Below are 283,653 nucleotides of genomic sequence, written 5' to 3'. Positions count from 1 at the left end.
GGGTGAGGGCAAGAAAGTTAGCAGATTCCAGAGCTAGAAAGTGAAGTGGGCTCAGGGACAAATGCACCATGCCCTCCCCTCCCTCCGACTCTCCTACCACCCCACAGCCCGCTCCTGACGCGCTGGGGCCGGCACCCCGCCCGCTCCCCCCACCCCGAGCCAGTGGCCAGTGCTGTCCTCTTCCGCAGCGCGGGTGCGAGCCGCGAGCTCGGAGTCCTTCCACACCCACCCCTCTCTGGGGTCTCGGGGAAGTTGATAAGGGGTTAAAGAGCGGGAAGAGGCGCCGCGGTCCGCGCACCGCCGGGCCTGCGGCTGCCCCCGTCGGGAAAAGCCGCCAGCTCACCTCCCGGGTCGCGGCGGCCCGGAGCCTCTGCCCGCCGCGCGTGAGCGTCGGGGGCCGGTCCGCGCCGCCGCGGAGCAGCCGGGTGACCGCCCGGAGGCGTGCAGCAGCCCCAGCCAGCCCTACCTCCCCGCCTCGCGCCTGGGGGCAGCTCGCTTTGCTTCCGAGCTGCCCCCGCCTCACAGCTGGCGCCCCTTCACCGCGCCCCGCCCCGGCGAGGGCCGCCACGCCCCCACACCCACGCCGCGTGCCCACGCTCGCCAAGACCCCCAGCCCCGCCCTCCGGCCATCGCAGCAGCGGCCACGCGCGACGTGTAGTGCTGTGACCGCAGAGATTAAACGACAGCCCCCGTCAGTGCTCGCGGGGAGGTGAAGTCAGACCTCTGCTAGCTGCCCCCCGCAGACAGGTACGTGTCTGGGCCGTCCGTGCAGCCTCCGCGGCCAGTGTGAGAGCAAAGGTCCGTGCTCGCAGCCCTCGTTCGAGGCGTCAGGAGGCGCCTTGTTTTTCCTTTTAAATCCGTGCGCTCGGTGATTTGCGCTCAGGCTGTTCTATTTGTGAAGCAACCCGTTCCCAGCCCCGCTGTCTGTTCCCACCTCAGCCCTGTCCTCCTGTCGGCCACGGCGTGTTTTCCCGGCCATTGCGCCGCGAAGCTTGCCACGCGGACCCTCCCCGTTATCCCAAGCCCACGCCGAGGTCGCAACCACAGACCCCGGCGCGGCTGCATCTGCAGGCGGCAGGCGCGGCCAAGGGCCGGGAGCTGGGTCCCCGCGCGGTCCCCAACGCCGCCTCTCGGCTCCCGTGCTCCCCACTTACCCGGATTCACTCCACATTGTGGGTTGGGGAGCTCCCTCCCTGCGGAACCGCCCCGCCCCACGCCCGCGAACCAGGTGGGCTCCCCGGCTCCTCGCAGACCCTCGGGCCAGCCTCGGCCGCCGCCCCCACCCTCCCCTCGGGCGCGTCCCCAAGGGCCTCGGAGGGAGGTGGGGGAAGGGCGGGGAGAGCCCAGGCGCGCGGAGCAGGGGGAAGGAACGGCTCGGGAGCCGTAGCGCGCCTCTCTTCCCGCGGCCCCGCGCCGGGACGCGGCGACCGCGAGCTGTACCGGTGGCGGGGGGGCCCGCGGCCGGCGGCAGGGCGGCTGGCTCTCCCGCGTCGAGGCTAGGCGCGCTCCCATCCCCGCCGCATGTTCTCCGCGCGGGCTCCAGCGCGCTCACCGCGGCCACCGCCGGCGTCGCGGCTTTATTTACCCAGACGGGCGCGCGCGGCCCGGGAACAGGAGTAGCGAGGCCTTCTCATGTTTCCTGACTGCCCGGCCCAGCCGGCGAACATCCTGCGGTCGCGGTATCCACGTTCCCGGGCCGGCGAGAGGAAGCCTCCGCGGGGACCACTGTTAACCCTCGCGGAGGAGCCGCCGGCGCCGGCGCCACCGGGCAGCCCCCGGCCCGACCCCGGGCAGCCCCTGGCCCGCCGAGTGCTCCGCAGCCGGGCGCGGCTCCCAGAGCCGCGCGCGGCGAAAGGGGCGATGGCCTTCGCACTTCGGGGAGCGACTGGAGGAGCCGCAGCAGCGCCCGGCGCGGGCTCTGGGAGCTGAGCGGCTGCGGTGCAGATCCCGTGTCTTGTCCGCACCGAGCGCCGGAAATTTCACCACGCGTGGCTAGGCTGAAGGGGGCACTGCCACGCGCCCTTTTTCCCCCTCGCGGTTAGCTGGAGGGAGGTTAGTTAGAGCTCGGTTTATGCCCGTAACGCGTGAGAACGGGTTGCAGAAGGTGCTTGCGCCCCATTTCTCGTGTCACTGGGCTTCTGCGGTCCTGGGTGTCTCCAAGCCAGGCACGCAGTCACCTTCCAGAGCCAGCGCTGGAGAGGAGGGAGGCAAGACGGGGTCGAGGTGGGCCCAGGTACTCAACCCACGGCGACCCAGGTGTGGGAGAGACGGCGAGTGCAGGCAGGGCCGGGATCTGCATGGAGCAAAGGGGAGGGAACTTGGAAGAATCCCGAACCTGGACACAGTGCAAGGGGAGAGAATCCTATCAGATTCTCTTAGAGGTGATACTTGCCTTCCCACTATCACCCCAAATATGAGAGTAGCGAAAGCTGTGGTTTAGGTGTCACTGGAAGCTCGGAGCTTCTCGCAGCCTAGGTGATCCTCGCGGCGCCGAGCGCACCAAGCCGCCCGCGTTCTCGCCGCAGGCCTCGCTGCGGCAGCGACACCTTTCATCTCTTTTTAAAGAGCAAAAGTAGATTTCCCCCAAACCTGAAAGTTATGGCATCATTTGTTCTTTTCTCCCCTAAGGGTGGCTGGCCATCCTGGCGCGGTGGCCCACCTAAGCCGCTTCCTTTTATTTGGCCTGGAAGTGGTTAAAATGTACAGTAAATCTGTTATTTCCAACACTAATCGCCCCCGAATTTTCCATTATGTTATACCCCAAAAACGTGACTGCACACCGGGCAGGGGCACAATCTAAAGCAGAAAGCGGCGTAGGTTTAAATTTTTGCGCATCTGGCAGATAAATATTGTCGTTTGATCCTGTTTCCAGATGTCCTTGGTTCTATTCTATCGTACGGTTTGCGGTTGTGGCGCTGCCGCATCTTGCCCTTGGCGCTGCACTTGACTTCTGCAGGGTGGGTTCAGTGCAGACGTGTGTCTGCAGACGTCGCCGTGGGGACTTAAAGTCAGGGATACATCATAAAATTTCAGCCACCGACTTGAAGCGAATAAGTTTCACAACAAAAGCAGATCTAATTTATAATTCAGAGGAGGAGAGAGATTGGTTCTCTTCTAAAGACTGTGACTGGTGGTGGTCACCAGACGTTATAATGAAACCAACTGTAACACGCCCCTCTGACATTTATTTTGCTCAGCTGTGCTGGATAAAGCACTAGGCATGTGTGCCGTTGCTAGCAATTTCACAGCATTCTACTGGCTTACCTAGCTGTTTGCTGTAGTATATAGGCCAGTAGAGGACAAGTGAATTTTGTGGTTTTAGTCTTAACTGTATTTACTCAACTTTAAAATGCATTTTGAGGACTTTGATTTAAGGCACTTTTGCATGTAATATCATTACAAACCTGATATATACAGCAAAAAGTCTTTCTGCAAAATATTTTAAATTTGTTATAGGAATAATATACACCTTAGTCTCAAATTAAGTCACTGAAAAATTAATACATTTTAATTCATTTAGACTATAGTTTAATAATTAGAGTCCATTTAAAAAAATCTAAGAACAATGGAGGGTCCATTTTAAAATGAAATAGTGTGGAGAATCCCTCTCTCATATACAAATGAGCATCTATTGTGTGATAGACCAGAATTTTATTTTTGCAAGTGTCACCCTCTATGCAAGAGAGAAATTCCTTCTTCCTTTTAATGCACAATACAGATCCATTTATCATTATCTTAAATTTCATCTTTTCCTAAAATGAATTTTACTCAGCTTCTTCTGCTATATTCCAATCTCAGTATGTGAAATCCTGTATTATAAGCCTCAGAAGTAAAGCTTTCAGTTTTAGAAAGCACTATCAGAAGATTTAAGGAAGTGTATGTAGTTTGTGGGCATCGGCCATATATGGGGGAAAAAACCCAAAACTTAGGCTACAAGTCACAAGACTTGAGCCCTACTCTTAATTCTGATTAATTTGATGTTGGTTTAGGCTGAATCTACTGAAGTGTAAAATGAAGATATTTAGTTTTCCACAAACTTGCCTTACGCTACTAAGATATTTTTTTTCAATGTGAAAGTAAAAATTGCTATTGCTAAAACTCGAAAAATGTTAAGTAAGAGCATTTGGCAGAAATCTTAATCCAGTCTATTGGACTTTGAGTGTAGTTATAAATGTAAGTAATGTTAACTTTCTAATAAAGAAAAAAATAAGCCTACATTTTAAGCCTTTTGATATTTTACCAAGGAACCTGATATTTCAGAACAAATATTGGTCAAAGTTTTTGAAAATAATGATTGCTTTTAAACTCTCTTTTCCAGTTATTACTTATAAGCAATGAAATGAATTACAAAGCCAGGGAATGAGTGTTGCTTCCCCTCCAAATGGTATAAAGTAGTAAATTTATGAACAAATAGCCGTTCCACCTCACACTCGGCCAGTTTGCCTTGTAAAGCTACACACTGGAGTGTATAAGTGGCCAACAGAACAAGCAGTGAGAGACTCCGCTGCAGAAACATCCTGAGTGAGCTAGGAGGATGGATGGCCCTGAAGTATCTCACTTTTGCTTTGTTTATAATTTAACTTTAATTGCATACATAGTACAGAATAAATTCTCTCAGCGAGGGCCTTCTCCATAAATGTGCCCTCAAACGTCAAAGAACAGAGTACAAGTGAGAGTTCCTGTCCCGCTGGTTGCCACTCCTGAGAGGCAACAACAAGGAGGTGGGCATCCTTTCAACTCTTTTCCACACTGTCACGGACATGAATACAAACAGATCATTATCGTTTTGTTGTGTGAGTTTTTTAAATCAGTGAGACCGTACTTTACATACGTGTACACACACACCCAATATTAAACTGAAACTTGCTTTTTCACTCCCTGATTTCATAGAGCACTTTCATATTGGTCCATATAAATGGAACTCCATCTTTTTAACTGGTACATAATGCTCCATAATCTGTTTATACATCCTCCTATGAACATTTCTGTCTTTTCAGTTTTCACTATTATAAACGTTAAATACTCTTGTATATGATTCTTCCTGTACGTGTGTAAGTATTTCTCAAGGCATAACTACATAGAAGTAGAATTGCTCAACTGAAGGAAACAGGATTTTAAAATTTGGATAGGTCCTTACAAACTTCCCCCCAACCTCCAGCCCCACAAAGTCCCCGTTTCCTCACATGCTGCATAGCATTTCATGTGTTTGGTCTTCATTATGTTTCCCTATATGATAAGTAAAGTAATGTCTCATTGCTTGAGAAACTTTTCATTTATTTATAAGCACTTGCATTTCTTAATTGAAGAAATTTGCTTATATCCTTTGCTTATATCCTTATTAGATGCCTTATTCATTTATAAAAGTTCCTTTAAAAAACACTTTTCCATGAAATATATACTTTATGTATTGACAATATGCATTGAGAAGACTGCCTTTTACCTAGTTTGTCTTTTGCCTTACTGAAGGTTTAAATGTGAATAAAGGTCAATAGATATGTCTTTTTCTGTATGGAGTCTGGGTTTTGTGCCTTCCTCACAAAGACTTTTTCTATATTTTCTTCTAATAGTTTAAAAAATTGTTTTCACTCAGCTCCTTAATCCTTTTGGAATGAATTTGTGTATGTTGTAAGGGAGAAGTCGTATTTGATTTTTTTCTTCTCCAACTGAATGGTCAGTTATTCCTATGGAATTTATTAAAGAGTTTTCCCCCATCAATTTGAAATAACTTTCCTCATATATGTGGTGAATTCCTTTCCATATGTAGGTTGGTCTAACAAGGCTTTGAGAGATGGTGCACCCAATAGACTGTAATAAAGTTAATCTTCACATTTTTAAAACCATCTTGCACTCCAAAGACTTCCAATATTATTCTGTTTCTAATTTCAGAACATGTCAAGTATCGGAATAGTAATGTGCGTGGCCTGGTTATGTTTCCAATTTAGAAGGCTAATTCAATCTGTTCTAGGATGAAGGTGCCGTTTTTTCTGTCGTGGTCCTGCTCAGAAACAGGAGAGTAGTTCCAGGCAGCCATGTTCTCCAGAATAGAGTACACTGATTAGAGCTCTTCAAACACACCATGTAACCAAGTGACAACCAACCACCGGTAACATAGGTTATTTGTAGAAGTGCTGATGCCCTGCCATCCGTGATTTGAAAAGGGAAATTCATCTTTCTTCTTGCTCAATTCCTTATGGAATGTGAATTAATTTTTTTTCACAAAGCAGCCAGTCGAGATGAGAACCTACGATATGATTGTAAATTAGGCAAACTCACTCTGGACAAAAATGCAAAAACTTAATCAGCGAAATTTCTAGAAAACATTAGCTACGTATAAGTGCAGAAAATACAGGTAATAAGCAGTCAGCAGAGCTGAGATCCAGGTGGGTTAATGTCTTTTTCTACTTCATAGAGCTTGAGACAGGGCCTGAAGTAACCCTGCAGCCCTAACTAAGACCCCATCTTTTCTATTGATTCCAAAATATCTTCAGTAACTGCCGGTGAATACTGCGTTTTCACTACATGGGTCTGGAGGGGAACCTGGACAACATTTTGTCCTCAGCATGTGCATTGAAATACAAGAATTTCTTGCAGAAGTTTATTCTAGCTTGAAAATCAATTTGTCTTCATATCAAAAAGTGGCCATTTTAATAAATATAGTGAAGACTTTTCATCATAGGCTAGCATGACTCTGTATTTGGAACCCAGTGGACTTAAGGTACTCAGTAGATTTTTGAGATTTAGTTACTGTATGTACTCCATGCTGTATCAGGCTTTTGGTTGAACCTCACCCCCTCCTCTCTCCATCCTCCCTGCTTTCATTTTCAGCCTCATTGCCTTCATCTCTGTGTAAGATTTTTTTTTTAATTTTTATTGGCGTATAGTTGATTTACAATGCTGTGTCAGTTTCTGCTGTACAGCAAACCGTGTAGGACATTTGAATAAGTTCACCAAAAGAATGCATGTGAACAAAAGTGCTGTGTGCAACTTCTGCTTACCATACTTAAAAAGCAATTGCTTGCCCGCCTTTGTAGCCGCTCCCTGTTACCCTGTTACAGAGGGCTGGAACATGGATATGGGAGTGACCCAAATCTGCCAATCAGACAGCAACCTGCCAATCAGACAGCGAGCTGGACGGAGACCAGCAGAGCCAGCGCAGGATGGAGAGCACCTGGGGCCCTGGATGGACCACTCGAGTGAGATCTCCTTGGCCTGGGCTCAGCAGATCATTTCTGTAAAGCGCCAGGTAGGAAATGCTTTAGGCTTTGCACGTCATAAAGTCTCTGTTCAGCTTTGCCATTTGTAGTGAAAAGTAGCTGTAGATAATACTTGACTATGAGTTGTAGGTAGGTTCCAGTAAAATTTTATTTAAGGGACACTGAAGATTGAATTTTATGAAGTTTTCGTGTGGCACAGAATATGCTACCTTCGATCTTTTCTCAGCCATTTAAAGATGTAGAAACTACTCTTACCTTAGAAACAGGCAGCAAGCTAGATTTGACCCCAGGCTGTGTTGTTTTCTCCTACCCACAGCCCCTGCACCGTCATACTCTAACGGGAGACAAGTAAAGTTCCTTTTCTTTAAGTCACTGTATTTTGGTGTTTCTGGCTAAAAGAACTTAGCTGGTACCCTATGTAATACACACCTGTGCAAAGATGGTCTCAGTCACCATGGGTGGACTTGGATAAGTGCTTTTTACATGGCTCGAGGCTGCCATAAACAAGAACTGGAAGGAGATGGAGTGACAAACTGCCTCCCTCTCTTCTCCTTCCAGCATGCTGCGTGTGTTTAGAGAATCAGTCTGACTATTTTCACAATAGTTTACATCAGGTACTTTTCACATTTTAACCACTTGTTTTTAAGGTATTGATATGCCTTTAGACCCAGTATTGATATTTGGGTTTGGATACCTGCAGTTTTTGTAGTCATAGAAAATAGTGATTACTTGATAAGAATTGCTATTTTCTGACTTAGCCTCCCCCCCAAAAAAAAACCCCACGAAATTTGAACCATTTTTTCATTGTTTTCCTTTTCAGTAGTCAACAGTAAATATTTATGGGACAACTGCATGCAAAATCCTGCCAAGAATTGCATCAAATTTGATTTAAAAGACATGATCCTTGCCTAGTTTACAGACTGGTTAAGAAAACACAGGGAAACGAGTATACCTCATCTAAAAAGTTTTAGGGTGTCTGATGTAAAGATTGCTTGAATCCAGTAACCTGCAAATCATCTGTAGACACGCACGAGGACCTTGAAAGTGATAGAAGGGCTATTTGGTGTGTCTGCTAAAAATTTTGTAACCGTATTACAGACAGTCCTTCCCCGAAACATGCAAAACGAGATCATTATTTCAGAAATTTGAGCCTGCTCGAAAAACAGCATCTTCACCTCTTACATCAGACTTTTTCCAGTTTTATGCCCAAAACCTCTGGGTTTCAAGAGAGATTTTTAGAGCTTCTGTTGGAAAAAAATACAGTAAGAGTAAACAAATATCCTGAGGTTAGTGCACCATCTTTCTTTCTTCCCTTGTCCAGGCCTCCTCGAACCTTTCTCCACCTTTACACTTTTCGGGAAAGTGTTGAAAGGAGAGAGGGCTGGAGGGGAGAAGTTGTGGGTAACCCGTGTATCTGGGCCAGAGAGCCACGGGCAGGCAGCTGCACCTTGGACTACATTGTGATCCTAAGTAATTCACCTCCTCTTTGTTTTGGTACTCACTGAACTTTGTGAAGTGGGCTTCGGTGTTGTAGGCTACCACAAATATTGTTTAGAGGGGAGCTTGGACCATGAGAATGGGAGAAGGAGAAAGGTGCTATGCCACTTAATTGTTCCAGTTAAATGGCCCAGAGTCTAGGGTAAGGGGAGCCATACAATAGCCAAGTAGCACAAATTCTTTTTCCCTGGACCTGCAGTAGTGGTCAGCTCAAAACATACGACCTCATTTTTCAATAACATGGATGGACTTGGAGGGCATTATGCTGAGTGAAGTGAGTCACACAGAGAAAGACCAGCACTGTATGTTTTCATGTATATGTGGACTCTAAAAGATAAAATGAATGAATGAAAGTAACAAAACAGAAATAGATTCAGATATAGAGAACAAACGAGTGGTTACCATGGAGAGAGGGGCAAGACAGGGGTAAGGCCTTAAAAGAGGGACAAACTACCATGTATAAAATAAGACACAAGGATGTAATGTACAGCACAGGGAATACAACTTTATATAATAACTTTAGATGGGGTATAGTCTATAAAAATATCAAATCACTGTGTTGTACACCTGAACCTAATATAATATCGTAAATCAACTATACTTTAATTTAAAAAAAGACATATGTCCTAATAGTACTCTTGCAGACTCTTATAAATGGGGGCATAATTAAGGATACTTTTATTTGCATAATACACATGTAGCAGTTACTACAGGCCCACACACTATTCTAGGAACTTAGCCGATATGATCCTCGCACCCGCCCTTTGGGGTAAGTACCCCTTAAAAACCATTCTGTAGAAGAGGACACCTAGGCATAGAATTGCCCCAAGTCACAGGTTGGTTACTGGAGTCAGGATCTAAATGGAATCAGGGAGATGCCAGAGCTTGTTTGCTCAGTTCCCTGACTAACTGCCTCTTTGCAGGTGCGTAGGAAGGACAGAGAGAGAGAACTTTTTTTTTTTTACATCTTTATTGGAGTATAATTGCTTCACAATGGTGTGTTAGTTTCTGCTTTATAACAAAGTGAATCAGTTATACATATGTTCCCATATCTCTTCCCTCTTGCGTCTCCTTCCCTTCCACCCTCCCTATCCCACCTCTCCAGGCAGTCACAAAGCACCAAGCTGATCTCCCTGTGCTATGCGGCTGCTTCCCACTAGCTATCTATTTTACATTTGGTACTGTATATATATCCATGCCTCTCTCTCGCTTTGTCACAGCTTACCCTCCCTCCTCGCTGTGTCCTCAAGTCCATTCTCTAGTAGGTCTGTGTCATTATTCCTGTCTTACCCCTAGGTTCTTCATGACATTTTTTTCCTTAAATTCCATATATATGTGTTAGCATATGGTATTTGTCTTTCTCTTTCTGACTTCACTCTGTATGACAGACTCTAGGTCTATCCACCTCATTACAAATAGCTCAATTTCGTTTCTTTTTATGGCTGAGTGATATTCCATTGTATACATGTGCCACATCTTCTTTATCCATTCATCTGATGATAGACACTTACGTTGTTTCCATCTCCGGGCTATTGTAAATAGAGGTGCAATGAACATTTTGGTACATGACTCTTTTTGAATTATGGTTTTCTCAGGGTATATGCCCAGTAGTGGGATTGCTGGGTCATATGGCAGTACTATTTGTAGTTTTCTAAGGAACCTCCATACTGTTCTCCACAGTGGCTGTATCAATTTACATTCCCACCAACAGTGCAAGAGGGTTCCCTTTTCTCCACACCCTCTCCAGCATTTATTATTTCTAGATTTTTTTGATGATGTCCATTCTGACCGGTGTGAGATGATATCTCATTGTAGTTTTGATTTGCATTTCTCTAATGATTAATGATGTTGAGCATTCTTTCATGTGTTTGTTGGCAGTCTGTATATCTTCTTTGGAGAAATGTCTATTTAGGTATTCTGCCCATTTTTGGATTGGGTTGTTTTTGTTTTTGTTATTGAGCTGCATGAGCTGCTTATAAATTTTGGAGATTAATCCTTTGTCAGTTGCTTCATTTGCAAATATTTTCTCCCATTCTGAGGGTTGTCTTTTGGTCTTGTTTATGGTCTCCTTTGCTGTGCAAAAGCTTTGCAGTTTCATGAGGTCCCATTTGTTTATTTTTGTTTTTATTTCTATTTCTCTAGGAGGTGGGTCAAAAAGGATCTTGCTGTGATTTATGTCATAGAGCGTTCTGCCTATGTTTTCCTCTAAGAGTTTGATAGTTTCTGGCCTTACATTTAGGTCTTTAATCCATTTTGAGCTTATTTTTGTGTATGGTGTTAGGGAGTGATCTAATCTCATAGTTTTACATGTACCTGTCCAGTTTTCCCAGCACCACTTATTGAAGAGGCTGTCCTTTCTCCACTGTACATTCTTGCCTCCTTTATCAAATACATAAGGCAAATACTAACAGCCATAAAAGGGGAATTGACAGTAACACATTCATAGTAGGGGACTTTAACACCCCACTTTCACCAATGGACAAATCTTCCAAAATGAAAATAAATAAGGAAACACAAGCTTTAAATGATACATTAAACAAGATGGGCTTAATTGATATTTATAGGACATTCCATCCAAAAACAACAGAATACACATTTTTCTCAAGTGCTCATGCAACATTCTCTAGGGTAGATCGTATCTTGGGTCACAAATCAAGCCTTCGTAAATTTAAGAAAATTGAAATTGTATCAAGTATCTTTTCCGACCACAACGCTATGAGACTAGATATCAATTACAGGAAAAGATCTGTAAAACATACAAACACATGGAGGCTAAACAATACACTACTTAATAACGAGGTGATCACTGAAGAAATCAAAGAGGAAATCAAAAAATACCTAGAAACAAATGGCAATGGAGACACGATGACCCAAAACCTATGGGATGCAGCAAAAGCAGTTCTAAGAGGGAAGTTTATAGCAATACAATCCTACCTTAAGAAACAGGAAACATCTCGAATAAACAACCTAACCTTACACCTAAAGCAACTAGAGAAAGAAGAACAAAAGAACCCCAAAGTTAGCAGAAGGAAAGAAATCATAAAGATCAGATCAGAAATAAGTGAAAAAGAAATGAAGGAAACGATAGCAAAGATCAATAAAACTAAAAGCTGGTTCTTTGAGAAGATAAACAAAATTGATAAACCATTAGCCAGACTCATCAAGAAAAAAAGGGAGAAGACTCAAATCAAGAGAGACAGAACTTTAAATGTGTGCCGGCATAATTGTGGGCACAGCTGACTGTGTAGCCGCACCTTTTGGCTTCTCACTTAAGAGCAGGGCATTCTGTGCCAGTGTGTTCATTTCCCTTCCGTATGTGCCCTTCATCCTGGGTGGGGAGAAAGTGGACTCTTAGGGTCACCTGGAAAATGACGTCCCTTGGCTCTGACATCGTGGTGAAAAGGCTATACTTCACGTGGACCTTCCTGTGTGAGCTCACACTCAAAAGCCAGTGACTTCTGAATCTTCTGCGGGTTCTCTAAATCTGGAGAGCATCCTTCCCACTGGGAATGAAGTGGTTCAGCAATGAAAAACAGCAGGCTGTAGAACAGCCAAGGCAGCTGAAATAGTTGCTCTGTTGCAGGAGTGGACACAGCATGGTTTAAGCAGTGTATCTTGAGTGCAGTAAAAAGCAGCAGCTTTGATTAAGATGCCAGTGGTCTCTACAGCTTCCTATTCCTGTCTTGCAGCTTCGTCTCTGTTATGTTTTGTTTCCTCTTGTTTTCCTTTGTCAGGCCGGCCTCTTACATTTGCATAGCCCAAGGCAAGAGTGCAAGTGAATGCCCACCTACCATATGTCTAAATATTTAAAAGTTATAAAATCAGCTAAAACACAGTTAAATAAAATATGTTCCATCCTTCTACCTTGACAAATATACCATCAGAAGGAAGAATGGAAAACTATGTAAAGTTATGGGTTTTGGTGGGAAAATATCAAAGAGAAATCAGTATAATTTTTATTGCATGTCCCAGTGTTTTGTCCTTGGACTGGAAATGTTTAGAAGAGTAATAAAATGAAAGACATAATTCATAATTTACTATATATTCCATTAAATTGACATTTTTGTCTTCATTTCAGCAGAAATCACTAATGTGTCATTATAATCAATATTCCATCATAATTTGTGTTCTGAAGGATTACAAATAAAATGTAATTCTACTAAAAGGGTCCAAAATTTGAATATATTTTATCAATAATGTACATTAATATAAATATAGAACAATTTAACATTAAATTTATTTAATACACATTATTTATAAAATGCTATTTTTATTCTAAAATACTCAAAGTTACACATACAAATAGAAAAGAAAAATTATAAGTAATGAATATAAGGTTTTAAATAAGGCTGAAATTATTTAATTTTTTGGAAAATAAATTTGAAATATTTTATGCAAATAAAAGTATTTGCTAATGCAGCTGGTTTTCAAGGTGAAGTATTAGTGTTAGATTCATAAATTATTTGTGTAGATCTATAGACTTACCAACCTCGGAGTGATATGAATTGTTTAATATTGCAAAATGTCCCTCTGCTGCCAGGTGCAGCTGTTGCAAAGAGTCGCTAAATATTCAATACCTGCAGAGCCAAGCACTGGAGAAGCAAGAAAACAATGCCAGGCCTCCTGGGAAATGATAGTGCATGAGGAAAGGCTGCATTGCATTCGCGTGATCTGCCAGGTTGATTAATGGTCTTTTCTGCCTGCTCTTGGAAGCAGTGTTCTTATCAGCACAGCCCGAGCCTTTATGCCATTTGGGTGTGATCACCTTTGACTTTGAGGACATATAGCAAGTGATGTGTGGAAGCATTTCCGTGGGTCCTCAGTGGTGCTGGTCACAAGAGCAGACGTTTGAGTTTAAAGTTGCGCTGTATGCTGTTGAGCCCTAAATCCCAAATGACAGAGACATCATATGTTCTTGAAGTTCCGTGTGTGTGCGCGCGCACCCGTGTGTGATGTAAGGCCTTTAAAAGAAGGGCTCAGGGCAGTGGCCCTTTGCCTTGGTCTAAGAGTGGTACTGGTTTGGGGAATGCTTTAAAATAAGTATTATTTATTGACATACTTTTTACTTATTTTTATTTAAAGTATTAAACTTGGACCCTGTGATGCAACAAAATGAAATCACTCTTACGGGAGCCTTTCCATGAGTTTTTCCTCTGATGATCCTGCAGTCGTTAATACAAACCACAACTTCTGAAGTTGCAGAAAGCAGAGTTATTTTTAAAGCCCTTTTGGGGGCGACATATATTTTTAACAGGGGCAATTGTTTAAGAATCATCCTTTAGGAAATAATGTCTTCACTGAGGGTCAGAGGTTTATACACTTGGGAGAGGTCAGTTTTGCAAAGTCTTCGCTTCGAGTTTCAACAGGACGAACAAGGAGACAGCTGGTTGTGGGCACTGCCTGTGGCACATGGCTACTACTTAACCACCTTGCTCACAGGCACTGTGGTCCCCATAGAAGGCTTTTTATTTCCTTCAGGGCCATTTTTTTCAGCATGCAGCCTATGAACCACCTTAAGTAGGAGTGCTTGTTAAAAATGCATGTTCCAGATCTCAACTATACATGCTCCAAGTGAGGTGTTCTGAGCTTAGGCCCTATAGCGATACTTACACAGATGCTTCTCAAACCAGGATTTGAGAAAAATTAGTCTAAATCAATGACCCTTAAGCTTTTTTTTATTATACTCTCTTATCATTAAAATGTTTTGGGCAGGCGGATCCAATATATAGTCATTTATGTATAAACAGTATACATGTACTATTATGCTAATATATCATGTAAATAGTAAAACAAAACAAAGTTTTCTAAAAGGCAAAAATATAAACAATATATTTAAATACTTTTGTTTTATCTCTCAATGATACAAAATATTTTTTGCTCCCACCAAACTGTCACTGTTAATGAATAAATAATTAATAATATGGTCAACAGGCTATTCTTAGTGAAAGCAATGTAATTTGAATTGCTTTATACTTTAAAAAATCTTGATTTAATAATGATATAAAGATTGGGATTCAAGTTCAGGTGAATTAGAGACTTGTTTTTAATGTCATCTTTAAAAGAGATGCTTCAGGACAAGCCAGGTTCACACAGCAGAGGTGGATTTCTGACTGTATTTGTACCTGTTTTCAGTCTTATCCACAAAATTATATAAAGGATTTGTCTTTATAAGTCTTACTTGAGATCCATCAGTTCTTATAAATTTTTCACAATTACATTTTTACTTTCAAAAATTGACTTTAATAATTTGCTGAAACTCCTTGAGAGATTTTAAAATAGATTTGAAAATTCTGTTTCCAAGTTTTTAAAATGTGGTGAGTTTCAATAGGCAATACAGTCATTTTCAGGAACAAAATCACATGGTGATGGGTACATTTTTAATCATGTGTGTTTTGGAAAGCAGTAACTTTCTCATTGTTGTTAAATGTCATCTTTACCTGAAGGGGGCAGATAAAGAGTGTTTTATGGTTTTTGTTTTTAAGTAAAGTAGATGCTCATAGAAAGTCACATTTCCAAAAAGATGAACAAATTACTGTGGTTTACGGCTGAAGTTGAGGAGATATTAAGGAAATAGTGAAAATCATGAGACTGCCAAGAAATGGGCAAAGGCTAGATAATGTGAGGCCTGTATTTTATGCCCACGACTTTCATTTCTATCCTAGAAAAATGGAGCAATCATAAATGCCAGTCATGGACACCCCATTTACTGTGGGAGGGGAACAGGGCCTGTGGGATGTTTCTCAGCCCTAAGTGGGTAGATGGCGGAATCCTCGCTGTGAGAGAGAATAGTAACAGTGACCAGAGCTAATCGTAACGGGGCCTTTAGGGGCAGGCACGGTTCTAGGGCTTTCACGTGTTGCAGCACTTCATTCAATACTCACACCAATGTATCAGCCTTTTTATGGGTGAGGACTCTGAGCTCAAGGTCACACAGCTGCTGAGTAATGGATTCAGGAGCCCAGCAGGTCTGGGGATGACAGTCGTGGGTAATGAGGAATTACTGTGCTGTCTGGCCTTGGACCTACTCATCACGATTCAACTCTGTCTTCCCAGTCAGATGGAAGGGGTACTCGAGGGTACCTGGGGGCTGAATGCTACACACTCAGGAAGCAGACCTCCCTCTCGCTGAAGGTGCCCTCTGCGGTCTTCAGTCCGCAAACAGAGCAGAGGCTGGAGTATCTGAAACCATCAGCTGAGCTTGTGGGGCATGGATTTCCTGAGGTCTGGATACTTCTCGGCAAGAATTCTCTGTCTGGTTGTTTTGGATATCATTTGCTTCAGAATGTGTTTCTTTAATTTCTGTGACATATATAGAGATGTAATATTAGTGATGGGGGCATTTTCTTTGATTGTTATAAATATTCGTTTGTGTTTTCTTGGACTGCTTCCTCCAAATGAGTCAATGTATAAGCATCCGTTCTGTTCCAGGCATTGTGTTGAGTCTTGAGATGCAGCGGTTTCAAAGATCTTTCCCTTACTCTCAGGAAAATTGCAATCTAGAGAGAAACAGGTTACGTGGGTATGGAGTTCATATAGCATGTTGAGATTGTTTATAGGGACAAATGGCTGTGCACAGACTTGGGAAGACAGAGAAGGCTTCCAGAAGGAATGGTTTGCGGTCAGCTGGGTGGAGTGGTGGCCTTCTTTCATTTGTTTATCACAGTACCTGAAAATGGATATCAAGTGCTCTCTCTTTCACTTTTCACGTTCTGTCACCATTTCCTCTTCGCAAATTTCCTCCTATCCACAATTCTGTTTATTTTTTTTTCTTCCTTTCAGTAAGACAGAATTCCTTTCTTATCATCAGAAGATGTATTATTAGCAGGAAACAGGATGGGAGGAGCAGATATTCACGACAGTCCTTACCTAGGGTGAAAAGTTCTCTGTTTGAATCCGTCCACATTTACTACAGTAATCAGTGCCAGGTAACAGAAAGGTCTAAAACTTTAAGGTCATTGAATCAAGGCACTCCTACCCTCAGCACACAATGTTTTTGTTCTTTGTTTTTTTAAATAAAGAAATATGTGTTATTGTTACAAAAGCTGTATGTGTGCCTTGAGAAAGCTAGAAAATAAGATAAAAATAAGAAAATCACTGGATTCCTACCACTGGAGATTATCTTTAATATCTTTTTGATTACATTTTCAGGTACCATATATATGTGTGTGTGTATGTATTTATTAAGATGAAATAATACTTTGCAAGTTGTTTTATATCCTGATTTTATAGGTTAATGATCTTTACTTCTATAATTCAAAATTTTTGTTTGTCTAATAGTCTATCCATATTTAAATTTCCTCAATTAACCCCAAAATACCCTTTAGAGCTAGTTTGCCCAAATTTGAGTCTAATTCAGGCCCACATATTGAACCTAGTTGTATGTCCCTCCGTTTTCTTCTAATGTAGAATCATCCCTAATTTCTCTTCCCGCTACACACTTGACTTGGTGGACAGACCAGACCAAAGATCCCAAAGGATGATTCGCCATCTTCATTTGTCTGGGTACCTCTGGTGCTGTCATTGAACTTTCCCTATTCCCTCTGTTTTCTTATGGTGAAAATTAAGTCTAAACGCTTGCTGGACTCATGTTAAACATTTGGACTAGACATGCCACAGCCGATGGTTTGTACTTTATTGTGTAGCACAACGGGAGGCACAGCAGCTGATGGTTCCCCCATTCACGGGGCCGGATTTGACCACTGCGTGAGGATGATGGAAGTCTGACCCCTCCGTGAACTGGCACTTAGGTTCTACTCCTCTGGCTAGAAGGAAATCTTTGTAGGGTTACTTTGGCACCCTGGGAATGTCAGATTCCCCATAAACCATGCACTTAATGCTTTTTTTTTTTTTTTTAAAGAAGATGTTGCGGGTAGGAGTTTGTTAATTATTTATTTTTGCTGTGTTGCGTCTTCATTTCTGTGCAACGGCTTTCTCTAGTTGTGGCAAGCGGGGGCCGCTCTTCATCGCTGTGCGCGGGCCTCTCACTATCGCGGCCTCTCTTGTTGTGGAGCACAGGCTCCAGACGCGCAGGCTCAGTAGTTGTGGCGCATGGGCTTAGCCGCTCCGCGGCGTGTGGGATCCTCCCAGACCAGGGCTCGCACCCGTGTCCCCTGCAGGCAGATTCTCAACCACTGCGCCACCAGGGAAGCCCCACTTAATGCTTTTAACACTAGTTGACTACCCTTGCCTGGGTCAGTAATTTCATTAGGGATTGACAATGATTAAACTCTAATTCAATCCTTCCTTTTCTCTTAATAGGTGGCATACTTCTGTAAAATAAAGCTTTCTCTCATTACGTGAAGTTTTTCTTTTTTTTTTTTTCCAGTTACTATGAAATATAGTCTTATGGGAAACATAGGATAAATGTTTAATTTTTCCCACTAGATACATGTTATCAAAGGAAGGAGGTGACCTAATAACTGCTTCAAATGATGACATATAAGTTGGAGGCTGCTTTCTTTTTTTTTTTTTTTTTTTTTTTTCGGTACGCGGGCCTCTCACTGTTGTGGCCTCTTCGGTTGTGGAGCACAGGCTCCGGACGTGCAGGCTCAGCGGCCATGGCTCACGGGCCTAGCCGCTCTGCGGCATGTGGGATCTTCCCAGACCGGGGCACGAACCCATGTCCCCTGCATTGGCAGGCAGACTCTTAACCACTGCGCCACCAGGGAAGCCCCTGCTTTCTTTTTTTTGAGTATCATTATCTATTCATGGATTTTCAGTGATTCAGTCAATGCCCCTACATCCCTGTAACATTTTCGGTCTAAGAAGTTGTGAGTTGAATAATTCAGTATCAGTTGTTTTACTCTTTAGTGTTATTCAGATACCACCTAATCTACAATTTTATGAACATTTTGAAACAATGAGATTGACCCAAACAGTGAAAATAGCTTTCATTACACATGACGGGTCACGCAGCCCAGAAAATGCCCTCCACCAACCAGGTGTGGTGTCTAATGTTCAATCTGTCAGCCTCAAGTGATTACAATGAATTTACTCTTGGAAAATGGGTTCACTGAGACTTAAAGAGAAACACCATTTCAAGAATTGTTCACCTGTACCACAGTCCAGACAAGAAGTTTCTGTTTGGGGAATTTTTTAAAAATTTAACACTGTGGCTATTGAACTTTATACTTTTTTCCTTCCTTTTTTAAAAAATGAGTTGCTGAATAGCCAACTGCTGGCTTAATCGCACAGTTCATTACAGAGCACATCCGTTGAAAAGAGCTTTATAGTTGGCTATCGTTCTGCTCTCTAAAGTGACGTTAAACCCAGAAGAAAATGACAATGATAAACACGTGTGAGTATGCACACAGACAGACAGGCACACACGCGCATTGAGAGGTGTATTACTGAATTATAGAGCGACCAGTTGTCTCGGTTTTAGCGCTGAAAGTCACATGTCGCCGTAAACCCTCCAGTCCCAGGCAAAATGGGCTGGTTGGTCACCCTAAAGTCAGGATGAGAAACAGCCTGGCATTCAAGCAACGGATCTCTGATGGATCTTCCTGGTCTTAACTCAAATGTTTAATGAAGTCTTCAATTCAAAAACAAATTGATATGTCAAACTGGCAGGGAAATTACCTTTTAAGTACATATGAATTGTTAGAAATATCAGGAATGCACTAAAAGTGTCTAAAACCGCCAGTATAAAAGGGTCCAAGTATCTAACTACTTTAGAAGAGGTAATATAGTTGCCAATATTTTGAATATTTCAGCCAAAGCTTAGAAAATGGAATGGTGTGAGGTAAAATGTGCTTGAGTTGATTTTCACTATGGAATTTTATTTATAGTAAGTACTATTCTATAGAGACTATTCATTGAATGTTAGATTGAAAGGGACCTTGAGAAGTTATAGAGTCTGTTTTCCATATCTGGTCAAGGCCACAATTAGACCATGATGGGATTCTACCCAATATATTTTTAAAATACCCTCAAAGAAGAGAATATTCTATTTTTAATTTTATATCTTGCCTCGAATTCTCATGCTTCACAGGAGACTAATCTTTTTCTCTGGTTGCTGCTAGTAATTGTGAACAGTAGGGCAGCATTCTTTAACAAAAGTTTAGAGATTATTTTTCGATTCTCTTTCAGTATTTCAATTCTAGAAGGTTTTAATTTTTTTTCAAAGTGTATTTTCAAACCCTTATTTACACTTGTGGCTCTCCTCTAAATTCCTGAAGCATAGATATGGGTGTATTAACCAAGCAGGGCTGCAAGCAGAGGTTTTTCTTTGGGAGAAAACAATTTCTACTTTGTAATACAAGTTTTTATATTTGAATTATGGCACTCATGAAACTGACATATTTATAATGAACAAAGTATTATTGTTGAAAACCCTTAATAAATTCATGTCTCAAGGAATAAAACTATTAGTTTAACTTATCAGAGTTTAATAGATTTTGCGGGATCTCCAAATGGTTCTACAGGTAGGACATCTGATTCTTAGGATTTATCACTAAAATCCCATTCTTCATCTCAGGACCAGAGAGGAACCCAATCCTGGATGCTTTCTAGTAAAAAAAAAAAATTTTTTTAAGTGCTTTGAGCCCATAAAAGGGAAAGAATATGATGCTATGAGACATACGTTTTAATTTTAGTCCCTTTTCTGGTTTCCAGATCTTTGACCGGAGTTATTGCATTTCGCGGGTAGTTTAGGGACCAGAAGTATTTTATTTAGGTGGTTAGTATTTTTGAGATTGAAAGTGCTGACTGAAGTTAAAGGGTATTTGCCACTTGATGTTAGTGTAGAAGAATTGAAAAACAGCTTTCCCAAACTTTAACATGCATGCAAACTCACCTGGAGGATCTTATTAAAATCCAATTCTGGTGCAAGGTTGCCCAAGCTCTGTATTCCTACCAAACTCCTAGGTGGTGCTGATGGCCCAAGGACTACACTTTGAATAGCAAGATTGTAAAGAATTTACCTACAGCCTAATTCAGCCTTTCTTTTCTTAACCTAGAAAAACAAATAGCATACAATGAGAAACTATCATTATAGAGAGAGGTGTGGACATGGGTAGGGATGAGAAAAAACACCTTTATAGTACTATTGGTATAGTGGAATATTTGAATTTCTAATTAAAACGAATTAATAAGGCTACTGGTAAACTAATGAACAAAACTTGTAAAACTAATTAAGAAAGCTCTTTCTGTAGCACAGTGACTAGAATGTGGATATAAATCTGAACACTGTCTATAATGGCAGCTTAGCCCATAATTGCTTAGTGTTTTAGTTTGAATTTTTAATCCACACTTTATAAGTAGAGTTAGACTCGTTTTATTCCCCTTTAAGGAAATGTATTTTTCTCTATCATGAAAATACCAAATCACTTTCTACAAAGAAACTTCACATACAGAAATTTGGTATTGCAAATACTGTAAGCCAAATAAAATTATATATTTTATACCCAAAGTTGGCATTTAGATCTTTTGAACCAAGCCCCAATAGCCTTATTTCATGTAGTGCTTACTTCAATTCATGGTCATTTATTAATCCAGCGCAACTTATTTACTGAGCAGCTCTTTATTCATTTATTATACTTTGGGAATTTTTTCCTGATCTGTTAGGATTGTTTGGTTGTGAGTGACAGAAAAAAAACAAATCAAAATAGTTTAAACAAGATAGTAGTTTACGTCTTCCTTATATCCAGGAGTCCACCTGGTATTCCAAGATGTCAAGGGTGTAGTAACCTTCTGCCTTGTTGCTTCCCGATGCATGGCTTTCGGTCTTGAGATTATTATCTGGTCCAGAATGGCTGCTGGGGTCTCACCCGTTACCACCACATCCCAGCCAGAGGGCAGGGAGAACAGGAGATAAAAATGCCTGCTTCCTCCACTCCCACACTACCTTTCTTTGGCTCCCATAGATGGTGTATAATCCCATGGCCATACTGAGCTGAGGAAGGCTGGGAGCTGTAGTCTTTATTCCAGACGGCCACGTGCCCATCTACAAAATGAGGAGGACGAGGGATCCAGGGATCCGCAGGCTGAATCTTGTGAATAACGTTTGATTAGGACATTACCAAGCCCATTCATTTACATAATGTCCACTGTTGAGCTCTCTGTGCAGTGGTGGAGCTGAGTAGTTGAGAGAGACCATATGGGCCACAAAGTCTAAATCTTTTCTGTCTGGCCCTTTACAGGAAATGTTTGCTGATTCCTGCTGTGAGAGAAAAGGAGGGATAACTTGTAGCCCCTGTTACATTTCTTAGGCGATTGCCCTCTCTTCTCTCATCTTTAGCCAAGTTTAGCTCATTTATAAAATCCAGCAGCCTTTACAAAGTGCTAAGAAGTAGGGTCTGAGTTGCACTTGCCATGGTACCGGATGTTAGGAGTAAGGTACCAAGATGTTCCCCCATATTACTGTCTTTTTCTTTATTTTATCAAGGTAAGATTTATAATTGTTCGACATTTGGGTCTTGTATCAGTCTGGCCAAAATTGATGCAAATAGAACCCGCTTTAGCTAGGATAATCAGGAAGGAATTTATTACAGGACACTAAGCAACACACAGAATCACTGAGAGCTTAAGGTGGCGAGGAGGGAGGGGCCAAACAAGTAAACTCTAGGTAGATTTTTCAGAAATGACTCTTAAGTACACCACAGACCAGGACCAACAGAAGGGCTTCTCTCTTGTCCCTGACCCACCACCACTTCTGCGGCACCGTCAGGAAACGTCGCGATTACAAGCCACCACTTCTGGGGGCACCAGAACTAAGACTCACACAAGGAGCATCAGTGGCCTGCTCGGTGCCTCTGACACCCGTGGACCTTGTGTGTGGGCCTTGGAACATCTGCTGACGCTGGCACAAAAAACTTCAGATGTCTCTGGGAGGAGGTCTGCAAGAAGAAACAGCAAAACTGCACAGGCAGGGCCTCTACCTTACTTCCAAATGCCGAATCTCACACAGGATGCATCTAATTTGTCAAATCTAAATTGCATTTAGAGAACTCAAGCTGCAAGGCCTGGGAAATGTAGATCTTAGTTTTCCAGTTTCTGTAGCATGTGAAGGCTGACTAGAGAAAGGGTGGAGTGGATGTTGGGCACCAATACCTCATGCTTGTTCTGGAACTAGAACGGAAACTCAACATTTATATGGGACAGTGTCCTTTTTTCTTGATTCTGACAAGTCAGTATGTTAATCTATCAACAATCTCCCTCAACTTGATCAAACCATGAAAGTTTTATATTTTCAGAAGTATACCAAAATCAGGTGATCTTAGATTTGACATAATCATTTTTATCATTGAATTGGTGCCTTCATACATTTTTTTTTTTTTTTTTTAGCCAGAGAACTTTCTTCATATAAAATACCCCTTGGAAACATTGTATACAAGTAAATAAATAAATAGCTACTCTCATTGAGGCAGCCACAGGGCCTTGTGGCAGAAGTATTTTGTGTTCCTGGTATATTCCAGATGCTTGCTTATGTCTCCCAGATTTCCTTGCAGTTAGATTGGGACCATGTGACTGCACTGGTTGTTTGTGGGATGAGAAGTAAATGTCTGTGGTATGACGCCGCTGAGACCCTGTGTTGTCACAACAGAGCCTGTCTCTCTTGACACAGTGGGCCTGGGGTCCTACAGTCACCGCCTGTCTCTGCTGCTTCTCTCCCTGGTCCTACCCAGCTCCTAAGGCAACTCCACCCAGCTGTTTCTGGGAAGCACAGTTTGTAAACCATAGGCTTTTTTTTTTAAATAAATTTATTTTATTTTTTATTTATTTATTTTTGGCTGCCTTGGGTCTTTGTTGCTGCTTTCTCTAGTTGCAGCGAGCGAGGGCTACTCTTCGTTGCAGTGTGCAGGCTTCTCATTGCGGTGGCTTCTCGTTGCGGAGCACAGGCTGTAGAGCACAGGCTCAGTAGTTGTGGCTTGCGGGCTCTAGAGTGCAGGCTCAGTAGTTGTGGCTCGCGGGCTCTAGAGCACAGGCTCAGTAGTTATGGCACACGGGCTTAGTTGCTCCGTGGCATGTGGGAACTTCCCGGACCAGGGCTCGAACCCGTGTCCCATGCCTTGGCAGGTGGATTCTTTTTTTTTTTTTGTGGTACGCGGGCCTCTCACTGTTGTGGCCTCTCCCGTTGCAGAGCACAGGCCCCGGACGCACAGGCTCAGTGGCCATGGCTCACGGGCCCAGCCGCTCCGTGGTGTGTGGGATCCTCCCGGACCGGAGCATGAACCCGTGTCCCCTGCATCGGCAGGTGGATTCTTAACCACTGCACCACCAGGGAAGTCCCAACCATAGGCTTTTAACGTGCCCTCTCCTCTGGTTTTGGGATGTAAAAAGCTATAAAAAATGAATATTACAAGTAGAGATAAATCCTGGAACAACAGAAGGAGGGTGGGGAGGGCAGGTTCTGATTCCCTATTGCACTTCGTAGAGAATTTATGTTTTACATATGGAACTTCCACTGCTCAGAAAGAGTGTAAAATCCATTGTTTTCAGATTTTTAATGTATTATATATGGAATCCAGTTTCCTTTTCTGGAGAGAACATTGTTTGTCAAAGTGATATAATTTGCTCTCATTTGAGTCTGACTTTTCCATAGAAATAATATTAATACAGAGACTAAGGTTGCTGAGTAAAAGCCCAATTTCTGAAATAAAAATTACTACAGGTACAATGTTTAACCAGATAGAAACAGTATAATTGATTAGCATATCAAAATAAAGTCATATTATTCAAATAAATGGGAAGATGTATTAGGCAAATCACAGCACTTTTTATTTAATAAGGAACATGATTCTGGAACTAACCCATCAGCCCATGAGAAACAATCTCAACAAATAGGTCGCAAAAGTCAGAAGGGCTTCTCTGAAAGACTGACAGACCTTTGGATTGGAAGCTTAGGTCACAGACCCACTACATGACTCATCCGGGGATCTGATGACTTCCTTCTTCTCATCAAACATAACCCTGTAATGACCTTAGGCATCAGAGATCAAGCAGTTGATCTTCCTGATGCATCAGAGGTCGGACTGTGTCTCTGTCCACTTCTTGCAGACTTGTGGTGGTCTCGCACGCCTGGAGGGTCAGGAGCAAAAGTGTGAGTGGACCGAGTGCAGCTGTCTCTGATGTAACGGTGCGAGCGTCTGATGCATTCAAGCCTCAGCTCAGAGAGATCCTCCCTGACCACCTGAGCCAAAACGGTCTGCACTTCTCCCCAGCACTTCCCAGGCCCCGCTGTACCTTATTTTCTTCATATTGCTTTTTACCACTGACTGAAATTAGGTTGTCTTTGTCCTACTTTTCCGGGAGCATGTGAGCTCCAGGACGGAGAGCTTTCCCTTAACATAAGTATGTCTCTGACAGAGACATGGCCTGGTACCTAGTAAGGCACTCAGTATTGTTTAGGTTTCCCTGGAGACTCGTTCTCAAGTATCATCTGAGACACACAGTTCTCTCGGTTGTATTCCTCAGCTGTTTCACAGGGGCCCTACTGATGGGCGGGGAGGTGTGGAGAGAGGGCAGCATCCTTGACCTCCTGGGATCAGGTCTCCGTCTTCAGTAGCCTGTGACCCTGGGCTGTGACCTCCGCATGTGAGGCTGTGACCACGTCTCCCTGCCTTAGGTTGGACAGGATTTCTAGAATAGAAGAGAGTTGGGTGTTTCCCTTCCTCTAGGTCAGTCAGGCTTCTATAACCTCTGTAGATAAGGCTCTTGAAAAGTAGTTTCTCTTGAGGGCAGGACAGGTGCGCTGGGCATATTTAGAATGGCTGTTCTCTTCTCCCCCTGCCAGAAACAGGAGGGGAACTCCCTCTGGTATTTATTGTGAGAACCTGTAGGTAAAACCCAAGGCCCAACCCCCCCAAGGCAGGACCCCGCCCTCTTCGCCCCCTAACCTGCAGAGTTTTTAATTTCCAAACTTGTCCACATGGAGCCTCCAGCAATTTGTCACTTACAGTTTAGGTTTCCTGCCATTGCACTGGTTCCCAAGGACATTTCCCCTGGTGGGATCCCCCCATCTGTCTGCAATTTTGGAGGTTTGCCCCCTGACCTCAGTTCTCTGATAGGTTCTGTTTGTTCAGCTTTTTTCTTTTGAGTCGATGGGAGAGATGACTTCCAAGCTCCTTACATGCTGGGCTGGAAACTGGAAATCCTTCGATACTTCTTTTACAAATGAGTTGAATAAATGTTGTAGGAATGGACAGCTATTGGTTGCTTCACTACACTTTGCTCTAGTTTTGCAAGTCTGAACTGTATTTTAATCAATCACAACATAATTGTACAGGAAGAGATGCACTTTCATACCAGCGAAAGGTGCTTCTTAAATATGATGACGATCCCCTATGATTGACTATTTTACTACACCAGATTGTTTGCATAATACAGAAAGCAGCATGTGTAAGTTATATTACCCATTTCAGTCAATAACTCCCTAAACTAAGAGCGACATATTCTACATGTATTGACCATGGTATGGCTAAGCTACAGTAACAAATACTTCTTACATATTAGAGGTATACTCCGCTGTCACGGGAACAGTTTGGGAGGAGGTACTTGACCAGTACGGATGGCAAAAGAGCCTGCAGAGACCTGGGCTCCTCCTGTGTTTGGCTGCTGCAGTGCTGTTCTGTCCAAGTGCTTGAAATGGGCTCAGCTCCTTCACACTTCAGCCTCAAGAAAGAGAAAATCTAGAGAACAGGCAATCTTCTTGTAAGTGATGCAGAACTTGCACAGTCACCTCTGCTCACCTCCACTGACGCACACTTAGTCCAGTGGCCAACTAACTGTGAGGGAGGCTGGGAAGTGTAGTCTCTAGCTGTGTAGCTAGCTACCAGGAGGATGGACTGAGGATCAATTAGCGATCTTCTCTAGCACTGCGTGACTCTGTGCCTGGGGAGAACATAGCCTTGCTTAGAAGTTTTAAAATACATTTTGAAGTCCAACAAAAGTGCCTGTGTTTATAGGTGATATCAATATTAGTAACTTTCTGTTCTTAAAAGTAGGTTCAAATGAAAATCTTCCACTAAATACACAGAAGACACTCTGGAAAATGCACTTTAGTGATTTTGTGGAGTTTCAAAGACTAATCAGTATATAAGGTGGATGCTTGCTGTTTAGTTAGGAAATACTGCATGTGATCGAAATGTGAAGTGTGTGTGTCTGTGTTGGGGCATGGTTTCAGATGAATCGGGGTGTTGTTGTTTAAAGAAGATGATGGGGGTAGGAGTTTATTAATTAATTAATTTATTTTTGCTGTGTTGGGTCTTCGTTTCTGTGCAAGGGCTTTCTCAAGTTGTGGTGAGCGGGGGCCACTCTTCATCACGGTGCGTGGGCCTCTCACTATCGCGGCCTCTCTTGTTGCGGAGCACAGACTCCAGACGCGCAGGCTTAGTAGTTGTGACTCACGGGCCTAGTTGCTCTGCGGCATGTGGGATCCTCCCAGACCAGGGCTCGAACCCGTGTCCCCTGCATTAGCAGGCAGATTCTCAACCACTGCGCCACCAGGGAAGCCCCAGATGAATCAGTTTTAACATAGTGTTCCATCTGAAGAAATATATACTGCAATGGCCCAAAGTAACTTAAAAGGAATTTTAATATTTTATATGCATTTCTAAAGAAATGTTAAGGAGATCTGTGTTATAACCCACACAATTATTTTTAAGATATTATCTGTCTTCCACACTTCTTTCATTCTCCGCATGTTCCCAACATCCACGTTTTATGGCTTCTGTCTTCTACCTCCTGCCCGCACATCTGGCTCCTTCTTATTTAGATCAGTTTAGAATTGAGCTTCTTTTCATAGTTTCGTTTCTGCTTTGCTCATCACCTGGACTGTCCTCAAGAAAGCACCCAGGGCTGACCCAGGAAGCAGAACGCCCTCCCTGTTCTTCATGCATCTCCCTGTCTCCTAATTTTGCATCACAGAAATACGAAGACCTAGACTGGCACAGAAAGGGTGCCTGCGATGGGGGGTGGGGGGAAGTCTGCACAGACGGAACAAGCAGGCTGTGAACGCTTCTGCATTAAAAGCCTTGTTTCCACCACACGTATGTTATTAAGAGCTCTCGTGAGGATAATGTGGACTGCTCTAACTCCGAAACAGATGGAAAGTCTCTCAGTTTAAAAATAGTCTCAAAGCTGGGTTTATACAGGTGTCCCACCTGAAGGCAGAGCTGAACAAATTAATGCTCACAGTGGACTGCGAAACTCTAATCTGTAAGGTACAAAGGGAAGGGAAGGGAACTAAAAATTATTGAGCACTTGAGCAAGTATTGTGTTAAGCTCTTTAAACAATGTCATGTCATTTACAGCCCCCATTAACCCTTTAAACAATGTCATGTCATTTAAACCCCCCATTAACCCTTCGGATCAATGTTCTTAGCTTGGAGATCTACAGACCATATTCTTGCTAGTCCGTGAGTGGTGAGATTTTAAAATGCTTGTGTGTTCACATCAAAATAATATTAAAATGTTTAACACGATGTAGTGCAAATGCCTGACAATAAGCTCTTTGAACGTAAGTGCCTGACATTAAGCTTTTGATCACAGAAGCGTCCATTTCAAAGACGTCATCTCCTTAAATAGATTGCCAGCTGTGTGCCACGGTTAGTAGCTGAACAGCTAGATAAGGAACTAGGCTGACCCCCTTCCCATGAAGTTCCCCTTTAGAAAGTCCTGGGTAATCTTGATAACTGACTGCTGGAGTGATCCCACTTTTCCCTCCTGCACCCTAATCCCCACCTCATGTTTTAAATTTGCCAATAAAGAGTGAACCCATAAAACCCTAGGCACCCACCCTGAGACCCCAGTAAAGGCAGAGCCCCAGGTGCATGCTGCCTCTCTCTTTCTCTACCCGTGACCTTGCTGTGTGGTTCCATACCCACCAGAACCTGTGAGTAATAAACCTTGTTTTTTCCAGTGCCCTGATGCTTGTTGCTGAGGTACATCTTGCAGTCATAATAAGAATGACAAGGGCTGGTCCAGTCACTACATTGTCGCTCATTGGTAAATGTCTGGGGACCTTGCCATAGGTAATACGGGCCCTGGTGAATGCCCTCTGGCATTCCTGGGGATAGCATCACTGTCAATAGGATGAGACCAACACAAAACCCATGAGCATATTCTGGATCATCAGGAAGATTTATTTTATCATCAAATACTTGTAGCCAAAGAGTCACACAGTATCTCAGTGTGCGACTTTAATTGAGGTAGACTGATGAGAAAGGCATAAAGGCAGACTTAATAAATGACACAAGTATGCCAAGTAGAGGCCAAAAGATCTCATATTGTATGAAACGAATGATGGCTTTGCAGGAGTTTAGATTCAGAATAGGGCTAAGAGATTTGAGTCATCACCTGGCCTGTGGTAGCAGTCATATTCTGAAGGACATGCATCATGGCAGTATCATGTTACTAACTGGGTATAAGCAAGACAATGTCATCACACCGTTAATGCTGTTTCTTTGAGTTTTGTTGTTTTTATGAGTATTGTAACGAATTTACAATTTTGTGTTGATTTATATCTGTGGTAAATTGGATTATTCTTCCCAACTTTTCAGTCCTTCTCTATTATGTTGTTATACAGCCAAGCTTATGTCCTGTGCCTTTGCAGTACCTTCCACCAGAGAAGACAGAATGTTATAGGAGGTTGGGAAAAAAGCAACCTGTATTATGTGGCAGTGAAACATTGGCAAAACTGTCACTTTCTTTTTTTTTTTTTTAGGTATTTTTTTAAAATGAGATCTTTTATTCATCGTTTTTATTTATATAGTTTAATGCTATATAGTAGGGCATAAGAGTTTATAACTGTTATATCTTTTTTTGTGGGGGGGCTGGGTTGGGTCTCTGTTGCTGCATGTGGCTTTCTCTAGTTGCGGTGAGCAGGGGCTACTCTTCCTTGCGGTGTGCGGGCTTCTCGTTGCGGTGGCTTCTCTTGTTGCAGAGCACGGGCTCTAGGTGCACAGGTTCAGTAGTTCTGGCACATGGGCTTCAGTAGTTGTGGCTCACAGGCTCTAGAGCGCAGGTTCAGTAGTTGTGGCGCATGGGCTTAGTTGCTCCGGAGCATATGGGATCTTCCCGGACCAGGGCTTGAACTCGTGTCCCCTGCATTGGCAGGCAGATTCTTAACCACTGTGCCACCAGGGAAGCTCCAAAACTGTCCCTTTCAATAACATAAAGGCCAAAAAAACCATGTACCTAATGAACTTATAGCACTGGACAAGCAGGTTCTGAATCAGAATGTAGACCATCTGGGCGGGCTGCAATTCACCGCATTTGGTAAGGTACAACAAGAAAGTGATGAGCTCAGAAAAGAATTGGCCAGTTTGTAAGCAAAATTGAGAGGGAATGTAGGGAGGCTAGAAGTTCCAGCAGCTGTAGGGTTGATAATAAAATTGTTCCTTGTTTCCAATCAGTAGAAGATAAAATTTTTAAATGCCTTGTATTTGAATGACCTACTAAAATAGCCTCAGGGAAATGACAAGATCCAGGTATAACCCCATTAAGACAAACCTCAGGGCAATGTCCGACAGTAGATACTTTTACCTGCACAGAACAACTTTGAGAAAAGTGGCTAAGTGCTCTTGATCAATATCTGGATTAAGAAGAGCCACATCTGGCCCCAATGTAGAGCACAGATTCTGAACTTGGAGCCTGACGCCGTGATCGGATGAGGCTTATGGCATGTTTTGAGAGGTGGGGAAGAGTGCACTGCAGAAGGGTGCAAAGTGAGTAATTACCGTGAGCGAGACTGTGGGACCATGCAGTGCCTCTGAGAGAGTACACAGTGTATTCCACTGCCCCATGGAAGCTGAACTTGGGTGGAATGTTAATGAACATGACACAAGATGAGGCTTTAAATATGTATGCATGATTTGCTTTGGTCTTTGCAGTCCCATGATACATCATTAAAAGAAACACTCAAAGCCAAACCAACCAAACAAACCCTAAAACCCGTGCCCCGTGTTGCCTGTGGTCTCAGAATGAAGACGTGGGTGTGGGGAGCAGAATCCTTATCCAGTCCAGCTGAGATGAGCCCAACCCTACTGTGAATTGAAAACAAACTCATTCATCAGTTGCTGAGACTTGGGGGTTGTCAGCTCTGCTGCATTGTTATAGTCGACTAACACAAATGGCATAAGAAGCATAAAAAACTTCATACCTAGTTTTATATTTATACATAACTCAGTAGCATTAGGTTAGAAAACATTTTGAATCAACACTAAGGTTCTATTTTCTAAAAGGTCTCCATATATTAATTAAGTCTTAGAAACCTTGCCTTGGAGAGTCCTGTCTAACCCCATTTTATGGATGAGGAAACTGAGGCAACTCAAAGAGGTCACAGGGTCTGAACAGGCCCTGCCTGACTTCATCACGAAGATTTTTCTTTCTTTTTTTTTCTTTCTATAAATTGATTTATTTATTTTTGGCTGCATTGGGTCTTTGTTGCTGTGCGCGGGCTTTCTCTAGTTGTGGCGAGCGGGGGCTACTCTTCGTTGTGGTGCACGGGCTTCTCATTGCGGTGTCTTCTCTTGTTGGGGAGCACGGACTCTAGATGCACGGGCTTCAGTAGTTGTGGCTCACAGGCTTCAGTAGTTGTGGCTCGCAGGCTCAGTAGTTGTGGCTCGCGGGCTCAGTAGTTGTGGCTCACAGGCTCAGTAGTTGTGGCTCGTGGGCTCTAGAGCGCAGGCTCAGTAGCTGTGGTGCACGAACTTAGCTGCTCCGCGGCATGTGGGATCTTCCCAGACCAGGGCTGGAACCCATGTCCCCTGCATTAGCAGGCGGATTTTTAACCACTGCACAACCAGGGAAGTCCCAAAGATTTTTCTACTATACGCCTTACTGCTGCTTTTTATTAGCTTTAAGTAACTTCCCTTTTGTTTAGGTGATTATTAAATTAACATTTGACATAAGAGCATACAGAGATCAAAGGGAAGACAAAAAATGTTTTCCAAAAGGAAAGATAGAAAGGACAAAGATAAACTGCCTGATTCACATGATGAGGCCTGGCAGAAGAGCTGTAAGCAAGACCTAGAGTTACCCAAACCCTGTCAGGTCTGTTCACCGTCAGAGGACTGTGTCTCATGTGGCTCTACTCTTAGCAGCTGAGAACTGCTTTCAAAATACTTCAAAACCTGTGACCGTTCACCAGTTTCGACGCTAACATCACCGTGTGCGGCCTGAGGAGGGCCACGCTGTGGGCAGTGTGGAGTGAGGCCTGGAAACCAAAGGGCAGACTCCAAAGGAAGCAGGTTCTTTTAACATTCAAGAGAGATTTTCTTGTTTAAGTTTTCCTTATAGGAGCATAATTTGAGTAGTTTCAGATGTGAATCGCATCAGGAAGTTGAGGAAACCCCTCTAGAGTATTATTTTTTCACATGGCTTGGTGTTAACAGGCCCTTTTAAACGTGGAAGAAACTCATAAGCTCCTTGGGATAGTTTTTCACACACTGTCTGTTTGGAACCCTGTCATCAGTCAGGCCATGGTGAGAGTGTTTGCTTCTTTAAATCATTGCCTCTTTGGGTGAGGAGAGACCCTAAACGCCACATGTGTCAGCAGCCCCAGGTCTGCCCTGTCCGTCTTGGGGGACCTGTGATGAGTACACGGAGGTGAGTTGATAACAAGAATGTGTTGTTGATGAGCATTGCTTCCTCAAGGAAAGCTGGAGGAGTGCTCAGTGGTGAAAAGAAGAAATGGGAAAACTCATAAGAAAAGGGGGAGGTTAAATCTCTCCTCCAAGCACTGATACCCAATCCCCATCACTTTAGAAAACTCCTTCTTTATTTCTGAAACATCTCAAGAGACACGCCAAGACACACATTAATCAAAATAACAAAAATTAAATACAAAGAAAAAATATTAAAAAGCAGCAAGAGAAAAGCAACAAATAACATACAAGGGAATCCCCATAAGGTTATCAGCTGATTTTTCAGCAGAAACACTGCAGGTCAGAAGGGAGTGACAGGATATATTTAAAGTGACAAAAGGGAAAAACCTACAACCAAGATTACTCTACCCAGCAAGGATATCATTCAGATTTGATAGAGAAATCCAAAGCTTTACAGAGAAGCAAAAGTTAAGAGGATTCAGCACCAACCAAACCAGATTTTTAACAAATGCTAAAGGAACTTTTCTAGGCCAGAAACACAAGAGAAGAAAAAGACCTGCAAAAAACAAACCCAAAACAATAAAGAAAATGGTAATAGGAACATACATATCAATAATTACCTTAAATGTAGATGGATTAAATGCTCCAACCAAGACACAGACTGACTGAATGGATACAAAAACAAGACCCATATATATGCTGTCTACAAGAGACCCACTTAAGACCTAGGGACACATTCAGACTGAAAGTGAGGGGATGGAAAAAGATATTCCATACAAATGGAAGTCAAAAGAAAGCTGGAGTAACAATACTCATATTAGACAAAATAGACTTTAAAATAAAGACTATTACAAGAGACAAGGAAGGACACTACATAATGATCAAGGGATCAATCCATGAAGAAGATAAAACAATTGTAAATATTTATGCACCCAACATGCAAGTACCTCAATACATAAGGCAAATGCTAACAGCTATAAAAGGGGAAATCGACAGTAACACAATATTAGTAGGGGACTTTAACACCCCACTTACACCAATGGACAGATCATCCAGACAGAAAATAAGGAAACAGAAACCGTAGATTACACATTAGACCACATAGATTTAATTGATATTTATAGGACATTCCATCTGAAAGCAGCAAATACACTTTCTTCTCAGGTGTACATGGAACATTCCCCAGGCTACATCCCATCTTGGGTCCCAAATCAAGCCTTGGTAAATTTAAGAAAATTGAAATTGTATCAAGCATCTTTTCCAACCACAATGCTATAAGATTAGAAATCAATTACAGGGGAGAAAACTGTGAAAAACACAAACACATGGAGGCTAAACAAAATGCTACCAAATAACCAATGGATCACTGAAGAAATCAAAGAGGAAATCAAAAAATACCTAGAAACAAATGACAATGAAAACACGAAGACCCAAAGGCTATGGGATTCAGCAAAAGCAGTTCTAAGAGTTTGAATTTATAGCAATTCAAACTCACCTCAAGAAATAAGAAAAATCTTAAATAAACAACCTAATCTTACATCTAAAACAACTAGAGAAAGAAGAACAAGTAAAACCCAAAGTTAGTAGAAGAAAAGAAATCATAAAGATCACAGCAGAAATAAATGAAATAGAAATGAAGAAAACAATAACAAAGATCAATGAAACTAAAAGCTGGTTCTTTGAGAAGATAAACAAAATTGATAAATCTTTAACCACACTATCAAGTAAAAAAGGGAGAGGGCTCACATCAATAAAATTAGAAATGAAAAAGAAGTTACAAATGACACTGCAGAAATAGAAAGGATCATAAGAGACTACTAGAAGCAACTATATGCCAATAAAATCGGCAACCTGGAAGAAATGGGCAAATTCTTAGAAAGGTACAAGCTTCCAAGACTGAACCAGGAAGAAATAGAAACTATGAGAAGACCAATCACAAGTAATGAATTTGAAACTGTGATTAAAAATCTTCCAACAAACAAAAGTCCAGGACCAGATGGCTTCACAGGTGAATTCTATCAAACATTTAGAGAAGAGCTAACACCTATTCTTCTCAAACTCTTCCAAATAAATGTGGAGGGAGGAATACTCCCAAGCTCATTCTACGAGGCCACCATCACCCTGGTACCAAAACGAGACAGAGATATCACAAAAAAGGAAAATTACAGGCCAATATCACTGATGAACACAGACGCAAAAATCCTCAACAAAATACTAGCAAACTGAATCTGACAGCACATTAAAAGGATGATACACCATGAACAAGTAGGCTTTATGCCAGGGATGCAAGGATTCTTCAATATATGCAAATCAATCCATGTGATACACCATATTAACAAATGGAAGAATAAAAACCATATGGTCGTCTCCATAGATGCAGAAAAAGCTTTTGACAAAATTCAACATCCAGTTATGGTAAAAACTCTCCAGAAAGTGGGCATAGAGGGAAGCTACCTCAACATAGTAAAGGCCATATATGACAAACCTACGACAAACATTATTCTCAGTGGTGAAAAACTGAAAAGATTTCCTCTAAGATTAGAAACAAGACAAGGATGTCCACTCTTGCCACTTTCATTCAACATAGTTTTGGAAGTCCTAGCCACCATGGTCAGCGAAGAAAAAGAAATAAAAGGAATCCAAATTGGAAAAGAAATAAAAGTGTCACTGTTTGCAGATGACATGATACTATACACAGAAAATCCTAAAGATGCCACCAGAAAACTACTAGAAGGGATCAGTGAATTCAGCAAAGTTGCAGGATACAAAATGAATACACAGAAATCTTTTGCATTCCTATACACTAAAAACAAAAAATCAGAAAGAGAATTAACTAAACAATCTCATTTACCATTGCAACAAAAAGAATAAAATATCTAGGAATAAACCTACCTAAGGAGGCAAACGACCTGTATTCAGAAAACTATAAGATACTGATGAAGGAAATCAATGACTATACAAACAGATGGAGAGATATACCATGTTCTTGGACTGGAAGAATCAATATTGTGAAAATGACTGCACTACCCAAAGGAATCCCTATCAAATTACCAACGGCATTTTTCACAGAATTAGAACAAAACATTTTACAATTTGTATGGAAACACAAAAGACCCCAAATAGCCAAAGCAATCTTGAGAAAGAAAAACGGAGGTGGAGGCATCAGACTCCCTGACTTCAGACTATACTACAAAACTACAGTAATCAAGACAGTATGGTACTGGCACAATAACAGAAATATAGATCAATGGAGCAGGATAGAAAGCCCAGAGATAAACCCAGACACCTATGGTCACCTAATCTATGACAAAGAAAGCAAGAGTATACAGTGGAGAAAAGACAGTCTCTTCAATAAGTCGTGCTGGGAAAACTGGACAGCTCCATGTAAAAGAATGAAATTAGAACACTCCCTAACACCATACACAAAATTAAACTCAAAATGGATTAAAGGCATAAATGTAAGGCTGGACACTATAAAACTCTTAGAGGAAAACATAGGCAGAACAATTTTTGTCATAAATTGCAGCAAGATCTTTTGTTACCTACCTTCTAAAGTAATGAAAATAAAAACACAAATAAACAAATGGGACCTAATGAAACTTAAAAGCTTTTGCACAGAAAAGGAAACCATAAGCAAGATGAAAAGGCAACCGTCAGAATGGGAGAAAATGTTTGCAAATGAAGCAACTGACAGGGGATTAATCTCCAAAATGTATAAACAGCTCATGCAGCTCAATATCTAAAAAACAAACAATGCAATCAGAAAATAGGCAGAAGACTTAAATAGACATTTATCCAAAGAAGACATACAGGTGGCCAAAAAGCACAAGAAAAGATGCTCAACATCACTAATTACTAGAGAAATGCAAATCAAAACTACAATGAGGTATCACTTCACACTAGTCAGAATGGCCATCATCATAATATCTACAAACAGTAAATGCTGGAAAGGGTGTGGAGAAAAGGAAACCCTCTCACACTGTTGGTGGGAATGTAAATTGGTGCAACCAGTATGGAGAACAGTATGGAACTTGCTTAAAAAACTAAAAATAGAACTACCACATGACCCAGCAATCCCACTCCTGGGCATATAACTGGAGGAAACCATAATTTTAAAAGATACATGCACCCCAGTGTTCTTTGCAGCACTATTTACAATAGCCAGGACATGGAAACCACCTAAATGTCCATCAACAGAGAAATGGATAAAGAAGATATGGTACATATATGCAATGGAATATTACTGAGCCGTTAAAAGGAATGAAATTGTGTCATTTGCAGAGATGTGGATGGACCTAGAAACCATGATACAGAGTGAAGTAAGTCAAAGGAAAAAACAAAATCATATAATATCACTTATATGTGGAATCTAGAAAAATGATACAGATGAACTTATTTGCAAAGCAGAAACAGACACAGACATATGGATAGCAAGGAGGGAAGTGGGGGGATGAACTGGGAGATTGAGATTGACATATATACACTACTATGTATAAAATAGATAACTAATGAGAACCTACTGTATAGCACAGGGAACTCTACTCAATGCTCTGTGGTGACCTAAACAGGAAGGAAATCCAAAAAAGATGGGATATATTTATATGTAGAGCTGCTTCACTTTGCTGTACAGCAGAAACTAATACAACATTGTAAAGCAGCTAGACTCCAACAACAATTAATTTAAAACAAATCTTTCTCATTGAAAAATTTCAAATAACTCAGAGGTGCATACGAAATACTCAGATCTCCCTGGTAACTCTTTAACACTTCGGTGTATAGTTTTACAGGTGCATTTGTACACACATGGATCTTTAACAAGCTTTTCTCCCCTACTTTTCATTGGTACATAAAATTGACTTCATTTTTCCAAACAGTTACATAGTATTGTACCTACTAAAATTTATTAAGCTGTCTTCTATCAGTTGGGTGTTTAGGTTATTTCCAGTTAATTTTCTATTGCAAACAATGTTAAAACAAACAAGTGTGTATGTATACATTTTTACACACCTTGAGAAATTTTTGCAGGAAAGAGTCCTAGAATCAAGTGATATACTAGATTAGATGTTACGCATTTAAAATTTTAGTAGATGTTTTCTAATTATTCTCCAAAACAATGTTACCAGTTTACAATTACATCAAAAATAGATTTAAAAATTTTCGGAAATACCTTCGGACTTCTGTACAATCATAGCCATTTATCATAAAAAGGACACTTTTAACACTTTCTTTCCAAGTCATATACTTTTTTTTCTCTTTCCATTTACTAGGACTTCCAAGTGCATGTTCAATGAAAGTGGTGATATCAAGTATCCTTGTCTCGATCTTATTTTTAGTGAGACTGTTTCTATAGTCTTACCAGCAAATGTAATATTTACTTTGGGTTTTGATAGATATCATTTGTCAGATTAAAAGAGTCATATGGACTCAATTGCTTGTGTCCCCCCGAACTTCATATGTTGAAGCCCTAAGCCCCAGTGAGCTGATATTTGGAGGTGGGGCCTTTGGGAGGTCATTGGGTTTACATGAGCTCACAGGGCGAGGCACCCGTGATGGGATTAGTGTCCTCATAAGAAGAAGGGGTCTTGCCATGTGGGGACACGTGAGACAATGGCCATCTGCAAGCCAGGAGGTGGGTCCTCACCAGAACCAGAGCATGCTGGCACCTTGATCCCAGACTTTTACCCTCAGGAATGCTGAGAAACAGATTTCTGTTGCTTAAGTCACCCAGTCCGTAGTGTTCTGCTACGGCAGCCCGTGCTGACTAATACAAGAGGTTTCTTTGGGCTCAGTCGGGGTGCTGTCAGCTGCAAGTAACCAGAAAGCCTAGTTAAAACGGGCTGAACCTCTAAAGGCATCTGTTCCCTCCCTTAAGAACGTCAGCGTTTCCAGGAATTCAGGGCTGGGTTCCTGTCTCCTTTCGCTCTCCAGCTCTCAGCCTGTTTTGTTCCCATTTAGGTACTCCTGCCTTTCCTCATGGTCTAGACACTGCCGCCACTGTTCCATGTGTCTGACTCAGATAGCAACTTTTGAGGCAGAAGTGGGAGTATTTGTGACTCTTTCAGAGTGAGGAAGCCTTTCCAACCCTCTGAAGCATACTTACACTAATGTGTCACCATCCAAAATTGAGTCATAAACCAAAGGCCACCATGATTAGCTTGCTTCAGTGAAGGCCTGCCCTTGGGTCTGGGGGATTCCAGCCTTCCTGGAAGATTGATTGCATTAGTTACCTATTGCTGCCTAACAAATTACTCGCCGAATTTAGCAGGTTAAAACAGCAACCCTTCATCATTTCACACAGTCTGTGACAGTTGGACTCTGGGGTGCTTAGCTGGTGGTTACGGCTGAGGGGTCTTCAGTGAGGTTACGTAAGGCTGTCAGACGGAGGCTCTCTTCCAGAACAGCTCACCACCGTGGCCTCCGGGGGCCTCCGTTCGTGCCGTGGAGCCTCTCCATAGGGCTGCTCAGACGAGGCAAGCCCCACGGAGACAGCAGGGAAGAAGCTGCACTGTTGTTTATGACATAATCTCTCAAGCCAGTCGCACTTCAGTCACTAGGTAGGCTCCACTTCTGAGAGAGAACAATCAAAGCTCTTGTGGACATATCTGAACACCACCACGACTGCCATGAGGGGATAGTGAGTAAAGGTGGCAGTTCTTTTAGGAGGGAAGAAGTGCAGGTGACTGATGGCATAACTAATTATTTTTTCTACTTTCCAGTCCTAGTTTGCTAGGGTTTTATCTTTTTTAATGATGCAACTCGAATTTTATCAAACATTTTTTCAATTATGGAAATAACTGTCAGTTTTTTCTACTTTAATCTTTTGATTTGTTAGATTATGTTATTTGATTTTATTAAACTAGAAACACCTTGTTGCTAATAGGGTACAATCTTTAATGTCATTCTGTATTATTATTTTTTGTACACTGCTGAGTTGATTTTGCATCTGTATCCAAGGTGAGATCAATTTCTTCTTTATGCCTCTATGGTCCTTATCTAGTTCTGGTGTCAAGGATATACTAGCCTCATAAAATAATTTGGGTTGTTTACTTTTTTTTTGCTTTTTCTGCTCTCTGAGAAACAGGCTACGTCTAGCTGTCTGTTTTGCTCTTTGTTATCTTTGCTCAGCCCATTTTGCCTTGGGGATATCTTTGAATCTGAAAATTTGTCTTTCGTAAGTGTATGGAGCTTCTTTCACTGCTTTTCTTCTTCTTTTTTTTTTTTTGCGGTACGCGGGCCTCTCACTGTTGCAGCTTCTCCCGTTGCGGAGCACAGGCTCCGGACGCACAGGATCAGCGGCCATGGCCCACCCCAGCCGCTCCGCGGCATGAGGGATCTTCCCGGACCGGGGCACGAACCCGTGTCCTCTGCATCGGCAGGCGGACTCTCAACCACTGTGCCACCAGGGAAGCCCTACTTTTCTTCTTTTAATAGCCAAATTTAGCCTCTGGCTCCATAAGGGTCCCACAGTTATAGTTTCCCTGCTTTATTTAGAGAACAGTTTTCCAGGCTCTATTCCGGTGAAAATGCCACACTTTCTGTGGGGTCCTAGCTCAGTACTTCTGCAAAATTTTGAGTACCTTTCTAAAAGTGCATGGCTCACTTTAACCTTTCACCGAGGTTGCTGAGAGTATTCTTTATTTTTTTAACATCTTTACTGGAGTATAATTGTTTTACAATGGTGTGTTAGTTTCTGCTTTATAACAAAATGAATCAGTTATATATATACATATGTTCCCATGTCACTTCCCTCTTGTCTCTCCCTCCCTCCCACCATCCCTATCCCACCCCTCCAGGCGATCACAAAGCACCGAGCTGATCTCCCTGTGCTATGCGGCTGCTTCCCACTAGCTATCTAACTTACGTTTGGTAGTGTATATATGTCCATGCCTCTCTCTCGCTTTGTCACAGCTTACCCTTCCCCCTCCCCATATCCTCAAGTCCATTCTCTAGTAGGTCTCTGTCTTTATTCCTGTCTTACCCCTAGGCTCTTCATGAAATTTTTTTCTTAAATTCCATTTATATGTGTTAGCATACGGTATTTGTTTTTCTCTTTCTGACTCACTTCACTCTGTATGACAGACTCTAGGTCTATCCACCTCATTACAAATAGTTCAATTTTGTTTCCTTTTATGGCTGAGTAATATTCCATTGTATATATGTGCCACATTTTCTTTATCCATTCATCCAATGATGGACACTTAGGTTGTTTCCATCTCTGGGCTATTGTAAATAGAGCTGCAATGAACATTTTGGTACATGACTCTTTTTGAATTATGGTTTTCTCAGGGTATATGCCCAGTAGTGGGATTGCTGGGTCATATGGCAGTACTATTTGTAGTTTTCTAAAGAACCTCCATACTGTTCTCCACAGTGGCTGTATCAATTTACATTCCCACCAACAGTGCAAGAGGGTTCCCTTTTCTCCACACCCTCTCCAGCATTTATTGTTTCTAGATTTTTTTGATGATGGCCATTCTGACTGGTGTGAGATGATATCTCATTGTAGTTTTGATTTGCATTTCTCTAATGATTAGTGATGTTGAGCATTCTTTCATGTGTTTGTTGGCAGTCTGTATATCTTCTTTGCAGAAATGTCTATTTAGGTATTCTGCCCATTTTTGGACTGGGTTTTTTGTTTTCTTGTTATTAAGCTGCATGAGCTGCTTATGAATTTTGGAGATTAATCCTTTGTCAGTTGCTTCATTTGCAAATATTTTCTCCCATTCTGAGGGTTGTCTTTTGGTCTTGTTTATGGTTTCCTTTGCTGTGCAAAAGCTTTTAAGTTTCATTAGCTCCCATTTGTTTATTTTTGTTTTTATTTCCATTTCTCTAGGAGGTGGGTCAAAAAGGATCTTGCTGTGATTTATGACATAGAGTGTTCTGCCTATGTTTTCCTCTAAGAGTTTGATAGTTTCTGGCCTTACATTTAGGTCTTTAATCCATTTTGAGTTTATTTTTGTGTATGGTGTTAGGGAGTGATCTCATTTCATACTTTTACATGTACCTGTCCAGTTTACCCAGCACCACTTAATGAAGAGGCTGTGCTTTCTCCACTGTACATTCCTGCCTCCTTTATCAAAGATAAGGTGACCATATGTGCGTGGGTTTATCTCGGCTTTCTATCCTGTTCCATTCATCTATATTTCTGTTTTTGTGCAAGCACCATACTGTCTTGATTACTGTACCTTTGTAGTATAGTCTGAAGTCAGGGAGCCTGATTCCTCCAGCTCCGTTTTTCGTTCTCAAGATTGCTTTGGCTATTCGGGGTCTTTTGTGTTTCCATACAAATTGTGAAATTCTTTGCTCTAGTTCTGTGAAAAATGCCAGTGGTAGTTTGATAGGGATTGCAATGAATCTGTAGATTCCTTTGGGTAGTAGAGTCATTTTCACAATGTTGATTCTTCCAATCCAAAAACATGGTATATCTCTCCATCTATTTGTATCATCTTTCATTTCTTTCATCAGTGTCTTATAATTTTCTGCATACAGGTCTTTTGTCTCCTTAGGTAGGTTTATTCCTACATATTTTATTCTTTTTGTTGCAATGGTAAATGGGAGTGTTTTCTTGATTTCACTTACAGATTTTTCATCATTAGTGTATAGGAATGCCAGAGATTTCTGTGCATTAATTTTGTATCCTGCTACTTTACCAAATTCATTGATTAGCTCTAGCAGTTTTCTGGTAGCATCTTTAGGATTCTCTATGTATAGTATCATATCATCTGCAAATAGTGACAGCTTTCCTTCTTCTTTTCCGATTTGGATTCTTTTTATTTCCTTTTCTTCTCTGATTGCTGTGGTTAAAACTTCCAAAACTATGTTGAATAAGAGTGGTGAGAGTGGGCAACCTTGTATTCTTCCTGATCTTAGTGGAAATGCTTTCAGTTTTTCACCATTGAGGACGATGTTGGCTGTGGGCTTGTCATATATGGCCTTTATTATGTTGAGGAAAGTTCCCTCTATGCCTACTTTCTGCAGAGTTTTTATCATAAATGGGTGTTGAATTTTGTCGAAAGCTTTTTCTGCACCTATTGAGATGATCATATGGTTTTTCTCCTTCAATTTGTTAATATGGTATATCACACTGATTGATTTGTGTGTGTTGAAGAATCCTTGCATTCTTGGAATAAACCCCACTTGATCATGGTGTATGATCTGTTTAATGTGCTGTTGGATTCTGTTTGCTAGTATTTTGTTGAGGATGTTTGCATGTATGTTCATCAGTGATATTGGCCTGTAGTTTTCTTTCTTTGTGACATCCTTGTCTGGTTTTGGTATCAGGGTGATGGTGGCCTCGTAGAATGAGTTTGGGAGTGTTCCTCTCTCTGCTATATTTTGGAAGAGTTTGAGAAGGATAGGTGTTAGCTCTTCTCTAAATGCTTGATAGAATTCACCTGTAAAGCCATCTGGTCCTGGGCTTTTGTTTGTTGGAAGATTTTTAATCACAGTTTCAATTTCAGTGCTTGTGATTGGTCTGTTCATATTTTCTATTTCTTACTGATTCAGTCTTGGCAGGTTGTGCATTTCTAAGAATTTGTCCATTTTTTCCAGGTTGTCCATTTTATTGGCATAGAGTTGCTTGTAGTAATCGCTCATGATCTTTTGTATTTCTGCAGTGTCAGTTTTTACTTCTCCTTTTTCATTTCTAATTCTATTGATTTGAGTCTTCTCCCTTTTTTTCTTGATGAGTCTGGCTAATGGTTTATCAATTTTGTTTATCTTCTCAAAGAACCAGCTTTTAGTTTTATTGATCTTTGCTATCGTTTCCTTCATTTCTTTTTCACTTATTTCTGATCTGATCTTTATGATTTCTTTCCTTCTGCTAACTTTGGGGTTTTTTTGTTCTTCTTTCTCTAATTGCTTTAGGTGCAAGCTTAGGTTATTTATTCGAGATGTTTCCTGTTTCTTAAGGTAGGATTGTATTGCTATAAACTTCCCTCTTAGAACTGCTTTTGCTGCACCCCATAGATTTTGGGTCGTTGTGTCTCCATTGTCATTTGTTTCTAGGTATTTTTTTTTATTTCCTCTTTGATTTCTTCAGTGATCACTTCATTATTAAGTAGTGTATTGTTTAGCCTCCATGTGTTTGTATTTTTTACAGATCTTTTCCTGTAATTGATATCTAGTCTCATACCGTTATGGTTGGACAAGATACTTGATACAATTTCAATTTTCTTAAATTCACCAAGGCTTGATTTGTGACCCAAGATATGATCTATCCTGGAGAATTTCCATGAGCATTTGAGAAAATTGTGTATTCTGTTGTTTTTGGATGGAATGTCCTATAAATATCAATTTAGTCCATCTTGTTTAATGTATCATTGAAAGCTTGTGTTTCCTCATTTATTTTCATTTTGGATGATCTGTCCATGGGTGAAAGTGGGGTGTTACAGTCCCCTACTATGAATGTGTTACTGTCGATTTCCCCTTTTATGGCTGTTAGTATTTGCCTTATGTATTGAGGTGCTCCTTTGTTGGGTGCATAAATATTTACAATTGTTATATCTTCTTCTTGGATCGATCCCTTGATCATTATGTAGTGTCCTTCTTTGTTTCTTCTAATAGTCTTTATTTTAAAATCTATTTTGTCTGATATGAGAATTGCTACTCCAGCTTTCTTTTGGTTTCCATTTGCATGAAATATCTTTTTCCATCCCCTTATTTTCAGTCTGTATGTGTCTCTAGGTCTGAAGTGGGTCTCTTGTAGACAGCAAATATATGGGTCTTGTTTTTGTATCCCTTTAGCCAATCTGTGTCTTTTGGTGGGAGCATTTATTCCATTTACATTTACAGTAATTATCGATATGTATGTTCCTATTCCCATTTTCTTAATTGTTTGGGTTCGTTATTGTAGGTATTTTCCTTCTCTTGTGTTTCTTGCCTAGAGAAGTTCCTTTAGCAGTTGTTGTAGAGCTGGTTTGGTGGTGCTGAACTCTCTCAGCTTTTGCTTGTCTGTAAAGGTTTTAATTTCTCCATCAAATCTGAAAGAGATCCTTGCTGGGTAGAGTACTCTTGGTTGCAGGTTTTTCTCCTTCATTACTTTCAGTATGTCCTGCCAGTCCCTTCTGGCTTGCAGAGTTTCTGCTGAGAGATCAGCTGTTAACCTTATGGGGATTCCCTTGTGTGTTATTTGTTGTTTTTCCCTTGCTGCTTTTAATATGCTTTCTTTGTATTTAGTTTTTGACAGTTTGATTAATATGTGTCTTGGCGTATTTCTCCTTGGATTTATCCTGTATGGCACATCCTGTATGTGCTTCCTGCACTTCATTAACTATTTCCTTTCCCATATTAGGGAAGTTTTCAACTATAATCTCTTCAAATATTTTCTCAGTCCCTTTCTTTTTCTCTTCTTCTTCTGGAACCCCTATAATTCGAATGTTGGTGTATTTAATGTTGTCCCAGAGGTCTCTGAGACTGTCCTCAGTTCTTTTCATTCTTTTTTCTTTATTCTGCTCTGCAGTAGTTATTTCCACTATTTTATCTTCCAGGTCACTAATCCGTTCTTCTGCCTCAGTTATTCTGTGATTGATCCCTTCTAGAGAATTTTCAATTTCATTTATTGTGTTGTTCATCGTTGGTTGTTTCATCTTTAGTTCTTCTAGGTCCTTGTTAAATGTTTCTTGCATTTTGTCTATTCTATTTCCAAGATTTTGGATCATCTTTACTATCATTATTCTGAATTCTTTTTCATGTAGACTTCCTATTTCCTCTTCATTTGTTAGGTCTGATGGGTTTCTATCTTGCTCCTTCATCTGCTGTGTGTTTTTCTGTCTTCTCATTTTGCTTATCTTACTGTGTGTGGGGTCTCCTTTTCACAGGCTGCAGGTTCGTAGATTCCATTGTTTTTGGTGTCTGTCCCCAGTGCCTAAGGTTGGTTCAGTGGGTTGTGTAGGCTTCCTGGTGGAGGGGACTAGTGCCTGTGTTCTGGTGGCTGAGACTGGATCTTGTCTTTCTGGTGGGTAGGTCCACGTCTGGTGGTGTGTTTTGGGGTGTCTGTGGACTTATTATGATTTTAGGCAGCCTCTCTGCTAATGGGTGGGGTTGTGTTCCTGTCTTGCTACTTGTTTGGCATAGGATGTCCAGCACTGTAGCTTGCTGGTCGTTGAGTGAAGCAGGGTGCTGGTGTTGAGATGGAGTTCTCTGGGAGATTTTCGCCTTTTGATATTATGTGGAGCTGGGAGGTCTCTTGTGGACCAGTGTCCTGAAGTTGGCTCTCCCACCTCAGAGGCACAGAACTGACTCCTGGTTGTAGCACCAAGAGCCTTTCATCCACAAGGCTCCTTAATTTGGGGTGATTCATTGTCTATTCAGGTATTCCACAGATGCAGGGTACAGCACGTTGATTGTGGAGATTTAATCCGCCGCTCCTGGGGCTGCTGGGAGAGATTTCCCTTTCTCTTCCTTGTTCGCACAGCTCCCGGGGCTCAGCTTTGGATTTGGCCCCGCCTGTGCATGTAGGTCGCTGGAGGGCGTCAGTTCTTTGCTCAGACAGGACGGGGTTAAAGGAGCCGCTGATTCGGGGGCTCTGGCTCACTCAGGCCACGGGGCGTGATGGGTACGCAGTGAGGGGCGGGCCTGCGGCGGCAGAGGCCGGCGTGGCGTTGCACCAGCCTGAGGCGCGCGGTGAGTTCTCCCGGGGAAGTTGTCCCTGGATCCCGGGACCCTGGCAGTGGCGGGCTGCACAGGCTCCCCATAAGGGTGTGTGGATGGTGACCTGTGCTCGCACACAGGCTTCTTGGCGGCGGCAGCGGCCTTAGCGTCATGCCCGTCTGTGGGGTCCGCGCTTTTAGCCGCGGCTCGCGCCCGTCTCTGGAGCTCCTTCAAGCAGCGCTCTTAATCCCCTCTCCTCGCGCACCAGGAAACAAAGAGGGAAGAAAAAGCCTCTTGCCTCTTCGGCAGGTCCAGACTTCTCCCCGGACTCCCTCCCGGCCAGCCGTGGTGCAGTAACCCCCTGCAGGCTGTGTTCACACCGCCAACCCCAGTCCTCTCCCTGCGCTCCGACCGAAGCCCGAGCCTCAGCTCCCAGCCCCGCCCACCCCGGCGGGTGAGCAGACGAGCCTCTCGGGCTGGTGAGTGCCCGTCGGCCCCTATCCTCTGTGCAGGAATCTCCCCGCTTTGCCCTCCGCACCCGTTGCTGCGCTGTCCTCCGCAGCTCCGAAGCTTCCCCCCTCTGCCACCCGCAGTCTCCGCCCACGAAGGGGCTCCTAGTGTGTGGAAACATTTCCTCCTTCACGGCTCCCTCCCACTGGTGCAGGTCCCTTCCCTATCGTTTTGTCTCTGTTTATTCTTTTTTTTTTCTTTTGCCCTACCCAGGTATGTGGGGGGTTTCTTGCCTTTTGGGAGGTCTGAGGTCTTCTGCCAGCGTTCAGTAGGTGTTCTGTAGGAGTTGTTCCACGTGTAGATGTATTTCTGGTGTATCTGTGGGCAGGAAGGTGATCTCCGCGTCTTACTCTTCCGCTATCTTCCAGTTTCTGAGAGTGTTCTTGATGGGAAGATGGTAACTTGCTCTCCGACAGTCCTCACCTACACGTGCTTGGGGTTATGGACACTTACCTGTGGTTTCTTCTTAAATCCAACTTCATTTGCTTTTTGTCCTACAGAAATTCTTCAGCATATGTGGTTTGATGATAATACTTGTCCTTGGTTAGCACTGTTATGGACTCATTCCTTTTAGTGTTTATTCCCTTTGAAATTTCCATGAGATATGGGGAAGAAAAGCTACATAACCCTTCACGTAGTTTAGTCAGTCTGCCATTAAATTGTGAGCCTGTTGCTGCCACACAGTGTTCACATAGCACTTGCGTGAACAAGCATGTCCTCCGACGTGCCACTTAGAAACCAGTATCTTTTAAGATATGTGGTATAAAAGTAATATATGCATATTAGAGAAAACTTGGAAAATGCAAAAGCATGAAAGGAAGGAAAAAAGATCCAGTCACCTCAAAACAGTGACTTTTAACAGGATTGGGAATTTTCTTGTAATCCTATTAAATAAATATTTGTAATCATAATTTGTGTATATATATTTGTATCTTTTAAATTTAGCCTTATACCGGAAGTGTCTTTTACTGTAATTGCTTGTTTTGTAATGATTGTATTATTTTTTAAACCACAATTTCCATGGTTCTAAAGTCTTATTTTAAAAATTTATGTCTTTTCATGTTCTTTAGAACATATTGTTTTATTATTTTACATGGAATTTTCTTTTAGTCCTTGAGTGGTGTTTCCTATGACCAAGGATGGCTCACCTTTTATCTTTCTGTGATGCTCTCCATTATTTTCTTTGCTGTTAACATGTTATTTCTTTTCCGTAGGCAGCTCTACCAAGGTGTTCTCTTTCATCTGTTAGTGAGTCATCTCGGTTCCCTTCTGACTTTGCCGAAATCTCAGAATGTCGGAGTGGGGTGTTCTGGCTGCTTTCTGGAAGCCTGAGGATCTGGATAAAGAGGGAAAGTGCTGTGAATACCCAATCAATCATATTTAGTGAATGAGTTTGGGTCTCTCTTCTACAATTTGACATAAAGCCCTGTAATGGATTAATTCCATCCAGGCAGTGGCATTGCCTAGGCTCTTAGACGGGATGCAGCCCTTCAGCTAAGTCACTCCCTTCACTCCCACCAGCTTGCCCCAGGAGCTGTCCGTCCTCTTCTTTGGCTTCTTCTATAAAATAATAGTTTTATTAAAATATAATTCACACGCCATAAAATCCATTCTTTTAAAGTGTACAGCTCAGTGTTTTTGGTATATTCACAGAGTTGTACAACCATCACCACTAATTTTAGAACAGTTTCATTATCTCTAAAAGAAACCCTCCCCCGTTAGCAATCCTTCCCCATTGCCCCTTCTTCCCCCACCTTCACCCTACTTTCCTGGGAACCACTCATCTACTTTCTATGGATGTGCACTTTCAGGACGTTGTATGTAGATGGGCTCATGCAGTATGTGACCTTTTGTGATTGGCTTCTTTCACTCGGCATGATGTCTTCAAGGTTCACCCATGTTTTCTGTTGCTGCTGTTTTTAACTGTGACAGGAACTCTTAATGTGAGAGCTCTCCTCTTAGCAGATTTCTACGTGTGTACTGTGGTACTGTTGTCTGCAGGCGCAGTGTGGTACAGCAGCTCTCTAGAACTTACTCGTCTTGCATAACTGAAATTTATACACGCCGATGAGCGGCTCTGCAGTTCTCCCACCCCAACCCCTGGGGCCCACTGTTCTATTATTTGCTTTTATGGATTTGACTATTTTAGACTCCTCATGTAAGTGGAATCATGTAGTATTTGTCCTTTTGTGACTGGTTTATTTAACTTAGCATGATGTCCTCAAGGTCCATCCGTGTTGTCACATATGGCAGGATTTCCTTCATTTTAAGGCTGAATAATATTCCATTGTATGTATATACCACCTTTTCTTTATCCACATTGTAGCATGTAGCATGTGGATGTACTTCATCTCTTTTTTAAAAAGATTTATTTATTTGTTTGTTTATTTATGGCTGCGTTGGGTCTTCATTGCTACGTGCGGGCTTTCTCTAGTTGTGGCGAGCAACGGCTACTCTTTGTTGTAGTGCACAGGCTTCTTATTGCAGTGGCTTCTCTTGTTGCAGAGCATGGGCTCTAGATGCATGGGCTGCAGCAGTTGTGGCTTGAAGGCTCTAGAGCACAGGCTCAGTAGTTGTGGTGCACGGGCTTAGTTGCTCCGCGGCATGTGGGAACTTCCCGGACCAGGGCTCGAACCCGTGTCCTCTGCACTGGCAGGCAGATTCTTAACTACTGTACCACCAGGGAAGTTCCATCTTTTTAAATTTCCAACTACTATTCTGTTCTATAGCTATAGCACATTTTGTTTATTCAACATCAGTTAATGGGCATTTGGGTTGTTTCCACTTTTTACCTTTTTCTAATAATGCTAGGATGTCTCAGGGGTTTTAAGAGGGGAAAATCCCAAGGATTTGGGTCCAGGAATTCTTAGACGGGGCTGTAGGAGGTTCCCCTGGGTCTCTCCACTCCATCTTCCTACTCCTGCAAGTGGACTTGCCTTGTTCTCCATTCTCCTTTGCTTTCTGTCCTGGTAAATCGTCGTTTACTGCTCTCTGCACCTCATGCTGACCGCTTGCAGTGGCTGCCATGTCTTCTCCTGGTCAAGAAAATCAAGAACAGAGAGCCAAACACTTTCCCCTGTCAGTGGCGAGATGCTGACAAAAGGCTCTTGCTTCTGCACGAGTTTGCTGCTTTTCTTGTCCACACTGCCTCTCCTCTATCCCAAGTGAGCCTCTCCCCAAACTGAGTAGGATTCACAAGAATGTTTAGGATGCCATCAGCTCTCCTTTTTCGCTTCCCCACTGTCTGGAGAGCTCGGAACTCATCCAAATGACATAATGTATTGGTCTCTCTCTTGCCCTGACTACCACTTTTCAAGTATTATTATAAGAAGCTGACCTTCTGAGTGCTGGCTTTCTCCTTCCGTTTTACCTATTTTTGCTCATTTCATTAGTCTTAAGGGGAAGGACATTTTGCAAGTTGGCTTCACTTTTTCTGGGAAAGTCTTCAGGTGATTCTCCCAAAAAATTACAAATTATTTAATTGCTAGGTAATAGTCCAGTGAGTGAATGTAACATGATTTATTAAAGAACTCCCCCTATTTTTGGACCTTAAATTTGTTTCCATTTTTGGCTATTGTAAATAATGCTTGGAGGAGCAGTCTTTGCAAAAATCTTTCTGTTTTGAGATCATTTTCTTTGGCTAAACTGCCAAATGTGTAATTATCTGACCAAAAACTAGGATAGTTTTTAAAATCCTTGGAACATCTATGCCAGATTGTGTCCCAAAAAGATTATTCTAATTTGCACTCCCACCAGCATGGGTTAAGCATGACTCTCTGATCGAATCCTTGCTTTTACTAAAACAAAGCAAATCAACAAAATGCACAGCTAACTTTTGTTAGAATTTGTAATGTTATGGGGGCTTAGAAGGAGCAGAGGTCATTGCAGTTGCCCTAAAAGGCATGGAAGTGTGACAGTGCTATTGTTATTGTTGTTTATATGTGTACTTTTAAGTTATTTATTTCAACCAAAAAAGTAGAAAGTCGTTTGTTGGATCGGTGTGAGCTAGCAAGTTTGAGTAGATTTTTCTATAATTAAGTAGATATTTTAGAATCTTGACTTCATCCGGGCCACTTTTTAACAACTTTATTGAGGTAGACATATATACTGAAACATAGCATATTGCATATTTTAAAGTGTACAATTTGATGAATTTTGACATGTATACACTCGTGAAAGCATCACCACAGACAATAATGAACATTTCCATCACCCTCGTTTTGGTTTATTTTTAATTATTTAATTTATTTATTTTTGGCTGCGTTGGGTCTTTGTTGCTGCACGCAGGCCTCCTCTAGTTGCGAAGAGCGGGGGCTACTCTTCGTTCTTTCACCGCGGTGGCTTCTCTCTCTGAGGAGCGCAGGCTCCAGGCGCATGGGCCTCAACAGCCCGCCTCGGCTCAGCAGCTGTGGCGCGCGGGCTTTGTTGCTCCGCGGCATGTGGGATCCTCCCAGACCAGGACTCGAACCCATGTCCCCTAGCATCGGCAGGCGGACTCTCAACCACTGCGCCACCAGGGAAGCCCCACCCTCGGGTTTTCTTTTGGCCCTTTGTATTCTTTCCAGATCCCTCCTGCCCTCCCATTACCCCACTGGCTTTTTGTCACTAAAGATCAGTTGGAATTTTAGAACGTTTTAAGTACATAGAATCATAGATCATCTACTCTTTTTTGTCTGGCGTTTTTTCAATCAGCATAATTATTCTCAGAGTCATCTATGTCCTGTTTCCAGTAGACCTATTCCAGAAAAGTTGCTGTGAGCGTTTGTGCTATGCAGCTTGTGTAGGACATGTGCTTTCTCTTCTCTTGGGTAAATAGCTAGGGTGGAAAGAGTCGGCCGCAGGTGGGTGTATGCTTAACTTTTAAAGGAGCTGCCAAGCTGCTGTCCAGAACGGCTGCACTGCGTCACATCCCACCAGCAAAGTATGAGTCCCCTGTCCCCTACACCCTTACCAGCACTTGGTGCAGTCAGTCTTTTGAGTCTAGAAATTCTAATTCTAATGGGTGTGTAGTGGATCTCACTGTGGTTTTAGCTTGCCAACTGGGTTACTTTGATGCTGTAATGAAGCAGAGTTATATAAGGGCTGTCCTGTCCCTTTGTAGTTTGTTGACATTGGGTAAATTATTTAATATCTCTGTGCCTTGGTTTAGGTCATCTAAAAAATAAAGATGATGAAAACTGTACTGCATACTTTAGCAGAGTTGTTATTAAAATTAGTGGGCGTAGTGAATATCAAATGCTTTGTAGACTACATAAGTATTAGATACTATGAGGATGGTTAAATGGCTGCATGATTTTCGGCAAATCACTCCAACTTATTTGACAATTACTTTCCAGCCCTATAAATTGAGGGGCTAAATAGGGTGACCTCTAAGTCTCCTTCAAGTACAAAAATGTTCTTGTCTAAAAAGTATACTGATGTTCTAATACCACATGTATGTAACACATTTATGGAAAGTACTCTTTAATGTGGAAAAAATGATAGCTAAACATTAAAAAACCATGTGTACTTTGTAATTTCTTATTATCTTAACTATGCCAGATTTTAAAATTCTACCACAGATTTCCATTCTTCTGTGTCCTATGTGGGGATAGTTAGTAATAAGTTGTTCCTTTATTTCTGTAATTAATCTGATCCAAACAGAAAGCAATTTTAGCGTTTATGCAGAAACTCATCTCTTGTATTCCAAATCTTCAAAATAATGTGATAATTTCACTAAAAATCATGCAGTCAGTTCAAAGTATTTTTGAAAAGTTTAAAAAACTGTATCTGTTTATTCAGATCAAGAGCCAGGCCAAATTTGGGGATGATAAAAGGTCTAAGAACCACATTTATTTGGATTTGTATATAAATGAAATCATTTAAAGAAATACCTAGCTGAAATTGAGAAGACCAAATGAACTGTAGTCTAAGCTATTAGGAAGATGCCAGGCTCCTTATTTTAATAATATCCTCCAAGCATCTGTTTTATTACTTAAAGTCAGGTAAACAAATAATATGAAATTTGATAGAATAGCAACTCAAACTTGACTGTCAAATTATTAAGAGATTTAAGAATATAGTGTCTTGTACCTAATTCATGTATGTCTTAATAGTTGACTCAAATACATGTTTATTCCCTGATAATTTCAGTGTCTTCACTGATGTATTATGATACAGTTTAATTGTGTGCTTGGAAATATACTCAACAGTATCATTTTTTCTTCACATTTCCTTGAATGCATTATAATTTATCCATATTTCATAGGGTTTAACAGTCATATTTAGACAGATGATGGATAATAGAAAGAAGGAGCCGAGTCCTTCCTTCCTATTCTCTGGTATTTAACAAAATTACAACCATTGGTCTCTATTTCTGTTTAAAAATTCTATCTTTCCAACATTTTTTTTCATTTTTATTTGTTTACTTATTTATTTTTGGCCGCATTGGGTCTTTGTTGCTGTGTGCGGGCTTTCTCTACTTGCTGTGAGCGAGGGCTACTCTTCGTTGCGGTGCACGGGCTTCTCATTGCGGTGGCTTCTCTTGTTGCTGAGCACGGGCTCTAGGAATGCAGGCTTCAGTAGTTGTGGCATGTGGGCTTCAGTAGTTGTGGCTCATGAGCTCCAGAACGCAGGCTCAGTAGTTGTGGCACACGGGCTTAGTTGCTCCGTGGCATGTGGGATCTTCCCAGACCAGGGCTCGAACCCGTGTCCCCTGCATTGATTGGCAGGCGGATTCTTAACCGCTGTGCCACCAGGGAAGTCCCCAACATTTTTCAATTGAATATGTTTGACATGTAACATTGTGTACATTTAAGGTGTACAATTTGTTGCTTTGATACATTTGTATAATGTAATATGATTGCCATTGTAGTGGTATTTATCACATTACATAATTATAATACAATATTGTTGTCTATATTTATTATACTGTACGTAGATCTCTGTGGCTTATTTACTGCTCATTGCAGGTTCGTACCCTTAAACAATATCAATCTTATCCCCCCACCCCCATCCCCTGGTAACTGCCATTTTACTCTCTGATTTTTACGAGTTTGACAGTTTTAGATTCTGTGTATAAGATTAATCATCCTACAGTACTTGTCTTTCTCTGTCTGACTTATCTCACTTAGCCTAATGTACTTAAAGTCCACCTGTGTTGTCACTAATGGCAGGGTATCTTCTTTCCTCATGGCTGAATAAAATCCCACTGTTTATATATACCAGATCTTTTTTTAATTTATGGGCAGTTAGGTTATTTCCATATCTTGGGTATTGTTTATAATGCTGTAGTAAACATGGGAGTGCATATATCTCTTTAAAATACTGTTTTCATTTCCTTTGGGTATATACCCAGTAGTGGAATTGCTGGATCATACGGTAGATATATTTTTAATTTTTTGAGGAACCTCCACATTTTTTCTATGGTGATTGGACCAATTTACATTCCCACCAACAGTGTATAATTGTTCCCTTTTCACCATCCTCATCAGCATCTGTTGTCTGTTGTTTTCTTGATTGTGGCCATTATAACAGGTGTGAGGTGATAGCTCATTGGTGGGTTCAACTTGAATTTCCCTGATGATTAGTGACGTTGAGCATCTTTTCATATGCCTGTTGGCCATTTTGATATCCTCTTTGGAAAAATGTCTATTTAGTTCTTCTGCCTATTCTTTAATTGGATTGTTTGGGTTTTTGTTATTAAGTTATATGAGTTCTTTATATATTTTGAATATTAACCCCTTATCTGATATATGGTTTGAAATTTTTTTCTCCTATTCCTTTTATTTTGTTAATTGTTTCTTTTGCTATGTGGGAGCTTTTGAGTTTGATTGTAGTTCAGTTTATTGATTTTTGTTCGTATTGTTTGAGCTTTTGGTGTCATTTCCAAAAAATCATTGTCAAGACCAATACTGAGGACTTTTCCCCTACATTTTCTTCTAGGAGTTTTATGACATCGGGTCTGTGTTTAAGTCTTTGCTCCATTTTGAGTTCATCTTTGTGACTGGTGTTGAGATTGGGGTCAAATTCCATTGTTCTGCATGTGTCTCTCCAGTGTTCCCAGCCTATTTATTGAAGAGACTATCCTTTCCCCATTGGGTGTTCTTTACTCCCTTGTTTAATATTAGTTAATCATGTGTGCTGAGATTTAATTCTGGGCTCTCTATTCTGTTCCATTGGTCTGTGTATCTATTTTTGTGCCAATATCATACTGTTTTTACTACTACAGCTTTGTGGTGTCATTTGAAATCAGGATTGCTTTGGCTATTCAGTTCCATGGAAATTTTAGGATTGTTTCTTCTATTTCTGTAAAGAATGCCTTTGGTATTTTTTTTGGGGGGGGCGGGGGGGCGTGTTGAATTTGTAGATGGCTTTGAGTAGTATGGACGTTTTAACGGTATTATTTCTTCTGATCCATGAGTGTGAGATGTCTTTCCATTTGTTTGTCTTCTTCAGTTTCTTTCAGTAAAGTCTTGTACTTTCCATTGTACAGAGCTTTCACTTCCTACTTTTATTCCTAAGTATTTTATCGTTTTTGATGCTATTGTTAATGGGATAGTTCTCTTTATTTCTTTTTCAGATGTTTCATCATTCATGTAAAGGAATACAACTAAGCAACTCATTTCTGTTTGTTGATTTTATATCCTGCAACTTTACTGAAATTGTTGATTAGTTCCAGCAGTTTTTTGGTTCACTCCTTGGGGCTTTCTATATATAAAATTATATCATCAGCAAATAGCAACAGTTTTACTTCTTCCTTTCTGATCTTGACGTCTTTTATTTCTTTGTCTTGCTAATTGCCCTAGTTAGGACTAACAAACATATTGGATAGGAGTGTTGAGAGAGGGCATCTTTTTCTTGTTCCTTGATCTCAGAGGAAAAGTTTTCAGTTTTCCTCCATTGAGTATAATGTTATCTGTGGGTTTATCATATATAGCCTTTATTGTGTTGAGGTATTTCCCACACTGTATTTCACCATATCATCATCTTTTTCTGGTCCCTGTCCTCCATCGCAGGGCTTGATGTTATTGGATTTGTTTTTTTCCAACAGTTGTAGAATTACAATGATGGCTCCAATTCTTTCTCCCTCCCTGTATTCACACCTTTTGTCCTCTCATTGCGAGTGGGGAGTGGGCGGAGTGACTGCCTGCCCCTTAGGGCAGGTGAATGGGCTCAGGTGAATGAGTTGGCTAATGGGTGTTAGCTGACTTGACACAAGCCAAGTCTTGAAAAGGGATTGCATCTGTGGCTTCTTCTTAGCACCTCTGCCATCACCATGAGAATATCTTTAGGCTAACCTGCTGGAGGATGTGAGAAGTGTGAGCACAGCCAAGTCACCCCGGCCGTGCCCAGTCAGCTGGATCAGCCACTGGCCGGGTGACCCTCAGCTGTGTGCACTAGTCCAGCCAAGATCAGCAGGACCACTGAGCTAATCCTTAAGTCACCCCAGATGCATGAACAGTGAACATTTCATGTTTTCTGCCAGTGAGTGTTTGTGGCTGTTTTTTATTGCAGTAGATAAGAACACATTAACTTAAGTCCCATTTCTAAGCAACTTCCCTTCATGTACATAAAAAAAATTTTTTTAACTAAGCAGAATATGAAAGGGTAGTAATCTAGAACAAAAAATATATAGGTATCTTTTGGTGAAAATTTGCACCTATGTCAGGAATCTCCTGCACCACTGATAGTGAACGAGAAAAAGTTTCAGACTCATGTTGTTTGACAGGATGGATTTACTAATACCATCAGATCTTTTATCAGGTAGTATAAAAGCTAGAGTCAGAGTCTGATGCTTTTCTGACTTAAAAAAAATCAGGTAGGTTTCTTAAAGAAAAACGGAGTTTCATTTTTAGTTCTAGGTGCAGTTAGATTATGTAGTTCTTAGGCAGTGGTTCTCAACCCTGGTTGCATATTATAAGCAATGGGGGGAGCATTCCAAAAATACCCATGCCCAGGCCCAATTCCAGGCCAACTGAGTTACCATTTCTGGGAATGAAGCCCAGGCTTATATATTGTTTAGCAGCTTTCCCAGGTTTTTGTTTTGTTTTGTTTTGTTTTGTTTTGTTTTGTTTTGCGGTACGCGGGCCTCTCACTGCCGTGGCCTCTCCCGCCGCGGAGCAACAGGCTCCGGATGCGCGGGCTCAGCGGCCATGGCCCACGGGCGCAGCCGCTCCGTGGCATGCAGGATCCTCCTGGACCGGGGCACGAACCCGCGTCCCCTGCATCGGCAGGCGGACTCCCAACCACTGCGCCACCAGGGAAGCCCTTTCCCAGGTGTTTTGATGCACAGCCTAGGCTGGCAGATGCAACCCTAACTGGAATGATTGCATTATGTAGGCGATAGTGCTAAACATTTTAGTCTGACCTCCAAAAGTAGACTTGTTAGAAAAAATTTAGCATTGGGTCACTTCTATGCTTATAAGATACAGAACAGAATGTTTTTAAGATAGGAAACATATAAACATCTAACTTGGGGCCTTTTCTCCTGACATAGGTAGGAGTTAAATATCTTGTGAATATTCCCAACATTTGTTTTACTGTAACAGTTTTGACCTGGTTTAAAGAGTACAGTACAATATTCAACAATCTCTTAACTTTCCAGAGCTTTTCACTAACATCTGCTTTTTAAGCATCTGATTCTCTGCTTCTCTCAAGAACATACTAACCAGAGCTGAAACAAAGACAAGTACAGAGCCTCTAGAAATCAAGGCCTGAAGCAAAGATCACAGGTTTGGAAAATGACAGTGATAATTTCTCCTTCCACAGCATGCTGAACTACTATTTGCATACTTTTAGTGTTAGTATTGCTTACTAGGGTAAGAATTCTAGCTCCCAGTTTAGTTAGGCCTGGGTTCAAAATCTGGTTTTATCACCGACTGATTTTGGTTTCATTAGTTTTAAAGTGGAGAGATAGTAATGGTCACTTGCTCATGAGGTTCTTAGTTGAATCAAATAACAACGTGGGAAAGTGTCCCGCCCAGTTCTCGGCACATAGTAGCACTCAGTAAACGTTGCCTATAATAATGATAGTAATTGCTTTAATTTCTGTTATAATACAAGGCAGTTGGTTCTGTTCTATTCTATTGGGCAGCTCTTAATTACATTTAGGTAATTATATATTTTCTTAGAACTTCCAATTACACTAATTTTCTTTTATGGAGTAACATGGAATAAATTTAATATCTCTTCCAACTGAGGAGCCTTCAACTGTTTGGAAGAAATGTACAATGTTTTGTACTTTGCACATTCCCTCCCCCTCTTCTACGTTCCCCCTTCCTTTGGCAGATGGCCTGCTTCAGTACGTGCAGTCTTAAGAAAAAGATAAGCCAGATGAATTTGTTTGCTCAGTCTGCCCTAACGGAGCACCACAGACGGAGTGACTTAAGCAATAGAAATTTATTTTCTAACAGTTCTGGAGGCTACAAGTCCAAGATCAAGGTGTCAGCAGGGCTGGTTTCTTCTGAGGCCTCTCTCCTTGGCTTGTAGACGGCCACCTTCATGCTCACATGGAATTCTCCCTCTATAGGTATCTCTGTCTAAATTTCCTGTTCTTATAAGGACACCAGTCTTATTGGATTAGGGCCACTCTGATGACCTCATTATAACTTAATTACCTCTTTTAAGACCCTCTCTTCATATATAGTCATCACATTCTGAGGTACTAGGAGTTAGGACTTCAACATAGGAATGGGGGAAGGGAGGGCACAATTCAGCCCATAACACCAAGCTCCAGACTCTTCTCCCAGGACTTTGAATCAAGAGCACAGCGACCAGGGAAAAACATGACAAGAGCTGATTCACTAGGGCAGAAGTGTCTTGGAGGGTCTTTGCATTAGATCCCCATGGCTGCCCTGTCTTGATTTCTGTCCTTCATGACAGATCTTTCTCTTCTTTTCTATGAGTAACCCTGATACCATTGTGATAAATTCTTTTCTTTTCCCCTTAAAGCTAGCCAGAGTCCATTGCTATTGTTTGCAATAAAATGACTATAACTGATACCTACCCCTAAGTCCGTTCCCCAAATGTGTTTTCTAGACAACGGGTGCTGGAAACCAGGCTCACCCCTTGGAGGATCCTGTTACCAGAACCAACAGGTTCCCAATTTCAGATGGAACTAAAGAAAACTCCCTAATTGAGTATGTGTGTCTGCAGATATTTCACTTTATAATTGGATTAAATTATGTATATGTTTAATATTAATATGTGCTGTGAAAATATCGGGATAAAGTGCTCAATGATTTTTTTAAAAAATTCTGTTTATCATTGAAAACCCTTATTATAGACAAATAATCTGTTTTTGTTTGTTTAGTTTACAATTGTGATCCATGATGAAGACCAGAAAAACTGAGTTAGAAGCAGTTTTGTTGGAGCACAAGTTCTGTGTGCAAAGACAGGTGTTGCTTGGGAATAAAAGGTTACCATGAAAGGTCAAAGCCATAATGCTTCATTCGCAGGGACTAGTTGGCGGCTCTGGCAGAGACTGCTAAACGTGTTTGATATCCATTTGCTCTCTTTTCTATGGTATTAGACTGTTAGCTGTGCACACGGCACCCAGAGTAAAGGTGGCATTTTCCAGCCTCTCCTGCCATAGGGGTGGCTGTATGGCTGTGCTCACCCGGATAAGAGACATGCACAAATCACATGTACAACCTCTGAGGTTTGTACCTTGCCCTTCTTTTTTCTAATTTTGAATCTGGTGGGCTCCCCTGAGTTATGCCTACAAGGGCAATACTCCAGAAGAACACTAAGCTAAGAGAGAGAAGGAGCATAGACATCTGACGATTGTATGGGACAGAGCTTTGGTACCAGCTTGAAAATTTGTGTGATGCCGAAAAAGAAGCATCTCTCTTCTTCCAGACTCTGTGTTTTCGTTTGACCTGCAACATATTTATGTCCTAAGTGTTATAGTGGCCATTAATATGCTTCCTATTCTCGATTAAGTATTGGGGTAATAAAGACCGTTTCTATGACTTCCAGTGGTTTGCTAAAGGAACATGTGTTGCAGTCTAGTTGTTTTTGTTAATAGCCTGATTCTGTCACTTCAGAGCCAAAATTAACTTAATTTTTAACGTGGGAGATAAGAGAATTTCTTAAGCAAACCAAGCTCTGGTGCAAACAGCTCTGTCACTGTGTATATGACTTTTCAAACACCAAATATTCAATCTTCTTCCATCTTTAGAGGAAAAAAATAATGACATCATATTGGGCACATTATAAAACCACATACATATGCTGTAACAGTGGGAATGCTTTCCAGAGTCAAATGCAACCAAAGAATGGAAACCATTTGCCCCTAACTCCCAAGTGGAAGCATACAACAGTCCAGCTTTTCAGTGTGTTATATTCCTTGATTTAGTCCTTGACAGAATGCTGAAAGTAGAGTCCTCAGTTGGAAATTTCTCTATAATTTCAATCCAGATATCCAGATCCATTTGTCAGAGCCAGAAAACATTTTCTGCCAGTTCTGATGAGTTGTGAGTTAGAATTTTCTTATCTGGTAGAATAAAGACGAAAAAACAAAACCATTTGGACCTGGACCCGGACCTAACACTTTAGCTATTCATTTGTGATATTGATGTGGATTTTTGGTGAAAAGATTGCAAATGTTAAAATCCCTCAACAATTACATACTTTTTTTAAAAAATCCTTATGAATCTTTTTAAAGAAAGTTACCTAAAAATGGATGGCCCCTATATACATCCAATGTTCAATTAGAGGATCTTGTATTCCAAAAGTTAAAGAAAAACTACTCAAAATCCTCTTTTTTTCCCAGAGTTTTCATTCTCAGATTCCTTAGGATACAGATTCTTAACTGGGATCCATGAGTGGATTTCAGAGTCTGTAATGTGGATAGAAATGACAGGCAAAATTTCGAGAATACAGATCCATGGCTTTCCTCAGATGTACACAAGTGTCTGTGACCTCCAAATAGGTTAAGAACCTGTAAGGTATTGAATAATAGGTACTAAATAAGAGTCTAATATAAGCCTGGCTCTATAGCGTTAGAGGATTAAAGCAGCTTAATCCTATTGGAATGACAAAAGCAGAACATCTGTTGCAAGAGTCCATGGTTTTCAAAACCTTGCTATTTTTCCTCAAGTGTACAAAATTCTGCTTGCTGTCTGTGATACTGAAGCCAGAGCCTCACAGAGGCTTAATGGAGACTATAACCCAAGATTGGGGTAAGAGTTTGATGTTTACTGCATCAGCTTCAAAGTCCAGCTGTAAATATACTATAGTTGAGAGATGGAGCAGTATAATCTTTTCAAGCTTGAAAAAACAGTGATGCATAGCCAAATACTTTGAACTGTTTGCTTGTTTAAGAAGAAATCTATTTCAAGATTTGATTACCCTAACTCAGACAACTTTTTCATCACTAAGTCCTTTCAATTCCATATCATGTGTTTCAAATTTAGTCTGCATAACTTATTTTTGTTCTACTTTTCTGTCAAAAACAATGTGGAAATCCCAGGTTATATAATTGAGGTCTTGGAGAGGCAATATACATCTAGCCAACCAAAATAAAATGAAAGCTATTATCATGAAACATGCTTAAGGAAGTCTATCCTTTGTTCGGTTAAGAGTGCCAACATCTGTGATCTTAGGGTGAAGTCAAAGGAAACTAAAATGGGTTTTCCTTAATGCAACCATGTGCAAAATCACTCTTTATCATAGCAGATGATCTGTAAAAATATTTGTGGATTTTTAAATACCCATGAGAAGAAATCAATTTAAAATATAACAAGAATGGATTGTTCTTATGATGTACGTGGAAGCTGAAGTCGTTATATTCATCTTCCTCATTTGAGTTTATTATCAGCCCTATTAGACAAGCCAAGTGAAAGACGCTTCTGCAAACCCTCTCTCTAGGGCAGACACTGAAATGTTCATTTTTTCCTCTTTCCTTGCATCAGGTTGGCCACGCAGTTCATTTGAGTTACTGCTAGAAGGGAAATGCTGCATGGCTTTGGACTAATAGAATAACTAAAATCCATAGATTTGTAAATACACATATGGGGATGTTCCAGGAAGAGGAGGTCACCCCTGTGCAGAGTTGTGAAGCTAATGATAGGAGTCGACTCGGAGATGTTTAGTTTGGCAATACCCGGGGCAATTTCGATTTCCTGGTAGCGTGGTCCAGGAAGGGAGTGAGAGACTCTTCTGATGACCACCTGATAGGATAAAGGAAACGTTCCTCTGCCGGGGCATTGGGGGCAGTACAGAAGGGCTGACCTTTACTGGACTGGCTGGTTCTGTAAAATTGCTACAACAATGTTAAATAAAGTGAACAGCCTACAGACTCTAGCTGAGACTTCATGGAAACACCCAGGGAAAGAAAGAACAGAGGGCAGTCTTCCCAGTGTGCATGGAAGAAGTAAAATGTTTCCCTGAATTCTTCTATCAATGTCAACATTTTGGATGGAAATATGCTATTAAAAAAAGATTAGCTCGGTTTGCTTAGAAAGAATTCTCCCTGCAAATAATCCTGTGTGAGTTTTTAATATGTAGGGTTTACATTGTCAGTCAGTTCTATTTGGCTGTTTTCAATATGATTTCTTTTTGAGCCATGAATTATTTAGAAGTGGGTCTTTAAATTTCTGAATATATTGATTTCTTGGCTATCTTTAGCTGTTGGTTGTACTTCTGATTTTAATGCATTGGGTTTTTTTTGTTGATAGTGCCTTAGAGTCAAGAATATGATCAATTTTTGAAGATGTTCAATATGTACTTGAAAATAATATGTATTTGCTATATTTTTGTGAGACTAGCTACATATACAGTGTACACACATACACATCAGTTACTCCAGGCTCAATTCTGTTGCTCGTATTTCCTCATTTCTCTCTAAATTTTGGTCTGCTCAGTCCACTATGATCTATAATTGGAAATTGTTAATTTCCCCCTCGCGCTTCTGCTTGCTTCTTGCTGCACATATTTTGAGGCTACGTCTTTTATTTTGGAAGATAGGGAATCAGAATAATTCTGTCTTTCTGGTGAATTTATCATTAAGTAAAGCAGCTCTTGGTCTTTAATAATGCTTTCTTGCCCTTAAGTCTGTTGAGTATATATCAGCTTTCCTTTGATCAACGTTTATCTGCTGTTGTGATCATCACTGGTTGCGTAATCAAAATCCATTTATCCCTTTTCCTTCCAATAGAAGCTCGGTTTTGCTCAGGTAGACCACCTGTTTCTCTTTCACACAGCTAAGTGTCTCAGACTGGTTGGTCTACGGGTGAGTGCATTCTGTTTTCCAGTTGGTTGGTTGTTGGGCATGAGATTCAGTGTCGGCCAAAATGAAGTGTGCTGACAGGCGGGGAGCCTCTGGGAAAGCGTCCTTCTTCTGAGTAGAGCCATGGTCTCCCCCGCCACCTGACGATTGGCTGTTCCTCGTGTCACCCCTGGATTTGCTGCAGCCGTCTTGCTACAAGCCTAAAAGCCAACACAGAGCAGAGAGAAGGAAAGAACCCAGGTCCTTCATACAAACGTTTGCATAATTTCTTGTTGAGTATCCTTCTAATTTTTATGTGTAATTTTTCTTTTAGTGCCTTATATAAACTGAACAAACTGAGTTTGCTCTGGACACAAACACAGAGGGCTTTTTTTTTAAACCTCTCATGAGGTACATTCATCCACTTACACTTAGTAGTTTATTTGCTCTTCTGTCATCTTATTTTGTGGTTTTAAACTTGTTTGCAATTCCTTTTGCTTTTTAATCTTCTGTTATATGTACTTGGTCTTATTTGCTTTTTTCCTTATATTTTTTGAAAATTCTATTTTTTTCATTCTGCGAGCAGTTGCCTTTAAAAATAAGGAAAATTCTTGATGTTCCGTGCCAGTTTAGTAAAAGCAAAACTTGATGCAGTCTAAATGTTACTAAGAATTAAATTATCATACATACAAAGAATGGGTTGTTTATAAGCAACTGAAGTGGTAATTCACCTAAAAAAAAATTTAAGATATACTGCTAGATGATAGAAGTTGTTTGGAAACTCTGCACACTTGACCTTCCGTGACTTCCTTTAGTCTGCTCCTATTCCGAATATATTTAGCAGAAATTCTGTTATGTTTCTGACATGTAAATGCCCCCTTTTCCTAGTTTCCACAGCTAGTTCAGGCTGTCTCCCATTTTTGTATTCCTTTAGTCTTATCATTGGCCCAAGTGGTGGTGTAAGAATTAGGGTTTCTGTTTTTCTAGGAAGCCTATTTTTCCCTTTAAAAACCAATGTCATGCTTTATTTATTCATTCCTTCAATCAATATTAATGACCATTTACTAAGTGCCACATATTTAAACGTAATTGGAAGGCTAGATGTTTAAGCTTAACTGTAAGATTATGTAATCTTTAAACTAAAAATCACCAAAGGGAGATACCGGAAGATAGAAGCTGCATAGACAATAAAAGCCCACGAGGGTAGCTTTGGCCAGGGATGAATAACAGAGACAGTCTCTCCTTCGTGCATTTGCTGTGTTTCAGCTGAGTGCTAAGTACCCTGTTTGGTGGGGTACTTAGTACTCAGTTGAAACACAGCAGAAGAATGTTCAAGGAAAGGAAAAGAGACTAGGAAGTCTGAAGTTACGACGCGTGACTTTTACTCAGTAACTTACCAAGGAAAAACTTCTGCCACTTCAAATGCCTTCGAAAACCAATAGCCTTAGTATCTGTGCCTCAGTTTCTTCCTCTGTAAAATGGGATAATAAATATTACCAGTCCCCCTAGGTCTAGTCTGAGGACTGAGTGAACACAGGTAAAGTGGGATAACAATGATACCACTATTCTATAATGATATCATGTATTACTTATATATTAATATACTATGTAATGATTTTTTTTGTTTCTTATGAGCACATCAAGTTTAACTTCTTGAAATTAAGAAATTGATAACAAAGTTATTTTCTACTAATCAATACAAGTTGGTCTACAGACAAATCTCAAGATGGAGCTTGATCTTACTGAAATTAAGGAGGTGACACGCTGAGATTAAATTGAGGGGTTAAATCGGTGCACTGAAACATAATCCGATGACAGAGCCTTGAAATTTGTCAGTATTTTCCTCGTTATGATGCTGGGAAAGAGAGAGCAAAAAGCATGAAACTGAAACCTCAGGGTTGGGTCAGCAGCCTGAATTTGTACACCGCGAACCACAGGGCAGTTATCGATGGGGAGAATCTCATGATCTTCGGCAGGCCTGTCACGGAAAGCGGGTTCCTCTCCCAGAAGGTGTGGGTGGTGTCTACAGCTGCAGCGTCCTCGGATTCAGGTTCCTGGACTCACATGTCTTTCTTTGCCACCTTCCCCAGAGCATTCAACACCTCTCTAGCCGCCCGTTCTCCACTTCACTGTGTGGCAGTCTCCGTGCCTGGAAAGCAGATACTGCCTACGGGCTGGCGAATCGCCCTCCTGTCCTGTCCTGAGCCCTGAGCCCAGGGGGAAGAAGGAGTGTGGCGGCCCCCGGAGCACTGCTCCTCTCTCGTCGTAGTGCACCGGGTGTAAAGCTTCTGGGGATCCATCCTAGCCCTTTGGCGTAGAACTCACAGATTTTCCTTATTTCTTTATGGACCTCGGCGAGGCGGTCAGCTTTTCAGGCAAGGATGACGCCCATGATGGCGGGCAGCGATCCATCTGGCTTGGCGTCATCCAGGGTCATTGAAATCAGAGCGTCCTCACCTTCGATGATCACACAGCCACGGTAATCCTTCTTCTTCCAAAAGGCCTCCTGTGGTGCCAGGCAACAGGCTTGCACGGAAAAATGTGAAATCCAGGGGTGGTTATTCAACCGAATGATAACACGGTCAATAATAACTTGGTTTTTACTAGTGCAGCCGATTAACTACTTTCTGATGTCTTTTATGTCTACCCTACACTGTATTATCTTTCTCACTTTTGATGTGGTCCCTACACATTTGTTCATCCTTGGTGATCTGGCTGGACATCCTTTCTTAATTCCCTAATTTGCCTTTCAGAACTTTGCATAGTTCCGTTTTGCCAATTTGGCAGGCTGTCCCCTGTCCTTCATGTCCCATACAGTTTGTTCACCTGCCAAAATTGTTTGTTTAAAGGCCATCCAGCTCTTTGGACTCCTTTCTTCCCAAGTCTTTTTTTGCCAGTGCCCTAAACTTGCTGAAATTTGCTTTCCCAGAACTGATTATTTTTTCCTCATCAGCTTCTTTCCTTTTCCTTAGGAAAGGAATTTTATGTCTTTTTTTTTTATTATTACTTTCACAGAAGTTTCAGTTCTCTTTTAGTTCTTTATGAACTCTGCCATCATTGAAAATTGAATTAGAAAGGATCTTTGCCTTCTGATGCATTTTGTAGCAATTAATTATCTCCAGTGGACTTTAGATCTATTTCACAGTTTGTGTGTGACCTATTTTCTACAGCAAGCATCAGGATCGTTAGAAACCTGTCTGATCACCACACTGGAGTATTAGGATGCATGTCCTCATGTACTTCTGTGGTGAATAAAACAAAATAAAGCAGCTGTAAATATGTATTTATACTGTTGGCTTATCTTAAAGACACTACAATAACGTCTTGAAAACTAAAAATTAAATTATCATCATAATCCCAGGAGCCAAAATAATGACTTATTCTTAACAACCCCCCACCCATTGACACACACACACACACACACACACACACACAGGCACTATTTCTACGTGTTCTTGGGAAGAAACAACCCAGAAGTTTAAGAGGTGCCCGCAAAATTCCTCTGAAGGGGAAAATGTAATTTCTGTAAAAACAATTTAAGGACTATTGATTGTGGAGAGATAGCCCTGAGGATTTGTCGTGGACGGGTTCAGAGTGAGGCACAGGGAATTAAATCACTCTCTGTCAGAGAAGGAAGAAACTGTAGTAAGTAGCCTGCTAGAGGCACGCCTGCTGTAGTGTGACTTGTAGCTCACGCCCTTGAGTGGAGACCTTTGACTTGTTCTGACCGATAGAATGCAGTGAAGGGTTGGTGGACCAGTTGTTCTTAAGGTTCAAGAAGCCTTGGGTGATTCTGCCTGTTCTCATGGAACCCAGCCCAACCTCCTTGTGAACAAGCCCAGGCTGGCCTACTGGAGGGTGAGAGACTGCATCGGGCAGATTCAAGTCAGCCCATCTGTCCCGCTGAGGCCCTAGACACACGAGAGCCCAGCCTCTAAAAACAAAGCCAGTCTGCCACTGCCAGCAGACGCCTGAGGTGCCCAGCTGAGTCCAGTCCAAATTGCTGCCCAGCAGACTCACGAGCTAAATGCATAGTTGTTTGGAACGACGGGTGTGTGTGTGTGTAAAGCAATAAAAGCTAATTGATACAGAAACATTTAAATCTCTGAAGATAGCATCACCAAGGCCAGGAGTTGGTGCTGGGAATAGGCGAGACTCTGGGAAGAGACATAGGTGGTGAGGGAGAAAGAGCCCAACAAGGCAGGTGATGTCAGTGACAGGTTTAAAATTTTTTTAATTGAAATATAGTTGATTTACAATATTGTGTTCGTTTCAGGTGTACAGCAAAGTAATTCAGTTATTTGTGTATATATATGGGTTTTTTTCAGGTTATTTTCCGTTATAGGTTATTAGAAGAGGTTGAATATAGTTCCTTGGGCTATACAGTAAATCCTTGTTGCTTAGTTATTTTATGTGCAGTAGTTTGTATCTGTTAACCCCATACTCCTTATTCATCCCTCCCCCCTTTCCCTTTGGTTTGTTTTGTCTGTGAGTTTCTGTTTTGTATAGATTCATTTGTATTATTTTTTAATTCAACATGTAAGCAAAATCATATAATACTTGTGTTTCTCTGCTGACTTACTTCACTTAGTATGATAATCTCTAGGTCCATCCATGTTGCCGCAGATGACAAGATTTCATTCTTTTTTATGCTTGAGTAATACTCCATTATATATATAATGGAATAGATACGAGACATTTTATATATATATATATAAATTTTCTTAGATTGTTCATGTGTTGATGTGCACTTGGGTTTGTTTCTGTGTCTTGGCTATTGTAAATAGCGCTGCTATGAACATTGGGGTGCATGTGTTTTTTCAAATGATAGAGTTTTCTCCGGATACATGCCCAGGAGTGGGAGGTTCCTGATGGAGACAATGGCTAGGAGACAGCGCTGAGGCTGCTCTCACAGACTGAGGCTTTCTTTGTGCTGCCCTAACCCCAGAATCTTCCGCAAATGGCTCCCACTCATACTTGTCTTGGATGGGTGGCATTTTCCAGAAATCAGAGAAAAGGAGTTGTGTTACATATCTGCGCTCACAAGGGCAGGAAGGGAGGAAGGGGAGCAGTTGCCAGAGGTGAGGCTGGGAAGAACCGAACACTGACAGGAAGCAAGCAATGACCAGAACCGTGAGGTGACTTGGAAGAACGTGTCCTGCTCAGGAATTCCTGGAAATACTCAGTGTTGAGTTTGTCACTCTCTAGAGGTTCAAGCCAGTCTTGTCTAAATCTTAGTGGGTAAAATCACCCTCACAAACCAGAGGACTTTCAGCCACTAGGAGCTGGTGTCGGGTTATACAGAGTTTCCCCGTCGTACATAATGTTTTGTGTTTCATTCATTTTGAAACTGTGTGGCGTATAAGTTCAGCTCTAGAATCATTAAGAAGTAGTTTTCATCGCATCATTGCTAACTTGCTTTGAATACATCAGGAATCAAAGGAAAAATTTCTCACCAAGTAATGTGAAAAGCCAGACAACAGCAAAGCAAGTGTGAAGTCAAAACTGAATTCTTGTATGTACTTGAAGGGAAGGGAGCGACGCGGGCAAGATGTGGAAGCAGGGCCGTCCGGCATGTGGGGTAAGAGAAACAGTTTAGCTTGGCCGATTATAGTGGGTGAGATTCTGAAATGCCGTACAATGTCTCTTTCCTCCTTAGTAGTTCCAGAGCTGGTTTTTGTGTTGGTTGGTTGGTTTGGTTGGTTAGTTGGTTGTTTTTCAAACCCTGCAGCTTCCTTCCCCTCCATTGAGCCAAGAAGCTGAAGACAGTTTTTTTACAGGGAAGGGGAGACAGAACACCACCCAGAACAAAAGAAACCCTTGCTCAGCGTTGAGTTTCAAACTGGACTTTTAATATAAAGTCGGTAGGTGCATCGTAGTCTCAAGAAATCAGACTTTCAAGCAGGAGTAGGGCGTTTTCTCAGACCTTTCGCAGCGGACTTCCTACATCACAAGCTTGGAGGCTTGGCTTCAGGGAGGACGAAGGCGAACATGTGTCCAGAAGTGCCAGCCACACAGGGGAGAGTAAGCGCCTCTGTTCTGGGAGGACTGAGCGCCGGGCAGAGGCGGGAAAGAGGCGCCCCAAATGCTGGGCCTACTTGGGAGCCTGTGGCACCTAAGAAGCCGGTAGAGGGCCGGGCGGGGTCCGGAGCCCGCCCAGCAAAAGGTGCGGCTCGGCGGCCGGAACCCGGGCGGCCCCCGAGTCCCCCGCCGCGGCCCCGGGGTGCGGGGGAGGCAGCGCTGGGCCGGCCCCGGAGGCTGGCGGGGTGGGACGCACGCGGGGCCGGGCATCGCGCGGGGGCCCCTCCCGGCTGCGCCCCCCGCCGCTCCGCCCGGGGCAGCCGCCTCGCTGGGGGCCCGGACGCCGGGCCGGGCGGGCGTCGCGCCGCCCGCAGGGGCCCTGGCGCCCGGGACCGGGGCGGGGACAGCCTGAAGGATGCGGCGTTCGCGCCGAGGCGCCGTTTTACGCTACTCGGTCCTTTAAAAGTCTTCTTTCCGCTTTACTGACGTGTGATGGGCAACAATCGCATCTCTTTAAGGCGTGCAGCGCGACGGCCTCCTATAAATGTGCGCTGTGAGAAGATGGCCGCCGCCCAGCCAGAAGGGCTGTTTTCACCCGGGAGACCCTCCCCCCCCCTCCCCGAGCTGGCAAAGGTCACGTCCGGCCGCCGTCGGGGGCGGCGGGTAAAACTTGAAGCTACGCACGCTTTTGCACGTCTGAGTCAGCGCCGGCGGCTTTTTTGCGCGAAGTCCCATCAGAGTATACGTGGAGGAGGACTGGGCGGGCCGACACGAGGGCGCGGAGGTCGTCCGTGAGGAGGCCGGGCTGCAGCTGACGGGGCGACAGCGGACGGAGGGCTTTCTCCCGGGGGACGCGATGCTCGGCGAAATGAACCAGTCCCGAAGGCCGAACGCGGCCCGATCCCGCTTCCGTGAGGCTACGAAAGCGGGCGGGGTCGCAGAAGCAGAGCGCACGGCAGGGGCTGTCGGGGACTGGGGTCCGAGTTCCGCTGCAGGACCAAGTGCTGAGATGGGCCGCGCGCGGTCCCAGCGCCGTGCGCTTCAGACGCGCTCAGGGCAAGTGGCCGCCCGCTGCCATCACGCACACGCACGCACACGCACACGCACACGCGACAGGCAGACTCCGCGAGGCGCTTTTGGTTTTATGCCTTAACACCTTTGCTGAAGCCTAGCTGCTGGAGAATGGTGTCTTAGTTTCTGCTCTGCAACAAAGTGAGTCGGCCCTGCGTGTGCATCTACTCTGGGAGGCGTTGGTGCTTCTCCTGCCTGGACTGTGGTGCTCGCGAGACTGCTGTTGGCATGACCAGAATCCTCAAGTCGCGCATGTTAAAAGTGTGGAGTTCTTTGTGTATCAATCAGACCTCAGTAAAGCTGTTTTAAAAAAAGAAAAAAGAATCGAGGGTTGTCTAAAGCTCCTAAGGAATTCTTTTAGCCTTCCTCTGAAACGTCAGTGCTCCGCCCAGAGGGCGTGAGTAAATACCCTTCCTGAGGAAGGCGCTCACATCGTTACCCTCGCGGGTGAAAGGGCCACGCAGCCAGAGTGGGCGCACGGGAGCGCACCGAGCACCCCTGGGCCCCGTGCAGCGTCTGCCCGAGTCCGAGGGGCACACGTGTCCCCAGAGTCACGACGCTCCAGGCGGGAAGGAAGACCCGCCTTCCCTCCACGCCTTCACCTCTGTTGTCGGAGCTCATGGTCAGTTCAGTTTCAGAGAATAATCCAAATAAACTAACCTCGGAGATTACAGTGGGGTCGCTTGTCTTCTGTTTTAAATCAGCGTCAGCAGCTGTCTATTGCTTCAAACGGGACAAAATAATTAAGGTGCTCCCTTAATGTTTTACACCTTGCGAGTGCAGATTAGGAAGGACCATCAGAGCTGAAAAAAACAACACATTCCCTTCAAAGCAAAACCGGGGGCCAACCGTGACATGCCCCCCATGTGTCCTCAAGGTTCAAGCAGGACGCGGGTTGGTTGGGGCCAGCGTTTTTCTGCAGCGGAGGGGACGCATTTGCAAGCTGTCAGGGACCACGCTCGCCATCTTTATGTGCCCAGACGACATACGCAGTGCAAACTGAGCAGATTCTCAGGGCAGCTCCCAGCCTAGAAATATTTCTCACAGCGCCAGCACAAACTTTTCAGAGCCCTTCAGCTTCTTTTTCTCTCTAAAAGTGCTGAATTGTACATGGGAGTTGCAGAAAACTCACATTTGCCTTTTAGCACAACGTAAACACTGCACAGTGGAACTTTTGAGAGTTGGGTTCATTTTTTAGGCCATTTTGGTAGATTTAGTGGCACCGTTAGGAGACCTTACTGTTTTTCCAAAAGTATGACTATATCTTCTTAAATGCCTAATTTGCACCCACTGAATCACACACTGGGAGAACTTGGCTCATTCAGAATTAAAAATATACTGAACTGACTGAGGTAACTTGAGAGGATTCTTTGTCCATGAGTCAGTGACTGTGAAACTGTTGGGATGCTTACAAAATAGAGTCCCTGCTAGAGACGCTGTGGAGTGTATCTCAAGTCCACTGACTCTGCTGGTAAGGATGCCCCGAACCACCTTTTCTTATTATAGGTTTGACTAGTTAGGCTTTAAAAATAATTTTATCCAATCCAGCTGTTCCACTCCTGGGTGTATACCCAAGAGAATTGAAAGCAAGGACTTGAACAGATGTTTGTGCACTCATGCTTATGTCAGCATTATTCACAATAGCCAAGTGATGGAAACAACCCAAGCGACCACCGGTGGATGGATGGATAAACAAAATGTTGTATGTGCACAGAATGAAATATTATTGCCCTGTAAAATGGAAGGAAGTTCTGACATACGCTACAGCATGGATAAACCTTGAAGACAGTGTGCTGAATGAGAAAAACCAGACCCAAAAAGACAAATATTGTCTGCGTCCACTTACCTGAGGTAGCTAGGGAGGTCAGATTTAGAGACACAGAAGGTGGTTTCCAGGGGCTGGAGGAGGGGAGGTTAGGAGCTGGTGTTTAAAGGGCGCAGAGCTTCAGTTTGGGACGATGAAAGCGTTCTGGAGGCGGACGGCGGTGCTGGTTACACAACGGTGCGAATGCGCTTAACGCTGTTGCACTGTACAGTTTAAAAAGCAGTTGGAATGGTAAACGCTATGTTGTGCATATCTTACCGCAATAAAAACAACTGCACAAAATACGGTGTTGACTGTGGTCTTCTAGATGAATGGCCTTTGAAATGCGTGTCAATTTGAATTTAAAAAGGCATCACGCCAACAGAAATAGCATGACTCTGAGAGGTCTGTCAGAAGGAGAAAAAGCACTAAGACACGATGCCTGGTGATCTGGCATAACCCAGAGAAATAGTGAAAACTCACATAAATTGAAACTATTGGTAAAAGAAAGCCCTTAACCTAGCCAAGTGTCTAAGACTAAGACTTACCAACATGGTACCCAGTGGCCACATAAATGTGGCTACTAGCCTGAATTGAACTGTGCTATAACTGTAAAATACACACCAACCTCAAAGATTTAGTGAAAAACAATGTAATATATTTCATTAGTAATTTTTATTCATTAAATGTTTAAATGATAATATTTGGGATACGTTTGGTTAAATTAAGCATATTAAAATTGATTTCACCTGTTTTATTTTTACTTTTTTTTTTTACTACAGCTACTAGAAAATTTTATTTTATATATGTATGCAATGTATGTACTTTATTGAGGTACAATTGACATACAACCTTATATTAGTTTCAGGTATACGACATAATGATTCAATATTTGTATACATTGTGAAATGATCACCACAGCAAGTCTACTTAACATCTGTCACCACACATAGTTACAAAAAATTTTTTTTCTTGTGATGAGAACTTTTAAGATCTACTCTCTTAGTACCTTTCAAATATGCAGTACAGCGTCACCTTGCTGTACACTGCGTCCCGCTGACGTATTTATTTTACAACAACACCCCACAGCCCCACCTCTGGCAACCACTGAACTGTCCTCTGTATCTGTGAGTTCAGTTTTGTGGGGGTTTTGGGTTTGGGGGGTTTTTTAGATCCCACATATATGGATCATGTATTTGTCTTTCTGTCTGATTACACTTAGTGTACTGCTCTCAAGGCCCATCCATATTGTAACAAGTGGCAATACTTCATTCTTTAGTATGGCTGAATAGCATTCCATTGTATGTATTTACGGCACATTTTCTTTTTTTTTCTTTTATTTTTATTTATTTTTTATTGAAGTATAGTTAATTTACAATGTTGTATTAGTTTCAAGTGTACAGCAAAGTGATTCAGTTTCAGATATATTTATATTCTTTTTCAGATTCTTTTTTTTTCTTAACATCTTTATTGGGGTATAATTGCTTTACAATGGTGTGTTAGTTTCTGCTTCACAACAAAGTGAATCAGCCATACATGTACATATGTTCCCACATCTCCTCCCTCTTGCGTCTCCCTCCCTCCCACTCCCCCTATCCCACCCCTCCAGGTGGTCACAAAGCACCGAGCTGATCTCCCTGTGCTATGCGGCTGCTTCCCACTAGCTATCTACCTTACATTTGGTAGTGTATATATGTCTATGCCACTCTCTCGCTTTGTCACAGCTTACCCTTCGCCCTCCCCATATCCTCAAGTCCATTCTCTAGTAGGTCTGTGTCTTTATTTCTGTCTTACCCCTAGGTACTTCATGACATTTTTTTTCTTAAATTCCATATATATGTGTTAGTATATGGTATTTGTCTTTCTCTTTCTGACTTACTTCACTCTGTATGACAGACTCTAGGTCTATCCACCTCATAGCTCAATTTCGTTTCTTTTTATGGCTGAGTAATATTCCATTGTATATATGTGCCACATCTTCTTTATCCATTCATCTGATGATGGGCACTTAGGTTGTTTCCATCTCCGGGCTATTGTAAATAGTGCTGCAATGAACATTTTGGTACATGACTCTTTTTGAATTATGGTTTTCTCAGGATATATATATACCCAGTAGTGGGATTGCTGGGTCATATGGTAGTTCTATTTGTAGTTGTTTAAGGAACCTCCATATCAAGGCTCTTTTTATCTTCATAAGCTGGTTAGTCCAATCTGTCTGAGGGGGAATGGGAAGCAAATACCTGGAGAACCTTTGGAAGAGAATAGGCCTCTGTCCTGAGCAGCTTTGATACTTGCCTGCTAGAGGGCAGGGAGTTGGCCCTAAAGGTGTTTCCAGCTCTGCTATTCTTTGACCCTAAACCTAATCATGATTATCTACATCCTCAGAGTATTTTTCCAAGCTTCAGTCGGCTTGAGGAAGTCAACCTGTCCAGTGCTGCATTTTGTAGTGCTGACATCATAATATGAATCTACGTGAACCAAGGTGGTTTTGACATGTGCTCTTTTTCATAAATTATTTTCCTTGCTTTTCTATTGATTAGCTCCAGGCATCTTTAGGGATGTTAATGTCAGGACTTAAACTCTCATTCTAATAGATGAAGGTGATGACATTGTAGACTGATGAGCTGAAGGCCATATCTGGCTCACAGGGTCTTTTTGATTTTTCTGCATGGTTGCTGTTATGGACTGCATCCCCTACCCCCAAATTCATATGTTGAAGCCCTAACCCTCAATGTGACGATATTTGGAGATAGATAGGCCTATGAAAGAGATAAGTAAAATTAAATGACGTATAAGGGCGGGGCCCTGATTCCATAGGACTAGTGTCCTTGTAGGAGGAAAAGACACCAGAGATAAATCTCTTTGTGAGCACACGGCAAGAAGGTGTCTGTCTGCAAGCCAGGAGAGAGGTCTCATCAGAAACCAACCTGTCAGCCCCTTGGTCTTAGACCTCCAGCCTCTAGCACTGTGTGTTGTTTAAGCCACCCAGTCTGTTGTATTCTGCTATGGCAATGAAATTGCCAGTACTTAAAATTTGGGTGATTGCCTATAAAAATCTGAATTTCTCTTGAAAAATGATAAGATCTGGCTACAGTTAGCTAGAGATGAGTAGTAATTTGTCTGCACTCTCCACTTCTCCACAGTCTCCACCACTCCCTTCTGTCTCCCAGACATGGAGGATAAAGGTCAATTGGCAGTTGTCTCAGTATTATTATTATTATTTTTTTTTTTTTTTTTGCGGTACGCGGGCCTCTCACTGTTGTGGCCTCTCCCGTTGCGGAGCGCAGGCTCCGGACGCGCAGGCTCAGCGGCCATGGCCCACGGGCCCAGCCGCTCCGCGGCACGCGGGATCTTCCCGGACCGGGGCACGAACCCATGTCCCCTCCATCGGCAGGCGGACTCTCAACCACTGCGCCACCAGGGAAGCCCTATTATTATTTTTAATCCGGCTCTTTTCACTTATTTACATTACTTGCCTTACCATTGTGGATTTAGGTTTGTAACTGATAATGTAACTAATCTATTGACAAAGGTCAGTTTTCTTCCAATAATGAAATAGGATTTGCATTTAACTATCCACACTATCTTGTCTGAACTCGCTTTTGATATATAGTCTTTCTTTATGAGCAAGCTAACCAGCTGTAGATTCTGAATGTGTACGAACCATGCTGGTATACACTAATATACCTTTCAATCATGAAAATAAATTAGGACATAAATCTAAACTGAAATGACAAGTCTTAACTCCGAACATCATGGGCCAATTATGTACTCTGCAAAGGATGTCTTTTATCAACTAATGAATCAGGGTGGCGCGAACTGGCAAAAGAAAAGCTCCCTTTTGTCTTGATAGATGCAAATAAAGAATAATTACTTTTACTTGAAATTTTGAAAAAAATGGATTGGGAGTATAAGGATTCCATCTGTTACATGATTTCAAGTCAGCCATGAGAGCTGTGTATCAGAAACATTGGAATATTAACGTAACATCTTGCATTTATGGAAATGAAAGCATAAGGCATTTAAAGAGCCAGAAAATGTAACAACCATTTATCAGAGAAAATGGGAGCAGAAGCTGGAGACACGGAAAGTAAAATGGAGGAAAAAAAGAAGGAAAACAATTGCTGGAATGAGGGGAAATTAACGTAACAGAGCAGAAAAATAAAGAGCACAAAGGAGAAAAACACGGTGCTTTAAAGGAGAACAGAAGTCTATGAAACTGTACTATATTTATTTATTGGTTGGAAGTGTATTTCTATTAGACGAATTCAGGCAAAATATATAACGGAACAGTAAATCCCTATATTGTTTGTCTCAGGCATCTACAACAATAAACAAATGAATGGATCAAAATCATTCTTTTCAGAACAACAGTGTGTAACAAGCAATCTGTCAATGACTCTTGAGTTACTTCATTTTCCTGCTTTTGGTGCTCTTGGAATAGAATGCAGCTGCTTAGACAAAAAGAAATTTTCAGAATTTACTTATGGGCCACTTCAGCATGCTTCAGGTACACTGTGCTACTATTAGTTGTAGTTGAAAGGTATTACAGATGTGCATTTTGTGGGGTAAAGTACATTATAGTGTTTTAGGTGTTGAAGCGACCATTCTTTTGTCAAAAAAAAAATTTATGTATGGGTCGTGTCTCCCATTTGTAAACTGAGGATCTCTCTTTTAAAGTTAGTATGAGGAAGAATGTCTGCCTTAGAAGTTTCCAAAGAATAAAAAAGTAAAATTCACTGGGAGTGTTTTTATTTAAAAAAAGGGAATTCGTGTTTATTGTAAAATAGTTTAGAAAACACAGATGAGCAAAAGAGCCAACAAAAATCATTCTTACTCCACCATTCAGAAATAATCACTTCTTTGACTAATCACAGCGTGGTGTGTGTAAGTCCCATCTGCTTTCATTGTGACTAGCTACATGTATATACTTTTAAAAATGGGATCACACTGTATACATTGTTTCAGAACCTGCTTTCCAATTTAACAGTGTCTTGCAAAAAGCTTTCTCTGTCATTAACTAGTATTCTACAACATGTTTTCATGGTGAGGTTGCACCGTAATTAAATTAACCAATTTTTTCCCTAACATTTTTACCATTATAAATAATGATGTGGTGAACACCCTTGTACATAAACCCTTGGGCATAATCCAAAGGGCACAAAAAATTAAAAAGCTTCTGGTGTGCGTTGCCAAATTGTCCTTGCAGAATAACCGTGCCCACTTAGACAGACCCTAGTATGATACGAGATTAGCTGGTTTTACCAATTCTCCTGTATTTTAAATGAGATCACAAGCAGGAAGTACCTAACACAGCGACAGCATTAGGTAGCGTCATGTAAAATGTTGTTCTCTTTCTACTCCTTTCTCACTGAGGAAGAGAATCCCACTTTTTACACTTAAGTACAGGAGGAACATAGGTGTTTTTTGGGCATTTAATGCATTTGAGGCAGTGAGGTTCTTAAATAAGTGGGTGTCCTTACTGTTTTCACTGAATTATAAGGATGGCCATAGCCTGTTCCATTCTTGTCTTTTATGGAATGTGATTACACACCTTCAATTATTTGGACTGTGAACTTTTCTTTATTATTTTTAACCTAATCGTGTTAGATGGCTGTCTGTTTATCAACAACTGAATTTCTCATTTTCCTAAGTGGAAATAAATTTTCCAAAGAGTTTGAATCATTGACTTTCAAGTCCATGCAAATGCCTTAGAGATACATAGTGGTAATTCCAAAATCTATCAAAGTAATAGGATTTGCAATGTCATTCCCTAAGACGTCTAACCTTCCACTCACTTTCAGAACCTAGAGAAGTTTTAAAAAGAAACTATTTTCACACAAGTCATCCTGAGAGGCAAAATGATAGTGACTACAAACAGCAGGATGATGGTGACCAGGATTTCTAAAAGGAAACTTTCCAAGCTAAAGACAGTAGAAGATCAAAGAGTATCTGTTTAAAATTCCTTCCACCTTAAACTCCTTTCAGACTGAAATAGCCAGCTATTGTGAGGAACATACTGGATTCCCAGATGTCCTGGGGAGGAATAAAACCTAAAAAAGAACTTTGTCGCTGAAAACTTAGAATTAATGTTGTCAGCTTTAAAGCAGAAAACAACTATAAAACAAAGCATCTTATACAAAAACTAAGGCAAAGAAAAAAGTAAGTGCTGTCCCATGGAGAGAGAAAAGTTGGTCTCTTTGCATGGAGTAGCAAAGAAATAGTGTGATCCTCGGCATGTTTGCTCTCTGACATCTCTGGGTGCTTTCACTCACTGCCTTTGACATTTCTCTAGTAAGGTCAGAATTTTCTGTTACGCCATTTCACACACACACACACACACACAGCCAAAAACTGACCTTGAAATTCAGGTTCTCTTTTGTTTACTTTAAAGCTACTGCATTCCTGGTACTCAAGAATTAAAAGAAGGAATTCTTAGAAATACACAAGATGATTTTCATGTTAGCTTACTGTATCTGTTTCCACAAGCTTAGTTTCCTTTAAAATGGTACTTTGCCCTTATTTTATGCATTTAGTGATCATGCAAACAAGAGCCCCAAGCTCGCATGTGGTAAAGGAACATCCTTCTCAACCGTTCCTCCGGTTCTCTGTGCTGCTGCTTCCCTCCACTCTCGGGACCCACTAATTCCAAGAATACTTAAAAATCTTAAAATGACGGTGAAAGCTTCCTTTAATAATAGTGTAACAATAATATACTTATTAATTTTCTATAGCTGTCATAATCCATGATTTCTAGATGTGTTTTTAATGTTAGTAGAAAACAGCCAACCAGTGACTTTAACATGAGAAATAACTACTGTTGAAAGCTAAAGGATTTACACTATTATTTAAATTCTATTCTTTGTTAGCATTGATACCATTTCCTTGTTTCTATTATCCTCTTTTATAACCTCCTTTGAAAAGCAGTGAAGATGAATTGGTGTTTTGCAAAACCTTAAAGTTCTCAGAAATGCCTTACCTTTTTATTGGAGAATCTATCACTGGTATAATTTTCGTCCTGTACAGGCTTTTCATTTCATACAGGTTATTTACATTTAATTCAATTAAGTTTATGATCTTCTCCAAATTATGAAGAACGTACCCAGTACTTAATGTTTTTCAATAAAACCTTGCCTGCTCTCTAAAGCATTAAGTGAGTGGTTGGTCGGTCTCCTGAGTGGACACATACAAAGCTGTTTTCCTAGCTAGTTTTAGACGCTGGGGACGGTTAGTTCCCAAACATTGCAGCACACCAAGGTTACATATGTGATTCTTTTAAGTGGCTTCTAATGTTTCTATAACCTGATAAAGTGCCATTAATCCTTTGTAGCCACTTTTTAAAAAGTATTGTTTGTGCTGAAAACAAGTTCAGAAATTCAAAGCAATTTTCTGTGAAGTAATATTATCCTTAAATCAGCATAAACTAATTCTTTCAGTAAAAGTGTTGGTGAATCCTGTGAGGGAAATAAAACATCTAATTGTTTATACTTTGGAAATCCCAAAGTGAAAATCTCACCCATTGCTTGTTTTTGTGATTTGCATTGTCTGGTACAGTGACAGTTACACGTTGTCTTCTCAGATGTTTGATAGTTTGCGGAGAAACCTGGGATGACCTCGGGATGCTCTCTCTCAGCCCAGCTGCTTAACTCTGAATTCTATTCCGTAACAGTTTGTGAACTCAGCGCATCTCCTCAGAGCTCTCCCGTGGGTTGCAGGCGATCAAACAAACAAAACCATAGTGTCAAGACAGTTAGATTGGTTTAACAGAAAGGGAATTCTAAAGACATTCATGAATGACTCTAAAAAATGCACAACGGGAAGGTCATATCTTTATTAAAATCACCACAAATACAAAAGCATCGCTGATATATCTATATCTCTATATAGATATAGATACGCACACACACATACAAGCTGTATACATATAGTCTCAAATTCCTGGAAAATTATCACAAATATATTGGCTTTTACATGTCATTACATGGCGTATCCCTAAAATAGAACAAAAACACCCATACAATTTTTAGATGAACAGCATCCTTTGCATTTCTAAATTCCTGTGTTTTCAGACATTTGTTTGTAAAGGATTTGCTATGAAATGTTTCCCAGTTGAGGCCTCCTGGCCCTGGGAGTGACATGGCCTGTGTCGTGTAACATTTGGTAGCTGTAATGTCCGTTCAATTGTTTCTCGCCTTTTCTGTAGCAAGAGCCAACCTGCGAATGTTGGATATACAGCCAGCTGCGGCTTCCTGGAGGTCCTGGTCAGGTGACCCCACCATACGCAGTAGGAGCTGCCACACACGGAGGAGCAGGGGGAGAAGGGAAATAAGAACAAAACCATTAATCTAAACAGGTAAAGTTAGACTGTACGAATGATGTTAAATATGAAATGCTTTTTAAGTCACCAAAAAAAAAGGCCGAGAAATTCCACTGTGGCAAATGCAAATATAAATGGTACTTAATCAGATGCAGGAATTTCTCATGAAATTCTACCTTTTTATTTAATGGAGCTGAGCTAGACCTGCTTCTCCCTCCTTTCTTTGGTCATCTTAACTGCTCGAAATTTCTGCTTTGAAATTTCTCTTGCATCCTTTGTGGCTCGGGGCTTAATCTCTCTGCGTTCTAGGCTCCCCTATCGTGTCACAACCTCATTACATCAGTCCCTCAATAGAGACCTTCATTGACTCCCAATGCCAGCTAACTCGAGCCCAGTCTCTTAACCTGTCCTTGAAGGATTTCTGTGCTCTGGCCTCAGTTTACCTTTCTAGCCATTCATCTTTCTCCTGTTCCATCCTGTAGTTCAAGGTCACGCTTCCCCACTTCTTTTGCCTTGATTGGTGCCGTTACTCTACCTAAAATGCCCTCCCATCTCCTTCTCTGACTCTGCTATCCACCTTTCATGACCCAGCTAACTTTTCTACAAAGCCTCCACTGATTTCTGTCAAACAAAATGCCATTCTCCCTCATCAGAACCCTCATAGTTGTTTACTCAAATGTCTGTTGCTAGGGCTTCCCTGGTGGCGCAATGGTTGAGAGTCCGCCTGCCAATGCAGGGGACACGGGTTCGTGCCCCGGTCCGGAAAGATCCCACGTGCCGCGGAGCGGCTGGGCCCGTGAGCCATGGCCGCTGAGCCTGCGCGTCCGGAGCCTGTGCTCCGCAATGGGAGAGGCCGCAACAGTGAGCGGCCCTCGTACCGCAAAAAAAAAAAAAAAAAAACAAATGTCTGTTGCTATACTTGTATTCTTCCCTTTTTCACAGACTTGTATTAATGCTTTTTGTCCTCCTTTAGATTGTAAACTCTGGAAGAATCTTATAAAATCATACAGTGCCTGATACATGGTAGATGCCAAATAAATATCAAATAAATTAGAACTTTTTAAATCTATCAATTATAATTCTAACTAATAGTTCTGATGAAAGATTTATAATGTAATTTGAATTGAACATTTTTCATACAGTAGCCTTTGAGTACAAATGTGGATAATGTCATAGAATGAGGATGTCTTGATAAGGAAAGAAATATTGTAAAGAAGAATATTGTGAAACATCTTAAATATGGCAGGCTTAGGAGTTTGGCTTTTATTCTGCAGGTAAGAAAAGGAAGTTGTTGAAGCACTTTAATCAGGAGAGTGACATGGTCATATTTGTATTTTAGAAAGATAAATTTTATGGCGACTTAATAGAATAAGGACTGTGGAGAGAGGGGACTGGTGGGAACTGCAACACATCAGGCCAGAGGTGATAAGAACTGAGTAAAGCAGAACCGGGAACAGCATGGAAGGAATGAGTTCAAGGGATATTTAGGGACTAAACTATTCAACAGATGGCCCAAGGACAGCTGGTTATCCAAAGAGAAGAAAATGAAAACGGTAATCTCATACATAAACATCCCTTCCAGGTAGACTGATGACTTAAATAAGAACGCAAAACATGAAACGTTTAGGAGGTTGTACAAGAGGAGACCTTGATCACACTGGGGTGTTGAAGGGTGTCTGGCCTCTCCGTTTCTTGACCTCCTCATGTCAATGATTTTCACCACACTTTAGCCCTACTTCCAGGGTCACACCCTGGTTCTTACTTTTCATCACTCTCAACAGTCCAACCTCCAGACTCTCTGATAACAATTACTGCTCTTCTGATTTGGCCATTGAACTTACTTGTTTGTTCTCATCACGACCTCTAGTCCACTGGCCTGTGTACTTTTCCTTAAACCATCTCCTGTCTTCACTTCCTCCATAACCAGTTTAGATTCTACAGTCCATCTTTTCATTCATTCTCTTACCAGTTGTAAGGAACGGCACCAAAAACGGAGGAAAGCTTAAACAAGCTTTATTTGGGAACGCTCCCAGGCGAGGTTCACTGGCCCGAGAGAAAGGGGCCAGAGAAGTCGCGCCCGGGTGCAGGCGCGAACAAAATTTATCGGGGTGGACGCAGGGGAGGCACTTGCTGTGTGAAGCAGCCCCCTTTTTTGGTAATCTTTCGGGTGTTGTGGCTATGTTGGGTGTCAGCTGCATCAGCCTCAGAGCCATTGGTTCCGCCCCTCAGGGAGCGGGAAGACGGGTCGGTTGTATCAGCCTCCTTGGCGGAGGTTCCGTCTGGTTCCCTGGGCCCTTCCCCGGACCTGCTGGCCTTACATCCCGACTTCTTTGGTGTAATGGGGCGACATTTGGTCTCTGGCTACTTCCTGCTGTTACAGGGGCGCCAGAAGGGAGTCGGGCGGCCAGCGGTCCGGAGGTTAGGGGAGGGCGGCAGCGGGGGGTTCTGTGGGTAGTAAGGTATATGGGTGGAGGAGCATCTGATTCACCGCCACCCGAGAGACTTCTTGTATGCGACTGTGGAGGAACCTGTTGAACCACCTGAGAGACGAAGGCGGGTCCGTTGTCCGACTGGATGGAGATCGGCAGGCCAAATCGGGGGATGATATGTTGGAGAAGGATGGTGGCGACCGTGTCTGCCGTTTCTTGGGCCGTTGGGAAGGCCTCGATCCAACCTGAAAAGGTGTCAACGAGAGTGAGCAAATACCGGAAGCGTTTACAGGGGGGCATGTGGGTGAAGTCAGTCTGCCAGTCCTCGCCAGGTTGGTGTCCGCGCATCTGGTGAGCAGGGATTCGGGGCCGTAGGCCTCTTTGTGGAGAGACGGACGCGCAAGTCTGGCAAGCCACGTGAGTTTTTGAGATGGCATCTCTGAGTCCAGGCATGTAAAAGAGGGGATCTAGGAAATGGAACATCGCCTTCGGGCCAATGTGTAGGGACTTGTTGATGTCTGCTAGGAGGCTGGCCACTTGGGTTGAAGGGAGGGCAACTTTGTTGTCCATAAAAATCCATCCTTTTTCGGCCTGGTGGCCCCCTTTGGATAGTAGGGCTGTCTCTTCGTGGGGGTCGTATGCAGGTCGGATTGAGGTGGTGAGGAACAAGATCGGAGCTGGAGGGGCCTCTTTGGCGAGCTCGCGGGCCATGGAGCCGGCCTTTGAGTTACCATGTGCTATTGGGTTAGAGGGAGACTGGTGACCCCTGCAGTGGATGATTGCCACCTCCTCAGGCAGTTGGAGGGCATCCAGGAGTTTTGCGATGAGGGAGGCGTTGACCACCGGGGAGCCCTTGGTGGTCAAAAATCCGCACTCCCTCCAAAGAGCTGAATGGCTGTGTGCAATCAGGAAGGCGTATTTAGAATCTGTATAGATATTGACCCTTTGGCCCTTAGAGAGGTCAAGGGCCCGCATGAGTGTGATCACTTCAGCCCTTCGAGAGGTTGTCCCTTCTGGGAGGCGGTTGGCCTCGATAACGGTTGAGATGGTTACTACCGCATAGGCCGCCCGGCAGCGTCCGTCGGGGCCGAGTGCTGAGCTGCCATCTATAAGAGGGTGCGGTCCGGGTTTAACAGTGAAGTATCAAAGAGTCCCTCCCTCGGCGGGCTGAGGGCCTCTACGACTTGGGGGCAGGAGTGAGAAGGGGAGGTCCCGGTGTCAGAGATAGGCAAGAGAGAGGCCAGGTTTAGGCGGCAGGGAGAGGTCGAGGGAGATAGCAGGGTTTTCAGTGAACAGCAGGTGGAATTCCTGGATGCGGGAGGGGCCCGAGAGAGAGAGACTTATGACCGAGGAGGTCGGCCAGTCGGTGGGAGGAGAATACCGTCAGCGGGCGGGCCAGGGTCACTTTGAGTGTTTGTTTGGTCAGCTCGGCTACTGCTGCCAAAGCTCGGAGGCTTGGTTGCTGTCCCCGAATGGTTGGGTCAGGTTGTTTGGAGAGGTAAGCCACGGGGCGATAGGAAGGCCCTACAGGTTGGGCAAGGAGTCCAGTAGCTATTCCGATCCGTTCATCTACAAAGAGGTGGAAAGGACGGTCTGGGTTAGGCAGAGACAGGGGAGGGGAGGATATCAGGGTGTCTCTGAGGGTGAGAAAGGCCTGTCAAACAGTGGAGGGAGAGGTAAGGGGTCCTTGGGGGGTTTCTTTAGTAGCTAAATATAGGGGCTTAGCAAGAAGAGCAAAGTTAGGGATCCAGTGTCGGAAAAATCCTATTAGGCCCAGAAAGGAGAGAATCTGGTCAGCTGTCTCTGGAGGTTGGAGGTCGCGGATGGCCTGGGTGCAGTCGGCTGTCAGGCTCTTTGTTGTGGGGGTAAGGTGGATTCCCAGGTAGGTTACTGAGGGTATAGACAGTTGGGCCTGGGCTGGAGAGACCCGATAGCCGTGAGAGCCGAGATAATTGAGGAGGTCAGGAGTGTGTTGTTTTGAGAGGCTGAGAGATGGGCTACAGAGGAGGAGGTCATCCACGTATTGGAGGACTATACTCAGGAAGCGAGGTCCCGCGCCAGAGCCTGGACAAAGAGGTGGGGGCTGTCGCGGAAGCCCTGGGGAAGAACCGTCCAGTGAGCTGGCGGGAAGCACAACTGGGTGGAGGGGAATTATCACCTCATTGATCAGTCGAAGGTCCTGGACCAGGCGGTAATCTCCTGAGGCCTTGCGGACAGGCAGGATGGGGGTGTTGCAGGGAGAGTCCATGGGGACAAGGAGCCCCTGGTCTAAGAGTCTGGTGATAATAGGTTGCAAGCCCCTTAGATGAGTCTCAGAGATGGGGAATTGGGGCCTGGATGGAAACTTAGAGGGGTCTTTTAGACGGATTAGGACGTGGGGTGGTGTGTCGCTATTATGGGTTTTGATCTATCCCAGACCTGGGGGTCTATCCTGTTGGGGGAGATGGGAGGAGGAAGAGAGGAGGGAGGGGGCTCCGCTGCCAGACTGAGGAGGGGGAGCAGGAGTCGAGAGGAGGGGGCCTTAGGATCAAGCCTGGCCAGTTGGAGAGAGGCCCCTAATTGGAAGAGAACATCACGACCTAGCAGATGAACCGGGCAGGACGGTATGACTAAGAAAAAATGAGTGAAAGGGAGCCTCTTGATGTAACATGAGAGGGGGCCGGTCTGGAGCGGGAAGGACGGCTTACCATCGATGCCCATAACTGAGATCTGGGAAGGAAAAACTGGCCCGGAATATGTAGGCAAGACCAAATAGGTAGCCCCCGTGTCCACCAGGAATGAGATGGACTTACCCGCTACCTGTAGCGTTACCCTGGGCTCGGCGAGGCTGATGGGGGTCTTCGAGTCCGGGTGTTGTCAGTCGTCAGCCAATCCCAGGAGTTTGAGTGGTGGAGCCGTCGGGTCGGTCCGCCCTCCACGTGGAGGCGCCAAGGGAGGGCCGGCCGTAGGGCAGTCACTCTTCCAATGGCCTGTTAGCCCGCAGCCAGGGCAGGGCTTGGAAGGAGGCCGGGGATTGGGACATTGGCGAGCCCAGTGCCCCTCTTTTCCGCACTTGAAGCAGGCCCCTGGTGGGGCTGCCTTCAGCGGGTCCCGTGGATGTTGTCCATGGGAGATGGCCGGCCGTGGGGCGGTTACGAGGGCTTGGGTTTGGAGGGCCACCTTTTGGTGCATCCGGGCCTGTCGGCTGGACTCTGCCAAATCTTCACGGGCATTGTTGACTTTAAAGGCCTTTTTTTTTTCTTTACCAGGTCTCGGATGGGAGTCTGGGGGCCGTCCTCTGCCCACTTAAGTTTTTTTCTGATATCAGGGGCTGATTGGGTGATAAAGTGGGTGGCCAAGACCGTTGCGCCTGCGGGGGTGTCAGGGTCCAAGAGGGTGTAGAGAGTTAGGGCCTCTGTAAGGCGGGTGAGAAAAACGGCTAGATTTTCATTGGGCTCTTGGGTTATCTCTTTTAGCTTTTCGAAGTTGACAATCTTGTGGGAGGCAGCCTGCATACCAGCCAAGAGGCACTGGATCATTAGATCGCGTTTGCGGCGACCGTCTTGGCCGTCCTGATAACTCCAGCCCAGATCGGTGCCAGGCACGGCAGCGGCTCCGACGGGCATAGGTATCAGTGAGGTGGACCTGATCTGCGTGGTTATGGGCAGCAGTTTGAATTCGTTCCCTCTCGTCGGGGGTCAGAGTGGAAGATAGGATCACAAAGATGTCGTGCCAGGTTAGATCGTAAGCTTGAGAGAGGTAGCGAAATTCTTTGATGTAGCGGGAGGAGTCGGCAGAAAAGGAGCCTAATCGCTTTTCTATTTGAGAGAGATCTTGGAAGGAAAAGGGAACATGAACCCTAACTAATGCTTCCGCTCCGGCCACCTCTCTTTAGGGACAGAGAAGGTCTGGGTCCTGGGAGTCGTGGTGGTGTGAGCGGGTGTGTGAGCTGACTGGTGAGGAGAGGGGCGAAGAGAGAGAGGCAGAGGGGGAGGAAGCGGGGGAAGGGGGCGGGCCAAGGGGGAGGTTGCCGGGGGGAGTGGGGGAGCGGTGGGGGGTGTTGGGGTGGCCTCGGGAGGGAGAGGGGCCGGTCCAGGGTAGGGTGGGGGTTGGAGAGGAGCTCTGGAGGGGGGAGAGGCGAGAGTTTCGGGTGGGTCGGCGAGTGGAGAGGGATCATCGTCAAAGGAAATTAGGGGCTTGGATGTAGGAGATGTCTGTTTGGCAAGAAGGATCTGGGAAGTGGAACAATCGACGCAGAGGGAAGGGCGGGAGCGTAAATACCAGAAGGCCTGGACGTAGGGGACCTCGGACCATTTACCCGTCCTGAGGCAGTAGTTATCTAAATCGCGGAGGATGTTGAAATCGAAAGTCCCTTCAGGAGGCCATTTAGATTGATTGTCTAGAGGGTACCGTGGCCAGGCCTCGGTGGAATAGAATACGAGCTGCCTGCGGCGGAGACCTTGAGAAAAGCTGAGTTTTGTCAAGTGGGCCAGGAGATACCCCAGGGGTGCCTTAGGATCTGGTTTGGATTCTGAAGTCCCCATGGCCTCCGGTCTGTCCCCAGGTGAACAGAGAAAGAGAGAGACGTCTCTGGTCTCAATCTCTGGTCACGGCGGATCGGAGAGCAGTCAGGCGGTTGGGACGTCTCCACAATCGCCCGAGGCTCGGAGGGAGGACGGAGGAGTCCCTGACGCGGCCGCAGTTAAGGACAGGGAGTTCGGTGGGTAGGGCCCCCGGGGGTCAAGGGGAACGAAGGGGGACTTACCCCGCTTCTGCCGGATCGGGTGGGTGAGCAGAGGTCCCCGGTCGTCCCCTGGGGGTGGGGAGGGGTGGCCCCGCGGTAATTTGTGGGGCTGGGTACCCCTCCCGGGTTTCGGCACCAAATGTAAGGAACGGCACCAAAAACGGAGGAGAGCTTAAATGAGCTTTATTTGGGAACGCTCCCCGGGCGAGGTTCACGAGAAAGGGGCCAGAGAAGTCGCACCCGGGTGCGGGCGCGAAGAAAATTTATCGGGGTGAACGCAGGGGAGGCGCTTGCTGTGTGAAGCAGCCCCCTTTTTTGGTAATCTTTCGGGTGTTGTGGCAATGTCAGGTGTCGGTTGCATCAGCCTCAGAGCCGTTGGTTCCGCACCTCGGGGAGCGGGAAGACCCGTCGGTTGCATCAGCCTCCTTGACGGGGGTTCCGTCTGGCTCCCTGGGCCCTTCCCCAGACCTGCTGGCCTTACACCGGTTTCTTAAGCCTCCTTATGACATCCATCCATTAAAACCATAACCTACTCTGTCTTCCCCGTGCCCTCACCTCTAACTGAGCCCTGCTGGAGACAATATGTGTGCAACAAGGCAAATGAACCCATCGTAAATCCAGCCCCAACGGGATCCTCTCACTGCCCAGCAATCTAAATATGTCTCTCTCTAATTAGGTCACTTCCTTGTTCTTTTCAATGCCCATTTAAAATCTCCATTCTTGGACTTCCCTGGTGGTGCAGTGGTTAAGAATCCGCCTGCCAATGCAGGAGACATGGGTTCAAACCCTGGTCCAGGAGCAACTAAGCCCATGGACCACAACTACTGAGCCCGTGTGCAACAACTACTGAAGCCGGCGTGCCTAGAGCCCATGCTCTGCAACGAGAAGCCACCGCGATGAGAAGCCCACGCACCGCAACGAAGAGTAGCCCCCGCTCGCCGCAACTAGAGAAAGCCCGTGCACAGCAGTGAAGACCCAGTGCAGCCAAAGATAAATAAAAAGAATTACTCTCTTCTGAGTCAAGGAAACGGGGCCTTTTAGGGGAGCTCACGCCGTGTGAGTTTTGCATTGTTAACATAATTAAACAAGGAGGCCGTTAGGTGAGGTGGTTCTAATGCCCTGGTAGCCTTCATGAGCAAAGCAAAACCTCAGCTAGAGTCAATGCACTTGAATCTGAGAAAATACAACTTAAAAACAACCAATCACAAATCACCAGCCAGGCTTTCCCAAATAAGGCAACTACTTAAGCTATGGCCAATCAAGTCACTTCCTTGCTTTGCTTCCACCTCTTTGAAACGGAGCAGGACCCTATGGTGCTTGCCCCCCATGTTCTCAGCCTGCCTTTTGTCTGTGGAAACACTTTAGCCAAAGAATAAGTTTAATCAGAGAAGGGAGAAAATGCAGAAACAAAGGAAAACAGTCCAACAAGACTAAATAAAAATAGTTTAGTCATTAAGCAAAGTCAAGGACCTTTAGTTCCTCTTCAAGGGCTATAGATGCTGTTCTGAGCCATGTCCTGTGAGCTGTCCTGTAGGTACTGAAGCCCCACCAGGTGGGAGAAGTTAACCTCATGATGACCTGACTGTAGCCATGACAGAAGCTGCCACGATTCCAAGAGCTGGCCTCCAAGAAATGGGAACAAACCAACCCTGGAACTAAAGACTAAATGTACTTAAACGATCAAGATGACTCTGGTCAGACCACCGCGTGACCAATGTCAAGATGACCGTCAGAGCTGACCGTGCCGTTTCTGCACAGAGCCCCCTCTCTCCGTCTATAAAAGCTCTTGTCCCCTGATTGTCAGGGGGGTGTGGGAGGGAGTAGGCCCTTGGACAGGGGTCCACCCTCCCCCCACCCCCTATCAGGTTACCAGCATCCAAAATAAAGCAGACTTTCCTTTCCACCAACGTTGCCTCTTCATTGGCTTCTGAGTGACAAGCAGCCGGACCCCACTTTTGGTAACATCTTCTCTATAAACCCCCCCGGCTCCTGTTGGTGGAGCCTCCTAACCCCCCCCACCCCGGCTCCTGTTGGTGGAGCCTCCTAACCACCCCCCCGACTCCTGTTGGTGGAGCCTCCTAACCCCACCCCGGCTCCTGTTGGTGGAGCCTCCTAACCCCCCCCCCCCCGGCTCCTGTTGGTGGAGCCTCCTAACCCCCCCCCCCCCCGGCTCCTGTTGGCGGAGCCTCCTAACCATTTTCAATCTGGTGCCGCCTGATTTGAATCAATGTTTGCTCAAACAGACTCTTGTAAATGCCTCCGTTTATCTTTTAAGAGCGTTATTGCGAGTTTTTCTCCAGCATCATTCAATAACCTAGGCGTAGGATGTAGGACAGAGGACATATATTATAGGACTGTAATTCATCTGAACAGCCATGCAGTCTGGGCTGGGCTGGAAGGGAAGTAAAACAGAAGTCTACTGATAATCTGGGAGAAATAGGAAGGGAGACCTCAGTGAGGTAGGAAAACAGTGTTAGTGGGAATGACGCACAGGAAGAAGTGGAAAAATAGGACATTATAGTCTGAGAATGGATTATTTGGAGTTGAAGATTTACAGATAAGGTTGTCTTGAGAATTGACCAAGTCTGGGATGTGGCCATGGGAATATAGGTCAGTATAACATTGTTACACAGTTTTATACACAAACACACACACACGAACACAATTTATATTCTCATTCTCTGTCTCTTTCTCTCTGCAGAAGAGGAAATAGTGGAAAAGTGGAAGGAAGAACAGAGTAGTAGCCAGCTCTCCTTGGCTACTGTAGCACGTAGCTTAAAAGTCTTTTTATAGCAGCTCACACTTGAACCCCTTTCCTAGCTTGTAGCTTTCAACTCTTGATCTACAGTTTGGTATTTTTACCAATCTACTTATTTGTTTATGCCTCACTTTACTATTATATGAAACCTTTTAAAGCAGACATGACGATATGAAATTTAGACTGTCTCTTCTGAATGTGTATTTAGCACAGAAGTTCATCCACCACTTTTTTTTCATGCTCTCACGGATTTTGGTCTCCCACCTCATCACTGTAACCTTCCGTTATCCTCATGTGTGGAGCGCTTGCTGTAAACGTGGGGCGTTTACGCTGCCGTATCATTACTAAATCATTAACTAAGAGCATCCCAGGCTTGACGTCGAGGAAGCCTAAATACTCCTCTATTCTCAGAGGGGCCTGTTTCCCCCTTCATTCTACTTTCCAATCTTCACATTAGTTATTTTATCAAAACCAAACGTTCCAATCAGTTTCTCGGCAAATGATATGATCACTTGAGGGTTTTCTCCCTCCTTTTCCCAAGTACAACAGATGATTAATATGAGTTCGTAAGTTCCCTCGTTGATCCCACTGTCTTATAAAATACAGCATTAACATTCTCCCACCAGTCTAAATCACTTTAACAGACAATATTTATTACTATATTATTTTTTAAAATTATAGTCATGTCATCATAATGAAGAATGTCAGTTACCTGTAGATGTTTCTGGGCCCTGGATTAGGGGGCCTGATGCCACCTTAAAAGCTTGATTTCTACAAGCAAATGGGATGTAGAAATGGTCCAGTGTCCAACTGCCCTGCACATGCTATTCAGAAAGCTGGAGGACAACAGGGGCAGAGACTCGGTGCGGAGAACGCACCTAAGCTCGCCTCGCGGGGACGGCCTGCCTCACTCTGCTCTAGTCTCGGGCCTCTCCTGCAGCAGTTTTTGTTGTTGGTTTTTTAAATCCAGGGAGAAGTGAAGTGAAGCTCTAGCTGTGAACCCCAACTACCTGAGTGAGGAACTAGACGGCTCCTTATACTGTCCAGCTCCTCTGCAGAAAAGGCAGCGTCAAATAGTAGTCAAGGCCGTGGGCTTTGAGGTTGCAGCTGCTTGGATTTGTATCCTGACTTCTCCACTTACTGGGTAAGTTACGGAACCTTTCAGCTCTGCCTTCTCATGTGTTTAATAGGATCACCTACCTCTGAGGGTCATCGTGAAGATGGATGAGACAGTACACACCTTTAAAAGTGCTCGACCACCTGTGTTCACAGGCTCTCGCGGTCTCTCTGTCTTGTGATCTTTGTATCCCCCCCTCCCCTCTTCCAGTTCTGTCTGATTGTTCCCTGAGGCCGTGTGTGAGGGGGAAACTGGAGAAGCACAGGCAGGGAGACTTTACAGCAGAAAGGGCAGAGGATTCCTCGTGGAGAGAAGCAACAACAGATGGGAAGGAAAGGGGAAAGGCAGAGAGGGCAGAGGATCCACCCGGTGTTGAAGAGAGGGTTTGGAGAGGTTGGAGTAGGGGCTCATTCGGGAGCAACTTCAGAGAGAGAGATACTGAGTGGAACAAAGGTAGGAGATTTTAGAGAGCTTAACAGTGCTCTTAACAGAGCGGGACTGTGCTCTCTAGCTTCGAGAGAGAGGGAAACCAGGATAACAATTACTTTCGATTGCTCCTTGGTGGCCAGTTTTGTGTGTCTCGGACTGCATGTCCCAGTCACGAATGGACCGTGAGGGGCTTGGCTTCATCCAGGTTATGCGCTCGAATGCCGTAAACCAAGGGCCCAGGACAAAGCAGGTGCTCCGTAATCGCCATCCATGGTCACGGTGATTTCTTCACCAGTTCCAAAGTCTGTTCTGGCATTTATTCTTCGGAGCCCAGCCCCGGTTCGTTTGAGAACGAGGAAGCAGGCATTTTGGCCCTGTGGTCCCTCTGCCCCTGTCAGCACTTGCTCCAGGCCCTACCTTGTCTCTGGTTGACACCGTGGGTACCAATGGTCCATGCTTCACCTGGCCTCAGCCGCTGCCACCACCGCCTGGCACGGCTCCCTTAGAAAGCAGCCCATTGGCTGATACTGCCAAAAACGGGCCAGTGTTTTTCCCACGCTCACCCTCAGACCTGGGCGTTGTTCTGTGGTTCCCTCTCCAGCTTTCCAGGAGTCAGGTGCATTTATTCCCAAGCCCTTGATGCCAGTTACATAATTTCAAATTACATAAACCAGTGAACAGTGAGTGTGAAATGTCTGGCATGCTGTTGGCACCTGTGTCTGGGACAGAGCCTGTGGCGTGCTGGCGGCCGCGGGAGTCTACTGGACAGGGCTGCTGGGAGGGCATATGCCCTGTGCCGTCACACACGCTATGTTAGAACACAGCGTTCAGTCAATGCCAGTACCTTTTATGACCCAACTGCATAAATGACTTTGTTACCGAACTTCTACTCCTGAGTGCATCAAAAGGACTACCACTCTTTGGGGAATTAATTTTGCCTCAGTTTCTTGCTCTCACCGTGAGGTTTCCTTCCATATCCAGTATGGTGGTGAGTGAATGTTTAGCCTAAAAACTTGATCAGGGGAGCCCAGCAGTCCAGTGTTTTAAATGACTAAAATGTAGACAAGGGTGAAAGGTTTAAAAATAGATGAAAGGAGAAAAGCATGGCTTAGAAAGGTACGTGCGGTAGAGGTGACAGCTGCCCCCTTAAACATAGCTTCAGTGACTCACTGGCCTCAGGCCACAGGCTACCTGATGTTTGTACAGCGTGAAATAGTTTCATTAGCTACCAGGCTTACTACGGGCCAGGCGCTGGGATTTTTTCTTTGTTGGTTAATCTTATCCTGCTCTGGCCATTTTCCCTACCCAGGAACATTCCCAATCAAGGGTGCAGAGTCGGAAGTGTAACATTCCCTGCCTGATAAAGGCGTGAAGGGCTCGATCCTTGAGAGGCATTGCTAGGACCCTCTCTGGGTGATGCTGACCTCTGAATTTATTTTCCCTGAACTTCATTTTGCCGTTAATGAATGCTACTCGTTGTATTGTTAATACATCCAGAGGCTGTGTAGCTAATGCTGCTTTACAAATTGAGTAAGGATGTGCGACTTTCCCAAACCATTATCTGAACAACATGTACTGTGTATGTGTCTTGGTTTTGAATTAGGCTCAGGAATATGTTTTTCTTAAGAGCTTCACAGGCAAACTAGGGCACCCAGGGGAACGCTTTAAAATGACTATAAACAGCCACGTAATGGAAACGGTGCAAAATCCTGCATTTGAGGGGCAGCTAACCGAAAGTAAAGAGCAGCATGTTTTCAACTCACTAACACACATGGCAAGGGGAAGGTGGTATGTGATACTTTGCGATCATCACTTAAAAGGAGTACTTTCCTTAGGAAGGTGAGGTGCAAACTGGGTACAAGTGATTATGGAATTGGTATGCATTTTTTTTCCAGTATGTATTTTTTGATTTGTAGACTTTTTCCAACTATAAAAACATTTTAAAATCTTATAAGGAGGAAAAACACCTCAGATTTACCTTTCTGAAGTGTTCCTTTCAAAAACTTTCCTCTTTTTCATCCTCCCCGTCCCCCAAACGTACCCAGAGGCCTTCAGTGTACTGGGAGTTTCATATATACACTGAAGGAAAACCAGCTCCCTTGCTCTAGAACTTAAGTGCACAGAGCACTTTAAAACATCATCCAAACACATAACTTTTCAGAGCGTTGGTGTGAACGAGGACGCGGGGAGGTGCACCGAGAGTGGTCTGTGGATTGGGCGCACGAGTACTCCTTCCACTGGCAAAGGCTTTGATCACAAGGCACACACCCTCAGAATGCAGCTGTGACCCGAGCTTCACATCCCCTGGAAGGTGAGACCAAGGTAGCAAGGGAATCGGGGTCTGCGTCCAATTTCTACTTTTACAACTAACAGTTCATGACTTTGTGTAATATTTCAGTTGTATGAAAAGTATGTACGAAAAATGCCAATTTGAGTGATAACAGATTTTCTTGTGGTTTGACCTGACGTTGTTCGGGTGAACCCAGGCTGGGAATAGGAGTTCTCCTTAGTGCCGGAGGAGCGCTGAAATACCTGCATGCACGCCGAGCTCAGCGGGTTTTCCAGAAAACTCTGGCGCTCCCAGAGCTGATCTGAACCCTTCTTCTGCTGTCAGTTTCCCAGGCACTGAGGTGAGGTTTGCGCGACCCAGGAACACACGACGCCTCTGGACCCTGTCCTCCGGACCGGTGGCCTCCTGGCTGTCCGGCAGGCTGTGCTCTGCTGCGGAGATGCTCAGTGGGTCCCGACCCCAATTCTGAGCCTTGGGAACTCATTTCACGTGGCCGCTCCCCAGAGCCATGGGCCTCAAAACACATTTTACATTTGCTGGTTGGGGCAAAACTTTTGATTCTGCTTTTCAGTGAAGTGGAGCAAGGAGCTTGCCTTTGCATGGTGTCTGCTTGCCTCTGGGTGACGGGAGCACACGCCCTGTGATCCAAGGGCCATGTCCACAGAGCTTGGGAGGGGTCTGCTGCTTCCATCCACTGCCCTTTCTGTGTAGACGTTCCTTCACACTGGAGTAGGTTTGTCCTCCGGTTTTCCCTCAGGTTGTCTTTACATGAGCCTACCACTAGAGCGCCGTTGTGCCCAGATACACACACACACACAGGAGATTAGAGTGTTGGGTCTGGTGTCCTGGGTGGGAGAAACAGGTCACATAACAAAGAGTGCCCTAACAGCCCTCGGCTACAGAATGCTAGAAATGGAGAATGACTTGGTTTCTGGCTGGATCAGAGTTCATGGGACCCTGTTCTGTACTAGAGGAAAAGGAAGCGACAAGTCTCTGCACGCCCCGGGCAGAAGCTCACGGTGTCACTTCGAACAGCTTCAAGTCACTCTTCCATTTTGCTTCCTATCAAATATAAAGAACATTTGTGTCTACGGAGGTTTCCCAGATAAGAATGCCAAAGAAAAGATAGGGTAAGGATGGATAAAAAGACACACATGGACACAGTTGTTTAGAATTGCATTTTGCTATTGGGTAGATCAAAGTGACAAAGATAATTCTCTCGAGTAAAAAAGAAAAAAGAACGCGCCCATAGATGATGGAATGTAGTGGCTGTGAGTTCACACCTGGGGTTCAGACAGTCTGGTTTTCAGTCTTATATTCTCCTCACTGTGTACGACCTGGGGTAACTTTCCCTGAGCCTCAAGTTTTATCCTTTTCTTTTTTTATGTTTTCATTTGTGTAAGTACATGTTTTTGCTTTATTGTGGCATACTATGCCAAGTAGGATTTCTACATGATACATTTTTTTGAATTTTATTTTATTTATTTTTTTATACAGCAGGTTCTTACTAGTCATCCATTTTATACATATTAGTGTATACACGTCAATCCCAATCTCCCAATTCATCCCACCACCACCCCACCCTGCCACTTTCCCCCCTTGGTGTCCATACGTTTGTTCTCTGCATCTGTGTCTCAATTTCTGCCCTGCAAACTGGTTCATCTGTACCATTTTTCTAGGTTCCATATATAAGCGTTAATATACGATATTTGTTTTTCTCTTTCTGACTTACTTCACTCTGTGTGACAGTCTCTAGGTCCATCCACATCTCTACAAATGACTCGATTTCATTCCTTTTTATGGCTGAGTAATATTCCAATGTATATATGTACCACATCTTCTTTATCCATTCATCTGATGATGGGCATTTAGGATGCTTCCATGTCCTGGCTATTGTAAATAGTGCTGCAATGAATATCAGGGTGCATGTGTCTTTTTGAATTATGGTTTTCTCTGGGTATATGCCCAGTAGTGGGATTGCTGGGTCATATGGTAGTTCTATTTTTGGTTTTTTAAGGAACCTCCATGCTGTTCTCCATAGTGGCTGTATCAGTTTACATTCCCACGAACAGTGCAAGAGGGTTCCCTTTTCTCCACACCCTCTCCAGCATTTGTTGTTTGTAGATTGTCTGAGGAAGCCCATTCTAACTGGTGTGAGGTGGTACCTCATTGTAGTTTTGATTTGCATTTCTCTAATGATTAGTGATGTTGAGCAGCTTTTCATGTGCCTATTGGCCATCTGTATGTCTTCTTTGAAGAAATGTTTATTTAGATCTTCTGCCCATTTTTGGATTGGGTGGTTTGTTTTTTTAATATTGAGCTGCATGAGCTGTTTATATGTTTTGGAGATTAATCCTTTGTCCATTGATTTGTTTGCAAATATTTTCTTCCATTCTGAGGATTGTCTTTTCGTCTTGTTTGTAGTTTTCTTTGCTGTGCAAAAACTTTTAAGTTTCATTACATCCCATTTGTTTATTTTTGTTTTTATTTTCATTACTCTAGGAGGTGGATCAAAAAAGATCTTGCTGTGATTTATGTCAAAGAGTGTTCTGCCTATGTTTTCCTCTAAGAGTTTTATAGTGTCCAGTCTTACATTTAGGTCTCTAATCCATTTTGAGTTTATTTTTCTGTATGGTGTTAGGGAGTGTTCTAATTTCATTCTTTTACATGAAGCTGTCCAGTTCTCCCAGCACCACTTATTGAGGAGACTGTCTTTTCTCCATTGTATATCCTTGCCTCATTTGTCATAGATTAGTTGACCATAGGTGCATGGGTTTACCTCTGGGCTTTCTATCCTGTTCCATTGATCTATATTTCTGTTTTTGTGCCAGTACCCTATTGTCTTGATTGCTGTAGCTTTGTAGTATAGTCTGAAGTCTGAGTACCTAGTATCTCCAGCTCTGTTTTTTTCCCTCAAGATTGCTTTGGCTATTTGGGGTCTTTTGTGTCTCCATAAGAATTTTAAGATTTTTTGTTCTAGTTCTGTAAAAAAAAAATGCCATTGGTAATTTGATAGGGATTGCATTGAATCTGTATATCTCTTTGGGTAGTAGTCATTTTCACAATACTGATTCTTCCAATCCAAGAACATGGCATATCTCTCCATCTGTTTGTATCATCTTTAATTTCTTTATCAGTGTCTTATAGTTTTCTGCATACCGGTCTTTTGTCTCCCTAGGTAGGTTTATTCCTAGGTATTTTATTCTTTTTGTTGCATTGGTAAATGGGAGTGTTTCCTTAATTTCTTTCAGATTTTTCATCATTAGTGTATAGGAATGCAATAGATTTCTGTGCATTAATTTTGTATCCTGCAACTTTACCAAATTCATTGATTAGCTCTAGCAGTTTTCTGGTGGCATCTTTAGGATTCTCTATGTATAGTATCATGTCATCTTCAAACAGTGACAGTTTTACTTTCTCTCTTCCAATTTGGATTCCTTTTTATTTCTTTTCCTTCTCTGACTGCTGTGGCTAGGACTTCCAAAACTATTTTGAATAATAGTGGTGAGAGTGGACATCCTTGTCTTGCTCCTGACCTTAGAGGAAATGCTTTCAGTTTTTCACCATTGAGAATGCTGTGGCCTTTATTATGTTGAGGTAGGTTCCCTCTATGCCAGCTTTCTGGAGAATTTTTTTATCATAAATGGGTGTTGGATTTTGTCAAAAGCTTTTTCTGCATCTATTGAGATGATCTTATGATTTTTCTTCTTCAGTTTGTTAATATGGTGTATCACACTGATTGATTTGCATATATCAAAGAATCCTTGCATCCCTGGGATAAATCCCACTTGATCATGGTGTATGATCCTTTTAATGTGTTGTTGGATTCTGTTTGCGAGTATTTTGTTGAGGGTTTTTGCATGTATATTCATGAGTGATATTGGTCTGTAAATTTCTTTTTTTATACTATCTTTGTCTGGTTTTGGTATCAGGGTGATGGTGGCCTCATAGAATGAGTTTGGTATTGTTCCTTCCTCTGCCATTTTTTGGAAGAGTTTGAGAAGGATGGGTGTTAGCTCTTCTCCAAATGTTTGATAGAATGCACCTGTGAAGCCATGTGGTCCTGTACTTTTGTTTGTTGGAAGATTTTTAATCACAGTTTCAATTTCATTACTTGTGATTGGTCTGTTCATATTTTCTATTTCTTCCTGGTTCAGTCTTGGAAGGTGATACCTTTCTAAGAATTTGTCCATTTCTTCCAGGTTGTCCATTTTACTGATGTAGAGTTGCTTGTAGTAGTCTCTTAGGATGCTTTGTATTTCTGCAGTGTCTGTTGTAACTTCCCCTTTTTCATTTCTAATTTTATTGATTTGAGTCCTCTCCCTCTTTTTCTTGATGAGTCTGGCTAATGGTTTATCAATTTTGTTTATTTTCTCAAAGAAACAACTTTTAGTTTTATTGATCTTTGCTATTGTTTTCTTTGCTACTATTTCATTTATTCCTGCTCTGATCTCATGACTTCTTTCCTTCTACTAACTTTGGGTTTTGTTTGTTCTTCTTTCTCTAGTTCTTTTAGGTGGAAGGTTAGATTGTTTAATTGAGATGTTTGTTGTTTCTTGAGGTAGGATTGTATTGCTATAAACTTCCCTCTTAGAACTGCTTTTGCTGCATCCCATAGGTTTTGGATCGTCGTGTTTTCATTGTCATTTGTCTCTAGGTATTTTTTGATTTCCTCTTTGATTTCTTCATTGATCTCTTGATTATTCAGTAACATATTGTTTAGCCTCCATGTGTTTGTGTTTTTTACGTTTTTTTCTCTGTAATTCATTTCTAATCTCATAGCACTGTGGTCAGAAACAATGCTTGATATGATTTCAATATTCTTAAATTTACTGAGGCTTGATTTGTGACCCAAGATGTGATCTATCCTGGAGAATGTTCTGTGTGCACTTGAGAAGAAAGTGTAATCTGCTGTTTTTGGATGGAATGTCCTATAAATATCAATTAAATCTATCTGGTCTATTGTGTCATTTAAAGCTTGTGTTTCCTTATTAATTTTCTGTTTGGATGATCTGTCCATTGGTGTAAGTGAGGTGTTAAAGTCCCCCACTATTATTGTGTTTGTTAGTGTCGATTTCCTCTTTTATAACTGTTAGCAGTTGCCTTATGTATTGAGGTGATCCTATGTTGGGTGCATATATAATTGTTGTATCTTCTTGGATTGATCCCTTGATCATTATGTAGTGTCCTTCCTTGTCTCTTGTAACATTCTTTATTTTAAAGTCTATTTTATCTGATATGAGTATTGCTACTCCAGCTTTCTTTTGATTTCCATTTGCATGAAATATCTTTTTCATCCCCTCACTTTCAGTTTGTATGTGTCCCTAGGTCTGAAGTGGGTCTCTTGTGGACAGCATATATATGGGTCTTGTTTTTGTATCCATTCAGTGAGCCTTTGTCTTTTGGTTGGAGCATTTAATCCATTCACGTTTAAGGTAATTATCGATGTGTATGTTCCTATTACCATTTTCTTAATTGTTTTGGGTTTGTTACTGTAGGTCCTTTAATTCTCTTGTGTTTACCACTTAGAGAAGTTCCTTTAGCATTTGTTGTAGAGCTGGTTTGGTGGTGCTGAATTCTCTTAGCTTTTGCTTGTCTGTGAAGCTTTTGATTTCTCCATCGAATCTGAATGAGATCCTTGCTGGGTAGAGTAGTCTTGGTTGTAGGTTCTTCCCTTTCATCACTTTAAATATGTCATGTCACTCCCTTCTGGCCTGTAGAGTTTCTGCTAAGAAATCAGCTGTACATCTTATGGGAGTTCTCTTATATGTTATTTGTCATTTTTCCCTTGCTGCTTTCAATAATTTTTCTGTGTCTTTAATTTTTGCCAACTTGATTACTATGTGTCTCAGCATGTTTCTCCTGGGTTTATCCTGTATGGGACTGTCTGTGCTTCCTGCACTTGGGTGGCTATTTCCTTTCCCATGTTAGGGAAGTTTTTGACTATAATCTCTTCAAATATTTTCTCAGGTCCTTTCTCTGTCTCTTCTCCTTCTGGGATCCCTATAATGCAAATGTTGCTGCAATTATTGTTGTCCCAGAGGTCTCTTAGGGTGTCTTCATTTTCATTCTTTTTTCTTTATTCTGTTCTGCAGCAGTGAATTCCTCCATTCTGTCTTCCAGGTCACTTATCCGTTCTTCTGCCTCAGTTATTCTGCTATTGATTCCTTCTAGTGTAGTTTTCATTTCAGTTACTTGGTGTTCATCTCTTTGTTCTTTAATTCTTCTATTCCTTTGTTAAACATTTCCTGCATCTTCTCGATCTTTTCCTCCATTCTTTTTCTGAGGTCCTGGATCACCTCACTATCATTATTCTGAAATCTTTTTCTGGAAGGTTGCCTATCTCCACTTCATTTCGTTGTTTTTCTTGTGCTTTATCTTGTTCCTTCATCTGGTGCATAGCTCTCTGCCTTTTCATGTTGTCTATCTTTCTGTGAATGTGGTTTCTGTTCCACAGGCTGCAGGACTGTAGTTCTTCTCGCTTCTGCTGTCTGCCTTCTGGTGGATGAGGCTATTTAAGAGGCTTGTGCAAGTTTCTTGATGGGAGGGACTGGTGGTGGGTACAGGTGGGTGTTGCTCTGGTGGGCAGAGCTCAGTAAAACTTTAATCCTGTTGTCTGCTGATGGGTGGGGCTGGGTTCCCTCCCTGTTGATTGTTTGGCTTGAGGTGACCCAACACTGGAGCCTACCCGGGCTCTTTGGTGGGGCTAATGGCGGACTCTGGGAGGGCTCACGCCAAGGAGTACTTCCCAGAACTTCTGCTGCCAGTGTCCTTGTCCTCACAGTGAGCCACAGCCACCCCCCGCCTCTGCGGGAGACACTCCGACACTAGCAGGTAGGTCTGGTTCAGTCTCCTGTGGGGTCACTGCTCCTTCCGCTGGGTCCCGATGCACACTCTACTTTGTGTGTGCCCTCCAAGAATGGAGTCTCTGTTTCCCCCAGTCCTGCCGAAGTCCTGCAATTAAATCCCGCTAGCCTTCAAAGTCTGACTCTCTAGGAATTCCTCCTCCCGTTGCCGGACCCCCAGGTTTGGAAGCCTGATGTGTGTTTCAGAACCTTCACTCCAGTGGGTGGACTTCTGTGGTATAAGTGTTCTCCAGTCTGTGAGTCACCCACCCAGCAGTTATGGGATTTGATTTTACTGTGGCTGTGCCCCTCCTACCGTCTCATTGTGGCTTCTCCTTTGTCTTTGGATGTGGGGCATCTTTTTGGTGAGTTCCAGCGTCTTCCTGTTGATGGTTGTTCAGCAGTTAGTTGTGATGCCACAGTGCTCTCACAGAGGGAGTGAGCGCACGTCCTTCTACTCCCCCATCTTTGAGCCTCAGTTTTCTTATCAGTAAAATCAGGATTTGCAATAATGCCATTTTGATGGGATAGACGTGGGGATTCAATGAGATGATGAATGTAAAGTGCTTATACTACATGCTCATAAAGGGGGATCCTTTTTATTACTATTGTTGTTGTCGTGAATTGGAGGTTGTTTGTTGTTGAGTAGAGAGATTCAAATCAAACTTGCTGTCAGCTCACTTTCTCTGCTAGAGTTCCAACTGGACTGATCCAAATATGCAATTTTAATCTAATTATGTTGGAAATTAATGTTAACAAGAGGTTTGTGGTGTCCTGTTAAGTGAACAAAAACATACGGCAAGGAGGTTGCACTAACACGTCTGTGTTCATTCTAAGACATGATGAGTTCTGTTCAGATGAGAGTCCCTCCTGAGTCAGTCTCTAGTCCAGAAGGACATCAGGCCCCCACGGATGAACAAAGGCATATAGTAGATAAGTAAAATGGGATAAATGCCTTGGATCTGGAATATATTTGCAACGGGAAATAGGAGAAGTTGGAAGAATTTTAAATATTCACGGAAATGTAAGGCTAAACTATATAACTTATTAATTTATATTATAAAAAGACAGAGCTCACCCACACCTCTTGTGTTATTAGAATAATAAAACTTCTCTAGCTCCTTCCTGCAAAAGGACTATCCTATAAACTCAGTTGCAAGGCTGGCCAGAACTCAAATGCATTTTCACTCAAGTATTTTTCTTCCTATTGGGTTGGCAAATGTTAAGGGTAACTCAGTCTAAGTGAAGGAAGGTGGAGAAGATGGTAGAGAAGGGAAATAAACTGATAATTTAGTATTTTAAATTATTACTATTAATCTCATCTTTTTCTTATCACATCTTGTAAAGGGGAAAAGTGCCCAGCCTGCGACTGCTCTCAGCGGAAGGCGGGGATGAGCTAGGAGAAGGTGCAATCTAGGATAAGGCCATGCGGCATGGGCATGGGAGGCCACTTGTGATGACCTCGAGTTTACTGTTATCTGTAAGTTGTATTTTTAAGGTTCTTGGACCAAGGCCTGGCTCACAGTAACTGCTCTCCAGTTGTTAGCCCTTAGTACTCTAGTAGAAAACATACTTCAGGAGCTGTACACTCATCCCAACACTAGTGACAGTGATGAAAAGTGTCGACAATTGGCTGGAACAACTGACCCTCTCAAGAAGAGGTCAGGCCGCTCCTGGGCAGTGGAGGCTGGGTCATGTGCTTGAGCACCTCTGTAGAAGAGAGGGCAGGGTTTCTCAGGAATAGGTCGGTGCGATAGAGTCTCTGAGTCCCTGTCAAGTTCTGTTTCTGTGATAGTTTCCAAGAGTCCTTTCTGGAGAAATCAGGGAGACCTGGGAGATAGGGCTCACAGTCCTTGGGGGCTCTGGTGGCCGGGTGCTGCAGAAGAAGGAAGAGACGGCTCTGTATTTTTGCTTTGAGTTTCACTATGGCTTTGCTCTGGTTCTTAGGAGCTCAAAGAACACTTTTGTGGGGTAAAATGACTTTGAAATAGAGCAGTCAGGAACTTCACCAGTATGTGTTCAAACAAGACCAAGTATGAATTAGAATATGAGCTGGGCTTGTCAATATTCTATTTGAAGGTTTAGAAGACATTTGAAAGATATTAAAAGGGTAATCATATCCTCCAGTAGCTTCCTGAAAAATGTGCAAAGGAGGTCAATCTCTTAAGACTTAGATGACTTCTTTCATACACAATTTAACAGTTTGCTTTGGTATAGAATTCTAGGTTGGAAGTAATTTTTGAGGAGTTGGAAGAATTTTGAAGGCAATGCTCCATTTTCTTCTTGCTTCTGGTGTTACTGTTGAGAAGTCCAAAGTGATTCTTGATGTTTGCTTTGTGATCTCTGTCTCTCTCCTTCTTTCTCTTTTGAAGATTACAAAATTGTGTGTGTGTGTACTTAACGTCCTGAAATTTTACAATGCTGCATCTCATCGTAGGCCTGTTTTACCCACTGTATACAGGCACCTGATAGGCCCTTTCAATCTAGTGGTTCATACACTCCAGTTCTGGGAAATTCTCCAATTATTTCATTCCATTTCCTCCTCTCCGTTTTCTCAATTATCTCCTTCTGAAGCCAATCTTCCAAAGTTATGTCTTTTGCATGGTGTTCTCTTTTTCTTAATCTTTCCTATTTTCATTTCTTTATCCTTGTGCTCCACTTTCTGGGAGGTTTCTTTACCTTTATTTTCCAATTATTCTATTGAATTGTGCTTCCTGAATGATGCTTGTTTTTGTTTTTTTTTTTTAGAGAGTCCTATTCTGGTTTCATGGATGTGATACCTTTTATATTACCTGAGGATGATTTTTTCTTCTCTGTGCTACACTTTGTTTCTTCCAAAGATTGATTTGTTTCTGTTTGTTTCAGGTTCTATCTTACAGGTTCAAGACATCCTTTAGATGCAGTAACTCATTGGATGATTGGAGATTTTGAGTATGTAGGTAGGTGGGGCTTGCTGACTTTGTGCTTTACTACAGGGTGATCGGGGTGGTCTCAGGGCAACTTACAGTGGTGCTCTCTATGAAGACACCAGATTGAAGGGGGCTCAAATGCAGCCCTCACTTACTTACCAGTTCATGAACCCTGGTCAGAGGCTATGCGTCTTCCTGAAAGAAGGGATGCCTTTTTCCTCCCACAAAACTGTGATCTGCTTTTCAAGTCTGACATTAGCAAAGCTTCATCTACCCAGAGAAAAGAACGTTTTCCAATCCACACAACAGTTTCCCACAGGCCAGCAGAGGCCCTGGGAAGGCTGGCTGAAGTTCTCCCCAGGTCAGTATCTTGATAGCTTCTGTGTTGAGCTGGTCAACTTTTGCAAGAAAGAGCTTTTCAGACTCTAGCCAGCAGAGTAAAGGATTGGCTTCGAGAGATTTGTGAGTGAGTAGGACAGAGAGCGCCATTCAATGGAGCTTAATCTCCGTCTTGGGTAGAGTAGCCACACCTCACAGTGGCTGCTGTCCTCCAGCCCAGACACTGTTTTACCATCTGTGGACAGATGCTGGGCTGTGGACAGCAGTGACTCTGGGGTGGAGTTGGACAAGGGGCTCTAGCTTTCACCCAGTCTTCCTTATTGGAGCCTGCACCCTCAACCCTACCAAACAGTTCCAGAGGTACTTAGTACTACTAGTTCCTGCTATTTTGAGGGTTCCACATTGCAAATTGGATTTGGTCTCAGTTTTCCCCACTTTTGACTTTGCATTCTGATTCCTCAGATCTGCTGGGCAGTTGCTACTCTCCCATTGAATTTCAGCATATACAAATTTATTACATTCTTCTCTGCATTTCTCCAATTTTCCTTGTCCCTGTTGGTTTGTTGTTTTTTTTTTAAGTTTCTTGAATGTAATGTTTTAGTAGATTTCAGAAGGAAGAAAAATTAAACTCAGGAGTTTAATTTGCTATCTTACTTGGAATAGTCCATAGGTTTCCTCCAGACTCTAAGAAAAATGCCCTCTTGTTATCAGTTCTGGATACAGTGCCTACATTTAACTTGTGTTTTCTCCCTTTGGGAAGAGACTGAAAGTCCATGTGGCTGTCTGTGTCCTATTGTTAAATCACTTTTGTGAGAGAATATTTAGAGGTAAGTTATTTTGGAGACAAGTTATATGTGTATATGTAAATATAAATACATATATGCAGTCATCCTTCAGTATCCATAGGGTATTGGTTCCAGGACCTGCCACGGATACCAAAATCCACAGATGCTCAAGTCCAATAGTTGGTCCCCTGTAACTGTAGTTCCACATCCATGGATTTAACCAACTATTGAAAAAAACCTGCAAAGAAGTGGACGCACACAGTTCAAACCCATGCTGTTCAAAGTCAAGTGTGTGTGTGTGTATACATATATATGATGAATATAAGTTGTACATATGATGTATATTATATCAAGGAGTGGAATGATAAAATTTAAGTCTCCAGCTCTGACCTGAACCCTGACCATTTGACTGCCTAGCTGACATCTCAACTTGGATATAAAAATACACATTAAATTTTACATGGACAAAGCTGAACTCCTGATTCTCCCATCTGAAACCCGTTTTCTCACAGCCTCCCCATCTCGATTCATGTCAACTCATCTCTCCACTTGCTTGGGCCAAAGACATTGCAGTGTCCTCAGCTTCCTCGTTTCTCATGGCCCTCATCCAAGACATGAACAAATCTGTTGGCTCCACCTTCAAAATGCGCCCAGAGTTGGACCTCTTTTGACTCCCTCCACAGCACTGGTCTGAGTCACTATTCTCTCTTGCCTGAACGTAATAATTAGGCCAAGTTTTTGATATGCAAAAAAGATTTGGGGCTGACTTTGAAGGTATAGCCTAGAGAAAACTAAATCACTCAGATTGGTAACTTAGGAGAATCTTTCCTTCTTTTAAGAAGAAAAGGCAGAGAACAGAAAAGACAACTTAAGTGATCTGCTGGGAGAATGAGGACCTAGCTCAGAAATGTTAAAGGGACTTCGTTAAGCTGAAAAGAAATGGTACTAATTAATAACAAGAAAACATACCGGGTCCGGGGGAAGATGGCGGAAGAGTAAGACGCGGAGATCATCTTCCTCCCCACAGATACACCAGAAATACATCTACACGTGGAACAACTCCTACACCAATACCTACTGAACGCTGGCAGAAGACCTCAGACCTCCCAAAAGGCAAGAAACTCCCCACGTACCTGGGTAGGGCAAAAGAAAAAAGAAAAAACAGAGACAAAAGAATAGGGACGGGACCTGCAGCAGTGGGAGGGAGCCATGAAGGAGGATAGGTTTCCACACACTAGGAGCCCCTTCATGGGCGGACACTGCGGGAGGCGGAGGGGGAAGCTTCGGAGCCACGGAGGACAGCGCAGCCACAGGGGTGCGGAGGACAAAGCAGAGAGATTCCCGCACAGAGGATCAGGGCCGACCAGCACTAACCAGCCCGAGAGGCTTGTCTGCTCACCCGCCGGGGCGGGCGGGGCTGGGAGCTGAGGCTCGGGCTTCGGTCGGAGCGCAGGGAGAGGACTGGGGTTGGCGGCGTGAACACAGCCTGCAGGGGGCTAGTGCACCACGGCTGGCCGGGAGGGAGTCCGGGGAGAAGTCTGGACCTGCCGAAGAGGCAAGAGGCTTTTTCTTCCCTCTTTGTTTCCTGGTGCGCGAGGAGAGGGGATTAAGAGCGCTGCTTGAAGGAGCTCCAGAGACGGGCGCGAGCCGCGGGCGGACCCCAGAGACGGGCATGAGACGCTAAGGCTGCTGCTGCTGCCACCAAGAAGCCTGTGTGCGAGCACAGGTCACTATCCACACCCCCTTATGGGGAGCCTGTGCAGCCCGCCACTGCCAGGGTCCCGGGATCCAGGGACGACTTCCCCGGGAGAACTCACCGCGCGCCTCAGGCTGGTGCAACGCCACGCCGGCCTCTGCCGCCGCAGGCCCGCCCCGCACTCCGCGCCTCTCCCTCCCCCCGGCCTGAGTGAGCCAGAGCCCCCGAATCAGCTGTTCATTTAACCCCCGTCCTGTCTGAGCGAAAAACAGACACCCTCTGGCGACCTACACGTAGAGGCGGGGCCAGATCCAAAGCTGAGCCCTGAGAGCTGTGCGAACAAAGAAGAGAAAGGGAAATCTCTCCCAGCAGCCTCAGAAGCAGCGGATTAAATCTCCACAATCAACTTGATGTACCTGCATCTGTGGAATACCTGAATAGACAACCAGTCATCCCAAATTGAGGAGGTGGACTTTGAGAGCAAGATTTATGATTTTTTCCCCTTTTCCTCTTTTTGTGAGTGTGTATGTGTGTATGCTTCTGTGTGAGATTTTGTCTGTAGAGCTTTGCTTCCACCATTTGTCCTAAGGTTCTATCCGTCCGTTTTTTTTAAATAATTAATTTTAATAACTATTTTATTTTACTTTATCTTCTTTCTTTCTTTTTTTCTTCCTTCCCTCCTTTAGACAACAAATCATCCCAAATTGAGGAGGTGGACTTTGAGAGCAAGATTTATAACTTTTTTCCCCTTTTCCTTTTTGTGAGTGTGTATGTGTATGCTTCTCTATGAGATTTTGTCTGTAGAGCTTTGCTTCCACCATTTGTCCTAAGCTTCTGTCTGTCCGTTTTTCAATTTTTTTCTGAATAATTATTTTTTAATTTAATAACTTTATTATCTCTCACTTTATTTTACTTTATCTTTTTTCCTTCCTTTCCTCCTTCCTCCCTCCTTCCTTTCATTCATTCCTTCTTTCTTCCTTCCTTCCTCCCTCCATCCCTTTCTTTCTTTCTTTCTTCCTACTTCTACTAATTCTTTCTCTCTACCTTTTCTCCCTTTTATTCTGAGCTGTGTGGATGAAAGGCTGTTGGTGCTGCAGCCAGGAGTCAGTGCTGTGTCTCTGAGGTGGGAGAGCCAACTTCAGGACTCTGGTCAACAAGAGACCTCCCATCTCCACATAATATCAAATGGCAAAAATCTCCCAGAGATCTCCATCTCAACACCAACACCCAGCTTCACTCAACTACCAGCAAGCTACAGTGCTGGACACCCTACGCCAAAAAACTAGCAAGACAGGAACACAACCCCACCCATTAGCAGAGAGGCTGCCTAAAATCATAATAAGTCCACAGACACCCCAAAACACACCACCAAACGTGGACCTGCCCACCAGAAAGACAAGATCCAGCCTCAACCACCAGAACACAGGCACTAGTCCCCTCCACCAGGAAGCCTACACAACCCACTGAACCAACCTTAGCCACTGGGGACAGACACCAAAAACAACGGGAACTACGAACCTGCAGCGTGCAAATAGGAGACCCCAAACACAGTAAGATAAGCAAAATGAGAAGACAGAAAAACACACAGCAGATGAAGGAGCAAGATAAAAATGCACCAGACCTAACAAATGAAGAGGAAATAGGCAGTCTACCTGAAAAAGAATTCAGAATAATGATAGTAAAGATGATCCAAAATCTTGGAAATAGAATAGACAAAATGCAAGAAACATTTAACAAGGACCTAGAAGAACTAAAGATGAAACAACCAACGATGAACAACACAATAAATTAAATTAAAAATACTCTAGATGGGATCAATAGCAGAATAACTGAGGCAGAAGAACGGGTAAGTTGCCTGGAAGATAAAATAGTGGAAATAACTACTGCAGAGCAGAATAAAGAAAAAAATAATGAAAAGAACTGAGGAGAGTCTCACAGACCTCTGGGACAACATTAAACGCACCAACATTCGAATTATAGGGGTTCCAGAAGAAGAAGAGAAAAAGAAAGGGACTGAGAAAATATTTGAAGAGATTATAGTTGAACACTGCCCTAATATGGGAAAGGAAATAGTTAATGAAGTGCAGGAAGCACATACAGGATGTGCCATACAGGATAAATCCAAGGAGAAATATGCCAAGACACATATTAATCAAACTGTCAAAATTTAAATACAAAGAAAGCATATTTAAAGCAGCAAGGGAAAAACAACAAATAACACATAAGGGAATCCCCATAAGGTTAACAGCTGATCTTTTAGCAGAAACTCTGCAAGCCAGAAGGGACTGGCAGGACATACTGAAAGTGATGAAGCAGAAAAACCTGCAACCAAGATTACTCTACCCAACAAGGATCTCATTCAGACTTGATGGAGAAATTAAAACCTTTACAGACAAGCAAAAGCTGAGAGAGTTCAGCACCACCAAACCAGCTTTACAACAAATGCTAAAGGAACTTCTCTAGGCAAGAAACACAAGAGAAGGAAAACACCTACAAAAACGAACCCAAAACAGTTTAGAAAATGGGAATAGGAACATACGTATCAATAATTACCTTAAATGTAAATAGAATAAATGCTCCCTCGAAAAGACACAGATTGGCTGAATGGATACAAAAACAAGACCCATATATATGCTGTCTACAAGAGACCTACTTCAGACCTAGAGACACATACAGACTGAAAGTAAGGGGATGGAAAAAGATATTCCATGAAAATGGAAACCAAAAGAAAGCTGGAGTAGCAATTCTCATATCAGACACAACAGACTTTAAAACAAAGACTATTAGAAGAGAAAAAGAAGGACACTACATAATGATCAAGGGATTGTCCCAAGAAGATATAACCATTGTAAATATGTATGCACCTAACATAGGAGCACCTCAATACATAAGGCAAATACTAACAGCCATAATAAGGGAAATCGACAGTAACACATTCATAGTAGGGGACTGTAACACCCCACTTTCACCCATGGACAGATCATCCAAAATGAAAATAAATAAGGAAACACAAGCTTTCAATGATACATTAAACAAGATGGACTTAATTGATATTTATAGGACACTCCATCCAAAAACAACAGAATAAACCTTTTCCTCAAGTGCTCATGGAACATTCTCCAGGGTAGATCATATCTTGGGTCACAAATCAAGCCTTGGTAAATTTAGAAAAACTGAAATTCTGTCAAGAATCTTTTCCAACCACTACGCTATGAGACTAGATATCAATTACAGGAAAAGATCTGTAAAAAATACAAACACATAGATGCTAAACAATACACTACTTAATAAGGAAGTGATCACTGAAGAAATCAAAGAGGAAATAAAAAAATACCTAGAAACAAATGACAATGGGGAAACGATGACCCAAAACCTATGGAATGCAGCAAAAGCAGTTCTAAGAGGGAAGATAATAGCAATACAAGCCCACATTAAGAAGCAGGAAACATCTCGACTAAATAACCTAACCTTGCACCTAAAGCAATTAGAGAAAGAAGAACAAAACCCCCCCCAAAGTTAGCAGAAGGAAAGAAATCATAAGAATCAGATCAGAAATAAATGAAAAAGAAACGAAGGAAACAATAGCAAAGATCAATAAAACTAAAAGCTGGTTCTTTGAGAAGATAAACAAAATAGATAAACCATTAGCCAGACTCATAAAGAAAAAAAGGGAAAAGACTCAAATCAATAGAATTAGAAATGAAAAAGGAGAAGTAACAACTGACACTGCAGAAATACAGAAGATCATGAGAGATTACTACAAGCAACTCTATGACAATGAAATGGACAACCTGGAAGAAATGGACAAATTCTTAGAAATGCACAACCTGCCAAGACTGAATCAGGAAGAAATAGAAAATATGAACAGACCCATCACAAGCACTGAAATTGAAACTGTGATTAAAAATCTTCCAACAAACAAAAGCCCAGGACCAGATGGCTTCACAGCCGAATTCTATCAAGCATTTAGAGAAGAGCTAATACCTATCCTTCTCAAACTCTTCCAAAATATAGCAGAGGGAGGAATACTCCCAAATTCCTTCTATGAGGCCATGATCACCTGGATACCAAAACTAGACAAGGATGTCACAAAAAAAGAAAACTACAGGCCAATATCACTGATGAACATAGATGCAAACATCCTCAACAAAATAACTAGCAAACAGAATCCAACAGCACATTAAAAGGATCATACACCATGATCAAGTGGGGTTTATTCCAGGAATGCAAGGATTCTTCAATATACGCAAATCTATCAATGTGATAAACCATATTAACAAATTGAAGGAGAAAAACGATATGATCATCTCAATAGATGCAGAGAAAGCTTTTGACAAAATTTAACACCTATTTATGATAAAAACCCTGCAGAAAGTAGGCATAGAGGGAACTTTCCTCAACATAATAAAGGCCATATATGACAAACCCACAGCCAACATCGTCCTCAATGGTGAAAAACTGAAAGCATTTCCACTAAGATCAGGAACAAGACAAGGCTGCCCACTCTCACCACTCTTATTCAACATAGTTTTGGAAGTTTCAGCCACAGCAATCAGAGAAGAAAAGGAAATAAAAGGAATCCAAATTGCAAAAGAAGAAGTAAAGTTGTCACTATTTGCAGATGACACGATACTATACATAGAAAATCCTAAAGATGCTACCAGAAAACTACTAGAGCTAATCAATGAATTTGGTAAAGTAGCAGGATACAAAATTAATGCACAGAAATCTCTGGCATTCCTATACATTAATGATGAAAAATCTGAAAGTGCAATCAAGAAAACACTCCCATTTACCATTTCAACAAAAAGAATAAAATATGTAGGAATAAACCTACCTAAGGAGACAAAAGACCTGTATGCAGAAAATTATAAGACACTGATGAAAGAAATTAAATATGATACAAACAGATGGAGAGATATAGCATGTTTGTGGATTGGAAGAATCAACATTGTGAAAATGACTCTACTACCCAAAGCAATCTATAGATTCAATGCAATCCCTATCAAACTACCACTGGCATTTTCCACAGAACTAGAACAAAAAATCGCACAATTTGTATGGAAACACAAAAGACCCCGAATAGCCAAAGCAATCTTGAGAACGAAAAACGGAGCTGGAGGAATCAGGCTCCCTGACTTCAGACTATACTACAAAGCTACAGTAATCAAGACAGTATGGTACTGGCACAAAAGCAGAAAGATAGATCAATGGAACAGGATAGAAAGTCCAGAGATAAACCCATGCACATATGGTCACCTTATCTTTGTTAAAGGAGGCAGGAATGTAGAGTGGAGAAAGGACAGCCTCTTCAATAAGTGGTGCTGGGAAAACTAGACAGGTACATGTAAAACTTTGAGATTAGATCACTCTCTAACACCATACACAAAAATAAGCTCAAAATGGATTAAAGACCTAAATGTAAGGCCAGAAACTATCAAACTCTTAGAGGAAAACATAGGCAGAACACTCTATGACATAAATCACAGCAAGATCCTTTTTGACCCACCTCCTAGAGATACGGAAATAAAAACAAAAATAAACAAATGGGACCTAATGAAACTTCAGAGCTTTTGCACAGCAAAGGAAACCATAAACAAGACCAAAAGACAACCCTCAGAATGGGAGAAAATATTTGCAAATGAAGCAACTGACAAAGGATTTATCTCCAAAATTACAAGCAGCTCATGCAGCTCAATAACAAGAAAACAAACAACCCAATCCAAAAATGGGCAGAAGACCTAAATAGACATTTCTCCAAAGAAGATATACAGACTGCCAACAAACACATGAAAGAATGCTCAACATCATTAATCATTAGAGAAATGCAAATCAAAACTACAATGAGATATCTCACACCAGTCAGAACGGCCATCATCAAAAAATCTAGAAATAATAAATGCTGGAGAGGGTGTGGAGAAAAGGGAACACTCTTGCACTGTTGGTGGGAACGTGAATTGGTACAGCCACTGTGGAGAACAGTACGGAGGTTCCTTAAAAAACTACCAATAGAACTACCATATGACTCAGCAATCCCACTACTGGGCATATACCCTGAGAAAACCATAATTCAATAAGAGTCATGTACCAAAATGTTCATTGCAGCTCTATTTACAATAGCCCCGAGATGGAAACAACCTAAGAGCCCATCATCGGATGAATGGATAAAGAAGATGTGGCACATATATACAATGGAATATTACTCAGCCATAAAAAGGAACGAAATTGAGCTATTTGTAATGAGGTGGATAGACCTAGAGTCTGTCATACAGAGTGAAGTAAGTCAGAAAGAGAAAGACAAATACCGTATGCTAACACATATATATGGAATTTAAGGAAAAAAATGTCATGAAGAACCTAGGAGCAAGACAGGAATAAAGACACAGACCTACTGGAGAATGGACTTGAGGATATGGGGAGGGGGAAGGGTGAGCTGTGACAAAGCAAGAAAGAGGCATGGACATATATACACTAACAAACGTAGTGTAGATAGCTAGTGGGAAGCATCTGCATCGCACAAGGATATCAGCTCGGTGCTTTGTGACCGCCTGGAGAGGTGGGATAGGGAGGGAGGGAGATGCAAGAGGGAAGAGATATGGGAACATATGTATATGTATAACTGATTCACTGTGTTATATAGCAAAAACTAACACACCATTGTAAAGCAATTATACCCCAATAAAGATGTTTAAAAAAAAATCCCATTTACAACTGTGTCAAAAAGAGTAAAATACCCAGGGATAACTTCAACCAAGGTGAAAGATCTATATACTGAAAACTATAAGACACTGATGAAAGAAACTGAAGAATAAAATAAATGGAGGGGGCGAAGTCAAGATTGCAGTGTGGGATAACATTGAGTTAGCCTCTCCCCACAACTAGCGTGCCTGCTGGCTGCTGTTGGGGGACCCTGATGCCCAAGGAGACGGGAGGGACCCCCAGGTGAACCGGTAGGAAGTGGGCTACAGAGGGGGGAGGAGAAGTGGAGACCAGACTGCATTGGCACCCCTGAGGCAGGGGAGATCAGGAGAGGCAGGCAGGAGGGACCGTCTGGTCTGGGAGGAGCAGGAGAGGAGGGCACTTGCCCCCCAACTCGAGCCCAGGAAGCCAGCTGGGCTCCCAGGTGAGGTCCCCTGCCCTCTGAGACCAGGGGTGGGTGGCATGCCTGGGCCCCTTCTGTTCCTTGAGCCTAAGCCCTGCCCCCCACAGCCCCCAGGCCTTTTCCAGCCCTGTGGGTCCTGAGCATTGGCCCCACCCACTGCCCAAACCTCACCCTTGCTTAGGCCCTGCCCTCCACAGCCAAGGCCTTTCCCCCCTTTTTTTTCTTTCTTTCTTTCTTTTTTTTTTTTTGGTTTCTCTTTTCCCTCCTCCTCTCTTTTACTATGGTGGTACAGTTGTACCTTCCAGGTGTTGATTCATCTATATTTTAATTTTTATATTCTTTCTAACATATCTGTTGGTTTCCTAGTCTAATATTATTTTTTACTTCATTTTCTCTTTTTTTTTTTTTTTTTGCCACCCCACATGGCTTGCAGGATCTTGGTTCACAGGCGGGGGTCAGGCCAAAGCTCCTGCAGTGGGAGCTCTGAACCACTGGACTAACAGAGAACCTCAGACCCCAGGGAATATTCATCAGAGTGAGGTCTCATGGAGGTCCTCATACCAGCACCAAGACCCAGCTCTACCCAGCAGCCTACAAACTCCAGGGTTGGAAGCCTCAGGCCAAACAACCACTAAGACAGGAAAACAATCCCACTCAAAAAACATGAGATGGCAAATAGTATGTCGCAGATGAAGGAGCAAGGTAAAAACCTACAGGACCAAATAAATGAAGAGGAAATAGGAAATCTACCTGAAAAAGAATTCAGAGTAATGATAGTAAAGATGATCCAGAATCTTAGAAATAGAATGGAGGCACAGATTGAGAAAATACAAGAAATGATTAACAAAGATCTAGAAGAACTAAAGAACATACAGAGATGAACATAATAACTGAAATGAAAAATACACTAGAAGGAAACAATAACAGAATAACAGAGGCAGAAAGACGAATAACTGAGCTGAAAGACAAAATGGTGGAAATAACTGCCGAGGAGCAAAATAAAAAGAATGAAAAAAATTGAAGACAATCTCAGAGACCTCTGGGACAACACTAAATGCACCAGCATTCAAATTATAGGGGTCCCAGAAGAAGAGAAAAAGAAAGGGTCTGAGAAAATATTTGAAGAGATTATAGTCAAAAAATTCCCTAATATGGGAAAGGATTTAGTCACCCAAGTCGAGGAAGCACAGAGAGTCCCACACAGGGTAAACCCTAGGAAAAACACACCAAGACACACATTAATCAAACTAACAAAGATTAAATTCAAAGAAAAAATATTAAAAGCAGCAAGGGACAAACAACAAATAACATAAAAAGGAATCTCCATAAGGTTATCAGCTGATTTTTCAGCAGAAACTCTGCAGGCCAGAAGGGAGTGGTAGGATATACTTAAAGTAATGAAAGAGAAAAACCTACAACCAAGATTACTCTACCCAGCAAGGACCTATTCAGATTCGGCAGAGAAATCGGGAGCTTTTTAGACAAGCAAAAGCTAACAGCACCACCAAACCAGCTTTACAACAAATGCTGAAGAAACTTCTCTAGGTGCGAAACACAAGAGAAGAAAAAGACCCACAAAAGTAAACCCAAAACAAATAAGAAAATGGTAATAGGAATAAACATATGGATAATAACCTTGAATGTAAATGGATTAAATGCTCCAACCAAAAGACACAGACTGGCTGAATGGAAAAATACAAGACCTATATACATGCTGGCTACAAGAGACCTATTTCAGACCTAGGGACACATACAGACTGAAGGTGAAGGGACGGAAAAAGATATTCCATGCAAATGGAAATCAAAAGAAAGCTGAGTAGCAATACTCGTATCTGATAAAATAGACTTTTAAATAAAGACTGTTATAAGAGATAAGGAGGGACACTACATAATGATCAAGGGATCAATCCAAGAAGAAAATATAACGATTATAAATGTTTATGCACCCAACATAGGAGCACCTCAATACATAAGGAAAATGCTAACAACCATGAAAGGAGAAATCCACAGTTACACAATAATAGTAGGGGATTTTAACACACCACTTAACAACAATGGACAGATCACCCAAGCAGAAAATGAATAAGGAAACACAAGCTTTAAATGACACAATAGACCAGATAGATTTAATTGATATTTATAGAGCATTCCACCCAAAAGTGGCAGAATACACTTTCTTCTCAAGTGCACATGGAACATTCTCCAGGATAGATCACATCTTGGGTCACAAATCAAGCCTTGGAAATTTTAAGAAAATTGAAATCGTATCAAGCATCTTTTCTGACCACAATGCTATGAGATTGGAAATCAATTACAGGGAAAAAAAAACCTGTAAAAACTACAAATACAGGGAGGCTAAACAGTGCACTACTAAATAACCAACAGATCACTCAAGAAATCAAAAAGAAAATTAAAAATACATAGAAACAAATGACAACGAAAACAGGATGACCCAAAACCTATGGGATGCAGCAAAAGCAGTTCTATCAGGGAAGTTTATAGCAATTCAATTTCAACTTAAGAAACAAGAAAACTCTCAAATAAACAATCTATCCCTACAATTAAAACAACTAGAGAAAGAAGAACAAAGAAAATCTAAAGTCAGTAGAAGGAAAGAAATCATAAAAATCAGAGCAGAACGGCTTCCCTGGTGGCGCAGTGGTTGAGAGTCTGCCTGCCGATGCAGGGGACGTGGGTTTGTGCCCCGGTCCGGGAAGATCCCACATGCTGCGGAGCGGCTGGGCCCATGAGCCATGGCCGCGGAGCCTGTACGTCCAGAGCCTGTGCTCCGCAATGGGAGAGGCCACAACAGTGAGAGGCCCGTGTACCGAAAAAAAAAAAAAAAAAACAGAGCAGAAATAAATGAAATAGAAATGAAGAAAACAATAGCAAAGATCTATAAAACTAAAAGCTGGTTCTTTGAGAAGATAAACAAAATTGATAAACCCTTAGCCAGACTCATCAAGAAAAAAAAGGAGAGAATGCAAATCAATACATTTAGAAATCAAAAAGGAGAAAACTGACACTACAGAAATACAAAGGATAATAAGAGACTACTACAAACAGCTATATGCCAATAAAATGGACAACCTGGAAGAAACGGACAAATTCGTGGAAAGGTACAATTTTCCAAGACTGAACCAGGAAGAATTAGAAAATATGAACAGACCTATTGCAAGTAATGAAATTGAAACCATAATTAAAACTCTTCCAACAAACAAAAGTCCAGGACCAGATGGCTTCACAGGCGAATTCTATCAAACATTTAGGGAAGAGCTAACACTGATCCTTCTCAGACTCTTCCAAAAAATTGCAGAGGGAGAAACACTCCCAAATTCATTCTATGAAGCCACCATCACCCTGATATCAAAACCAGGAAAAGATATCACAAAAAAAAGAAAACTATAGACCAATATAACTGATGAACATAAATGCAAAAATCTGAACAAAATGCTAGCAAACAGAATCCAACAACACATTGAAAGGATCATAAACCATGATCAAGGGGGATTTATCCCAGCAATGTAAGGATTCTTCAATATACGCAAATCAACCAATGTGATAAACCACATTAACAAGTTAAGCAATAAAAACCATATGATGACCTCAATAGACGCAGAAAAAGCTTTTGACAAAATCCAGCACCCATTTATGATAAAAACTCTCCAGAAAGTGGGCATAGAGGGAACCTATCTCAACATAATAAAGGCCATATATGACAAATCCACAGCAAGCATCATACTCAATGATGAAAAACTGAAAGCATTTCCACTAAGATCAGGAAAAAGACAAGGATGTCCACTCTCACCACTATTATTCTGCATAGTTTTGGAAGTCCTAAACACAGCAATCAGACAAGAAAAAGAAAAAAAAGGAATACAAATTGGAAAAGAAGAAGTAAAACTGTCACTGTCTGTGGATGACATGATACTACACACAGAAAATCCTAAAGATGCCAACAGAAAACTACTAGAACTAATCAATGAATTTGGGAAGGTTGCTGGATATAAAATTAATGCACAGAAATCTCTGGCATTCGTATACACCAACAACGAAAAATCAGAAAGAGAAATTAAGGAACCAATCCCATTTACCATCACAACAGAAATAATAAAATACCTTGGAATAAACCTGCCTAAGGAGGTGAAAGACTTGTACTCAGAAAACTATAAACCACTGATGAAAGAAATCAAAAATGACATAAACAGATGGAGAAACATACCATGTTCATCAATTGGAAGAATCAATACTGTGAATATCACTATACTGTACTACCCAAAGCAACCTACAGATTCAACGCAATCCCTGTCAAACTACAAATGGCATTCTTCACAGAACTGAACAAAAAATTTTACAATTTGAATGGAAACACAAAAGACCCCGAATAGCCAAAGCAATCTTGAGAAAGAAAAACAGAGTTGGAGAAATCAGGCTCCCTGACTTCAGACTATACCACAGAGCTACAGTAATCAAGACAGTATCGTACGGGCACAAAAACAGAAATATAGAACAATGGTACAGGATAAAATGCCAAGAGATAAACCCACGCACATATGGTCACCTAATTTATGACAAAGGAGGCAAGAACATACAATGGAGAAAAGACAGCCCTTTCAATAAGTGGTGCTGGGCCTCAATACATAAGGCAAATACTAACAGCCATAAAAGGGGAAATCGACAGTAACACATTCATAGTAGGGGACTGTAACACCCCACTTTCACCAACGGACAGATCATCCAAAAAGAAAATAAATAAGGAAACACAAGCTTTAAATGATACATTAAACAAGATGGACTTAATTGATATTTATAGGACACTCCATCCAAAAACAACAGAATACACATTTTTCTCAAGTGCTCATGGAACATTCTCCAGGGTAGATCATATCTTGGGTCACAAATCAAGCCTTGGTAAATTTAAGAAAACTGAAATTGTATCAAGTATCTTTTCCGACCACAATGCTATGAGACTAGATATCAATTACAGGAAAAGATATGTAAAAATTACAAACACATGGAGGCTAAACAATACACTACTTAATAACGAAGTGATCACTGAAGAAATCAAAGAGGAAATCAAAAAATACCTAGAAACATGACAATAGAGACACGATGACTCAAAACCTATGGGATGCAGCAAAAGCAGTTCTAAGAGGGAAGTTTATAGCAATACAATCCTACCTTAAGAAACAGGAAACATCTCGAATAAACAACCTAACCTTGCACCTAAAGCAATTAGAGAAAGAAGAACAAAAAAACCCCAAAGTTAGCAGAAGGAAAGAAATCATAAAAATCAGATCAGAAATAAATGAAAAAGAAATGAAGGAAACGATAGCAAAAATCAGTAAAACTAAAAGCTGGTTCTTTGAGAAGATAAGCAAACTTGATAAACCATTAGCCAGACTTATCAAGAGAAAAAGGGAGAAGACTCAAGTCAATAGAATTAGAAATGAAAAAGGAGAAGTAAAAACTGACACTGTAGAAATACAAAAGATCATGAGAGATTACTACAAGCAACTCTATGCCAATAAAATGGACAACCTGGAAGAAATGCACAAATTCTTAGAAATGCACAACCTGCCAAGACTTAATCAGGAAGAAATAGAAAATATGAACAGACCCATCACAAGCACTGAAATTGAAACTGTGATTAAAAATCTTCCAACAAACAAAAGCCCAGGACCAGATGGCTTTACAGGTGAATTCTATCAAGCATTTAGAGAAGAGCTAATACCTATCCTTCTCAAACTCTTCCAAAATATAGCAGAGGGAGGAACACTCCCAAACTCATTCTACGAGGCCACCATCACCCTGATACCAAATCCAGACAAGGATGTCACAAAACAACAAAACTACAGGCCAATATCACTGATGAACATAGATGCAAAAATCCTCAACAAAATACTAGCAAACAGAATCCAATAGCACATTAAACGGATCATACACCATGATGAAGTGGGGTTTATTCCAGGAATGCAAGGATTCTTCAACATATGCAAATCAATCAACGTGATACACCATATTAGCAAATTGAAGGAGAAAAACGATATGATCATCTCAATAGATGCAGAGAAAGCTTTCAACGAAATTCAACACCCATTTATGATAAAAACCCTGCAGAAAGTAGGCATAGAGGGAAGTTTCCTCAACATAATAAAGGCCATATATGACAAACCCACAGCCAACATCGTCCTCAATGGTGAAAAACTGGAAGCATTTCCACTAAGATCAGGAACAAGACAAGGTTGCCCACTCTCACCACTCTTATTCAACATAGTTTTGGAAGTTTTAGCCACAGCAATCAGAGAAGAAAAGGAAAGAAAAGGAATCTAAATCGGAAAAGAAGAAGCAAAGCTGTCACTGTTTGCAGATGACATGATACTATACATAGAGAATCCTAAAGATGCTACCAGAAAACTACTAGAGCTAATCAATGAATTTGGTAAAGTAGCAGGATACAAAATTAATGCACAGAAATCTCTGGCATTCCTATACACTAATGATGAAAAATCTGAAAGTGAAATGAAGAAAACACTTCCATTTACCATTGCAACAGAAAGAGTAAAATATGGACGAATAAACCTACCTAAGGAGACAAAAGACCTGTATGCAGAAAATTGTAAGACACTGATGAAAGAAATTAAATATGATACAAATAGATGGGAGAGATATAGCATGTTCGTGGATTGGAAGAATCAACATTGTGAAAACGACTCTACTACCCAAAGCAATCTACAGATTCAATGCAATCCCTATCAAACTACCACTGGCATTTTTCACAGAACTAGAACAAAAAATTTCACAATTTGTATGGAAACACAAAAGACCCCGAATACCCAAAGCAATCTTGAGAACGAAAAACGGGGCTGGAGGAATCAGGCTCCCTGACTTCAGACTATCCTACAAAGCTACAGTAATCAAGACAGTATGGTACTGGCACAAAAACAGAAAGATAGATAAATGCAACAGGATAGAAATCCCTGAGATAAACCCACGCACGTATGGTCACCTTATCTTTGATAAAGGAGGCAGGAATGTACAGTAGAGAAAGGATAGCCTCTTCAATGAGTGGTGCTGGGAAAACTGGACAGGTACATGTAAAACTATGAGATTAGATCACTCCCTAACACCATACACAAAAATAAGCTCAAAATGGATTAAAGACCTAAATGTAAGGCCAGAAACTATTAAACTCTTAGAGAAAAATATAGGCAGGACACTCTATGACATAAATCACAGCAAGATCCTTTTTGACCCACCTCTTAGAGAATTGGAAATAAAAACAAAAATAAACAAATGGGACCTCATGAAACTTCAAAGCTTTTGCACAGCAAAGGAAACCATAAACAAGGCCAAAAGACAACCCTCAGAATGGGAGAAAATATTTGCAAATGAAGCAACTGACAAAGGATTAATCTCCAAAATTTATAAGCAGCTCATGCAGCTAAGTAACAAAAAAACAAACAACCCAATCCAAAAATGGGCAGAAGACCTAAATAGACATTTCTCCAAAGAAGATATACAGACTGCCAACAAACACATGAAAGAATGCTCAACATCACTAATCATTAGAGAAATACACATCAAAACTACAATGAGATACCATCTCATACCAGTCAGAACGGCCATCATCAAAAAATCTAGAAACAATAAATGGTGGAGAGGGTGTGGAGAAAAGGGAACACTCTTGCACTGTTGGTGGGAATGTAAATTGATACAGCCACTGTGGAGAACAGTATGGAGGTTCCTTTAAAAACTACAAATAGAACTACCATATGACCCAGCAATCCCACTATTGGGCATATACCCTGAGAAAACCATAATTCAAAAAGAGTCATTTACCAAAATGTTCATTGCAGCTCTATTTACAATAGCCCCGAGATGGAAACAACCTAAGTGCCCATCATCGGATGAATGGATAAAGAAGATGTGGGAACTATATACAATGGAATATTACTCAGCCATAAAAAGAAACGAAATTGAGCTATTTGTAATGAGGTGGATAAACCCAGAGTCTTTCATACAGAGTGAAGAAAGTCAGAAAGAGAAAGACAAATACCGTATGCTAACACATATATTTGGAATTCATGAAAAAAAAAATGTCATGAGGAACCTAGGGGTAAGACAGAAATAAAGACACAGACCTAGTAGAGAATGGACTTGAGTATATGGGGAGGGGGAAGTGTGAGCTGTGACAAAGCGAGAGAGAGGCATGTACATATATACACTAACAAACGTAAGGTAGACAGCTAGTGGGAAGCAGCCACATAGCACAGGGAGATCAGCTCGGTGCTTTGTTACCGCCTGGAGGGGTGGGATAGGGAGGGTGGGAGGGAGGGAGACGCAAAGGGAAGAGATATAGGAGCATATGTATAACTGATTCATTTTGTTGTGAAGCAGAAACTAACACACCATTGTAAAGCAAGTATACTCCAATAAAGATGTTTTAAAAAAAGATCAGTCAAGGGGGAGGAAGGAAAAACAAAAAAAAAGTGGTGCTGGGAAAACTGGACAGCTACATGTAGAAGAATGAAATTAGAACACTACCTAATACCATACACAAAAATAAACTTGAAATAGATTAAAGACCTACATGTAAGACCAGACACTATAAAACTCTTAGAGGAAAACATAGGAAAAACACTCTTTTGACCTAAACCACAGGAAGTGTTTTTTTTGACCCACCTCCTAGAGTAACGGAAATAAAAACCAAAAACAGGGCTTCCCTGGTGGCACAGTGGTTGAGAGTCCGCCTCCCGATGCAGGGGACACAGGTTCGTGCCTCAGTCTGGGAAGATCACATATGCCGCGGAGCGGCTGGGCCCATGACCCATGGCCGGTGAGCCTGCACGTCCGGAGCCTGTGCTCGCAACAGGAGAGGCCACAACAGTGATAGGCCCGCATACCACAAAAAAAATAAATAAAAATAAACACCCAAAAATAAACAAATGGGACTTAATTAAACTTAAAACCTTTTGCACAGCAAAGGAAACCATAAACAAGATAAGAAGACAGCCCTCAGAATGGGAGAAAATATTTGCAAATGAAACAACAGACAAAGGATTAATCTCCAAAATATACAAACAGCTAATGGAGCTCAATATCAAAAAAAGAACAATCCAATTTAAAAATGGGCAGAAGACCTAAATAGACATTTCACCAAGGAATAGATACAAATGACCAATAGGCACATGAAAAGCTGATCAACATCACTAATTATTAGAGAAATGCAAATCAAAACTACAATGAGGTATCACCTCACACCAGTCACAATGGCCATCATCAAAAAATCTACAAACAATAAATGCTGGAGATGGTGTGGAGAAATTGCACTGTTGGTGGGAATGTAAATTGATATAACCAGTATGGAAAACAGTAATGAAGTTTCCTTAAGAAACTAAAAATAGAAGTACCATATGACTCAGCAATCCCACTACTGGGCATATACCCTGAGAAAACCATAATTCAAAAAGAGACATGTACCACAATGCTCACTGCAGCACTATTTACAATAGCCAGGACACAGAAGTAACCTAAGTGTCCATCGACAGATGAATGGATAAAGAAGATGTGGCACGTATATACAATGGAATATTACTCAGCCATAAAAAGAAACGAAATTGAGTTATTTGTAGTGAGGTGGATGGACCTAGAGTCTGTCATACAGAGTGAAGTAAGTCAGAAAGACCAAAACAAATACCGTATTCTAACATGGACATATGGAATCTAAAAAAAAAAAAGAAAAAACTGGTACCAATGAACCTAGTTGCAGGGCAGGAATAAAGATGTATATGTAGAGAATGGACTTGAGGACACGGGGTGTGACAGGGAAGCTGGGGCAAAGTGAGAGTAGCATCGACATATATACACTACCAAATGTAAAACAGTTGGCTGGTGGGAAGCAGCAGCATAGCACAGCGAGATCAGCTCAGTGCTTTGCAGTGACCTAGAGGGGTGGGATAGGGAGGATGGGAGGGAGGCTCAAGAAGGAGGGGATATAGGGACATATGTATGCATATGGCTGATTCACTTTGGTGTACAACAGAAACTAACACAGTATTGTGACGCAATTATACTCCAATAAAGATCTATTAAAAAAATAAATGGAAAGATATTCTATGATCATGGATTGGAAGAATTAAGATTGTTAAAATGTCCATACTGTATAAAGCAGTGTACAGATTTAATGCAATCCCCCTCAAAATTCAAAGGGCACTTTTGATGGGAATAGAACATTAATTCTAAAATTTGTATGGAACCACAAAAGACCCCAAATAGCCAGAGCAGTCTTGAGAAAGGAGGACAAAGCTGGAGGGATCACACTCCTTGATTTCAAAGTATGCTATAAAGCTATGGTAATCAAAACAGTATGGTTTTGCATAAAAACAGACACAGAGATCAACGGAACAGAATAGAGAGCCTAGAAACAAAGCTACACATATATGAACAATTAATTTACAACAGAAGAGTCAACAACATATACATGGAGAAAGAATGGTCTCTTCAATAAATGGTGTTGTGAACACTGGACAGCCATAGGCAAAAGAATGAAACTAGACTATCTTATACCATACACAGAAATTAATTCAAAATGGATTAAAGACTTGAATGTAAGAACTGAAGCTATAAAATTGCTAGAACATAGGCAGTGAGGCCTTTGATACTGATCTTAGTGATGCTTTTGTGGATCTGACTCCAAAGGCAAAGGAAACAAAAGCAAAAATAAGCAAATGGAACTGTGTCAAACTAAAAAGCCTCTGCAGAGCAAAGGAAGCCATCATCAAAATGAAAAAGCAATGTACTGAATACAAGCAGATACAAATTATGTATCCAGTAAGGGGCTAACATCCAAAATATACAAATAACCCATACAACTCAACAACATAAAAGCAACCTGATTAAAAAATGGGCAGAGGACCTGAATAGACATTTTCCCAAAGAAGACATACAGATGGCCAACCGGCACATGAAAAGATGTTCAATATCCCTCATTATTAGAGAAATGCAGACCAAAACCACAATGAGATATCACCTCACACCTGTTAGAGTTAGAATGGATATTATCAAAAAGACAACAAATAAGTGTTGGCAAGGATGTGGAGAAAAGGGAACCCTCGTGCACTGTTGGTAGGATGTAAATTCGTGCAGTCACTGTGAAAAACAGTATGGAGACTCCTCAAAAAAATTGACAGAACTACCATATGATCCAGCAATTCCACTTCTGGAATTCATCTAAAGAATGCAAAAACAGTAATTCGAAAAGATATATGCACCCCTATGTTCATTATAGATCATTTACAGTAGCCAAGATATGGAAACAACCTAAGTGTCCATCAATGGATGAATGGATAAATATTTTATGTATACACACACATGCACACACACACACACACACACAAAATGGAATACTACTCAGCCATAATAAAGAATGAAATCTTGCCATTTGTGACAACATAGATGGACCTTGAAGGTATTATGTCCAGTGAAATAAGTCAGAGAAAGACAAAGACCACATGATTTTACTCATGTGAAATCTAAAAAACAAACAAAAACCCCAAAACGAACAAACAAAAACAAAAACTCATAGATACAGAGAAGAGACTGGTGGTTTCCAGAGGGGAAGGGGGTTAGGAGGCAGGCTAAATGGATGAAGTGGGTCAACTGCATGATGATGGATAGCAACTAGACCTTTGGTAGTGATCATTTTTTAGTGTATACAGATGTTGAATTATAATGTACACCTGAAACTTATATAATGTTATATACCAATTTTACTTCAATAAAAATGTATGAAGATTGAATATGCAGAAGTTAGAAGAAATAGCTAATGTCAAAATTTCCAGCTTCTGAAGGAGACAAAATGGGATCATGAGTGCGGTAGGTGGGAACAGCCTGGAGAAGAAATGCTGAGATACCAGAGAGAGTATGTTTCTACTGAATGTCGCTACAGGTAAGTTCGTAGGGACTGCAAGTTGAGGTATTTTCTGCCTATAACCTCCATTTTCTTTTTAATATAGAAGGCAAGTTCATGTGAGAAATATCCCTACTTAACACATAGGCTTATAATGGGTAATTTCACATAGAAGTATTTTAAAACGATAAGAGACATGAACTCTTTATTAGAAAACAATTGCCTTAATTATACAAAGGCATTTTCCATGGAAGGATTTTGTTTTGGTTTACAACTTTGCTCTAGGAAATGCTAAGAATTTATAAAATCTGAGGTAAATCTATAAAATTGAATTCTATCAAGCTAAGCAAGAATTCTAAATTTTTTAAGAATAAGGCCAGGTCAAGAATCATCTAAATATGGATATATTAAAATAGATAAAAATGTCCACAGCATATCTACACTATCAAATGTAAACTAGATAGCTAGTGGGAAGCAGACACATAGCACAGGGAGATCAGCTTGGTGCTTTGTGACCACCTAGAGGGGTGGGATAGGGAGGGTGGGAGGGAAACGCAAGAGAGAGGAGATGTGGGGATATGTGTATACGTATAGCTGATTCACTTTGTTATCCAGCAGCAACTAACACACCATTGTAAAGCAATTATACTCCAAGAAAGATGTTTTTTAAAAAAATGTCCACAGTATTCCTTAATTTTAGTCTAAATTCTTAATTTATCTTGTCTGCATTTATATTTATCTCTAAAAATTGGCACATTATTAGAAGGAATTCAAAACCAAAAACATGTTAATATTTAAAATACCTCATTGGATAGAGAATTCATTCCCCATAGGAGTAAACATGGAAAGATATCCAGAAGAGACAAAGCCAAAGAATTGAAAAGGAAAAAAAAAAACCTTTAGTTAAACCACTTTCCCAACTTTATTTTGATTTCTTTTTAGCTTTCAAAAGCAGATTAATATGGAAAAATAAAGCACAAGGCTGGAGAAAAGAGCCACAATTTTTCTTCTTCAGTGTCAAAGAAATAGCTTTCCCTGCTCCTACTAAATTGGAACTAAGCTCATAAGGTTGAAAATAAATGACTAATTTCTTGGGAAATAATCTTAAGTGAAAGATTCTTTTGGCCCAATGATTGCTTTTCTTAAACTCCAGTTGACTTAACCTCATTCTCAAGGCCTCTTCTGCCCTCCCTTCCATCACACCCTACTGGTATCAAGTGTACCTAAAAGGCAGTCTTAGCACTTGCTACCCATCTCGGGAATGTTTTCCTTCTCTGATACAATTTGTGGGCAGGAATAAGTCAAAAGTGTGCTTCCTTCATTTCTTTTACAGACTTCTCTCTGACGTCTAAGATCTTTAAAAATGGGACCTAAAAAATATTACCACAAAATGTCACAAAGTAATATTTCTACCAACTTTGAAAAAAACTGTGATAACCCTCTAAAAAGTTTTAATACATAACTAACATGTTAATTTTCATCTTCTCGTTTTGCTAAAATTGTATAAAATGATACTTCTTAGTCTCATCTATATAAGAACTTCAAATTTCAGTGAAAGAAATGGAATGAGTTTTATAACAGAATGATCCTTCTTCCCCTTCTGGCAAAGACCGTGTTCATTTCAGAGCCCATCTTGCATTATTTTTACCAAGTTAGCTGTTCAGAACTGCAGGGTTGGCTCTAAGCATGGTATCTAGGCCAGAGATTAAATTTAAAATTTTTTTCAGCAGTGGAACTCTTTTCCTTTCTTTTTTTTTTTAAAGAAAAATTTACCAAGTATTTATCACTATGAATTGACGTAAGAATTAACAATATAAAATCTCATTTCCAGGCATAAGCATATTCAGAAGCAAAATTTACACACATTTATCATAAAATAGTAGCAAGAGAAATATAATTGTATTAATCCTGGAGCTACCTTGCAATATTAATAAGAGTATTAAGGACTGAAAGCTAATAGTACAAATTGGAATGATGAAATATGTCTCTACCAAATGCAGATGCATTTTTTGTATCAGGTATATTTCCTCTAATTTTTATTACCAGTGTCCTGAGTTGGAAGAATGTTCAAGTTAATGTCTAGATGTACTATGTAAAAGTAATACCTATATAATTTTTTGAAAACTGTTTCAATTTAAGTGGAAGCATTCCTTAGCTATGCAGTGATTCTTAGCATCTTTCTTTTAAATGTAGTTCTCAAAAACGGATAAATCCATTAAACTCTGAAAAGTTTTGATATATTTTCTTGCACATCTGAAACTGGTCATCAAACTTTAATAATTTCTTTCTTAATACATAAATTCATATAATCTTTGTAAAGTTCTAGGAAGACTTAGCAATAGGAAGTCCCAGAAACTTTTAAAGAGTGGAAGAGTGGAAGAACTCTTTTCCTTTTTTCCCCCAAACAAAAAACTCAGCTCTTCTATGAAATTCACATAGATTGATACAGGAACATCCTGTGTGAGGCAAAACGGAACGTCGGAAGGGAAAGCAGAGCATGGGTTCCTAGAGCTCTGCCTGTCCTTCTCGTCCTTCTCATCCCCCATACGGACCCTCAGGGTACTGTCTCCAGTTTTGTGATACACAACAAACCACTCATCTTCATAACCTTTGACCTCCTCACCTCTTTTTTTTTTTTTTTTTTTTTTTTTTGCGGTACACGGGCCTCTCACTGTTGTGGCCTCTCCCGTTGCAGAGCAATAGGCTCCGGACGCGCCGGCTCAGCGGCCATGGCTCATGGGCACAGCCGCTCCGCAGCATGTGGGATCTTCCCGGACCGGGGCACGAACCCGTGTCCCCTGCATCGGCAGGCAGACTCTCAACCACTGCGCCACCAGGGAAGCCCTCCTCACCTCTTTATTTCTGTTCTCAGAACAGATCAGCTCCCTTTGCTGCTCCTTCCACACAGGTCTCTGTCCACATTCACTCCTCCAACAATTGCCCCACAATCCTAAAAACTGCCGTTCCCTCAGTTTCGATAGTCTCAGCTAGACGTTCGGAAAGGAACAGTTGAAACACATTCCTGCTCAGTTTTAAATGAGTGATAGCTTTGCTTATGCTTCCTGGATTTCAAAATTTGTGTTTTTGGGCTAAATCTTTAGCTTACAAAATTTCAAATTATATACCAAAGTGACACATCTTAGGCAGCACACCAGGATTTAGGAAGGTCTTCCTCAGGATTTAGGAAGGTCTTTGGGGCCCCCCTGAAATGATACGTGTAGAACGTTGTTTCTGTGTGACCTATTTCAGAATCCCCCTGAGGGAACTGGATGGATCATACTCCTGGGCCTGTTCCAGGACCAACCCAGAGCTCCTGATCAAACATGCTAATAAAGTCATCCTTTCAATCTTACTTTAATTGTCAGTTTGGATCCGAGGTACTAGTTTATTGTGTCAATACTTATTTTGTGTTAATCTAGCTTTCTTCAATGTATATCTTACACTTCGGGCAAGATTTTCCTTTTAAATTAATATCTTCTCTATCACATCTCTTTGGATGTGATGAGCACAGGTGGGCAGGTCTTTGTTTCCTTGTCTACCAGGAAAAGATGTTGCTGGTCACCTGCGATGTGATGTGAAGGGCACTACGAGGAAGTGACGGTCCAGCCCTCGAGGCGGGTCGAGGGTGAGGAGTGAGGCATGCGGCGGGCAGCCCAGGGCACAGCCCTCCCTCCGCCTCGGGCCAGAGGACCCAGCTTTCTGGGTTGTTACAAGCCCCGTGTCCCCAGACTCAAGGAACAGGTGGTGGGGGAGGCCTCTCTCCCTTTTCACAAAGCAAAGCCTAGGCAGGACACAAGCTAAAGCTCAGGCAGGCTTTTCTCAGTTCATCACCACCCAACCTCCACCAGAAATGACGTTCCCCACCCACTCCACCATTATGGATCCAGGGGAGGCAGGGAGGGTGGGGATCCCGCAAGAAGGAAGGGGATGATAAAGACGATGAGCAACGTTTCAAGCAGCGGTTAGTGCCTACCGCGCATGTGACACCATCGAAGTGCCTTGTAAATACTAGTGCACTTAATGCTCCCGACAAACCCAGAGTTGTGGATTATTAATTTCCTAGTGTTACAGATGAGGAAACTGCAGCATAGAGAGACTGAGTCACTCGCCCAAAGTCACAGAGCTTGGGAAAGCCAGGATTTGAACGTAAGCTCTAGGTCCCATGCTCTCACCCATCACGAACACGGCCGCCCTTTTGTCAGAAGTGTGCGTGCAGAAGGAGCCGGTCTGGCCCGGACCCTGGACCCCTGGCGCTGCATCCCCTCAGGCCATCACGCCCACGCCCACTGCCGAAATCTGCGGCCACAGTCAACTGGCTCCACTTGCAATGATTCCACTCAAAGGGGCCTCTTTGTTTCTGCAAATGCTCCCTGTGGGTCCGCTGCAGACCAAGTGCAACCTGTGGGGAGCGGGCCCTGGCCGGGGCTGACCTGTTAGACATTTATCTCCACCAGTGGTGCACCACTGAACCTGCACCATTTTGGACTTGCAGTCCAGCACACTCAGAGCTTCTCCTGAAGGCTGAATCCCTTCCTTTCTCTGTGTATCCTCAGAGGTTACGCCAATCAACACCATTCTGAAGTTAAGATGCTCTGCGTGTTTCAGCTCCAGCAACAGACAAAGCTGAGAAGGTTTTGAAATCACTCGTCTGACCCTTCCACTCACACCCCTTTTTAAATCCCTTTTTAAATGTACTTGAGTTATTTTTCTCTGGTACAAGATAAACCTTATCAGTCCTTCTTTCCACTCTTTTGGGCACAGTGACTGGATCTCTCTGGTTTAATATTCCTAACAGCTTATATTGTGTTCACAGACTGCAGTTCACTGTGTATGCTGTTTTTCAAATTGTTCCCTAAGATTCTTCCTAGTACTGACCCTGGAAGAGTGTTGCCAAGGAACAGCTGCTTCCTGTCTCTACTCTGTCTCTTGTCCCTGTCCCCTTGTCAGGTTCCCTAACCATAACAAAGCTTACCCCTCCCCGCCCCCGTGCTGTTATGCCTCTCTCTCTCTCTCTCTCTCACACACACACACCTTTTGAATTGCTTTGGTGTAGAACTTTGTCACAAATGTCCTAGAAATCCACATAATGACCAGTCTGCTCCTTTTGGGGCAATCAAGGAGCCCATAAGTTTATCTGTGAGCACATTTCATTTGGGATCACCCAAATATAGGGAACCAGCAATGCTAATTTTTCCCCTCCAGCTTCATTGCTTCACACGTAAGGCAAAACGACTTAATGATGCATTTCAAGAGGATGCGTCAAGTGTGAATCTTACTCTTCATGAGCCAGTGGTATGTTAAAGCTCCAGGCAGTAAAACTGAACATCTCTTTTTCAGCCTGTCAGTTTACTCTGACACAGGCAGTTGCTGTGAAAATTATCCTAATGAGCATTAGAGGAATAAATAATAGAAATATTTCTTTAAATTATTTCAATAAAGTTTGAGGGTATAAGAAGAAAGTGTCAGTGCAAAATGGCTTTGCCAACTTGGCAGTGGCAGGTGGAGTCTGTGATGAAATTTTTACCTTAAATGCAACAGACTAGCTTTCTCCATTGCCCAGCCACGCTTTTTGCAGTTTTTTATGTACCACAAAATACATAATAGAGGGCAGTTAAATTCACTCCGAACCCCCAGCTACATGACCATGACATATTTGGAGGTGACTCAGGTTCATTCCCAAACATGGTGCAACGACTTCTAAATTTACAGTCTGATTTCCTGCTGCCAGTTATGACTGCCAAATGCTTCTGACAGTGCGGCCAGTTTGTGGTGTCCCTAAAAATCATCAGCAATTTGAAAACATTAGCACCCAGCAACAGTCATACTTTGCAATGATTGCCTGTATTTATCACCTCACTTTTCCAGGGTACAAACTGAAAAAAAAATCAAAGAGAAAAATTAAACTTCTCTAGCAGCGGGGAAAATACAGAGTTGAAAACCAACTGCATCAGAGGAACTCAGCCCTTTTCTATATTGTTCACAACTTAAAACAGTTTGAGCTCTGTGGCTGTGTAGAAGAAAAATATTGTTTCCCTCTGTCAAATACTTTTTATTTGGTCTTCACATTTGCAGAATATTTTGATATTTGGATATTATGTTATGTGGCAGGACTGAAAATGGGGAGAGGTTCATTGCTTCATTCGACAAATATTTACTATGTTCTGCTTCGTGGCACAAACTGTGCCTGGGAGTGCCGAAGTGGGCGAGACAGGCATGGCTTCTATCATCAGGACGCAGTCTCCTGAAAGCAACAATTCCATCGTGACAAGGGGAGGAAGAGACATACAAGTCTCAGGAGCGCACAGATGGGGGCAGGGCTAGAAGCAGACATTCCCGAGGAAGAAGAGTGCATCTGAAACCTGCAAGACGGACGTGGACAACACAGTGTGTGCGGGGATCTGAGTGGCACCCAGGCAGAGGAGGAGCGGTGGGACACCTGACAGGGACCTGCCGAGCGCAGAGGTGCCCTCAGAGAAGCAGTGGCCGGCCCCTCACCCCTGCCCTGCTCCCCACTCGTACATCCTGGCTGGTGGCTGGCCCCGGGGAGCAGGCTTTACTTCACACAAAAGGAGACAATGCTTGCCACCAGGCCATGTCCCATGAGTATATTCACTGGAGTCCAGGATAACCAGTTTTCACACAAAGACCCTCAAACCCGAACCCTAACCCTTACTCAAATGTAGTGGTTTAAACAACCTAGAAGTCTGTCTTCCCTTGTGTAACGCTGCAGACGGTCCAGGGCTGGTAGCACGGCCCTGCCATCTTCAACGTGTTGGCTAAACTCTGAGTCCAAAGCTGCCCCAGTGGCCTCTACCCCTCAGCCTTCGAGTTAGGAGAGGGACCCAGGGATACGCCTGCATCCTTGACAGGGGGCGAGAAACAAAGCCGCCCACATCACTGCTTCACACGTCCCATCCCGGAGAACGTAGCCCCGTGGGCACAGCGAGAGTCAGGGGAGGCTGAGAACCGTATTCTGTGCTGTGCTGAAACCGTCCTTAGCCGTCCGTGCCACAAGGTAGGCTGGGGGAGGGGCCGGATGGTGGCAGAGAGGCAGGCAGGACTCGGGTTCTGGGATTAAGCAAGGTCTTGCTCAAAGCACAGGAAAGCACGTTACTGTTGTAGAAGGTACAAGGGCAGATTGAGGAGAATTTGCTCGCAGAAAAGGCTGGATCAGGGTGGACACAAGACAAGGCTTCCCAGTGAGTCTCCCATTTAATTATCCAGACAACCCCAATTCTGCATTCAGAGGACACACAGCTGAGTCCCAGGGCCTCTGAAGAAACTGCCTGAGAGCTTATGTTTCAACAGAAAGGTCCTGGCGGCTATAGACAGAAACCCGGAGTATCCTGTATTATTCAGCGTTCCTCCGCAGTGACCCTCGGATGTGCTCTGAGTTTACGATGGTCACAGGTCCCAACAAAGCACACAGCCTGGGGTGCAGAGGTGGCCGCACCAGCACAGTCACAGATGTAGACACGAGTGTGGCCTGCGCCCTGGCCAAGTCGCAGGAGGACCGAGCCACTCTCGAGGACGGCACGGACCTGCCAGCAGCCTCTCTGCGGAGTGTCAGATCCTGCCGAGGATGCAGGGCCCATCCACATGGCACTCAGCCCCTCAGGAGAACTGCTGCTGAAAGCCAGCACCTCAGATTCTTGTCTACACTGAAAACGTGGAGGCCGAGGCCTTGAGCGCTGCTGTCTGAGTCGGTTCAGCGCACAGAAAGGGGACTTGGCTCCAGGGAGGGGCACTTTAGAAAGACGCCTACCCCACACTCACAGCATCCCCCCGGCTTGGCAGGACTCTGCTCCTGATGGAAACAGCTGCTGCATTTGGATACACCCCCATCAGTCAGGCTCTTTATACATGAATCTCTCTCCATACGTTTCATTCATTCTCCTCTCATCCTCTTTGTGTTATCATCCTTATAGAAGTGGTGAAGACACAGCTAGGGAAGCTGGGTGGCTTGAAGCTGTACCCACAGCCAGGACTCAAACCCAGGTCTAGTCTGGCACCAGACACAAGCTCCTTTCTCTGTACCCTGCGTTATTTATTTAATGAGTAGGTTTCTCCCTCAGATTTATCCATTTTCTAAATTGCATTAATGAACTAACTTTGGGATATCTGTCTAAATTATACTTATATGTATTATGTTATGTACCTACGCCACCTAAAATGATTTCAAAACCTACCTAAATTTGCATACACATCACTGGCTCTATCCTATGAAAAGTACAGCAGAAAATTCTGATGTTCTCATTCTTGCAAAATGGCTTGTGGTAGCTTGAGTGCCTACATGCTGTCAGGATCCTTGTTTTCATGGCTCACTACCAAATCATTCTTTTTATGATAGCACGTCACTTCTCTTAGGATTTCAATGAATATGAAAAATATGGGTAAGACATACTAGTGGTTTTGATTTAATTATTAATGATAAGGGTTATCGATTGATAATTAAGTTCTGATTGACCTATTAGTAATTTAATTGAACAGTTAGCAGAGTTAAAACTTGAAATCGTGCCGAAGCATGGAGGACCAATTTCATAAAAGTCACACCTAACGAGGATACGTTAGTGAGTCACGACTCAGCCGGGGGCTTCTTTCACTTAGCCCAGTGTTTCTGAGACTTGTTTGTGCTGTGGCACGTGTCACTGGTTTGTTCCTTCTTGTTGCTGAGTAGTATTGCATGGTACGAAGGCACCTACGGTTGTTGATCCACTCACCTGTCGAGGGACATTTTGACTGTTTCTATGTTTGGGTGACTATGAATAATGCCGCTGAAAGTATTCACAGAGAGATCTTTGTGTGTATACACATTTTCGTGTTTCTCTTGGACAGGCACCTGGGAGTGGAGGTGCAAGGCTGTGTGGCATGCTCAACTTCTGAGAAGCTGGCAAACTGTTTTCCGGGGGCGGGGGGTCTGTATCATTTTGCATTTTTGTCAGCAGCGTGGGAGGGTTCTGGCTCCTCCACATCCTTGTCAGCACTTACTACTGTCAGTCTTTTCAATTTAGCCATTCTGGTAAGTATGTGGTTGTGTCTCATGAAGTTCTGGTTTGCATTTCCCTGATGGCTAGTGGTACTGAGCATCTTTTCATGTACTTGTGTTTGCCATCCATATATCTCTGCTGAAGCGTCCAAATATTTTGTGAATTTTTAATTGAGTTGTTTATCTTCTTATTGAGTTGTAAGAATTCTTTATGTAATCTGAATACTACAAGTCCTTTGTCAGATATGTAAAAAAAATATATATATATACACACACACACACACACACACACACACACATATACGTACATGGGGACTTGCCCTGGTTTTGCAGAAAAAAGTTGGACCCAGTGTGGCTTCAGTCAGGCTCTTGAGTGCCCCCTTACAGGTCCCAAACAGTCCCACTGTGAGGATTTCCAGGGCTTGTACAAGCAGAGCTGAGGGCATATTCTGGCACAAGAAAGGTATATGTCCAGATAGATACAGGATAATTTGTTGTCACACACAATTTCACTTTAAGCAAGCCAGCAACTTTGTTGCCTCTCCCCGTCACAGGGAGGACACCACATTTCCACCTGTGCTGCCCTCTGACCAGCATGGGCGGCTCTCCCAGACCTGTCTCTAGGTGACCAGCAACACATCTCGGATGAGTGTTTCTACCCTTCTTTGGCAAAGATGACAAGATTCAAAGAGGCTTTCATTTTTACTTCTCTGCATGCAAATTGGAATGAAAAATATTGGGTCAACATTCTGACAAGTGTAGTTTCATTGGCAAGTGACCATCTAAGAAAAAATACCTTAGAAATTTAACTTCACAAAAATTTGATCAGATTTCCCCCCAGTCAGAAAATCACGGTCTAGTGAAAAATATCAACATTTCCAGTAGTTTGTGTGCATATTTCAAGTTAGCTCTTATGATAAGCAGAGGTATAAATACTAAGCCGCCCATTGTAAAGAGACCCCCTCAAACTGCACGTCAGTTTTCCTTGCTGTAAATGGAGCATTAGGGGTGCTTTTCTGATTTTTTTCCTCCTCAGGGATTCAAACTTTAAACTTGGGTTATAAAGAATGTTAGCTTAAACTTTAGAAATGTTTTTCTTACTTTTACTCACAGGTAAACAAAGACCTAGAGAATGAAGTGATTGAAAAACTGAAAGCATATTGCAAACCAGGATATTATAAACAAGTCCAGACTTGTTAACTAGAAGCATAAGCCATTATGTCTGATCACTCCTTAACCACAGAAATCGTTGTTCTAATTTAAATATGCATACACTATAACTAAGCTGATTTCAAAAACGTAACTTTCGTTGAGCACCTATACTTTTAAATTTGTGTACAAAGACTTTTCAAAGGGAGACATCTTACACCATGGCAATCAATGGGTTGGAAAATACAGAGATCACACCCTCTATTAACTGAAGAGTTTTGTATTTTTTTAATTTAAAAAAAAAAAAACGATTGATCCTGAAGGAGGTGGAAAAAAAGGAGCCTCAGAAGGGAATGTTAATGCATGCATAGTTTTGGTACCTTAAAGACTTCAACGTGTTAATTCAAGCACTGTTTACTTTTTGTATATAACAGGATTGCTGTTTTCAAGGGTAAAACAGAAGATATTTTCTGAGTGCCAAAAACTACTTATTCATGAAGTCTGAAATACCATTATTATTATTAATTCTTATGTCTAGCATCTGTGAATAGCTTCTTATACAAGAAAACTATTTTGGGTCAGCTGGAGGCCAAAAATAATGAGTTGGCCTCCTGCCTTTGTGTATTGAGTCCAGTAGCTGCCAATTAATAAAATTGATTTTTTTCTTTTTTGCTCCCAAGATAAATTTCAGAAAATGGAAACAAACATTTGTTGGTGCTTTTTATAAATTTCCAATGGAAACAATCTATTTCTCACAAGTTTAAAGACTGACAGCACTGTAAGGAACCAAACAATTACAAGAAGCTGCCCGGTGTATTTCTGTGGTTTCAAAAAAGGGCCAAGTCGGAAGGAAAAAACATTCCCAGCATTTTCTGAAGCTAGATAAATACAGAGAAGAAATACAGATGAAACATGGAACTGCTCTCTAGAACCCCTGCCAGATTCCTCGACTTTTTGGCAGGCTGATTGAATTTGGCAAATGTAACCAGTAGCAATCTTTTCCATTAAAAGGAGCAGCATATACTTTATTTTACCATACTGTTTGTGCATTTTTGACCCTCCCAAACTGGCTCTCTTTTTTTAGAAGGTGATTATTTCTGCAGAGTTGGCTGCAATTTCATTTATTTGAAACAGATCATTTATCACCACAAAAGCTGTGGGGCAGAGCTACTGTTGAAGGACTCCGACGGACCTACAGCTCGGCAGGAAAAGTGTCTTTTTCTGAAACCAAGAGATGCTTTAACGTGTTCCAAGAGCATCTTATGCCAACCTAGCGCCTTGATAGCCAAACCTATTTAAATTTGAGGAGTCCTGGACTGTACAGTTTAGACAAGATAAACTACCCAGCCCTGTCATTTTCTTTTATTTGTGATCAGAAAAACTGTAATGTACCCTGATGTTTCTAATTTTGGTGACATGATTAGGTTAAGAGAAAGACTAATTCTCCAGCCTCGAATCTAAATTCTGTGGACTCCAACACCCCTTAACCCTAAATTTTTTCTTATCTGGCAGTGATTCTATTGTAAAGTTATTAGGATATATGAGTAACAAGCTCTAAAAATGTCAAGGTCATGGTTTGTGGCCTCACCCAACTCAGGAAGGGAGGTTCACGCCTGAGAGGTCTTTCATGCTCTCAGATGGAAATGACTTTTTTTTACCTTTCACTGATTTCCTCTAAACTAAATGAAAATTTAAAAACATTAATGTGTTCACCTTTTGCTGTGAAGTTTTTGAACACAACATGATGGACAGGTGTTTGGTTTTTAAACGGCCAAAAATTCAAGCAGCCTTTCTATAGGTGACAGTGATTTGGATATATTATTGTTCTGATGTTATCTGCCATCTTGTGCATCTTTCTTAATCATAAAGTAGCAGCTAATTTAAAGCAAAGGAAAAGCATTAGCTTGGTGTGAGTGCCAGATAAACCCTGTGGTTTCAATTTACAGTTTGGAGCCATCAGTGACAGATATAAAAATAAGAACCTGTAATTTGCCAAGTTTAAAATCCCAAAACCAACATGTGAATGCTTCACAGGTTTATATGTGCATAAAATGAAGACTGTTTTGCATAGGTTTTTAAATGGTGAAGGAGTGTCTTTTCTTAAACTTAGGTTGACAGTTTAATAGTTTAATCACAAAGTATCTGACAAAAAAAGATCCAAAAGTTACTGTTTAAATTTCAGAATGCTAAATCCATACCAGCAGTTGGCAGTAGCTCGATCTGGAATATTTTCAATAAAAATTACAAATAATTACCGCTCACATTTTATAATTTACATCCATTTAACTCACAGAGCTTGCCCTGTGAAAGAGTTCTTTAATAAAAATAAAATAATAATAATAAATAAAGCTGGCCAAAGCTGTTAGCAGGAATTTATAATTTTAACAAACAAGGCACAACATTTTAGAAGTGTTGGGTAAAATGCCCTCTATACGTCTTTGAAAGCCTTGCCATGATAATGTCATAACAAAAGTATATATAACTCTAAACACCGCCAATAATAACATGATAATACAGTGACTGCCCACTGAGCCAACAACTTCTCATGTTAGTTGGTCCAGAAATCTAAACCATGGCTTGACACATTCGTGTGCACCTTACACCATCTTCCCAGCTCACCAGGAATGCCCTGAACTGTCCCTATCCCTCACCCCCAGGGGCCGCCTTGGGAGCCATTTGTTTAGATACCACACTGTTTTCTTGTCCACAGTTGATTGAACTAAGGGTGGGTACTTTTCCCACACTGAGCCAGTCAGATTCCTTTCCCTGAGATTTTTGAATTGAAAGTGAAAATACTATGTGACCTCCCTGAGTGACTGGAGAGGAAACCTAGCACAAACAGTGGAGACACATGTGGAGAAACACAGCCAGCTCACAGAGAAAGAATAAAATGAAACAGATACAGAAAGGAAGTGAGATGACAGATGAAAGAAAAGATTCTAAAAAGCGTCTTTAGCTGGTCCTTTCTCCAGCGTCTTCCTAGGACGCTGCTGTTTTCCAGCCCATGAGCTCTGTCAAACGCCCGCATATCCCCTTTGGTGCCTTAGCTTATTTGAGTTGTGTTACTTATAATTTACTGAATCCTAATGGATCCTGCATTCGATCTGTGGGACACGGGGCACATCACTGAGACTGCTGAACTAAAGCTTCTCAATCTTTAAAATGCGGGCATTACAGGGTGACTGTGAATACAGTGAGAGCACCTAGCCCAGCAGAAAACACTAAGTAATTGGCTTCTGTTTTAAGAAGAGATTATGCTGTAATATACATTTTATAAAAATATATACAGTTATTCATATTAACTGTTAGTCTAAGAAAAGCACTGCAATCCCATATTATTGTCTAACAGTCTAATATTTGCTAACTTTTCATTTAAGGGGTGACTCCAAATTATTTGGTGAAGTTTAAAATGAAAATGGGAAAAATAAATGCTGGAGAGGGTGTGGAGAAAAGGGAACCCTCTTGCACTGTTAGTGGGAACGTAAATTGATACAGCCACTACGGAGAACAGTATGGAGGTTCCTTAAAAAACTAATAGAACTACCATATGACCCAGCAATCCCACTACTGGGCATATACCTGGAGAAAACCATAGTTCAAAAAGAATCATGTACCACAACGTTCATTGCAGCACTGTTTACAATAACCAGGACATGGAAGCAACCTACGTGTCCATCGACAGATGAATGGATAAAGAAGATGTGGCACGTATATACAATGGAATATTACTCAGCCATAAAAAGAAACGAAATTGAGTTATTTGTAGTGAGGTGGATGGACCTAGAGTCTGTCATACAGAGTGAAGTAAGTCAGAAAGAGAAAAACAAATACCGTATGCTAACACATATATATGGAATCAAAAAAAAATGTTCTGAAGAACATAGGGGCAGAACAAGAATAAAGATGCAGATGTAGAGAATGGACTTGAGGACATGGGGAGGGGGAAGGGTAAGCTGGGACAAAGTGAGAGAGTGGCATGGACATATATACACTACCAAACGTAAAATAGATAGCTAGTGGGAAGCGGCCGCATAGCACAGGGAGATCAGCTCGGTGCTTTGTGACCACCTAGAGGGTGGGATAGGGAGGGTGGGAGGGAGACGCAAGAGGGAGGGGATATGGGGATATATGTATACTTATAGCTGATTCACTTTGTTATACAGCAGCAACTAACACACCATTGTAAAGCAATTATACTCCAATAAAGATGTTTTATAAATAAATAAACAACAAAAAAAGATAAAATGAAGGCCAGGGACCTTGAACTCATAGTTTTAAGAAAGGAAAAAAGCAAGCATTTACCACATGATACAGTTAATTTGTAACTGTGCTCACTGAGGCCCAATTTCTGGAACATATGTATTAGCTATAAGCTATCATAAATCTCTCCTGGAAGTGAATTATTTGACTTGTAAACACCATTTCTCTGAGACCTACTGTAAGATCCAGTCATGAGGTGTTAAAAGCTTTTGAACATTATATTCTGGTTGATTTTTCTCAAAATCAGTCAGTGACTATTGGACTTTCTTTGCCAGCACTAGCTAACACATCTATGCAAAATGCCCTTGTGAATTATTGTAATCAGACTTTCATAAAGGCCAAAACTTCCAAAACATTTTAGATTAAAAACTTACCAGTCAAACTGTACATAAGCAGGTGTACATATTATATATATGCGTGTACTTTCTGTGTATTCAAGTTAAAGCCATTATGAAATGCAGTATGACATACTGGCAAATCCTCAAAGATCAGAATTCAAGTCCTTTAATCACTGCTTTGCCTTAGATAATGGGCTTAATCTTTCTGAGCCTCTCTTTCCTCAGCTGTAAAAATGGCAATAATGGGAATAATGCTGAGTATCTTATAGAATTGCTGTGAAGAATAAATGTGATGTTTGGTTAAAAATTAAAAAATAAAATGAAAATGGGCTGTGAGCAACTGTTATCACTATGATTATTTCCCTCTTTATAGTAGGGAAAAAAAGGTTTGTGAATGGACCCCTAATTCTTCCTGTTCCCTTAATCTCTCATCCAATCTGTAGCCAAGCCCTGTTTTGGCCGCCATGTTCTTGGGCACTGACTGCTTACCAGCCCCTAGAGGGCTTTTTGCTTCCACTCTTTCTGACCCACTTTCTACACCCCTCCAAGACAGATCTTCTAAAAACACAAATGGGATCATGTCAGTGTTCTAATTAAACATTTTCAATGGCTTCTCAATACACTAGAATAAAACCCCAATTCCTTTCTGTGTCCTGGCAGTCCCCACATAGTCCAGCCCCATCCAGCTCTCCAAACACATCTTGTGTCACTCTCCCTTCCCCCACTCAGCCTCAGCCACCCTGCTCTTCTTGCAGGTCCTTGGACACGCTAAGCACATTTCCACCTTATGTCCTCTGCACATACTTGCTGTCTGTAAACTCTTCTGTCTTCATCCTGCATATCTTAGTTTAGATGCACCTGCTCCAGGATGCTTTCTCTGACTTTCTGGTCTAAAGTAGGTTATCCCTCTACTACTCTTCATTTAACCCTATTTGTTTCCTTCAGAGCATCAGCACACTGGTAATTATTTTGTCCATTTACTTGTTGATGACCAGGTCCTTCCTATAGTGCCTAAGAGGGGTATGGAACTCTTGGTGCTACCCTCTCGTCCTGAATTCTGGGAGTGGTGAGTAGAAGGCCAGGTCCTGCCTACGTGCAGTATCTGTATACTCTATCTTTATTCTATTCCTTTGAAAAAAGGGGTACCCCTTCAAAGGTGGAGTCATTTCCTAAATCAGCACTAAACATACGTGGTCATTCTTGACTACACTTTTTAAGAGGTTTGCCTCCAATTAGCAATGCATATTTTCCTCTGATTTCAATAAATTAATAACCAATATATCAGGATGAAGTAGGATGGAATCACCTCTTCTCACAAATAGTTATCAATCTTCTACCATTTGAAGGATTAATTAGTTAAAAGGAGAATTCAAAAGCATATAAAATTATCTTTTAAAAGATTCTATAAAACCATGGACCATTTCCAGACAGATTAACTTCAAGTAGAAATCAATTTCTCACAGTAAAATCTTTAAATAAATGTTAAATGATAAACTGAAAGGGAAAGTCAGATAAATGATTAGAATTCTGAATAAAAATATTTATCTAAGTTTTATATTTGAACTTTCATCTGGCATGATATCAATGGGGTAAAAGTAATCACTTAATAATAATTATAAAACCAATTATACACATACTCTTTGAGCCAGCATTTCTTCTCCTCAGCATACACTCAATCAGTGCTGTGTCCGCCAAAAAATCATGTCAAGGATGCTCATAGAAGCACCATTTGTAATAGAGCCAACTCATTTTCACTCTAATAGGCAGAGGATTCTTTAAAAAATGTTTCATGTTCCAATTATCCATTCACAAGTTTTTCAGAAGTTGGATAAATACTGTATAATTTGTAACTAAATGTCTGAAATTATATATAAAATAATATATATTCCCTAGAATAAATTAGAAACAGGTATCTAAAATAAATTAGAAAACCATTTCTGGAATAAATTAGAAACTAGTGTCGTAGTTAAAAAAAAAATAGGCTGAAGCCACTTGTGGAGTATAAAGTCTTAAAAATAAAATAGAAACAGCCTATCTGCACACAAATCTGTGTGTGAAAATCCTGAGGGTTAGGAAAAGATTCGGCTGAATAAATAATAATAATAATTTGTCTCCTTGGGAACCACTGCAGTGGATGAATACCATTATAGTACTGCATGCTGTGGTGTGCTACCCAGTGTAACTGAGTGGAAAAGTAACTGACTGGGTGATGGGAAGTGGCTCTCCATATATATGGTTACTTGAGAGGTAACTGTAAACCTTAGCATTTAGACTTAATAAATTAATTAAGAATACTAGTAGGCTAAATGTGGACTAGTTCATCAAATTCCAGGATATTAAGGCAAAAGGGTGTCCTTTTCAACTATGGTGTTAGCAACGTTAGGGAAAATAAAAGGCTGCTTCATACTGAGAGTAGAAGATTTAACGATTTTCTTGTTTAAAGGGGGGTTTGGGATAAATAGGCGAAATACCTAAGAAGGGCTTAGAAAAGTTATAGTGACCACACGTTCTGATCCCAAGTCAGGAATTTTAGCAATTTATATAAAAAGTTTTATAATCGCATAAAAATTACACCTAAGTCAAGTTTTAGAAAATGTTTAAACTATATCAAATTTGAATAGCTAGTAAAGGCAGCCAATCTGCAAGATTGCAGGTTCCCTTCTCTTAAGTTTGCTGGAGAGGGTGCGCCTTATCCAGCGCTCCTCAAACTTTACCGTGGATATGAATCATCTGGGAATCTTGTTAAAATGCAGACTCTGATCCCGTAGGTCTGGTATAGGGTCTGAGGTTGTGCATTTCTAACAAGCACCTCTGTGCTGCCTCTGTGTCTGGGACCACACTTTGAATAGCAAGCCCTCAGTCCTCAAGGCGCCGGGAGAGGCCCCAGACCAGTTGCCTCCAGGCCACAAATAGCTTTGTCCATTAACAAACACTGAATGTTTTCCTGATGACAGGAAAAAAGTTTAGGAAGCACTATTCTATAGGACAATCATACAGCATATACTTTGATATCCTTTCAAAGGCAATTAATAAATTAACTGGATTGGCCAAGGGTCTGGCATACTGTGTCAGACCTTATATTCCTAGTTTCAAAGCTTATAGCTTTGAAGATAGTATCTTAAAGTAGGTAACAAGTAAATTCAGGCCTCTCTCAGTTAGAGGAAATTATGTTTTTATAGCATTAGCAGAAAGTCCTCCTTGTCTTGTCTTTGATTAGGAGCAGACCGTCTTCACACTTGCAGAGGTACTGCCAAGCAGAGCTCCACAGCTGCCTGCCCACCCTGATTCCATAGGGACTAGAGCCACACTCTTCTGTTCAGCATGACGTCACACACCGCTGCATTCCAAGTGCACAATCAGTATTTGTTGGGTGGGTTAAGCTTCCATGCGATGGATTCATCACCATCAGGTTTCTCTAACCTTTTTCTTTGAACAGGTTGACTTTTGAGCGTCAGAGGATGACAAATGTCAACGATGGTCTGGCACCCTTGCCACTGAAACTCATGTGGATCAGTGGTCCTCAAACTTCCCTGTGCTTACCCATCACCTTAGGAACTTGGTTAAAACACAGTTTCCTGGTACTGCTCACGGAGACTCCGTGTCAGTCGATTTAGGGTGTGGCCAAGCAATGTACGTGTTTTTAAACAAGCCCCACATTGCTTCGAGACCAGTAGACTGTGGACCATGCTTTGGGAAAGACTGCTGTAATGGACCACAGTGCACTCGCGTGGCCCAGGAGTAACTGGTGGGGTTGCTCCCTGATACTCAGGATATTGGGTGAGGAGATAGGAGAGTTCTGACTCATAAGAAGTCATATGACTTTAAGAATGGACACTCTTATTCATGATATACTAAGAGGCCTGAGACTTTTGTCCCAAATTTCCAGGTTAAGCTTAGATTTTCAATTTAATTTTTTGGTTAGGGATCTCTCCTTTTATAATGTCATAATTAGTGGTATTTATAATAATACCTAGAAGTATGCCCCTTGGTGGCAGGAGATGTTTTTAAAAGTAAAAATAATATAAAGATCTTGGACTTTTGGAATATAGCTCATGTAGACCTAAAAACTTGCTATAGATTAGTGAAAAGGTTTAAATTTAGCCCCAAATGGACTGTATTTTATTTCCAATTTTCTTAATTCTAAAAATGTCAAGTATACACATACACACACAGAGCATAAAATGCCATTCATATTAGCTAAATTAAGCAATATTAACTAATATTACCTTTGGAAAATACAGCTACCCTTGTTAAAATCTATGTAAAGATTAGCAAAGTAATTTTTTAATCACAAAGTCATCTGATTTTAACTTTATATACTATAACTCTTTCTAGTAATAATGTTTAATTGGGATACATTAAGAATATGCAAGAGCTTCCAGGGCAGTACGAGAGGCTGGAAAATCATGAAGACGAAGGAGGAAAGTACAGCTCTGGGGACATAATTCAAGAGAGGGTGTGAGGGCTGTGAACGGAGGGATGGGCGCCAGTCCACCACAAGACAAGCGTGCCCTCTGCCATATCCTGGTCCTGTCTGTGCGTCCCAGACACGGACTCTGCCTCGAAAAGCAGCTCCTCAGCCAGACTCAGCCCTTCCGCACAGGCGCCCACGCCCACGTGTGCCCCAGGGGACTTCAGCTTGACCTTGCAATGGGAGTGAAGAGAACAGACCCTGGAACCAGATTTCTTGGGTCCTTTCCTTATGACCTGGATGATTTGGGGCAAGTTACTTAACCTCTGTGAGACCCCATTTCTTCATCTGTAAAATGGAGAAAATGACAATTCCCATCTCCTTGGATAATGGAGAAGACTGAATGAAAGAATATATGTTAATGTGCTTTTAGAATAGAATCTGCACATAAGAAGCTGAATAAATGAAAATGGTATTACTTTCATTATTATCTAGCGCTTTTGCTTTACATGCAGCTGTCTTTTCATCTTTTCTCACCTTTAGCTTTCAAGAAGGGGGGGGATTCGTTTTGCTCAGGATTGGGTGGGAGTGAGGTAGCAGAAGCAGGGTGGATTCACTCCAGTGAAGCAGAGCTGGCATGGAAGAATGGTGAATATTTTAGAAGACCACTGAATCACCTCAAGGGCAAAGGCATTGCCTAGAGCTCTCCAAGGAAAACTTAGACTAAAAAAAAGTTATTTTTAAGAGTCATTCTCATATCAGATTTTTATATGCACTAAACTTGTCAGAGTACAAAGAATTAACATTAGAATTCTTAATTCCTGCTGGAGAGATTCTTGTTTTGTAAACCTTTCTATCAAAGAAAAGCAAAGTGCTAAATAAATACGACAAGGATGGCTCCTACTGGGCTTCATCAACAACTACTAAAGGGCAGCATGGCCTAGTGCAGTAATTTCCAATTCTTTTTAAAGCAGCCAAAAGCTTCTTGAAGCAATTTCATGCATAATTTTGATACACAAAATGGACAAAATAACCACTGTAACTGAAGTAGGTGACTCCAGTGACTACTCCCTGCCCCCCTTCCCCAGGGCCTTGAGTACTAGGCGCTGATCGCTCCCTGGGGGAAACCCTAAGGGTCCAGGAGACGCGGTTTGGAATTCACTCATCTAGTGGAAACAGCACTAAACTATACGTCACGATCATGAATGATGTTATGCCCTGTAACGACTGTGTGGGTTAGGAACTTCACCTACCTGACCCTTTGTTTCCTCATCTGCAAAACGTGTGTTTAAAATGGATAACTCACCTCTACCAGCTATCACTTTCCATGAATTTATTATATAAGAGAAAATCTAAAAGGGAAATAAGAATTCTGCTTCATGCCAAGATAGGGTAACAGAGACTGAATATACCTTCCTGCCTCAGGTAATTTAAGAATAGAAAAAAGTAAAAAAACAATGGCTTTCAAGTCATCGGACATCAGACAACAAACAAAGCACAGTGATCACTGAGAAAAGGAAAACAAAAACGGTTAGCCTTAAGGGTGTCCCAGCCTGCTGCCTGGATAAAGTCTGCTGCCTGGGGAGAGTTTACAGGTTGCAGTGCAGGAAGAGAGAACCCACGCAAAGCGTGGCCATCTCCCTGAGCTGGGAGCCAGAGCTGGGAGTCTGGGGGACACGATGACTAGAGTCCTCCGGGAACATTACTGGAGAGGAGGGGGCAGACTTCTGGAGACCTGCATCAGTGCCCCTGGATCTCCAGTGCAGTACTGACCATCACCTGTGTGTAAGGAGCCTACTTGAGGACAGGAAAAGGACACCTGAAAGATGGAACAATCCCTGGAGGTCACACACAGGAAGGAATAGTGCCTAAGCCCCCTACTCAGAGTGGAAGACTTCATAATTTACAGGGTGTCAGGCAGAATAAACATAAGGGTCTTGCCTCAGAAGTGGGGAAGAATTAGCCCTACTCTAGTCCTGCCAACAAAGTGTAAAAGCAAGAACTGAAAAGATCAACTTGTTTCACAGTAACATAACTGCATCCCAGAATGAAACTCAAGAATATTTATGGAAACACACACACACACACAAAAAGATATCCAACACTCAACACAGTAAAATTCACTGTCTGATGTCCAATGATCCATGCAGCAATGATATCAGAACTGTAATTAGAACTGGATTTTGTATGTGCAAGAAGCCAGAGGAAAGAATCACCATGTTAAGTAGGGACATGAGAGATGAATAAAAAGACACAAATTGAATTTTGAGAGGTGAAAATTATAGTATCTGAAATGTAAAACACACTGAGTGTGAATAAAGGGAAATAAAACATTGCAAAAAATTACGCTCCTTGAGGACATGGAAATATCCCAAATTAAAACACAGAGAAGAAAAAGGACTAAAAAAAACTAACAGCACCTGAGGCAGCTATGGGAAAACCTGAAGTAGCCCCAATGTCAGTGAAAATGTAGCTTCCAAGGACAGTAGAAAGAGAAGGGGAAAAGGAAAGTATTTGAAGAAATAATGGCTCAAAAATTTCCCAATTTGATGAAAACTATGAGCCCACAGATCCAAGAAGCTCAACAAGCCTCAAGCACAAGACACATGAAGAAAACGGCACCAAGGCACGTCATAATCAAGTTGCACAAAATCAGTGAAAATACTGAAGTTTAAAAACCAGCCAAAGAAAAAAGACACATGACATCCAGGTGAACCAACATAAAGATGATAGCAGATTCTTCTCAGAAACAATGTGAGTGAGAATAAAATGGGGCAACATGTTTAAAGTTCTGAAAGGAAGAAAAAAGTCAATGTAAAATTCTACACCTGGCAAAAATATTTTTCAAAAACAAGGACAAAATAAAGTCTTTTTTAAACATAACAAAAGTTGGAAGAATTGAAGCCAACATTGCCCTAATAGCAAAACAGAGAAAGACATTATAAGAAAAAAAATACTATAAAAATGAATATAGATGCAAAACTCTAAGCAAAAATTCAGCAAATTAAGTTCAACAATATATGAAAAGGATAATACATCATGACAGAGTGGGTTTACCTCAAGAATGCTGGGTTGGTTTAACATCTGAAAATGAATGTAATTCTCCATAATAACAAACTAAAAAAGAAAAATCATAAGATTATATGAATAGATATAGAAAAAGCACTTGACAAAACCAGCATCTATTCCTGATAAAAAATTCTCGTCAAAGTAGTAATAAAAGAGAACTTCCCTAACCTGATAAAGGTTACCCATGAAAGACCTGTTGCTAACATTAAACTTAATGGTGAAAGACTGAATGCATTACCCTAAGATAAAGAATAAAACTAAGACATATGCTCTTACTGCTTCTTTCCAACACTGTACAGAGTTTCTGGCCAGTGCAATCAGGAAAGGAAGATAAATAAACGCATCTAAGTTGGAAAAGAAGAAAGTCTTTATTTACAGATGACATGATTGTTTATGTGAGAGGCTGGCAAACCACAATCTGTCTTTGTATGGCTCACAGAATGAAGAGTGGCTTTTGCATTTTTGTACGGTGGTAAACAACAACAACAATGGCAACAATAAAAGAAAGAAGAATCTGCAACATAGACTATATGCCACCCCTAAAGCCTAAAATATTTAGTATCTGACCTTTGACAGAAAAAGTTTGCCTACCCTGGTCTATATAGAAAATATGACAGAATCTCCAAAAACCTACTAGAGTAAATAAGTGAGTTTAGCAAGGTTGTAGAATACAACATTAGTATACAAAATCAATCACATTTCTTTATAATAGCAATTAACAATCAGAAATTGAAATTTTAAAAGTACTATTTACAGTAGCATCAAAAGATATTGATTACATAGGGAATAATCTGTATTGATTACATAGAGATTATGTGAAAAACCCATATGATGAACACTACAGAATGTAGCTGAGAGATATGAAATAAGATCTAATTCAATGGAAAAACAGAGCTGGAGGAATCAGGCTCCCTGACTTCAGACTATCCTACAAAGCTACAGTAATCAAGACAGTATGGTACTGGCACAAAAACAGAAAGATAGATCAATGGAACAGGATAGAAAGCCCAGAGATAAACCCACGCACATATGGTCATCTTATCTTTGATAAAGGAGGCAGGAATGTACAGTGGAGAAAGGACAGCCTCTTCAATAAGTGGTGCTGGGTAAACTGGACAGGTACATATAAAAGTATGAGATTAGAACAATCTCTAACACCATACACAAAAATAAGCTCAAAATGGATTAAAGACCTAAATGTAAGGCCAGAAACTATCAAACTCTTAGAGGAAAACATAGGCAGAACACTCTATGACATAAATCACAGCAAGATCCTTTTTGACCCACCTCCTAGAGAAATGGAAATAAAAACAAAAATAAACAAATGGGACCTCATGAAACTTCAAAGCTTTTGCACAGCAAAGGAAACCATAAACAAGACCAAAAGACAACCCTCAGAATGGGAGAAAATATTTGCAAATGAAGCAACTGACAAAGGATTAATCTCCAAAATTTATAAGCAGCTCATGCAGCTCAATAACAAAAACACAAACAACCCAATCCAAAAATGGGCAGAAGACCTAAATAGACACTTCTCCAAAGAAGATACAGACTGCCAACAAACACATGAAAGAATGCTCAACTTCATTAATCATTAGAGAAATGCAAATCAAAACTACAATGAGATATCATCTCACACCAGTCAGAACGGCCATCATCAAAAAATCTAGAAACAATAAATGCTGGAGAGGGTGTGGAGAAAAGGGAACACTCTTGCACTGCCGGTGGGAATGTGAATTGGTACAGCCACTATGGAGAACAGTATGGAGGTTCTTTGAAAAACTACAAATAGAACTACCATATGACCCAGTAATCCCACTACCGGGCATATACCCTGAGAAAACAATAATTCAAAAAGAGTCATGTACCAAAATGTTCATTGCAGCACTATTTACAATAGCCCGGAGATGGAAACAACCTAAGTGTCCATCATCGGATGAATGGATAAAGAAGATGTGGCACATATATACAATGGAATATTACTCAGCCATAAAAAGAAACAAAATTGAGCTATTTGTAATGAGGTGGATAGACCTAGAGTCTGTCATACAGAGTGAAGTAAGTCAGAAAGAGGAAGACAAATACCGTATGCTAACACATATATATGGAATTTAAGGGAAAAAATGTCATGAAGAACCTAGGGGTAAGACAGGAATAAAGACACTGACCTACTCGAGAATGGACTTGAGGATATGGGGAGGGGGAAGGGTAAGCTGTGACAAAGCGAGAGAGAGGCATGGACATAAATACACTACCAAACGTAAGGTAGATAGCTAGTGGGAAGCAGCCGCATAGCATAGGGATATCAGCTCGGTGCTTTGTGACCGCCTGGAGGGGTGGGATAGGGAGGGTGGGAGGGAGGGAGACGCAAGAGAGAAGAGATATGGGAACATATGTATATGTATAACTGATTCACTTTGTTATAAAGCAGAAACTAACACACCATTGTAAAGCAATTATACTCCAATAAAAAAAAGATCTAATTCAATGGAAAGATAGTCCTTTTTAATGGGTCAGAAGATTCAATATTGTTAAGATATCAGTTTTCCCCAAAAGATCTATAGATTTAATGTCATTCCAATAAAAAATGTTAGGAAGCATTTAATGTAGAGAATGACAAACTGATTTTAAAGTTCATATGGAAATGTAAAAGAACTAGAATAGCCAAAACAACTTTTAAAAGACAATAAGGTAGGAATATTTATACTATCTAACTTTAAGGCTTATTTATTACAAAGCTACTGTAATTAAGACAGTGTGATATTGGCATAAATATAGACAAACAGAACAAGGGAACAAAACATATGTATTCATTGATTTTCTTTCCAAAACTACAAAAGAAATTCAGTGGAGAAAGGACAATCTTTTCAACAAATGATGCCCTTATGCCCCCCAAAATTAGCTTCAATTCCTACCTAGCATAATAAAGAAAAGTTTACTCAAAATGGGTCATAAACTTAAATATAAGACCAAAAGTTTTAAAACTTCCAGAAGAAAACATAGAAAATCCTTGTGACCATGCGTGAGGCAAGTATTTCTTAGATATAGCACCAAAAGCATGATCCATTTTTTAAAAAGATCAGTTGGATTTCATCAAAGTTAAGAATGTCTGCTCTTTAAGACACTGTTAAGAGAATAAAAAGACTAGCTACAAAGTGGGAGAAAATATTTGCAAATTATACATCTGGTAAAGAACTTACATCCAGACTACACACAGAACTCTCAAAACTCAATAATAAGGAAACAAATAATGAAATTTTAAGATGGTCAAAAAATTTGAACATTTCCCCAAAGGAGTTACAGAGCTAGCATATAAACACATTAAAAGATGTTCTACATTATTAGTCATTAGGAAAATTGAAATTGAAGTCATGAGATACCATTACACACCTATTAAGATGCCTCAAATAAAAAAGACTGAACACACCAAGTGTGATAAGGGCGCCCCCATACACTGCTGGTGGAAATGCAAAATGGTACGGTCGCTTTGGAGAGCAGATTTGGCAATTTCTTCAAACGTTAATCACACACATACCACATGATCCAGCCACTCACTGGTAGGCATTTACCCAAGAGGAGAGAAAGCGCATGTCCACACAAGACTTGTACATGAATATCCACAGCAGCTTTGTTTGTAATAACCCCAAATGGGAAGTAACTCAAAAGTCCATCAACAAGTGAAAGGATAGCCAAATCGTGGTATATCCATACAATGGAATACTACTCAGCAATAAAAAGTGAAGATTGATACACGTGAGAACAGAGATGAATACGAAAGCAATTAAGCTGAGTGAAAGAAGCCAAACAAAGAAACCAAGCACATACTGTATGATCCTATTTATGTTAAACTCTAGAAAATGCTCATCTATAAAAACTAATCTATATTGATAGAAAGCAGATCAGTGGTTGCCCCAAGACAGAGAGGGGCAGGCCAGAAGCTTTACCAAGGGGTAGCAGGAAACTTGGTGGGATCATTACATTGATTTGGTAATGATGTCACGTGAGTATGTGTATGTACAATATATAAATACATATGTCAAAACTTACCAAATTGTACACTTTAATTATGTGCATGCATATGTCAATTACACTTTAATAAAGCTATTATATGTTTAAGTTAAAAAACAAAAACGAAATAAGGAAAATGTTTGGCATATGAATAATATTAAAGTTAAACAGGATAAACTAAAACCTAACTTACTGGAACCCTTAAGTAATCATAAATTTCTTTCTCACTTTAAAGGAAAAGTTCAAATACTGTAACAAGAAAAAAGTCAATCAGAAACAAATCTGTATATGACTCTATGTGTGGTATTGTAATAAATTCAGTGAGGGCTTCCCTGGTGGCTCAGTGGTTGGGAGTCCGCCTGCCGATGCGGGGCACGCGGGTTCATGCCCCGGTCCGGGAAAACCCCACATGCCGCGGAGCGGCTGGGCCCATGAGCCATGGCCGCTGAGCCTGCACATCCGGAGCCTGTGCTCCGCAACGGGAGAGGCCACAACAGTGAGAGGCCCGTGTACCGCAAAAAAAAAAAAAACAATTCAGTGATACCTAATAGTCTTAACTAAGTAATTTAACTGCATATCATCAAGTGAACTATTCCCAGCATTCCAGGGAATACCTGAAATGTGAGGAAAGTACTCAAAACCATAAAGTTACATAAAGCGTCTTAATTAACCAAAAATATTATAGTTCAATCAAACATTATGTGGACTTGCATACGGACAATGAGAGCTCCTGAGTGATCTGAGCACCTAAAGTCCACTTACTTGACTCGAAAGCATTAGTGATATTTTTCTTGCTTCAAAAACCAAGGGGTGTGTTAGCTTCTGGGTCCATCTTCCGGTACTGTGGAGGCCACTATGCACGGTGAGTCGGGGAACAGCCAAGACGACCCTTTCAGCTCTACTCAAATTGAACCCCTCTTCCGTCACTCTGCCACTGCTGGGAGTACTCCAGGTTGCATCTTCTGCAGTCTCTTCAATTTCCTGCCTTCCAGAAAGTTATGGTAGTTTTTACCTGCTTGGTATAGACGTTTGCGAAACAAACCCAGTGTCACGAGGGGAAGGGAGTTTCCTGCTTCTTAAAGGTGCTCATCTTCCTTCTATTTGATCACTTTTTCTGTCTTAGGAAAGGACTTGTCTTGCTCAGTTTTTCTGCAACTTCTTCTATCACTCGTTCTATCACTTTCCTATGTTACAGTTTTGTTATAATTAGCAAATGACTTTGGAATATCTCCTAGATGTCTCATATTTTCGATACAGTTGTGAACAGCTCTGCTTCCATGTTCCCAAGGTTTTGTAATGACACAGACCCTGGGCTGATACTTTGCAGAAGGAAGTCTGTGTGAAACCATAGAGAGGGTAAGGACTGGATTATTCCTACCCATTGTACGCATCAGAGCAGGGGGTTTATTAGTTCCTATAGAAGAGATGCTTGCCGGGAGAGCCTCTACCACAAGGATTATTTTTCATCATAACTGACGGCTTAGCAGTATTCAAACACAAACCCTTTGGAAACCTACTCTTCCTTTGGCTTCTAGGGCTCCTGGTTAACGGGCTGACTTCCTGAGTTTGCTTTGACAGTTCTTCTTCCTGGTTTACATGCTTCGTGAGTAAAAATGTAGACATTTCCCAGGCTTCTCTAAACTCGCAGCCAAAAAAATCTTATCCACCCTCATTCATGGCTTAACACCTCTCCAATGATACTTCTGGAATCTGCCCTCTCTCCTGTCTCTAGACTATGCTGTGGAACAAGAAAACCACTAACCACCTGCTAAGAACTTGAAATGTGGCCAGTCCAAATTGAGATGTATCGTAAGTGTAAAAACACACACCAGATTTTGAAGATTTAGTACCAAAAAAAGATAATGTAAAGTATTAGTATTTTATTATATTGATTCATGTTGAAATAATATCTTGGGTGTACTGGGTTAAATTAAATATATTACTAAAATTAATTTTACCTGTTTCTTTATCTTTTCTTTAATTGGGGCTACTAGAAAATATAATATTACACATGTGGCTCACATTACATTTCTACTGGATAGCCTTGCTCTAGACCTAAAATTCAAACTGACCATTTAAATGGAACACATTATGACCGATGTGAGGGGAAACATCACTGTGGTTTTGATTTGCATTTCTCTAATGATTAGTGATGTTGAGCATCCTTTCATGTGTTTGTTGGTAATCTGTATATCTTCTTTGGAGAAATGTCTATTTAGGTCTTCCACCCATTTTTGTATTGGGTTGTTTGGATTTTTTTTGATATCAAGCTGCATGAGCTGCTTGTAAATTTTGGAGATTAATCTTTTGTCACTTGCTTCATTTGCAAATATTTTCTCCCATTCTGATGGTTGTCTTTTGGTCTTGTTTATGGTTTCCTTTGCTGTGCAAAAGCTTTGAAGTTTCACTAGGTCCCATTTGTTTATTTTTGTTTTTATTTCCATTTCTCTAGGAGGTGGGTCAAAAAGGACCTTGCTGTGATGTATGTCCTAGAGTGTTCTGCCTATGTTTTCCTCTAAGAGTTTTATAGTGTCTGGCCTTACATTTAGGTCTTTAATCCATTTTGAGTTTATTTTTGTGTATGGTGTTAGGAAGTGTTCTAATTTCATTCTTTTACATGTAGCTGTCCAGTTTTCCCAGCACCCCTTATTGAAGAGGTTGTCTTTTCTCCATTGTATATTCTTGCCTCCTTTATCAAAGACAAGGTGACCATATGTGCGTGGGTTTTGATGTAAAACATAAATAAATAAAATTTTAAAAAAATAATAAATAGAACACATTAGAAACTGGACTTAATTTATTCCAGACCCTCAAAACTGCTCCTTCTCTGTTACTACAGAATAAACACCAGTTGGCACTCACAGATACACTGCATAATGTCAGCTGCTACTGTTGAGGAAATTGTACAGGGAAAGAGCTAACTCTAGAATAAATTACTTATGAACAGGGTGACAGGATGACTCTGGTAATTGTCAAAGAACCTGTCCACATTGCTCATGGGCAGCTGCTGCAGGAATGTTTGCAGGACTAGGAAATAACTCTGTACAGCTGTGCCTTGGTGTCCAAGGGGGATTGGTCCCAGGACCCCCAAGGATACCAAAATCCACGGATGTTCAAGTCCCTCATATAAAGTGATGTCGTATTTACATATAACCTACACACATTGTCCTGTGTACTTTAATTTTTTACTGAGGTATAGCTGATTTACAATATTATATTAGCTTCAGATTGTGACACAGTGATTCACAATTTTTAAAGATTATATTCCATTATAGTTATTATAAAATATTGGCTCTATTCCCTGTGCTGTACAGTAGATCCTTGCAGCTTACCTATTTTATACCTAGTAGTTTTGCCACTTTTAAATCCCCACACCTATCTCGCCCCTCCCCCCTTCTTTCTCCCCTCCGCTTACCACTAGTGTATTCTCCGTTACCTGTGAGTCTGTTTCTTTTTTGTCATATTCCCTAGTTTGCTGCATTTTTCAGATTCCATATATGTCATAACATACAGTATTTGTCTTCCTCTGTCTGACTTATTTCACTCAGCATAATGCCCTCCAAGTCCATCCATGTTGTTGCAAATGGCAGCATTTCATCCTTTTTTATGGCTGAGTAATATTCCATGGTGTATATATACATTGTGTGTATATATATATATATCACATCCTCTTATCCATTCATCTGTTGATGGACATTTAGGTTGCATCCATATCTTGGCAATTGCAAATAATGCTGCTATGAACATTGGGGTGCATGTATCTTTTCAAATTAGTGTTTTCATTTTCTTTAGATATATACCCAGGAGTGGAATTGCTGGGTCATACGGTAGTTCTATTTTTAGTTTTTTGAGGAACCCCCATTCTGTTTTCCATAGTGGCTGCACCATTTACATTCCCACCAGCAGGGCCAGAGGGTTCCCTTTTCTCCACATCCTTTCCAGCATTTGATATTTGTGGTCTTTTTGATGATGGCCATTCTGACAGGTGTGAGGTGATATCTCATTATGGGTTTTTTTGGGGGGATACGCGGGCCTCTCACTGCTGCGGCCCCTCCCGCTGCGGAGCACAGGCCCCGGACGCGCAGGCCCAGCGGCCATGGCCCACGGGCCCAGCCACTCCAAGGCATGTGGGACCCTCTCAGACCAGGGCACGAACCCACGTCCCCTGCCTCGGCGGGCGGACCCCCAACCACTGCGCCACCAGGGAAGCCCCTCATTGTGGTTTTGATTTGCATTTCTCTGATGATTAATGATGTTGAGCATCTTTTCATGTGCCTGTTGGCCATTTGTATGTCTTTAAATCATCTCTGGATTATTTATAATACCGAATACAATGTAAATGCTATGTAAATAGCTGTAAATACAATGTAAATGCTATGTAAATAGCTGTAAATACAATGTAAATGCTATGTAAATACAATGTAAATGCTACGTAAATAGCTGTAAATACAATGTAAATGCTATGTAAATTGTTGCCAGCACATGTGGCAAATTCCAGTTTTGCTTTTTGGAACTTGCTGGAATTTTTTTTCTGAATGTTTTCGGTCTGTGGTTGGTTGAATCTGCAGATGTGGAACCCACCGATACGAAGGGCCAACTAAGCATTTGACTAGAGAGGTGCTGTAGCATTTAGGAACAAAAATAGTCAGGGATTTGCCAAAATAGTGGATAAAGTTCATACGCATTTGAAGTCAGAAATGTTAGCAGTTACACAGCATGACAATTCACTGCGGGGATCTTAACCACCCTGACGCGCCACATATTTTCTCGCATTGTCGTAGCTAATGGAAGCTTCCTCTTCACCTAGCCTGAAGACTGGAGGAATTTTTGACTCAACACTTTCCTTTATTCCCCATATCCAAGCAACTACCAAACCCCACTGGATTCTACCAACACCCACTACACTACATCCACATTTTTTACCTCAAAACCAAAGAAGGGACACAGATCCTTATGCTTCCCCAACAGCTGCCTGAGGGAGAGCGCACCATGAGGCCAGCCTCTGTTCGTGACAGAGTAGCCTACAGCAAACTTACAAGAATCGGTTCTTTACACTTATCCTCCAGTAGAAATAGCAGGTAGTCAGGAATGCCGATGGGCAAGACAGAGAGGCCCTCCACATACCCTTAGATGACCCGGCAAAGGGTCTCAAGAGCAACAAACCAAACTTTCTCTGTTTTTCTCTATACTGTCCCCTCACCCTCATCATTTTTATTGCTTTATTCTTTTATTTATATAAGCTGTGTGGGTGGGTGAACACAGTTTCAACATTTTTCATAGCAGAATACAATTCATAAATGATTTTGGATTACCTACTGACTTGTATTAGGAGAAATAATTGAGAGTTGCACATATACCTGGCATATATGTCAAATGAATGGTAACACGTAAACCTATTAAATTTGAAAACTTTCTGAGTAGTCTAGAAATTCTGCTCTTAAACTGACAATTGTCTAAGCATGTTACGTCAGACACTTTATCAGGCTACTTAAATTTATAGCTTCATTTCTTTAAAAGTTTTTAGGTTGTGCATATTAGATTGTCCTTGTTCAATAACAGAACGTATAATTTTAAATTAGAAAATCTTCTTTTTTGAAGTGTGAACGTAATCACATAGAAGTGATGACATTTTTATCATTCTTTAGTAACTCGAAGTAAACATTCCAGTATATTTTTTTATAATTAACTTTGAAAAGTTAGTGCTTAGTTTAAAAGGTGCTTTTTATGCCAGTGTTTTGCTTGAAAAAATTAATATGGCCTAACCTATGTGCTGAAAAAATGGATTTATAATGGAAAAGTTGACACATTTAAACGTAAACTGGGTTTAATTTCAGAAAAATTAACACCGTATTCTTCAGCTATAATAGGTTTAAAGGATAAATTCAAATAATGGCCTCAAAAAATTACCAACTGGCATTCTAAGAGTCATTCCTCCATAGATGTTTCATATTCAGCATATGTAAGTTTGACAAGATATGATTAACTTAAGATTTTATTAGCTTTTGTCTAAAAGATCAAGCTAACTTTGGGTATACATTTCAAAATGTAAATGCAGCTGGCTGTCAGAGGCTCCAAACTGAGGTAACAGACAGTAAAATTACATTGTACAAGGAAACAAGCCATAGAAGAGAGCTAGAATTTGAAATCAATTTTTCCTAATACTTGTAAGCTGTTCATGTACTCTTAAGTATTTTTCTGTCTGTTGTCATCAAAACATTCCACTCAGAATAAGCTCTAGGTGGTTTCCAATGTACAGATATATCAAAGTCTATGTGCAGAAACTTTCCCACCTGGATATTAGTTAAAGGCAAAGAAAATTTGATGCACAGTTTTTTGTTGTTGTTTTTTTTTTAAAAAACATGTCTTTGAATTGGTCCTTTCCTTGTGGTTAAGGCTGGCAAGACTGTCTAGTTGCTGTTTGTCAGCTCCTTTGCTGTGCATTTGGTGTCTGTATTTTATTATTTAAGTGCTAAGTAAATAAAATATTAAACAGAATTATGAATACCACTGATTATTCATGCACTATACATTTTCTTTAATCCAATTCAGATTATGGAACTTGTACTTATTTAACTGAGTTCATTTTATAGTTTTCAATTTAGAAAAATTCTGTCTCCACGCAACTTTTCTGCAGCACAAATCATGATAATGATAACACATGGCTCATTTGCAGCCGTGATGCCAACAGGTGGGCAGTTTTGTGTGTTCAAATACCCCTTTCAGTAAAACCTTAACATTCCTTAAGTTTCTTTCCAACCTACATTGACATAGCTTGAACTAAACCACGAAGTTGGTCAACAGTACCTTCACTGCGCCATTCTCATGCATGGTGATGCAGTTATCGGCATCTTCTGAAAGCTGGTACAAGGCTTGGGCTGTCGCTCTGTGCACGTTGGTGTCATTTGATTTCAGGTACCGCACTAATGGAGCCACTGCCTTGTGCTCGCCAAAGGCCACTCTGTTTCTGCCCCACATACAGCAACGCGAAATGGCTTCTGCTAGATGACGTCTCAGTGTACCATCATTCTGCACAAGGAGAATGGATTATGGTACGCGCTTCATAAGGACCCTGTGATACTTTTGCTCTACGTGTTTATTACCCACTGGCTGCTCAGGTGGTGTCTTGCTGGGAACTAGTATTCTGGTGGGTCACCAATGTATCAAGGTTCAATCCTGCATTTTCCTTTTATGAACGGAGTGGAGTGCATGCAGGTAAAGGCGATCAGGTGTCTGGCATTAGTTATTGGCTCAAGGCTCAATTTCCTTTTGAGCAAGTCTACTCACAACACAGAGCTACAGATCAGCAAGTGGCCAAGTAATAAAAACAACTAAGGAGTACCGGACACTCTTAAGGGAGCCTGCCAGGTAAGTGGGGGAAGTGGATTAATTCTACCTCTTCACCTCAGGAATACTTCCACATCAGGAATACACCTTGGTTCCCAAGAGGGAGAAGACAACGCAGCAGACGAGGACAGGTTTTGAGTCTGCCATTTTCCTTTCTGTATTGTTAACGCAGACCACATACTTCTTTCTGGATGTAATTACCTCATACAGATATAATACAACTGAATAACACCATAATTTTCTGTCTATTAATTGTACTGTTCTCTTGATTCAGGTCACAACTTGGTGCCCTTAACTGAAACTGGCAGATATTCTCAGGAATTTAGTATTAGACTGGCCCAAAAGTCTTGTAGACCAAGCAGGCTTCCAATCATTGAATTTCTGCTCCACGACTTTTCTGCCAAGTTCAAGCTATGCTCAAATACCTCTGGTCGTGGTGAAGTCATTATCTCTCAAGCCTGCTTGTTCTATCTGGCACAACTCTGGGTAAACAATACAGCGACTGCCAAAACCTTCTAGCTCAAGAACGCCATCGACCCAAGCTTGCTAAGCTGGGAGAGGAGCATTTAGCTTCTAAAGTCGGCATGAACGATTATCTTAAGGCTCGTAGTAACGACGATGGTGATGATTTCAGTTTGAAATATACTTTCACATTTACTAGTCTCAGAGAAACTAAAATGAATTCGCTAAAATCTCATACCTCACAAGTGACAGATATTAAACTTGAATCCAGGTCTTTGGATTTTAAGCTCATTGTTTTTGCTACTACACCGTGATATGACAATATACATTTTGAAAGAAAAAGATACATTACTTACTGTATTTGCTAGTTTGGACAATAAAGGGACAACTCCATGATCTGTGATAACAGCTAAATTTTCTTGATCTTTTGCTATATTGGTAATAGCAGCACATACACTCGCCAAAACTTCTTTATTATCTGATTTCAGTAAATTGACAACAAGTTCCAAACCACCAACAAAGGAACGGACCATCTCTCCAGCATCCTAGATAACAATAAAAATAAAGATGATATCAAAAATAAACCTATGTTTAGCATTTTTTTAAAAAGCACAAAGTAATGATAAGGCTGTGAGGTATACCTTCGGCGTGAAAAAAATTCAATTTATATGTCATATATTTACATGTTATGTTATACACACATACATAAATGTAGGTATGTATGTACAACACATACACAGAGACAGGTCCGTTTCCACAAATGTGTATTGAACAACTATCACGTGAGAGTCACTGTGATAACTACTGGGGATACAGAAGTTAACAAAACACATTGAGTCTTATTATTGCAGCAGTTATGTTCTATTAAATCATCACAGAAACAGAATTAGCTAATACTGAACCACTGCTACTAGGGGAGATACAGGGCTAGCTTCCTGCAAGCCTCTGGTCACATTGTCACGAACTGATCAAAATATAACCTTGTTTTATGTGTGCTTCTGTTTAAAGACATCTCATTTCATATGCGTTAATTCATTAACATTGAACCCACAGACAATACACACTGTAGCTCACGCCTGAATGAAGCTTATCTAGCACGTGTATTTTCTCCACAAGGCATATCGCAGCTTTCTTGCACTCAGGAACACTAGACCGCACTTCAGTACTATGCATGGGGGGCATTTTCAACAGGGAAACCAACAAAAAACACAAACGTGGAAAACGTAGCACTAAGCAGACTGCACAACGGAGGCTCATCGAGGGTCCAAGGGCGGAGACAAGCGGGCAGAGCGTCAGCTTGCCCAACCCCCACTGAGAGGGAGTGTGTCGGGCAACTTCAAGTTTCACTTTTCTGTGCATGTCCAAGAATGACTGAGAAAGTGCCCTGAGTGCTGATTTGGGAGTTACAAAAAATGTGAGCAAGTAGGTGACTCCCCAGATAGAATCCGTGAACAACATGGACTGACTGTGAATACTCTAGCCACCACGTTGCTACAATCTAGTGGGGAAGATGGGCATTAGGAAGCTACAAGTAGACCGAGGAGCGTTAATGGGGAAGAGGGAAAGACACTACAAATACGTGTGACAAGGGACTCTTGGCTGGTGTAAAGATTCAAGGAGTGCCCCTCCACCATGATGTTTGCCAGCTGAGACCTCAGGGGTGAGGGGTTATCCAGTGTGAAGGAGATTCTGGGTGAGGAACCGAGAGTGGGAGACAAGGTACTTTTTTCTAGGTCAGGATGGTTAGAGCATAAAATAGGAGAGGGAGAATGGGAGACCATAAGACTCGCTTCGGTGGCATTCAAAAGCCGCTGAAGAGGCTTATTAACTGTGTGTGGGGAAGCAGGAGAGGCGATTTTCTCCATTTTGCCTCATGGAAGGTCCCTCAAGATTGCAGGGTTGGGGCAAAGAATGGTGTTGGGGACTCAGGCTGTTTCACAAGTTCAGGTAACAGGTGGTGGTGGTTTGGAGGAGGTGATGGTCCAGCCTGGAGAGAAGGGTGTGGACTTGTGAGGGTTAACTGGAGAAGATAAGGACGAGTGACTCAATTCCCATGCTTCTGACTTGCCCTAGTGGTGTTGATAATGTTGGAAATTGGGGTTTTGTTTTGTTTTCTTGGTGTGGGAAAGGGTGGTGTTAGGTAACAGAAGAAGTACCCACAAGACATTTAAGTGGAGGGTTCCACTTAAGGAGTCAGTTGGCTTTGCGGCTCTGGGGCTCAGGAGTGAACACCAGGCTAGAGGTAGAGACTTGGAAGTCATCAGCATAAAGACCGTAACTGAGGTAGTGAGAAAAAGCGGGCTTTCTGTCCCGGTATGGCCGTGTGGGCAGAGACAAGGAATTTGTCAGAGGAACCTGGAGATAGATGGCGAAACAGAAACCCCACCTGCCCTGGTGTTGGACAGCGGCTGCGTGACATCCACCAATTACCTGGCTCCGTGGTTTTCTCAAACAACAGAAATTCACATCTTTTGAGCATCAACTATATGTCAGGCACTTTGTGCATAAATTATCTCAGTTAAACCTCCAAATAACCATGCAAAGTAGATACTGTTTTTCCATTTTTGATTTTAAAAACTGAGGTTCAAAGATGTTCAATCTCATAAACTAGATTGTATCACTCATGACGGCAGGGGCCGTGCCTTAGTAAACTCCGTGATCCTTATAAATCATGAATCTGATCTCCTCATCCCCATACCTCCCCAGTCCTTCCATAGCTCCTCCACCCTTAGGATAAAATCCCAACTCCACACATGCTTTACAGCCCTTCCCAGTGCAACCCTGGGTTCCCTGCCTCGCCCTCCCTAACTTGAGCCCCTTTCCCCAGCCCCACACACACCCTAAGCCAGTGGCTCCCCAGAGGAGCTAACAGCCAGAATCTTGAAATGTTCTCTGAGAATACAGTTCAGCAAGTCTGGGCTGGGGCCTATAAAAAAAAAAAATCTGATTCTTTAAAAACTCTCCTGGTGAGTCTGAACTTCAACCAGTATTGGAAGCACTGTTTATGCATTAGTCCTTTGTTTTACGTCCTCAGATGTGCTGCCTGCGTGTCTCCATGCCTTTGCACATGCCCTTTTGTCTGCTTTCCTATTGGCTTGGGGATTCCTACACATCCTCAGCTACTAGCTAATGTGCCATTTTCTTCAGGAAGCCTTTCCTGAACCTCAAGTCTGAGCTAAGCCGCTCCTCCTATAATACCTGGTTCTTCTCTGTTTATTTTTTTATTTTTTAATTTATTTTATTATTTATTTTGGGGTCTTAGTTGCCGTGTGTGGGCTTTCTCTAGTTGCGGCAAGCAGGGGCCACTCTTTGCTGGGGTGCCTGGGCCTCTCACTGTGGTGGCTTCTCCCATAGAGAAGCATGGGCCCTAGGCGCATGGGCTTCAGTAGTTGCAGCACACAGGCTCAGTAGTTGTGGCTTGCGGGCTCTAGAGCGCAGGCTCAGTAGCTGTGGCGCACAGGCCTAGCTGCTCCGCGGCATGCTGGATCTTCCCGGACCAGGGCCCAAACCCGCGTCCCCTGCATTGGCAGGCGGACTCTCAACTACTGTGCCACCAGGGAAGTCCCTCTTCTCTGTTTATAATACTCTATGCAGTATTAGCTTATCTGTTTGCCTTTGTCCTTGAACTGTAAGTTCCAGGAGGGCAGGGACTCTGTGGGTCTAGCTCAGTGTTATATGTCCAGTGCCTAAGCCAGTTTCTAACAGTGAGTACATGCTCAATTAACATTTATTGAATTTGATTACATGCAGACTTGCAGCTATGGAAGGAAAATTTTCACTGAGGGTATAACAAACCAAACTAAGCTTCTAGGAAATGATGAAGGAAGGGCCCAAGTCAGGTTCTTCCCAATTTTAAGGGCAAAGCATCTTTGTCCACAACATGTTGCCTCTCCTGACTGCTAGGTGACATGGTATCAGCAATACTGGTGGGCTTGTTCTCAATGTCAAATTTAAATATAATTTCTGATCGTTAGGACACACTTCCTAATTCTGATGTATCAATAAATAATTTTGAAAATATTTAATTGCCATTTTTTCTAAAATTCTACAATAAAGGCTTTTAAGTAATACAAAAGAAATTATCTTTCTACATTGTCACCTTATTACACTTCTGTGCTTTACGATGCAATCAAATCAGAAGATTATAAATGTGAATTTATTAACCTCTGGTCAAACATCCAACTTAATTTAATTCAAATTACTCTTTGAGGTAGTACTTGGTAGTGGTAGTTGTAGTAGTATTTCCACCTTATAGATGAGAAGAACCTCAGAGAAATGAACTAATATGTGAAAAGAAAACTGATAAGTGGCAGAAGTGGGATTTGAATCCAGATATGCCCAACCTTTTCTAAGTGATGTTATATGCATCAATAATCTAATAAATGTATCAATTATATAATTATCTAACAATTTTTTTCTTGAGAAAAAACTGGAGGAATTCCTGAAAGATGATGGTGGCCACAGTTTTTGAATCTCCCTATGGTAACAGAGCAAGTATTATAGCAAAACAAAAAAGGGACAACACATACAACAATATTCAGCAACTAGATATCTACACCAACCCCCAAATACAAGCTGATCAGGACAAGTTACCAAGCGCTACAAAGCCCACATGCTCTAAGAAACTCTGAAATCTGCAGGGGAAAAGCAAAGGGAAACCAAATTGCCATTAGGTCACATTGGAAAGCTCAGGAACAGCAACAGAAGCTGGGAGCTGACTTTTCAGGCTCTGATGGATGGATAAGACTAAAATGACACACAGGTATGATGGTGCTAGAATGTTCTATAGGTCTGAGTCCCATGAATTCTTAAAACTGAAGCCCTGTCACAGGACAAAGCCAGCACTGAGGAGAAACTACTGGGGTTGCATCCTAATTGAACAAGGCAAGGGTAACAGGAAGAAGAGAAGAGAAAGTCCAGATAAAAGGAGGGCAAGAGAGCACAGGAGTTTGAGTCTACTCTCCATCACTGTGAAAGTAGCAGACATGGCATCCTAAGAACCATGAAATTAAAAATGCTACCCTGGCCCACATCTCTCTCCTAAAAGACCATGAAAACTCATTTCAATTAAAAATGCACTATATATAAAAAGACCACAGTCAATTTCCATTTGGAGTTACTACAAGAAAAAAATGAAAAAAAGAAAATCATAGAAAGTATGATTAGAATTATTAAAGCTCACAAATTAGGTGATTAGTAAAAACCCATTTTTAAAGATCCACAAAAAGTTAGAGATAAAATTAAAATTAATTTTGGAAATAAAGAGTAAACTAGAAGTAACACAAGAATGAATAAACAAAATGGGAAATATCTTTAAATAAATAGAAGATGTGAAAACTCCAAAATGATGGAAAAAGAGCTAACAAAAACTTCAAGAGAACAAACAGGCAGAGAAAATCTAACATATGTACAGTAAGAGCCCCCAAGAAGGAAACAAAGCAATACAAGAGAGCAAAATTTTAAAAACTGTAATTCAAGAAAACTCTCTCCTGAAATAAATAAAACCTGAGAATATATTGAAAGGTCACTCAATATACCAGGGAAAACTGGCCCAGAATTGGCTAACATAAAGACAAATACTAGTACAACTGCTGGACAGTAATAAAACAGAAAAAGATTCTTTGGTCTTCCAGGCAAAAAGACCCAGGCACTTCTAAAGAAAATAATAAGCTATTATCCTCAGACTTTCCAACAACAATGGTTTATGCAAAGGAAAAGAAAGTAACGTGTGAGCTACTCAAGAGAAAATGTGAAGCAAGGTTCTAACTTCCAAAAGTTTGAAGCCCAATGACCTTCAAGGATAAAACTGTTATAAACATGGATGACTTCAGGGAGTGATGCTAACACAGGCCCTTCCTGAGGCACCTACTTGGGAATGAGTGTCAGACCTCCAAAAAGACTAGAAAGACGTTGACAAAGGGACAGAAGATTTCTTAAAATCCTGTACTGGCTTCATTTCCTTCAGGATCAGGTCTAAATGACATTCACGTATTTTCCCAACCTCTTCTTTCCCATACTCTTTTGCATAAGCTATATTCCGGCCTCTAGGATTATTGCTGTTCCCGACGTACCATGTTCTTTTATATCTTTGACCAAGTTATTTTCTTTACCTGGAGTTTAGCCCTACCAAACTACAAACTCCTACTCAGCTCTGAAAACTCTGACTCATCTTTTAATAGCAGCTTAAATAACAGCTCCTCCATGAAAATTTCCCCACTCCCCTTCTCAGTGTTGGTCACCCCCTGCCTTCCATATTCTTTTCGATGGTTTTGTCCAAAAATCCATTTCCTCATCCTCTCGTGTTTACAAAGTCTTTTTTTTGCAATATATTCTTTTTATATGTTATTTAATAAATATATGACTATATTTCACATATAATAGAATTTTAATAAAGATAAAATCAAATAAAACAACTATATTTTAGATAGAATTTGTAATCAGTTTTAGTTTTTATTTTTAATTAATTTTTATTGGAATATAGTTGCTTTACAATGTTGTGTTAGCTTCTGCTGCATAGCAAAATAAATCAGCCAAGTCTTGATTTTGTTTGGTTGTCTAATTCTCACAGACAAGCATCAGGAGAGAGCATCTCTAACCCCAGAGGCCTAAACCTATCCTAGAAGTCGCCTTCCCCTTGCCAATGATTTGCTTAGGGGTGGCCTAGATATGGCCCAGTTGTGGCTAATGACTTCTGAGATGACAACTCAGAAATCTTCTGGAAAAGTTTTCCTATTTATAACAACACTGAGAATGGCAGAACAGAAGAGGACAAGAGCCTGGTCCTCGAAGACACCGTTGAGCGGTTGAATCAGCTCATCCTAAAATCCGATTTGGCTACTGAAAACCAAAGGCATCTGTGGCTCTTTACTTTTCATCATACTGCAATGATTTTCTCATGGGTCCTCCCCCCATTAACGTGTGAGTTCTTCAAGAGCAGAGACACCTGGTCTTGTTCTTTGACTCTCACTTGGGATGTTGTCTGGTGTCTGTCACTCAGAGGACTTTCAATAAATGTTTGCTGAATTATGAAAAAATAAGGGGACTATAACTTTAAGATACTTAACCACAATCACAAACACTAAAAAGAAAAGAGTGTTATTAGCTCTGTAAGATGGAGTGTAAATGGATCAGATCACTTAGCCTCCCATTCTAGTGACTTCCTGGTTCTCTCACTGCTTTATCAGTGGATCCCGTGAGCCACAGCACTGGGGCAGCGGGGGGAAGAATAACGAGAGTGACCGCACCTGCCTCTGATCCAAGAACTTCCTGAGGTGCGTGGTAAGAGACCCAGCGAGCCAGTGTCAGCGAGGTCATGGGTGTGGCTCACCAAGGTCTCCTAACGTTTCTAATCTGTGGGACAGTGAAGTGTTACACTCAAGCCTACAAGCCCCTCCAAAGTTTGTTTATTTGTTTTGAAGGTGAGATTCTTTCTTTCTTTTTTTTTTTCCTTTTCAGCTTTAAAGATTTTAGACACATGACTTCTTGCCTCACATAGTTTCTCTGGAAAGGAAGACAGTATATTTGAGGATGGAAAAAGTAATTCTTCCACCAAGACTGTCTTTCACTAAATGCTAAGCAGGTGGGAAATCCACCACATTTCCCACCTTCTCATGTGTCTTAATAACTAGCCTTTGCCAACTTCACCAGTGGTACAATATGGGTTATAGACAACTCAAATACTTACCTGTACTGGAACAACCTTTAATAATAATAATGATAATAGTAATAATAGTAACAGTAAAAAAAAGAAAGAGAAAGACAAACACCATATGATATGACTTATATGTGGAATCTAAAATATGACACAAATGAACTTATCTATGAAACAAAAACAGAATCACGGACATAGAGAACAGACTGGTGGTTGCCAGGGGGAAGAGGTTGGGGGAAGGATGGAGTGGGAGGATGGGGTTAGTAGATGTGAGCTTTTATATATAGAATGGATAAACAACAAGGTCCTACTGTATAGCACAGGGAACTACATGCAGTATCCTGTGATAAACCATAACGGAAAAGAACATGACAAACAGAATGTATATATGTGTGTGTGTGTGTGTGTAACTGAATCCCCTCACTGTGCAGCAGTGATTAACGTCACACTGTAAATCAACCATACTGAAATAAAAATAATAGTAATACAGTAACAACAGCCTAATTCTTTTGCAGTTTACAAAGGACTCCTGCACACATTACCTCATCTGATGCTCACAACTCTGCCTTAAGAAGACATGGCATCCTCATTTTATAGATAGGAAGGCTAAAGGTTCCTAAAGGTTCACGCACAATGAGTGACAAAACTAAAAAGCAACCTCAGAACTCCTGACTTCTCATTTAGTGTCTTTTCACTGCACACTGTGTTTGGACTTGGAAGTGCCAACAGTTGAAGTTGTCACATTACAGTTAGTTTATAAACAGTCAGAAGAAGCTTCCCAATTTAGAGTTAATAATTCCAAAAGAGATGAAGCTGTTTTGCCAATGACATTTCCCAAGACAAACAAAAACCATAATTGAAAAAGAGAATATGAAACACCTTCACGCTGCTATCAAAGTAAAGCCTGAGTGGTTGAATAAGTAGGAAAAGATGTCAAGTTCAAATTAAACAAAATTAAGTCAAATACACAAATGTGATGAAAATATAAACTAGCAAAATATTTTTGGTTAAAATTCAACTGGTAGGGGGCTTCCGGGAAGATGGCGGAAGAGTAAGACGCGGAGATCACCTTCCTCCCCACAGATACACCAGAATTACATCTACACGGGGAACAACTCCTACAGAACACCTACTGAACGCTGGCAGAAGACCTCAGACCTCCCAAAAGGCAAGAAACCCCCCACGTACCTGGGTAGGGCAAAAGAAAAAAAAAAGAATAAACAGAGACAAAAGAATAGGGATGGGACCTGCACCAGTGGGAGGGAGCCGTGAAGGAGGGAAGGTTTTCACACACTAGGAGCCCCTTCGTGGCCGGAGACTGTGGGTGGCAGAGGGGGGAAGCTTGGGAGCCGCGGAGGACAGCGCAGCAACAGGGGTGCGGAGGGCAAAGCGGGGAGATTCCCGCACAGAGGATCGGTGCCGACAGGCACTCACCAGCCCGAGAGGCTTGTCTGCTCACCCGCCGGGGCGGGCGGGGCTGGGAGCTGAGGCTCAGGCTTCGGTCGGAGCGCAGGGAGAGGACTGGGGTTGGCGGTGTGAACACAGCCTGCAGGGGGTTACTGCACCACGGCTGGCCGGGAGGGAGTCCGGGGAGAAGTCTGGACCTGCCGAAGAGGCAAGAGACTTTTTCTTCCCTCTTTGTTTCCTGGTGTGTGAGGAGAGGGGATTAAGAGCGCTGCTTAAAGGAGCTCCAGAGACGGGCGCGAGCCGCGGCTAAAAGCGCGGACCCCACAGACGGGCATGACGCTAAGGCTGCTGCTGCCGCCGCCAAGAAGCCTGTGTGCGAGCACAGGTCACCATCCACACCCCCTTCCGGGGAGCCTGTGCAGCCCCCCACTGCCAGGGTCCCGGGATCCAGGGACGACTTCCCCGGGAGAACTCACCGCGCGCCGCAGGCTGGTGCAACGTCACGCCGGCCTCTGCCGCCGCAGGCCCGCCCCGCACTCCGCGCCCCTCCCTCCCCGCCGCCTGAGTGAGCCAGAGCCCCCGAATCAGCGGCTCCTTTAACCCCGTCCTGTCTGAGTGAAGAACAGACGCCTTCAGGCAACCTACACACAGAGGCGGGGCCAAATCCAAAGCTGAGCCCCGGGAGCTGTGCGAACAAGGAAGAGAAAGGGAAATCTCTCCCAGCAGCCTCAGAAGCAGCGGATTAAAGCTCCACAATCAACTTGATGGACCTGCATCTGTGGAATACCTGAATACACAACGAATCATCCCAAACTGAGGAGGTGGACTTTGAGAGCAAGATTTATGCTGTATAGCTTTGCTTCCACCATTTGTCCTAGGGTTCTATCCGTCCTTTTTTCTTAATAATTATTTTTTTATTTTAATAACATTATTATACTTTATTTTATTTTACTTTATATTCTCTTTTTTTCCTTCCTTCCCTCCTTCCTTCCTTCCTCCGTCCCTCCCTCTCTCCATCCCTCCTTTCTTTCTACTTTTACTAATTTTTTCTTTCTACTTTTTCTCCCTTTTATTCTGAACCGTGTGGATGAAAGGCTCTTGCTGCTACAGCCAGGAGTCAGAGCTGTGCCTCTGAGGTGGGAGAGCCAACTTCAGGACACTGGTCCACAAGAGACCTCCCAGCTCCACATAATATCAAACAGCGAAAATCTCCCAGAGATCTCCATCTCAACACCAGCACCCAGGTTCACTCAACGACCAGCAAGCTACAGTGCTGGACATCCTATGCCAAACAACTAGCAAGACAGGAACACAACCCCACCCATTAGCAGAGAGGCTGCCTAAAGTCATAGTAAGTCCACAGACACCCCAAAACACACCACCAGACGTGGACCTGCCCACCAGAAAGACAAGATCCAGCCCCATCCACCAGAACACAGGCACTAGTCCCCTCCACCAGGAAGCCTACACAACCCACTGAACCAACCTTAGCCACTGGGGACAGACATCAAAAACAACGGGAACTATGAACCTGCAGCCTGCAAAAAGGAGACCCCACACACAGTAAGATAAGCAAAATGAGAAGACAGAAAAACACACAGCAGATGAAGGAACAAGATAAAAACCCATCAGACCTAACAAATGAAGAGGAAATAGGCAGTCTACCTGAAAAAGAATTCAGAATAATGATAGTAAAGATGATCCAAAATCTTGGAAATAGAATAGACAAAATGCAAGAAACATTTAACAAGGACCTAGAAGAAATAAACATGAAACAACGATGAACAACGCAATAAATGATATTAAAAATACTCTAGATGGGATCAATAGCAGAATAACTGAGGCAGAAGAACAGATAAGTGACCTGGAAGATAAAATAGTGGAAATAACCACTGCAGAACAGAATAAAGAAAACAGAATGAAAAGAACTGAAGACAGTCTCAGAGACCTCAGGAACAACATTAAACACACCAACATTCGAATTATAGGGGTTCCAGAAGAAGAAGAGAAAAAGAAAGGGACTGAGAAAATATCTGAAGTGATTATAGTTGAAAACTTCCCTAATATGGGAAAGGAAATAGTTAATCAGGTCCAGAAAGCACAGAGAGTCCATTACAGGATAAATCCAAGGAGAAATACGCCAAGACACGTATTAATCAAACTGTCAAAAATTAAATACAAATAAAGCATATTAAAAGCAGCAAGGGAAAAACAACAAATAACACACCAGCGAATCCCCATAAGGTTAACAGCTGATCTTTCAGCAGAAACTCTGCAAGCCAGAAGGGACTGGCAGGACATATTTAAAGTGATGAAGGAGAAAAACCTGCAACCAAAATTACTCTACCCATCAAGGATCTCATTCAGACTTGATGGAGAAATTAAAACCTTTACAGACAAGCAAAAGCTGAGAGAGTTCAGCACCACCAAACCAGCTTTACAACAACTGCTAAAGGAACTTCTCTAGGCAAGAAACACAAGAGAAGGAAAATACCTACAATAACGATCCCAAAACAATTAAGAAAATGGGAATAGGTACATACATATCGATAATTACTGTAAATGTTAATGGACTAAATGCTCCCACCAAAAGATACAGATTGGCTGAATGGATACAAAAACCAGACCCATATATTTGCTGTCTACAAGACACCCACTTCAGACCTAGAGACACATACAGACAGAAACGGGATGGAATAAGATATTTCATGCAAATGGAAGCCAAAAGAAAGCTGGAGTAGCAATTCTCATATCAGACAAAATAGACTGTAAAATAAAGACTACTAGAAGAGACAAAGAAGGACACTACATAATGATCAAGGGATCGATCAAAGAAGAAGATATAACAATTGTAAATATTTATGCACCCAACGAAGGAGCACCTCAATACATAAGGCAAATACTAACAGCCATAAAAGGGGAAATCGACAGTAACACATTCATAGTAGGGGACTTTAACACCCCACTTTCACCAATGGACAGATCATCCAAATTGAAAATTAATAAGGAAACACAAGCTTTAAATGATACATTAAACAAGATGGACTTAATTGATATTTATAGGACACTCCATCCAAAAATAACAGAATACACATTTTTCTCAAGTGCTCATGGAACATTCTCCAGGATAGATCATATCTTGGGTCACAAATCAAGCCTCGGTAAATTTATGAAAATTGAAATTGTTTCAAGTATCTTTTCTGACCACAATGCTATGAGACCAGATATCAATTACAGGAAAAGATCTGTAAAAAATACAAACACATGAAAGCTAAACAATACACTACTTAATAACGAAGTGATCACTGAAGAAATCAAAGAGGAAATTAAAAAATACCTAGAAACAAATGACAACGGAGACACGACGATCCAAAATCTATGGGATGCAGCAAAAGCAGTTCTAAGAGGGAAGTTTATAGCAATACACTCCTACCTTAAGAAACAGGAAACATCTCGAATAAGCAACCTAACCTTGCACCTAAAGCAATTAGAGAAAGAAGAACAAAAACCCCCCAAAGTTAGCAGAAGGAAAGAAATCATAAAAATCAGATCAGAAATAAATGAAAAAGAAATGAAGGAAACGATAGCAAAGATCAATAAAACTAAAAGCTGGTTTTTTGAGAAGATAAACAAACTTGATAAACCATTAGCCAGACTCATCAAGAAAAAATGGGAGAAGACTCAAGTCAATAGAATTAGAAATGAAAAAGGAGAAGTAACAACTGACACTGCAGAAATTCAAAAGATCATGAGAGATTACTACATGCAACTATATGCCAATAAAATGGACAACCTGGAAGAAATGGACAAATTCTTAAAAATGCACAACCTGCCAAGACTGAATCAGGAGGAAATAGAAAATATGAACAGACCCATCACAAGCACTGAAATTGAAACTGTGATTAAAAATCTTCCAACAAACAAAAGCCCAGAACCAGATGGCTTCACAGGCGAATTCTATCAAACATTTAGAGAAAAGTTAACACCTATCTTTCTCAAACTCTTCCAAAATATAGCAGAGGGGGGAACACTCCCAAACTCATTCTATGAGGCCACCATCACCCTGATACCAAAACCAGAAAGGATGTCACAAAGAAAGAAAACTACAGGCCAATATCACTGATGAACATAGATGCAAAAATCCTCAACAAAATACTAGCAAACAGAATCCAACAGCACATTAAACGGATCATACACCATGATCAAGTGGGGTTTATTCCAGGAATGCAAGGATTCTTCAGTATACGCAAAACAATCAATGTGATAAACCATATTAACAAATTGAAGGAGAAAAATGATATAATCATCTCAATAGATGCAGAGAAAGCTTTCGACAAAATTCAACACCCATTTATGATAAAAACCCTGCAGAAAGTAGGCATAGAGGGAACTTTCCTCAGCATAATAAAGGCCATATATGACAAACCCACAGCCAACATCGTCCTCAATGGTGAAAAACTGAAAGCATTTCCACTAAGATCAGGAACAAGACAAGGTTGCCCACTGTCACCACTCTTATTCGACATAGTTTTGGAAGTTTTAGCCACAGCAATCAGAGAAGAAGAGGAAATAAAAGGAATCCAAATCAGAAAAGAAGAAGTAAAGCTGTCACTGTTTGCAGATGACATGATACTATACATAAAGAATCCTACAGATGCTACCAGACAACTGCTAGACCTAATCAATGAATTAGGTAAGGTAGCAGGAAACAAAAGTAATGCACAGAAATCTCTAGCATTCCTATACACTAATGATGAAAAATCTGGAAGTGAAATCAAGAAAACACTCCCATTTACCATTGCAACAAAAAGAATAAAATATCTAGGAATAAACCTACCTAAGGAGACAAAAGACCTGTATGCAGAAAATTATAAGACACTGATGAAAGAAATTAAAGATGATACAAATAGATGGAGAGATATACCATGTTTTTGGATTGGAAGAATCAACATTGTGAAAATGACTCTACTACCCAAAGCAATCTACAGATTCAATGCAATCCCTATCAAACCACTGGCATTTTTCACAGAACTAGAACAAAAAATTGCACAATTTGTATGGAAAAACAAAAGACCCCGAATAGCCAAAGCAATCTTGAGAACGAAAAACGGAGCTGGAGGAATCAGGCTCCCTGACTTCAGACTATACTACAAAGGCACAGTAATCAAGACAGTATGGTACTGGCACAAAAACAGAAAGATCAATGGAACAGGATAGAAAGCCCAGAGATAAACCCACACACATATGGTCACCTTATCTTTGATAAAGGAGGCAGGAATGTAGAGTGGAGAAAGGACAGCCTCTCCAATAAGTGGTGCTGGGAAAACTGGACAGGTACATATAGAAGTATGAGATTAGAACAATGTCTAACACCATACACAAAAATAAGCTCAAAATGGATTAAAGACCTAAATGTAAGGCCAGAAACTCTCCAAATCTTAGAGGAAAACATAGGCAGAACAGTCTATGACGTAAATCACAGCAAGATCCTTTCTGACCCACTTCCTAGAGAAATGGAAATAAAAACAAAAATAAACAAATGAGATCTAATGAAACTTCAAAGCTTTTGCACAGCAAAGGAAACCATAAACAAGACCAAAAGACAACCCTCAGAATGGGAGAAAATATTTGCAAACGAAGCAACTGACAAAGGATTAATCTCCAAAATTTATAAGCAGCTCATGCAGCTCAATAACAAAAAAACAAACAACCAATCCAAAAATGGGCAGAAGACCTAAATAGATATTTCTCCAAAGAAGATACACAGACTGCCAACAAACACATGAAAGAATGCTCAACTTCATTAATCATTAGAGAAATGCAAATCAAAACTACAATGAGATATCATCTCACACCAGTCAGAATGGCCATCATCAAAAAATCTAGAAACAATAAATGCTGGAGAGGGTGTGGAGAAAAGGGAACCCTCTTGCACTGCTGGTGGGAATATAAATTGATACAGCCACTGTGGAGAACAGTATGGAGCTTCCTTAAAAAACTACAAATAGAACTACCATATGACCCAGCAATCCCACTAGTGGACATATACCCTGAGAAAACCATAATTCAAAAAGAGTCATGTACCAAAATGTTCATTTACAATGAACATTTTGCAGCTCTAGTTACAATAGCCCAGAGGTGGAAACAACCTAATTGTCCATCATCACATGAATGGATAAAGAAGATGTGGCACATATATACAATGGAATATTACTCAGCCATAAAAAGAAACGAAATTGAGCTCTTTGTAATGAGGTAGATAGACCTAGAGTCTGTCATACAGAGTGAAGTAAGTCAGAAAGAGAAAGACAAATACCGTATGCCAACACATATATATGGAATTTAAGGAAAAAAGTGTCATGAAGAACCTAGGGGTAAGACAGAAATAAAGACACAGACCTACTAGAGAATGGACTTGAGGACACAGCGAGGGGGGAGGGTAAGCTGTGACAAAGCGAGAGAGAGGCATGGACATATATACACCACCAAATGTAAAACAGATAGCTAGTGGGAAGCAGCCGCATAGCACAGGGAGATCAGCTCGGTGCTTTGTGACTGCCTGGAGAGGTGGGATAGGGAGGGTGGAAGGGAAGGAGACGCAAGAGGGAAGAGATATGGGAACATATGCATATGTATAACTGATTCACTGTTATAAAGCAGAAACTAACACACCATTGTAAAGCAATTATACTCCAATAAAGATGTAAAAAAAAATTTAGGATAAAAAAAATAATAATAAAGTCTAAGTGACTGAGACTGAAAAAAATTCAACTAATAGGAAGATATTAGGACAGATTATTTTTTATAGATTAATGAATAAAACAGGAACCCGTATGTTTGGCACAGAGCAGGTGAAATAACAGGCTTGAAACTCCCTCTCTTGCCTCCAGCAAAAAAACCGGCAGCTTTCTGAGGAGGTGAGGTACACAGAATGCAACTTTAAAGCACATGCAAGACAAGCGTAACGTGACTTCAGAAAAAAAATTTTGACTAGAAGGGCTATAAAAACACTGCTCTGTGCCATATAGAGCCCATACAATGCATAATATAATATTTGAAAGAGATTTTCAAAGAGTACATTGCATATAAAAACTTTCAAAAATGCTACGTTCACATTAGAATAGCATGTCAGAGAAACCAAAACTCAACAGGCAGATCTTTTCCTAAAGGTATACTCAATAAATTCCTTTTCAAATTGTAAATATACCTCTATATACTCAAGGAGAGCAGAAAGTTTGTGTGGCTCTTTCACAATAAGACCCCTGTTCTGGTCCTAGTAGTTAACAAGTCCTACAGCTTAAATATATATATATATAATCTAGAATTACTTTACACTTTCAAATGTACTTCTTCAAAAATCAAAAACAGAACATCACTGATCATTCCTTTCCTTCTGAACTGAAGGAACAATAAATTAATTTCCAGTGAAATAAATGACATGGTGGCTCACAGTCTAGATTTATGTAGCAGAAAATGTATTAAACATTGAAGGTGCCTTTATCCAATTAATTCACAAGATAAATTTTTTAAAAATTTAATGGTTCTGTTTTTTTCTACTTCCTTAGCCTAATTTAAGATAATCTTTTAAATTATCACAGTCAACTGTGATTTTTCGATTTTACTATGTCCTGTGTTGATTCTGCTTTAGATGCCACATTCTGTTAATGAGGAGGTCTAATTTGTGAAGCACCATTGTGTATTCAGAGGCTTATGGAGGTAATTAAGTGACCTTCTTAGCCAATGATGTATTTGAAAGAAGTCTGTAAGTACAAGGTGCTAAACAAATATAAGACATATTATCATAAAGTACCTATTGCGTGTAAATCTGTACATATACATATGCATATATATATTTAGAATTTTTCCCACTTATAGTCAATAACCCACAGATTAAGATGGGTAAACCAGTTTCTGGTTAAGATCCAATCAGTGAGTTGTGTAGATCAGGCTAAGAATAATACTTGAAACCATAATCTTGACTGAAAAAAATTAACTGTATGGAATACTACACTTCAAAAAACAAAAACAATAAAACAGGGAGTCTCTAATTTATGAAGAGGTTCTATTCCAAAAGTTTACTTGTTGGGTCTGTTATATCGTATTTTTTATAAATATGTGATTAGCTTCCCAGTTCATCAGATGAATCTCTTTAACTCATAATGAACATTATACTACCTGCAACTAATTTTCATGAATGTTCTTCTAACATTTGAAGCCAGCTACCTGGTCTCCCTCATTTTCTGTGTGTACCTTTAACTAATTTTCATAGTAAATGGTTTTCATTGGTCTTCCCTCTCATTTATCAAAGTTTCTCTGAGAACACACCGAGTTTAACACAGCTCCAGATGTGGTCTGACTAGAACAGAGACTGGCAGACTTCTTACCTCCTGAGATATCCATGTGGAACCTCAGAAATGTAAGGTACTATTTTACGTTGTGGGATTCAAAATAAATAAGATCTAGATCAGTGGTTCTCAGCCTTGGTTTCACATCATAACCACCTGGGGTGACTTTTTAGAAATATGTATGCCAAGGCCTCAATCTCAACAGACAGAATAAGGGTTAAGCCTCTTGCATGAGGATATCGTTTTTAAAGCTCTGAAGATGACGTGTATCTAGACTGGAGAATAACCAATCTGGAGAATTATCAAATTGTGTTCCTATTACTTCCAAAATCGTAGCATCAGTGCAAAAATGATTAACTTAAATGCCCAAGCGCTTGTGGAATGGTAGGGTAAGGATACGATCATCTATAACAACAGTGAGTACACTGGCAAAAAATGGCAAAATCAACATTTTTGGAACTCTCGAATTTAATGAAAGGCTTGTAACAGGGGTGTTTGTTCAAGAAAAACAGCTGAACTTCAGTAAGAACAGTGAGCTTTGTGGCATCTTAACTTTCCCACCTTCCTCTCCCCAGCTCTGCAGTAGCCTTGAAAACCAACGGCCTGGAAACCATGGTATCTGTGAAAAACCTGCAGCCTGGCAGCCACAGGAGGGGGAAGAATGGGTTTGGAGCTCCCCCAAAAGCCTCATTACAAAAGAATGGTCACTATTTGACCTGAATGGCAACTTTTAGGAAAAGCTCCAAAGGCTTGTCTTTACCTCAGGACTCATTTAATGAGGAAAGTCCTATCCTCAGGGTGTGTCTTAAAAAAAAAAATCAGCGGCAATTATTGAACATAAAAGCTGAGATGGCAATATCAGTTGGGACAAACAAGAGGCTGGACAAAAAAAAAAATTAAAAGGAAAATCTTGGAAATGTGAGGTCTATAGAGGGCTTTGAAAAACTCCACCATATTCCTGGGGTTTTAAAATGCCACAAGCAAGTGTAGGGATATGCACGTGCTCAGAAAAGACCTGAGGCAGCTGTGATCGCTTGTCTCTGCCTGACCGTGAGGCCCTACACGAGAAGTGAAGGGTAAGACAGATGTGTGAGCTGCTAGCGTTCTATGTCTGCCATAGCATGTACACAGGGCCCCACACCAAACGGTAAGAAATCTAATGATGCAAAGTGTTTAAGAAAAGCTCTATCAACTCATTAGCTGTCCAGTGAGCTAACTGAGAAGAAACCTCAGTGGTCACACTGAGAAGGAACACAGATCTTACAGAATTAGTCCAAGAAAGTCAATAACAAACAATAGCAAAAACAACAACAAACAGCAAGAACACAACCCCTGAATAGGGGGGAATCTGATTTCCAGTGTTTCTCAATTATATTATTTTAAATATAAGGTTTCCAATAAAAAGTTATAAGATATACCAAAAAAAAAAAAAGGATGCCACAAAGTACACCCCAGGGAAAGAAAGCAGTCAATAAAATCTGACTGTAAGGAAGCCTGTACCATGTTGGACTTATTAGATAAAGACTTTAAATCAGCTATTATAAATATGTACAAGGAACTAAAGGAAACCATGCCTAAACAATTAAAGTTTGAGAACAAGGTCTCAGGAAGTAGAGAACATTAATAAAGAGATTTAACCTATAAAAAAAGTCAATTAGAAATTCTGGAGCTGAAATGTTCAATAACCGAAATGGGAAATTTACTATATGGGCCCAACATCAGATGTGAGCGGGCAGAAAAGAGACTTGGTGAATTTGAAGATAGGTCAGTTCAGATTATCAAGTCTGAGGAGCCAAACAAAAAATGAAGAAAAATGAACACATTCTCAGAGACCTACGGGATACCATCAAGCATACCAACCTATGTATATGAGAGATCTGGAAGAAGAGAAAGGGACAGAAAGAATATTTGAAGAAATAAGGGCAAAAGCTTCACAAATTTGAGAAAAAAATTTTAACCTATATAATCAAGTATCTTAAGGAATTCCAAGTATAATAAACTCAGATACACACCTAGACACATTATAATTAAACTGCTGAAAGACAAAGAGAGAATCTTGAAAGTTGCAGGCTGCACTTGAAAGTTGTACATGGCTATCATGTACAAGGGAACTTCATTAATACCAGTATCTGACTTCTCATCAGAAAGCATGGAGACATTTCCAAGATGGTGGACTTAGAAGCACCAGACACTTGTTCCCCCATGGAAACATTAAATAAACAACTAACAGACTGGCTAAAGTAACTTTATAGGAGCTCTGGAAACCAATTCAGAGATCTATAGTAAATAAACAAACACTGAACCTAGATAAAGTCACATTCAGAACCTCAGGAAATTTCCTGGCATTTTTACTTGCCCATGTCCCATCCGCTTCCTGGCAATGCTACAGGTCAGGAGGAAGCGGGCCAATTCCCAGTCCCCTCCCTTGACCAGAACAAGAGGAACAGAAACGACTTGCAACACTCTGGCCTGTGGATGAAGCTACCTGAGAGACTGGTCCCTGTCTCATGTGACTATGAACTTAGAGATGTGAAATTGTGGCATATGCTGGACCTCAGGTGGCAGCAGCTGTGGAAGACAATGGTACTCATTGTGGGGTGTGAAAACTGCAGGGGGACTGCAGACTCACAGACACCTCAGGGCAAGAAGTTATAAGAAGAGGAATAAAATAGAACATTTAAGTCCCCAAGAAAAAGCTGGGGTGAGACTCTTGGGGAAATTAAGACATTAAAAGCAGCTATGAATATGGGGGACATTTTAAGTAGACAGACACACTGGCCCAGATAAAACACATGCTCAGAAAAGATCTGAGAAGACCTTACACCTTTACCCTAGGTGATTCCAATAGGAATGACAAGAATGACTAGTGAAAGTCTTCCAAGCCAATCTGAAATGACTAGTGGCTGTTTTTTCAAATGCCCGATTTTCAACCAAAAAACCCACAAGATACACCAAGAAAAAGGAAAACATGGCTCACTCAAAGGAACAAAGTAAATCTCCAGAAACCAACCCTGAAGAAACAAATGCATCAGACTTACAGATGTATCAGGCAAAGACTTTAAAACATCTATCTTAAGTATGCTCAAAATGCTCAAGAAATACACAAAGAATTAAAGAAAATAAGGAAAATGATATAGAAATAACATGAGAATATCAGCAAAAAGATAGAATTTTTTTTTAAAACACCAAATACAAACTGTAGCACTGAAAAATATAATAACCAAATTGAAAAATTAACTAGAGGTATAAAATAACAGACTCAAATAGGAAGAAGAAAGAATCAGTGAACCTGAAGACAGGACACTTGAAATTACTAAATGTAAGGAGAAAAAAAAAAAGAGAGAGAGAAAGGGGCAGAGAGATTATTTGAAGAAATAATGGCTGAAAACATTCCAAATTTGAGTATGAATACATGGATATACAAACCCAAGAGGTTCAATATACTTTAGGATAAACTTAAAGAGACCTGATAAAGGTAAATAGAAAAATACAAATAGCAGTGTTATAGTAATTTGGTTTGTAACTCTACTTTTTATTTTCTATAAGATTTAAAAGACAAATTCATAAAAATAGTTATAAATCTATGTTATTGGGTACACAACATATAAAGATGTAATGTGTGGCACTGAGAACATCAAGGGGGAGTGGGAAAGCAGAACTGTAAAGGAGTAAAGTGCCTGCATGCAACTGAAGTTGTATCAATTTAAGGTAAACTGTCATAACTTGAGGATACTATATGTAATCCCCATGGTAACCACCAAGAAAATATCTATACAATATGCACAGAAGGAAAGGAAAAGGGAATAAAAATATGGCACTACAAAAAATCAACTAAACACAAAGGAAAGCATTAATGAACGAAATGAGGGGAAAAAGCCACAAAACATACAGAAAACAAATATTAAAATAGCGAAAGTAAGTGCTTCCCTATCAGTAATTACTCTAAATATAAATGGATTAAACTAAATATAAATGGATTAAACTCCCTATCAGTAATTACTCTAAATATAAATGGATTAAACTCCCCAATCAAAATACACAGATGGGCTGAATGGATTTTTAAAAAAAGATCCAGCATGATGTCTACAAGAGATTCACTGTAGGTCTAAGGACACACATAGATTGAAAGTAAAAATATGGGAAGAGACGCAGTGGTTGAGAGTCCGCCTGCCGATGCAGGGGACACGGGTTCATGCCCCGGTCCAGGAAGACCCCACATGCCATGGAGCGGCTGGGCCCATGAGCCATGGCCACTAAGCCTGTGCGTCCGGAGCCTGTGCTCCGCAACGGGAGAGGCCACAACAGTGAGAGGCCCGCATACTGAAAAAATATATATATATGGGAAGATATTCCATGAAAAGTCAAAAACTATTTGAAAAGAGAAAGAAGGATGTATAATGATAAGAGGGTCAATTCAACTAGATGTAATACAATAATTATAAACATTTGTATAAATCCCAAAATATATAAAGCAAACATTGACAGAACTGAAGGAAGAAACAGACAGGTCCTTAAAAACAAGAGTGGGATACTTCAATACCCCATTTTCAATCATGGATGGGACAATCAGACAGAAGATCAATAAGGAAATAGAGGAATTAAACAACACTATAGACCAACTGGATCTAACAGACATATATAAAGCACTTTACGCAACAGCAGAATATACATTTTTCTCAAGTGTGCATAGAACATTCTCCAGGAAGACTATATTTTAGGCCACAAAATCAGTCTAACTTAAAAAAAAAAAGATTGAAATCATACAAAGTACCTTTCCTGATCACAATGACTGAATGAAAATAGAAATCAACAACAGAAGGAAAACTGGAAAATACACAAATATGTGATAATTAAGCAATACACTTGTAAATAACTATTGGGTTAAAGAGGACATCACTCTATTTCCTAAAGAAAAAAATAGAAGAACAGTAGAGAAAAGTCAATGAAACCAAGAGTTGGCTATTCAAAACAAAACTGACAAATCCTTAGCTAGATTAATGAAGAAAAAAAGAGAAGACTCAAATCCAAAATGAAAGAAGGGACATAACAATTTAGAGAAATAAAAAGGATTGTAAGAATACTATCAACAGTTGTATGCCAACAAATTGGATAACCTAGAAGAAATGGATAAATTTCTAGAAACACATAACCTACCAAGACTGGACCATGAAGAAACAGAAAATATGAACAGATCTATATAAGTTATAAGTAAGGAAATTGAATCAGTAATCAAAAACCTTCCAACAAAGAAAAGCCCAGGACTGGATGGTTTCACTGGTGAATTCTACTGAACATTTAAATAAAAATTAACAACAATCCTCAAACTCTTCCAGAGAATTGAAGAGGAGATAACACTCCCAAATGCAGTGTATGAGGCTAGCATTACTCTGATACCAAAGCCAAATAAGGACAGTATAAAAAATGAAAACTGCAGTCCTCAACAAAACAGTAGCAAACCAGATTCAATAGGATTAGACATTACGACAAAGTGGAATTTATTCCTAGAAAGTATGGGTGGTTCAATACAAGAAAATCCATCAGTATACCACCCTGCATTAACAGAATAAAGGTTAAACCCATAAGAGCACATCAATTGATGCAGAAAAAGTATTTGACAAAATTCAACATCCTCATATGATTAAAAAAACAAGCTCAACAAACTAGGAATAGAAGAAAATGATCTCAACATAATAAAGGCCAAGTAGGAAAAACCCACAGCTGAGATCATACTCCATGGTGAAAGACTGAAAGTTTCTCTCCAAGATCAGGAACAAGACAAGTGTGCCTGCTTTCGGGGAATACAGCCAATATTTTATAGTAACTATAAATAGAATATAACTTTTAAAAATGTGAATCACTGTGCTGTATACCTGAAACTTATATGATACTGTAAACAACTCTACCTCAATTTAGAAAAATTAAAAACAAAACAAAACAAACAAAAAAAGCTCTGTGCCCAGAGAGACAGAGGGACATAACGTTGCATGAGAAACTGGGGTCCAAACCCATGAACTGTGAGCTGACACAGTCTCTGATGGTGATCAAGTGCAGTGTGTGGTCCTGAGAGTTCTTGGCTGAGGTGGAGATAATGCTATGATTAACTCAATGGATGAGATTATTAGTTTAATAAAGTAACTGGAAACTGATAAACTACACTTCCAAATAAAATGGTTACGTGGTTTCATGAGCAGCTTATTGTTGGCACACCTGTTTAGAACAGGCTATACCTTCTAGTCGTTACTTTCCATTTTGTATACTACACCTCTGTCAATCTACCCCTTCCTAAACTAGCAACCTCCATTGTAGCCCCCTTTGGGGCTGAGAAGCACGGAATGGGAAACAGTAGCAGGACAGGAGGGGAATCCAGGTGAACGCAACAAATGTGACCCATAGATACTGAAGACAACTTTGTCACACCCTCACTTTTGTTTGGGCCTTCAAGTTCCCACTTGAAAATCTGGCACACAGAAAAAATACCTGTAATATAGTTCACTTTAGTTTATAGGATTTTAGAAACTGGGGGCCAGATGAGGAGCCTACTTTGAACTATTTGGTGACTTATTAAAAATGATAGCCGACCCCAGATAGGTGGGCTGCCAAACACGGATTACATTTTAAACAGGTTTTCAATGTTTTAAAAACCTATGCAGGCTTTTTGGCACACCGTGGACAGCTATACATTCTTTGGCCCAAACTTGACCAAATCCAAGCTCCTAAGCCATGTCCATGGCAGTCTTCTCAGTATGAAGTTACAGCCCTACACGCTCCTTTTCCAGGTTCTCTCTGGCTTCCAGATTGGGCATGGCTCATTGGGCCGCTGAAAGTAAACAGAGTGTGATGTCAAATTCCTGCCTGGTTTGATCAACTGTGTTCTGTCACACCTGTAGTCAGGAAGCTAAAATTGCCCAAGCTTGTATTTCAGCCTCACAGAAATTAACTTTTTCCTCGTCTCTTTTGGGGGAATCATCCTCATACATCTTCTAATTGGCTTCTCTGTTTGGGGCAGATCCTCAGGTTGCTGGTTTTGAAATTACTAGGTATTTTTTTTTTTCCCTCTGAGATCAAAATTCACAACAAGACATTATTTTCTAAACAAGTAGCAAAATTAGGTTTAAGAAGGTTACAAGGCCAAGCGATCTCATGGATATATTACTGATTTGGAAGACAGATTGAGTTTTCTTCCTAATGCTACAGCTGACTTATTATACAGAGTATTTATTCTAAAATAAAATACCTGTTTCCCATCTAATTCATGAGGAAGTGGTGATTACAAATTAATATGAATTATGTGAATCACTTCTTATAAAAAGGCTAATAAATATATGTAAACTTCTACTTTTTTCTTAATAAAACCTTTTAAAAGTCATTAATGAAAAGAAATAGGATTAAATACTATCTTACAGCATTCATAAAAAGAAAATATAAAAAAACGCAGTGATATTTTAAGAAAGAAACATGATTCTTAAAAATGCTGGCAAAAAGCTTGAAAGTAAGTGATGTAACACAATTATATATTCTTTATGTGAATTCTGTAAGTTTTCAATATCTTATTTTTCATGGAGCACAAATGTGAGTTGATTTTCTGCAGCAGGAAATTTTGGTTCTTAAGAACAAAGAATTTAATACGTGGATCTTCGCCAGATTCAGTTGTTGCATTCTTTACATCACAAGTTCGTAATACTGAACACCTGTTCAACCAATGTTTTCCTCCAAAAATGTGTTTGATCATTCAGCTGGGAAGAAGCAGCTTTTCACTTCCATTTACAAATCTTTCATGCTTTTTACAAAGCAGCTCTTCATCTGCAGCCAGATTTGCAGCTCATGAATTTCACCAAATAACATCACTACAGAGGTCACATCTTAGGATCTCTGTCCTTTTTAGTAATCTTAACAGGAAAACAACAACAACAAACTTTCCTTAAGCCTTAAATAAAACCTTTTAAATAAAGCTACTTAGAAAAATATGCAGTGAATTTTTTGTAATTACTTCAGTTTTATTTCAGCCTCTGTTGTTTAGTTCTTGATAGACTGAAGAATACTGAGTAGTTTTTAAACTGAAGGTGCTTATTTCCTCTCTTAAATATTCTTTCAGGTTTAATATAAGACCATAAAACAGACTTACATTTCACACCCTGATTTTCGAATCATATAAGGAATGGACAGATAATTATCAAGCAGGCAAAACATTTCTTTTTCACTTAGTACATTTTCTGTATCACTGATAAGTGACCAAAAACTATAATATACTGACTTTCTCCAGAATGAAGGAAAATTTTAAGTTTTCTAGTTGAGACACTGGTCTCCTGGTAAAAAAAGTCAATATTTCTCACTACAAAAATTCCACTGTCCATTTGTTCAATACATCTAATTACAATGCAAATACAATGCCAACTTACTTTGTGACTCTTTGTCACAATTATTCCACAGTTCATTACTGAAATACTTTGCTGTCTCACTCATTCACTGATAGGTAGCTTTAAATATTTCCCAGCAAGAAAAGAGGCAATCCATCCAATACATGTAATTTCCACATCTCATTTTCTTAACAGATCTGAAAATGTGTTCTAATGTATATGCTGCTAACAGTATAAAAAATGGGTAACATCTGTCTCGAACAGTTGACACCTCATCACATCCATTCCACATGAACACACACAGAGCGTGCTCAGATTGGCACAGCCCTTAGCTATCACTGACAGTGGCTGGTTTCTGCAGCATTACCGTCAGTGCCATCAATCCAGACAAAGAAGTGGTTTATTTCTAAATGATGCCAACTCCTATGATTCATAAGTTAATAATTCTAAAGTGACTTGCAAAAGCATCTTACATGAAAAATGTGGAAATGCTTTCTTATAAAATAAAAGGAAACTTTCCCTAGAAAGCTGAGTCATTAACTTACCTGAAGCAGAGAGCGGGAGGGAGCGGGGAAGAGGGAAGAATGGGCCAAAATATCTGGCGAGATCTTTTCTGGTTCTGTTATTTTACTGCAAGCTGGATGCCCAGCATATTCAAAAACTGTTTCCTGCCTCTACTCTCCCATAGAACATATACTCTTATTTGAAAACAATTTAAATTTACCAAAAACAGTAGAATATACAAAATATATTCTTGAGGATGCTAACCTGAATAGAACCAAGTGGGTTAAGTTTTGGATAGTGATGTAATATAAGACACGTGAGACCCTAAAGGAGTCCCAAGCATTCGTAACTTCAGCGCATATAGACATTTATAAGTATCTTTACCTACATTACTTTAGCTTATCAAAAAGGCAGCTGATTGTAAAGTGTGCTAGTATTTTACATTTATCACCAAGAGAAGACACTGCCTGTTCACCTGGGACACAGTGTCAATTATAAAACATATCCCTAGGGAACTGTGCTCAAATTTCTACCAATAGGTCATAGGTAACTTTATTTTCTCTCCCTATGTGAAGGAATATTCCAGAAAGGCTCAAATGATGGAAGTTTTGCTTCACTTAACCTCACTCTTTTTTTTTGTAACACTAGAAACTTAATTGCATAAATATTATGCATTTATGTTAAGATGCAAAAAAATGGGCATACAGAATGTAATGAGCACCTGCACAGGGTCTGGCAAACAGTTAGTGCTAAACAAATGTTGTTGAATTAATGACATTATTTGACATGCCTGGAGATTGAGTTAAATCATTATCAACTTTTATCAGTTTTAATTTTATTATATTCATGTACTGTCATGAAGCTCAAGGCAAAATGAAAATTAAGTGTAAATGCTTATGAAGTATAAACCCAGTCTAACTACTAATTATTAAAACTATTATATGTTCTTCACCAGCATCATTTTATATTCTGGAGCTGTCTTTCACAATTACTAAGAGGTAACAGAAGTTGTATCTCCTTGGGTATAATACATGGGTGAAAATGAGATAAAATCTCATTTAACCCCCAGATTACTATGTTTAGGTTAAAATTTGAATGAAAAACAAAACAAAACAAAAAAACCCTATTCTATTCCTGATTTGTGATTAAATTTTGGTATGAGTATTGAAAAAACAAACATTTTATGGATTTTAATTATTAATTTGGGTTAGTATGGAAAGGATTAATTAATAACATGTAAAATCTTTTCCAACCACAATGCTATAAGATTGTAAATCAACTACAAGAAAAAGACTGCAAAAAACACAAACATGTGGAGGCTAAACAATATGCTACTAAAAAACAAATGGACTGAAGAAATCAAAGAGGAAATCAAAAATACCTAGAGACAAATGAAAATGAAAACACGACAATCCAAAATCTATGGGATGAAGCAAAAGCAGTTCTAAGAGGGAAGTTTATAGCAATACAATCCTACCTCAGGAAACAAGAAACATCTCAAATAAACAACCTACCCTTACACCTAAAGCAACTAGAGAAAGAATAACAAGCAAAACCCAAAGTTAGTAGAAGGAAAAATCACAAAGGTCAGAGCAGAAGTAAATGAAATAGAAATGAAGAAAACAATAGAAAAGATCAATGAAACTAAAAGCTGGTTCTCTGAAAAGATAATCAAAATTGATAAATCTTTAGCTAGACTCATCAGGAAAAAAAGGGAGAGGTCTCAAATCAATAAAATTAATAATGAAAAAGGAGAAGTTACAACTGACACCACAGAAATACAAAGGATCATAAGAGACTACTACAAGCACTATATGCCAATAAAATGGACAACCTAGAAGCAATGTACAAACTCTTAGAAATGTACAACCTTCCAAGACTGACCCAGGAAGAAACAGAAAATATGAATCGACCAATCACAAGTACTGAAATTGAAACCGTGATTTTTAAAACTTCCAACAAACAAAAGTTCAGGACCAGATGGCTTTACAGGAGAATTCTATCAAACATTTAGAGAAGAGTTAGCACCTATCCTTCTGAAATTATTCCAAAAAACTGCAGAGGAAGGAACACTCCCAAGCTCATTCTATGAGTCTACCATCATTCTGATATCAAAACCAGACAGAGATACCACAAAAACGAAAATTACAGGCCAGTATCACTGATGAACATAGACCCAAAGATTCTCAACAAAATACTAGCAAACCGAGTCCAACAACACATTAAAAGGATCATACACCATGATCAAGTGGGGTTTAGGGATATAAGGATCCTTGAACGTATGCAAATCAATCAATGTGATACACCATATTAACAAATTAAAGAACAAAAACCATATGATCATCTCAATAGATGCAGAAAAAGCTTTTGACAAAATTCAACACCCATTTATGATAAAAACTCTCCAGAAAGTGGGCATAGAGGGAACTTACCTCAACATAATAAAGGCCATATGTGACAAACCCACAGCCAACATCATTCTCAATGGGGAAAAACTGAAAGCACTTCTTCTATGATCAGGAGCAGGACAAAGATGTCCAGTGTCGCCACTCTTATTCAACATAGTTTTGGAAGTCCTAGCCACAGCAATCAGACAAGAAAAAGAAATAAAAGGAATACAAACTGGAATAGAAGAAGTAAAAGTGTCACTGTTTGCAGATGACATGATACCATACATAGAAAATCCTAAAGACGCTACCAGAAAACTACTAAAGCTCATCAATGAATTCGGTAAATTGCAGGATACAAAATTAATACACAGAAATCTGTTTCATTTCTATACACTAACAACAAATGATCAGAAAGAGAAATTAAGGAAACACACATCAAAAAGAATAAAATACCTAGGAATAAACCTACCTAAGGAGGCAAAAGACCTGTACTAGGAAAACTGTAAGACACTGATGAAAGTAATTGAAGATGACACAAACAGATGGAATGTTCTCGGATTGGAAGAATCAATATTGTCAAAATGACCATACTACACAAGGCAAGCTACAGATTCAATGTAATCCCTATCAAATTACCAATGGCATTTTTCACAGAACTAGAACAAAAAATATTTTACATTTATATGGAAACACAAAAGACACTTCCTTTGTGTTTTTCTTTACTTTTAAAATTGGCATAGTGAATATATAACCATATGCCAACTTACATAATTCTTGAGGTTTAGAACTTTTTGTAGAAGTTGCTTTTCAAAAACAACTCTCCATTATTTGCATATCTTAGACTTGGGATATTCAAAACAAGAGCCACTAGCTACATGTGGCTACTTAAATTAATTAAAACTTAATATAATTAAAAGTTTAGTTCCTCGGTCAGACTAGTCACATTTCAAAACCCACACATGGCTACTGGTTGCAATATCTGAAGAGTAAATTTCCATTATCATAGAAATTTCTTTTAGATAGAGCTCTCTGAAACCACGGTTTGATTGGGATCTATATGAATAATGAGATATTATTTTTTAATATAAATGTGCTTTCTTTCCTCTTGCCTTTCTGAGCACATGACCTCTCTTGCACTTGACCCCTGAGGTATCCTTCTGCCTTGGGAAGATGAGTTTTGTTCTGAAAGTATGCAAGAAAGGAAACCAGTATAATATTCACCTCCTGGTCCTAGAAAATAGGAGTTTTCAAAAGGACAAGAGTCTTGCAAATTAGGGTATTTTCTTGAGGAAAGATGTTTTAAATTTCCTTCTCTCCCATTTCAAGGGCCAGACCTGATATACTAGACCAATAGTCTTCAAAATTTTTGCTCACATATCTCAATACATTTTTGAAAAGGTATGCATCCTCATCTATTTCGAATTGACATCTAAAAATGTTCATCATAAATTTAGTCATAAAAGATGAATTTTGTGATATATTTGACATCAAATTTTGACTCTGCATATTTAGTGAATTCAATTTATGGAAATGTCTTCTATATTATGTAATCAGAAAAGCCAGTCCCCATTGTTGAAATAATCAGCCAAATTATACTTACTGTCAGCTAAGAAATGTGTGACTTCAAGTCTTTAAATTCACAGAAGGGTATTAATTCAGATCCCTTTGATAACTTTGTCACTTCTGAATTGGATGACAGAAAGATAGATAGATAGATAGATAGATAGATAGATAATAGATAGATAGATGATAGATAAATAGATAATAGATAGATAGATGATAAATAGATAGATAGGCCGACAGACAGACATAGATAGACAGGGAGACAGGAGATTGGGCATGTGTTCGTTGCCTCGATGAAGTAAGAAGTTGCCTTTTTCAGTGTTTCTTACCAGAAGTCCTTCCTGTCACAGGGCTCACCCTCAGGAGTTATGTATTCTAGAAGTGTCCTTCTGCTTGGTGCTCCAGAAGTTTTTTACTCTACTTAGAACAATGTGCTTAGAAGGTTTAGGCACAGTGAGAGCTATGCTTTCTTCCTTCCTTCCGTACATCTATTCTTCCTTTCTCCATCTACTACCTACACACACCCTCTCCATCTCTCTCATGCCTTTCCCATATTAGTCATTCCCTCAGCCTAAACTGTCTTCCGGATTTCATATTGGCTCCTTCTACTGATATTAACAGCTCAGCTTCCAGAAAGAACTATTAATCTTCTTTGTATCTATTTCTCCCCTTAATTCATTTCTCACTCCAGTACCACGGACTTAAACTCTCACCTCTCAACTGAAATGTCTATGACCGATGATCTCTTCATTTCCATATTTAATGTGCTCTTTTCAGTTTTCAAAGGCAAATGACCTCTTAGGGGCAAATGATACTGTTGAACACTCCTCCTTTCTTGGCGTTGCTTCCTTTCTTGTCTTTCCTGAAATTGCCCTCTCCTGGTGATCTCATCACATGTCAGTCTTCCTCTGCGACTGTTCTTTGTCGCTGGTCTTCTCTTGTCGCCCACACCCTCTGCCGTTCATCTTTGCACAAGACTTCAACCGCCTCCTACATACTGATGGCTCCCATATATATATATATCTCCAGTCCAGAATCTCTCCTGACACCCAGATTCATATATTCAAATGACTGGACATCTATACCTGGATGAAAGCAAATCCCCCATCTTTTCCCCAAATTGTGTTCTTCCCATGTTTGGTAAAGGTTACTAACAAGGTTAGCAACTAAGGTTACTTAGTTGTCAAAGTTAAAACACCAAAACAAAAACAAAAATTCATACTCTCTCTCACCTCTTTCTCATAGCCAACATCCAATAACTCACCAATTTCTGATACTATTTCCCAATCATTTCTTGTATTTGCTCTTCCTCTTCACCCACACTGTCCCTGTATTAGGTCAAACTCTAATTACTTTCCACTGAATCATGGTAATAGCCTAATCAGTCACCCACTCACACATTTTCTAGTGAGCCAATCTGCTTATGTCTCTTCCTTGTTCAAGACTCTTCAGATGTTCATGTTACCCAAATGAAAATGCATACAGAAGTTCTTGGTAAGAGAAGTGAACAAGCAGAGATCCTCATGGGTCTTTCCTTCCCCCAGGAGTGGTAGGAAGGGAGGTGAGAAGAGTTCAAAGATGCTGAGTTGGTGGGAGTGGAGAGCAGTGGAAGGCAGGAGAGGTTCAGGAGAAATGGAGCTCTTTATGAGGGCTCGGGTGTAGACTGGCCTTGGGGCCAAGGGCTTAAACACAGACAAGATGGGTTGTTCTTAAAGTCTGAGTGTAAAGTCTGGGCTCAGTTTGGGTTGCCAGCAAAGGAGACCAGTTGGATATTTGGGACAGAAATCCGGGGCAAGAATAATGAATGTGGAAATGCTGGAATACCTTTTAAAGCTAATAATAGATAAACAGGCAGATTTGGAGTTGAAGTCCATACGAATACAGGACACAGTTTACATGTAATAACAGCACTGATAGAAATGTTATCTATACAAAATGGTATCTCACCAATGATAATATTAAATGCATCATATTTTCAATGATGATTGAGATTTAACCAGTATCTCTAACACCCTTCTCTAGGAAAAGGAAAGACTTTTGGCATGTTTTTACCTATTACCTTCCACTCCCTAACATGCTTTCCGAATCATCTGGTAGTATAGATTCAGATTGTTACTGTGACAACACCATCTGCTTTCATTTTACTTTATGCCATTACTTTTAAAGAAATTCTTTCTTAATAATCTGACAAAATATGATAGCCATATTACCAACACAAATTCATATTTAGCTATAAATTCTAATGGTTTATTTGTTCATTATTGTTTCTATAACTCATGTTATTCTCTTCCTTAGAATCTTCTGTTTTGCTGGAAAACATTGTAATTTTTTTTCAAAGAAGACCCCTGGGGGATAACTCTCCTAAGTGCTGACATTGCTAAAGGCTCAACGTCTTTATTCTGTCCTTAGTCTACTCTCACTGGAATGCTAGTTTTGCAGGGTATAGAATTCCAGCATAAAAAGTGTTTTCCTCTAAAGACAGTAAAGGCTTTTTTGTTCCTTTTTCGTGTAGAATTTATTGTGAATAATGTCAAGCCTAATGCCGGTGTGATTCTTACTCTTATGTAACTTTTTCCTTTCTTTTAATTTCTGGAAACACCAAACTTGTATTTGTGTCTAGGCGTAGATAAATTCTTTTTCCCTACTTGGCACTAAATGGATCTTTTCAATCTGAAGACTAGAGTCTTTCTTCAGCTCTTCAACTTACAGAAACCAACCCCCTCCTTTAAAAAAAAATGACTGTTTCTTCTTTTCAATTGCTCTCTTTTTGTGTGCTTGCGATTCCTATTTAGTTTTTACTTTTACGTTACATTTTTAGCTATTTACTAGACCTTATCATCCAGATAATTACGTAGTCATATCCCAGCATCACACATAACCTAGAATTTATCTCTTTTATTAAATTTATTACTTTTTCAAATATATTTTTAATTTCCAAAAGTTCATTCTTAATCTATGAATATTTCTTTTTTATTCAGGCTTTTTGGGCCTAGTAGTATCCCTCGGGTCATTCTGAGGATATTAATTTAAAAAATTTAATGTTATCTTCTGTTCTTTACATTATCTCTTTCCTCTGAAGTTAGTTCTGCTTATTAATCTTGGCTTGCCTCTGATACCGTTAACCTTCCTTAAAGATAATTAAGATCCTTAAAGATATTAAAGATTCCTTAAGGAAGATTAAGGTCTTTCTTAAAGAATATCCTTAAAGATATTCTTTAAGGATGTGTAGCAATCTTTCTCCAGTAGGCTTCTTTCTTGCTCCCTAAATAATATCATTTATATTTTGCATTTAAAAAATTTCTTTGGACCTTATATAATAGGATTATATTGTATGTCTGCTTCTGAAACTTGTTTTTATTTTGCTCAATATGTTTATGTGATGTATCAATATTGATGAACACATTGCTGAAATACATTCATTTTTCACTGCTGCATTGTATGACATGTTATGACTGTACTATCATCCTGTTGTCCATTTTCCTGTAGGTTGACATTTGAGGTGATTTTATTTTTATTTTTCCTTTTTTGTTGTTATAAAAAAATGGTTCCATTAACCAGTTTGTAATAAGTCTTTTCTACTATTGCTATATATCACAATTCACTTTTTACAAAAGATTACTTCTAGTCACAAATATTTAGGAAGATAGAGGTATGTTAAATTTATTACGGGAATTAAGTGTTTTAAATAAAAATACTTTAGATAAAAATACTCAACAGAGAGAAATATCTCTAGCAATAAGGATCTTAAAGGGAAATCCCTAAACCTATAGGAAAAGAAATTTAAGTGAAGATAACAGAAATGGGCTGAAAAGAGATCCTCAAAGAAAATAATAAAATTTACAAATGAAGAGCTAAAAGACTTCAGAAACTTCCAGTTCAGTCTTTTTTCATATAAAAATTTTACCCATAGGTTTTATATCCAGTCTTTATTGACAGATAAGAAAAGCGGGATTCATGAAATTATGTGACTTTTTTAAGGTAACAAAGAACTTAGTGATTTTTCATTGTAGTAATTCAGACAATAAATAACATAGAAGTCATCTTGAGCTTCTGAAAGTGGCAGTAATGCAATTTTCTTTTCACCCAAGAGATAAGATAAGTCAACTTTCCTCCCCCTAATTTACCTGGGGTAGTGGTTTTGATTGCACCAGCCATGTAGAACATGGTAATAAGCACTGCCATCTTAGCCCCGTTTCATTTTACATATAAAAACTGACCAGAAGAAGGTATCGCTCAAAAATTAGTTTGGCACAAACGTTCAGCACATTTTTTTCCCCCAGATAAATCTGACCAAAAAGAAGTGAAAAGAAATTAGTGACCTGTGGTGACATTATTCAATATGGTATTAGAGATTCTAGAATGGATTGACTTGCAGTCTCTTCTCACCTTTGCGTTCTGGATGCAGGGACAGAGGGCCCAAGCTGCACCGGCCTTCACGTCTGGGTGAGGATTTTTTAGTAGGGACCACAACAAACGAACTCCATCTAAGTGATCAATTATCCTATTGTGAAACAAAAAAACAGAGGTAGAGACTGTAATTAGTACATGAAAATAAAAATTTAAATGGCCTATCTATTCACACAATTATAATTATTTTTTCTCCTTTTGACATTTCGCTTAGCTACTTCTTTTCAAAACTTTAACAACAGCAGGGACATAACATGCTGTTGAGTTGTCAGCTCTCTGATTTCAGTTTTAAACTCGTTGACACAGAAAGCAAGCTCCACGATAGTTACGATTCACATAAACTGAAAATCAAGCCATGTAATTCTTTAATTAGCTGTATACAGACTGTTACCTAAATGTAAAAATACTGGTTTCTTTCATATAGTAACATCTAAATACTTTCCAAGACAAATATTTATGGCTCAAAGCTGTGCAGTTACCTTTTCTATTTGGTCTGTGTTTAACTGACTTACCGTACTGCATGACACAGTTTAACCTCTTCCAGTACTAATCTAGCACTAGGAATTAAAATCAGTACCACACACTGCATCCTTTGTGGGGCACAAATAACACATAACTTGTTTTCCATGTGCTCCCTTCCCAGCAAGACCAACATTGCAGACTGTGTTATAGTTACTTAAACACACTGTAATCAAAATATCTTCTTGACTAGCTGAAAAATGAATTATCATCAGAGTCATCTCCACACCATCTGTCTTCTGTTTATATGTCAATCCGTCCAGGGAGCATAACCTTGCATTAAGGTCCATCAAGTACTTGCAGTTGAGAGGAAGGTCAAACAAAACTTAGTATCCTTTACAAACATGGCTTTGTTCAGAAAGATAAACTCAGAGCATATGAAAAAAGATAAAGAACATCAAAATTCCTTTGATTTTGAACCTCAAGTTGAGTTAAATACACGTAGTACTTAGCCACAGATAGAATAAACACTACTAGCTTGGCACCATTCAAATTTTTTCTTGAAAATTGACATTAAAAAACTATATTTCTTGATTATCTGAGTATGCCAGGGGCAAAAAAATGTATTATTCCAAAGGTTCCAAGTTGGATATGTTTTCCATAACCTTATAAAACAGTTGGTAATGCAAATAGCTTATAGTAAGATATAAACTATCTCTTTAAAAGATGATTTTTAATAAGAAAAAAGCACATTGAGGAAGTATTTTCACCCAAAGTTTAACTAAATAGCTTTCTAAAACTAAAGCTTTCTGTCTGTATCATGCTGAGGGAAAATAAAGTTTTATTTCTTGATTTATAGAAACTATAAAGAAAGACACTGAACACACTGTACCTCACAATGAAGGAACTACTCTGCAAACTTAAAAAAGCTTACTGGCTTACATATGCCACTGAAAGCGTAATTAATGGAGATCGTGGGTCTCTATTTTTTCACATGCAATTTCTCAAAGAACAATAGTGAATGTTAATCCATCCTACTCTCTCACTAACGTAGTAGTAATAGTTGCATTAGGAATATTTAGCCATACAATGACGGACATAGCTTGTCATCAGAGTGGAAGTCATCTGGATGGCACATATTTTCAGTTAAAAAGAGGCATAATTCAACTCTGGATCCCCCCAGGAAAAATTTCACAATTAGCAATAAAGATTCACCATTCATTCTAAAACCAGATGTACTGTCCTTGACTGTCACCCCAAACCCTAGGCAATTCATCAGCTGCTTAGTTACAACAGATGGGGACTGTGACCCCATTATAGATGTCTTAAAAGACAGCACAGCACAGAGTAATTACCTTAGATGAGGAAAACATTTAAAGAAAACATTTGCAAACACAGGAACTAACAGAGTCATGGGTAGCAAACCTCAGAGTTTAATTTTGTCCCTCCACCTCCCTCATCCTCTTTATCGAGTCATATACTGTGGATTTCCTTCAAATAACTCAAGTATCTCCCCCTACTTCTCTGTTCTCCCTGCCAGCATCCTAATCCAGGTGTCTACTACCTCATGTCAGGATTGCTACAGTAGTTGCCTAACTTGGTTTTATGTCTCCCGTTTCTCTCAATTCCAATCCATCCCATAAATCCCTGGGAAATTAATCTTGCTGAAGGAGTTTTGAGAGCTTCTGCGGTATCTCCTTGCCAGCAGGGCCCCGGGGATGTTCATTCTGTCCATCACGCCACCCAGAACGTTCAGTCAATGCTTGGTGAACAGTTCACAGCTGAGAGGTCGCTCCCAGGAGACAGTCTCTGACAGCTTCCCGCTGCCTGCATGGTATTCACACCCCAGTTCCTGCACGTCAGTATTTAACATTTCCAATGAGCTGGTTTATTCCTCCAAACTCCCTACATTCAGGTGTTTGCTCGTAAAACTCTTTGGCCATCTACTAAACACTAAGTGCTAAGCATATGGAAGCAACACATACAGTCAATTCTTATTACTCAGGGTAGTTCGCTGTATAAAGTCACTGCAAACAGTGAACTTGTAGACACCAAATCATTGCTCCTGGGGGAATATACAGTTTTGTTCCTAAGAGCCTCTGGTGAGAATATTTTCGTTAACTGACCAATACATAATCTTGTTCTATGTGTGTTTCTGTTTAAAGACACCTTACTTCATACACATTGTTGATTCACTAACACTGAACCCACGGGCAATCCAATACACATATTTTCTCTGTGAGGCACATCACAGCCCCCTTGCATTTTGGCACTATGCTTGGGGAACATTTTAACCAGGAAGATCACCAGCTCAAAGGACGAAAATGCAAAAAACGTGGCACTAAATACTGGGAAGACGACACTTGTTTACAAAATGAGAGCGGATACAAGAAGGCAGAGCGTGGTCCTGTTCAACCCCAGCTGGAAACACGTGCACCAGGCAACTCAAATTTTTCGTGGCTCCGCACGTGTCCATGAATAACTGCAAAAGTGCTATAAGGATTAACTGGGGGGATTACAAATACATTTTAGCAAGGATGTGAATACACAAATACAGAATGAGCAAACAATGAGGATTTTAATTGTCCTTTAGGAAACTGCAGTCTAGCGAGTGTGTTAAAGAGACCATAATAATCTATCCTGGTAAATGCTATAATAGATGCGGGCATGGGGTTCCATATGAACACAGAGGGGAGACACTGTTAACTCACAAGCCACAGAAATTCTCCCAGGACTAAGCCTTTGCCCTGCCATCTCCATCTTTTGCTGAACAATCCATACTTTAAGGTCTACCATAAGACCTCTCCCAAGTCCTCTGGCTTCTCCCTCCTCTGAGATTCTTTTGAGTTTTGCTGCCCTCGTTTCTAGCACTCATAACACATTGCCTTGCATTGTAGGCAGGTGCGTATGCTTCTTATCTCCCCAAGTACTGTGTAATCTCCTTGACAGCAGGAATCTGCTACTGCCCGCCATGCTTAGGGCAGCTCCCGCAGACAGTGAGTATTGGTTAAACGGACCTGAAACAAGACAGCCTTTGCCTACTCCTTTTCCGATGAATCAAAAAGCTCTCCCAACACAAATACATTCATTTTCAACCTCACACTTGGAAAGTGCACGTTCAAATTCAAAATCTAACCAGTAAATTTTTATTTGGAGTTGGCTCTAAGTTGAAAGTGCATTTTCATAGATCTTCTTTACAACTTCATTGCTTTTTGAATATACAATGCTGGGCTTGTAAATGGTACTCATTACACCACTGCCCATGTTCAGTGGGTCTATATCTCCTTTTGTATAGTTCTTTAATTTGATTAGCATCTTGCTCTGAATTCACTTCCAGCAGTACGTTAACTCTTCCTGCTTTTATTGTCAATAGAATTTTACATTAATACTTTGATATTATAAAAACAAAACTGAACTATATGTTTCCAAAATCTTCAACTTTATCATAGAAATCAAACTGTGTGGCTGACAAGATAACAGTTCTTGAAAGATGACTACACATTCAGGTTCCGGCTCTTAAAAACAAACACACACACACAAAAGACACAGCTGCTTGTTGTGGCTTCTCAGTGTCTTTTGTTCTATTAACTCTTGTCAGGATTGTTAACAAGTCTGGCTGGCTGGCCTGCCCGCTGAGGCCACATATACGAACAAATGTGAACAGCGTGCACCCACATAGCCAGCATGGCTGAGGTTGCAGAGTTTCTTTCTGGCAATGCCAATGCATCTATTTTGAAACCATAATTTTGCATCTTTTCTAAAAATTTCACAATATTTTATACATGGCTCAACCTAAATGTGGTTATAGCCTAAAGGAACATGATGTTTGTAAGCCACACAGTAAGATGCAACTGAAATCTATAGGTTTTAAAACCAAGTTGGCAATTCCACAAAAACGGAAACACAAATGGATGTCAGAATTAATGATCGCTGTGAAAAACTATGATTAGAAAAGAATTTTATATTTTCATAAAAATTCTCAGAGTTTTAATGTTTATATCTCTGTGTATTCTTTTAAAGAGGCTATGGGAGACCAAATTGGGAGAAAAGATGTGAATGTAGCAGCCTCTGGACATGCATGTCAAGTGTGTCCCAGAATTCCTTGGCTTTGGTAGAGTAGAAGGATAGTCTATCCTTTTATCGTTGTGTAAGCACTATGACAGAAAAGCTTTCAAAACTTATTCATTCATACGAAAAGTTATGCATTCACAGAATGATATTAAGAGGGCCCAACAATTTTTGAGGTCCAGCTCATATTCAAATATTCCCATTTCTTTGCAAAACTTTCTTTAGAGCTTTTTAAAAAACAAACAAAACCTAGATTCAAAAGGGATCATACACTGTATTTTTGATATGTCTTTTTAGCCTCTTTTAATCTAGAACATTTTTATGGCATTGACTCTCTTAAGAGATCAGGACTGTTGTAGAAAGTCCCACAGTTTGAGTTTGGCTGACTGCTTCCTCAAGGTGTCGTTTGACTTTCCCCTCTTTTCTCTGTACAGACCTTCCTTGACTTATCCATGGGGCTGTGTCCTAATAAACCCAGCACAAGTGGAAAACACATTTAACACACCTAACCTACCGAACATCACAGCTTAGCCCAGCCCAACTTAAACATGCTCGAAACACTTACATTGGCCTATAGCTGGGCAAAATCATCTAACACAAAGCCTATTTTATAATAAAGCGCTGAATATCTCTTGTAACGTAGTGACTAGTGTACTGAAAGCGAAAACCAGGATGGTTGATGGGTACAGAATGGTTGTGAGTGTTTGAGTTGTTTACCTTCCTGATCACACGGCTGACTGGGGGCTGCAGCTCACTGCCACCGCCCAGCATCGTGAGAGAGTATTGGACTGCATATCCTACCAGAATTAAAACAGACCCAAATAAATGGAGATATACACCATATTAGTAGATTGGCGATCTCAATATTGTTAAGATTTCTATTCTTTCTAAATTGATCTATAGATTCTTAACAACAATTATTAAAGTTCCATAAAGCTTTAAAAAAAGATTTAGACAAGATGACTCTAAAAGTTATATATAAATGCAAAACATCTAAGATAGCCCAAAGCATCTTAAAAAGTTGGAGGACTTAACACTATTACAAAGCTATAATAATCAAGATAGTGTGGGACTGACATGAGGATAGAAAAATAGATCAATGGAAAAAGGAGTTCTGAAATAGATCTGCTAATATACAGTCCATTGAATTTCAACCAAGGGACCAAGCTAATCAACTGAGAAACAGTGTTTTCAATAAATGATGCTAGATCAATTGAATATCATATGAAAAAATTAACTTGGGCTCCCCTTTCCACACCACACTCAGAAACTAGTTTGAGGTATATCATATAGTACACTAGCCATGAAAGTAAAACTGGTAACTTTAACTTCACCAAATTAAAACTTTCTGCTGAAAAGACAGCCTTAATACTGACTGGGAAAAATCATTCCACAGCACATAAATCGAACAATGGATTTGTATCCAGAATATGTGAAGAACTTCTTCAAATTGCCAAAAAAGATAAACAATCCAAATTTAAAATGGACAAAAAACTCGAAGAGACTACAAAATAACATATATACACGAAATAAGCACATGGAAAGTTATTCAACATCATTAGTTATCAGGGGAATGCAAATGAAATCTACAATGACATACACTTTTACTGTTAGAAGGGCTAAATTAAAGAAAAAAAAAGAGCAACATTAAATGTTGGCACCAATGGGAATGTAAAATTGTACAACCACTTTTGTATACTATTTGGATGTTTCTAATAAAGTTAAACTTCTACCCTATGACTCAGAAATTCCAATCCCAAAACAGGGCAAAACTAATCTATAGTGATGGAAATCAGAAAGTGGTTGCTTGGGGTGGGAGTGGGGATTGACTGGAAAATAGCATGAGTGCACTTTCTTGGGTGAAGGACACGTTTTATATCTTCTTTTGGTTGGTGGTTATATGAGTGTATACAATTGCTGAAACGCATCAAACTGAGCAATTAAGTGTTAAAATAACCTATAATTTTGAACAAAAAAATTCAGACAAAAACCAACACATATTATATGCTTCCATTTGTTTCCAAATAGAAATAAAACTATTTAGGGAGGCATTCTCAAATATAAAATGATGAAAACAGAGTAAGATATGAATCACCATAAAAGGCAAGAGAGGGGCTCTCCCCAGACTGCAGGGCAGTGGGCACTGGGGGGCTGTGATAGGACAGGCAGCCCGGGTGTTTGTAGGGTGATGATGGTATTCCGCTTCTTGGCTTGGGTGGCAGGTACATGAGTCCTCCCTTTTCAAGAATTTACTAAGCTGTACGTTTACGTCATGCATCTTCCTTTATGTATATTATATTTCACAAATTAGAAGCTTTAAAAATGTGTTTTAACTTCACTATAAACACACACACTCTCTCTCACACACACACACACTCTCACAGACACTATAAACACACACACACACACTATAAACACACACTCACACACTATAAACACACACACACACACACACTCTCACACACACACTTACTGTCACACACAGGAAATGTTACTGAAAAGCCAATTTGTTCAGCTATGGAGCTAAGCACACATCACACCTGGATGGATGAGATATAGAATGTGGATAAATAAAATCCAAATAATCCTCAAATTAAACATCCCCAGAGCTTGCTTTAAAATGAGAAAACTAAGATTCAGAAGATTAAATTATTCACATAATTAATTTTCATTTGGCATCTCAGTATCTCAGTTAAATCCATATGCTTTTAAAAGTATACAGATGAAAAACAAATAACAGAAGGAAAAATGTTCTTATTGATACAAACATATAAAACATATATTCTATTTTATATCTTACATAAACCCTAAAATGTCACAAGGACTGGTTTCGTGGTAAATGAAATTTCTGGGCAGCCACAAAGAGATTAAATCTCTTTTGTATGCAAACAAGCATAGCTTTATTTTTTCCCCCCTTTTAAAAAGAACAAATAAACCCAATGTTAAAAAAAAAAACAACTATGTAAATGCAACATAATTATGTTTAAACCACAGAAGACAGGAAATTTAGAGTTACAGATTCCATGGTAAGTTTTAATTCTATCCTTGTGTATATGTTTTATAAAAGAGTCTTTCATTACATGATCACATAACACTGGACTATGTAACAATCAGTTCAGCAAATGTTTGTTTTACAATGTGTGGAAGGAAAATATTTTACAGGATAAATTGTAGGAAATTAGTATATTATTTAGGTAAACTGTCATGTAAAACTTCTTAGAATCTTGGGCATTTACAGAATATTAACAGAAACATTTTTTCTTGATTATTTTCTAAAGAACATGAAAATTAATTCTTTTGTAGTCAGGCACTTATATTTGAAAGCTGACCTTTAGGTTTAAGGTTATTCTGAAGTAAAGAAAAACTTAGGACACTAGAATTTTAGCATGTTTTGAATCATGTATGCCAGGAATTTTGTATTAAAGGCACAGGAGAGACAAATAAATCATGAGGATCTACAAGTTCCTAAAAAGTCTGAAAAACAGCCCTTATTATCACTATTGGCATTTGCTAGGGTTCCTGACAACTCATATGTCTGAAATTTGACTGTTTCAAAAGGAAAAGAAAAGGATTTATCCTGATTTTCCTGTATTAACTATATTTCAGGTTAACCAAATGGTTAGCAATCAACTCTAAGATAAACCTAGTAAAAGTATTAGATTGTAAAGGTAAAGAAAAAATTCTCATGCCCTCCAAATGAAAAGATCAAACAACTCACAAAGAAACATGAATTCGACTAACATCAGAATTTTCCCCAAAAAGGTATGAAGTAAGACAACAATGGAGCAGAATTTTTTTAATTCAAGAAAGAAAGTGGGAACCAAGAATTTTATATCTAGCAAAGCTGTCCTCTGAGTATTTATAGGAAAATAGCTTCACTAGATATAAACATGTGTTTCTGCCCAGCAAAAGAAACAATCAACAAAATGAAAAGGCAAGCTATGGAACAGGAGAAAATATATGCAAGCCATACATTTGATACGAAGTTAATATTCAAAATACATAAGGAATTCATACAACTCAATGGCAAAAAAAAATAAATAACTCAATTTAAAAATGGGCAAAGGAACTGAACAGACATTTCTCCAAAGAAGACATGCAAATGGCCAACAGGTATATGAAAAATTGCTCAACAGCACAAATCATCAGGGAAATCCAAATCAAAACTACAGTGAGATGTTGCCTCACTCCTCATTGGAAAGGCTGTTACTGAAAAGGCAAGAGATTAAAAATACTGGCAAGAAGTGGAGAAAAGGAAATCCTTGCACACTGTTGGTGGGAATGTAAATTGGTATAGTCATTATGGAAAACAGTATGGAGGTTCCTCAAAAAATTGAAAATATAACTATCATTTGATCTAGTAATCCCATTTTTATGGGTATATATCCAAAGGAACTGAATTCAGTAGCTAGAGAAGATATCTGTGCTCTTATGTTTATTATAGAATTATTTACAATAGCCAAGATATGGAAACAACCTAAGTGTCCATTGACAGATGAATGGATAAAGAAGTTGTGGCATATTTATACAACGAAATATTATTCAGCCTTAAAACAGAAAGAAATCCTGCCATTTGTACATGGGTGAACTTGAAAGACATCATGCTAAATGAAATAAGCCAGACACAGAAAGTCAAATATTGCGTGAAATCACTTACAGGTAGAGTCTAAAACAGTTGAACTTAGAGAAACAGTGATTCGAATGGTGAAGGGGCTGGGAGTGGAGGAGGTGGGGAGATGCTGGTCAAAGGGTACGAAGTTTCAGTTATAAGATGGATAAGCTTTAGAGACCTAGTGCCCAGCATGGTAACTGTATTGTATACTTGAAATTTGCTAACAGAGCAGCTTTTAAGTGTTCTTGCCATCCAGCAAAAAAAAAAGTATCTCTGTGAGATGAGGTTAATTAGCTTGGTTGTTGTAATCATCCCACAAAGTATACTTATATCAGAACACCATGTCATACACCTTAAATATACATGATGTTTAAATCTGTCAGTTATACCTATATAAAGCTGAAAAAAAGAAAGGTACTTTAAACATATAAAAACGTAGGGAATTCTGTACCCATGAGCCCTTTTTGAAGATTCTACTAGGGGATGAGCTCCAAAAATTAAACTCTGACTGTAAAACTGCAGCAAAAACTGGTAATAAGTATATGTGTATACATGTTTGCTGGTCTAGATTAAAACAGGGGCAGGGTCAAGGGTAGAATAATAATGTTCCAATTTTACATGTTATGACAAAGTAGAAACAATGCACTTTAAAGTGGAGAGGGTAAGGAAGAGGAAAAGAGAAAAGTGAAACAAGCCCATTGATTACTATATAGACAATGGGTGGGAATTAAAAGATACCAGCAAGAACTGAGAAACTAAATAGCAAATAACTACATAACAGAAAGGAGAAAGCAAGCATTAGAAAAACGTACAGGTACAAAGACAGTGACTAGAATGAAACAAAAATGCAAACTTTTCTAAAAAACACCAAAAAAAAATTAAAGAGCAAAGAGTACAAATCTTACAGAGAAGAGCAGATATAAAGAATATGAATAAGTATAAAATATTATGACATTGTTGAGACCAAACATCAATGAGTGTGAATGGGTTTAGCTCACTTATTAAAAATATTTTTAGCTTGGCATACAAAGCAAGACCCATCTATATACTGTATGAAAGGGCACACCTAAAAGAAAGTGGTTCAACAAAGACTAAAGATAAAAGGTAGACCAAGATATTCCAGGAAAATGGAAAAACTATGAAAGCAGGGGTAAAGATCCTTCCTTATAACAAAGTAGAAATATCAAGCCAAAACTCATTAAACATGACAAAGAAGAGCTCTTGAAAAATTAAAATCCACAATTCGCCATGATTAGAAACATTTATGCACCAAATAATATACTGCCTGCCTTTAAGAAGCAAAAACTACATAGTTGTAAGAAGACATAGGTAGGAGCACACTAATAACCTTAGCACACCGTTTTCAGTACGAGACACAGATCACATGCATGAAAAGTAATAAGCAGAGATAGAAGGCTTACATAAATTAGTAAGATAGACCTTAAGAATACACATCAGGACTTCCCTGGTGGCACAGTGGTTAAGAATCCACCTGCCAGGGCAGCTGACACGGGTTCAAGCCCTGGTCCGGGAAGATCCCACATGCCGCGGAGCAACTAAGCCCGTGCGCCACAACTACTGAGCCTGCGCTCTAGAGCCCACGAGCCGCAACTACCGAACCCACATGCCACAGCTACTGAAGCCCTCACGCCTAGAGCCTGTGCTCCACAACAAGAGAAGCCACTGCAATGAGAAGGCCACACACCGCAATGAAGAGTAGCCCCCGCTTGCCACAACTAGAGAAAGCCCACGTGTAGCAACGAAGACCAAACACAGCCAAAAAATGAAATTTATTTTATATATATATATATATATATATATATATATATATATATATATACACATCAAACTCTACACTCTATTGAAAGAGGATACATCTTCACCCCAAGCACCTATAGATGCTTTGTAAAAATTCATTTTATATTGAGTCATAAAGAAAACACCAGTGAGTTCCATAAAAAGTGGAAATAAAACACTGACTAAACTGCAACATAGTAAGAAATATCTAACAAAAACAAAAAACAAAAAGGTTCCTCTTTGTGGAATTAAAAAAAAAATTCTATTAAACAACACCTGGCCTAAAGGGAAAATATAAACTGAAATTAAAGAACTTCCTAAAAATAATGATAATGAAATCACTATGTATCAGAATGTACAAGGGACATTTAAAGAAGTGTCAAAGAAAAACTCATAGGACAAAATATTTTTATTATTAAAAAAAGAAGGAATTCCCGGGCCGTCCAGTGCTTAGGACTCCATGCTTCCACTGCAGGGGCCCCGAGTTCGATCCCTGGTCGGGGAATTAGGATCCCACAAGCTGCATGGCACAGCCAAAAAAAGAAAGTAAAAAAAAGAATAAAAATAAGTATCTTCTCAGTTCAAATAAATTAGAAAAATAGTTACAAAATAAACCCAAAAAAGGCAACATGGAATAAATATAAAAGAAATTTATGAGGTAGAGAATAAAAGAGCAGTATATCTAATTAATAAAATTTTTTCAGAAAAAAATCAAAATAGAGAAACTATACTAGATAACTTGATCATGGAAAAAACAGGAGAAAGCTCACATACACAAATATAAAATGACAAGCAGAAAACAACCATTGAAATGAGACAAAATTTAAAAATCATAAGACATTGTTTAAATAAATTTGATGATCTAAATGAAATTGATCATTTTATAAGGAAATGCAGATTGCCAAAACTGACCCCAATGCATAGATTAGATTTCATAGAGCTAGAGAAAACCAGTAAAGAACACACACACACAGTAGGTCCAAATGACTGCACAGTATAATTCTATCAAAACTTTAAAGCCTGGATGGTCCCATTGCTCAATAAATTATTCCAGAGTATTGAAATGAAAGAAAACTTCCGAATTCCTTTTGTGAAGCAGGTATAACATTGATACCTAAATTTGATAAAGATAGTTGTGTAAAAAAAAAAAAAAAAAGAAAGGAAGGAAAAGAAAACCACAGACCAATATAATTCAAGGATATCATTACAAAAATACTAAGTAAGATTAGCAAACAGAATCCTACACCACATTAAGAAAATAGTACATCATAACCAAGTGAAACCTGTTCCCAGAATGCACGGTTAGTCCAGTGTTTGGAAACCCATTAATATTATTCAATATATTGATAGATATAAGGGAAAAAATCATAATGGAGTATTCGGAGCATAATCTCCATAAATGCTTAAAGAGGGATTTGACAAAATTCAATGCCTATTTCTGATTTTTTTTTTTTTTTTTTTTTAATGCAGTATGTGGGCCTCTCACTATCGTGGCCTCTCCTGTTGCGGAGCACAGGCTCCGGACGCGCAGGCTCAGCGGCCATGGCTCACAGGCCCAGCCGCTCCACGGCATGTGGGATCTTCCCGGACCGGGGCACGAACCCGTGTCCCCTGCATCGGCAGGCGGACTCTCAACCACTGCGCCACCAGGGAAGCCCCCTATTTCTGATTTTAAAACACTCTTTAAAAATAGAAATTGAGAGATTTTTTAAAATATGATAAAACATATATACTTTAGTCCTCAAGACATTATTTTACATAATAGAACACCACTAGAGGCATTTCTACTAAAATCAGGAACAAGGCAAAGAAGCTATCTCCATTACTATTTAACACTGAAGTAGGGAATTAGCTAATGAAATCAGACAAGAGAAATCAATCTAAAGAATAAGAATTTATAAAGAAGAAATAAAGCTTTCTTGGGAATATCCTGGAGCAGGGTTCGGCAATTGTTTTTGTAAAGGGCCAGGTAGTAAGTTTGTCTTTGTGGGTTATTTGGTCTCTGTAGCAACCATCAACTCTGTCATTGTAACATAAAAGCCACCAAAGACAATATATAAATCAATGAGTGTGAGTATGTTCCAATAAAACTTTATTTACAAAAACAGGATTTGGCCCACGTGCTGTAGTACGTCAACAATTGTGCTAGAGAATCAACAATAAAGTGAACTCAAACAATAAGAGAATTCCATTAGGTAGCAGCATAGAGAATTAATACACAAAACTCAATAGTGGTCATAGAGACAATCAACTGAAGCACATAATGGCAGTAAAATACCATTTATACCACCAACAAGGAAGATTAAATACTTAGGAAGGAACTGAACAAAACTGCACGAAATCCACATACAACAGTCTTCAAATTAAAAAAACTAGACTTCAACAAATGAAAAGTTTCTATAATTTCACTATGGTTATGTAGGATGTTAAGGGAAGCTGGGTGAAGGGTATATGGGAACTCTGTACCGTGCACTCTATACTTTTGCAACTTTTCTGTAAGTCTTATGCTATTTCAAAATAAAAGTTAAGTTGGTGGGAATGTAAATTGGTGCAGCCACTGTGGAGAACAGGATGGAGGTTCCTTAAAAAACTAAAAATAGAGCTAGCATATGATCCAGCAATTCCACTCCTGGGTATACACCCAGAGAAAACTCTAATTCGAAAAGATACACGCACCCCTATGTTCATAGTAGCACTATTTACAATAGCCAGGACATGGAAGCAACCTAAATATCCATCAATGGATGAATAAAGAAGATGTGGCACATGTATACGATGGAATGCTACTCAGCCATAAAAAAGAATGAAATAATGCCATTTGAGGCAACATGGATGGACCCAGACATTGTCATACTGAGTGAAGTAAGTCAGACAGAGAAAGACAAATATCATACGATATTGCTTATATGTGGAATCTAAAAAAATGATACAAATGAACTTATATTTATAAAACAGAAGCAGTCTCGCAGACATAGAAGACAAACTTGTGATTACCAAAGGGGAAAGGAGGGGAGGGATAAATTAGGAGTTTGGGATTAACATATACACACTACTATATATAAAAACAGATCATCAGCAAGGACCTACTGTATAGCACAGGGAACTATATTCGATATTTTGTAATAACCTATATGGGAAAAGAATCTGAAAAAGAATATACATATATGAATCACTTTGCTGTACACCTGAAACTAACACAACATTGTAAATCAACTATGCTTCAATTAAAAAATAAAAATTAAAAAAAAGTTTAAAAGAAAGTAAAGATCCTGAGGTGTGGAAAAGAAATTTTAGATATTTAAGTTTTCAGCATGAATACTTTTTAATTGTTTGAAATGTTATAGTATTTTATGAGAAAGTTACACTCCTCAAAACACAAGCGTTAACTGTTTTTTGCAATGTTGATGTGATTTTTATATACTTGTAGGCCAAATTACCTCCAGATGAATTCTGTACGTATCAAATAGACATTACAAAGTCAACAAGAAAAGAAAATCCAGCATGAATAAATCTACTTTTTCATGAACCTACTACGTTGGGATACCTGTTGCTCCATGTTAGTTCCTCAGGAAGGGTATAATTAATATGAAACGGTTTATACTGAGTCTTTAAAAGCAGTATTCTGATGTACCGAGAAAAGTCAGTAGAGTTTTATGAAATCATTGTTGTCTTAAAAATCATTTTTGACTCAGTAGCCAAACTGTTATTATTACGATGTTTCTTATCCTTACTGAGAAATAGATACGGGAAGAAAACTGTGCATACTAGCACACAGAGCTAACAAAACCCTGCTCTGAGTATGTACGTTTATCCTCACATGCCACCTACGTTTTAGCCATAGCCACAGACATATCATTAAAACATAAGACTGCTAATCATTAAAACGAGTTCCTAACCTATGAATTACTTAAGCCTTACACAAGGCAAAGTTATTTCTCATTTCCTTACCATTTAACTTAAAGCTTGAAGACTCAATAAATCCTGCAAATCTAGCAATAAGAGCCACGTCTGATACATGATGCCAGATGTAACGCTGTTTGGATTCTTACCAACCTCAAAACACTGTTTTCTAAAACTGACTTTGTGTGTTTCTAAAACCATCTGTGGGAAAAGCATATTCACACAAGCACAAAAGGATTCATCAACCTCCGTGTCACACAAGAAGGAACAGTTTAGTCTATCTTATGAGGCTTTGTCATAGAATTTGACACTTTTGATCACTTTCTCTCCTTAAACACTCTCTTCCCTTTGTTTCTTCAGTAACTCACTCTTCTGGCTTCCCTCACAACTCTGGCTGTCCCTTCTGCATTTCTTTATAGGCACCTCTTCTCTGGTCCATTCATTCTCCTTCAAAGATTGGATGCAACAGAACTCTGTTTTTGTCCTTCTCGTTTCCCTTTCTTTCTCTTCCTCACAATCTCACATATACTCATCACTTAAGTTACCAAATACTCATAATGCTATATGCCCAGCCCACATTCTATCCTAAGCTTTAGACATGAATGAATATCCAATTGGCTAGTTGCCATCACCACAGAGACGTCCCATGAGAACCTCAATGTGTACCCAACGTAACTGAACTCGTCATTCATTTAGTGTACAATAACTGTTTGCTGAGTGCCCACCCTGAGCCTGGGACTGGGTTAGACAATGAATATATCACTACGGACAAACTGACTTTGTTTCTCCCCTAGTGAAGTTCATTCTGCCCCCACCAGTCCTCCAGCTATCTTCCCTGTAACAGCAAGGGCTACAATTATCCATCTAGCCACCCGAGTCAGAAAGCTAAATATCCCTCATGACTCCCCGCTCTTCTTCACAACTCATGTTCATTCATTCACCTGGTCTTATCCATTCTCTCCCTTTATTTCTCTCTACTCTGTCATTTTTTTTGTTCTTTAGTATGATATATTCCACAGGCTTAGTTTAAACCACCTTCACCTCTGGCCGGCAGTGATCTCCTAAACAGGCTTCTCTGTTTCAGGTTATACTTAAAACCCTTTAAAAGCCTTCAATTGACTTTAAAGCAAAATTCAAACTTAGCGTGATGCACAAAGGCCTGAATTATAATTGCCTACTGACATGCCTGTGCCACACCCTCAAAGCTCCTTGACCGCAGCCGAGAGGACCCCATTTAGGGTCCTCTTGTTCTCGATTTACAGCAAGTTAAATAACATGAGTAATCTGATATAAGAGAAACACAGGGGACTTCCCTGGTGGCGCAGTGGTTAAGAATCCGCCTGCCAATGCAGGGGACACGGGTTCGAGCCCCAGTCCGGGAAGATCCCACATGCCGCGGAGCAACTAAGCCCGTGTGCCACAACTACTGAGCCTGCGCTCTAGAGCTCATGAGCCACAACTACTGAGCCCATGTGCCACAACTACTGAAGCTCGTGTGCCTAGAGCCTGTGTTCCGCAACAAGAGAAGCCAACGCAATGAGAAGCCCTCGCACCGCAATGAAGAGTAGCCCCTGCTCACCGCAACTGGAGAAAGCCCGCGTGCAGCAACAAAGACCCAACACAGCCAAAAATTAATTAATTATTTTAAAAAAGCGAGAAGCACAGAATGGACTCATCTATAGATGAGTACAGATACTGGACCCTTTGACTTCTTTTTGTATTTATGTATTACTGGTTTAAATTGTTGTTCATTAAAGCTATTGCCATGTGAACGATACTAGCCAACATTTACCTAGCACTATCATGTATCAAGCATTTTACATATAGTAATTCACTCAATCATTACCACAATTCAGTGAGATTGGTACCATGACTGTCCCCATTTTATATACTTGGTAGCCAAGGCACCAAGTAGTTTAATGATTTCCTGAAGGAAACATAGTTGGTAAGTGGTGAGACTGGCGTTCCAGGCAATGGTTCCAGAATCTATACTCTTAACCATTACACACGACTGTTCAGAATAAAACGACACTGTGCAAGGCGCTAAACAAGAACTTTAATCTTTTTAAAGACGATACACAGTCATCATACAAATTGTACAGAAAATATAAAAAAGAAAGTAGAAAACACCCCAAATCCTACCATCCAGAAATAATAGTTGTTAACAGCTAATATAAATGACTCCAGATATCTCTTTATGCCTACAGCTAGATAAAAGGATGCATGGATAGGTAAGAGAGATCGATAAATGGGACTTCCCTGGTGGCGCAGTGGGTAAGACTCCACGCTCCCAATGCAGGGGACCCAGGTTCGATCCCTGGTCAGGGAACTAGATCCCTCATGCATGCTGCAACTAAGAAGCCCGTGTGCTGCAACTAAAAGTCTCACACGCTGCAACAGAGACCCCGTGTGCCACAACGAAGACCCGGAGCAGCCAAAATAAATGGATAAATATGTTTTAAAAAAGAAAGAGATAGATATAGATAAATGGATGGATAGACAGAGAGATAAAATTATGTTTTAAATACTATCTATTGATTTATTTGTTGCAAGACAGAATTTGCACACCTACTCATCCACCCTTCTCTTTTTGTCAGTTGTATTATTATATTATCGTTATCAATATCTATAAAGTATAGATGATTCCCCTAATGATAATTCCCCCACTGTTTTGACTGATTACTGGCTATTTTAATCAAAACCCTCCAGCTCATCCGAGGGAACAATGTGCCTCCGTAATTCATGATTTGGTCACGCCGTGTTATTTCTATGTGGGCACATTTCACTTTTCCGTCACTTGTGCACACCAGTTCCAAGAGATGACACCATTCCGTACTCTCCAGTGTTCCCCTAACTCTCCCAAATAAAAGCCTCCAGGGCCACTTACGTCATACTCTCGGGCTCTACTGCACAAGCACCGATCGCTTTTGTGACATTGACAAGTAGAGCTCGGTTTGTTCCCACGAGGAGGTCCACGAGTGGCTGGACGCCACCAAGTTTGCGGACGGTGACTCTGCCCTCAGGCTCTCGGCAACACTCTCCCAACGCACCAACTACATTCACGAGCACTTCTTCCGGCTGGTCCGTTAACAGTCCCACCAAGGCTTCAATGGCTTTGTATTCCCGAAATCTAAGTTCACCGCAAGCAAAAGAGGGTGGGGAGGGAGGAAAAGAGGCGAACAGTATTATTTTGGGTATAAAGTTAGCTGATGATAATGTTAGTGTGGTACTGATAGCTAAAATTTACTAAACGCCGACCGTAGGCTCATTCCATCTTTACAGCCACCCTGCGGTATGGATGCTGTTACAACCCCGCTGTCAAAAGACTAATGTGAGGCTTGGTAAACAGTGAAGTCGACCTCCACACCCGGCCTTCTGTGCCCTTAAGTGCTGAACTGTACAGCCCGTAAGGCACTACAGCTGCTTCCAAATCTGGGCGCCGACAGCCCCACTGTGCTAAGGGTTTTCCCTCAGGTTACAGGAATTACTTTACACGAACAAAGCAAAATAAACCTTCGTGTGTGTTAAACAGAACATGTGAATTTCTTGTTAAAGAAAGTCACCACCCTGAAACGGGAAAGAGTTGCCCCAGAACACCCATCACAGAGTGTGTAAACTCTAGAAATATACAAAAAGATAAATTCAAAGATTAGAATCAATCAAGTGGTCATAAAGTTTACAAATACTTTAAAATTCAATGAAATCGTTTTTGAAAATGACCACGCTTTAAGACTAACATGGTTAGTTGGCATTTAGCTGACTCATTTATCTTTAGCAAAAGAAAAAGAATAAAACCACTTCCATTTCTAAAGATTCTGTGGGAAATTCATTCCCTCACCTTGATAGGTCTCTGCAGGAAATATCAGGGATACTTCTCATTTACATGGCTGCCCACATGCAAAAGAGTCCATTGGCACAGGGAGCTTATGTCAGCACCCCCTTTCTCCTACTGAGGCACAAAAACCATTGTCGGATGGTGGGATGGGAAGAATCCCTTAATTCTGCCAAGCTAGTCCAAAATGTACAGCTTTGAAAACTACAGGAGTAGCATTAGAGTCAACCCTCTATATAAAATAGCATGAAAATAGAAGGATGTGTTTTGATGGCCATATTTTAATACGGAACATTGGACGCCTCCACTTACTTGGTCACATTCTCTTTGCTGGTGGAACATTTCCATGTGGCCCCTGTGACCGCGGCCAGCCGTTCCTTATTGTCAGTGTTACTGAGGAGAGAAGCCAGGGCTCTGAGTCCTCCATGCAGCCTAACCAGCTCACGGGTTTCCTCATCTTCGGCACACTACACAAAAGCCAAATCAGACGCTGGTGTTGATCAAGGCGTATCAAGCTTTCAGTGACTGCTAAAGAGGCTGCCATTCTAGTAGCTGGGAGACCTCTTTTCAGAGAGTAGCATTTCCTGAAGGAGGCTTCAAGTAAAATACAACTCTTGTCTCTATACTGGCAGCTGTCTGACAGGACCGCTCTTCCTTTACGGGGTTTTGGCAATGTCTAGAGGTTTCTACATACTTGGCAATCCTCCCAAGCCAGTTCTGGGGTAGCCTGGGCCTCTACCAAGACAGACGCAGAGGTTGGCAAGGAACCTAGAACACCACATGCATGGATGGAGGATTTCTGCAGTGCTGTAACCCAGAGCCTTGGGAAAACATAGTAGATAGATGAGTGATGGGGATTCCGTCAGATCTTTAATGACCCCCAAAATCTAAGAAGTGAGGAATTTCCCCAACAGAGTTTCTACGCCCAGAGCAGTGGGTTATATCAACAGCAACTGATATGTTATTCAGACATGTTTATCTGAGGTTCACATGCTTGTGTCAACCTTTGAAATAAATACAGGCTGCACAGATGTTCCCAACACATGATCCTTCCCAGTTTACAGAGCCAAAAGATGCCAAGTTTAGCATAGGTTTGATATTATTCTAAGTGTGCAGTTGTTCTCTAAGGCCACGAACTGCATGCCGTGCATCATCCATGAGGGCCCCTACGAGAAATCCTCTTCACAATGCATCACACAGCACCTGCCACGTTTACCTTCTATTAGTGACTTTCAGTTCTGGCTCAACTGCAACTTTAAAAAATTAATCACTATTTCTAACTGACCCTTAAAATATACTCATATGAGGCATATATACAAGTCAAAGGGAACTCTTGTACGGTGCTGGTGGGAACGTAAATTGGTGCAGCCACTGTGGAAAACGGTACGGAGGTTTCTCAATAAACTAAAAAGAGAACTACCATATGACCCAGCATTTCCACTCCTGGGCATTTATCCAACAAAAATAAAAATACTAATTCAAAAAGATACATGCACCCCAATGTTCACAGCAGCACTATTTATAATTGCCAAGAAATGGAAACAACCTAAGTGTCCATCAATAGATGAATAGATATAGGAGAAGTGGTACATGTATATATAATACGTAATGGAATACTACTCAGCCATGAGAAAGAACACAATTCTGCCACCTGCAGCACATGGATGGACTTGGAGGGCATCGTACTGAGTGAAATACGTCAGAGAAAGATAAATACTGTATGCTATTGCTTACATGTGGAATCTAAAAACTACAGCAAACTAGTGAATATAACATAAAAGAAGCAGACTCACAGATACAGAGAACGCACCAGTGGTTTACAGTGGGGAGAGGGGAGGGGCACCACGGGGTTGGGGGGTGGGAGGCACAGACTTCTGGGTGTGAGACAGGCTCGGGGGTGTATGTACAACACGGGGAAGACAGCCAATATTGTGCAATAACTGTAAATGGAAAAGTAACCGTTAAAATTATATAAAAATTAAAAATAAAAAAGACTATTACATATCCCTGTTACGAGTGAGCTATGTCCCTCAAAACTCAGACGCTGAGGTCCTCACCCCTGTGCGTCAGAATGTGACAGAGGTAATAACGGTTAAATGAGATCACTGTGGTGGGCTCGAATCCAGAACGCCTGGTGTCCTTCTCAGAAGAGGGTATTAGGGCACAGAGGAAGGACCATGTGAAGACAGAGGGAGAATGACAGGGGAACATGAAGACATCCATCTACAAGCCAAGGAGAGATTCCTCAGAAGGAACCAACCCTGCTGACACCTGATCTCAGACTGCCGGCTCCCAGAACTGTGAAGAAACAGACTGCTGTTGTTTAGGCCAGCCAGGGTGTACGGTTGTGGCCGCCCCAGAGAACTCATGCAACCCTCTGCTGACTGACGCGAACCCCTCTCTGACTCCACCTTTCTGGCACATTCTCTCACTTTGCACATTTTGAGCTGCATTCTTCTAGGAGATCTACTCTAACTAGGCAGAAGCTGGTGCTGCCAGTAGCCAGCCAAGTATGAACTTGTCAAAGCCATCTTTTCTTCCCCATTACCATTCTAATCTACTTTTTCTGTATACTATGAAACTTGTAACCCACAAAAAGTTATTGAAGATTAAAATCAGCAAATGAGTAAAAAGATAAAACAGGAATACGCACGCACACAACACACACACACTCATGCATCTATCTCGTCTCGGTGGGAGATTTATTTCCCGAGACCGCTCTGTTTGAATAGGCTATATGAAAGGCGACACAGAAGCACCACGTACATACCTGGCTATTTTACACCAAAGTTACATCATTTTAGCAGACAGAGACATGTGAGTGTCTTACAGAATTGTAAGTAATCAGACATGCTGGAGCAGATGTCTCTCTGACATTTAAAGGCATCTGCCATTACCACAGGACAGTGGTTCTCAGACCTGTGTGTGCATGAAAGTCCCTAGGGGGTTCTTGTTAAAAATGCAGATTCCTGAGCCCCATGCCCGGAGGATGGGACCTCATGAAACAGCACCTCAAACCCCGTGAGGAAGAGCCGCCGTACCTGGTAGATGGCCATGGCGCAGTGCTTCTGCAGCTGCTTATTTTCACTATTTAGCTTCTTTACCAGAGTTTCAATTATCCTTTCAGCTTTGATTGCAGCTCGGTAGTTTTCCTAGGAAAGTAAACTTTAATAGTTATATATTGCATACATATGCATAAATATAAGTGTCTATTCACACATTTATTAGTAACTACACTGAAAAAACTTTCTTAGTAAATAAACACCATAGTCCAAGTTTAACACACCGTTATAACAATAAGAGAATTTAGTCAACATTTTCAAAAATATACCATCCAGGTATCAATGTAATTAATTTTCCATTAGTTTGATCTTCTCTTTCAGATGGAAGGGTGACTTCTTAAAAACAATTCCTTAGCAGTCATGTTAACCTTAAAAGTTACGTTTCCGCTAAAGAAAGTCAAGGTGAATGAGAGCGAGGGAAGCAGAGCTGGCCTGCATACCTCTGAGGCACATTCCTGCAACGTCCCCACCACCGGGATTAGCATGTTTTCATGAGAAGTCTTCAGTAACTGAGCCAACAAAGGGATGCCCCCAGCTCTACGAATGGCTTCCTTATTCGCGTAGCTCTTGCTGCAGCTCCACAGCGCCAGTGCCCCGCAGCGGGCCACCTCCCCATCGTGGGCCTCGTACAGGCTCCGCTCCGCAGGTTCTGTGGCATGCTGCCTACAGTCAAGCAGAGCGACCTACGAGAACAGATCAATACAACATCAGCGGGGATCTTCGAGATAAGACTTAACGCTGGGGTGGGATAGGGAGGGTGGGAGGGAGGGAGACGCAAGAGGGAGGAGATATACATATGTGTATATATAACTGATCCACTTTGTTATAAAGCAGAAACTAACGCACCATTGTAAAGCAATTATACTCCAATAAAGATGTAAAAAAAAAAAAAAAGTTAATGCTGCCAGGCTGTAGATGACATTGTTAGGGGAGCACCCACCCTAATAGGAGATTTTGACCTATAAAGGTCCCAGTCTTTAATGATGAGAGTTAGTGCCCTACAGTCACTGGCATATATTTGGGGTGTGAGGTGGACTTCCAATATCTGGCTGTCACAGCTTGCAAAAGAACCTAGGGCCAGCCTGGCTTCAAAAAAAACAAGACTTAACCCACCCCGCAATCACTGCAGGGTTGCTACCAAGCTCACCTCCCTCAGAAGTAGGAATCCTCTCAGAAATTAACTTTCGTACCACACAGCAGTCAAAGAAACAGACAGAACCTTCGAAACACCTTCTTCCAGACTTGGGAGCTTTTACATTTCCTTCCCACAAGGAATTTAAGCCCCCCAAGAGAGTATTTTCTTAATACAGCTCTAACATTTACATTAGTAAAATTTGTAAAGCACACCCTCATCCCTGGTATCTCAGAAAAGTAGGCTCCCTAAAGCCAGGAGAACTTTCCAGTGAGAGCTGAATGGCCCGAACCAACCAGGCTCTTAAAACCACGAGGCCTCTTTGGAGGACATGGCCCTCCCCCTGCACTGCCGAAACCAACTCAACCAAACGCACAGCAGCCAGGATCCTTTCTCTCCTCAGCAGTAACCAAAGTCACTGAAGCCCTTGAGGGAGAGGCAATTTACAGGCATACAGCAGGGTGGCCGGGGAGGAAGGGAAGCCAGGCTTCCCAGAGCTCTCTTAATCCCACGCTAACCGGAGACCAGATCCCATGGCTACTGCCCACTGAACCACGGCCACCGTTTAGAAGGCAGTAGCCCGGACTGAGTCACTGATTCCTAACCCCAAACTCCTGGAGAGAGGACCCTGATTTGCATCAGGAGGACACTCATGGTCTAATTAGTTATGGCTCAAGGACGGCGTGGGGGGGGGGGGGAGACGATTTACACGGCTTCCAGGTGACTACCGGGCCCAGGACAGCAAGACAATGGGTTTGAACACGGGGAAGACGGTTTAAAAGTACCTGTCTATGTACTAGTTATTCCCTCATTATCTGTACAAAGTCCAAACTCCGTAGCTCTTGGACAAGACTGTGTGAGATGCCCATGGCCCTCAATCTTCGTCTCTCATGACTCAGCCCACCTCACCGGAGGTCTGGCCACGTTACACCACTTAGTTTCCAAACATTCAGTGTTGTTTCCCAGCTCTGGGCCTTTACCAACGTGGCTTCATCTTCCTTAAATGCTTTTGCCTGATGTGTCTGGCTGATAGATACCTACTCACCTTTCAAGACTCAAGAAAGGTGACATCTCCTCTCTCCAGCCTCTCTTTTTTTTAAAAAAACAATTATTTAAAAAAATTTTCTCTCTATCCTAGTTAATTAACTAATTCATTTAAGTTTTTAAATTTTTCATTGAAGTCTAGTTGATTTACAATATTATATTAGTGTCAGCTGTACAACATTCAATAATTCTATAGATTATACTCCATTTAAAATTATTGTAAAATAATATCTATATTTCCCTGTGCCGTACAATATATCCTTGTTGCTTATTTCATACATAGTAGTTTGTATCTTTTAATCCTCTGTACTGTCCCCACCCCCTCCACTCTCCCCAGAGTGGTAACCACTAGTCTGTTCTCTGTATCTGTGTGTGTGTGTTTCGTTATGTTCATTTGTTTCCTGACCCTCCTTCTCCAAGTAGAGTTGATTGATCACCCCCTCTTAGTTCCTCCACTATTCCCAGTACTGACTTCCTCGAAATACCTAATACCCTCACCATTATGCTTATATTCTTGCCCATATCCCCACTGCCCTCACATCCCCATGACCATGAGGCTGTGACATCACTGTGGTCGGGGACATACATTTATCTACATTTATATTCATACTTGTATTCCCACCACCTTGTTCTGTGGACCTACACCTCTAGAGGCATTTGAAATGGTTTTCAGTGAAAGGACCGAGTACGCTCTACATACAGAGGAGCGCGTAAACTGGCCTCGGGACTGACGGCCCTGGACGTGCGGTGCTTCCGGCCTGGGTGCACTCTCCCTGCTTGTTCAGGCATCACACCTTCCGCCCAGTCTTATCGAGCTGCCCCTCCAGAGCCTGAATGCCATCTAGGTGCCCAGACCCCACTGTGGCCAGGGCCCTCCTGCCTGCTCTGATCCTGCCCTTGGTTCCCTTGCTCTGGGGCCTTAATCAGCCCACGGCTTCGTCTCTGTACTGTGTGATGTCCCTCATTTCCAGTCTTCGTCGGGGACTCTTGCCTGCGTGCTACATACTCCCCCCCCACACACGTACCCAACCAAAAGTGGATCCCCAATCCTGGTTGAGAAGTCAGATGTGTTCCCAACCTAGCAATTTCAAGTTTATCCATTAATGGTCTTTCCTGTTCCTAATTTTGCTATTATTTAAAATTAAATTAAAATGTATGTCATTATTTTGATTACGTGACTGTAACTGTCCAAACTCCAAGGCCCTAAACATGACGCGTAAGATGTCCATAAAAACGTATGTTAGTGTTCTGTCTTTCATTCTTATGGAGTAGTTTCGGTGGACAGCCATGTCAGCCTACCATACGATTTCATTATTTAAGCAGAACAATGATAATCACGGTAGTAGCTACTTTCCCCCCAACGTTTTATTATGAAAATTCTCAAACACACACAAAGGCTGAAAGAATACAGCAACGCCCACATACTCACCACCTGGATTCTATAATTAACATTCTTCCACGTCTGCTTTATCACATAGCTAACTATCTATTCACCCATCTATCCAGCCATAAGTCCACCTTGTTTTTGAGGCAAATGATTCTAAGGTACAGTGCTCTACAGATTACAGGTGGATACAGTGAACACACAGAACCTCTTTCAGTAAATTTCTGAACGCGTTTCACTGTGTACTTATTCACATTAAATCCATATGAATTCGATAGATATTTATTAACTGTTTATATGTGTGAGGTCCTGGGCGAGGTGCTGAGATAACACTAAGATGAATAAGACACGTCTCTCATCTTCAGGAACTTAAAGTAGGGAAGTGGTGACAATCCAGCGTGATAAAAGCCGTGGTAGCGACTCAAGATCCAGTGAGGATACAAATGCACTTCCATACTGCACTTCATAAAGATCCCTCCTGCTGTGGCAGGCGCACTGAGCCTACTTTTTTCTTTCAGCGATAGTTATTGAAATAATCATTTTTTCTGAATATAAAAGTAATACACAACAAACTGGCAAATGTAGAAAAGTAGGAAGGAAATTTGGTGGCCATTTCTGAGAAAACCCCTGATGAACCATTTTGTGTATTTATTTCAAGTGATTTTTCTATACTTGTTAGCTCTGGTCTTTAAAAGTTGGGATCATGGGTATCATCAGTTTTTAATCCTGTTACGATTTCATATAATATTAAACATTCCATGTTACTACATAAACTTCCAAAACACAACACTGACAGCTGACAGTGGATGCTTCTCATGGATATGATGCATATTAGTTTACTAACCTCATTCTGTAAAACATGCTGTTCTCAGTTGTCACTCCTCTAAGTAGCAATGAGATGAGTAAGTGCCTGCAGCTCTGACTGTCTCCATGGAGGACACTTCCTCATAGTGAGGTCACCACGGCAGAGGACATGGGCTACCAGACAGTGTTCCAGTGCAGAGGGTCTCACCACCCTCTTTTTTTTTTAACTTTTTATTTTATACTGGAGTACAGCTGATTAACCATGTTCTGATAGTTTCAGACTGAGTGAAGTAAGTCACCACCCTCTTACCAACGCTGCCCACACACACGAATGTATCCCTACCTATGGGATACGTAAAAATTACTTCTATTTGTTTAAATTTGTATTTCTTTGAAAAGTGAGGTTGAACATGTTTTTTGGCTGCTTGCCAATGTAAATACACAAAAATAATTTTCAAGGACACGTTACACAAAAAGAAGATTCCCAGAGCACGCCCAGTGGTTATTTGATGTCCGGGAGGAGCCGGGAAGGACGGCGGGGTGCCCGCTGCCCTGAGTGGCACTTACTCACCAGTTTGGTGATGCCCCCGTGGTGTCTCACCGCCCGCCAGGCTCTCCTAAACTTGGCGACGTTCGCGATTGTCTCAGCTGCCAAACATTTCAGGCTTTTATGTGGAGAGTCAAGAATATTAACCATGACTGGCAAGCCCCCAAGGTCAACAATATTACGTCTGATTTGAGGATTATGACTGATTTCCTTCAGGATTTTTAACGAACCAATCTAAACGAGAAGAAGAAGTTATAGATGAATGGGTGCTTAATGCATAACCAGTGCTATATTCTTTAAAACTTCCAAGCTACCTAAAATCCTTCCCCAATTAAGTTTTTTAAGGGAACAGTTTCTATTCCCGGGTGTTACACATATCCCCCTGCATCTTCCTTCAATTAAGTAAACAAACGTTCATCATTTAAGAAGCACACGCTAATGGAAAAGAGCCAAAAGAGAAGGAAGAAAAGCAGAGAGTTGACAAGGGCAGCTAATAGCTAATAGCAGAAGCGGGTTGTCAGTAATCATAAAGACAAGAAACAAGCAGCAGGAAGGGCAGACGCCCAGCACTGAGAAGAGAAGCAGGTGAAGGCATGAACGAGGCTCCTCGTCCACTGTGAGCCAGCCACTCACCTTACATTTGACTTCATCTGTCTCAAGTAAATTTATTAAAACTTCAAGGCCTCCAACATCCCTGATCGCCAACTGGCAGGTCTCTTGCGCTAGGTTGAAGTCCTGCATGCAACACAATGCGATCACTGTAGCCGTCTGATTTCCTCCCTGCAAAGACGCAAGGCCACAGGAAGGTTAAATAAGCCCACACTCCCATGGAAATTTGCTAAAGGGTGATGAATCCATGAGCTGGGAAGTGTGTGACCCCATACACAGCATGTTCAATTCTTTTAAATTCTCTGAGTGGATTATAATTTGTTAAATGAATCACGCAGAGCTGAAGCCCAAGAAAGCTGCGCAGGGCGTCAGAAGATATTGCTCCAGCCGAGAGCCACCATGGAAAGGTGGTCTGCCTGCTTTAAACAGCTGCGGCGTTAGGTGGCATTAGGATATTAAATAGAGCCAGGGACGAGCCCTGAGAGATGGTCTGAGGAACGTGAGTTTTATGTGGAGGTAACAGGCATCCTGAACTGTGTACTCTGCAACGCAAACCGTGTCTGAAAATCATTCTTACACGTGTGCACAGAACAGTCTGGGACAGAGGAAACCTGGGGAAAGCAAAGCCACGTGGGAAGCCGCACAGCCGTCCACACTGGGACCGAGAGTAAGTGGAGTGAGGGCGTGGGGCTGAGAAAGAGAAGGTAGTTCCATTAAACCCGGGGACCTACCGATGGGTGGACTGAAGGAGAAGAAAGACAGTCTCACTGTTGTGAACGAAACACTGGCCCACCAACATGCAAATCAGTGTCTGTTTAGCTAATCACCACAAGTGAAGAGCAGTGGGGAATTGCTTTTTAAAAAAATCCAAGAGATTCAAAAATTTGTAATGATTGATCGGTGAATGAGGCCTGCCAGGAAATTAACTCAGAATTCACTGCAGGAATTCTTAAGCCATGTCCACTGATCATTAACGCTTCAAAAACCTTTGAAGAACACAGCGCAGTACACATTGCTTCTACTGCTACTGAGAGTGGCTGGTAAATAAGAGTCCCCAACACAGTTCATAAGACACAAAAGCAACGTTTCTAATGGAGCCAAGAATAAACTATTTTTGTAAAAGGTGTTCATAAATGACAGCCCTGGATTTCTACCTCAAAACATAGGAGCAATGGCCTCGAATAAACCTCTCTTTTTTGAGGGAAGACACCTTCAAATTATATTTCTCATCATTTGCAAATCATTACTTTATATTGCTACATACTACATACACGTGTATGTAGGTAGACAGACTTAGCACAAAAAATGGAAATTATCTTCAAGCTACCCACCCCCTCCTTCACATCACACAAATGAGCACATGCCAACCCTTTGTGAATTCAACACAATATGTTTCTTTTAACATAAGAAACTCAGGTGGGATCAGTAGAGGGTGAGCATCAGAAAGTGAAGAAGGAAACGCTTGGGCTCAGACTTCCTACTAACTCCTTTCCAGGACATTCCTTCCACTTCTCTAAAAATGCTACGAGCGCCGTTTCTGCTTTCATTCTAACTTTCCCCCTGGGTACTCTAGGCTGTCCTCCATATTCAAGATTAAGTTTAGAATGACCAGAGCCTTAATTCTGTTACTTACATTTAAAATAATAAGTGTTGTTCTTATAGCTTTTAGCATCTTTTTCTCGATATCAAGAGAAATTTCAACACCACCAATTTCCCCACAGTGGGTTTTAAAACATAACGCTATACACCCTCTGTCACTGCTGTCAGACACAGGATCCCACATGCCAGCACCTCTTAGAAAAAGGTAGATATTTTGTAAACCATAAGGAAGAACCTAAGTGCTAACCATAATTAGTTAAGGAAAATAATACAGAAAAAGGAAAAGCAAAGAAAATAAGGGAAACAAGGCTCTTTTTTCTGAATTTAAATGGAGAAAGGAGGCAGAAGGATCCTCCCGGGGCACCTGCAGGAACAGAGGTGGGCTCCTACATTAAAGGTTTGAAATGGAAGCCGAGGGCCTCGGGTCGAGAGAGTTCTTGAGATGGTGGCTCCAGACTCAAGCACAAGCAGGAGGCGAGAAGTCGTCCAAAAGCACTTCCGCCCCCCAGGCCACTCCCTGGACAGGGATGTTCTGTCCTGACGTTCTCGGTCGCACGTGATGGGGGACCTTCTTGACCCCTATGCCTGCATTCTAGTTTCTGTGATGATAGTAGCACTTTTCTACTTAGACACTCAGCACAAGCGTTGCTTCCCAGTTCAAGTGCTTTTCATTTGTCTCTTGTAGACTATTTCCACCTTTTGAGTTTTATTTCATTACTGACGCTACAACTGACGACATACATTTTTAAAAATCATGTAACTGCAGCTGATGCCCGAAAGGTAAGGCCCTGTATTTTGCTGAATTATCTCTAGGCCAATTTTGAAGCCAAATGATGGAAAATTTACATTTATCATTAAGAAGTTAGATCCTTATAGAAAAAATATTTTTTTCTGTAAATCATCAGCTTTTTCTGAAAATCTGGAAACATATTCATAGGCTTGAGGGATTTTTTTAGAACAGTTTTTTATGAGGGAAAGTTAGTTTTTCCACATTTCAGGATTTACTTCTACTCTTGTCACTGACCACACTCCCCAAAGGATTATAAATCTTTCAGAATGAATACCAGCGGATGGGAGCCAAAATATTCAATGTACAGAGCCACAAATGTTAGCCAATTGCTATTCTTTAAATACCAGCTATGTCAAAGGATTTTCAAATGTCCGTTCTACTATGACCAGATGCCATAAACATCTTACTGAAGAGAAGTAGTACAAATATGCGAATATGCCCCTTTTCAATTAAATCTCCCCTGAGAATGCAATTAGTTGCCAATACTTATTTTCACATTTTATCACGCATTTGCATTTGTGAGGTTTTAAGAGCTGGAGAAAAACGCAGTAAAATATTATTTTACTAGCTTCTGAAGGGTTTTGAGGAAAGCTTCCAATAAGCTTTTCTACGTCTTGAATTAATGCAATTCTTTTGCTAGCTGTCGTCCATCCCCTGCTGCTTCTCAGACATCTCCAGGCTCCACCGGCCTTAGCATAGTTTACCAGCTCAGGTTCCTTTCCATGACCAGGAGGCCGACGTCCGTGGTTGCGATCACACTTCAAACATGCCGAGATCAGACGAATGCTGCTTTCTCTCACTTTTCTCAAAATTTCTTCTTAAAAGATGAATAGAGGACATTTTAAAAAATAATGTTTTTCCTGGATTTAAATAAAATCTTTGGGCTTCCCTGGTGGCGCAGTGGTTGCGAGTCTGCCTGCCGATGCAGGGGACGCGGGTTCGTGCCCCGGTCCGGGAGGATCCCACATGCCGCGGAGCGGCTGGGCCCGTGAGCCATGGCCGCTGAGCCTGTGCTCCGCAACGGGAGAGGCCACAACAGTGAGAGGCCCGCATACCGCAAAGAAAAATAAATAAATAAACTTTGTTAAATAAAATCTTTGAAATAAAGAAGTATTACCCTATCCAGTATAGAGAGTAATCCCCTCCCCTTACTGCTGATAAGGAAGGAATAAACATGACTAAGCTAAGATGAAGCATGTATTCAAGAGTAAAACAGGGAGAAAGCTGCCTGAAATCACTTCTGTATTCTTTCATTCAACAAATTTGCTTCCTATTTACTTAACTATTTGTCGAGTCCGATGCCAGGCCTTAGAGACATCCTGGTAAACAAAAACAGACGTGGTCTTTGCGTTTATGGAACTCACAGTTCAGTGGAGAAGAGCGATTTCAATTTTTTAAAGCCCATCCCAATAAATGGAAATTTTAAGTCCAAGAGGTGCCATAAGGGAGAGGGGCAGAGGGCCAGGGAAACCCACAATGGGGGGCTTTAACCGGGCCGGGGCATCAGGGAAGTTTCACCTGAGGAGAGAAGCCTGGGCAGAGGTCCGGACGGGAGGAGGTGCCGGCGTGATGGAAGGCCGCACTCAAAGGAGCGGGTGCGGCCCAGGTGAGCGGAGAGGCCAGGCGGGCCACACGACCTGCTGGGCCAAAGGCCAGGCTGAGCACTTTCGCCTTTAGTTCACAACAGACAGAAAATATTCAAGGGCGGCTGGTCTGGGTGGAAGGTGAGGGCTAACGGGAGCTGACTACAGTCTTACAGATCCCTCTGGCTGCACAGGCCCCTGGCTGGAGCCGGCCAGCGTGGACAGGTGAGACCACTCCGATTACCACAGGAACCCGGAGCAGGGGACAAGGGGCTGGCAGGCCGAGGTGACCCATCATGTGCTCGAGTAACTCGGTTCCTAAAAGGGTGCCAGAAGCTAGGAGGTGGCAGTGCGATGGCAAGCACGCTCACAGGGCCATCCTTCCGAGCGTCCTGTCGGACCCAGTGAGACGGGATGGCAGGCGGAGGTGCAATGGGGAACAGAGGTCTCCTTCTCTTGTTCCCCACTGTCTGCAGTCCGGGGGCAGCGGGTGAGACCCGGTGAGGTGACACAGCCATCACAGCCGTCCAGCTGGCTTTCAATGTTCTCAGCATTTTTTCCTCCAAACATGCCACTCATAGAGCAAGAGCCGTGAACCCTGCCAACGACTGTTTATTAATGATGACAGAGGGGCTGGCGCCCGGCGCAGAGCTTGGCTCAGAGATGCTCTTCATCTCTCAGGAGCAGAAATGGTAAAGAGTCAGAGCTCCAAGTGAGTGGCATAGAACCACGTAAGTCAAGATAGTAAAATATACTGCTTTGCCTTCGGTTTACTTGCAAGCCAATTTTATGCTAATTCAGCACTCATAAACCTAGGGCTCAAGAGATGAGACCAGGAGGAAACTCCAAGGAAAAAGAGAAGATGCTGTTCCAGAAGAAAGAAGAAATTAGACTCAGATTGTTGGATTGCGGGCTGGCTAAGAATTATTATTATTTTTTTAAATCAGGAACGGGTAAGGAACAATTCAAGGATTCCCTACACATTCTTTTTAAACCACCATGGAACGTTTACAGAAATTGATGATCTACTGGAATGTTACTGCAATGATGAAAAATTTGTAGGAAATATAATAGTCTTTCTAAAAAGATTCAGAAGAATGAACTGAATAATTATGATAATTAATAAAAATATCTCAGTAAAGTGACTGGATACAAGGGTAACTGGATATTCAAAAGTGAGTAACTCTCCATACACTAAGAATAACAGATCAAAATATGTAATTTGATAAAAGTTCCCATCCCAGTATTGGCAAAATAATAATAGTAAAAATATCTATGAGTGAATCTCACAAGAAATGTGTTGTAAATATACGGGGGGAAAGCTATTAAGTTTTACTGAAGTATACAAAGATTAAATAAATGAATGGTCATACCATGTTCCTGAATAGGATAATTCAATGTTATTAAAATTGCAATTTATCCAGAAATAATTTACAAATTCACGTAAGCCAACCAAAATCCCAACAGCATTTTTTAGATTTTTTAAAATTTGATTCTCAAGATGATCTGGAATGGAAAATATGCAAAAAGTAATTTAAAATATTTTAAGAAAATTCTCTGGCCAATCAAATATTAAAATATACCAAAGCTATAGTAATTAAACAGCATGGGAACGTCCAAATAAATCAATGTAACAGAGAAAGATCTGGAAACAAGCTCTTAAAAGTGAAATGACAATATTTGTTAAAAGCATCTCCAATCACTGGAGGAAAGAATGGGGGAGCCAGTCATCTGGCTTTGACATATGACAAGCGGAGAGGAATTATTTGCACATAAAAAACAAAGGATTAATTTTCATCAAGAATCAAAAGACAACCATATAGGAAAATAGGCAAGGTATACAATACAATGGATACTTGGCGTACGAAAAACTTTATGAACCTCACTAGCAATGAGGAATAGGTAAGTTCACATAAGATACATTTTCCCCCTATTAAACAAACCAAAAAACCTCCTGCAGATTAGAATTTATAATGGTTAATCTCAATCCTAGGTGAGCAACTTTAATACCCTGGGGAGATTTTAAAGACCATCAATGCCCAGACCCCATTCCAAACCAATTCAATTAAAACTTCCATGAATGGTACCTGGGCACCAGGGTCTTTGTTTTGTTTTTAAGAGCTGGGCTGATTTCACTCTGTATCCGAGGTTAAAACCTTTGGTATGTTACCGATAGAGTGTAAACTGATGTTTGCTTCCTGTAGGGAGTATCAAAAAAATTTTTACATAAGCCAAGCTTGGTTGATCACTTTTCACTATTTCCCTCTGAAATAAAAAAAAAAAAATTAACGCACTACTTAGACTTTACTGTGCATATATTCTTTTTTTTTTTAACACAACTCTACTGAGGTATAACTGATATACAAAAATACTGCACATATTTGATGTATACAATCTGATGGGCGTGAACATATGCATATACCTGTGAAACCATGACCACAATCAAGACAATAAACATACCCCTCACCTCTCAAAGTTTCTTATACCTCCCCCTTTTTTGTCTGTTAATAACACTTAACGTGAGACCTGCCCTCTTAAATTCTGTAAGTGCACAAACAGCATTACTGACTATAGGTACTGTGTCGTATGGCAGATCTACAGCTTATTCATCTTGCATGACTGAACTTTTATACCCATTGAACAAGTGCCCGTTAGAACCATCAACATTCGAAATGTGCATACTCTTTGACCCAAGCAATTCCATTTCAAAGAATCCATCCTACAGAAATAGTGTACGTATCCAAAGCATATGTAAAAATATTTGCTGTGGCATTTTTGTAGTTACGTGATTTGGGGAGACAACCTAAAAACTTATCAATAAGGGAACTGTTAAATAAATTACTGATTTATGTATAATGAAATACTATGGAGCAATTAAAAGGAGTAAGGCTGATATGAAAGATGACCAAGACATAGCATTAAATACAAAAGGTACAATGTAGAATCACAGTCTGACTTCATTTTATGTATAAAAATCACATATGTGTATGTGTACAAACAAACATGTGGAAGGGGGCTTTCACTTTTATTCCTTTGCATGGCTTGAATAATTACAATGAGCATATGTTAATGCATTATGTTATAATACTTTAATATTTTAAATACAGAAGAGAGTAAAGGATGGACCAGAAGAGGAACACAAGCTTCCGCTATGCTCCGTGTGTCACAGAAGCATCAGGAGGCCGCAGCCAGCCAGACCAAGAGCTGGGTTAGGATCCACAGCCCTTGTCAGCAGGAATCTCAAAGGCCGGCGGACCAAAAAGGGACAAAAGATTTATAGACATATATAAAATGAAACATCATTTATACCAAATCTGGTACCTCTTACTCCTCAACCCTTATACTTAGAAATTCTTCAGCATGCAAACTTCTGTAACAGGACCTGAATATGTGTTTTTAAAACAAAAAGTAAAGCAGCCTAGTGCATTATATAAATTGGGAACTAGGCAAAGCTTCTTTTCTCTATTCAGCCTCTCAAATAAATTTAGGGGGAAAGCATGCTTCGAGGAATAAAAACTATTTTTGTTGCAAATACATCAGGCAAGAAGTTCCCTGAAAAGATCTATTACATTTTCAGATCATTACATTAAATTGCCTTAGATATCAACATTCTTTATAGTCAGAAATCGTAATGAGTAGCTAGACAGCAGTGAGAAGGCTCTAATTATGCTCTAGCTGGACTAGTTAATAGGATGTGTCCATGAAGAAGTGAATGGAGTTAAAGCTTAAAAGCCCAGAGATTTTTCATATGGTCATTTTTCAGTAGTTAAGTTGATGTGGTCGTGTAATGCTGGCTAGGGGAGGTATACACTGTTACGATTTGATAGTGTATTTACCATAATCATCTAATTATCTTTGCTTTTTCTCTACTTCTCTTTATTTATGATAGCCAAGAGGCAAAGCGAATTTAAAGCTTGGAACTGAAAACAAGTTACTGTTGTATTTGTAGAGCATGGATTCCCCTTTGGAGGTGAGGCCCTTCATCACTCCCACCATCTCCTCTGTAATAAAAATAAAAGAGGACTAATCCTTTCTTAGTGGGCATTATAAACATACAAGTCACACACATCTGAATAAGTAAAATTCTTATTTAAGAAAATGTAAGTGCAGATTCTACTGAGTAATTTCATTAGAAGATGGAATTTAAATATCTTCTGATTAGTAACAGGTAATTTGTTTTCAGTACAAAATTCCTCCTACTCTTTTTGTCTTAGAGACTATTTTTAAAATTAACTACATCAGTGTAACAACATATGTATTAACTTAAAGCTTGTTTCTCAGGAAAGTGGTTCTAATTTTCCTTTTTAACTACTGGAGTTCATCTGGCTGCATAGGCAGTAACCATTGTTTTCCAGTTTTGAAAGTTTCTTCTTAACAATAATGACACTGCACTATCGCATTTTTCTCCATCTTTTTAAGTAAACACCTAGTGCACTCTGCTACTGCCTCCCAAACGCGGAATTCCTCTGTGAAGAAGTGTGGTCCATGTGTAACTAGCCGCTGACTCAAACAGGAGACAAAACAGGAATGTTCAACAGTGAGGCCTTCAGGCTCCCTGGGCCCTGAGTTTCTGGACAGAGGGACAGAATAACCAGGCAACGAGCAATAAGCCGAGGCCCCTGGATGCCTTCCCAGCTCACAGCCACCTTCTGTGTGGCCTGGAGCGAAGTATTTCTCAGCTTTTCCACCAACGAAACACGACCTGCCACTCCATACCCCAAACCCACGTAATGGGAAAGCAATTAATTAACTGTAGTTGATTGCAAAGTACATCAAATTCCTCTGAAGAAAAACCATATAACTCCCAATTACCACTTAGAAGAACCCCTTAACCAATTAAGGTCGTGCGCGAGTGTGCGTGTGTGTGTGTGTGCGTGCGTGCGTGTGCGTTTTAATCAGTTCGTGGGAGATCATGAAGGAACCGAGCCCCACAAAAGCAGTCTTAAACAAAGGTTTTCAAGTCTGAAAATGTCTTTGCCAAGATTGCCCCTCCAGAGAGGAAATCCAAAACATTCCAGGAAGCGAGCCTGGAAAGTCTCTTCAGAAGCCTCCAGGGATTCCTGATGTGACTGTCTTCTAGAGGTCACTCTGAAGTAGGGCCCTGTCACTGCTGAGCTGGGGGCACCACCAAACACCTTCACTTCTCATGGCTTGAGAATTCTGAGTTTGTGGATACGTAACAGAAGTAGCACTAGCAAGGTCCCCGGCTCACGAGAAAGGTGAAATCAACACAGGTTTGATCACACAGTGTAAATCAGTGAGGCACTACCCCTCACCAATACATGGTGGATGGGGGGAGAGGATTAATATGGGATGCCCCTGCCACCGTGATCATAAGCTGAAACTCAGCAGTCCACGCCAGCCACTCTCCACTGACTGACCTGTGTTCAGATAACATCATCACCCGTCTAGAGCTTGGAAACAAAGTTTGCCCCAATATCATACTCCAGGCTGATACCACGTCTGAATTTATATTAAAAAGTCCATCTTCCCCAGTCTTCATACCTGGCCTTCCCAGCGTTAGCATGTAGGAACATTCAGTCGGAGGGAAAATTACTTTAAAAGTAAACGTTTTTCCCTTTTTGCTTCAAACTGTCCTATTTATCTTCCTTTAATTAATCTTTTTAATCCATTAACTGGTTGCATAAAATTACCAAGTAAGATGTTACTTTAAGATTAAAAAAAAAAGGCAAATGAAGCAATCTACTTATAAGATGGCAAACTAATATTTAAAGAAAGACTGCCCATTTAACGTAAATATTTTGATCCATAAACACTGCCTTAGTTGTATGTGCTAACTCAAGTGAGAGACAGCTACTTTCTGATTAGCTTTTAAGAGGTCACATTCAATCATGAATTAAAAAAAAAACACAAACATGCCCACCTGCTCCACACTCCTTCCTAAGCCTTTCATTCCTCTGGGTCCCAAAATGGTAGCCCCATTTCTAATGAATAATTGGAGTTTCAATCCTTTATTTCCAACTATTGTACAGGCCTTTCTATTTGGACATTTCACTGTCTTCGAACTCAAGCTGCCCCAAACCAGACCCCAAGGACACTGCCCTATCCCAAGTCCCCAACACACTCTACCAGGGCAACACGTCACTGGCTTCTGGTCGTCTCACCGGGATTCATCTTGCAAACCACCTGCTGCTAAACTCAGCTTTCGAGATGAATGCTTTCTTCTTCCTGCTTCCGCAGGTGGGGAGGTGGTACACCTGGGGAGGTGGCCCCGGGGATGAACCCTGGATTCCTCCATTACTGCAGCAAGTACTCAGGAATGAGCCCAGCCGAGCGAAGCACTTCTGAGTAGGGGCAGACGTCTCCAAACCCGCTTGCTAACAGTACCCCAGCTGAGCCTGGAGCCGACGGTGCAGACAGCTTATCCTCAAGTGACAGCCCTAAGAAATGCCTAGAGGGGAGATAAAGCACGATTCTAGACCCAGCCTCTGAGATCCCTTCGAACTGCCTGAAAGCTCACCAACCATTTTCTAATCTCCTCAATTTTCTCTTGGATTTCCTGATCCTATAGTGTTAAATTCCATATGCAATCTACCTTCAAACCACATAGAAATGGATTCCAGCAGGCTTTCAACTATGGGTCCAGAAATTCATTCTTCAGTTTAAGGATACTTACACTAAGGTGCATGAAATGCAGATCTACTTATAATTATGACCTTTCAACATTTTATCTCGTGTTACTAAAGAGTACCTATTTACATTAATAATAATATTAGAATACTTGTGATGAAGAAATCCGCCATTTCCAAACAACAAAAAATCCTCCAACTCTCCTCCTATTTCACAAAGGGGTTCTATACATTTGTGATTTAGAAGTGAGTGAAACTTACTGTATTTTTAGAGAGACTCAGTATTAGTGTGGGGCGCACGCCTTAACAACTGTCTCGCCCAATCGCTGGGATGGATACAAAGCAAAATATTTTCATCGCAAGATTTTGAAGCAACCATGGACAGGGGAGAAGATAATATGCACATAAAGCGGACAAACGCAGCAAGGAAACAGTATGTCTACAAAGAGAAGGGGGGCAGGAGAAGGAGGGGAAAGGGGAGGAAGAGAAGGTGGGGAAAGACATCAACAGCAGAGGGAACAGAACGACTCAGGCTCAGAGGGAGGAAAAGCTGCTCTGAAGGACCTGAGAGTGGAGGACATCCTGGCCCCTCGGGAGCCTTGTTCTGTCACCGTCCCTCCTGAGCAGAGGATGGACAGTCCTGTGTTTACTAGCAAGACACCCTGCAAGACACAGAAATGAGTTTAGTACGGTCTCTCCACTCAAGGAGTAGCTGATAAGACAGACAAGCTGTACTGTGATAAGTAGCAGAAGGTAAGCGCAGAGGGCAGCGGAATAAGGAGTTTATTACTTCATTCAGAATTAGGGTACAGAGTCATCGGCTGTGTGGGGAAACAGAGGTTGGAAGGTTGGTGAGTAAAAATGCAGAGTATCCATTAGTTTAAAAATTAAATTGTCTTCTAAAACTCCAGATTAAAAGCATACATACAGATGCAAAACTTGCAAGATGAAATGAACGTATGTCAAAGCCAAATGATTGCAGACTAAGTCCCTTTATGATATGCCAAGACCTGAGCTCATAGCTCTGGATCAATACCAAGCTGTGTCATTCATCGACTTGTTTGGGTATTAATGAACGCATCAAAATTTTTCAACAATCACAGACATTGCTGCACTTGGAGAATGGTAAGTGGAGAGTCAGGTCAACGTGAACATTTCTCTGCTGGTTGAAATCTACATTTAAGGCATAATTTTGTAAAGTACAATGTCAGGTGTATTATTTTGAGATTACCTAGAGACATTCAATTTTGCATTTCATAGACTTTTCATATCCTTTTGTGTCTCCACAGAAAAACGTTTATCTGTGTTGAAAATCCTGAAATCATTTGTAGATACACTTTTTCTTTTATTGGCTACGTTAAGAATATTTACCTGTGGGAACTATAATAATTACCAGCAATTTACTGTCTGGCCGAAAGTATCACATTCGCACAAGATTTACTGATGGGTCACTTGTGCAAGCTTGAGCAGCATTTCATCAATACATGCTTTCCTCAGCTGTTCTGGGACAGCAACAGGGCATCCCTTTTGGACCCACCATCATATGGATTTATCCTAAATAGCTGGAAAACGCTAGACCGTGATTCAATAATGAGACTACCACGAGACACTCTTAGCCGTGTTCACGGAGAGGGTATTGTGGAGAAAGCTGCGCACCACCTACCCACTGTCTGCCCCGTTAAGTCCTCGGGGAGGAAATTCTTTCTGCTCTTAGCACCAGGATCAGTTACACTCACTGGCAGGTGGGCTGCTTTTACCTTAGGGTGGAGAGTCCCTCACTGTATTAACTCACTGCCTTCCTGCCTTTTTCTGGTTGCTAGAATCTTAAAGCAAAAGCTGAGGACCACCTGTGTGGGTGGTAAAGACTCCCCACCTTACGCCGTCTAGAGTAAGAATATGCAACAGAAACAATTACCATTGCCAACAGGTGCTGAGCCCCTGGTGCTAAAGCACTTGTGTGTGTCAGGTTTCATTTAATATTCATAATAATGCTAAAATGCAGGCTCTTTTATTTTGCCACCTTGACCAATGAGGAAACCAAAGCTCACAGAGGTCCGCCAGCACCTCAAGGCCGCTGAGCCAGGGGGTGGCAGAAACCCGACTCAGCTGACGTCTTTCTGACACTGGAGGTCATGCCTCTAACTCTCCATTATTCTGCCTCCTGGCCTGGCCGATGCTTCGGCCCCCTTTGGCTCTTTATTTCCTTTTACTAATGAAATAAAGTTAATAGACCAAAATTCTTTGCGTCAACACCAGGGCTCTTCCAAACCTTCTTCCAAAGGCCATGTCTGAGCCCCAGTGCCTGTCTGGCTCAAGCGCTGGATGACAGAGATCTCTGCTGCCAGTTTTTCCCCAGAGGACATGCGCTTCATGAGCAGAGGCTATGGGCAGCCCTGTAGCTCGGGAAAGGTCAGGTGGGTCTCCTGAGTCTGGACTTTGCTACCGCGTGTGCTGGGCTGGCCTCTGCACTGACTGGGTGGTTTGTGCACAAAGACTCCCGCCAAGGCAGGGGTAAGATCACGGGGATGGAATGCCAGCCTATGCTCCCTCCACACGAGTGTTTCCAAATTCTGGCAGATATGAATCTTCCAGATTCCGGAATGAGAAATTGGAATTCCCAGAAATTCTCAGGAATTCCTGAAATCATATTATTTCATATTTGTTCCTAAATTTTATTTACGTTACTAAATAATAATGATGACCATAACAGTAAATTATTTCCCTAATAAACAAAGAACCATTTATTTATGATAGAGATGCTAAAAATTTCAGAGGTTTTCTGTAAAAAAAACCCAAAACTATATATTACAATAACATGTAAAAATGATCTCCACCTGTTATCTGGTAACAGAAAACATTAGGAGAACATTAACACAAAATAAATGCTAAATAAAAGCCATTTTAGGGGGTTGCTGGGAAGATGGCGGAAGAGTAAGACGCGGAGATCACCTTCCTCCCCACAGATACACCAGAAATACATCTACACGGGGAACAACTCCTACAGAACACCTACTGAACGCTGGCAGAAGACCTCAGACCTCCCAAAAGGCAAGAAACCCCCCACGTACCTGGGTAGGGCAAAAGAAAAAAAAAAGAATAAACAGAGACAAAAGAATAGGGATGGGACCTGCACCAGTGGGAGGGAGCCGTGAAGGAGGGAAGGTTTTCACAGAATAGGAGCCCCTTCGTGGCCGGAGACTGTGGGTGGCAGAGGGGGGAAGCTTGGGAGCCGCGGAGGACAGCGCAGCAACAGGGGTGCGGAGGGCAAAGCGGGGAGATTCCCGCACAGAGGATCAGGGCCGACGGGCACTCACCAGCCCCAGAGGCTTGTCTGCTCCCCCGCCGGGGCGGGCGGGGCTGGGAGCTGAGGCTCGGGCTTCGGTCGGAGCGCAGGGAGAGGACTGGGGTTGGCGGCGTGAGCACAGCCTGCAGGGGGCTAGTGCACCACGGCTGGCCGGGAGGGAGTCCGGGAAAAGTCTGGACCTGCCGAAGAGGCAAGAGGCTTTTTCTTCCCTCTTTGTTTCCTGGTGCGCGAGGAGAGGGGATTAAGAGCGCTGCTTGAAGGAGCTCCAGAGACGGGCGCGAGCCGCGGCTAAAAGCGCGGACCCCACAGACGGGCATGACGCTAAGGCTGCTGCTGCCGCCGCCAAGAAGCCTGTGTGCGAGCACAGGTCACCATCCACACCCCCTTCCGGGGAGCCTGTGCAGCCCGCCACTGCCAGGGTCCCGGGATCCAGGGACAACTTCCCCGGGAGAACTCACCGCGCGCCTCAGGCTGGTGCAACGTCACGCCGGCCTCTGCCGCCGCAGGCCCACCCCGCACTCCGCGCCCCTCCCTCCCCCCCGGCCTGAGTGAGCCAGAGCCCCCGAATCAGCGGCTCCTTTAACCGCATCCTGTCTGAGCAAAGAACAGACGCCCTCCAGCGACCTACATGCACAGGCGGGGCCAAATCCAAAGCTGAGCCCCGGGAGCTGTGCGAACAAGGAAGAGAAAGGGAAATCTCTCCCAGCAGCCTCAGAAGCAGCGGATTAAAGCTCCACAATCAACTTGATGTACCTGCATCTGTGGAATACCTGAATAAACAACGGATCATCACAAATTGAGGAGGTGGACCTCGACAGCAAGATCTATGATTTTTTCCCCTTTTCCTCTTTTTGTGAATGTGTATGTGTATGCTTCTGTGTGAGATCTTGTCTGTATAGCTTTGCTTCCACCATTTGTCCTAGGGTTCTACCCGTCCATTGTTTGTTTTTTTAAAATTTTTTTTCTTAATAATTAATTTTTATTTTAATAACTTTATTATACGTTACCTTCTTTCTTTCTTTCTTTTCTTTCATTCCTCCCTTCCTTCCTTCCTTCCTTCCTTCCCTCCTTTACACAACAAATCATCCCAAATTGAGGAGGTGGACTTTGAGAGCAAGATTTATGATTTTTTCCCCTTTACCTCTTTTTGTGAGGGTGTATGTGTATGCTTCTAAGATTTTGTCTGTATAGCTTTGCTTCCAACATTTGTCCTAAGGTTCTATCCGTCCCTTTTTTTTTCGAAATAATTATTTTTTAACTCAATAACTTTATTATACTTTATTATATTTTACGGTATCTTCTTTCTTTCTGTCTTTTTTCCTTCCTTCCCTCCTTCCTTCCTTCCTCCCTCCCTCCTTTCCTTCTTGCCTTCTTTCCTTCTTTTCTTTTCTTTCTTTCTTCCTTCCTTCCTTCCTTCCCTCCCTTCTTTCTTTCTTTCTCTCTCTCTCTCCTTCTTTCTTTCTCTCTCTTTCTTTCTTTCTTCATACTTCCACTACTTCTCTCTACTTTTTCTCCCTTTTATTCTGAGCTGTGTGGATGAAAGGCTCTTGGTGATCCAGCCAGGAATCAGGGCTCTGCCTCTGAGGTGGGAGAGCCAACTTCAGGACACTGGTCCACAAGAGACCTCCCAGCTCCACATAATATCAAACAGCGAAAATCTCCCAGAGAACTCCATCTCAAAACCAGCACCCAGCTTCACTCAACGACCAGCAAACTACAGTGCTGGACAACCTATGCCAAACAACTAGCAAGACAGGAACACAACCCCACCCATTAGCAGAGAGGCTGCCTAAAATCATAATAAGTCCACAGAAACCCCAAAACACACCACCAGACGTGGACCTGCCCACCAGAAAGACAAGATCCAGCCTCATCCACCAGAACACAAGGCAACTAGTCCCCTCCACCAGGAAGCCTACACAACCCACTGAACCAACCTTAGCCACTGGACACAGACATCAAAAACAACGGGAACTATGAACCTGCAGCCTGCAAAAAGGAGACCCCAAACACAGTAAGATAAGCAAAATGAGAAGACAGAAAAACACACAGCAGATGAAGGAGCAAGATAAAAATGCACCAGACCTAACAAATGAAGGGGAAATAGGCAGTCTACCTGAAAAAGAATTCAGAATAATAATAGTAAGGATGATCCAAAATCTTGGAAATAGAATGGACAAAATGCAAGAAACATTTAACAAGGACCTAGAAGAAATAAACATGAAACAAGCAACGATGAACAACACAATAAATGAAATTAAAAGTACTCTAGATGGAATCAATAGCAGAATAACTGAGGCATAAGAACGGATAAGTGACCTGGAAGGTAAAATAGTGGAAATAACTACTGCAGAGCAGAATAAAGAAAAAAGAATGAAAAGAACTGAGGACAGTCTCAGAGACCTCTGGGACAACATTAAACGCACCAACATTTGAATTATAGGGGTTCCAGAAGAAGAAGAGAAAAAAAGAAAAGGACTGAGAAAATATTTGAAGAGATTATAGTTGAAAACTTCCCTAATATGGGAAAGGAAATAGTTAATCAAGTCCAGGAAGCACAGAGAGTCCCATACAGGATAAATCGAAGGAGAAATAGGCCAAGACACATATTAATCAAACTGTCAAATATTAAATACAAAGAAAGCATATTAAAAACAGCAAGGGAAAAACAACAAATAACACACAAGGGAATCCCCATAAGGTTAACAGCTGATCTCTCAGCAGAAACCCCGCAAGCCAGAAGGGAGTGGCAGGACATACTGAAAGTGATGAAGGAGAAAAACCTGCAACCAAGATTACTCTACCCAGCAAGGATCTCATTCAGATTTGATGGAGAAATTAAAACCTTTACAGACAAGCAAAAGCTGAGAGAGTTCAGCACCACCAAACCAGCTTTATAACACATGCTAAAAGAAACTTCTCTAGGCAAGAAACACAAGAGAAGGAAAAGACCTATAATAACGAACCCAAAACAATTTAGAAAATGGGAATAGGAGCATACATATCGATAATTACCTTAAATGTAAATGGACTAAATGCTCCCACCAAAAGACACAGATTGTCTGAATGGATACAAAAACAAGAACCTTATATATGCTATCTACAAGAGACCCACTTCAGACCTAGAGACACATACAGAATGAAAGTAAGGGGATGGAAAAAGATATTCCATGAAAATGGAAACCAAAAGAAAGCTGGAGTAGCAATTCTCATATCAGACAAAATAGACTGTAAAATAAAGACTATTAGAAGAGACAAAGAAAGACACTACATAATGATCAAGGGATCGATCCAAGAAGAAGATATAACAATTGTAAATATTTATGCACCCAACATAGGAGCACCGCAATACATAAGGCAAATACTAACAGCCATAAAAGGGGAAATCGACAGTAATACATTCATAGTAGGGGACTTTAACACCCCACTTTCACCAATGGACAGATCATCCAAAATGAAAATTAATAAGGAAACACAAGCTTTAAATGACACATTAAACAAGATGGACTTAATTGATATTTATAGGACACTCCATCCAAAAACAACAGAATACACATTTTTCTCAAGTGCTCATGGAACATTCTCCAGGATAGATCATATCTTGGGTCACAAATCAAGCCTTGGTAAATTTATGAAAATTGAAACTGTATCAAGTATCTTTTCCAACCACAACGTTATGAGACTAGATATCAATTACAGGAAAAGATCTGTAAAAAAATACAAACACATGGAGGCTAAACAATACACTACTTAATAACAAAGTGATCACTGAAGAAATCAAAGAGGAAATCAAAAAATACCTAGAAACAAATGACAATGGAGACACAACGACCCAAAACCTATGGGATGCAGCAAAAGCAGTTCTAAGGGGGAAGTTTATAGCAATGCAAGCCCACATTAAGAAGCAGGAAACATCTCGAATAAACAATGTAACCTTGCACCTCAAGCAATTAGAGAAAGAAGAACAAAAAAACCCCAAAGCTAGCAGAAGGAAAGAAATCATAAAAATCAGATCAGAAATAAATGAAAAAGAAATGAAGGAAACGATAGCAAAGATCAATAAAACTAAAAGCTGGTTCCTTGAGAAGATAAACAAAATAGATAAACCATTAGCCAGACTCATAAAGAAAAAAAAGGGAGAACACTCAAATCAACAGAATTAGAAATGAAAAAGAAGTAACAACTGACACTGCAGAAATAAAAAAGATCATGAGAGATTACTACAAGCAACTATATGCCAATAAAATGGACAACCTGGAAGAAATGGACAAATTCTTAGAAATGCACAACCTGCCAAGACTGAATCAGGAAGAAATAGAAAATATGAACAGACCCATCACAAGCACTGAAATTGAAACTGTGATTAAAAATCTTGCAACAAACAAAAGCCCAGGACCAGATGGCTTCACAGGCGAATTCTATCAAACATTTAGAGAAGAGCTAACACCTATCCTTCTCAAACTCTTCCAAAATATACCACAGGGAGGAACACTCCCAAATTCCTTCTACGAGGCCACCATCACCTCGATACCAAAACCAGACAAGGCTGTCACAAAGAAAGAAAACTACAGGCCAATATGACTGATGAACATAGATGCAAAAATCCTCAACAAAATAACTAGCAAACAGAATCCAACAGCACATTAAAAGGATCATACACCATGATCAAGTGGGGTTTATTCCAGGAATGCAAGGATTCTTCAATATACGCAAATCTATCAATGTGATAAACCATATTAACAAACTGAAGGAGAAAAACCATATGATCATCTCAATAGATGCAGAGAAAGCTTTCAACAAAATTCAACACCCATTTATGATAAAAACCCTGCAGAAAGTAGGCATAGAGGGAACTTTCCTCAACATAATAAAGGCCGTATATGACAAACCCACAGCCAACATCATCCTCAATGGTGAAAAACTGAAAGCACTTCCACTAAGATCAGGAACAAGACAAGGTTGCCCACTCTCACCACTCTTATCCAACATAGTTTGGGAAGTTTTAGCCACAGCAATGAGAGAAGAAAAGGAAATAAAAGGAATCCAAATCGCAAAAGAAGAAGTAAAGCTCTCACTGTTTGCAGATGACGTGATACTATACATATAGAATCCTAAAGGTGATAGCAGAAACCTACTAGAGCTAATCACTGAATTTGGTGAAGTAGCAGGATACAAAATTAATGCACAGAAATTTCTGGCATTCCTATACACTAATGATGAAAAATCTGAAAGTGAGATCGAGAAAACACTCCCATTTACCATTGCAACAAAAAGAATAAAATATCTAGGAATAAACCTCCCTAAGGAGACAAAAGACCTGTATGCAGAAAATTATAAGACACTGATGAAAGAAATTAAAGATGATACAAATAGATGGAGAGATATAGCATGTTCGTGGATTGGAAGAATCAACATTGTGAAAATGACTCTACTACCCAAAGCAATCTATAGATTCAAGGCAATCCCTATCAAACTACCACTGGCATTTTTCACAGAACTAGAACAAAAAATTTCACAATTTGTATGGAAACACAAAAGACCCTGAATAGCCAAAGCAATCTTGAGAACGAAAAACGGAGCTGGAGGAATCAGGCTCCCTGACTTCAGACTATACTACAAAGCTACAGTAATCAAGACAGTATGGTACTGGCACAAAAACAGAAAGAGAGATCAATGGAACAGGATAGAAAGCCCAGAGATAAACCCACACACATATGGTCATCTTATCTTTGATAAAGGAGGCAGGAATGTAGAGTGGAGAAAGGACAACCTCTTCAATGAGTGGTGCTGGGAAAACTGGACAGGTACATATAAAAGTATGAGATTAGAACAATCTCTAACACCATACACAAAAATAAGCTCAAAATGGATTAAAGACCTAAATGTAAGGCCAGAAACTATCAAACTCTTAGAGGAAAACATAGGCAGAACACTCTATGACATAAATCACAGCAAGGTCCTTTTTGACCCACCTCCTAGAGAAATGGAAATAAAAACAAAAATAAACAAATGGGACCTAATGAAACTTCAAAGCTTTTGCACAGCAAAGGAAACCATAAACAAGACCAAAAGACAACCCTCAGAATGAGAGAAAATATTTGCAAATGAAGCAACTGACAAAGGATTAATCTCCAAAATTTATAAGCAGCTCATGCAGCTCAATAACAAAAAAACAAACAACCAATCCAAAACTGGGCAGAAGACCTACATAGACATTTCTCCAAAGAAGATATACAGACTGCCAACAAACACATGAAAGAATGCTCAACTTCATTAATCATTAGAGAAATGCAAATCAAAACTACAATGAGATATCATCTCACACCAGTCAGAATTGCCATCATCAAAAAATCTAGAAACAATAAATGCTGGAGAGGGTGTGGAGAAAAGGGAACACTCTTGCACTGCTGGTGGGAATGTGAATTGGTACAGCCACTATGGAGAACAGTATGGAGGTTCCTTAAAAAACTACAAAGAGAACTACCATACTACTGGGCATATACCCTGAGAAAACCATAATTCAAAAAGAGTCACGTACCAAAATGTTCACTGCAGCTCTATTTACAATAGCCCGGAGATGGAAACAACCTAAGCGTCCATCATCGGATGAATGGATAAAGAAGATGTGGCACATATATACAATGGAATATTACTCAGCCGTAAAAAGAAACGAAATTGAGCTATCTGTAATGAGGTGGATAGACCTAGAGTCTGTCATACAGAGTGAAGTAAGTCAGAAAGAAAAAGACAAATACCGTATGCTAACACACATATATGGAATTTAAGGGGGAAAAAATGTCATGAAGAACCTAGGGGTAAGACAGAAATAAAGACACAGACCTACTGGAGAACGGACTTGAGGATATGGGGAGGGGGAAGGGTGAGCTGTGACAGGGCGAGAGAGAGGCATGGACATATATACACTAACAAACGTAAGGTAGATAGCTAGTGGGAAGCAGCCGCATGGCACAGGGATATCGGCTCGGTGCTTTGTGACCACCTGGAGGGGTGGGATAGGGAAGGTGGGAGGGAGGGAGACGCAAGAGAGAAGAGATATGGGAACATATGTATATGTGTGGCTGATTCACTTTGTTATAAAGCAGAAACTAACACACCATTGTAAAGCAATTATACCCCAATAAAGATGTTAAAAAATAATAATAAAATAAAAATAAAAGGCATTTTAAAAACTGAAAGATGACATTAAAATGTTTATCATTTATAAGATATTCTTAAAATACAATTTTAAAATACGCAAAGCATTAATTGTCCTATCCAATAGTCTTGATTTTTGTTTCAGGACAAATATGCCAGATGTTAAAAATGTTTTCTTTCATTTTACATTGACATTGGTCAAATTGTTGACAGGCTTCCAAAAGCATAGCCAAGTTAGGCGTTAGAGTTTGCATCATATATGCTCATTTCCTTTTTTAATGATGAAAATATTTTATCTTTCCTGCCCTGATTCTGGTTGGGCCATTGAGGTCTATGTTGTTTTTGCTAATTAAGATTTTAGATCACTTTCGGGTTTCATGATGCAGTGTTGCACAACCCACACTCAAATCTTCCTCTCTTTGCATTTCTTGTGTTAAATTACTTGGAAAGAACAAATTGTAATACATAATATATACAATACAGTGAATATTCAAACACAAAACAATGCCCGGGTACATCCAATGACATACCATTCAGATCTCCTAGCAAGCTCACCAGGGCTACAGAGAATCACAGATCAAAATTTCAAAGTTAACGACTTACCTTGCTTTACGAATTTGTTATTTCTTAGAACACCACTAATAGGACTTGTATAAAGTATGTGATGCATATTAGCAGATCCTTTATTTTTGCAAGAATGACTTGCACATACACATTATTTAGAGCACGGCAACAGCTACAAGCGAGGCTGACCGCCTGGGCTGTGACCACTTTACTCTTACTGGTTCCCGTCCTGATGCCTGGAAATGTCTACCTTCACCTTTGATTCTGCTGCCAGAATTTTCTTTTTTTTTAAAAACTTTACTGAGGGATGACTGGCAAATATAATTGTATCTGACGTGTACAATGTGCTGATTTGATACCCACGTACGCTGTGGAATGATTACCAAGATAATCAACAGGTGTTGCTCTCCATGATGTCAGTAGATTCCTCTGAGCCAGTAATGTCTTCAGGAAGATTATTAAATTTTAATTGTCAAATTTTAATTCTAACTTCCCGTTTTCCCAATTTCTTGACTAATTTTTCTTGGGATTCAGGATTCAGGAAAACATAAAAAACTTTTTCTGAGAAGTGCTGAGAATTGCCGCTGAGACTGTGTCCAACAGGCAAGCGGGCCTATTTTTCTTTTAGGAAAAGCTTCTTTGGCTTACTTATACCTACCAGACTGTCCATGCAGAGGGCCTCTGTCGAATTCACCAAAATGTGCATATAGGCTAGTTCACCTGTCAGCTTGGGACGACCTCAGAGGCACAGGAAAAGTACCCTTTAGCAATTTAGGAGTCACATAAATAACTTGAGCTCTGCAAAGCTTAGCAAATGCAGGAGGACAAGATGACGTAAGTCAAAATGCCGTTTTCACAAGTACTTCTGGGCTATCGCTTTAGACCTGGCCTCGCCATTTATCAATATCCACTATCCAATATCAGAAACGAATAGTAATCTGGGCTTGGGTAAATCATTTTCCTCGCCCCACCCCACGTTCAAGGACTTAAATACTGATACACTGTTATATGGGCCATTTATGTATTTATTATTATAAAATGTTTTCACACATGATATATTACTTGAGAGTAATGGAAATGGACCGATCTATATTTTAAGCACCTACAATGTATCAGACACACCACATGCTTCAAATGTGTTTTCTCAGTCCTTAAAATAATCCTATAGTGGGTATTACTAATTTCACTCCATGGGTTGGGAAAACTAAGGCTCAAAACCATAACGGTTCAACAGTCACGTTGCTAGTGAGTGGTACAACCTAGAATTTAGTCTAAGTCCAACTTCAAGACTCCTTGCTCTTGCCACTGCATCATACTGCAGATCATAAAACGCTGGCAAGTCACAGAATCTGACGGCTGCCACGGCCCGCCGCCCGCTCCCCAGCTAGGGGAGAGGGCTGGCACCTGACAGCCCAGCTGCTCCATGAGGACGAACCTCACCGTCCTCAGGGTAACAGGACCTTCCCCTGTGCACACTGAAGTAGTAACAGGGATACTTACTACCCTCACTTGAAATAAATATATGGTCAACTTGGAAGCAGAACATGCATTTTCAGGAAAAAATTTTAAAGAAACATTGCAAACATAGTACAAAAGGTTTCTCTCTCACCTTCAAATATTTCACCAGCTTCTGAATTTGCCAGTATTCTGACGGCAAATCTGCATTTGCTTCCTGAAGATGGTCAGGTGGTTCTTCATCTTCCTCACTCTCTGAGGAGCTCTCACTAATAATCTCCTCAATCTTTTCAGCACTCTTACTGAGAACAACAACAACGAGGTATAATAAGTACGTTTATGCTACAGTATGGACACGGTTATAATGTAACCATTTCAGCAAAATGTACACAAGCAATGGATGAGGTACCAACACCTTCTGAGTTCTGGAAGATCTTTGTTAATATCTATATGAGGAGGTAAGCAAACACATCTCAGCAGCAGACGCATTTCAGTATTATTGCTACAGTTTCAATAATAATAAAGAACATGGCAAGAAATGGCAAGGGTATTAGGTAAATGACCGAAGACTGCAACTTGTCGTAGCAGTTAACTGATTTAACATGTGGTTATTTATATTTACATTTCTTTTATTTACTTACTTAAAATTGAATACAATTAAAAATTCAGTTCTCCAGTCACACTGGCCACACTGCAAGTGCTCAATAATCATACGTAGCTAGTGGCTACCCTACAGGACAGCTCAGAAATAAACCACTGCGATTACTGCAGAAAGCTCAGTTGGGCAGTGCTGCCAGTGCCCCAAAGGGAAGGCATTTATTCCCTTACCAAAGAGAGTTCACTTTATTCCTCACTGCTCTAGAGGCTTCTAACTTAACACCAAGGTCACAGACACAGGCTAGTTCCCTCAAGCCCTTGGAAACATAGTCAATTCATCCTTATCTTCTTTCTTTCTCTCCCTCCTTTTCTCTCTCCATCCCCCCAGGTGCTCTCTTCCATAAAACTCTTTCCTAGTCTTTTCCATTTGGAAGCATAGTAGGAGGATGGGTAATTGTCAAGTTTCATTATTTTTAAGGTTCTACCATTCTCTTAATTTCTCAAAGGTTTTTCAGCACAGAGAGCTCCAATTCTTGTACTTTCAAAAGTGCAGAATGGTGCAACTGTGCTCTCTGGGCCACAGTGGGGGGAAATCCTGAACTGAAGTGCCTGGAGCTGAGTTTCAGTTTTATGTATCCTCTTGTCCAAAAGATGTCAGGAAACCTGTGTTGGTTAAAGAGGAAAATCTGGTAGATCAGGTCTACCTAAAAATGAAGTAAACCCCAATGTTCACTGCAGCATTATTTACAATAGCCAAGACATGGAAGCAACCTAAGTGTCCATGGACAGACGAATGGATAAAGAAGACGTGATACATACAAACAATGGAATATTAGTCATAAAAATAGAAGGAAATCCTGCCATTGGTGACAACCTGGGTGGACCTGGAGGGTATCATACTAAGTGAAATCAGTCAGAGGAAGACAAATACTGTATGATTTCATTTATACGTGGAATCTAAGAATAAAAAACAGAAACAAAACAACCACCAAACTCATAGAAATCAGACTTGTGGTTACCAGAGGTGGAGGGAGGGAAATTGGGGGAAGGTGTTCAAACGCTACACACAGGTATCTGACAAATAAGTGCTGGGGATGTGGTGTACGAGATGACTACGCTAACATTGCCGTGTGGTGTATCTGAAAGTCGCTTAGAGAGTAAGTCTGAGGGTCCTCATCACAAGAAACAGAGTTATTTGCAACTACATAAGGGGGTGTAAATTAACTGAGCCTATTGCAGTCATTTCACAGTACACGTATGTCAAGTCATAGGGTGCACCATGCGCTTATACAGAGCTGTACGTCAATTATATCTCAACAAAACTGAAAAAAGCCACACACATACATACACACACAAAGATATATCAGGTGTTCTGTACACAGCTAAAGCAATGCAGAAAGAGAACTACACGGCACTAAAGGCCTACGTAAGAAAAGAGAAGGCTCAGTTCAGTCATCTAAACTCACGTCTAAAGAAACTAGAAAAAGAAGAGCAAAACAAACCCAAAGAAAACAGAGAAAAGGAAATAATAAAGAGAAGAAATCAATCAAATTGAAAACAGAAAAGCAACTTGAAAAATCTGTAAAAACAAAAAACTGCTTGTTGAAAAGATCAATAAAACTGACAAAGCTCTAGCAAGACTGACAAAAAGAAGAGAAGACACAAATTTCCAGAACCAGAAATGAATGGAACGTAGCATATCACTACAGATCCTGCTGACAACAAAAGGATAAGAAGAGAAAACTATGAACAACTGAACATTAACTCTGACAATTTAGATAAAACGGACCAACTCCTTTAAAGGTACAAACTACCGTAACTTAACCAATATGAAGCACGTAATTTGAACAGCGCTACAACTATTAATGGAATTAATTCATAATTTTAAAACTCATAGCAAAAGTCTCCAGTTCCAGATGATTTCACTGGAGAATTTTAACAGGCATAGAAGTACTAACACCAATTTTATACAGTCTCTCCTAGAAAATACAAGAGAAGGGAACTCATTTTATGAAGCCTGATATCAAAACCAAAGTGCAAACAAAAACAAAACACTGTTACTGAATATCCCTCATGAGTGTAGATGCAAATATTCTTAACATACTATTAAGCACACATAATTCAGCTATATATAAAAAGAATGAGCCCACCATGACCAAGTGGGGTTTATTCCAGGAATGCAAGGCTGATTCAGTATTCAAAAATCAGCCGTTGTAATCCACCACAGTAATAGCCTAAAGAAGAAAAATGGCATGACCATACCAATTGATGTAGAAAAACCATGTGACAAAATTCAACACCCAATGGTGATTAAAACTCTCAGAAAACCAAGAACAGAGGGGAACTTCCTCAACTTGATAAAGAATATCTGTACAAAAACTGTCATCATACTTTCTGGTGAAAGACTGAATGCTTTCCTCCTAAGATTGAGAAAAAGCAAGAACTTTGATCACTGATAGTCAACATAGTACTGGCGTTTCTACTTCTAGATGTAAATCTAACAAAACATGTACAGGACTTATCTGCTGAAAACTATTACAAACTGCTGGGGAAAGAAATCGAAGGCTTAAATACATAGGCATACAGTGTTCATGGATTGGCAGAGTCTACATAGTAAAGATATCAATTTTCGCAAAATTGATACAGAGTTTTAATGCAATTTCTATCAAAATCTTCAGTAAGTTTTTTCTGTTAGATATAGGAAGGTCATTCTAAAATTTATGTGGAAAGGAAAAAAGCTAGAATAGGTCAAAACGATTTGGGGAAGAAAAATAATAAAGTGAGAGGAATCACTTTACCAGATTTCAAGATTTACTATAGAGCTACAGTAATCAAGAATGTATGGTGTCGGCGAAGGGCTGGACATGAAAGTCAGTTGCACAGAATAAAGACCCAGAAGTAGCCCCACACGAGTACACCCACCTGATTTTAGATTAAGGTGAAAAAGCAAGTCAAAGGTGGAAAGATAGCCTCTTCATCAAATGGTGCTGGAGAAATGACCTAGGGCAATGAATCTTGCCCTAGGTCTCATACTTTATATAAAATTAACTCAAAATGGATCCCAGTCTTTAATATAAAATGTAGAATTATTGAACTTTTAGGAAGAAAACATTGGAGATAATCTTCAGGACCAAGGGCTTTGTGACATCAAAGGCACAACCCATAAAAGAAAAAATTGATAAATCAGACTTCATCAAAATTAAAGATTGTTCTCTGAGAGGCCCTATTAAGAGGATGAAAAGACAAGTTACAGAAAGGGAGAAAATATTTGCAAACTACATATATAACCAAGGATATCCTGGATAGAAAAGAACACTCAAAACTCAACATTTAAAAAACACATGATTCAACTAGAAAATGAGCAAAAGACATAAAGAGACATTTCACTGATAAGCATAAAGGGACGGCAATAAGCTCACGACAAGATGTTAACATCACGAGCCATTAGGGAAATGCTAAGACCACAACGAGCTATCACTACGCAGCTTTCAGAAGAGCTGAAGTACAACACGCAACGATACCAAATGCTGGCGAGGATGAGGGGAAGCTGAGTCTCTCAGACGTCACTGGTGGGAACATAAAATGGTGCAGCCAGTCTGGAAAAGGTAGGCAGTTTCTTAAAAAAGCTAAACACACAATTACTATCTATGTCAGCAACTGGGCGTTTATCCTAGAGGAATGAAAACTTACATCCGTACAAAAACCTGAATGTGACTGTTCGTAGCAGCTTTATTTTTAACAGCCAAACACTGCAAACAACTAAAAGGTGCATTAATACGTGAATAATTTTAAAAACTACCATTGCGTGGTATATCCATACGATGGAATGCCACCCAGCAATTAAAAGGAACAAACTATTAATACATGCAACAACTTAGGTGGATCTCAAGGGTATTGTGGTGTTGAAAAAAAGTCAATATAAAAAAATGTATGAATCTACTTATATGGCGGTCCAAAATGACAAAATTATGAAAATAGCGAACAGATGAATGGTTGCTAGGAAGTGGGAATGACGGGGGTTGTGGCTATAATGGGGCGGCCGGGGGACGTCTGTGCGGGGTGAACAGTGCTCTAGCCTGGTCGCCACGGTCATCACACAAACCTGCACAGGGTATAATGACACTGAACTATACCTATATGTTGTACCCGTGTTAATCTCCTGGTTTTGATCTTGTACCACAGTTGCGGAGGATGTAGGATTTAACCACTGGGAGAGGCTAGGTGAAGGGTCTATGGGACCTCTCTGCACTATCTCCGCAACTTTCTGTGAATCTACAATTATTTCAAAATAAAAAGTTTTAAAAAGTTGTCAAAAAATTAATAGTTTATTATGTCTAACTCCCCAAAATGGCATACACGCTGTAGAGTGTCTTAAAGTTTGTTTTTTCCAAGTGTGCAAATTTTAAAAGTGAAATTTCTGCCATTTCTTCCCACCACCACCTTAGAGTAAAAATGGCTGAACCTTCTTCCCCAGATACGTCACTTTTATCATCAAACTGAAAACTGGGTAAGAAGCTCATTAGTTGGCCTTCTATTAATGGCTGTTTTAATGAGAAATAACATTTATCCCTTTAGAATTGGCAGAGCCATCAGTGACCAGTAAAGTAAGGCTCATAAAGATGACAATTTTGTATGACATGATTTTTCAGAGGCCAGAGATCAGATAAGAGCCCAGTTTTGCTACCACTTAGTTAACTGCTTTTTGCATTAAATATATTCATTTACAAAGAGTTAACTAATACCAGTAGATCACTGTATTAAAGTAACTCCACATTAAAAGGATATTCTGTAAATATATTTAAAGAAATCCACTATTACCATTTTTACAGCATTCCTACTAACTGTCAATATAGACATCTTAGGACCCTAATGTGAAAGTAAAACACCATTAACCAGCATTAACTAGCCTGTTGCATAGGGCTGGCTTTAAAGTACTGGTCATGTGAACAGAAACTCACCGAATTAACTGTGCTTTTCCAGGTGAAGTAGATGGTCTGGACTTTTCAAGTCTTCCTCCATGTTTTTCTTCTTGGGTGTCTCTTAGTGAGCTTTTGTTCCTAAAGAGATATTAATTTTATTAATTACTTTATGCTGACTAACAGGAAATTAAAATAGAAATGTATACAAATATTCCATCATTTTCACGCATCCAAATGATGTGTTTTCCTAACACAGAGAACGACTATGAGCTCCAGTCTCATCTGACACCTGAGAGGTCCCTTTTGTCCTTCAGGCACAGCCATGCATTTTATGTAACGGAGAAACACTCTGTCCAGTATTTCTTTGTGCTAGAAACAGGCCTTCATAGGCGGCCATCATTGGGAAGGTCCTTCAGTCTGTCCTGGATCACAGCTGCCTGTTTCTCCACCTTGCCCACCTGACACTGCAGCAGGTCCTGTGCCTGATTTTCTGGATACTCTCAAGCTTAGTCTACACCTTGGCACGTACTGGGTTTGCATTAAATACTTGTTTAGTGAATTCTTAATTGAAGAAAATAAGCACATGCAAAAAGCAGTATTTTATAATTCACCTCCCCATTAACAGAGCAGCCCATACATTTGTCATTTTCAGACTCACTCTTTCAAACAGAGCCACAAAGGTCAAACACCCCAAAATCAGTGAGACTCAGAGGACCAAGCACGTCTCCTCCTCCCACAGGACTCCTCCGCCAGCTCTCTGAGTTTGCACCCAAAATACAATCACCTGTGGTTCTCAGAATCCCTGCAGGTGAGGGACCCAGTTCTTAACCCAGTAAGGGGATGACATGGAATAAAAACAGGCTGTAACTTTTAGCCTATTTGCTAAGCTTTAAAAAGTGCTCTGGGTGCTTCTGACTGCTTGCGTGTTGGTAACATTGGCCCTTAATCTTTGCTTTGGCACCGATTCGGAGGGTCCTAAATGGAACTAGGCTTGTATACGTCAGACATTCATCAAACTTGTGTCCACTTTACTCAGACCATCCATATGTTTGCGGTTCTATCCTTTTTTATAGTATTTACTTAAAGTTCTGTTAATATACAAGATACCACATCTATGAAGTTTTCCCTAATTAACTACACATAATGGTACATTTAATCACATAATTTAAAGCGGAATTCTTCTAACACTTACTTAATCAGGTCCCTACCACAATGTCTACATTTCCCATGGGATTCCTCCATGCGTTTTTATCATCTTTTTCACGTGTTATTTGCCCTGACTCACCAACCACATGAAAGTGAATTGGGCTCTCCCTCCCTCCGTGGTGCTCTGCACACAAACGCTGTTTGCTGTCAAATCTTTCTGCCTGGAGCGTGAAGAGGACAGGAAGGAACCAGCTTACATCACGGAGGAAGGTGTGAGTATCTCCTCTGTAGTTTTCTCTGATGAAACTGAGTTATGTGAAAAGCTGGGCAACTGTGTGGTTAGCAAGGATGTATCAGAAAACCCATCATGGAAGTGTCTACATACTTTTTGGCATCAACAGTGGTATTCCAGTTCAAAGTTGGCTCTAATCTCTTGGTCATCTGACTCCTTCCCAAACTGATTTGTTTCTTCTCCAGCGCACTCCTGCGGGAAGCAGCGCTAGCTTCACGTACAGCGGCTGCTTCCTCCTCAGGTGCCGCATGAGGCTGGTCCTTCTCCTTTTGCTGTTCTTCATTGAATCTAACCTCCTTTAATTAAAAAAAAAAAGAGCATATTTTTACCGTGATATCACTTCTGAATTATCTCATGTTATCTGAAAACTAACCCTGGCGATAATTCAGGCAGGAAGAGCCTCAGGATGCTCTAACTTGTGTTGCTTAGCAATACAAATTGAATCTGGATCTGGGCAACTTCAAGACCAAGGCCTGTGTTGGAGTTAGGCTGACAGTGATGGGCTGATCCTAAACTCACACCCCCGCTGCAGCCCACATGGATACAGCAGCAGGACTGGACCAACTCACTCCTCACCACCACCAGGAAAAATTACACTTAAACCCTGTAAAGACTGGGACACATCTTAGTCAAACTGCCGAGACCAAGGATAAAGAGACCACCTTGCAGGCAGCCAGAAATAAGAGATAGATTATAGAGAGAGGAAGGAACATGACAATTAAAAGAGACTTCTCATCAGAGACAATGCAATCCACAAGACAAGGGAGCGATACAGTTAAAGTGATGAAAGGGAAGAAACCCCATATCCTGTCAACCCAAAATTCTATACAGAGAAAAAAAATCTTTTGAAAATGAAGGTAAAATAAAGACTTCACAGATGAAAAAAAGCTGAGAGAATTCACTGCCAGAAGACCCAGGCTAAAAAAATTGTTCATGAAGCTCTTCAGTCAGAAGGGATCTCATGCGAGGCAGAACATACATCCACACAAAAGAAAGCAGAAATGGTAAAAATAAATATAAAAGTTTCTTTGTGATAAGGAGTTGATAGCACGTCAAAGTAAAATGTGTGGCAACAATAGTACAAACACAGGGAGAGGCATTCGAAACACACTCTTGGAAGGCTCTTAGACTACTTGTGAAACTGTATAATGCTGTTCAAAGGCAGACAAGGTAAACTACAGACGGATATTATAAGCCCAACTGAGACGTTTTTTAAAAAGTATAACTGATGAACTAATTGCATACACAAAATGGAATCATTTCTAAAACTTCAGTTAATTCAAAGGGGAAAGAAAAAGAACAAAGAACAAATGGGACTAATAAAAGCAACAAGCAAAACAGTCAATTTAATTCAACTCTATCAGTAGGCACATTAAATGAAAATGATTTAAAAACGTCAATTAAAAGAAATCATCAGAGTGGATGACAAAGGAAAACCCAATTATTTGTGGTCTAAAAGAAACCATTTTATATATAAAGATATAAATACACTGTAAGTAAAAAGCTGCAGAAAAATATTCCATGAAACCAATAATCAAAAAAAGCAGGAATGGCCACATTAAAATCAGACAAAATGGACTTCAAAACAAATAATATTATCAGAGATAGAGAGACATATAATGACCAAGAGCCAATTACACCCAATTCTAACTGTGTGTTCACCAAACAACAGAATTTCAAAAGATTAAAGCAACAATAGAACTAACTGGAAAAAACAGACAAATCCACAATTAGGAGACTTCAAAACCCCCCTCTCAATAATCAACAGAATGAACAAAACAAAACTTAATAAGAATACAGAGCTTCCCTGGTGGCGCAGTGGTTGAGAGTCCGCCTGCCGATGCAGGGGACACAGGTTCGTGCCCCAGTCCGGGAAGATCCCACATGCCGCAGAGCGGCTGGGCCCGTGAGCCACGGCCACTGAGCCTGCGCGTCCAGAGGCTGTGCTCCGCAATGGGAGAGGCCACAACAGTGAGAGGCCCGCGTACCATGGAAAAAAAAAAAAAGAATATAAAATACCTGAGGAAGGCTATCAACGACCTGGACATAACTGACATTTATAGAACACACCACACCCAGCAGCAGAATACACATTCTTCTCAAATGCACAAGGAAAAATTCACCAAAACAGACCATATTTTAAGCCATAAAACAAACATCCACAAATTTAAAAGAACTAAAATCATATACAACATTGTCTCATAATAAAATGGAAGTAAGCTACAAATCCATAAGAAGATATATGGAAAATCCTCAGAGATATTGATTTGCATGAAAACACACCAAAGTCTACGGGACACAGTTCATATGCTGCTTATAAAGAAATTTACAGGGTTTCCCTGGTGGCGCAGTGGTTGAGAGTCCGCCTGCCGGTGCGGGGGACATGGGTTCGAGCCCTGGTCTGGGAGGATCCCACATGCCACGGAGCGGCTGGGCCCGTGAGCCACAGCTGCTGAGCCTGCGCGTCTGGAGCCTGTGCTCCGCGGCGGGAGAGGCCGCGATGGTGAGAGGCCTCCGCACCGCGGTGAAGAGTGGCCCCCGCTTGCCACGACTGGAGAGAGCCCTCGCACAGAAACGAAGACCCAACACAGCCAAAAGTAAATAAATAAAATTAAAAAAAAAAAAAAAAAAGAAATTTACAGCATAAAACTTTATATTACAAAATAAAGGTCTCAAATCGATGCCTAAGCTTCCAACTAAGAAATTAAATAAGAAGAGCAGGGGCTTCCCTGGTGGCGCAGCGGTTGAGAGTCCGCCTGCCGATGCAGGGGACACGGGTTCGTGCCCTGGTCCAGGAGGATCCCACATGCCGCGGAGCGGCTGGGCCCGTGAGCCATGTCCGCTGAGCCTGCGCGTCCGGAGCCTGTGCTCCGCAACGGGAGAGGCCACAACAGTGAGAGGCCCGCGTACCACAGGAAGAAAAAAAAAAAAAAGAAGACCAAATTAAACCCAGAGTGCAGAAGAAAGAAAAATTTAAAGAGCAGAAACAAAATAAAATAGAAAGCAAACAATAGAGAAAATCAATGAAACAAATAGCTGTTCTTCGAAAAGATCAATAAAATTTATCACTTCTTTCCAGACTAGTCAAGAATGAAAAGAAGATATAAATGACCAATATTACGCGTGAAAGAGGGGTTACCACAGCAGAGCCTCCAGACATCAGAAGACAATAGTGGAGTGTTATACTTGATGCCAGTATTTGAAGTAAGTTAGATAAAATGTGCAAATTCATTGAAAGACATGAACCACCAAAGCTCAGTAAGAGAAAAAAATCTGAATAGTTGTATATCTACTAAGGAAATAAAACTCTCAACATAAAACCTTTCAACAAAGAAACCTTCAGGTAGAGATGGATTCCTTGGTAAATTCTACCAAACATTTAACAAAGAAATAAGATTCAATCTACATAAAGAATTCCAGAAAGAAGAGAAGAGTAGTGCATACTTCCCAATTCGTTCTGAGGCCACATTACCCAGATACCAAAAACATTAAAAGATAACTACTAACCCATATCCTTCATGACTATAGCTGCAAAAATCCTCAGCAAAATATTATCAAATGACATCTAGCAATGTCAAATAGGGTAAGACATCATGACCGATCCCAACCCCGGGATTAATATTAGTTCAATATTCAAAAATGAATGACCATATCAACAGACTAAAGAAGGAAAATCGTGTTATCATCTCGAGACACAGTAAAATCACCACCTCCAAATAGTAACAGGCTCATCTCCCATGGTTTCAGTTGAGGCCCCATGGGAAGCATGTGATAAAGCACCCTCCCCCTCCTAGCCAGGTGAGTGTCACCAGAGGCCCAGTGGGGAGACCGAACTTCCACCCCCTGCCCAGTGGTACCGAGGCACCCTACACCACCAGGTTCTCAATGGAGTCTGAGTGGGGAACCTGGATTTTTACATGCACCTTGTAGTACGCCAGACCTACACTATGAGACCTACACTTAGAGAAGTCCTGCTACAACAAAAGATTTAAATAAAATCCAAAGTTTCATAACATGATCCAAAAATGTCCAAGACAACACAAAAAATCACTCATCGTACCAAGAACGAGGAACGTCACAACCTGAATGAGAAAGGACAATGAATGGATGCTTATACCAAAGTAAAATGGATGATGAAATAATCTCAAATAGATGTTGGAATAAGATTTTAAAGTAACCATCATGAGGCTTCCCTGGTGGCACACTGGTTAAGAATCCGCCTGCCGGTGCAGGGGACACGGGTTCGAGCCCTGGTCCAGGTAGATCCCACTTGCCGCGGAGCAACTAAGCCCGTGTGCCACAACTACTAAGCCTGCGCTCTAGAGCCCATGCCCTGCAACAAGAGAAGCCACCGCAATGAGAAGCCTGTGCACCAAAACAAAGAGCAGCCCCCGTTTGCCACAACTAGAGAAAGCCCGCGCACAGCATCAAAGACCCAACACAGCCTAAAATAAATAAATTTATTAAAAAAAAATAAAGTAGCCATCATAAAAATGCTTTGATAATCAATTACGAAGACTGGAAACAAATGAAAAATCAGAAAGTCTCAGCAAATAAATAGATGATATACAGAAGAACCAAACAGGAATTCTGAAAATGAAATTTACAAACCAAAATAACTCACTGGATAGCTCAGCAACAGGATGGAGAAGACATAGGAGAGAAACCATGAACCTGAAGACAAACAACAGAAATTACCCAATCTGAACAACAAAGAGGAAATATATTAAAAAAAATTTTTTTAAATAAATAAACAGGGCCTCCAGATCCGTGGGACCACAGCAAAAAATCCAACAGTCACGTAATCAGAGCACCAGAAGGAGAGGAGAAAGAAGGTCAGACTGAAAATGCATTCTAAGAATGTCTGAAATTTTCCCAAACTTGGAAAAAGACATAAATCTAAGATTCAAGAAGTTGAGCAAACCCTAAACAGAATAAACCCAAAGAAATTCCTGCCAAGACACATAATAATCAAACTCCATAAAACTAAAGTCAAAGAAAATTCTTAACAGCAATGAGAGAGAAACAATATTTTACCTATAAAGGAAAAACAATTAAAATAACAGCAGATTTCTCAGGAGAAACCGTGGAGTCCAGAAAGACTGCAACAACATTTTTCAAGTGCTGAAAATAAAAAACCATCAGGCCAGAATACCATATCCAGTGGAAATATTCTTCAGGAATAAAGGGGAATTCAAGATGCTCTCAGATAAAGGAAAACTAAGAGAATCTGTCACCAACAGACCTACCTCAATGAATAAGAAGTTCTTAAACCGAAAGGATATGATAAAAGAAGGAAATTGGCAACACCAGAAAGGAAGAAAAGAACAGAAAGGGGCTTCCCTGGTGGCGCACTGGTTGAGAGTCCGCCTGCCGATGCAGGGGACACAGGTTCGTGCCCCGGTCCAGGAAGATCCCACATGCCGCAGAGCAGCTGGGCCCGTGAGCCATGGCCGCTGGGCCTGCGCGTCCGGAGCCTGTGCTCCGCAACGGGAGAGGTCACACCAGTGAGAGGCCCGCGTACCGCAAAAAAAAAAAAAAAAAAAAAGAACAACAGAAAGAATAAAAGCACGGGTACATACAAAAGACTTTCATTCTCCTCTTGAGTTTTCTAAATGATGTTTGATGGTTGAAGCACAAATTATAACAGTGTCTCATACAGTTATCAATGTGACAGAAATAAAGGCAAATATAAATGAGAGAGTGTAAAGGGACTTAAAGGGAGATATGGTTTCTATACTTCACTCACGTGGTAAAATGTCACACCAGTAGACGATGATAAATTATGTATAATACAATATCTACAACAACCACCAAAAACTACACAAAGAGATACACTCAAAACACTATGGAGGGGCTTCCCTGGTGGTGCAGTGGTTGGGAGTCCGCTTGCCGATGCAGGGGACACGGGTTCGTGTCCTGGTCCGGGAGGGTCCTGCGTGCCGCGGAGCGGCTGGGCCAATGAGCCATGGCCGCTGAGCCTGCGCTCCGCAGCGGGAGAGGCCACAACGAGAGGCCCGCGTACCGCAAAAAAAAAAAAAAAAAAAAAAAAAAACTATGGAAAAATCAAAATGGAATTCAAAAAAAAATGTTCAAGTAATCCAAAGAAAACCAGGAAAAAAAAAAGTGAAAGAAAACAGAAGGAAAAAACAGAAAATGAAACTAAGCTGGCAGACTTAAGCTCTCACATATCAATAATTAAAAGTAAACGACTTAAACACACCAATGGATACATCAATAGAGTTTCAGAAAATGGATTTTAAAAATGACTCAACTATATGCTGTCTACAAGAAACTCACTACAAATATAATGATATAGGTAGCTTGGAAGTCAAAGAAAGGAAAAAGATACACCATGCAAACGTTAGTTAAAAAAAAAGGTAGGAGTGGCTATATGAATAGCAGATTAAGTAGCCTTCAGAAAAAAGAAAATCACCAAAGACAGAGAGGGACATTACATAATGATAAAATGGTCAATCAGGAAAACATAATCCTAAATGTGTATGCAGAGCTGCAAACACAAAAACAGATAGAACTAAGAGGAGAAACAGACAAATCTACAATTATTGTTGGAGGATTTCAAATCCTTCTCTCAACACTGATAGAAAATCAGCAAGGGTATGAAGAACTCAACCACACCAAAAACCAAATTTATAAAGATTTAAGTTATTTAGAGTGTGTTCTCTGACTACAGTGGAATCAAACTAACAATGAATCACGTAATAGAACAATCTAATGCTAAACAACAAACTTATAAATAATCATGGATCAAAGAGGAAGTCTCAAGGAAAAAAAACTTTTATTGAGGTATAGTGGATTTAAGGGAAGTTTAAAAAATAAAACTGAATGAAAATGAAAACAGTGATAATATAACGCCAAAATGTGTGACAGGTAGGTAAAATTCTGTAAGGGCAATTTATAGCACTAAACACTTACCTTAGAAATGAATCCAACTCTCAAATCAAGAGTCTAAGCTGCCACCTTAAGAAACTAGCAAAAGAAGAGCAACATAAACTCAAAACAGGCAGAAGGATGTAAAAATAGATGCATCTCTGAACTGTCAGTGCTAAGGTGAGAGCAGGAAAGTGGAGACTGCCTTCCATCTTACTGCTGTCCTGCCCCAGAGAGGTGCTCACTTGTTTCTGAATGTCTTTGTCCAAAAGACAAATTCTCTGTAGATGAATGTAGACTTAAGAGAATTCTTTCTTAATATTATTCACCCCTGAAATCACCAAAATCCCTTTCAATGCAAATATAACTAGATTAAATTAAATGTATGATTAAAAAATCTAGAGAAATAAGAGTAAATGAGACTCTAAGTAAAAAGAAAAGAATAAATATCAAAGTGAAGTAGAAAAAAGAAAAATAGAGAAAAATCAATGAAACCAAAAGTGAATTCTTTGAGAGAACTGATGGACTTCTAGCCAGATGGATCAAGAAAAAATAAAACTCAATGATTAATATCAGGCGTGAAAGAGGTAACAACAGCTACAGATTCTACAGTTGTTAAAAGGCTAATAAAAGAATAAACAAGTTTATACCAATCAGTTCAACAACTTAGATGAAAGGGATGCATTCCTTTAAAGACAACCTAGCAAGCTCCCTCAAGAAGAAACAGACATCCTGCATGGTCCTAGAACTAGAAAGGACATTGAATTTGTAGTTAAAAACCTTCCCACAAAGAACACTCCAGGCACAGATTGCTTCACTGGTGAATTCTACCAAACAGTTAAGACAGAAAGAATAGCAATTCTACACAAACTCTTCCAGAAAATTGAATGGGAGATAAAATTTTCCAACTCATTCTATAAGGCCAGTATTACTTGATACCCAAACCAGACAAAGATATTGAAGAAAAGAAAACTACACATTGATAATCTTACATAGATGCAAAACGTCTTAATAAAATCTTAGCAAATTACAATTTTAAAGTATATAAAAAGGATAATGCACTCTGAACAAATGAAGTTTGTCCCAGAAATGTAAGGTTGGTTTATCATTTGCAAATCAATATAATTCACCATGTTAAACTAAAAGAGGAAAAAACATGATTAATGCAACAGGTACAGAAATATCATTTGATAAAATCCAATATCCAATCCTAATAAAGTTCTCAACAACTTGGAATAGAGGGGAACTTCCTCAACCTTATAAATTTCATCTATGAAAAACCGACAGCTAACAATAATTAGAAACTGAAAGTTTTCCCTTTATCATCAGGAACAAGAAACCACGTCTATTCAATTCCGTACTGGAGGTTCCAGCTCTAGTGCATTAAGGAAAGAAAAAGAAATAAAATCACTGAAATTGTAAAGGAAGAGGTAAAATGATCTTTATTTATAGACAATATGACTATCTACATAGAAGACCCTCTGGAATCTACAAACCAGACAAAACTAATAAGTGACTTTAGCAAGGTTTCAGCGTATGAAATCAACATACAAAAATCAAGTGTATTTTTATATAGTAGCAACAAATAACCAGAAATTGACATTTTAAAACTATTGTTAACAATAGCTCCCAAATAGGAAATATTTACAGATAAGTTTCACAAGAGATGTGTAAGACATGTGCACCAAAAGTTACAAAGCAATGCTGAGAGAAATTAAATAAGATGGAGAGACATGCTAAGTAATACTAAACAAATGGAAGGATATACTGTGTTCCATGGATTGGAAACCCCAATATTGTTAAGATGTCAGTTCTTAAATTGATCTATAGATTCAACACAAGATCAGTCATAATTCCTTCGGGATTTTATGAAGAAATTGACAAGCTGACTATAAAATTTGAACGGACATGCAAAAGATACAGAATAGCCAGCAACTCCAAAGAACAAATGGATTGACAGAGGATTGACACTACCTGACCCAAGACTTAATGCAAGTAAGTAGGTAATCAAGACAGTGTGGTTCTGGTATAAAAATAGACAAATGGAACAGAAATACACCCAGATAAATGGACAACTATGCAAAGAAAGGACAATTCTTTTTCAACAAATGATGCTGGAACAACTAGAAATCTACATGCAAAAGAAAAAAATGAACTTTGATCCATACCTCATATCATGTACAAAAGATATATTAAATTGGATCATAGGCCTAAATGTAAAACCTAACATTTAAAATCTTCTATAAAAAAGCACTGGAGGGCTTCCCTAGTGGCGCAGCGGTTGGGAGTCCGCCTGCCGATGCAGGGGACATGGGTTTGTGCCCCGGTCCGGGAGGATCCCACATGCCGCGGAGCGGCTGGGCCCGTGAGCCATGGCCGTGGAGCCTGTGCGTCTGGAGCCTGTGCTCCGCAGCGGGAGAGGCCACAACAGTGAGAGGCCCGTGTACCGCCAAAAAAAAAAAAAAAAAAAAAGCACTGGACTTCATCAAAATTGAGGACATTTGCTTTTTGAAAGACTCTTTTTGGAGAATGAACTAACAAGCTACAAACTGGGAGAAAATATTTATTTATAAATCCTGTATCTGAAAGAATATATAAGTCTATATGTATGTATGTATATCTCACAACTCAGTAATAAGGAACCAAACAATCCAATAAAAAATGGGCAAAAGATCTGAATATACACTTTACCACTTAAGATATATAAATGGCAAATAAGCATATGAAAGGATGCATTCAAGTAATGCAAATCAAAACTCAGTGAGATATCCGTTCACACCTATTAGAACGTCTAAAATAAAGGACTGACCGTACCACTTATTGATGAGTACGTGGCACAGCTGTCGATCTCATGCACTGCCAGAGTGGATGGAGATGGTTATAACCCCTTTGGAAAGCAGTTTACCGATGGCTTAAAAAGTTAAACATATAGCCGCCATATAACCTTGCCATTTCAGTCTGAGGTTTTACCCAAGAGAAATGAAAGCATGTGGTCTGTAAAAATAAACACCCCAAAACAAAACATTAAAAACATAAGAGCTTAAATTTTAAAGATTTGTACAATGCTTGGAAGACAAAGTAAAGGAATATTTGCAGAAAGTGTGGTGGGGTGTATGAGAGAAAAGAAAATCAGCGGATCAGTCTCAGAGGCCCCAAGATCCAAATAGAAGTTTCAAAAAGAGAACAAAAGGATCAGAGAGGAAAAAAAAATGATTAAAGATATAATACAAAAATATTTTTCCCGTTCTGAAGGACATATGTCATCATTAATGAAAAACAAACAAAAACCAGCACCAACCATATCATCATGAAAATTACAGAACATCAGGGATAAGAGAAAATCCTAAAGCCTCATTGTATGGGAAAAGCCAAAACAAACAGGTCACGTAGGAAAAATGCCTTTAAAATTCTAAGTAAAAATTATTTTCAAACTGTCGTTATAGAAACAACTGAGAGAGAAGAATAAAGATATTTTCCAACATGCTAACCCTCAATTTTTTTCCCTCCTATGTGCCTCTTTTACTCAGGAAGCGCTACCAAAATGATGGGGTGGACCAAGAAAAAGAAAACTGATGAGAAGGGCACTTCCTCAACAAGATAAAGGCCATGTATGGAAAGCCCACAGCTAACATCATATTCAGTAGGAAAAGCCTGAAAGCATTTCCCCTAAGGAGTAAGGAGTAAGACAAGGAATCTACGTTCGCCACTTCTATTCAACATAGTCCTGAAAGTTCTAGCCATGGAATTTTGCAAGAAAGAGAAATTTAAAACATCCAAATTGGAAAGGAAAAAGTAAACTATCTCTGGTCACAGGTGACTTGATCTTATATATAGAAAAACCTAAAGATTCAACAGAAACTGAATTAAATAAATTCAGCAAAGTTGCAGGATTCAATTTTGAACTTCACATTCAAAAATCAAATCTGATTGTAACACTCAAAAATCAGTTGTACTTCTATACACTAGCAGTGGACAATCAAAAAGGGAACGAAGAAAACAATTCCATTTACAATAGCATCAAAGAGAATAAAATACTTAGGAATAATTTAACCAAGGAGTCAAAAGACTTATACACTGAAAACTATAAACCATTGCTGAAAGAAGTTAAAGAAGACACAAACAAATGGAAAAACTTTCCATGTTCATGGATTAGAAGATAATATTGTTAAGATGACAGTGTTACACAAAGGAATCTACAGATTCAATACAATCCCTATCAAAATCTCAATGGTGTTTTTTGTGGAAATGGTAAAACCAAGCCTAAAATTCCTATAGAAAATCAAGGCACCCCAAATAACCAAAAGATTCTTGAAAAAACAAGGACAAAGTTTGAGGACTCACTTTGATTTTAAAACTAGTACAAAGCTATAGTAATCAAAACAGTATGGGACTGGTATACAGATAGACATACAGACCAATGGAACAGAATTGAGAGCCCAAGAATAAACCTTGAAATCTATGGTCAGTTGATTTTTAACAAGGATGACAAGACCATTCAGTGGGGAAAGAACAGTGTCTTCAACAAACGGTGCTGGGAAAACTGAACATCCATGTGCAAAGGAATGAAGGTTGTCCCTTACACCATATACAAAACCTAACTCAAGATGAATCAAAGACCTAAACTTGAGAGGACTAAAACTAAAAAATTCTTAGTGGAAAACTTAAGGGCAAATCTTTATTACCTTGGATTTAGCAATGGTTCCTTAAATATGATACCAAAAGTACAGGTAACAAAAGAAAAAATATATTAATTAGACTTTATCAAAATTTAAAATGTTTGTATACCAAAGGACACTATCAAGATGAGTAAAAAGATAACTCATAGAATAGGGGGAAATATTTGCAAATCTTCTACCTGATAAGGAATTAATACCCCCAATATATAAAGAACTCTGGCTCAACAAGACAATTTAATTTTTTTAATGGACGAAGGACTTGAATAGACATTACTTCAAAGAAGATATACAAATGACCAATAAACACATGCAAATATGTTCAACATCACTAATTATTAGGGAAATACAAATCAAAACCACAATACAACACCATGTTCACACTTATTAGGATGTCTATAATAAACACAAACATACACAGAAAATATCAAGTGTTGGTGAGGATGTGAAGAAACTGGAATCTTCATACATTGCATTGGGAATGTAAAATGGTTCAGCTGCTGCGGAAACAGCTTGGAAGTTCCCTCCAAAGTTAAACGTGGAATTACCCCCATATGACTGAGAAATGCCACCCGGACGTGTACACCCAAAAGAATTGAAAACAGGGACTCAAACAGATATTTGTACACCAATATTCATAATATTTTTCACAATAACCAAAGGTGGAAAAACCCAGTGTCCATCAACAGATGAAGAAAATTTGGTATATACATATATAGAATATCATTCAGCCATAGAAAGAAATGAAGTTCGGATACGGGCACGTCACGGATGAACCTTGAAAACATTACGGTACGTGAAATAGGCCAAAACAAAAGGACAGAATATTGTATGAGTCCACTTAGATGAAATACCTAGAATAGGTAAATTCGTGGAGACAGAAAGTAGATTAGAGGTTACCAAGAGCTGGGGGAGGAGGAATGAAGAGTTACTCCTCGGTTTCAGATGATGAAAAAGGTTTGGAAATAGTAGTAACGGTTGCACAACTTTGTGAATGTACTTCATGCTACTGAATGATACATTTAAAACGGTTAACATGGCACATTTTATGTACATATGTACTTCAGTGCAACAACAACGGAAAACTGGGGTCCAGGAAACAAGTGATCAAACGCCAGGAAACAAAAGGAATTCACAAAAAGATGACAAAGTGCCAGGATGAGAGCGACAGCAGTCTGACAAGAAAACGGGGCGCTCCACAAGCAGCAGCATCAGAAAGACGATGGACCTGATCAGTGAGCCCTGTGGGCTCTGTGGAATTGCCCTCAGCCTGAGGATCAGCCCGGAGCATAAGGGAACCACACTCGTGTTCCCTGCATATCATTTCTTACCTACATCAGCTTCAAGCAAAATTTTTTTCACAAAATATTACATTGACTGATTTCTTTGTCCAGCACTATTTCACAAACCATGGGAGACAAAAAAGCCCAGTTCTTATACACACGCAGTTGACACACTTATTAAGACAATCCAACTAGGTAGCAGTCATGGGATTACCAGAAAGGATAAAAATAATCAAAACGTCTAGGCTTCATTAACAGACCTGAGTCCCTTGTTCTTAGTGTAATTAATTCAAAACGGAAAATGAAAAAGTCCTATTTAGAAAGCACTTTGAAATATTACACCTGTCACCTAAAGAAAACCAGAAACATTCTTAAATTGCTACATTTACAGTATTTATTGCTTTATATTGTGGGAAACACTCCAATAATTGAAAGTACTGTCCAAAACAAGGCAGAATTACTCTCCAATTTTTGCTATAGAAAGTTGTAGCCAAAAAGTAGAATGCTATGAGAGTTCAAAAGAGACTGTAAAACTTACCTGTTGAGACATATTTTCGGAAAATATTGCTGATTTTTCTCTTAAAAGTGTGACAAGGTCTTTATAAATTTCTCCTTTTCTCTCATAATTAATTTCCCCCTCATCATCTGTTTTGCCCTTTGGAAGAAAAAGTTTGGTGCTATAATTAATGGATGAGCGATGTAAGAACCTGACCAATACATCACAACCCAAGCACAAGTATTGTTTTCTTCTCTAAAGGATCCATGCGGTAGTCTTTGTACACGAAATGTACAGGCACACCCTTCCCTCTTAATGTTACCTATTCATTCATTCATTCGTTCGTTCGTTCATTCATTCATTCGTTCGTTCGTAAGACTTTACCAAGTGCCCCCTAGATGCACAGGGCACGCTGCTGTCCAGCAGAGACCTGAAAGCTCCCTTCCCACTCCTCTCCTGTGAAAATGCATTATGACTTCAAGAGCTTTTGATGAAGTCATAGAAGGCCTGGAGGTTAGAATGTCACCACATAAAGGGCTGTGTTTCTGTTGGTCTCACCCTACCCCTGCTGCGTGTGGAGCGAGATTGCTATGGGCTCATTTTCTAGGGGTGGGACCTCTATGTGACCACCTGTCCCTCCACCTCAGCCTCTGTCTCTCCTCTTCTCTCTTTCCGTTCCTCATTTCACTTTGCTTTCCTACTATTACTCTTCCTTCACCCTGTATGTGTGTGTATTTGCACATACATATACACAAAAAAACTGTAGTGTTACATGTATAACTGTATATATATGTAAAACATACAGATACATGTAAACTGTCATGTGTTATACATTTTCTTATAACAACTGAACAGCTTCAGATCCTTGTCTTTCATTCTTTAACCTGAGAGAAACACTCAGATGTTTCCATGTCAAATAAAGGTGTATGTGCGTCAATAGCCTTTTACAGAAACAAAGGCTCCTTGCCCCACTCTGGAAGGCCCAAGAGAAGCATTCCTTTTTTCTCTAAGCTCTTATTTTCCGGTTAGAGATTTCGCTTTTCTAAAGCATCAAAGCAAACCAAAAGCAAATCATAGTTAGGCTGTCGGGCTCCTCTGTGCAGAAATAAGCCCAGGACTTATGGGACAAGCACGAAAGGCAGGTCGGAAGACAAGCCCCGCCGCCGAGAACACGGCCGCATGTCGAGAGCAGCCCAGGCCAAGGCTCCAACGGCACCCTGCGATAGCTGGGTCCCCATTAAGGATCTGGAGCCTCCCTGCAGAATTCTGCTGCGAGCCCCAGTTTTACATGGAAGACAGCAAGAGCCAGGTTTTCAGAGGAAGCTGAGCTCCTTCTAGCCAAGTTCAGTCAGCAGACGTGAGGCTCAGTGTCAAGGTTTTAATCCAGAGGATCCAGAAGGCCATGCATGTGCCGACTCTCTCAGGTCGAGGCCCACCGCCCACACTCTGCTTTGCGACCCTCGGGCCGGGAGCCTGCAAAGCTGTGTTTCTCCGCTGCCAGGCCGGCTGAGTCTCGGGCAGCAGGCGGGGAGAGGCCGGCAGAGGGAGGCCAGCGGGGGGAGAGGCCAGCGGGGAGGCTGGACGAGGCAGAAGGGACATGCTCCCTCCCACGTCCTGTCAGAGCCACCTAGCAACGGCCCCCCACCCGGCAGTGGCAGTTGCTCCCAGTAGCCACAGTTGGTTCTAATTTCCTCTGGAAGAACCCAGAGGCCCAGAACCAGGCTCACCGTGACCCCTCAGATACCCCACTAACACCCCGGGCCACCGTCAGAGGCCCAGGCCAGGCTCTGCCCCAGCCTGCCCCAGCGCCTGCACCACCAACACTAAGTGGGCGCTGCTTACTTCTCAGGGCTCCGGGGCCGGTTCCATGCAGACTCCTGGGCTCCGAGGGGACCAGCACGGCCTGGAGGTGACCATTCTCCAGACGTGTGAACCCACGCAAGCGGGGTCCGCGCCTCAGGGGTCTGAGTCTCCCAGTCTGCGCGGGCCCTGCCCGGAGCCGCTTAGGCCCCAGACTGAGGAGGCCCCAACTCCGGGGGCACGTCCTCCAGGCTCCCGCATGTGGGTCCCCTCCCTGCTCTTTCGTCTGTCCCCTCAACTCCTCCAACTGCTTCCGCATTACCTCGGTGCTCCTTTATCGACTTGTCTTTCCTTAAATACCTGTGTCATTAACCAGCACACTGATTATGTTAAAGAGGCTGTAGTTAGTGGAACGGGTCACTTTGAAGGCCATTTCCTAGAATACTGACTTAAGGACCTGCAAAGGGACACAGAGACAGCAAACACACAGCAAAGGGATCTGCATGAATCCCACAGAACATACTTCATCTTCTGTGGTTTTGGGATTCAGTCCTGGAGACATGCCTGCACTGACGGAGACCAAAGTCAATACGGTTTTTAAAAAATTACTTACACCATTTAAGAACACTCCTTCTCTGCTACAAGTAATGCACAAAGTTTCCGCATCATGTGGTTTCACCAGCACGTAACAAATTTCCCCTTGAATTTGTCTCCAAGGCGGGGCTCGACATCCATTTGAAAATTCGTAATCTGAAACCAATTATCAATTAAAAGGAGCTCCTTAACCTCAACTTGTAAAATAGGTTGGCTTCAAAAAAATAGGATTGAAATTTTAAGTTTTCATTTCTTAAACATTTAATGTAGCTACTGAAGCATTTTGAAAATATAATTATGAAAATATATATAATATAAAATGAACCTGAGGTGTACTCGATAGATTCCAAGACTGTCTTTTCTCCCTTTCCTGAGAATCGTTTAAGCAGCTCTACATCATTCTTAACAGTCCCTGGATTTAATCGTATTTCTCTGAAATAAATGTTTAGAAATTCATTTTAAATGCTTTAAAACAGAATCTACAGAAAACAACATGAAAACATTTCATTATATCAGGGGGAATATCTTTTTTTGTAATTCAAATATCAGTTAAATTATACAACAACAAAATTACAGTGAATTTTAACCAGGTTACAGTGTTATAACACTGTCAAAACATCAAAGAATCAGTGATTCGCGTTGAATGCAACATTAAATATACTCATTTCAATATTCACTTCATTTCTTAATGATAATTCCAAAGTACTAGAAAAGACTAGACAAATGAACAAGTTTTAAACTTGATAAACTACACAGTAATTGCATTATAATTTTTAAATTTATCTAATAGTTTGAGACTTTGAAAATAACAAGACCACTTAATGTCTTCAGAATTAGATGAAACTCCACTACAATGTTTTAGCCATGTTAACTGAAAACTGTACTGTTTAGAATTAGAAATCTTCATGCAGTAACTAAAATTTTATTCCAAAAAATGTAATGTTAAATCAATAGCAACCACTTCCAAACTTTATTTTTCTTGTGTCTTTTCCCTAAAGCTCTGAAAGTACTTTTTATAACCAATTTTTAGAGGCTTCTTTTTGAAAAAAAAGACTCACAAGGAAATATTTTTCAGAGAACGATTGAGTAGGTGCAGATCCAGCTGCTTGAGTAGCAGGGCAATCTTCATCTTAATCTCACTTTCAGGATCATCATCTTTGGTAATTTTATCAAGAATGGTTACTACAGATGAGTCTTCATTTATTTCCTTTATCATATTATAATCCAAGCCCAGGATTTTTGCTATGGGGTTTCTGTTTGCTGACCAAAAAAGTGAATTAAAAAAAATTATCTTTTTGTCTTCTATTGCAAGACAAACAAAGTGGAGCCCACTCAAATGTGTTTCTTTCATTAAGCTTTCTCTGATTGACCCAATTTGAATTAATCTCTACTTCTCAGATTTTACTGTACTTAGGAACTTTCTCACACCTCTTGAGATGTTTATTTTTACTATAATATCATCTCTATATGCTATCACCCTAATAGGACAGAAGCTAAGAGGTCTATTTTTTTTTAAGTTGACTGTGGGGCATTATTCAGAAGAGGCATTCAATCAATACATTCAGAATTGATTTGAAGATAGAGAAATACTGGTCTCCTTAGAAGAATGATCACTAGAACCGTGTGTGTGTGTGTGTGTGTGTTTGTGTGTGTGTGTACACCAGTGAACAGTATTCACAAATGCTTTCTCTCCAAAATAGCATGTTTTTCTCAGTCTACAGATCTACTGCCAATCTCTTCCACCTGTCTGAACTGCTTATATTTTCAATGTCTTTTGACATTAGTTGGGAAGACGAATCTAACCAGTATTCACGTACATGCCAAAATCAGAGTGAAAATTCTAAATACCAACTTGTGATCAAGGCTGAAAGTTGAACCTAGAGATGCTGAAAACAGAATTTAATAAAGGCCAAAAAATTATATGGTTGAAAATGAGGGAGAAAGGGGCAGAACTGTGTTTAGAAAGGAGGAATTCAACTCAGGTGAAAATCTATATGCATTTGGATGGGTTGGGGGATGCCTATGGGACTAATTCAGAAAGTCTGACCTGATGGGAAGCACGGCGACGGCACTAACTTTCCCACAGGACGCAGACTACCAGCAGGACAGTCCTGCGGGGAGCAAGGGAAGGAGGCCTGGGAACCAACCACTTAGTGAGCATCTCCACTCACCACCTTACGGCTGTCATCTCTAACGATTATGAAGATACTAGGTGAATTCTGGGGAAAGACACAAAGCTGACTTCCAAACTGCCAGGTACCACGCAATTTGGGCCAAAAACGAAGAGCTGTACCTCGAGCTCTTACAGAAAGGGCAAAATGCAGCAAAGGGTACATACTTAGCCAGATGGGGCACACGACACTCTATGGATTAAGTTTACATATTAAGTTGAATTTAACGAACAACCATGCGTCTATTGACTCTTCTTAAATTCACTCTTATTCTCAGGATTTCATCCCTCTCAGAAAAGTAGCTTTGATGTACAAGGAGAGAAGTCAAGATGTAAAAAGAAGCTGCTGTTTTAAGGTTCACATCTTAAAGAAAAAGGACTAACTTTCCACCTCACAGCCCCGGGCAGTGGCAAAGAATGATGAGAGACAGATGAGGGACCTTATGCCTGGGACACACTGGTCACACGATTCCAAAGAAGCAGAACACATATATGACATAATTACCTATTGTCAGGTGTTTCTACTCGTAAGAAATACTTAGAGCCCAATTATAGCAGGTGATCAATCACGTTCTTTTTTGCATGTTAGATGATTAGACAATAATAAGAACGTTATATAACTTTAGTGAAGAGGAAAAATACTTCCCACTGAATGAATGTAACTATTCACAGAAAGCTGTGTATTTCCACAACGCAAAGGGCTGAGACAAAAGGCAGGTGAGATTATTATGGGCTGTATGCTAAAGCAAGAGGCTACATTCATTTTAAAGGAAACAAATCACCATCCATCACAGCAGAATGCAAGATGAGAGGGTGGATTCTGGTGCTGGCCCTGGACATCTGTTTTTTCCCCGACATGAACCTTAAAGGCATCAGGTCTTTCCAGGAGCTAAGAAGGCTCTCTTTAAACGACATACTAAAATTAGAAATCTCGAAGCTTACTAATGGTAAAGCATTAGGCTTCTCATTTAAAGTAGAAATCTGATATGAGCATAACATTTCAGCCAAAATAAATCAACGACATTTTTAAATCAAGAAATCAAGTTGAACGTAGTACTTTTTACCTTTTAGGTTAGAGAACTTTTTTCAAGAGACTGTAAGGAATGATTCCCTCCCCCGCCCCCAAGATTAAGTTTCTGAAAGTGCAAATCACAGACTGGAGTGTAAATATCACCTTCAATACATGCTTGTGCTTCCTTCAGCTTTGTATCTGTGGCAATATGTAACACACGTGACAGCTGCCCAAAGCTCCTAATTTTGATCTGTGGTACAGAGAGAAATAGCAAAGGCTGTGCATTGTTATCCGCTTCTTCTGACTCGACTGTTGTTTCACTAAAAAATGGAAAAAAAAATTGTTTTCTGAAAGCTTAAGGTTAACCTGGAGGCCAGGAGAAGTTAAATTTAAGACATTTCAACAAATTATTTCCATGTCTCATGATAAAGCACAGAGAATATAATAAATACCTCTTGTTAGAAAGTCATCTATTTTCCCACTTTCATCCACACTCAGGCCCTTAAATCCCCAGACTTATTAGCAACGTGATATACCCAGGAAGAAAATTTTTAAACAATTTCTTGAATACCTATGTGAACTCAATCACAGTTTTGGGGTTTGTTTTTCTAATAATGCATTGGACATGTTTTCAAAAATCACTGGTTTTACAGAACCTTTCATGTTTTATGGCTTTCTAACGTTATTTAATTTATAAAATTTTTATACCACAGTAATTAGTGGTTAGGAATTTTCTTGGCTACTCTGTTTACGAGCAAAAAAGCTATGGAAAAAGACAAACTAGATCCCCTCAGTGGAATATTTTCCCACTCCAGACCTCCAATTTGGTTTACTTTAGGATAACAAGCAATCTTTCTAACTAGGCTTTTTCCTGATCAGAAATTATTAGCTCTCCTAGATTGGTGTTTCTGGCCATTTTAACTTTTTTAGGTTGGCATTTCTAAAAGACTAAGATGTTTTTATGGCAGTGATACATCTCTAGATTTCTACCACTTACAACATTACCTAAACTGCATAGCTTTTCACTGCATACTGATATCTCTGGCAAAACTGTCCACATCTTAAGACCTGATATTTTAAATTGTAACACAGATAAATAGCTGTGAAATGTTGACACTCAAGACAATCTACTACTATTTCATAAATGAAGGAGCAAAATGTTTTTAGACTTGCCAGGGACGTGCATCGTTTACAAAATGTATACTTTCCCAGGAATAAAGCTTTTGGAAGAACGCCCTAAGGATCGAGGAGCTTTCTTAGAGGTCTGCTCTGCGGCTGGCCACTGGTGCTGAGCGGAGGAGGAAAGGACGGAGACACAGGCAGACTGAATGCCCACAGGACCAAGCTCCTGAACTTGAGAAGGTGAAACTCCTGGGGAGACCAGGATAACGGCAGGGCACAGGACATTCTCGTTGCTTCTGCCAGCGGAAGCCTGCAGCTGAACAGACAGCTAAAACGCCAGTGATGGAGAGGACTGTCGAAAAGCAGCCTCCCGTTTCAGGCTCACGGTCTGCTGGCGCTGAGGAAAGAGCTCTTTGGAAGAAAACTGCTGTAGCCACCTTGATAAGGTTAAGCAGAATGAAAGAAAGAATAAATGAAATCCACCGACCTGATCAAGAGACTTTTAAACTGGAACTGCAGGAGGGAGCTAAAAATACTCAGCTTATGCTATAGAGAGCAAGAAAAAAGGTCTGATTTATTTAATCCCCAATGTCAGGTTCCACGTCCAGAACATAGTAATTACTCCACAAATAAGTCTATAGGTGAGAAACTATGTAGCAATGCTCAGGGATAACCCAGAGTTCAATAACAGAACTTTGGGCCACTGACCTTTATACTGTGACCTTGAAATTTTACCAAAATACGATAATTATTGTCTCATAAAACAATACCACGTTAAGGCTGGAGATCATGTAATTCAGCCTTAGTGATACTGATCAGAAAACTAAGGACCAAAAAGGTATGAACTGTGTGTGAAGTGTGCATCACTAGACGAGGAGCCCTTGCTCAGGCGTCCTCGTCTCAGCCACACAGAACTCGTACCGGCATATAACTTGGTCCCGACTCATGTACATAACTGAGACACAGCAGACTGCGGTTCACAACTGACATACAGCGATATTAAAGCAGACGTGATTCAAAAAGCATAGTTCTCCCAAAGGAGAGAACAGGTACCAACATTTTCACAAAGCAATTCTGAACGCTCACCCAAGCTACATTCTAGAGACTCAAGCGCCTCAGTTCTGTGCACCCCCCGCACATGGCGTCACCACTGAGCGGTGTCACTTGTCCTTAATTTACAGTGGCTTGGGCTTCATTCTGAGGTGTTTTAGGAAGATTGCTAATCTCATCCTGTGTGACAAGAACAAAAGCAATTGGAAATGGTAATAAGAGACCTATGACTTCCATTAAAATGAAAGTAGAGACATTTTCCCCTCAAAATCGAACGTGGAGAGGTGATACTACAGGACGAGCCGCTGCACATGGGGAATGAGTCTAAAGGAAACGAGTGAATCCAGCCACGCGTAAAGTCCTGTGCTTATCTAGTCAATTAATAACCATCCGCACAAAAGAAGGTGGCAGGTGCAACGTACAACCTCCTCGTTGTGTGACTGAAGGATGGGTTTCAACGTGAGATGCGATGAGCCTAAATCAGAAGAAGGCTGATCACAACTGCGCTGACGGCTACAGAGAGTGCGTCTGGAGATGCACAACATCTGCGGAGAAGTGAGGCCACAAGTATAAACACAGCCCCCAAAATATCTGCGGAGATCAACAAAAATTGTATCAGTATAGATACAATTGACTTGTTTTGGAACAAGAGGACTGAGGGAATGTATATCCCCAAGAAGAATCTGCCTCTATTCTAAGACATGCAAGGATATTACTGTTTGGTAGCAATGCGTCCAGAGACTCTAGGCTTAAATTCCTCACGATGACTTGGCTATCCACACGGACTTACAGACATGAGTCCTGGCTAGTGGGTCCCCCACTTTAAATACATGAGTAAATGTGTTCTAAGGTTCAAGAGCTGAGCAAGAAGAGTGCACATGAACCGAAGGGGGAAGCATGAGGCGGTGGGGCTGTTTCACAACACGCTCTTCTTGCCTTTGAGGGCACCCCGGGTTTACCTCACTTCTTTTTTTTTTTTTTTTTTTTTTTTTTTTTGCGATACACGGGCCTCTCACTGTTGTGGCCTCTCCCGTTGCGGAGCACAGGCTCTGGACGTGCAGGCTCAGCGGCCATGGCTCACGGGCCCAGCCGCTCTGCGGCATGTGGGATCCTCCCGGACCGGGGCACGAACCCGTGTCCCCTACATCGGCAGGCGGACTCTCAACCACTGTGCCACCAGGGAAGCCCTACCTCACTTCTTATGTTGCTGGATGTAGCAGACACCAAGTGGCTATGGGTTGCTGACAGTTCCTTGGGGTATGGTCAAGACCTGGATATGAAAGCATCTGGTATTCTCCATTATTACCAAAATCTCAGCTGTATCTTTTGCCTTCTTCGGGGCAGTCAGTGCCTACCTGGTTTTCATCAAGACACACAGACACATTCCTTCCTATGCAACAAACGCTGCTATCACACCCCTCTCATCCCTTCCAGCATCAAAGGTATCATCAACACAGGTCAGAAACAAGAATGACGGATAGAAAAGTTGGCCTACGGAAAAGCTGCATGGCAAATTTGACAGAAGGAAGACAATCAAGGGGTAGTTGGTTCAGAATATACATGGTGTCAAAATGTCAAAACATCCTGCTTGAGGGAACACTGTATCTAGAGACTGTATGCAGAGATACAAAAATAGAAATAAAGCAAAGAAAACTGGACAGGGATAGAGAAATAGTGATACATTATATGTATGTCAGCCCCCCTAACTAGGGCACAGATGTGATCACGTCTGCACTCGTACACAAAATTAGCACAGAGGCAAGATACAACAACAATCTTGGCATCTCTTCTGACATTTGCTTTAAATCCATCTTTGCACCAAGTAGTTCACATGTTTTTAGTTGATTTTACAGATGAGTTCATCTTTCAAAACTTAGAAAAAACAATGTGCGATGCTACACTGAACTTAGGTGGGAGCAACGAAGCACTTTGGGAGAAAGTGACCATAAGCACCGTTAAAAATATGATTAAAAAAAAGATTTCAGAAAATTCAGAGAGAAAATAGATCATGATACCAGAACTAAAGAGCTTTTGCAATACAGTTCAAGAATGGTTTTACAGTTCTAAAAATTAAACTCTGAGTTTATTCTCACAAATAATCCCAAAGGGAAAAAATGGAAAAGGCATCTAGAGGAAACTTTGGCTAGTTAGAGAGCTGTTTTTGAAAAGATCAGACTTTAAAAGTTCACAGGCGGGCTTCCCTGGTGGCGCAGTGGTTGGGAGTCCGCCTGCCGATGCAGGGGACGCGGGTTCGTGCCCCGGTCCGGGAAGATCCCACATGCCGTGGAGCGGCTGGGCCCGTGAGCCATGGCCGCTGAGCCTGCGCGTCCGGAGCCTGTGCTCCGCAACGGGAGAAGCCACAACAGTGAGAGGCCTGCGTACCGCAAAAAAAAAAAAGTTCATAGGCAAAACCAAAGAGGGACAGAGATACAGAAAAGAGTATCAGAATGCCTGGAGTGACACATAAACTGAGGATGTGACCAAAAAAAGTATATATGAATTTATATAAATTTATCATCTACAGTTGTAATTTATACTTATATATCAATATTTCATATAAGTATAATATAGTTATATAAACGTATGTAATTTACATAAGATATATATTTAGCTATGTTCAAAAGACATAAACTGGTAGCCCATTGTTTGAGGTGGAGATAGGATTTTTTGTTTTAAATCTCAGATTTGGAAAGTTCTCATTTGAGGACAATGCTAATTGTTAGGAAGTTTCTCCCTTATGTTAAGCAAAATGTACCACTCTCCCTCTGCCACCCCATAGATTTTACAGATTTAAATATCAGAAGGGATTTTGTCTATATCTGAGATCACAAAATCAATGCCTAGTGGCATCTGGCAGTTCATAGGAGTGGAAAGACCAGTCTCAAAGCAACAGCAAACGTTGGGAGTGTGGTGACCTGGAGAACACATCCCCTATGGAAAGAAAATTCAAATTTAAAAATTAGTGTGTTGGCCAAACAAAATATCCTCAGATTCCACCCGAGCGCCTCCGGTTTTCTGAGATTTCTGAGATTCACAGAGGTTAAGCGACTTGCCCCAAACCTACAACCAATCAATAAAAAACGTGCAACTGAAGACATTAAACTCTAGAAGCAATTCACTGGCTTACCTGACAACATAACCCGGTCCAAAGGCTGAGGGGTCCAAATTGGTTTTCCATTCCAGTGGTTCTACAAAAACATAGTTTGCCTCTTGGGGATGTTTCCAGATAAAACTCTCCACAAACAAAATAATTTCCTTCAGTATCGCCTCATTGAGAGGGGTAGTTTCCAGGGCCCTAGCCCCATGCCCCGCAGCCGTCCACTGCGCGGACCTCGTCAGTGCCGCGCCCATGGGATCCCACGATGCTCAGACCCGAGCTCAGCGCGCACACTGCGTCAAGGCAGAGAGAGAGACAATAGCGTCCACCTTTCCCCCGGAACATTTCTCATTTTCAAGATTTTAAGCTAGCACTTACCCAACCCGCATTCTGCTTATTCATCTCAGAGGTGGATTTTTTAAATTATCCAGTTGCTCTTCAATTCAATAAACAGTCAACTTTCCCTGAACCAGCGCTAAGAGAAACTGACGAGGACGTAAGGATTTTCCAGTATCTGCCTGCCCTGGAATGGAGAACTTCTTTCTCATTTTCCTGGGCCTAGGGGAGAGAAGTCAAATAGCTGGGCAGAAATTGGAAACAGGAAAGTCCAGGAGCGAAACAAAAAGAATTGCAGCAGGTTGGCATCAAGGCCTTTGGTTTGCAGCTCTGCTGGGGCCAGAGGTGAAGTGAGCAATGCTCCTTTGAGCTGGATCACACATTGTTTAGAATCATGCTATTCAAATGACTTCTGTTATTCTTTGTCATCATCATACATCTGCATCAGTGCAATGATGGCTGATGAAAATGATCCTGAGAGCACTGGATGTCCCCCAAGTGCCTTCTGAATTCATAAGAAACAGAATAAAAACATTAAGTGACATAGAATTTTAATTTTTTTCTGAAAATTGGTAAAGCGCATATTGACCCTATTAATCGAAATATTTGAGCAGTTCAAATGCCGTACTCCCTGCCCATATATCCTGCCCAGAATATTTTATTGTAATTCATAACTCTTAAGAGCAAATGTGAGAACAAATGAGAATCTCTTTAGCCTGTTTATCTAGATTACCAAGAGTCTAGCATTAAAATGTAAAACAGAAACTGAAATAAATTTTACTTTAGCTAAATAGAAATTAGCCTTTAAAAGAAGATATTTGAAAAGATAACATTATCTGTAAACTTAAATAAGAGCCAAGCTAATAAATAAGTTCTGACATTAATACATAATGGACATTTAAGACTTTTTTTTCAGATAATCTATACTTGTTTATTTTCTCATTTGTAATAACACTGATCATTAAAACCTTTCTTCTGGAATATTAGAGAATGGTTAAAAAAGTTAAATAAAGAATGTAATTAGCTTCCCCCTCGACCCATCATTATTACAAAAGCTCAGTACCAATATTCTACAGAAATGATTTGGAGATTTTACTTTCCATCCTGTATTAAATCTTGAAATACAGTAACAGGGACGTCTAGATCAGAGGTCCTCAGATGGGCAGTACTGGCTGCTGAGAAGCAGAGGAGACACACTGGACAGATGTTTCATTATCAAAATGATAAGAATGGAACACTGTTAGCATTTAGTGATGAGGACCTAGAATGCCAGATGTCCTGCAATGTGCAGGACAGTCCCCCAGAAGGAAGAATTATGCTGCAATCTCCAGCATCTAGTACGTAAACACTTCAGATAATTAATACCTGAGCCTACAACCTATCACTATTTTACAAATAATCATGAAGGATTTTTTCACAGTTTTAATATGCACTGAATTTTCCAGAATTTAAACTATTATATAAATCAAAGGACAGTTGTATAGACTTCATATTACACAGAACTTTACCAAGAGGTCAGCAGTTGGTAAAATCATGTCATTGACTGAAATGTTAGTCACACAATTTTAAGTTTCAGTGACACGTCTGTATTTGGAGCTACTGCATACACAGTAATTCTATGTAAGGCTAGAGCAACTGATTACTTCATTATATATTCTGAGCATATATATATATATATATATATATACTTGAGCATTTACATGCTGATACTTTATTTCAATTATCTTCCTTTATTTTATATTTACAGCACCATTGAGATTTAAAACTATGATTTTGATTTCAGAAGAGTAAAGTGGGCATTACAAACTATTTGTTATAAAAAGCAAGTATTGGATCAGATAAGGTTGAGAACAACATATATATATATATACACATACATATGTACATATATATATCTGAAAAAGTGTTAGTGAAATAAAATGTATACCAAAAAATGTACGAATTTGTTGTGTGCAGTCGTTTTAGTATTTCAGTGTTTTGTTTCTGCTAGATTCTGAACACATAAGCAGGTACTGATGTTTATGTGTGACACTCCTGAGTTTCCCAGTATCAGGAGAAAAAATGCAAATAGATTTATCTTACATGGAAAGGCTCAGGAGGACAGTTCTATTTGTTTTTAATGTTAAGTACAAACTTGTTTTGGTTTATAAAGCTGAATTGTATGCATCATTTCCTTCTTGCACCTTTTAAAAGAAAAATGTGAAATCACGTAAGGCTGTGGCAGTCAACATGCCATAGAGTAACTTCCTGGAAGACACTTACAAAGGAGCTACGACAGGCAAAAAGTCTTTTCATCATGATACATTTTTCTAAGAATGTGTGTAACATATTTGACTCTATTCAAATTGTTTTTCTGAGTCTAATAAACCAGGAGCTGCGGCAATGGTCAGGCTTGATTTAAGAATAAGGCCTAAGAAAATCTTTGGGAGCCTATGAGCATCCAGAAAGCAAGTACAATATTATTTGAATATTATTCGAAAAATAAAAAGTGGAACAAAATCCCAAAGAAGAGAAGACCATGTATAAAAGATCTTTAAAAAAAAAAAAAAAAAAAGACTTTGGAGGCCCAACTGACTGAGTTTTTAAAAGAAAAAATAGGTGGTCTTGTATTTTTTTTCTTCTTAAGTATGAGAAATTTCTAATGGCCTCTTAATTTACCAAGAGAACCAAAGCTACAGCATTTATTCCACTAATTCCAGTGATGTTCCAAAATGGTCAGTATAACTCGGGTGAAAATTCAAAAACTAACATTTTTTATCAAGACAGGCTGATGGGACGTTTCCATCCAGTGCCAATCCATGAGTTCTTAGGGCCTGAGAAACATGGTTACAATGAACACATGGGCATACATAGTACATATCTTTGAATTAATTGAAGATTTTAAAGTTTAACAATTACAGGGAAAAAAGTTTTACTGCATGTGTTTGTTGCCATAAATTGAGAATCACTTTACACTCATGTTCTCTACTCATCCAATGGATACAACAATTTTTCTTTTTTAAGGGTCCGTTGCAAGCCTCCAGGATCATTAATAACATGAAACCCATTCGTGAATAATTTCTGTAACACTTGAGCAGAAGCAAAACCAAATTCTTTATGAGACTACACGAATAAAGGCGTCCACCCTAAGACCCAGAACCGTGGCTGGTGAAGCGGGTTAGGAGACAGTGCCTACCCTGGCATCCCGAGAACGAGGAAGCTAGGCGGTGAGACCTACAGAAAAATCAAGTTTCCGAACTGCCCGGAACCGAGCCTTGAATCCAGGCAAACTCAGCCCGCGTGAAGACACGTGATGACGGCAGCAAGCGGCCCCCTGACTGGCGGAACGCGCCGGAGCGGGAGGCTGGCTTACCGGGCTGAGCGGGGAGGGGAAGCGGGAGGGCGGCAGCGAGCACGGCGCCGGGACTGAGGCAGAGCTGCAAACGCGGAGGGGGAAGGGACGGGGGACGAGGGTGCGGCCCGGCCGGGCGGGCGCGCGGGGCGCGGCGGCGGAGCGGGGGGCCCGGGAAGGAGCAGGGTGTCCGCGGGGAGGCAGGGCGGGACGGGCGCGGGAGAGACACGGGGAGGGGGCGCATCTGGGGCCCGAGGAGAGAAGGGGAAGCCGGGGAGAGGGCCAGAAGCGGGGCCCGAGCGCGTCTCCCGTTTCTCCACCCACGCGGACGGCGGCAAAGACACCGGCGCCCGCGGGCCGCACTCGCCCGCGGGCTTCACTCACCCGCAGCGCCCGGCTCGGCGCCCGCACCGCGCCCCACGCTCTGCCCGCGCGCCCGCCGGTTGCTAGGACGCCGGGTAAACAAGGCGCCGGGCCGCGCGCACCGCGGCCCGCCCCCAGCCCGCCCGCGCGCCCCCGCCCGCGCCGCCCTGGAAACACGCTCGGTCCTCCTCCTCCCCTCCCCCTCCTCCATCCCCTCCCTCCCCCTCTTTCCCTCCCCCTCCTGGAGGGCTATTCCCCGCTCTGGCCACCAGGTAGGAAACGTTCACCTTCCCTAAAGCACAGTGAGAGGTTTTAGCAGAAACTTCAGGGCAGAACCAGTAGCAAATGGAAAATAGTCGTTAGAAACACCGTTTTGCTTCCCCACAGGCTTCCAGACAGGAGTCCTGTAGCGTTCCGGGAGGGCTTCTGTGTACCTGAAAGCTTCACTGGGTTCTCAAAAATAGCACAAGGCCTCTCACAGGATATTTGAGGTGCACATTTTTCTCTCCAGAAGGCAAATAAGCTAGAATTTTCGAACACTCACTGGAAAAGCAGAAACTGCTCTTGTATACTCTAGTCCAGATAACTAAAATGAAGTGAGAACACTTTCCCCGTGTTTTTTTGTTTTCTTTGTTTTGTTTTTTTTTTTTTGCGGTACGCGGGCCTCTCACTGTTGTGGCCTCTCCCGTTGCGGAGCACAGGCTCCGGACGCGCAGGCTCAGCGGCCATGGCTCACGGGCCCAGCCGCTCCGCTGCATGTAGTATCTTCCCAGACCGGGGCACGAACCCGTGTCCCCTGCATCGGCAGGTGGACCCTCAACCACTGCGCCACCAGGGAAACCCTCCCCGTGTTTTTAAATGCCTTTTTTAAATGTGGGTTAAGATGACCTTGATCCCACCAGTAGACACTCTACCAACAAGAGACCAACCTTGAAAAGCCAGAGGGGAACGAGGGAGTGGGAAAAAAGAAAATATTTGGTGGGGAAAAAAGAGAGAGGGAATGAGCAGTGTACTGTCTTGGGGGTTGGAGTGTTTGGGGACAGTGCTGGACAACCCAGCGGGGAGAGTGTTCAGGAACTAGAACTGGGTTGTTTTTCCTTAAAGCCAGGGAGGCAGATGTGTGAGGATATTAGGTGTCGCATGTCAGGGTAGTAGGCTGTCCCTGCTCAAAAACAGAGCCTTTCTGCAGACACATAAAGAAACAAGATCGATTTGACCTTTGTTTGGGGTTTTCTTCTCTTCTTGAGAGTGTGAAAGTTGTTAGGAGTGGAATCATTTTGCCCGAAGGGGACTCTACCTCCAGAGAACCCTAGAGTTGCGAACACCAGAAAGAAAGATTCCGTGCCAATAGGTATAAAGGGCCCATTCAAAAAAAAAAAAAAAGTAGAGAGATTACCCTCGAAGACAGTCACAGCATCCTAGCTGTAGAGTGGATGCATGTCACAAACTGGTGAAGGTAAACAAGCTGGTGAGGGTCCACCTTTCAGAGGCATTCTGGAGTGGTCCTGGAAGCAGGGAAACTTCTTTGGGTACTTTATTTCACTTGTGCATTTTAATCAGCTGTATAATATGAGAGAGCGTTTACTGGGCCCTATGTAGAAACTGGCCAGAGATCTATAAAGTTCTGGACAATTGACCTTGGTTTGCAAAGGAGGGAAAAGCCAGCACCAACCAAGATCTGAGCATTTATGTCCTCATGTGCCAAATTCATGCCAAGGGGCAGAATCTCCCATTGCTTAATCTGATTGCAAAATTGGAATTTACTGGAATTTATTAACCTTGAGATTTTCCAAGAAAAAAAGCTTCTAATAATACTTAAATTTGTAGAATTCCCAGCTGGCTTCTTCCAGTTTTTTCTTGCCATGTGGAAGCACTGACGTGGCTATCTCTCAGCTCTCAGTTTAACTGACCACTTCTCAGAGTGCTGACCACCCCACCGAAAGAAGCCTCCCAGGAGGACTTAACTAGTCTTTGTCTCTTTGCCTTTCCCCTACCACTGCAGTAAGCACCATGAAATAGGGACCTTTTCCGTCTCCTTCAAATCTGTACCCCTAAGAGCTAGAAGAGAGACTGACCCGCGGAAAGAGCACAATTGATGAATCATCTGGTCAAAGACGGCTGGCTACCTGATGTTCTTTGTTGAACCAGGCGCCGGAAAGGTGAGGCCCACATCTCCCTGGACACAACTGATGAACCAGTTTGATGATTCTGAGTGGCTGTGTTATGGGAAAGAGCCTTCAACACAGAGAGCACCCAGCCGTTTGCTGAAGCAGAGGTCTCTCCCCGCACTGCCTGCAGCTAGAACATGACCCAGTTCTGTCCAGTGTCCTTTAGAGAAGGTCTGCCACGGGCAGCTGAGACAGGCTTGAACATGTTCGACTCCCCCCCGCCCCCCACCTTCTGCCAGCTGAATGTGCTCTCTGTGAGACCAGCCACCCTGGCTCAGGGCAGCTCAGCGCCCTTGGGGCACAGCAGATGAGGCAGGGTGCTGTGGCAGTATTTGCTCCAGTTGCCTAACAAGAGAAGCATACCGTCTCACAGCTCTAGAAGCTAGAAGTCCAAACACAAGGTGTCAGCAGCATCCGTTCCTTCTGGGGCTGTGAGGGAAGGATCTGTTCCAGGCCTCTCCTGGCTTGTGATGGACATCTTCATGATCATGGGATGTCCTCCCCATATACCTGTCTCTGTGTGTAAATGTCCCCCTTTCCTAAAGACAACCGTCATATTGGACTATCCTCATTAGCTCATTTTAATTTGCATTACCTCTGTAAGACCCTCTCTCCTCCGAGGTTGCATTCTGGGGAACTGGGACTTCAACATACGAATGGGAGTGGGGGACACAATAGTAAACATAACATTCTGTAAACGGGGGGCTCAGTGGGTTTCAAGGGCCCATTCATCAGGGTTAGAGTGAGGCCCAGGGGTGTGAGGCAGCCAACAGGAGCATTTACAGGCCATAACCAGGAGAAGGTGACAGGCAAGGTTGGTCTGAGTGTCCGATACCTCAATCAGGAAAGGACTGACAGTGGAGAACACCATGAATCAGGGAAGTACAATCGCTATATTGTGTGATCATGGAGTTAAGTCTCATTATGGGACAAGATTGCCTCTTAATGGAATTTTTCAGGAGATTTCAACAGAATTCTGATAGGAAAATTTGCACGAGGTCTGATGAAGTCCTAACGGCCCAATTCCCCAGGTCCAACCTTTCCTTACAGATCAAGACAAACAAAGAAGTCCAGCCTCAGAGGCCTTCTCAGTGATACGCTATGGACCAAGACCATGTTCAGGAGTGAAATGGCTCTTTCTTTTTAGATTCTAACTTCCTAGATATTCATTTATTTGATAAGTGCTTTTTTGGATACTGGTATGTGCTAGGCAGTCCGTTGGCAGAACTGGGTTTTCCGATTGGAGTACTGGCAAAAAAAAGGAGTCCATTAAACTCTATTGAAAATCCCTGGAATAGAAGGAAGGCCAGTGGCGGGGAGCACAGGAAGCAGAGAGAGAGGAGGATGGTGAGTCGGGCAGGATGGCAGATGGGAGGGCCTTGAAGCCATGACAGAGTCCGATTTTATTCCAGAAGCAAACGGAAGTTATTGGAGGATTTTAAGGAGGGCGTGGCAGGATCTGATTCATGTTGCTAAGACGCTATCCTGGCTATTAAGGTGCAAAAGTAGAAGCAGAGAGACTGTTACTAAGCCATCGTGCGTCAGGTCCCTAAGGAAATCGAGTCCAACACGGAGAAATGCCTGTGAGACAAGTACTGGGGACTCTTTCCAGGGGAGTAAAGGCAGCAGGACTGGACCAGAGGAAGGCTGAATTGCAGTCCAGTTACCACAGCCCCAGGGAGAGCTCTGGGTCTGGGGGGCCCTACAGAGTTTTCCCATATTGAGGAGAGGGCTCTGGGGGGTGCTTTATATCTCGTTATCTTTATATCTTTCTCCGCCCACAGCTGAATCTTTATTTAGTTGATAACCTCCATTACACACCAAGTTAATCTTTTCTTCTTCCCGTGTTACTGACAGATAATTGACATGCACCACTGTGTAAGTTTCAGGTGTACCACGTAATGAGCTTACAATACATCATGAAGTGATTGTCACAAGTTATCACAGTAAGTCTATTGTCACAATAAGTTTAGTGAACATTCATGATCTCATATAGATTCAAAATTGTAAAAATAGAGAAAAATTTTTCCTTGTGATGAGAACACTTAGGGTTTACTCTTTCATATGTAACCTACAGCCATGTTAATTGTATTTATCATGTTGTACATTACATCCCTAGCAATTATGTGTCATAACTGGAAGTCTGTACCTTTTGAGCCCCTCCATCCAACCCCCCTCCCCCCGACACCCACCTCTGTTAATCACAAATCTGATCTCTTTTTCTATGAGTTTGCTTGTTTGTTTTTGAAGTATAATTGGCCTACAACACTATGTAAG

The 283,653-nt window shown here is 41.0% G+C and overlaps 1 protein-coding gene and 1 pseudogene across 1 annotated transcript; both read right to left on the bottom strand.

Moving 5' to 3' along the window:
• Window positions 1–64,444: 64,444 nt before the first annotated feature.
• On the bottom strand, window positions 64,445–65,275 carry LOC136118585 (amine oxidase [flavin-containing] A pseudogene; annotated as a pseudogene).
• A 14,155-nt stretch (window positions 65,276–79,430) lies between these two features.
• On the bottom strand, window positions 79,431–275,432 carry ODAD2 (outer dynein arm docking complex subunit 2). Its single transcript, XM_065871968.1, has 19 exons — window positions 275,209–275,432; window positions 270,072–270,229; window positions 267,786–267,987; window positions 267,053–267,159; window positions 266,747–266,883; window positions 264,376–264,492; window positions 251,084–251,286; window positions 249,592–249,690; window positions 244,191–244,338; window positions 221,021–221,167; window positions 220,412–220,621; window positions 215,917–216,159; window positions 215,456–215,566; window positions 212,727–212,881; window positions 211,470–211,712; window positions 193,726–193,840; window positions 159,482–159,670; window positions 158,124–158,345; window positions 79,431–79,739 (listed from the first exon to the last, which is right to left on the bottom strand). Exons 1-19 carry the CDS (start codon window positions 275,430–275,432, stop codon window positions 79,626–79,628), a joined length of 3,144 nt encoding a protein of 1,047 aa, XP_065728040.1. The 3' UTR covers window positions 79,431–79,625.
• Window positions 275,433–283,653: the final 8,221 nt, after the last annotated feature.

Source organism: Phocoena phocoena, chromosome 2 (assembly GCF_963924675.1).
Source record: "Phocoena phocoena chromosome 2, mPhoPho1.1, whole genome shotgun sequence".
NCBI lineage: Eukaryota > Metazoa > Chordata > Mammalia > Artiodactyla > Phocoenidae > Phocoena > Phocoena phocoena.
The sequence above is the reverse complement of the archived record's forward strand: the minus strand, read 5'-3'. Positions and strand labels throughout refer to the sequence as shown.

Excerpts from the sequence above, each read along its gene's own strand:
- ODAD2 (XM_065871968.1), bottom strand. The coding sequence starts at position 275,432 with ATGGGCGCGGCACTGACGAGGTCCGCGCAGTGGACGGCTGCGGGGCAT. Across the intron at positions 270,230-275,208 it reads GGACCGGGTTATGTTGTCAG|TGAAACAACAGTCGAGTCAG; the intron begins GTAAGCCAGTGA and ends TCCATTTTTTAG. Across the intron at positions 264,493-266,746 it reads AAGGAGTGTTCTTAAATGGT|GGCAAAACAGATGATGAGGG; the intron begins GTAAGTAATTTT and ends TTTCTTCCAAAG.